Genomic DNA, 288,358 nt, shown 5'->3' on the forward strand with positions numbered 1-288,358 from the left:
TGATCACACAGTGCTACACAGGCGTCCTTCTTTGTTTTTGTTTTTGGTAAGATGGAAGAGAAAAAAAACATTTTAAAACGTGTAGGCATTGTGCTGTAATTAAACATTTGGCTTTGAAAGTCACAGTCTTATAAAAATAAATTTAATATTAATGTATTTTCTAACTACAGAAAAGTGGCAGGAGAGTTATATTACCAGAGAGTTTGCACAGCTGGTCCCCTCTCTGGTGCATTCACATTTCCTTGCCATTCCTGCACCTTCTTTTCAGTGGCACCCCTATGAACCATCCATAGGTACTGCTTGCTGAAAGCTGATAAGAAAAAATTATTTGATTGGGGTGGCAGGTGGGAATACTGAGTGCCTCTACAGAGATTCCTGCTTTGGGTTCCTTCACCTTCCTCAAGGGTCCAGGGCTGACACTACCCAGAAATACTCAATGAATTAGGGATGAAGTTTGACTTTATAGTTTCAGATAAAAAGAGGAAGAGGACACTCTTTAGGGAGAGCATCTTTTAATTTGATTCAATAATAGCATCACAAGATTATTTTTAGTTATATCAGAAAGTCCTTACTGATGCACTTGTTGTGGAATAGGTGAACAAAGCAGTCAAAATAAGCTCAGGCACAGAATTCACTGTCTCTAAGAGTTAAAACAGTCATTTTGACTGCATAACTATCATACTTGTGCCACTAGTGCTTTGCCAGTGCTTGGTGTTTGGGCACTCTTTCTTTTTCTTTCAGTCACAGAAAGAGCAACATAGGGAAGTGGCAGAAAGGAAAAGAGAGATACCACAGTACCACTTCACCACTTGTGAAGCTTTCCCTGTACATGGTGCTTCCATGGGATATTAGGGGCTCAAATCTGGGTTCTTGTCCATAGTAAAGTATGCACTCTACAAGGTAAATTATCTCTTGGCCTTTTGAATTTTATTCTTGAGGAGAAAACAGCAGGTCCCAGGTGTGTAAACATGGCTTCTGGAGTTAGGAACTATAAATCAGACAGAACTCAAAGAGAATTGCTGATGAGATGTCAGGAGTCAAGGCTCCTGAAGAAAGGGTGTGATAAAGGTTGAATGGAGGAAATAAGGAAATGGGTCCATTCCCCAGTTGGGTTGTGGTTTCCAGCAGAATGAAGGAAGTTATTCTTGGTGGAGGGAAACTAATGTCCAAGTGTTTAGCAATCTGTAAAGTCACTTGAGAGTTGCACTGCTCAAGTGGGGAGGACTTGTCTTGATCTCCTGTGGCTTCTTATGACAGCCCCAGGTTTGCTCTGGAAAAATTTACACTGCCAAAAAGGAGTCAGTGCTCACTATTACTTAGATTTGGGGAAAAGAGGAGCCGTATTCAGACTCATGAGAAAGAAGTATAGACCAACAGGATCACAATGGCCCCTACCTGGTCTTTCCCAACATAGGAGTTTTGGCCCCTTTAAACTTGATTGTCTAGTATGTCTGGCCTATTCCTTGTTATAAAGACATCAATATTTCCATTTTTAAAAAAATCAGAGGGGGAGTCGGCTGGTAGCGCAGCAGGTGGCGCAAAGTGTAAGGACCAGCGTAAGGATCCAGGTTCGAGCCCCCAGCTCTCTACTTGCAGGGGAGTCGCTTCACAATTGGTGAAGCAGGTCTGCAGGTGTCTGTCTTTCTCTCCCCTTCTCTGTCTTCCCTCCTCTCTCCATTTCTCTCTGTCCTATCCAACAATGACAACATCAATAACAATAACAATAATAAACACAAACAAGGGCAACAAAAGGGAATAAATAAATATTTTTTAAAAATCAAAGCACTGCTCATTTCTGGCTGATGGTGCTAGGGATTGGTGGTGCTGGGGATTGAACTTGGTACCTTTGGTGCCTCAGGCAAGAAGTCTATTGTGGGGGCCGGGTGGTAGTGCAGTGGGTTAAGCACACATGGTGCGAAGCATAAGTACCCAGTGCAAAGATCCGGGTTGGAACACCAGGCTCCCCACCTACAAGTGGGTTGCTTCACAAGGGGTGAAGCAGGTCTGCAGGTGTATCTTTCTCTCCCATCTCTGTCTTCCCCTCCTCTCTCGATTCCTCTCTGACCTATATGACAACAACAGCAATAATAACAACGGTAAACAAAAAGGTCAACAAAAGGGAAAAAGTAGCCTCCAGGAGCAGTGGATTTGTAGTGCAGGCACGGAGCCCCAGCAATAACCCTGGAGGCAAATAAAATAAAATAAAAGTTTGTTGCACTACCACAGTTGTTATTTCCCTGATAAATATTTCCATTTTAATAACATGTACATCATAATGAAGTATTCATATTATTAAATGAATCCATATTTGGAAATGATACAACGTCTAAAAGGTTACTGCTTATTTCTTTTGAGAAATGTTCTTTATGCTCCATGTTCTGCTGAAAGAATTTTAAAGTTTGAAGTCCACCTACTAAAGGACGCTCAATATGCATGAGGCCCTGGGTTTGAGCCCTGGAACCACATGAGAGCATCATGGATGGGCACTAGGAAAATTCTATGGGTGTTGAAGTGTTGTTTCTCCTTCCTTACAAAAAAAGTATAGAAAATTGGATCAGAAATGCCGTGCATGCATAAGACCATGGGTTTATTCCATTGTCTCATAAAAAGGAACATTGAAGAACGGAGAGTGTCAGTAGCTCACCTGGTTGAGTGCTCACTTTAACATATAAAACTTGTGTTTTTTTTTCCCCTCTTCAGGATTATCGCTGGGGCTTGGTACCTGCATTACAAATCCACTGCTCCTAGAGGCCATTTTTTCCATTTTTTGTTGTTGTTGCCCTTGCTATTGTTGTTGGGTAGGACAGAGAGAAATGAAGAGAAGAGGGGAATACAGACAGGGAAGAGAAAGATGACACCTACAGACTTGCTTCACTGCTTGTGAAGTGACACCCCCCCACAGGTGGGGAGCCGGGGGGATCCTTATGCCAGTCCTTGTGCTTTGCACCATGTGCGCATAACCCGCTGTGCTACTGCCCGCACCCCAAGATCTTGGGTTTTAATAATATATATGAGAGAAAGGTTTTTTTTAATCTTTATTATTGGCTAGAGACAGCCAGAAATTGAGAAGGAAAGGGGGTGATAGGGAGAGAGACAGAGAGACACCTGCTGTCCTGCTTCACCACTCGCAAAGCTTTCCCCTTGCAAGTGGGGACCAGGGGCTTGAACCTGGGTCCTTGCACACTGTAACTAGGCACTCAACTAGGTGCGCCACCACCTGGCCCCAATTAATCCCATATATATGTGTGTGTGTGTGTGTATGTATATGAACCTGGGTTTGAACCCTGACCACCAGATTGGAGAACCATACAAAGGAGAAGCTTCATAAGCAGTGGAGAGGTGCTGTGGTGTCTTTCTTTTCCCCTCTCTCCCTCTGTCTCTTCATCTATAGAATCATGCAGATGTGAAGACCTGGTGACAATGAAAAAAAAAAATTGGAAGACTGGAGAAATGGGGAACAAATTTTTTCACAACCATTCAAATCCTCAGAAGTAAACATTAATCTGGTCAACAAGTCTCTATGGTGAATCTACTAGATACCAACAACTGGATTAAGAGGCAAAAAGAAAGAAACAATGCACACTGTGACTAAATGCAATGAGGGAAACAAGAACTGTGGTATAGAACAATGCGGAAAGCACTGGGGCATCAATTCACATTATAGTGGCTGGACGATCTCTTGAGATGGGTGGAGTAAGATGAGTCTTGAAGGAACACACCTTCTACAAGGCCAAGAAACAGCACAGGGTGAGAGTGTGAAGAATCAATGAAGGTAAAAAGTTGTTTTTAAAGAACCGCAACCTGTAGATGAGCAAGGTGTGGGGTTGAAAGACCAGATTTTATTTCAAGTGCAAAGAAAAAAAATGATTGTGAGGTGGCCGGGTAGTGGCGCACCAGGTTAAGCACACATACTATGCAGTATAAGGACCTGCTCAAGGATCTCAGTTTGAGCCCCCAGCTCCCTACCTGCAGGGGGGTTGCTTCACAAGTGGAGAAGCTGGCTTGCAGATGTCTCTCTGTCTTTCTTTCTCCCCTCTCAATTTCTCTGTCCTACCCAAGAAATTGAAAAACTGGCCACAGGAGCAGTGGATTCATAGCACCAAGCCCCAGAGATAAACCTGGAGGCAAAAAAAAAAAGAAAAAAAATTGTGACTGTAGAAGGGAGAATGAAGAATGAAGTTGAGAAAGGAGACAAGGCGAGTCAGGCTGCTCACATACTTTATCATGCACAAAGATCAGGTTGGAGCCCTAGTCCAGATTCCTCTGTCCTATAAAAAAACAATTAAAAATCAATTTTATTTAATAGAGAGGCAGATTGAGAGTGTAAGAGACCACATCACCAAAACCTTATTCAGAGTGGTAGGGGCCAGGATTGAACGTGGGTCGCATGGCAAAGCAGAGCACTGTGCAAGTGGGCTATTTTGCCAACCCAACATTAATTTGGTTTATTTTTTTAAACATTTATTTATTCCCTTTTGTTGCCTTTGTTGTTATTATTGTTGTTGTTATTGATGTCATCGTTGTTAGATAGGACAGAGAGAAATGGAGAGAGGAGGGGAAGATAGAGGGGGAGAGAAAGATAGACACCTGCAGACCTGCTTCACCGCTTGTGAAGCAACCTCCCTGCATGTGGGGAGCCGGGAGCTTGAACTGGGACCCTTAGGCCGGTTCTTGTGCTTTACGCCACCTGTGTAATTTGATTTCTTGGTGCCTTAATACAGAGATGGGGTTGACTGGGGCAGAAAATCAGTGGGGGAGGTATGTGTGGAGGGGATGATCACTCACTATGTCTTGTCATTTGACCTTGAATTTAGAGACAGTTCTGAGAAATATTCACCTGATATAATTCTTTCATTTATAGAGATGATGAAACTTGAAGTTGTGCTGGGGAGATACATAATGGTAATCCCAGGTTCAATTCCCCAATACCACCACAGGCAGTGCTGAGCAGAGCTGGGGAGGGGGGGGGGGCGGGCAAGAGGAAGGAAGAAAAAAAAAAAACACCTGAAGTTATAAGGAGGAAGTCCAAGTCTGAGTATTGCAAATATCAACATTTACAACTAGGATTGGGTGGGAGATCCAAGAGCAGAAAATTATTCAGGCTTCAGAGCCCCTCCCTGAAATCAATCTTTATTCAAAGTTACATTTTGGGGTGATAGTTTTTTGTTCTCCTACAATTACAATTACCAAAGGGAACAGAGGAAAACCTGTCTCAAAAAAAAAAAATCTATGAACTTCTCAAGGTGGGTCTGTGGGAAGTTCTGTATAGAGTTTGATCTGATTGTTAATGGCCTCCCATCAGACTTTTCCAGGCACGGAAGCTTCCAACTAAGGTTTGGATCCAGTAGGCTGCTAAGAATCTTGGCTGCTTTCTTATCAATACAAGTTAATTCAAACAAGCAGTTAATTGAATTAACATTTCCCACTCTGGAAGTGAATTAGCAGTTTTCATCCCTTCTAGCACAGCACTTTAAAGGTACTCTTTTCTTGAAGGTCTTTTTAAAAAATTTTTTTAATATTTATTTTCCCTTTTGTGGCCCTTTTTTTTTCATTGTTGCTGTAGTTATTATTGTCGTTATTATTGATGTCGTTGTTAGATAGGACAAGACAGAAATGGATAGAGGAGGGGAAGACAGAGAGGGGGAGAGAAAGATAGACACCTACAGACCTGCTTCACCTGTGAAGTGACTTCTTTGTAGGTGGGGAGCCGGGGGTTCAAATCGGGATCGTTACGCTGGCCCTTTGGCTTTGCGCCACAAGCGCTTAACCCGCTGCACTACTGCAGAAAGGTCTTAACAGTAGGGCACCAAAGTAAAAACCCTGTGGTGAGGGGTAGACATGTGGCTTCCTGGGCTGGTTGGGGGTGGGGCTGGGTGGGTGGGATGGGACACAGTCTAATATATAGGCTGTGTATTTGATATGCGGACTCTCTCAAAAGCCTCGACCAAGTAGATCAGAAGCAACTGGCGGCACAGCTATACACAAGATACTGGGTACTATACAGCAAACCCTAACAAAAGGACTTTTCAAAGTTAACCCAATTACCAAATAATGTGATGATAACAATAACTATCCACTGTCTTTTTGAACCCTAAGACAGCAGGAACCTCACATCTCCACTATAGAGCCTACATTTCCCTCAGTCCTGGAACCTTAGGATAGGGCCCACTTTCCCGCATGCCTCTCCCAATCCATATCAAATAATACTGCATCTGCTGATCGCAACCTAATCAACATGCTTCAGCTCAGACTGTGTCCAGAGACTTCAGGTGTGGAATGACAACTCTTCAGCTTCATTGCTCGGGTGAGACCTTTCCTTTCATAGTATTCTCTAATTCCATCCCAGGTGGTTCACTTTCTAACAAAGTCCCAAAACCTAGATATAGACCAGGTTCTGTGAGAGAGCATATGTTCACACGTATCCATAAACTAGGGCAAAATATATACCTGAAAGCAGAAGTACACTAGAGTTTGCAGTGAGTACCCCCCCCAACACTTCCTCTCCACTATTCCAACCTCTGGGTCCATGACTGCTCAACAATTTGTTTGGTTTTGTATGTTAACTCTCTTTTCAGCCACCAGGTTCCGGATGCCATCAGGATGCCGGCCAGGCTTCCCTGGACTGAAGACCCCACCAATGTGTCCTGGAGCTCTGCTTCTCCAGAGACCCACCCTACTAGGGAAAGAGAGAGGCAGACTGGGAGTATGGACCGACCAGTCAACGTCCATGTTCAGCGGTGAAGCAATTACAGGAGCCAGACCTTCCACCTTCTGCAACCTACAACGACCCTGGGTCCATGCTCCCAGAGGGATAGAGAGTGGGAAAGCTATCAGGGGAGGGGATGGGATATGGAGATTGGGTGGTGGGAATTGTGTGGAGTTGTACCCCTCCTATCCTATGGTTTTGTTAATTTATCCTTTCTTAAATAAAAAATAAATTTAAAAAAGAAAGAAAGGTCTTAACAGGCTTCTGATAGCCTCTTAGGGACTGGATAGTTGTAGAGGGAAGGGTTCAGAAGTTAAGATCGGATACTAAATCCAGATACTCTGGCTGCAAGAGAATAGCAAGGGTGAGAGCACAAGGCAAAATACTAGTAGCAATCATTCCTCCTTGGGAATCTTTGAATCTGGAATAATGTATCTTGCCTTTTGATTTTTTAAAACTTTTATAAAAAAGGAACCAGACAAAAACCATAGGATAAGAGGGGTACAACTCCACACAATTCCGACCACCAGAACTCCGTATCCCGTCCTCTCCCCCCGATTGTTTCCTATTCTTTATCCCTCTGGGAGTATGGACCCAGGGTTATTATGGGGTGCAGAAGGTGAAAGGTCTGTCTGGCTTCTGTAATTGTTTCACCCCTGAACATTTATCTTGCCTTTTTAATTTTACTCTAAGTTGCTTTAAGATTTCTACAGCATTGAGTTTCTTTGTTTCTTCTAAAGAGGCTTCATCGAATTGTTAAGGTTCTTTGGTTTATGTTTAGGTTGAGGGATTAGCTTGCCAATTTCACATGGGTGCCAAAACAGTCATGTATTTGTTCTAGACTTGTCACTTGAATAAGTAAATGCTTCTAACAGTCAAATAGGACTTTGAATGACATACAATTGATTGTGAGCACTGACTTTTTTTTTCTGGTTTAAACTAAGATTCTAAAGATAACATCCACTCACTCACTCACTCACTCGAGCAAAACTCTCACACTTTGTAAAAAAATGACTTTCAAACGTGTACTTTCAAATTGGGTGCTTGTTTTCTGAATTACTACTTACTCATTTTTATAAAAGACAAAGTTTGCTCTTAATACTATCCTAGGGCTGGGAGGGTATTTATTAAGATTGTACACATGAGACAATTAGATGTTTATGCAGGATCCCTTTGCAAATGAAGATCAAAGTCAAAAAGAAAAAAACAAATTCACTTTATTTTAAAGACAATGATTGGCATACAGAAGGTATGCACTAGCATAAAATAAACTTTCATGAAAAGCATTAAAATCCATTATAAATTAATTTATTAAATAGGTATTTGGTATATGTGATGGTTTTATTAGATATTACTCTTATTTATTGCCAACCCCCTCCTGCAAAGTCAAAACAAATCAGAAAAATCGTATATCTCCAATTTACACTAAATAATTTATTTCCCTAAAATGTGTATGTATTCTTGAGATGTGTCACATGATACAGTTCAATTGATCATTTTCTTTATCAATCATAATATGACAGGACACAAGAGGCTAAAAATGGCTCATCATAATTTATTTTATGTTAAAATGTACAGCTTTTTTTTTTTTTAAGTGACTGACTAAAAAGAGAACAGATAAATACAAGAGTGTTGCTGGCTCCTATTTTATACAAGGATTACGCCTCTCCTGCTTGGCCCTTACAGTCACCCTGTACAGGTACAAAGGCTACAAAAAAGGAAGCAATATATAAACAGACACAAATAACTTTTTGCTTTTTTACATGCGATTTGTAAGCTTAGTTTGAGCTATTCACAAGCTACTTTTCTATTTTTTCTTAAAAAATAACTCCAATATTTTATAAAGATAGAAAAATCTACAGATGGAATGAAAATGTAAAGTTAGAGGCATTTCCATAAAATAGCAACTTTACACCAAATTCACTATTTTTTTTAAATCCTGCCAAGTATTTGGACATATATGAAATGTTTCAAAACCTGACAGATAAACACTGAGATATGCTTCATTCAATAAACAGAAGTCTGCATTTATAAAACAGAAAGCTGCCTTTTTTCCCCAAAGAAATCTGTCACCAAAATGGAAAAGGGTCTCAACTTTACACTAAACATTTAGCAATAAAACCCCTTTGACTAGCCAAATGGGAATAGCTTTTATAGCTCTTTACAGTTTTATAATTAACAAAAATATAGTTTTTTTTTTAAACCCTCCAATTAGGGCACCCTAATCAAGGCAAAAAACTTAAGAAATGGCTTACTGTTAGCACAACACTTGTACAGTACTACAAAATGCACTGTCACTAACAAAGACATTAGCGGCCGGCATGCTGAAGTGTCACCTTAAACAAAATATACAATAACTGAAATGCTAAAAGGCATTTACATGGAGTGGACAGGGAAGAAAAAAAAAAAAGATCACTAAGTTTAGTATTGAAACGGGTAATTTGGGGGAGGGTGGGGTTGATATCCACATTGTATACTGGAAGCAGGCACAGTAAGTGGCTGCCTCCAAATTGTAGTCCAAAGAGAGGCCTTCCTTTGCAGAGAATCTTATATATAAAAGTAACAGAAATCAAGGTACCAAAAAAGAAAAAGGAAAAAAAAAGAAAACTTGTATAAGGCTTTCTGCTGCATACAGCTTTTTTTTTTTTTTTTTTAAATAAATGGTGCCAACAAATGTTTTTGCATTCACACCAATTGCTGGTTTTGAAATCGTACTCTTCGAAGGTATTTGTGCAGATCAATCCAATAATGATGCCCAGAAGGGTTTTTATGACGGACTGTGTTGCCTACCTTCTCATGTAGGACCCATTGAGAGATTGTTTGGACATGCCTGTGTTCATGTAACCATGATGTCCAGGGGATGTATACATCATGTTACCATGGGGAGGGGTCTGCATGGGCTGCTGGGCATATGGCTGAGTTCCCATCATGCCCATCTGCATCTGCATAGGGTACTGGGCTGTTTGATTCATGTAGCCATGATTGCTATGGTAGCCACTGTTCATCATTGGCTGGGACATGCTATACCCATTCATGGCATTAAGAGTATTCATATTCATATTCACAGAGTTGACATTGTAGGCTGGGGCTGGCATCAGGTTCACACTCATGTTCATGCCTCTTTGCATTGTTAAAGTCCGAGCAGGACCCTGCATGGCTACAGTCTGGGAGCGCCCATAGATTTGTGACTGATGGGTGGCAGCAGCTGGTGACAGAGATGCTGATTTGGTTCTCATGGAGACGTGGCCTTTGCTGGCAATCTGGGTTTGCAGTCTTTGGCTGTGGGAGATGCCAATATTTGATGCAGTCATGTTCCGCTGCAAAAGAGGAGGTGGCAGATTCATCGGTGGAGGAGTCAGGTTTGGGGGTGGGGTCATGGTAGCTTGTGCTTGGGGTCCCCCAGGGACGGAGTGTGGAGACTGAGAAAGCTGAACAAGCCCTGTGTTACTTAATGGTGTGGACAAAGAGGCACTGTTTGCATAGGAAGTCACAGCAGCGGAATGGCTGTAAGGCAATGAATGATCAATAAGTGTATTAGTTAACTGCTGTAGTTTGGCAAGGCTGAAAGTGGCCGATGGCTGTGGGTAATGCCCAGCTCCAAAATCACTTTGACCCATTCGTTCATATAAGCCAAGACTGGCATTGCCGGTCTCAGGAATCTCAGCCAACTGCATTGGAGGGGTGAAGTTAGCAGCCATGCTACACTGAGCCAGCTGCTGACTGCTGCTGGGAGGCCTCTCCACCACACAGCCTTGAGGAGACTTGACACTACAGGTTGGGGGAGAATTGATGTTGGTTTGCTGCAGCATGCTGCAGCTCCCACTGATATTGGACATCTGCTGGGTGACAGCACAGCTGCTCTGCGTCAGATTGCTAGAGGTGAGGTTGCTATAGGAGCAGCTGTTCTGTGAAGAGTTGTTTCCACAAATGCTACCACCCATAGTAGAATCATAGCTGCTTGGGTTTTCATAGTTCTCAGTAGTGCTCTCGATGCTGCCCAGGTCACTAAATCCACTGTCTACGACTTGCTGTGAATGATCTGAAACTGATGGGACATCCATCATTGGACTGGTTTCCATGTTTTGCAAAGATGGCACTGAGATGGCACTTTGATCTGGGCTGATTTGGGCATAGCTGTTTTCCAGGGCAGGAACATTCGGACTGTTGACAGAACGTACTGACTGGCCAGGATGGGAATGGACAGATGAAACTGGGCTACTGTGGTCTGACTGTTGGCAATCATCCAGAGTGGTGGCAATCTGTGGACTTTGGTCTGCATGGGTATAGTTCTGTAGGCTTCTACAGGCTTCTTGAGTCTCAGCACAATCCTGAAAGGTGTCGTCCTGTTGTTCAGTGTTTTCCTGGGTCAAAGACTGAACTGCTTGGACTGTCTCAGAGTCTATTTCTATGGTTGTTGTGTTTCCATCTTTGAACTCAGATTCTACTTCATTGTTCTTTTGGTCCTGCTTCTGTGTCGGTTCTTCTGGGGGCTCCTCATCAGATTCAGGTGCAGTCTCAGTGTCTCCAGCAAGTTCTTCCTTAGCTTCACTGTTACATGAAGCTGTAAGGTCAACACCACAGTCCATTAAGACCTCTGAGTTTGAATGACTTGACTGGACACTAAGGTCTAAAAAAGGCTCTTGGTTTTCCAATACTTCCTTGAAGGCTTCTTGTGGGCGTTCTTTCTTCTCTGCTTCAGCAGACTCCATGTGACTGTCATCTTCATCATCTGCATCATGCCCCTCATTTTGAGATGGTTCTTCATCCTCTTCCTCCTCTTCTTCATGATCATCCAAATGCACAGAATCTTTTTTGTTCATGCAGATTTCTGGTTCCTCTTTTTCTTGATGTTTAGCACCACTGGGCTCTTTTTCTATATTTCTCCCTCCTCCTTTTTCTACCTCTTCCTCCTCCTCCTCTTTCTCAGGTTTGATTAGCTCATTCTCTGGTTTTTTACCTGGGGATTTATTTGGACTTGTAGGTGCACATGTTTCTTCTTTGCTGTTTTCATCCTGAGGCATCAGGGGTTCCACGGCTTCCTTCACGTCTTCCTCAGTACTGGGGGGGGTGGGGTCGGGGGAGGGGGTGGGATGGGTTTTATCTTCTGGAGTCTCCTTCCGTTCTTCCACTGCTACCTCATCATCAGGTTCCATGGGTGTTTCTGGTGGGGTGTACAAGTTCAGTTTAAATCCAGTCTTCCTCTCTTTGTTTGGCCTCCACTTAGATAGACTACGTTTTGTTCCTTTTGGCCATATCTGTTTGCACTTTAGAGGTTCAGGATTGTCTCTACTGTCTTCTTTCAAGTGATCTGCATCATCATTCATATTGTCTAAGAGAGGAAACAGAGAAAAGGAGGGAAATAAAACCAAAGTCTTAGAAAGCATAACCATAAACAACTTAAATTCACTCCTCTAAATTAAATAGCAAACACTGCTTTCAACTTAGCATTTTAAGAGTTGATGGTAAAGACATAATTAAGACTAATGTACATTAGTATTGTGGTATAAACCAAGGAAATAACTGAAGTCTGGGAAAACAATATATGGGACACACATTTTTAACAAAAATCCATGCTTTTATAGGAAAGATATGGCTATAGCAACTTTAATAAACTTGAAAGAGTTCAATAAACAAAACATAATCTGATCCAAAAGCCTGGAACTGCACAGTATAAAAAAATCAATTTGGGGTTGGAAAGATAGCGTAATGGTTTATATAAAAGGTTTTCATGCCAGAGACAGCAAAAGCCCCAGGTTTAATCCCCAGCACCATCATTAACCAGAGCTGCCCAGCGAGCGCTCTGTTAAAACAAACAAACAAAACTAATTTTAATATTTGCCAGTTAGAAAATACAGGAGAAAAGGGTTAATGCTAAGTTATACCCAATCACCCCTGTACTAGAGAAATGAATAGAAACCTAACTCACATATCTATCCTGAGAAAGTGAACTTCTTTTTGTGAACTTTCACAGGATTTAAATGGTCTCAGATGACATTATTTACTTGAATTTGAATGTTCTCTCTGGCATAAAAATAAACTGTATACTTCTGAAACAAATAAATAAATTAAATACTTAAAATACAAATGTATCTATTACCACATCATCATTTTGGCATGATACAAACTACAATGTCATTACCATGAAATTATTAAACATTTAAAAATAAAGTTGTTTTTGTTTTTTTTTCCCTGTTACCAGGGTTATTGCTGGCATTTGTTTATCTGCATGACTCCACTGCTCCCAGTGGCCAATCTTAGTTCCTTGATAAAGCATGAGAGACAGAGAAAGAAGGAGAGAGAGGAGAGGGAGAGGACAGGGAGAGAGGAGAGAGAGAGAGGAGAGGGAGAGAGGAGAAGGGAGAGGAGAGGGGAGAGAGGACAAGGGAGAGGAGAGGGGAGAGGAGAAAGACACTTGCAGTATTGTTTTCACTGCTTATGAAGCTTCCCCTCTGCAGATGGGGACCAAGGACTTCAAGCAGGTGTTCTTATAACTAATTCTGTCCAAATTGCAGATTTTTAGTCTGTTGTTCAAATATATGTATGAATATTAAAAATATTAAATATTCTAAATTAAAATATTAAAATAAAAAAAACCACCAAGTTAGTTTTAGCTCAGCTTATCTATTGTACTATACCTCTATGTACATTATGAATGTGAAATTAAACAAATATATTAAATTAAGTAAATATAATTAAGTAGACAGATATATGAATAAACATAAATGCTGAACACAGGATTTTACAACAGGGTAGGTCAAGTTAAAGGAAAACTTTTACAAAGATAAACAGTCTTATTGCTAACCTTATTTAAATGAAAGAGAAATAAAGACAGAAGTAAAGGCAGAGAGAAAGAGAGAAAGAAAGAGAGGGAGAGAGACATCAGAGCACTGCTTGTTTCTGGCTTACTGCGGTGCTGGTTATTGAACCTGGGAACTCAGTCTCAGGCATAAAAGTCTTCTGCATAACCATTATGCTATTTCCCTACCCCTTATTGGAAACACTATTTTGGAGAACAAAAATAAGATCTAATAATCAATGACAGGGATTTCTCTTCCAGAATGGAGTGATTTCTAAACCAATCAAAGTGCAAGAAAAAACAAGTTCTTAGCTCATTAGGAGACACAGGGGTTACACCTGTACTATATTCAGATTGGGTAGATGAAAAGAAGACATTGGTGGCACGGATGATTTCATTAAGAAGTTTAAACTGCAATACTTAGCAACAGTCACCTTAAGATGTTCACATAGTTTTATTTCTATTCACACCGACAAGTAATAGTCATGCCAGTGTCCCAGGATTCCATGCTCTTAATTCTACATGCTACTGGGCCTCCCAACTTTTATGAAACACTTCTTTAGGTAAAATGTTGAGTTTTCATGGTTCGGGAGGTGGCGCAGTGGTAAAGCTTTGGACTCTCAAGCATGAGGTCCCGAGTTTGATCCCCAGCAGCACGTGTGCCAGAGTGATGTCTGGTTCTTTCTCTCTCCTATCTTTCTCATAAATAAATAAATAAATAAACCTTTTTAAAATGTTGAGTTTTCTAACAGATTTTAAAAAATTATAAAAAATGTGCGGAGTGGTGGTACACCCAGCTGAACGCACATCACCATGCTCAAGGACACGGGTTTGACCTCCCACTCCCCACCTGCAGGGGAAGCTTTACAAGTGGGGAAGCATGCCTGCAGGTGTCTTTCTTTCCCTCCTTCTCTATCTCCCATTCACATCCTCTGTCCTTGCAAATAAAATAGAAAAAAAAGAAAAAAATGTACACCAAGGGCAGTAGATTCCTAGTGCCAACACCAAGCCCCAGTGATACTAACCCTGGTTAGAGAGAAAAAAAGAACTTTTAATTTTTTTTAAAATATTTATTTTATTTATTTATTCCCCTTTGTTGCCCTTGTTGTTTTATTGTTGTAGTTATTGTTGTTGTCGTTGGATAGGACAGAGAGAAATGGAGAGAGGAGGGGAAGACAGAGAGGGGAGAGAAAGATAGACACCTGCAGACCTGCTTCACCGCCTGTGAAGTGACTCCCCTGCAGGTGGGGAGCCGGGGTTCGAACCAGGATCCTTATGCCGGTCCTTGTGCTTTGCGCCAGCTGCGCTTAACCCGCTGTGCTACAGCCCGACTCCCGAACTTTTAATTTCTATTATTATTATTATTTTTTTTGTGGAGATGAGTCCTTGCACATGTGTTATGTCACCATTCCTTGGAAACTTTTTCATTCAGGTACAGAGACAGAGAAATGAAGGGAGAGAAACTACTGTGCCAGAGCTGCCTACAGTGCTGTGGCATGCCTGTGTGGTGCTGGGGATTGGACCTGGGCCATATGAATGTCAAGGCACATAACCTGACTGGTGAGATCTCTGGTGCTGCAGCTTGTTACTATTTAAAGAAGCAAAAGAACACAGCTTTGCTTCCCTATACCTAGGAAAAGTTTTCATGCACTCAGCAAATATTATATACATCAATGTGTAGTCAAATTAATTATGAATGTCAAGAAGATATTTGCTCTTGTGGTTTTTCTTTTTTCTTCTTTACCAGAGTGGGGAACTGAACCTGGGACTTTGGAGCCTCAGGCACGAGAGCCACTTTGCACAACCATTATGCTATCTACCCTCCCACCACAGCCAAAATTGTGGTTTTTCTGAAAGAGTCATAACCTGTGTTTCATATTTTCTAGGCCGGATAAAGTAAGCTTGAAAAAAAAATCTTTTGGGAGTCGGGCAGTAGCACAGTGGGTTAAGTGCAGGACCGGTGTAAGGAACCTGGTTCGAGCCCCTGGATCCCCACCTGCAGTGAAGTTACTTCATAAGCGGTGAAGCAGGTCTGTAGGTGTCTATCTCTCCTCCCTCTGTCTTTCTCTCTCTCCATTTCTCTCTGTCCTATCCAACAATGACAACATCAACAACAACAACAATAACTACAGCAATAAAACAAGGGCAACAAAAGGGAATAAATAAACAAATATTAAAAAAATTAAAAAAAAACTTTTAAAATTCTCCTACCCCCTCCCCCCCACCAGGGTTACTGCTGGGGCTTGAATCCACCACTACTGGCAGCCTTTTTCCTCCTCTATTTTTATTATGACAGAGAAATTGAGAGAAGAGGAGACAGATAGGAAGAAAGTAAGATACCTGCAGACGTGCTTCACTGCTCGTGAAGAGTCCCTACTGCCGGTAAAGGGGGGTGGGGGAGAGCTCGAACCCAGTTCTTTTGAGTGTGGAAACGTGTGGGCTTAAGCTGGTGTGCCACCACCCAACAAGAGAACCTGAGCATCACTCTGGCACTAGGGATTGAACTCAAGATCTCATGCTTGAGAGTTCAATGTTTTTTTTTGGCCTCCAGGGTTATTGCTGGGGCTCGGTGCCTGCACCATGAATCCACTGCTCCCGGAGGCTACTTTTTCTCCTTTTGTTGCCCTTGTTGTCTTATCGCTGTTTTGGCTATTATTGTTATTGATGTTGTTGGATAGGACAGAGAGAAATAGAGAGAGGAGGGGAAGACAGAGAAGGGGAGAGAAGACAGACACCTGCAGACCTGCTTCACTGCTTGTGAAGCGACCTCCCTGCAGGTGGGGACCCGGGGGCTTGAACTGGGACCCTTAGGCCGGTCCTTGCGCTTTGTGCCACGTGTGCTTAACCTGCTGTGCTACCTCGTGACTCCCAGAGTTTAATGTTTTATCCACTGCACTGGGCCACTCTAAAGTAAATTTTGTAAGAGTTATTTTAGCAGTAGCAAGCCTAGCCCATGAATTCTTGTGATTCATGTAGGAACACAAATTCCTTGGATGGGTCAAAGTTTAAGGAAAACTTTTACAAAAATAAACAGTCTTATTGGTAACTTTATTTAAATGAAAGAGAAATAAAGATAGAAGTAGAGGTAGAGAGAGAGAGAAACATCAGAGCACTGCTTGGTTCTTGCTTATTGTGGTGCTGGTTATTGAACCTGGGAACTCAAGGGATGATAGCTTTTAAATGGGCATCAAAGATGATTTACTAGTCTTTACCTCTTAGGGATGGGCTAGGGTATCTCTGTTAGCAGAAAATTGTTGAGCAGTATTATCATTTTTTAGAGACAGAGATCACCTGATAAGATGTACCATTTATTTACTACTATTTATTTTTCTAGGGAAGAAAAATGACTGCAAGTGACACTCATATTGCTAATAATAGATACCTCGACTCCAGAAGTACTAATGTGAAAAAAAGTACATATTAGATTTTTAAAAAATGTATTATGTTCCTAGGTTTTTGAAGATAAGCCAATTTCTAGAAAATAAGATGAATCTAAGCTAGAGGAATGTTCTAGCCTTACAAGTTGTTTAGAAAAAAATGAATTCCAAGAAGCAAGAGTCTTTTCTGAGAAAGGATACACGAACCCTTTTTTTTTGGTGGGTGGATGCAACCTCAAAGATGTTTTTGAGTATCACAACAGGAGCTTGCTTTGTGGTAGCAACACAGTGATAATTCACAAAGGCCAGACTTTTGTAATTCTTCCACTTACTTCTACAAGAATCAGCATTCTTAAAGCAATGATTGTCTTTGCCTTCCTCCTCCTCTGTTTGTCTTTTCTTCCCAGGCTGATGTTGAAATGCTTTTCTCAGGACTGGCTTCCTGCCACCTTCCTCTATTTCAATCTCACAGGTAGGCTCCAGCTGTGGCATTGGCCTCTCTTCATCTGAGTTGTCAAAGGGCTCATTCAGTACTTCTGTCGTCTCAGAAATGGTCTCAGTTGTTACACTGCTGTTGATCCTCCTGCGTTTACGACCTCTTTTCTTCTTTAGTACAAAAGGCCTCTGAAATTAATTCCAAACATAATACATAAGAGCTCATGAGAAATTAAATGGCTGAGTCAATGTGCAGCAAACATGTACTGAATGCGTGTCTAAGAATCTTACACGTAAAGACTTCTGTAATGCCTTTGTACTTAACCTTCCATTTGATGTTTAACATCCCTCTTGGGCCTCCAGCTACACAGGCAAGTGCTTTCCAAATAAAACAGTTGTTTACTCAAGCAGATGCTTTGAGAAGGAGATATCCGAGAAGCTTAACTGTACATTTTGAAGCTAAACTTTGCTTTTCTAGCATGTATTTTCCAAGCGGTGCTTGCTGGCTTTCATATCCTGTACATCACAGATATTAAGTCTGTGCAGGTAAGTGTTTCTACAAATGGTATAATAACTAACTAGTAACTAGGGCACCTGTTTAATAACTGTACAAGGAGCACCTACTATGTGCAATGAACTAAATGAAATATAATAAAGACTGGCTAACTTGTTTCACATTTTATAGAAATGTAGGAACTACAAAAAAGAGAAAGGGAAAATTATTTTTCTATTGCTTAGGGAGACTGTACATATATTTTAATATAGAAGACACATAAATACTAAGATATTTTTCCTAAGCAAAAAAAAGAAATGTTTAACAATGTAAAATTCATATATAGGAATACAGAAAAGTTTGCGGCTAAAACGTAATCTGTTCGTAACAGACTTCCAAGTTGTTGAAGACATTCTGCAAAGAAAGATTCTAGGAGCTGGATGGTGACACACCTGATTAAGCCACACATTACCCAAGGTTCAAGCCCCTGCCCCCCCCACTTGCAGGGGACACTTCACAAGCTGTGAAGCAGGTCTAGAGATGTCTGTCTTTCTTTATCCTCTGTATTCTCCCCTCCCTGCAATTTATCTCTGTCCTATCAAGTAAAATGTAAAGAAAAATATAAAAAAATAAAAAGGAAAAAATGGCTGCCAGGAGTGGTGGATTTGTTGTGCTAGCAATAACCCTGGTGATAATTAAAAGGAGGAGGAGAAGCAGCAGTAGTAGAAGGGTTCTATAGGCTTTGTTAAAAGTTACACTCTAGGCAAAGTATATCCAGTAATTATTGTGAAAAACAACATGGATAGAGAGAGACAGGGGCAAAGACAGTGAAAGGGACAACAGCACCAAAGATTCCTTCAAGGCTGTAGGGGCTGGGCTTGAACACGGGTCATATGTGATGATATATATATACACTCTCTGAATGTTCATAAATATGGAAAATAAAGATATCAGATTTGGACTGCATAATTACCTAAAGACAAAATAAAAACTTCAATAACATATTATTGGTCACAATTGCAAAATATCAGTATCAAAACAAAGAACCTGAAATACCACCTATAACAATTCTGTGCCTAAAACAAACAACAAAAATAGGGTCAGGAATACTGAGCCTGCAGCCTTGCTTCCTCTTTAATGAATTTGTTTGACTTTCTTCTAGTCTTTCCAGAACATGGTGTTTTCATAAATTTGTTGATAGTGGTTTAATGTCCCCAAGGTCCTTTCCTCTTTCCATATCCTGATCTATTCTAGTTCCTCAAACCAGTAGGTGGCAGTAACTACTAGACTAGGAATCTCGTCTGTCCCTGATTTCCTGTCACAGCACAAACAAACCTCAAAAAGTAAACATAATCATCACTGTAAGATAAATGATGATTATATATGATTAGTGGGACTGGAGACAATTAAACTATATCTAAAGAACAGAGACTGAAACAAATACTAATAGATAGAATGTTTGCAATGCAAGTAAGATTTGATTGAAATTGTTTAAGACTGAAAACCTAAATAGACACATACCTTTCTCTTTATGGTAACTGACTGTGGTTTAGTCAGTCTTGGAGGAGAGCTTTGAATGTTTTCCTCTTCTTCCTCTTCTTCTTCCTCCTCGTCTTCCTCCTCCTCCTCGTCTTCTTCCTCCTCCTCCTCCTCTTCCTCCTCCTCACTGCTGTCTTTAGATAGTTCTATCTGTCTTCGTTCCCCCACCATTGGCCGGCTCTCAGGGGAATGCAAATATTTTTTTTTTGATTGTACTTTTGCAGGTGATTGCCTACTATTAGTTCTACATGACAGGATTTCTTGTTCCTCCTTTTCCCAGCAACTAGCTTGTTCCATTAGCCGCTCAGCCTAAAGGGGGTGGGGTTGAGTAAAAAAAATGACAGGCCAGTGAGAGGGCATTCTACCCTTAGATAAAAGGAACCCTAAGGAGTTTCTGAGCAGACCAGTCAGTCAGCCAAACAGTATTCCAGCTGCATCATCTCAGAACATTTCAGCATCAGTTAGGATAACAAATCAAAGAAGATTGGGTTTCATGGGATATTTAGCAGTATTAATGATGCAGCGAATTGATTTGAGTCCTTTATCACTACATTACATGCTCACTGGCATGGAGCACTTTAAGCAAGTTCATAAACACAAAGAATCGATCGACACTGCCTGCCTGCCTTGGGTCCCAGCACCAAATTTGATTATATGCTGTCAGTAGTGAAAAATGCTACTTTGTGATCAATGATAAATGTTTCAATTTTCATAGTGAATTCAATAAAATTATCGTGTCTTACTATGCAACTTCAGTTAGGACAAATTAGTGCCATATCATTTCACAACCTCTCTCTACATAAGCAAGCTTTTGACAATGATGTTAGTGACTTGCTTAGCATAAGAATGCAAAAGATTGAAGGTATACAACTTAGGCTGATGAAGCCAATCATTACCTCTTTTTCAGCTTCTCGTTCTTCTTCAGAAACTGCAGCATTAGAAATTAAAATTGGGGTCCACCTCAGACTCTCTGGATCAAGTTCATTGGTCCGGGAACAGGTTTTCAGTTTTTCCATGTGGGCCAGTATCAACTTTTCCCTTCTAATGATGACAAATCTGTAAGGTGATGAGGCAGAACAAAGTGCAATCAGAAGCTGAAAATCCGTTTACCTTCGCACACTAACATATGCTAGCATTACTACTACTTGGCTTAGGAGAAATCAGAAAGCTCACTAGTAAAAAGGTACAGCAAATTGAAACTTGACAAGCAAAATTATGTCACTTGATGTTTTATTACTACGAGAAAGGAATGAATTGCCAAACTCAGTAGGCCCCTTTTGGTGTGAGATGCTTGAGAGGCAGCAGGAATGACCCAGAACATGAGGACTTACCTGCCACCCCTCTTGTCAATCATGTGGAGGTGTTGCAGAGTAGTGGCAATATCGTGTGGGCACATGCCTGTAGCTCTGCTGATTGCCTTGATGCTGATGTGCCTCTCATGGTGGTGATAGAGATATTCCAAGATGACGCTCTTCCAATAGGCCAGGTAGGAGAGCCGGCCCAGATCAGAGAGCGGCTTTTCTGGAGACCCTGCTTGGCCTTCTCTTCTAGAAAGTAAATAGCCTAAGGCAGAAAAAAAAAGCAAGGCAGATATGGTGGAATTTCAAGTCATATGAAAAGGGGCCACTTGAAACAATGTTAGTAGCAACAAGGCAAAACCTACCAGAGATCAGAGAAGTGCATTAATTTTATGTATAGTCTCTAACATACACAATAGTTATAGTAACTATGAAGTCCATGAAGTTTATGCTTTTGAATCCTCTACAGTGACACTATAAGTCAACCCACGCAGTAAGTGACAGCACTTCAAATAAACATGGTGACATTTTTAATAAAGTTAAGGTTGAAGATATTACTTCTAATAAGTCTCAACAATTAAGTCTCCCTCTAGCATTAAATTCTTTTAAATAAATAAATGTTTTAAAAATTTTATTATTTATTAATGAGAAAGAGAAGGAGAAAGAAGGGGAGCCGGAGTATCACTGGCAAATGCAATGCCAGGGACTGAATTCAAAACCGTATGCTTGAGATTCCAATATTTAATCCATTGTACCACCTCCTTGGCTGCTAGTTTTAAATTCTTTCAGTCACAAAGTTTCAGGTGTTTGCTGAGAAAAACAGTAGAGGGACCATCCCAGACCTTAATGGCAAGTTGTTTTCCACAGGAAGGATCTAATGATCATTTGCCAGCTAGGTTTTAATAAAAGAAAAGAACTTATGTTGACACAAATTCTATACTGCTTATTACACTTAGCTAGCAGACAGATTTGAAGCTTTATTCTGGGACTAATAACGTCTTCTGAGTCAACAGTTTTAACTTAAATCACATCCACCAATTCTATCCATGAAGTTAATTTATAACCCAACCCCAGAATACTGTTCCAAAAAAAGAAAACAACCTCTTTAAAATAAACTATCTTATGTATACTTGAAAATCTCTAAGTATGGTAAGTAATCTTTTGGATCTGAATTCTGAAGTATTACTGTGAAGGTTTCCTGGCAAAGGAACTATGAGGGAAGAAAAAAAAAAGCTTAAATCTACTTGAAGGTAATGAATGAAAGCTGGCGGCTGTCTGGGTAATTAAGAGCTACTTATGGAGTAGAGAAGAAATGCTGTAAACTAATGATGTCTACCTTGCTCTAATTATCTGTTTCAACAGTCTCACCTTCATGAACTTCCTAATTTAAACAAACATCAACCACATACAGTAGGTGGCAGCAATTACAAAATCATGCTGCTTTGTATACCATCCAAATCGTCTGCATTTTTCTTTATCTACATTTCCAAAATGGCTGCATTCAAGAATCTTCTCAATTTTAGTTTTTTTTAATGGGGGGGGGGGGAATCAATGCGTCCAGTGCATTTCCCTGCTTCTTAAAATCACTATAAATAATACAGACTTAGTACAAGAAATAATCCTGAATGATCACAGTATTTTGCATTGATGATTTTAATCTGAATGTCATTATAAAGAACAGACATATTTAACTTTAGGTTTTTCTGGAACTTTTTGACTTATTTGTCTCTTTCACTTATGTGTAAGTGCAGAATACCTGATTGAATGTAAACAAGCATTACAAAATGTTAGTCAAACCACTGTCGACACCTCATTCAGCTGCACAGAAGCTTTCAAGAGCAATGTGCCAAGAATGCTAACAGTGATAGCCACTGTGTTGAATCTAGCTCATATCATACCCTGTCAATATGGAGAAGAGCTCTCTGTCACCAGAATACAAAGGGTGCTCAAACCTCAGAACATAGATAATTGGTACATCCGTCACCTGCATCCTAAGTGCTTGGCACATGCTGAGAAATTTACTCAGCTGACTGGAGATTCCAGCTTTGTATTCCCGGGGAGTAGAGAATTACAGTATCACGGGTATGGAACTATCTCCCTTTTGTCCAGGAGGTCCCACAATTAAAAGTTTCCTGCAGTGACTGTGAAATTTCCTTGCTCCATAGTGGTTTTTGTTGGAACCCTGAACGTGGGGACAAAGGCACCCCCTTACATCTTCAGCCTATCAGAAAGATTTCTGTATAGCCAAAGTAGTCAGAAGGTGTTATGTGCCTAACCTTGTGTTTCCTTCCTTCCTGTCCCCACTCCACCACCTCACCCCCCATGATAAGTAACCACCTAGGGAGGAAATGCGTTTCTTTGTTCCGGTCTTCTCTCCCTGTAACTCCTACTCTGGATTAACAAGAAGCTGTTAGAACCCACCCTTCCAAACATATACATTACACAGCTGTTCATGTTTCACATTGAGATAGTGCAGATATACCTTATCAGGGCCTGAGCTTAAATTGGTTAGGTCACAGAAACTATCAGGCAATTTGGGGGGTGTGAAAAGCATTTAGACATGACCTTTCTGTGCCTGCCACTCTCACCACACTAAATGGCTGTTCCTTGGGCACAGTCTATAATCTGTGCGATGAGTTCTGAGGATCAGTGTACACAGAGCCCAATGGACTTTCACAGCAAGCACTTCTGTACTGTGCTAGTGAAGACTACAAAATGACATCTGCCTGGAAGCAATATTTTCCTTAGTACAGAAAGTGACACTTTCCTTGATTTGTAGAAAAAACAAACCCCCTGCAAACCAAAACTCCAGCCTGAAAACACTAAACATACTTTTAGGATTTATAGCAACAAGGACCATACTATGTCATCATCTAAGTGTCACTGCATTGCCCGCAATGTTTTTCCTTCTCCTATCTGACTCTTGAGACCCTCAAGATGTATACAGTTGTGTATGCACATGAGCAATTCTCAATTCTTTATAGTCTCAGTGAGCAAGAGCTGCTCCCAGTGCCAGCTCTGGGATATCCTACTGCAAGTGGTAGCTTAAAAATGTCATTCATTCATTCTTCTATCCATCCATCCATCCATCCATCCATCCATCCATCCATCCATCCATCCATCCATCCATCAGTCAACAAGCTTTTATCAAGGTCACATTATGTGCTACCTACTACCAGGAATTGAGTAAAATGTGTTCTCTGCCCCTAAGGAGATTATGATTCCCGATGATAGTAGGAGGTGGGGTCAGGTAAGCAAGCCAGGGAAATGATGTGCTTTAGATCCTGTTGTGATGGAGGTATGAATGGTGGTGGGAGGTGTGGTCTATCTATTTTGAGAAAGGGTAGTTTGAAGTTAAGGTGGCTTTGTGAAGGAAGTGACACTCTGGGTTTTGAAAGACAAGGAAGGAACTTATACTTGTGCTAAGAACTACTTATGTTCAAAACTTCTCTTTCTGCAGAAATATTTAAAAAGGATTTGTTTAGACAATCAGACTGACCTAGGTTAAATTTTCGGTTTCTTGATAGTTAAGTGGCAATCACTTCTAATATGTTAAAATATGTAACTTAGAAGAGTACTGCGCCACATCTCTCCCCATATGTACACCTGGCTGCTGTAACAGGTAGTTTAAGTTTTACCTGAAGCAGGCATTTTTCCTCAAAAAAGCTGTAGCTGATGGGACTTTACTACTCTGACCTTCATAGCATGTAATGTTTTAAATAGGGAATTTCTTGCTACCTTTTGCTTCTCTAGGCTTCTGAAATCATAATTACTATGAAGTCCACTGACAGAATAATTTTTGGTAAGAACATTTTAACTTATTGAGTAATTATAGAGATGTGGTGATTGAAGTTACAGCTCTTAAATTTAACTTACCAAAAAGATGCCAAATAATTGATCTAAGATGCAGGGAAATAAAAAGCACTTATCTTGGAAGCCGGTGTATTATCCTGAAGCATCTGAAACAAGTACAATACACCCCTGGTGAATAGATTCCCATGGTGCTCTTACACCTCTCTTTAACTCAGGATACTTTCAATCAGAAAAACTGAACTGTCCCTGGGGAATACTGGCTGTTCAGACTGAAAACAAAGTGATATTTAGAGAACAAATCCCAGTAGCTGCAGTATAATTAATTGCTGGTGAAATTATTCCCTTTAAACTGTCTGTGAGCCAGAGGTGCTGGTGAACAGCACTTATTCTGTGCAATTGAAAGCAGACTGGCCCATAAACCCTTCACCCACATCAACTCCCTGAACTACCTTCCCAGGGGGAGGGGGAGGTCTGAATTTCAGTGTCTAGACCAAAAGATTATCAAGGTGGTTACATAAAGGGAAAGTAAAAACAAAGTAATACCTAAAAAAAAAAAAAAGCAAACATTTCTAAGCTGCAGCGTGTGGGATCCAAATTTACCTCTGCTATGGAATTAGTTCTCTTGTTAACTAGCCCTAACCCCTAGTGCTGGAAACGGTTAAAAGTCTGCATGGGAGAAGGGGAAAAAAAAAAAAAAAGAGTTGCCTCCTGTAAAGGGATCCATTAGGATAGAGAAGTGAACTATGTAGACAAGGCCAAGCTTTGTTTTTGCAGATTTAAATTCCAAAATTAATTTAACTCCTAGCAAATTAATTGCTACATTAACCCTCAGTTAATATAAAATGTTCCTATCTTTTAAAGTAGTAGTATTTCAAGATTGTAGACTAGCCCAGAAGTGGAATAATGTTTTTCAGAAAGGGGATGGACACAGATAAGGATTTACTTCCACAAAAGCAGTCACTCCCTCAGGCTTGTACACCTTCATTTCCTACCATCTGGGACCAAACCATATGAACTGCTTCAAACACTGAAGTGTAAACTTTGACAAACTACCTCCAACTTCTATCTGTCTAGACCATGTGAGTTTGGGGTCACTGTCTGCTTTTAGTAGAAAATAATCAAGGATTACACACTTTTCATCAGACACCTGTTTAGCTCAGGAAACCCTGCTGAATGGCCCTGGGTTTGCATGCCTGAGGACTGACACCCAGCCAGGAATTTATGGCAGTTCTTGAGCAGAGGAAATCCAAAGGCTCTAACCATGTATTTTGTGACTGGGGATGGAAAATTGCTAGTCTATGCTCATCTGTTACTGGTTTCTGGGGTTAAGCAGCTGTGAGACTAAGTGGATGAATGGTATGTTATCAGTTTAAACAGCAATAAATGAACTTGACAGGTAATTTATGTCTCCTTATTGAAATTGGTGATTTTGCAATTAGCAAAGAAGGAAAACTGAACCTTAGCATTCCTACTGTTTTTAGAGAACAAGAGTGTTCTAAATTACTTGTTACCTGCTTGAATTCTTATTGTTTCCCACTCATTAAGATATACAGATGCAGGACCAGGTGGTGGCACACCTGGTTGAGTGCACATGTTACAGTGTACAAACACCTACGTTCAAGCCCCCAGTCCCCACCTGCAGGGGGAAAGCTTTGTAAGTGGTGAAGCAGGTCTGCAGGTGGCTCTCTGTCTCTCTCCCTCTCTATCTCCCCCTTTCCTCTCAATTTCTGGCTGTCTTTATCCCATAAAAAAATAAATAAATAAAAGATGTAGATGTGGGGCTGGGTGGTGGCACACCTGGTTGAGAGCACACATGTTACAATGTGCAAGGACCTGGGTTTGAGTCCCCGGTCTCTACCTGCAGGGGAAAAGCTTCACAAATGGTGGAGCAGAGCTGCAGGCCTCTCCACCCCCCATCCAATAAATATATAAATAAAATAAATTAAAAAAAGATATACAGATGCTTTTGCTAAACTGAGGGATTTGAAATTCCTGGGCATTTTACATTTTAAGAGACTGATTTAGAAAATGTGGATGCTTAAGACATCTTTCTTATTGCTCTATGGACTTGAAGTAATTATATGACAACCTGAATAAACATAGCTTCTTTATAAAAAATTTAATTGACCAGTTTTTACTAGAGTACTACTGCTCAGCTCTGCTTAATGACAGGGATTGAACCTATAACTTCAAGATGCCTCAGGCATAAGCCACTATATTATTTCCCCAACTCCAATTTCACAATAAACTTTAAAAAATCTACTTGCAGAGGTGTTTTTTTGCCCAGACAAGCAAAGTCAGCATCACTAGATCAAAAACACAAAACAGAAGAGTAATCAAATTACTTTAACATGTTGCTTATGAGAAAACAGCCAGGCTATTTTATCTGATATAGTATGTTGTGATAACAGAGACTGTGGAATTTCTCTAAAAATCCACCCTACACTCACAAGAGAATGAAAGTGAAAAGGACAGAGAGCAGAGATATCACAGCATGTCTCTATTATTCATGGAGATCCCCCTGGCGCCATGCACAGTACTCCCATGTAGTGTTGGGGGCTTACATCTGGGTCCTTGTGCATGGTAAAGTGTGTGCTCTACTATGTGAGTTATCTCCGGGGAAGAATTTTTTTTAATTTAAAAGCAAGCATCCTAGTTGATTCAGCAGATAGGGTACATGCCTTCCTTCTAAGCATGAAGTTCTGGGTTCAATTCGTGACACAACACGAGATTACCAAGGATGAAGACAGAAAACAGATGAAATTCCATAAACAGTAGAATTCTCTCCTCCTCTAGTACTTCACATTTACAAAATAAAAACAAAAATTAAGACCAGTCTGGACTCTTAAGCATGAGGTCCTGAGTTCAACCCCTGGCAGCACATGTACCAGAGTGATGTCTGGCTCTTTCTCTCTCCTCCTAATATTTCTCATTAATAAATAAATAAAATCTTAAAAAAAATTAAAACCAGGGAGATGGCTAGCAGGGTTGGATCCCTTGCACCACATTAAGGTAACAACAAAAACTTGGATGGAAAGACCACATGCATTTAAAAACAACATGACATTAGGGGGCCTGGCAGTAGCATACTGGGTTAAGCATATATAGTACCAAGCGCAAGGACTGGTGCAAGGATCTTGTGGGGGTTGCTAGTGAAGCAGGTCTGCAGGCATCTATCTTTGTCTCCTCCCACCCCCTTCTATCTTACTCTTCTCTCTCAATTTCTCTGTCCTATCAAACAACAACCAACAATAGCAGCAGTAATAATAATAGAAAAAAAGATGGCCACCAAAAGTAGTGGATTTATAATGAAGGCACTGAGCCTCAGAAATAACCCTGGAGGCAAAACAAACAAACATGGCATTTGTTAAATACAGTATGACAGACTATAAGAGGAAGTAAAGTTGATTATAGAGCGAAATCATCTGGAATGGTTTCTAGAGTCTGCCAATACTATTTTTGTGTGTGACCTTGGACAAGTTATTTAACCTCACTATGCTTCATATGCCTTACCCTTTGTAAAATATACTACACTTAAATTTAAAAAAATTATTTATGAGAAAAATAGGAGGAAAGATAAGAGAAAGAACCAGACATCACTCTGGTATATGTGTTGCTGGGAATTGAACTTGGGACCTCAAGCTTGAGAGTCCAAATGCTTTATCCACTGCGCCATCTCTCGAACCACTATATTTAACTCTTAAGATAGTTATAAGAATTACAGACATTGATACAAGCATGCAGAACAGTGCTTCGTACTTTTAATAATTACATATAAATGCTATTTCTATTAGTCAACATATTGAGTGAATTACTCGGATATCAGAAAAACAGTGACATATATCTTTTTTTCTATATAAAAATGTATGACTTTTCTGACAACCCAATAAATCTTAATGGAATCATATGGGTCACTGAGTGTTCCTACTGCAAGGAAAAACTCTGGATGGAAAGGGGATTGATTACACATTGTTCTAAAGTCCAACTGTAAGGAACTTACTTTTATCTGAGGTACCTGAAAATCATTACGTTGCCTAAGATAAAAGTTCCTTCTACTCATGCCTCCCCAACTAACTACTTAAGCATAATTGAAAAAAAAAAAAAAACCCACAAACAACCAACCTCCCCCAAACCCTCACACATTCTACCTCAGAAACAAAGTCAGTTCTTCCTTCATTTCCTTCCTCCCTCCCTTCCTTCTTACCTTCCTCCCACCCTTCTTCTTCTTCAACAGGAAGTACTACTGAGTTTTCACTTATGGTGGTGTGGGGGAATTGAATCTCAAGACTTTAGAACTTTAGAGCCTCAGAGTCTCAGAATATGAAAATTGTTTGCATAATCACTGTGCTATCTTCTAGACCCATCTAAGAAATGATTTCGAGAACATGGTGACAGGAAGTTCCTAGCAAGCACATTTCTGTATGCCCTAGTTCTCCTTAGCCCTTAAGTTCTTCATTTAAAGAACAACCCTCAGGAAACCACAGATCTACTGTTAAATATAACATCAGTGGCCGTGTAAGTAGAAGAGTGAATAAAATGTTGGATTTTCAAGTATGAGGTTCCAAGTTTAATCCCTAGCATTGCAAGTGCCACAGTAATACTTTCGTCTTTCCTCTCTTCCTCTCTCACATTAATTAAAAAGAAAAAAAAAAGTGCTATCACAAAATGGAGTTATGATGCTAAGCCAATATAAGCAAACCAGGCCCCATGGTAAAATGTGCAGTTAACCAGGTAGGTTACCACTCAGCACCCCCCCCCCCCAATCACAATGTCAATTTATTTTCTCTCTTGAAGGTTTTACTTATATAAAAGTATGATTTATTTTGTTGGCTTATGTGTTTTACAGAAATGGAATCTTAAACTTGGTCAGCTTTAGTGACAGATTCCTATTATCTTATGAAAGCTAGGGATCTTGCCACAGCCAATCTCTCTTGGTAGTAAAAGACCTACAGAAGTCTTTCATTTTGTTTCATATGGCTCCTCAGAGCTCCTTTCCATCTGGCTAGGTACTACCAGATTCTTAAGTGGATGAATAAAGTCAATACAATCTTTAAAAGTTACTCAGTTAAATATTATTAATACCACCAATTCACAGCTTGAGGGCTTTAGTTGAGGCCAGAGATAGTCCAATGATAAATTAAAAAAGAAAGAAAAAAAGAAAAAAAAAAGACAAAAAAACCCTAAATGTTCTAGAAGATCCAAGCTTGTCTTTGGGAAAATGACCTGAGCCTGTGTAATGCAGAGAATGGAAACAACTGGTCTTAGGAAGACTGACTTTTAGTCTCCCTTTCTGCTCTTCTTTCTCAACTTCTGTTGATGATCCCATACTCATCTTTATCTTTCTGACTGACTTTACCAAAGTAAAAACCCTGGGTGAGGGTTAAGGGTGGACATTCGGCTTCCCGGTGCAGCGGGGGTGTGTGGGTAGGATGGGACAGTCTTTTGGTGGTGGGAATGGTGTTTATGTACACTCCTATTAATTTGTAGTCATATAAATCACTATTTAGTTAATATGAGAGGGGAAAAATGATTATATGTCTCAAAGTTTTAAAGCACAGACTGAATCTTTTTAATACATAGGCTGAGTCTTTGATATGTTGACTCTCTCAAAAGCCTAGACGACCAGGGAGAACAGAAGCAGCCAGTGGCACAGCTACATTCAAGATGTTGGGTACTGTACAGCAAACCCTAACAAAGGGACTTTTCAAACTTAACCCAATTACCAAATAATGTAATGATATCAATAACTGTCTATTGTCTTCTTGAACCTTCAGAGAGCAGGAACATCACATTTCCACTATAGAGCCTATATTTCCCCCAGTCCTGGAACCTTAGGATAGGGCCCACTTTCCTGCATGCTTCTCTCAATTCATATTAAATAATGAGATCACAACCTAATCAACACAACGAGTGCCACAACGCTGATCACAACCTAATCAACACAACGAGTGCCACCTCAGCATGCTTCACTTCAGACTGTGTCCAGAGACTTCACGTGTGGAATGACAACTCTTCAGCTTCATTGCTCGGGTGAGACCTTTCCTTTCATAGTATTCTCTAATTCCATTCCAGGCGGTTCACTGCCTAACAAAGTCCCAAAACCTAGGTATAGACCAGGTCCCCTGAGATAGAGCATATGTTCACACATATCCATAAACTAGGGCAAAATATGTACCTGAAAGCAAAAGTACATAATAGTCTGCAGTGAGTAACCCTCCCCAACACTTCATCTGCACTAGTCCAGCCTTTAGGTCCATAATTGTTCAACAATTTGTTTGGCTTTGTATGTTAACTCTATTTTCAACCCCCAGGTTCCAGATGTCAGCATGATGCAGACCAGACTTCCCTGGACAGATGACCCCACCAATGTGTCCTGGAGCTCTGCTTCCCCAGAGACCCGCCCTACTAGGGAAAGAGAGAGGAAGACTGGGAGTCTGGATCGACCAGTCAACGTCCATGTTCAGTGGGGAAGCAATTACAGAAGCCAGCCTTCCACCTTCTGCATCCCACAATGACCTTGGGTCCATACTCCCAGAGGGATAAAGAATCGGAAAGCTATCAGGGGATGGGATGGGATACGGAGATCTGGTGGTGGGAATTGTATGGAGTTGTACCCCTCCTATCCTACAGTTTTGTTAATGTCTCCTTTTTAAAATGAATAAATAAATTAAAAAAAAAAAAGAAAGACTGGCTGCTGGGAGTCGGGTGGTGGCATAGTGGATTAAGTGCACATGGCTCCAAGTGTAAGGACCAGTGTAAGGATCCCAGTTTGAGCCCCCGGCTCCCCACCTGCAGGGGAGTCACTTCACAGGCAGTGAAGCAGGTCTGCAGGTGTCTTTCTTTCCCCCTCTGTCTTCCCCTCCCCTCTCCATTTCTCTCTGTCCTATCCAACAACAGCGACATCAACAGCAACAAGAATAACTACAACCATAATAAAAAAAAAAAAGAAAGAAAAAGAAAAAACAAGGGCAAAAAAGGGGAAAATAATAAACTAAAATAAAAAAAGAAGAAGAAGACGACTGGCTACCTTGGGTCAAAAACTAGCCTGTTTTTCTAAGCCCCACCTTTAGAGTTCCCATCTCTGAAGATGAATCTAGAGTTAAGCTCTTCCCTAATTATATGGAGGGACTATACTATCTTTCTTATTACATGACCATCCCCCAAAACCCATTCAGACAGGAGAAAAATGGTGTTCCTTTAATTCTGCACACATAAATGTGTATGGTAGATACATGAATTCCTGTTGCTATGTGTGTGTATATGTGTGTTTACGTAGTATCATCTGACCTGATCTAATGCTACCTAGCAGACTGAGGGGCAGTGTTTATACCAACATGGATACTGCCAATAATTTCAGAACCAAGCTTTGGAAGACAGGATGGTGAAAAGAACTGCTTGCCTTTTTCCATTTTCTCTTTCATTATCCCCATAGAACAGAGTGTGTCTGTGTGTGTGTGTGTGTGTGTGTGTGTGTGTGTGTGTGTGTGTAATTTTAAAAAATAGAACAAATATGTCATAATTCCAATTCTGGGTGATGAGCACAGTAAATGCAAATATGCAGTAATACCGAGCAAAGAAAAATGAATGCAAATCTCTCTGAAATTTGTTTTCAAACAAAATGTATTTTAAAGGAGAACATGCTAGTCTTTTAGATCTAAAATCAAAGCAGTTCATCACCTAATGTGATCAATCTGTTAGTGCTGGGAACATATGGTAGAGAAATGATCTCTAGTTGTTATTAGGTCACCTTGACTGATACACAAAAATGGAATACTTCTCTTTCTTTCTTTTTTTAAATTTATCTTCCAAACAAGATTTGAAGTTAAGGGCCTTTGGTGATAAACCGGGGTTACTAATGAGCCCATTTTAACAGGCATGCAGTGCACACACATTGTAAGGGTGCTGGGTTATGATAGCTGCTCAATTAAGTGACTAGTTTGTTTGCCAGTGAATTTGGTTTCATGTAGAAACCTAGTCTTAATTAGATGTTAGCTGGTAGAAAACCTGGAAAAATGCATTTCATCAATAGCAGTATTAAATGACATCAATCACTGCTCCTTTAGTTAGTAGGTGGTATAATTCTTGAAGCCCACAGTTTAGACTGACTCCTGGCTAATGCAATTTAAAGATGACAATTTTAATATATTTAGGTTGTATACAGACACTATATTTTTAAAAAGTAATAAAAAAATCTTGGGAGCTTAATTTGTTAACTAGTACACAATCGCTGAACATAAGAACCACAAACTACATAAATAACAGGGACTGAAAAAGACATGTTAACAGCTAAAGTTCATTTAAAAAAATCAATTCAATATGCTACATTGCAATCATCATTCACAAATCAAAGTACAACGCAGATACTCATGGGGTTATATACAAATAGGTGGAAGTGTGTGATTATGGACAAGCAGATTGAAACTGTAAATTATGTAACTGTCTCTTGTAATTACCCTGCTTGAGAAGCGAAATAAACTTCCTGTATAATTTTGCAGGAATAAAGAGTTCAAGATATAGGATCACTTTTTAGTTCATTTTAACCCTTCAACAGCTATTTAATTATGTGTGATGAGGTCAAAGAAAGTTTATGTCTAATTTATGAAAAGTTGGCAGGGAGGTATTTCAAAGTAATTCTCTGAAAAACTCCAGATTATTAATGAAATCTGATAGTTCCTCTTTCTATTCCAGAAAGATTTATCTAAATTATTTGGCAAAATAAATAGCATTTAAAGCAAATCCACAGACATCATTCAAAAACCACTAGGCAGGGTTTCTGATCTATGGACAGAGAATCATCTTAATCATCTGAAGGCAGGCTGGTTTTATAATACACAATGAGCAGAGAACTTCATTTTGATATGTTTTAAGACATTTCAACCCTCACTTTTCTCTTTCTTAAACCCTAACTCATAACATTTTTGCTCTTCTGTAACCACTTATACCTAAAGATCTTAAATATAAAAGCCCAGTATTTTGGGAGGAGGGTAGGACAATTTCCTATACTTAAAATTGCTAATGTACTATAAAGTATTAACCCCCTCAATTATGGAAATGTAAAAAAAAAAATTGCTAATGTCACTTTCCTTCGCCAATTAAAAAAAAAAACAACCAGAAATTAACCGAGAAAAGTTCCAATATCACAGTATCTGTATCTCTTTTGCTTCTATGTTCCATATTTTCTTTACAGTCCACTCCTATTCTGCATGGCTATTCCTCATCTGAATTCTATTTTATCACCGATCTGTTAACACGGAACTCTCCAGTTATGTTTCTTTTTTTAATAATTTATTTTAATGAGAGAGATATGGAGAGACAGAGAAAGAGATACCAGAGCATTGCTGTGAAATATTGTTCTCTGCAGAGTAGGTTCAATACCTGAAAGGATATTCTTTTCACAAAAAACAAAACAAAAAACACTGTTTGCAAAGTCTGACATGGAGTTAGTGGCAATACTGCATATATATTCATGTACTTACATTTTTACATTAAAGCAGTAAAGGTGAAAAATTGTATCCCCCCCCCTTTTAAAAAAAAAATATAACTAATATAAGCCACCAAAATAAAATGTCCATTTTCAAGAATCACAAAAACATAAATACTAAGACACATATAATAAGGCATGAGTTCCCACTTTTAAAGCCACCACTTTCATTAAAAAAATTAAAGAACAAAACCAAAAACATACAGAAAACCACATTAAATGAATACAAAGGTTGGTAAATTATTAAGCAGATACTTCTGTAGCCATCACCCAAGATAAAGAAATAAAATTTTGCCAGCTACTGTTAAAAACCTTCTATTTGTACCATTCCAGTACTTTCTTTCTTGTAAATAATCAGTAAGCTACTTCATAGTAATTTCTTGTGTTCCTTTATACATTCTCATCAAACTATCTCCAGGCACTATAGAATAGTCTTTGCTGCTGCTGGGGCTCGGTGCCTGCACTACGAATCCACTGCTCCTGGAGGCCATTTTTTCCAGGTTCTTTTCTTTGTTGTTGGACAGGACAGAAAGAGATCAAGAGAGTAGGGGAAGACAGAGGGGGAGAGAAAGATAGACACCTGCAGACCTGCTTCACTGCTTGTGAAGCACCCCCTGAAGGTGGGGAGCCGGGGGCTTGAACCAGGATCCTTGGACCAGTCCTTGCATTTCATGCCATGTGCGCTTATCCCAGTGCACTACAGGCCAACTCTCATTTCCCTCCCCCACTCCTTTTAATAATAATTTCTATTTGTTTTTTCAGGTAACCTTGGTTTACAAGTCTGTAACAGTTGGGGCTGGGCAGTGGACCACCTGGTTAAATGCACCATTATCGTGTGCAAGAACATAGGTTCAAACCTCTGCTCCCCACCTGAAAGGGGGATGCTTCATGAGCAGTGAAACAGGTCTATTGGTGTCTATCACCCTCTCCCCCTCTCAATCTCTCTCTGTCTTATCCAATAAAGAAAGAAAGAAAGAGAGAGAGAAAGAAAGAAAGAAAGAGGGAAAGAAAGAAGAAGGAGGAGGAAGAGGAGGAGGAGGAGGAGGAGAAGGAGAAGAAGGAGGAGGAGAAGGAGGAGGAGAAGGAGGAGGAGAAGGAGGAGAAGAAGGAGAAGAAGGAGGAGAAGAAGAAGAAGAAGAAGAAGAAGAAGAAGAAGAAGAAGAAGAAGAAGAAGAAGAAGAAGAAGAAGGATAAAATGGCCACCAAGAGCAGTAGATTGTTAGTGCTGGCACCAGCTTTAGCACAGGAAGTGCCAGAGACTGAACCTGTGCTCACTCACTGAGATACGTTATCCATAACTTCCATGCAACTGTATTTTTTTTATATTTATTTACTCTCTTTTGTTGCCCTTGTTGTTTTATTGTTGTAGATATTATTGTTGTTAGTGAGGTCGTCATTGTTGGATAGGACAGAGAGAAATGGAGAGAGGAGGGGAAGACAGAGAGGGAGAAAGACAGACACCTGGACACCTGCAGACCTGCTTCACCACCTATGAAGCGACTCCCCTGCAGGTGGGGAGCCAGGGGGTCGAACCGGGATCCTTAAGCCGGTCCTTGTGCTTTGCGCCAACTGCGCTTTAAGCCGATGAGCTACCGCCTGACTCCCCCATGCAACTGTTTTTAAAGCATTTTATAAATTTACTTAAAACAACTAATTTTCTGAAAAAAATAAGTTCCTTCATGAATATAATCCAAAGTAGGGCTCAGTATAAATAATTAGAAAGCAGAGGTTTATATATACTTCATGTTATTAATGAGAGACAGGAGGAGTACATGTGCTGCCAGGGATGGAACTTGAACCTCATACTTGAGAGTCCAGTGCTTTATTCACCGTGCCACCTTCTGGACCACTAGAAGTTTTTATGTTTGTAACACTAAATTTATAGTAAATTCTTATTAAACACAACTGTAGTGGCCAAAAAAAAAAAAAAAAAAAATCAAATTAGTAACCATTACTACCCTAAAAAAATTCCTAATAACCTATTGCTTTATCCAAAGAAACTGATTTAAAAAAGAAAGAAAGAAACGCAACGAGTGCCACCTCAGCATGCTTCACCTCGGACCGTGTCCAGAGACTTCACGTGTGGAATGACAACCCTTCAGCTTCATCACTCAGGTGAGACCTTTCCTTTCATAGTATTCTCTAATTCCATTCCAGGCGGTTCACTGCCTAACAAAGTCCCAAAACCTAGGTATAGACCAGGTCCCCTGAGATAGAGCATATGTTCACACATATCCATAAACTAGGGCAAAATATGTACCTGAAAGCAAAAATACACAATAGTCAGCAGTGAGTAACCCTCCCCAACACTTCATCTGCACTAGTCCAGCCTTTAGGTCCATAATTGTTCAACAATTTGTTTGGCTTTGTATGTTAACTCTCTTTTCAGCCCCCAGGTTCCAGATGTCAGCATGATGCAGACCAGACTTCCCTGGACAGACGACCCCACCAATGTGTCCTGGAGCTCTGCTTCCCCAGAGACCCGCCCCACTAGGGAAAGAGAGAGGCAGGCTGGGAGTATAGATCGACCAGTCAATGCCCATATTCAGCAGGGAAGCAATTACAGAACCCAGGCCTTCCACCTTCTGCAACCCACAATGACCATACTCCCACAATGACCCTGGGTCCACACTTCCAGAGGGATAGAGAATGGGAAATCGATCAGGGGAGGGGATGGGATATGGAGATTGGGTGGTGGGAATTGTGTGGAGTTGTACCCCTCTTATCCTATGGTTTTGTCAATGTCTTCTTTTTTAAACAAATAAAGAAAGAAAGAAAGAAGAGGAAGAAAGAAAGACTACATTATAAATAGTTGAAATTATGAATGCATTGTTTGTAAATACTACCATGAAGGATGTTATCAAACATTTATCTTAGAACATTTTACTTAAAATATGTCTCTAATATCTGGTAAATATATTGAAAGGTGAATAGTTCTTTTGAAACAAAACCAGGTACAGCAGTGATTCCAGCTATTCAGAACAATAGCTTGTTTCAATCACAACAAATAGATAAAACAAATAAATGTACTTTTCTTGCATATAGCCTAAGTGTGATATATGTCTACACTGACTGAGCCTCACATGCAGTAGCACACAGCTGGGATAAAACCTCTCTGTGGATAAGAACTATATCATTTATTTACCAAACAAGCACATTCTGGGTGCTGGTGCAGTGGATAAAGCACTACACTACAAGACTAAACCCTCAAGCATGAGGTGCACAGTTCATTTTTCAGTGTCACATGTGCCCTAGTGATTTTCTAGTCTTCTCTCTTCTTCCTCCCCCCATGAATAAATAAATAAATAAAATTAAATTAATAAAAGCAAGTCAACCAACCAACCAAAACCTAAGAGAGTTCACCAGCAGCGATGGAATCCTGCAGGCATAGAGTTCTAGTGATAACCCTGACAGGGGAAAAAAACACATACCAAAACTTGTAAAATTTCTGACACATGTCAGGCAAAGTAGCCGTCGATCAGTATCTTTCATATCTACAATGTTTTCATTGAAGCAACGAATACAAACTATTCAACTATTCTATAAGAGCTATTTATTTGCCCTTATTTATGACAAGCTTAGTTAAAAAAAAAAAAGACATAAATTGTTAGCTGAGCTGGAGCATACAACTCACTTCAATGCATTCAGTAGTAGGCAACTGCTGAATAAATCACTGAGAGCTCAGTTTTTAACCTTGATGTTATCTTTAGCATATTCAAATCTACTGTACTTCAGGACAATGTAATAAAGCAGTAACAACAAAGGTTTTTGGTACAGAATATAATGAGAAAATAAGGAAAAATAGCCATTTTATTATTATATTATAGACTAGAATTCTATTAAAATATGTCATCACTGGACTAGATTATAAATGACAAATATGCCTTCATAAAACCCAGTTAAATTCTGAAGATAGTGCTGATCTTCACTTCCAACAAGAGTGATGGAGGTGTCAGGGTGTGTGTGTTTGTGGGGGGGGGGGGAGGTTTGTATCTCAGAAAAGACTATGAAAAAACATTTTTTAACATTTATTTATTTTCCCTTTTGTTCCCCTTGTTTTATTATTGTTGTAGTTATTATTGTTGTTGTTACTGATGTCGTCATTGTTAGATAGGACAGAGAGAAATGGAGAAAGGAGCGGAAGACAGAGAGGGGGAGAGAAAGACAGACACCTGCAGACCTGCTTATCTGCCTGTGAAGTGACACCCCTGCAGGTGGGGAGCTGGGGGCTCGAACTGGGATCCTTACTCCGGTCCTTGTGCTTTGTGCCATGTGTGCTTAAACCATTGTGCTACTGCCTGACTCCCATGAAAAAACATTTTAAAAGCAAAACTTATTTATTTATTTTTTTAACCAGAGCACTGCTCAACTCTGGCTTATGGTGGTGAACCTAGGACCTGACAGAGCCTCAGGCATAAGAGTCTGCTTGCATAACAATTGTGCTATCTACCACCCCCCCCAAAAAAAAAACTTACTCAGCTACTAGGGAAGCTATGTAAACAGAGAAGCTTTCTCAAGTTTCTCAAAGCTAACGTTGGAAGCTTCCTTCTAAAATAAATGCATGAAGAAATGTATTACCTGACAAGAGTAAGGAAAAGATAAGAATAAGTATCTCCTCAGCCAACTAGGTGTAAATATCAGACTTCAAAGGAAGGCAGGACACATACTTGACATCATTTGAAAGGAAGTAAATCACAGCTATATATGTTCTAATACAAGAAAATTCTACTTCCTCAGAGTCACATTTGAGACAAGAAAATATGTTTAGAAAGTATTTCCAATGAAAATTCGTTTAAAATTTGTTCAACAGATAAAACTGACTGTCAGGCTCTTGCAGAATGTGAGAATAGCAGAAAATAAGTCTATCCATGAACTTCAATTGCAACACAACAAAAAAGGGGGACAATACACTACACACACACACACAAACACACAAACACACTTTCTAAGTGATTTTTACACTTGTGCAGTGTAGGCAATTTTTTTTAATGATTAGTGCCACTAAAAAAAGAGAAAATGTTTATTAAATTAAAAAATATATGCTAGGTTGGCAAAATAACTCACTTCGAAAGTGTGCCTACTTTGCCATATATTCAGCCCGTTGCACTGAGGGAGGAAGCTCTGGTCCTGTGGTATCTCCCCCACCTCCATCTCTTTTTCTCTGCTTGGGATGAACAACAGTACAACATTGTATACCTCAGTCAATATCACATGTTAAATTGATCACTCCTTTATTCAATATGCTTAACTCTTTACAGGGAGATAGAGTTGTTTTACTCTGTATGACATATCATGGACATATATGATATATATTGTCATAGTCCTTTAAAAGACATCTTTTAAAATTTTTTTAATATTTATTTATTTATTTTCCCTTTTGTTGCCCTTGTTTTTTTTTTTTTGTTGTTGTTGTAATTACTATTGCTGTTGTTATCCTTGTTGGATAGGATAGAGAGAAATGGAGAGAGGAGGGGAAGACAGAGAGGGGGAGAGAAAGATAGACACCTGCAGACCTGCTTCACTGCTTGTAAAGTGATTTCCCTGCAGGTGGGGAGCTGGGGGCTCAAACCGGGATCCTTCCTCTGGTCCTTGTGCTTGGTGCCACGTGCGCTTAACCCACTGTGCTACCACCCAACTCCCTAAAAGACATCTTTGCTGCCTGGCTGGGGGGGGGGGGTGATGAAGTGGGGGAAAGCAGTATATTTACAGAGAGAGAGAGAGAGATCACTACTCTATTATGGATACAAATCACATGTCTCACTGGGGTACAAATGATAAGGTTTCTTGGTGAGGTGAGAGGTACTGGAATTCTGATAACTGTCTCTGCCTACCTTTAGAAACATGTATCTATAAGTTGCCCACAAAAGTGTAGAAGTAACTAGAGAAGGAAAGAGACAGAAATGTCTATCAGGCCAGGACCAAGGTCCTGCAGAAAGACTCTGCATTCCTTGATATTGTAGTCAACATAATCTTTGGGAGAAGCTTGTGCAACCTTAGTTCCTTGGTGCTTACTAACAAACAATGAGGTAAATAAAACATAACTTAATGAAATCTAGTCAACCTGAGTCTTCTTTCTTTTTCTGCCTCCAGGGTTATCACTGGGCAGGGCTTGGTGCCTATACCAGGAATCCACTTCTCCTGGAGGCTATTTTTCCCCCCTTTTGTTGCCCTTGTAGTTCTATCATTGTTGTGGTAATTATATTGCTGTTATTGATGTAGTTGTTGTTGGATAGGACAGAGAGAAATGGAGAGAGGAAGGGAAGACAGAGAGAAGGAGAGAAAGACACCTGCAGACCTGCCTCACGGCTTGTGAAGTGACTCCCCTGCAGGTGGGGAGCCGGGGACTCAAACCAGGATCTTTACACCGGTCCTTGCACTTGGTGCCATGTGGGCTTGTGGGCTTAACCTGCTACACTACTGCCCTGACCACCTTGAGTCTTATTTTCTATAGGAGTTAAGAATGTTAGAGAACGTTATTTTAAAAAAGTTTCATTTTCAAGAGGTTGAAACTACACAAAATAAATAGCTGGATAACAGTGCTCTTATGGTTTATTTAAAATGTACTTTGAAAAAAGTTTGGATACACTTTTAAAGTAATCTATTGAAGACTGTTAAAACTAGAAACTGCTGGGAGTTCGGTGGTAGCGCAGCGGTTAAGTGCAAGTGGAAACAAAGCGTAAGGACCAGTCTAAGGATCCTGGTTCGAGCCCCTGGCTCTCCACCTGCAGGGGAGTCGCTTCATAGGAGGTGAAGCAGGTCTGCAGGTGTCTGTCTTTCTCTCCCCCTCTCTGTCTTCCCCTCCTCTCTCCATTTCTCTCTGTTCCATCCAGCAACAACAATAATAATTACCAAAAACAAAAACAAAAAAACGGGGAAACAAAAAGGGGAAATAAATAAATATTTAAAAAAATTTTTTAAAAAAACCCTAGAAATTGCTGGCTGGCAATCTAAACTACTATGAAATGTATTTCAGTATTTAGATATTACATAATATAACATTTACGCTAGTACCTAGTGCTTTTAGGAAGCAAAGAAAAAAGTTTTCTCTTTGAGAGAGTAGACATGATCAGCCTCTGAACATTACACCAACTTTGTGGGTATGGTATAGAACCTTACCTCTGCAATTATGTAATCTTGTGAACCACTATAAAGTCATTAATAATAATATATAGATGAAATAAACCTGAAAAAACCATAAGCATTCTAGGAAGTAATGAAGTATGCAACTTTGTTTCTATTTCTACTCTACAGACAGGACCCAGAAGGGCAGAGAATCATAAAGAAGAGGCCAGAGAGAAGATGTTTTCTCTGTTCATGTGGTAGTTCCTCAAGAAATTAGTGAAGAGTTTATAAAGAGACAAAAGGAAAGAAAAGCCTAGAACTGTAAATAAGCAATCTATGTCATTAGATTCAACAGTGGGAAATAAAGTCATGGAAAATTAATTCATTCTTGAAAGAAAGTATGTTAAATTGTACCAAGCAATTTCTCAAGTTTTTCTGTTTATTGTACTTTTAAAAACCAGATGTATTTGAGTTTACATATACATGTACATGATTCTTAAGAGATCAAGTGGGAAGACACTGCCAACAAATGTATAATTTGAACAAGTTCATGACTTGTAGGTGGCATGACATGTATCTATCTACTAGAAGCACAAACTACTTATGGACTCAGCTTTTATTTATTTTTATTTTATTATTATTTTTTAAATATTTATTCCCTTTTGTTGCCCTTGTTTTTTTTTTTATTGTTGTAGTTATTACTGTTGTTATTGATGTCGTCATTGTTGGATAGGACAGAGAGAAATGGACAGAGGAGGGGAAGACAGAGGGGGGAGAGAAAGACAGACTCCTGCAGACCTGCTTCATCGCCTGTGAAGCGACTCCCCTGCAGGTGGGGAGCCGGGGGCTTGAACCAGGATCATTACGCCAGTTCTTGCGCTTTGCGCCACCTGCGCTTAACCCACTGCGCTACCGCCCGACTCTCTGGACTCAGCTTTTAATGTTACAAAAGACCCCGTGAAAGCCAACCTGAAATTCTTCAACATGTAAGATTATAAAAATGTCAACAAAGGGGATTTGTTGAAGTGGGTACCAAATTTAATCACTACTGTTTTCTTTAGTTACAGTTCTGCTCCATGAAGGACAACCCTGAGACATCTTACAATATTTTAATGTGAAAAAAAAAAAAAATAAGAATTGAGCCTACTCATAAACTTCTTCCCCCCATCAGAGCAGTGCTCAATTTGGATTATGGTGGCACTAGGGTTTGAAACTGGAAGTGCTGGTGCCTCAAATATGAAAGGCTATTTGTATAACCATTATGCTCTCACCCCAGCTTGTTCATAAATTTATTAGATTGCACACAAAGAGTAATTTTTTACACTGCATTATTATTATTTTTTTACCAGAGCACTGCTCAGCTTTGGTTTATGGTGGTGTAGGAGATTGAATCTGGGACCTTGGAGCCTCGGGCATGAGAGTTTCTCTGCATAATTATTATGCTATCTACCCCCCACACACACACATTAGTTTTTTTTACATGAATGAATGTACAGTTAACTAACAATTTATGCAACTGATAGACTTCTTATCTGTATACTTGCCTCAAAGAATATAGAAAATACACATTTTTAGACCCAAATAACACCTATTATCTCTAGAAAACCCCAAGATTAAAGCCAAGGCTCCACCAAAGAAAGAACAGTTAATTTAAAATATAGAATTAAAAAAAGCATTTATTTATTTATTCCCTTTTGTTGCCTTTGTTGTTTTATTGTTATAGATATAGGATTTCTTATAAATAATTTTCATTCAGTATTTATTTTAAACTAGAAAAGACTGCTGAATTTCATCAACTGATATTTCTGAATTTATAATCAGCTATCAACCTGATGTCATTTTTTTCAATTTAAAAATTTTTTTATTATTGGTATACAAAATTATAAGATAGCAGGGATATAACTCCACAGCATTCCTACCACCAAGGTTCTGTGTCCCCATTCCCTCCACTGGAAACTGCAATTACTCCCTAGTCTTTTTGTATTAACCCTCTCCTCTTTTCTTTCCACTAATGCTTTATTTAGTCTCTTTAGCTCAAGATTAAGTTATGTTTCTGCACCAATTTTCAAACTGACTTCTTTAAATTCTACTTAAACTACAGTTACTTCAAAGGATGTATATTTAAACAGACAACTCAGAGCATTGCTCTGCCATTTTATATGGTACTGAGGACAGACCCAGGGAGCATCACATTCAAGGTATGTGCTCTACTGCTGAGTCCACCTCCTTGGATACTAAAGTATACTTATATATTATCTTTTAAAAAAATTTTTTATTTAATTTAATAGGACAAAAATTGAGAGGGAATGGGGATAGAGAGGGACAGAGAGATGCTTACAGTACTGCTTTATGGCTTCACGTCTTGTGAAGCTTTCCCCTTGCACATGGGGGGCTGGGGGTTTGAGCCCAGATACTTACGCATGGTAATAACGTGCACTTATCCAGGTGTCACCACCCTGCACTGAAATGATGACTTCTTTTGGCTTCCCTAACACCATTATCTCTTAACTCTTCTCCAACTTGTGAAACCTTTAGCGTTTTCTTAATAACTTCCTTATTCTCCATTTATTCCTTAAATGTTAGAAGTTTAAGTACTTATTCAAAGTCCTGTTTCCCTATAATCTCCCAAGGGATGTTTTCAAACATCAATGCAAGTGTGAGACCCCCAGTATGTCTCTCTAATGCAGAGCCTTGCAAGTTCTAAACTGAATTAAATTATGTGGATGTCCAAAATCACAGCAACATGTACAAAATTGTACTCAACCTTTTGAAGTTCAGCTTAATACATTCAATCAGTTAATTTACTGAGAGCATTTTAAGGTGCCAAACAGAGGACTATTTGCTTCAGAATGAACAGAAAAATATATTCTCACTGTCACAGCTGTATGTCAGATCTTCATTGACGTTTGCTTCATAAAAGCAACTTGTTTTTGTTAGTGCAGAGTATCAAGAAAAATTTAAACTGTCTATAATTCTACAGACAATATAGAAATAGGTTTCCTTCTTTTCTTTGCATATAGTTTTATATAACTGAACATAAACATACAAATTTTAAGTCAGTTATTTCTCATAAATGTTATATTTATTTTTTCATTGGGTTATCGCTAAAACTTGGTGTACACACACACACCACTTTTGTTGTCATGTGGGTTATGGCTGGGACTTGTTGCCAGCACTATGAATCCACTACTTCTGATGGCCATTTCTCTCTCCCTCACTCTCCTACTTAATAGGATAGAGAGAAATCGGGGGGGGGGGGTTAGAGAGAAAGAAAGACAGACACCTGTATACCTGCTTAACTGGTCATGAAGCATGCCCAATGCAGTGGGGACTGGGGGCTAGAACTTGGGATCTTGTGAAGATCCTTGCGCATAGTACTATGTCCACTTAACCGGGTACGCCATCAGCTTGGGCCCCTCAACCCCTGCCATATATTTCTTAGATGTCAGATGTTAGGATTTAAATGACAACCTGTGGCTCAGATTCCTTAGTAACAAAATGAGTTTAAAAGCATAAATTTTTAAGTAGTTTTGTGAGAACTGAAAGAGTCAGTTAATAGGAGACTTTTAATCAAATGGTTGTCAAATATCGGGCACTCAATAAATGTCAGAAATGTTGCCATTTCTACCCATATAAGTTTGGGACAGAGTCACCAAGAAAGACCACAAGAGTTGGTAGCCTTAAGTAACTCTCAAATCTGTAAGTGACTTCTGTGGAGCTCTGCTGTTCTGACAAATCTCAAGCGAGTGGTCCTAGGAAGTGAGAGACAACTTATTCCATGGATAACCATGCCATTTCTTTTGACTATATCTGGAGAACAATGTTTAAAATCTCGAACTTGCTGTTCAAGTGTGCAGTGGGCAGCTGAACAGCTACAACTTTTTTTTTTAATTTGTTTATTTATTTTCCCTTTTGTTGCCCTTGTTTTATTGTTGTACTTATTATTGTTGTTGTTATTGATGTTGTCATTGTTATATAGGACAGAGAAAAATGGAGAGAGGGGAAGACAGAGAGGGGGGACAGAAAGACCTGCAGACCTGCTTCACCGCCTGTGAAGCGACTCCCCTGCAGGTGGGCAGCCGGGGATCGAACCAGGATCCTTACTCCGGTCCTTGTGCTTTGCGCCACGTGTGCTTAACCCGCTGCGCTACCGCCTGACTCCCAGCTACAGCTTTCCTTTGCTGATACCTTGGTTCAGTTTACTAGAGATTGAGAAAGATATCCCTACCTTACAACTTTAGGGTTACTGAAGATATATATCCTGAAAATAGTGAGGATCTCATATAAAACAGAAATAAAATAAGTATGACCGAGGGGCAGACAGTGGGACACTAGTTTGCACACACATTACCATGCACAAGAATCCCAAATTCAAGCCCCTGGTCCCCACCTGCAGGGGTGAAACTTCACAAATGATGAGGCAATGCTGCAGGTTTCTCTCTTCTTATCAAATATACAATAAATAAAAGAAAAAAACTACTTTAAAAATTAAATAAATATGACCCATCTCTTGAAAAAAAAAAAAAGCAGAATTCAGAAAACTTGCAACCCTTGGTTATCTGTTTTAGCCTGAGTTTCAATTGTGAGTTAAGAGGTTTGAGAAGTCATGGAGTTCATCTCCTTTTACATAAGACAGATCTACGTCTACCTAGGAAGATATTTAACTGTTAGCAATTTAAGTAGCTTTGTAAAGGAAGAGATATCAATTTAAAAAAAAAGCCTCCTATATATTCTTTAAAAAAACTTCCTATAGTCATGAAAGGAGTTAAACAGAATTCCTTTGTCTAATTTTCCCCCCCTCTAGTCTCTTATTCCCTGAAGGAATAGCCAATTCCTTTCAACTCTATATAAATAATTTACCATATTCTTTAGCCCACTGCACCACAGGGGCAATGCCAGGACAGAGTAGAATAACTATAAAAATTACAATCCCAACACTGACTCAAATAAATAGTGCTTCATTTAATTTTATCTTTCTGTTTACAAGATTGTAAGATTATAGAGTATAGCTCTGCGATATCCACAACCAAAGTTCTGTGCCCTCAACTGTCCCTGCTAATGGACATCACAGTTCTAATAGTCTTAGAGGCAGTCTGCAGTCAAGCAACTTTTTTTGGTAAGTTCATGTGTTTCATCTCTCCATGTTCCGTATCCACAGGATCAGAACCATCCAAAAGTTGTCTTTTACTTCCTTGCTTATGTCACTAAGCATTATCACCTCAAGTTCCATCCATTTTGTTGTAGTTCTATTTTTAAAAAATATAAGGTAGACTCTAATAAGCTTTTTACTAAGATGGCTTTATCATAAAGAAAGCACTTGAAAGGCAAGTCTTTTATTGTGTGGAAAGTCTCTTGTCAAATCATGCTCTACACAGAAAATGCCATTGCATTTTTTTCTAGTTGGGAGGCAGGATTACACACATACTAGATTTCATATCCCCCAGGCCAAAGGAAAAAATATTTAATACCCCCTCCTTCTCTAGAGTTCTTTACTTTGATGCAATTCACCATGCACAGTCCACATTTCAGTTTGTGTTGCTAGGCCGGTTTTTTTTTTCATTCAGATAGACAAAGAGCGGCAGTGAGAGGCAGAGGAGAGACACAACAGTACCAGAACTTCATTGGGTGACATGCATTCCCATGTAATACCAGGACCGAAAGCTGGGCTCTATATGGTAAGGTGCATGGCCTCAACTGTGAGCTGCATCTCCAACCCTCAGTCCTTTTTAAATGTTAGGTAGAAGATTATTATGTTCTATGCCCATGTCACCTTGGGGATTAAATTCTAATCAACTAAAATAGACCTAAGACAAATTATTTATTTGTCCTAATAAATATAAGATTAGCAAGCAGGAGGTAGTGCAGTGGACAAAGTGTTAGACTCTGAAGCATGAAGTCTTGAGTTCAATCCCCAGCATTGCAGGCATAAGCAAGAGTGACAATCTGTTTCTTGTGCTCTCTGTCTCCTCTCCAACTCCCTCTCATATATAAATTTAAAAAATAAATAAAGGTATCTGATGAGTTTCTATTAAGTTGGAAGTATGAAACATCAATCATTACTACACGGCCCAGGAGATATTTCATATGTAGAGCACATGCCTTACCAAGCACAAAGCCCTAGGTTTGAGTCATGGCACCACCTGGGAGCAATATGGACAGTATGTGAAGTAAGGAATAGAGGAACTTCATGGATGGTGGAGCAGTGCTTTGGTATCTCTCTTCTTTCCTGCTTTCTCAAAAGATGGATGAATGAATGAATGAATGAATGAATGAATAAAAGAACAGAAGATTGTGTTGGAGTGTCCTGGGAGGTGGTGAGGCATTAGATTCCCAAGTATAAGGTATTGAGTGTGATCCCTAGCAATGTATATGCCAGAATGATGCCCTGGTTTTCTGTCTTCTGTTAATAAACTTGGAAAAAAAAAATGCTGAGGAGGTCACTCAGTAATGTTAAGACTGCATTAAATAACAGCGAGTTCTTTCCCTAGGCCCACATAATGCTATACAAACAAAATGCTACTGGATTTGGAGACTTGCACTTTCACAGGGTAAGTATCAGTCCAATTTGTTTGTTTACTACAGGGACATGAAGCCTAAGAAGGAAGGAGAAGAAGAAAAAGCTCTTGAGTTGGCTTTTACAGTGGGTAGGGTTTTAGATAGATTGAGGCTAGGAAAAGAGGAATGTAAGCTTTTCAGGCAGTGGATTACAGAGACAAAGAATAGGAACTTGCTCAGAACATTTAAGGGAAAGGAGATTAGTAAATAAAAAAGCCTAGACATAATTCCTTCAAGCTCCATCCAAGATGGGTCTAAGAAGGTGGATTCACTATTATTAATAGCTAAGTAGTATTCCTCATTTCTAGAACCTCTGGGGTTTTGCTTGTTTGCCTTCATGCTTTTCTTGGTCTACATCATTTGATACTGTATCTGCTGAACTCAGCCAAATCAATGTAACCAGTACCATCTCATAATGTTTCACTTCAGACTATGTCCAGAGAGGCCAGGCCTGGGATGTCAACCCTCCATCTCTAATACCCTGGTGAGACCTTCCCTAGCTCATAGGACTCCTTAGTTCCATTTCGGGTGGTGCACTACCTATCAAAGTTACAGAACCTAGATATACACCGGGGCCCAAAATATAGGGCACATGTGCACATGTATCCATAAGTTAGGGAGAAATATATACCTTAAAGTAAAAGTGTGCAATAGTCTGCAGTGAGTAGACTTAGACTCAATAAGTGCTGCAAGCCAAGTAGAAAGACCTAAAAAAAAGATACCATAAAGTACTTAACCAAATATTTCTACTTAGGCCTAGATACCTTCTTCTACTTCCTATTTCACTTCCCTCAATCACTCTAAATCTAACCTTGTCAGTTAAGGAAAAGACTACTGAATAAGGGCAAGAGACATACTTTAGGTAAGACACATCTTAATGAGGGCCCTTTTGGTCACTACCAGAGGACCCCATCATCTGGGGCTCTAGTCAGGGAATCACTGTATTCCCACGTAGATATGATGGGAATGGACCTCTAACAGATCCCTCTCTCAATCATCACTGGTTACCTCCATCAGGAATAACATCAAAAGCGCTCTTGTGGGTCTCTATAGGACATTGCCCTCAATGTAGAAAAACAATAGTAGAAACTGCCCCACTCTCTGAAGGGAGGCTGGGTCAACATACTCTGCCACTCAAGGAAGACTGGTCCTGAAATGAGTGCAGCCTAGAATGTTCTTAGCTGTGAACTTGGACTGCAAGCTCATACTGACAGGTATGCAGAGCTTACACAGGCTTCTGTACTATATATACCCCAGGGAATATATATGGGCCTTAGGGCAGATCGATAGGGTTTACAGTTAATGGTATTTATATACTTTATCCAGGGAGTTGGGCGGTAGCGCAGCGGGTTAAGCGCATGTGGCACAAAGCTCAAGGACCCACATAAGGATCCCAGTTCGAGTCCATGGCTCCCCACCTGCAGGGGAGTCACTTCACAAGCAGTGAAGCAGGTCTGCAGGTGTCTTTCTCTCCCCCTTTCTGTCTTCCCCTCCCCTCTCCATTTTTTTCTGTCCTATCTAACAACAATGACATCAATAACTACAACAACAATTAAAAAAAAAAAAGGAAACAAAAGGGATAATAAATATTTTATCCATATTTGGGAGCTACACTTTGCCCTCAACCAGCTTTTTAGTCCTATTCCCAACTCTGATACCAGCTTCCCAGACAATACTTTTAGCCCATATGCATGTTACCTATTGGGGCTAGGCAAAAATAAGTGAAGTCATGGGACCCTTGTAATATACCTAAAATAGACTTTCTAGCTTCTTCCCACATGAAGACCTTTAGTTTCATTTGCTCTATTCTTACCTTTACGTTCCTGATTATTAAATAATTTGTTCTGCTTTATATCTTAGTGCTTTTTCAGCTACCAATTTACAGGTGCTACCATGACTCCAACCTGACTTCTCTGGTTAGAAAACCTCACCAATGTCTCCTTTCCAGAGCCCTGCCCCACTAGGGAAAGAGAGAGAGAGGCTAGGAGCATGGATCAACCTACCAATGCCCATGTTTAGCAGAGAAGCAATTACAGAAGCCAGACCTTCCACCTTCTGCACCACATAATGACCCTGGGTCCATACTCCCAGAGGGATTAAAAAAAAAAAAAAAAAAAGTCGGGCTGTAGTACAGCGGGCTAAGCGCAGGTGGCGCAAAGCACAAAGACCGGCATAAGGATCCCGGTTCAAACCCCGGCTCCCCACCTGCAGGGGAGTCGCTTCACAGGTGGTGAAGCAGGTCTGCAGGTGTCTATCTTTCCTCCTCTCTGTCTTCCCCTCCCTCTCTCCATTTCTCTCTGTCCTATCCAACAACGACAACAACAATAATAACTACAACAATAAAACAACAAGGGCAACAAAAGGGAATAAATAAATAAAAATAAGTATAAAAAAATAAAATAAAATAAAAAAATTAAATTAAAAAAAAGGGGAAGCTTCAGGGAGTCGGTGGTAGCTCAATGGATTAAGCACACATGACACAAAGAGCAAGGACCAGCGTAAGAATCCTGGTTCGAGCCCCCGGCTCCCTACCTGTAGGGGAGTAACTTCACAAGCGGTGAAGCAGTTCTGCAGGTGTCTGTTTTTCTCTCCCCCTCGCTGTCTTCCCCTCCTCTCTCCATTTTTCCCTGTCCTATCCAACAATGATGACATCAATAACAACAATAATAATAACTACAAAAATAAAACAAGGGCAACAAAAGGAAATAAATAAATATTTTTTAAAAACCCCAGCAAATACCCGGTAATATGGCCTGCATAAATTAATTACGCTAATAGAGAATAAAAATTATTAGGGTAACACGGTAATGGCTAGAAAAGTTATTTGAAAGCATAAAAACAATTCTTCAAAAAGAATACTCTTCACTATACAGCAAACCCTAACAAAAGGACTTTTCAACCTTTTTAACCCAATTACCAAATAATGTGATGATAACAATAACTATCCATTGTCTTTTTGAACCCTAAGACAGGAGGAACCTCACATCTCCACTATAGAGTCTATATTTCCCCAAGTCCTGGAACCTTAGGATAGGGCCCACTTTCCCGCATGCCTCTCCCAATCCATATCAAATAATATTGCATCTGCCAATCGCGAATAATCCACACAACAACTGCCACTTCAACATGTTTCAGCTCAGACTGTGTCCAGAGACTTCAGGTGTGGAATAACAACTCTTCAGCTTCATTACTCAGGTGAGACCTTTCCTTTCATAGTATTCTCTAATTCCATCCCAGGTGGTTCACTTTCTAACAAAGTCCCAAAACCTAGATATAGACCAGGTTCTGTGAGAGAGCATATGTTCACACGTATCCATAAACTAGAGCAAAATATATACCTGAAAGCAGAAGTACACTAGAGTTTGCAGTGAGTACCCCGCGCCCCCAACACTTCCTCTCCACTATTCCAACCTCTGGGCCCATGATTGCTCAACAATTTGTTTAGCTTTGTATGTTAACTCTCTTTTCAGCCACCAGGTTCCGGATACCATCAGGATGCCGGCCAGGCCTCCCTGGACTGAAGACCCCACCAATGTGTCCTGGAGCTCTGCTTCCCCAGAGACCCACCCTACTAGTGAAAGAGAGAGGTAGACTGGGAGTATGGACCGACCAGTCAATGTCCATGTTCAGCGGGGAAGCAATTACAGGAGCCAGACCTTCTACCTTCTGCAACCCACAACGACCCTGGGGCCATGCTCCCAGAGGGATAGAGAATGGGAAAGCTATCAGGGGAGGGGATGGGATATGGAGATTGGGTGGTGGGAATTGTGTGGAGTTGTACCCCTCATACCCTATGGTTTTGTTAATTTATACTTTCTTAAATAAAAAATAAATTAAAAAAAAGAATACTCTTCAATGTAAATAAAATACATAAATCATCCCTCAAATGACTACATACAGTTATAACCAGATGGCAATATTTTAATATCTAATGATACAGATTTAGATTTTCTCTCTCTCTCTCTCTATATATATATATATATTTTTTTTTTTTTTTTTTTGATGGGACAGAGAGAAACTGAGAGGGGGGGAAATAGTGAGGGAGAGAAAAAAAAGAGATACCTGCAATGCTCATGAAGCCTCCCCTGCATGTGGGAACCAGGCGCTTGAATCCTGGTCCTTGCACATAGCACAGTGTGTGCGTAGCCAAGTGTGCCATTAACCAGTCCTCATTAAATATATTTCTTTTTGGTTTTCTTTAAGTACATTCACAGTGTAGTTTTTACATTAGGTGTACTGCATAAATATTGTATGATTTCCTAAAATCCCCCAGCATTTTTTTTAAAAGTTTAAACCAGATAAACTACAAACTAGTAGTGAGAAAGCACATAGCTCTTTGTCTTACAAGCTCAGAAGTGCTTATTATCATAAGACACATGGCTTAAAGTTATCTTTATATTTTGAATCAAATAGTACATTTACACACCTATATAACATAAGCAAGAAGAAAAAACTACCAATATTTCTTTACCTATAATCTGCACAAAAAGTTGATTCTCGGGCAGCTCCTACATATAATCAGTCTAGTAACTTCCAAAATAAAAAGGGGAAATTAATAAAATAAGGTAGCTATTCTAAAGAATCCCAAGGACAAGCTACTCAAGAACTGTTTTCATAAATAGAAATATCTCTTTCTTGCTGTGTACAGTGCAAGATTACTGGCAAAATTTGAGAAAGCTCAAAATCCCTTTAAATAACACTTCCTTTAGCTTTAATCGCAAATAATTGCCTCTTTTGGTGCTAATGAGCATGAGTACCACAGAATGGAATGTAATTCTGCCAGTTCATTCAGGGTAATGGCTTTGTGAGCTAGTGACACTGCTGAGAGATCTAGCCTCAATTTCCAAGAGTATAATAAGTGAGCAGCAGTAAAATTTTCACTTGAGGAAGACTTTCTGACCTATGTAAATATAAATAGAAAACTCATTATCTATTGATAAAAACAACTATGTAGCTTAAATAAAGTTTTATGTGCTATGTTTCCTTTAATGGCTATCAGCTCCCAGGATCATGAAAGTAAATAAAGCACTTCACTTACTGAAATCAATGAGAAATCGTCCAAATCCTTGCCTTTGGTGCTGGGGCATGATCATTATGCAGGAGACATTATACTTCTGCTGGCAAAGCTTTTCCTGAGGGAAGAAGAAACAGATCAAGTATGTCAGAGCTCTGCTGAAGTGGGCAATTCCCTGCACCTGCCACTATCCTTGTATAATTGTCCACTAATATAAGCTGCTGTTCTAGGTCAGGTTAAAGTAGAGTAATCTTGTGTGATAATCAATTAAACTATCAGCTAATGACAGTCAACACCAGGCATATCTCTCAATTACATTTTTTGAAAAAAATTATTCATTAATAATAGAGATAACCAGATCATGATTGGCACATGAGATGCCAGGAATCAAACAATGGGCCTCATGCTTGATAGTCGCTGTGCCACATCATGGGCTGCTTTTGTTCCTCTTCAATTAATGTTTTAATTTTTGAAAGTTGATACCATAAATTATTAAAAAAAGAAAACATGAATTGAGACACATACACTATGAAAAAAGATATTTTTCTAGCTCTAACAACTTGGGAGGTGGAAGAGGAGAAAAAAAGCCTCCTGAGAGATACACAACTTAAAGCTTAGACTGATATCTTAATAAGTAATTCTGCAACAGTAATCTTTCTTCTAGCTTTGAACAAATACTTTGGACCAACTAAGACAGTATGTATTTGGTACATTTACAGAAAAGTACTTCTCACATTAGCGAAGTAACTAATGTGCAGTTAAATCCAGGAAAACAAAACAAATTAAAAAAAAAAATCAGCAGGAAGAAACCCCAAGGCTTGATCTCAAAAATGAGATCAAAATACTGATGGGAGAAAATCAAAGGAGACAATTCCTGTAGCTAAGGAAGACGTAACAGTTTGCATGGGCTGTGGTATCAGAGCAGCAATATTTTCTTTAGAGCACACTGAAGCAGACAAAACCTTCACAAAGATTTGGAAAAGATTTTTGAGGTTGTGGATGCTCTGGCCAAACATAAACCACTAATAAGACTGACCACAAATGGCACCAGCCACATCAAAGAATTATTTCAGAACACCCAGATCACCCAGATCTTTAATGAAGTTATTTGAAAGATCATAGGAAATGGTTGTGGAAAAAACCCTACAGGAAAGAATTAAGGATTTCTTTGGGAAGAAGATGTGTTGCTAACTTTTGCATAGTTGTCGTTAGGGTCTCTGAGGTCTGAGGTTCAACCTCTGGTACCACCATAAGGAAGAACATAGCAGTACTCTGGTAATACATGAGGTCCCAAATTCAATCCCTGGCAGCACATAAATCAGAGTAATGCTCTGGTTCTCTCTTCTCTCTCTCTCTCCCCTCTCTCTCATTTCACTTAATAATAAACAAATAAAATCTTTTTTAAAAAAAGTTTAACAGAAAGGCTTTTAAAATGCCATTATTATCGTTGTTATTTTAAATAGTGACAGAGAAGAAGAGACAGTGGAAGAGACCACACCAGTGAAGTCTCCTTATTTCTGAACCTGGGTCATGCATGAAGCAAAGCAGCAGCGTCCAATCACCCTAAAGGCAAGCTTTGATAAAAATATTGAAAGGAAGAAAAAAAAAAGAGAGAAAGAAGAAGCAATATTAGTTTTCCTAATAAGACAAATAATCTATGAGTGGAAACATATAAATTGTTATTTCTCAGAATTTTTTAATTTTTTAATTATCGTTATTTATTGGATAGAGCCATAAATCAAGGGAGAAGGGGGTGGTGGCGGGGGCTGGGTGGTGGTGTACCTGGTTGAACACTCATGTAACCGTGCGCAAGGACCCAGGTTTGAGCCCCCAGTCCCCACCTGCAGGGGGAAAGCTTCACAAGCAGTGAATTAATGTTGCAGGTGTCTCTCTGTCTCTCTCCCTCTCTATCTCCCCCTACCCACTCAATTTCTGGCTGTCGCTATCTGATAAATAAAGATAATAAAAATGAGGGTGCAGGTGGTGGCACACCTGGTTAAGCACATACATTACAGTGCACAAGGACCTGAGTTCCAGCCCCCAGTCGCCACCTGCATGGGAAAACCTTGATGAGCGGTGAAGCAGGGCTGCAGGTATCTTTCTGTCTCTCTCCCTCTCTACTTCCCTTTTCCCTCTCAATTTCTCTGTCTCTATCCAATAATAATAATAAGTAAGTAAATAATATTTTAAAAAGTGGGGGGGGGGGAGTGAAAGAAAGATACCTGCAAAACTGTTTCACCATTTGCAAAGCTTTACCCCTGCAGGTGGGGACCAGTGGCTTGAACCTGGGTCCTTGTGCACTCAACCAGGTGCGCCACTTCCTGGCCCCTCTCAGAAACATCGTAAGCAGAAGAATGTGGAAGAAATTTCTCTGAACCAATGCAGTGGGGGAAAACCTGTATTGACTTAATATGTCAAGGGTTTCCTTATGTTACCAGTTGAAGATATTAAAGCTTTAAAAAGGTAAGGATCAGATTTCAAAACAGTAACAAAGAGTAAGAGACAAAACAGTTTAAACTCAGTCATTATATCAGCTTGACTGTTCAAATGCCAGCGTTCCAACTGACTGAAATACTGATGACCACAGAGGGAATACAACGAAGAGAAATGAAAATTATCTCTTAAATGCTACATTACGCTGAAACCTTCATGAAGGCACCACTTAGGGAGCAAAAGGAAATATGCTTAACATTCAGGAAATCAAAGATGCTAGGTGGTCTGTAAGGCAGCAATTATAACATTATACGGATGCAAACACTGCTCAAGTTATAGTCACAATGTTTATTGTTTTTGTTTTTAAAAATGAATAGAAACCTGATTTTTTAAAAAGAAACATGTCATTTATCCAAATTAGAGTTACAAAGGAGCATTGGGCTCTACCAAAACATTTTGAAAAAAAAAAAGAAGGTCATGCTGGCTCTTGTTTTACCTTAGAGAAGTATCCAACCAGATGACAGCCCTTTTCATCATTTTTTGTAAGGACATAAAAAAGGAATGGCTCGACATCGTAATACAATGTTTTGTGGTCCAAGAAGAGTTTGGCTAACAAGCAAAGGTTTTGGCAATAAATTTTGCTCATATTCCCATCAACCTAGAAAAGAGAAACAGACAACATTATTTAACATAAAAACACAATATAAAATTGTTTCTTCTATGTAGTATTTTGGAAAATAATATAATTTATTTCTAAATCCCAAACTGACAAGTTAAAACATTGCATCAGACAGATATAAAGCTAACTTGCCAGATGCCATCAGGCTGCAGGCCAGCTTCCCTGGACTGAAGACCCCACCAATGTGTCCTGGAGCTCAGCTTCCCCAGAGACCCACCCTACTAGGGAGAGAGGCAGACTGGGAGCATGGATCGACCTGTCAACGCCCATGTTCAGCGGGGAAGCAATGACAGAAGCCAGACCTTCCACCTTCTGCAACCCACAACGACCCTGGGTCCATGCTCCCAGAGGGATAGAGAATGGGAAAGCTCTCAGGGGAGGGGATGGGATATGGAGACTGGGTGGCGGGAATTGCGTGGAGTTGTACCCCCCCATTCTATGATTTTGTTAACGTCTCCTTTCTTAAATAAAACAATAAATAAATAAATATAAATAAAGCTAACTTGGAAACAGCTACCATTTGGTAAATTACAACTATAAATTTTCTTTAAGTTAGGATAAGGAAGCTTAAATTTTTCTTTAAGACACCTCAAAAAAGGCCAAACTATTAAATAAAGGAGTACTTCTTGCTTGCATTTTATTAGAAGTCAAAAATTATCAGGCACAGTTGGCAAGATAGTTCACTTAGAGAATGAGCTTGTTTCATCATAGATAAGACCCAGGTTTAAGCCTATCCCCCATCACACTGAAGGAAGCTTTGATGTATTTCCATCAATCAATATCTATTTCTAGCTGGAAAAAGCTGGCCTTGAGTAGTGAAGCGCTAGTGACAACAACAACAACAATGAAATCAAGCTGTGGGCTAAGGGCTAGGTGGTGGCTCACCTAGCAGAGCAGTCATTATAATACATGTGGACTAGAGTTCAAGGCCACATGCAGGGGAGAAGGTTCAAGAGCAGTTGAACATTGCTCCTACTAAAAAATAAAAATAAAAGCAGGGGTTAGGGGTGAGGGTGGGGAGTGGGGATGGTGCCCTATGTGGTCTTAGTGGTTGTAGCGCACCTGGTTTAGTGTATGTTACAATGTACAAGGACCCAGGTTCAAGGCCCCGGTCTCCACTTGCAGTGAAGCTATGCTACAGGTGTTTGTCTTTCTCCCGCTATCTGCCCCTCCCTCCCCTTTTGATTTCTATTCTTCTCTATTTAATAAATAAATAAAGGGGGTTGGTCGTTGGCAGACCCAGTAAAGCACGCATATTACCATGTGCAAGAACTTGGGTTTGAGCCCCTGCTCCTCAACTGCAGGCAGGGTGTTTCATGAGTGGTGAAGCAGGTCTCCAGGTGTCTGTTTTTCTCTCTATCTCCCCTCTTCCCTCAATTTCTCTAACCCAATAAAATAGAAATAGAGAGAAAAAAAAAGTAAAAAAATAGCCTTTGGGGGGAACCACCTGGTGGCACACCTGGTTGAATGCACACATTACAGTGCACAAGGACCCAGGTTCAAGACCCTGGTCCCCCCAATGAGTGGTGAAGCAAGGCTTCAGGTGTCTCCCTCTCTCCAGGTGTTTCTGTCTTTCTTCCTCTCCATCTCCCACACCCCTCTCAATTTCTCTGTTTCTATCTAATAATAAATAAATAGATATATTTTTTTAAATGCTTTAAAAAAAAAAAAACCCAGCCAATTCATAATGCTGGCACTGAGCCCCAGCAAACAACCCTGGTGGGGTTAATTAAAAATGAATAAATAAAAACAGAAAAACAAAGGCAAATGGCTACCATGAATAGTGGAGTCATATAGTCACTGAGCATCAGCAATAACCATTGCTGAAAGAGACAGCAGACAAATCAGCCATGCATGTCCTCTCTAACTGAACTGAGTACATCTGAAGTAAAACTGTAAAACAGATCAAGACAATTCTCAAGTAAGTTACTCTGATATTTGCAAAAATATTTCACATAAAAATTAAATAACTAAATCAAATTATTCTCATTTTCTAGAAGTGTACATCAGCAAAAGAGATTTCCATTTTGGTTTTATACCAAGTACCATTTTAAATATAATTGGGAAAGATAAAATTTCTATATTGGGAATACTTACAAAGAAAAATGAATTTCAACCTACAATAAATACCATGATTACAGTCTATTTCTCTTCAAAATAAAAGAATCAAGCTGTGATACTGATGGTTATAGATAGGGGGCCAGGCACAGATGCCAATTTCTTTGATCAAATGTTGAAAACAAAAAGCACAGCAGATTTAAGAATTTCTCTAACAGTTTTCTTAGGGGAAATGGATATTTGCTAACCAGAGTTCTTTAACAATGAACTTGACCATACTTAAGTCTCTTGTGGACCATATACACAAGCTCTCATCTTGCACAGAATATTTTTAGACTTCATATAACTGTTTCCCTTGGATGAAACCTGGTCCCACACATAGCAAGGTGATCAAATATAGGCAATGGGCACAGAGGATAAAATTTTCTCTTTAATTAAAGGACTTAATTTTGTATATGTATCTGGATACATAGTTCTCATGAAAATGTACTACATTATAAAAAGGAAAGCAATACCTATATGTGTGAGTCAGAAAAGCAAGAGCCAAGAAAACTTAAGGGAAACTGAGATAGGGAAGTAGCAAATAGTCCGCAGTTACTCTTCATATATATATATTTTTACCTCCAGTTAGCTATGGATGGGGCTCGGTGCCAGCACTACGAATCCAAGCCTCTTGGAGGAAATTTTTTCCATTTCTTTTTTTTAAATGGATAGGACAGAGAGAAACTGAGAAGGGAGTGGAAGACAGAGAGGAGGAGAGAAATACAGATACCTGCAGACCTGCCTCACTGCCTGTGAAGCGACCCCCTCTGCAGCGCCTTGCATTTCCTGCTATTGCACTTAACCTGGTGTGCTACCGCCCAGCCCTTATTCTTCACCTATTTTTTTTCTTTATTGGGGACTTAATGTTTTACATTTGACAGTAAGTACAATAGTTTGTACATGCATAGCATTTCCTAGTTTTCCATATAACAATACAACCTCCACTAGGTCCTCTGTCATCATTCTTGGACCTGTATTCTCACCCTTCCACCCCCAGAGTCTTTCACTTTGATGCAATATGGCAACTCCACTTCAGGTTCTACTTCTGTTTTCTTCTGATCTTGTTTTTCAACTTTTGCCTGAGAGTCTTCACCTATTTTTAATGTATCTTAGGAAACTGCTAGACATTTCATAAATGGTACATTCAGCTTTTTAGAATAGTAAGCTCAGCACTAATCAATTCATATACTTCAAACATTTTTATGAATAAACTTTATAAGTCTGATTCTGTGGTGGGGGTAGATAGCATAATGGTTCTACAAAGAGACTCTTATGCCTGAGGCGCTAAAGTCCCAGGTTCATTCCCCCGCACCAACATAAACTAGAGCTGAGGAGCGCTCTGCTAAAACAAAAACAAACAAACAAAATCTCATTCTCATTATTCTCATTTCTGTTTTTAACTAAATAACTGATTGATTACAGTAGTGATTTAATATTGATTTACAAAATTACATCAATAGGGGTATAATACCATACCATTCCCACCACCAATGCTTTGAATCCCCAATTTTTTGGTTTTTATTTATTCTTTAAATTTCATTAGTGATTAATATTGATTTACAAAATTACGTCCCTTGTCATTTCTATATGGACCAAAAGTACCCGCCCTAAAATTACAGACCATTTTTACCACCCTAATAAGACTGACCTCTTATCTCTCAGAATACTCTCCCTCAACTTTCAGAGTTTCTACCCCACTGGAAAGACTCATGCTGCTTTGTTTTTTTGGGAAACAATGTCACGATGATTCCTATCCTATTCTGATTAGATGATAGGATGCAAGGTATAAGCAAACTGTAAAGTTTAATTTGTACTAAGCCTCAACTATGAGCAGTTTTATTTTTTTAATGCTTTATTATATTTATTTATTTTCCCTTTTGTTGCCCTTGTTGTTTTTATTGTTGCTGTTGTTATTGGTGTTGTCATTATTGGATAGGACAGAGAGAAATGGAGAGAGGAGGGGAAGACAGAGAGGGGGAGAGAAAGACAGACACCTGCAGACCTGCTTCACTGCCTATGAAGTGACTCTCCTGCAGGTGGGGAGAGCAGTTCTATTGTTAACACTGTTTTGGGCTGATTAGAAGACTAACAACAGGAAGTTTGACAAACATCTTTTGTGTAAAACTTACTCTTACTTAAGAGTCTTTACTAGGGATGCTTTTATCCTCCAAGGGGCATATGGCTATGTCTGGAGATAGTTTTGCTTATTACAATAAGAAGGGCTAGTTTGCTCAACAATTTGTTTGGCTTTGTATGTTAACTCTCTTTTCAGCCACCAGGTTCCGGATGCCATCAGGATGCCGGCCAGGCTTTCCTGGACTGAAGTCCCCACCAATGTGTCCTAGAGCTCTGCTTCCCCAGAGACCCACCCTACTAGGGAAAGAGAGAGGTAGACTGGGAGTATGAACCGACCAGTCAACGTCCATGTTCAGCAGGGAAGCAATTACAGAAGCCAGACCTTCCACCTTCTGCAACCCACGACCCTGGGCCCATGCTCCCAGAGGGATAGAGAATGGGAAAGCTATCAGGGGAGAGGATGGGATATGGAGATTGGGTGGTGGGTTGTTAATTTATCCTTTCTTAAATAAAAAATAAATTTTTTTTTAAAAAAAAGAAGGGATAGTAATGTTGCTGGCATTTAGTGGGTTATCAGAAAAGTCATAAGGCATTTTTGCATAAAAACCATAGGAAAATATGTCATGGCTTCTCCAACAATCCAATAGTAGGTAGAGGTCAGATATCATGTTAAGCACTCTATAATGCACTGGACAGCCTGCCTGAAATGGTAATAAACAGACTTGAGAAATCCTACTCCTACCCCTTTGTAAGAAATAACTTGTCATCATATTGTCCCAGCAATAATGCCCTTCTCTATCAGGCTTTCCAAGAGAGCCTAATATTACTAGAAAGAGGCTTATTTATTTTATTATTATTACTTTTAAAATCAAAGATGTACTTGTAGTTACCTATGTTCTCTGACAAAACTTGAAAAAAAGCTATAGGCCCAAGTTTGTCTGAGAGGAGAAAAGGAAGACTGGTCTGTATGTGACCCCTCTCCTATATTAAATATAATGGTACATTACAGACCAGAACTAAAGGAAAATGTGAAGCAGAATAACAAATTTTAGTGAACAATTTAGGAAAAGAAAGAAGATATCAAGTCTACTGTACAAGAAAAGTTTGTGCTGAATATTCAGGAATAGAAAACAATGCATAGAGATGTGTAACAGAGAAGAAATTAAAGCAAGATAATGGAAATTCTAAGCCATAAAGAAAAGAAAAAAGAGAGAATTAAGAATCCCTTTAAAATGAAAGGCATATTCTCCTTAAAGTATAACTTACTCAGCTAAACTAGATCGCTGAAACTGACAATAGAAACATGATTAAACAATGAAACTATATGGAGGCAAAGACCTTCTGCTATTAAATCAATTCTGAAAACACAAAACGTCTTCAAGAACCCATAATGACAGACACATGGCCACAAGGGTTTCCAGTGAACAACAGAGATCTCCAGGGGTGGTCATCTACCCAAAATGGGGGGTGGTGGGGGTAGGAGAAGAGGTTCCAACATCTGCTGGGGTCTCACCAAAAGGATTATCTACCCTGCCAAGAAATGGATAGAAACACAGGTGGTTGTGTATTGGATAGATATGTACAGCTGCTCAATTCCCTGGAAGAATGAGCACCTGCCAGACACTGGCTGGATCTGCTGAACAAAGCTAATTTCTTCTGCCAAAAAAAGTAGATTTACAAAGAGCTGAGAAGAGCATAAATTCACTGGTGAATATATCTGGTGCAGACAGGGATTTGAGAGAAGACAAAGTTATTGTGATGAAGTAGGAACTCATCATCAATCTAAGTGGTTGTTCAATATGGTTAAACATTCTAAAATGTAGAGACAATTTAAAGATCAGTCTGAATTTCAGTGCCAATTGAAAATACTTTGCACCTTCTAGACACAAATCAGTACACAGTCAACAATTAGAAGGATGAGGTTTCAAAAAGCTGACGTTTTATTTACACCCACTTACCTCAAATACTGAAAGGTCTTTCCTTCTGTAAATTTCATTTGCAGGAGGATGAAACCATCCACATTTATTTGCATGTCTTAACAAAATATTTTTACTTTTCATATATTTAAGACAGAATTCACACAGGTAAAGCTTTGGTAATCTGTTAAAATGAAAGAATACATCAGAATGCTCAAACTGTCTAAAGGAAAACATTTTCTTCAAGTTATAAAAAAACAGTATGACAGTATTTGGAAAAAGTAATTTCAAAACAAAAAGCAAAGAAAATAAAAATCATATTATCTTTTAATATATTAATATTAATGACAATGATATGTGTTGCCTCTACTTGAACAAATTACTTGTTCACTTAGAAATGTCTATGGAGTGCTAGCAAAACAGCTCACTTGAACAGTGTGCCGCTCTGCCATGTGTATGCCCCAGGTTTGAGCTCAGCCCTCACTTTATTGAAGGAAGTTTTTGTGCTGTGATATCTTTCAATGTCTCTCTGACTCTCATTCTCTCTATTTCTATCTAAAATGTACAAAAAGAAAGGTTTTCAACCACCATAAAATTATGAGGTGGTTTAAACCAACAACAACAAAGGAAACGACATGTGCTGAGAAGGATGAGGAGAAACAGGAACTCTGGATCATTGCTGGGGGAATGCAAACTAGTGCTCTCCCGCTGGAAAATATGGAGAGTTTTTCAGCAAATAAAAATATCTTATGATCCAGCAATAATACTCCCAGGTATATACTCAAAGGACATGAAAACATTAATCCCAAGGGACATATGTACCCCATAAGTTCCCTGCTACATTATTCACCATAATTATAGAGTAGAAACAACCTAAATGTCGATCAACAGATGGCTGGATAAAGAAGTTACAAGACATATACTCATGGAATATTACTCTGCAATTAAAGACAACATTAAACCTATATTTTTGCTATAGTTGGTTACCTTGCATATTCCTGTGGGTAAGGCGAGGAGTACCAGGTTTGGATTTCGTATTTCCCAAATTCTATTACAGAAGGGTATCGGCCACAGTCTTCTACTCCACTTTCACACTCTATTTTCTGTCAGAGAGAAAGAAAAGTAAAAAATATACATATGTACAACAGGGAAAGACAGAAACAGGCTGGGGGTATCGATCGACCTGCCAATGTCCATGTCCCACAGAGAATTACAGAAGCTAGACATCCTGCCTTCTGTACTGCAAAAAGAATTTTGGTCCAAACTCCAGAGAAATATTAGGGAAGCTGACTAGACCGCCCCCATGTTGGCTATCAAGCTCCAGCAAAAATTATCAAAGTCAGAGGCCCTTGGGAACATATGTAAGATTGACTTCCCTAGCTTCTTCCTACCATAAAATCCTTACTATCATCTGCTCTATTACTGCCTGTCCACTTCTGTTTATTAAACATTTTGTCCTGCTTTATATCTTACTATCTTTATCTACTAAATTGTAGATACTACTATGGTTCCATCCTGAACTCCCTGAACAGATGACCTAAACAATGTGTCCCAGAACCTTAACTCTCCAGAGCCCTACTCCACTAGGGAAAGATAGAAATAGTCTGGAGGTATGGATCAACCTGCCAATGCCCATGTCCAGTGGAGAAGCAATTTCAGAAGCCAGACCTTCCACCTTCTGCAACCAATAAAGAATTCTGGTCCATACTCCCAGAGGTACATGTTAGGGGAACCCTAATTCCATCAAGATGCAGAGAGAAAGGGAGTCAGGAGGAGGGAAACTCAGAAGTAGTAGGTATAACTTAGAAAGGAAGAGAAGGCAAGATCATTGAAAAAAGTGGGCATATATGCCAAGATAGATATAGAAATAATAGTCAATGTATATCTGTGATCTTGGGAGAACTGATGCAGTTTCCAATGGAAGAAATGAGAATACAGGACTCTGGTAGTGGGAAAGTATGGAATCAAACCCCTATTATCTTATAATTTTGTAAATCAATATTAAATCCTAGTAAAAATTTTTAGACATATATAAATATTAGGAGAGGATATATATTTGTAAATGACTAATGAATTTCACAATATTTGCAATGTATTAAAAGTGCAAAAATTTTAAGATGCAGCAGACAGGCACAATTACAGTTCCATTTCTTTACAAAAGTTATGTATATTCCAACTGTAATTAAAAGATCAGTTGTAAAGTCTCAGGCTTAATATCCACTACCTTACTTCCCTTACAGTTATTCAGTAAGATAAAAGAGGTTAAGAGGTTAAGAACATTCCTCATGGGAGTTGGGCAGTAGCACAGCAGGTTAAGCACACGTGGCACAAAGCGCAAGGACTGGAGTAAGGAGTAAGAATCCTGGTTCGAGTCCTCAGCTCCCCACCTGCAGGGGAGTTGCTTCATAGGCGGTGAAGCAGGTCTGCAGGTGTCTGTCTTTCTCTCCCCCTCTCTGTCTTCCCCTCCTCTCTCCATTTCTCTCTGTCCTATCCAACAAAGGACGACATTAATAACAACAACAATAATAACTACAACAATAAAACAAGGTCAACAAAGGGAAAATAAATATTAAAAACAAAACAAACAACAACAAAATTCCTTGCCTGATTTACCACTATAGTCTCAGTGTTTAGCACAATGCCTAGCATAGATTAAAAAAAAAAGTCTTAAATGAAAAAGCAATAGTTATTATGCTAGAGACAGACTGATATTTAGTAATATCTTTCATATAATGCCTGCTATTCATCATGCTTATATATGTATAAATACCAGAAATAAGTTTTAAAAAGTTTTTATCATCTTTATTTATTTATTGGATAGAGACAGCCAGAAATCGAGAGGAAGGGGGAGACAGAGAGGGAGAGAGACACCTGCAGCCCTGCTTCACTACTCGTAAAGCTCTCCCCCTGCAGGTGGGGACCAGGGGCTTGAACCCAGGTCCTTGCACATTGCCACATGTGTGCTCAACCAGGTGCACCACCACCTGGCCCCATTAGAAGATTTTTTAAAGTTAGGATTGTAAATTTCAAAAGATTGAAAGAAATTTTGCTATTATCTTATCCAAAAGATAAAAACTAAGCACCCTTATAGGGGCAGAATGAGGAACAGAAATAGTCAACAGACCCTAAAAAGAAACCTATGTATTACTGAAAATAAAGCCTATCCAGAAATCAACTCATTTTACAATAGCAACAAAAACAACAAAATATCTAGGAATAAACCTAACCAAAGAAGTGAAAGACTTGTATACTGAAAATTATGAGTCACTATTAAAGAAAATAGAAAAAGATACAAAGAAGTAGAAAGATATTCCATGTTCATAGGTTGGAAGACTTAACATCATTAAAATGAATATACTACCCAGAGCCATATACAGCCAATACAGTAACTCTTCAATATTTTAGTAACAATAACCTGTTGGTATTTTAAATAGAATTGTTTAAGGGCCGGGTGTTAGCATACCTGGTTGAGTGGACATGTTATAATGTGCAAGGACCTGGGTTCAAGCCCCTGGTTCCAACCTGTAAGGCGGAAGCTTCACAAGTAGTGAAGCAGTGCTGCAGGTGTCTCTGAATCTCTCCCTCTGTATCACTACCCTCCCTCTCGATTTCTGGCTGTCACTATCCAATAAATAAATAATGATAATTAATAAAATAGAATTGTTTAAAGCAAAACTGGACAATGAAAATAAAAGTGACAGCTGATCATTATACACAACAATGCTTTTACCAACGCCAGCAATGAGATGTTTTTCATATGGCTGGGCCATCTGTGTAAAAAGCACTGTTTTTTTTTTTTTGTTTGTTTGTTTTTAGCATTTCAATATCATTTCCTAAATTTGAACAAAATAATCTAAACTCTATTCCTTTATAGCTACAAGCATTTTTCAAAGTCTGCATCAACTCTCATCTAATTTTTTAGACCAAGCAAAGCTCTTACAGACTTTTTACTTTTTTAATTACTTTTATATTAATGAGAACAAAGAGAAGGAACCAGAGCATCACTTTGGGATATGCACAGCCAGTGACTTCAAGTGGTATCTACTGTGCCTCCTAGCCCGAAACCTTTTACCAACTTTTAAGTATGACAAATCTACAGAGTCACAGACTTTGAAAGTATGTTCATAAAGTTAATGAACAATGAAGGAATTTGAGGGGCATTCAGCAGTCATTTCATCATAGTCATATATGCAAGTGGCAAACCCTTGTGGTACTCTAGTCTTACCTCCCAAGAAAGCTCCTGGGCCTGTTTAAAAACATCCAAGTCCTCTTCTGTTATGGTATCCTTGTTTCCAATCACATTTAAATCTGTATTTTCTTGTTTGATGCTTATTTTGATTTCAGTATCTGTCATTCAAAATCAGCAGAGAGTGCATTCACTGAATTGATTCTTGATTAATGAATATATACTACCAAATTAGCATCAAATCAGCATAGTGGGCAAATACAGATTTTATAATATGCTTTATAAGTTTTTGAATCTAAATACTGCTCATAGATGTAGCAGTATCCCTTCCCTGCTATACCCCAAATCTGACTGAATTATCACAGTCCTCTTGTACTACTATATGAGGAAAATTAAGACTAATACAGAGAAATTCATATTTTCCAAACAAGAAGTTACATCAATGTTTAATTATAGAACTCCCACAATCCACTTTTGAGATAACAAAATCTACCACTTTTCCAAATGACACATTTTGTTTTGTTTTATAAAGGGTAGCAATGTAACGGGCCAATCTTTAAAATGAAACTATGAAATCAGTTTTCTTTCTAAAGTGAATACATACAAAGACTCATATACACCTAAAATTACATTTCACAGAATCACAGATCAGGCTTTGAGAAGGAAGCAGGATGAACTCTGTCACGAGAAAGCAATGGAGCAGAAGGAAATGAGGAGCTGAAACTTCCCGATGGAAGCACTGACAGCATCCAACCTAACGGCACTATGGCTGAAGAGGCGGCATGGGAAAGAAGATGGCAGAAGCATGACAAGTAGCTACTCATGCGAGACTACAAAGCCATAAGCAATGCTATGAAGGCATCTGGGGGCCCTAGTGTCACTACAAATGGAAATAAATAATAAAAGAGTAGGAGAGTATTAGTTGGAAAAACAACATTTTGGAGGTTTAGTGAGCATTAGAAAAAGGTCAAAGTTTCACTGCTTCTGTATGAAAAGTGAAGTGAGAACAAGAGAAATAGCTAGGGCCTATGTGACAAATAGGAATTTATTTATTTCTTTATTTTGGGGATGGGGAGAAAGGGACAGGACGCAGGTTTGGTTGGAGCTTTGACCTTTTGCTTACCATCATTCTGATCAGGTTTAATCCTTCCGTCTGTCAAGCTCCCCTTCCCTGGTGAGAGGGTCCCCATCTGAGGGGTCACTTTATATTTTAATCTGTCTAGCATCCTGTGCTTTTTAAAGAAAGTTGTTCGCTTGAAGTGAGCAATTGCTTTAAAAATACGTCCTCTAGCCATCCCCCAGCTAGAGGAGGAGGAGTGAGTTATAAACCTACTTCTAATATCTCTTTTTCCAAAGAAATGGGCTTTAGATTTTGCCGAGGAAGATAATGCAGTTTTACGACGCATACGTTTGGGTGGTGCATAACTTGGGTTTCCCTTTTTTCGAGACTGTCCCTGAGTGGTATAGATATGAGAAAGTCCATCAAAGAGTGACTTCAGCTGGCTGTGATTAGTAAGATTGCTAAAGGAGGGCACGCTGGACTGGCTGGAGGAACTCTGGGGAGAGGTAGAAGAAGTGGAAGTGCTGGACTTTTGTGAACTGGGGCTCTGACCAGAGATGGGTGTTAGGGGTGGAAGTGAAGAAGGTGGAGGTTTTAGCTTTTGTGTGGTACCTGTGGCCAACACATGAGAAGTGCATGACTGTTTCTGAGAGACCTTTTTCCTTGGACGATAGTGCTTTGAAAAGTCTATTATTTCACCTCGTGATCTGCGACCATCAGGTGATGGTGTAAAAAACTTAGTAAGGCCATCAATGAGCCCTTTGGTTTTCTTGTTAACTTTAAGTGTAGAGGCAGAAATGTAGGTGGAGGTGGTGGTGATTTTGGTGGTGGCACCAGGCCGAGTGGGGTCTGTAACAGCCAATCTGCTGCTTGAGTCCTTCCCAGATGCAGCATGACCAGATGAAGGTGTGGTACAGACTTTAGTCTTTTGACCCCTACCAGGTGACCCCCTTCCTGTGAATGCATTCATGGATCCTTCATCACTGGTTACAGACCTAGGCAAAAATTTAGAGAGTAGTATCAGCATTTAATAATAAAGGTATCTAAAACAAATCCACAGCAACTAGATGCATTAAATGTATTTAAACTGAAGAAACTGAGTTGCAACCCTAAGAGTTCTTTCTCAGTGTGTATGCCTCCACCTAGGTGTTTCTCTGTATAAACAGGTAATATTTGCAAGTTCTGTCTCTCTGCAGGCCTATCCAACTGGCATTAGAAGAATCTATGTGCTCCCAAGGGCAAAATAAGTTAGAAAGGATTTGAAAAGTCTAATAAAAGAACAGCCAATGCTTTCATTATAATGAAATAAAAATGTAACAATATGCGTCACAGATAGCTATGATTTCCTGAAATGTCTTTTTAAAAGTATTAAATAACACAAGCCATAAGTGATATGCAGAGGCAAAGAAATTTATCTTATCTTTAGTTACAAGCAATTTTAACCCAATATGAAAATTTATGCAAAGAGATATTGGGTATATGTAAATTAGTACTTTAAAAAAGAAAATATTCAAAGATGCCCTCTTCCTCTAAGCAGTTTACGCTTAGAATGATAAAATAACCAATAATACTTTCTAAGAAGAGGACACAATTAATGAAAGAAGGACAACAGGAAAAAAAAAGCAGAAAAAAATAATAGAGAAGCTGCAACAGATCAGAAATGACAAGGAAAGTCTGGTGAAGAAGCAGCACATTTACCATGATCACTGTCAGACATTTGGTCATTGTCAGAATCTTTCTACATTGCTTCTGACTGCTATTTCAGCTCACTGGGTGCTGGTTCTGCCCATACAGATGTGTGGTAAAGAGAAGCTAGAGTTAACTCTACTAGCAACTGCTTACAAGAACTGCAACTGCCAACCTTCTCTTTAGGCTAGGGCCTAGAAAGCACCCGTTTTGAAGCAAAATTCTATACAACAAAATATTAGCATGTGAATTATTGCAGTGCTGGGGTGCATGGAGGCACTTCAAATTATCAATTTAGCTTATGACTAGTAATGAAGAAATGGAAGCCTGAGAATGATATGATACTGAATTACAATATTAAGGGATAACCAGTAGAAGAGCAAATTGTAGTGCCAGCTTATTAATAAAGATTTAGTGAACAATTTCAGCTATCAGTTGAAGGAGAAGCTGGTCTAGATCAATGAGGCAAGCTACTATACTCGTCTGAGGAAGCGGAAACAGGAGCTTTGCCTGATGCCACCAATTCAGCCAAATTGTTAATGCTGTTGATTTCAAGTCACAGTGAGGGATACCAATAAAGAAGTCATCCAGGCTGAAATGTTTCACATCAGAATGGTACATTTTGGACTATATCTGGAATTGATTGCCCAGAAAGGATAATATGCTTATAAAGCATGTAAAAAGGAGAACTCTCTAGACTGTCTTAAAAATTTCAAACTCAAAGGATAACTTTGGACAAACAAAAAGTTAGGATTGGTGCTAGATGTAATTTTCAGCTGTGTCCTTTGTTTAGAAAGATTATATCCAGGGGCTGGGTGGTGGCGCACCTGGTTGAGCAATCATGTTACAGTGTGCAAGGACCCAGGTTCAAGTACCTGTTCCCTACCTGCAGGGGGAAAGCTTCACAAGTGGTGAAGCAGTGCTGCAGGTGTCTCTCTGTCTCTCTCCCTATCACCCCCTTCCCTCTCAATTTCTGGCTGTCTATCCAATGAATAAATTTTTTGTTTTTAAAAAAGGAGGGGGGTTTAAAAAAAGAGAAAGTTTATATCCTTTTTTTTTTAATTGGACCTAGAGGATACAGTCCCACTTCAAGAACAATGCTTACAAAAGATGAATGTAGAAACATATAAACTCCACTTTCAATAATGCTAATATGAAATATTTTATTCATAAATGTTTGCCTCCAGAACTTAAAAATTCCATTAGAAATAACCACTAGTTAGAGGGTTTTCATATGTTTCTACAAAAAACATTCTACAAAGAAATACGCAATTTCTATTCCCCCTTGAGAGATAAAGATGCACGATGAAACTATTTTTTCCTGAGAAAGGTTATAAAGTGAATTGTTTTAGATAAAATTATAAGGAAGAAAGTGAGGAAGATTTGTTGGTGACATATATAAAATACCTACTCATTTCTATAGCACAATGACCCTTTCACTCTGCCAAAAATTTTTATTGACAGAATTTCTTTATATATACATGCTTACTGATCTCATTTCTGTTCTGCTGGGTTTTAATAGCAAATAGGTTGGTGGAGATGGGTTTCATTATAACTACTGCAAATATATAATTTTGTATTTATGTTTGTACATGTATGCACAAACCAAAATGTCCTAACTTTGGAGGCAAAAATAAAGCCAATCACTTGCAGATTTCTGATGAAGGATCTATTTCATAAACGGGATCCTAAAAGGTTACAGTACTAAATAAGCACTAGAAATGTGAAGCATTTTTCAAAAATGTTATCCCAAGTGAGAGGAGATTCACTAGAGATATGTACAAATCCCTCACTTGTTTCAAAACTCCCATTAAAATATTTGTATAATTAAGCTCTTCAAACGTTTAGTAAGTAATAAAGTAGGCTGAATAACTGTTTCCAATTCTTACATTATTTCCATCCTGCTGCTTGAAAAATGTCACTTAGCATCACATTGACTGCCAACGAAAGATACCAAAATGCCAACTGTAAGTAAAAATGTTATTCTCAAAAAAAAAAAAAATTTTTTTTTCACAGCTTATCCAAAAGGAAAAATGTTCCTCATTATACAAGTTTATAAAAATGATGCTAAAAATTCTAATGGAATGATAGGGGTCATCTATATACCTATCTATATTTATTTTTTAAAGCTTTATGCTATTTTTTAATAATAAAAAGTAAGAAAGAGACCAAAATACCACTCCAGTATATGCAGTGCTAGGGATCAAACCAGGAGCCTCAGGCATACAAGTACTGTGCTCTAACCACTGGATAAACTCCATAGTTGCCTATAATTACTTATATTTTAAAGCACAACATAAAATAATTTTTTGTTTTTTCTTTTTTAAATAAGATCTCAACCTACAACAATCGTTGCTTTAATTTATTTTTCGGTCGTCCAATGGGTTTTGCATATCGTCGTTTTATTTGTGCAGCTTTCTCATGAAGTAGTTTTCTTCCCTTTTTCTTTGGTCTGCAGACTTGGCAAATCCACATCCCTGAATTAATATATATATGAGAAAAATATTTTAATTTTTTCATTTTGGGAGAGATATTAAATACAAACTGCAGCTGTAGTAAGCTGCCCCAGGAAATGCCTGTAAATAAAACTTTAGAAGTGGACCATTCGTTTTGCCATTCTTAGCTGATTCATTAAAGGTCAATTTCCCCAGATTAAGGTGGTGAGAGCAGAGATTCTATTTCAGAAACCTTCCATAAGGTTCTTCTCAACATGATGCCAAGTCTACCTCTAACACATGAAAAATTGATCTTAAGTCAACTCATTTTTTGGAAAAAAAAAAAGGCTATTTTCTTTATCTCATTCTCAAAGTTTTCAACACTAAAATATCAATATAAAATGTGGTTTTAACTACAAATTAAAATGTTAAGTACTATGGAGTTATAATAATTAAAACTACACACCTGGCATAGGGGAATAGTAGAAGAATTGAAAGACTACAAAAACCTAATCCTATATAGAAAAGTTTAGCATGTCAAAGAGGTCATATTTCAAATCAATGGGGAAAGGATAAAATGATTCAATAAGTGGTGACAGAACCAATAGCTATCTATCTGGAATCAAATGAATTACTTCCTATCTTAAAAAAAAAAATCCAGGCAGATGGATATTGTTATTGAATATGAACAGGGAGAAAAAAATTACAAGTTGTTACTATCAAGGGAAAATGTGGCTATATAATCTTAAGCATGACTGACATTTATGGACATGGCTATATAAAAAATATAAAGAGTCTCTGCAAATCAGTAAGAAAAAGGTGAAAGCCCCAATAGAAAAATTATTAATGGATAAAAAAGCCACTTTGTAATTATGATATATAAGCAGCTAGTAATCAAATACAGAAAAAATGTTCAGTCTCACTATAAGTGCTCTGAAAAAAATATTAAACATTTTTCTATTATCTAAGGTAAAAATTTAAAATAATACTGCATTTTATCATATCTCAGAAATTATCAAACTTAAGAAACATGTAGCTAAAAAGTGTTAAGACATCAAAAAAAAAAAAGTATGTCATAGACTAACAGTGAATATAGGAAAACAGGTGATCTCATACAATAGTGCTTAGTCTGAAAACTGATACAGCCTTTCAAGTACAGGACTCTGATCCAGCAATTCCTCCCCTAAGAATTTATCCTAGTAACTGTGGTTGGTTGGGGAAAAAAAATGGAAGTATTTGTAAGGTTTATTGTAGGGCATTAGTTAAATTATTATTATACTGTGCAACATATTACATAATTAATTATAATAAATTATAGTTTATACATAAAATTACAAAATGAAATATCTTTGGGCACTACCTAGGTACAATGTATGTGAGTGAAGCAAGATGTAATGTAAGATAAAAGAGAGAAGCAAGATAGCAGCAAACTGGAGCATGCATGTTCAACAAAAGGAATTAGGTTCAAAAATGTAAAAATGTATAACAGCAAAGCATGGCCCACAGTCACCTTTTACCCCATTACTATACTATGGAGTTCTACACATGCATTAAAAACTATGTTTAGGAGAATATTTAATGATACAGACCACTGAAATTCATTCTTAAGAGGGGAGAAACATAATCCTACAAGTACATGTACATTCCTTTCTTTTTAAAAGAGTCTGTGTTGTTCAGAGAAGGATTTTCCATTGGTTATTATTTTTATTCCTTCTTATCAATCTGTATTTGTAAACATTTTTAAGTAAAAATATAGTTATAAATATTGTAATAACAAGGCAAAGTCAAAGTTTATGTTATCTTTTATGGTTTTTCATAATGTGTTTTATAAAGTGAGGAAAAGGAGACTAAAGTAATCTTATTTACACAATACAGAAGAAAAATCGCATTCCAAATGCAAATATCCATATAAAAATGTTCAGCTATCAAGTAATGGCCCACAAAAAGTGGATGTCTTCTTGTCATAGGACTTTGGAGTCATTATTATCACCCACCATTGTCATAATTTCTTACCTTTTAAGAGTGCAGTAATATGTCAAGTATACCAAAATTTGACCTACCAATCTGAACTTACTCCAATAGAAAAGTAGCTTCAATAAGTGTCTTCCATGTTCTTATATTGGAAGTGGTCACTATCATATAATTAACCCCTAGACTAAATGTACTTACATCCCTCTTATATACAACCTGTGCCAAGCTCAAAAGTATAAGGAGGGTAAGAGAGATGGGTGGCGTGGTGGGCTGGGGCGGGGAGTGGCGGGGAGAGGGGCGATGCTTAAGAAATTTGAGTCCTCAGACATCAAGACAAGGTTAATAAGTATGCAACAAAATGCATTTTTAATATGGCTTAAAAGTTTACCTTTTGGCATTCTGGAGAGTGGGGGGTCACAGCACTCCATATGGAATCCTCTATCACAGGAGTCACAAAAAAGCATATTATCCTGTAACAAAAAATAGTAGAGATTAACTGACTAAAATAAACTATAGAAGGCTATGAGTCCTTGTTAGCCCCTCGATGATAATAATATAGTAAAGAAGCACAATGATCCCTTTTAAGTATAACATCATTTATATTTTAAATATTTTTATATGATTATTGTATAGAGACAGAGAGAAATTGAGAGGGGAAGGGGGGTGATAGAGAGGGAAAGAGACAGAGAGACACCTGCAGCCCTGTTTCACTACTTGTGAAGCTTTCTCCTTGCAGGTGGGGGCTGGGGGTTCAAACCTGGGTCCTTATATACTATAATGTGTGCACTTAACCAGGTACACTACTACCTGGCCCTTAAATATATACATTTTTAAATAGCAATGGTTTATAAAAGACAAAAAGAAAGAAAAACCTTGAAATTAAAAGTAAACATTTCACCTGGAGATGAAAAATTGAGAACCATACTTACTGCATTTTTGCCTTGGATTCTACATGCACTGCACGTCTTGCATTCGATGCACTGCCACCTTAAGGCCTTTACATTTGTTGTTAATTCAGGACAAAATTTCAAGCAGGATGGGTGCCCTGTAAGAATAAAAAGCAAGTTGTTTTATGAAAATGGTACCTAAAAATTTCCAATTCCTGCTGCCTAATATCTAATATTTCAACCAATGAAATTTAAGAACTTGGGTGGGGGTAGACAACATAATGGTTATGCAAACAGACTGTCATGCCTGAGGCTCAGAAGTCGCAGGTTCAATCCCCCACACTACCATAAACCAAAGCTGATCAGTCCTCTGATAAAAAATAATAAGGAAGGAAAGAAGGAAGGAAGAAAGGAAGGAGAGAGAGAGAGAGAAAGAAAGAAAGTCGGGCTGTAGCGCAGCGGGTTAAGGGCAGGTGGCGCAAAGCACAAGGACCAGCAGAAGGATCCCGTTTAGAGCCCCGCTCCCCACCTGCAGGGGAGTCACTTCACAGGTGGTGAAGCAGGTCTGCAGGTATCTCTCTTTCTTTCCCCCTCTGTCTTCCCTTCCTCTCTCCATTCTCTCTGTCCTAACAACTACATCAATAACAACAACAATAAAAAAGGGCAACAAAAGGGAAAATAAATCTAAAAAACTTTTTTAAAAAAGAGAAATTTAAGAACTAGAAAATGTGAAAATATCGGAGAATAAGCACACAGATTATAGTGCACAAGGACCCGGGTTCAAGCCCCTGGTCCCCACCTGCAGGGGGAAAGCTTCACGAATGGTAAAGGAGAGCTGCAAGTGTCTATCTCTATCTCCCCCTACCCTCTAAATTTCTCTGTTTCTATCCAATAATAAATAAATAAGAAATCATACTTTCTGTCCATATCCCATCCTTTGGCCTATCCCTACCCTTTATATGACTGTACATATAAATTTGGAAAATTTCACTAGTCCCCGACTACTTAAAGAGATAAAATTCTTAATCATGTACCTTTAGCCTATCTCCTGTCCTTAGCATCACCACACACCATTTACCTAATAGGTTTTTGGTTCGCTGGAGGAGAGAGGATCTCAAAGTTCAAATACTTGCTCGTTCTCCATGTGTGATGAAATAGTAGCACTTAAAACACAAGTTAGTACTAGATTAAAAACTGGGTAGAGCGAAGGACATGTATGAGAATCCTGTTTGATTTCTAGTGGCAAATGTACTGGAGTGCCCTGAGTTCCCTCTCTCTCATTCTCATGTGAAACTATCCATATGAAGTAAATATATCTTTAAAAAACTAAGGCTACTTAACATATGGTCCTGTGTTCCCTGTCCTCCCCCACAACTGAATTATACAGTACACAAAGAATTTTGTGTATCGATTGCTTGAATATACAAAGATACTAGTACCATCTTTCCCCTGAATCCCTGAATTTATAGTCTAGAAGTATGAACAGAAACAATAAATTTGAGGCTTAAATAGTTGAAAGATCCAGGTCAAATGGAATATGCCAAGAAGCATTCCCTCAGTAGGTTACTTCCATTGTTCAAAGTGTTCAGCTTTTCCACACTATTTTGAGCACACTTTTCATCTAGTACCTCTCACTTCAGAGAAGAAAATGGAACCCTCCAAGGAGTGACACTATTCAAGGAAGCCAGACTCCACTGAATAACAGATTCAAGGAAGGTTTGGGGAACCTTTTGGAAGGCAGTTCAGTTTAAAAATCTGATGGTCTCTTATCACATAAAACTGAGCTCTCCAAACTTGACTTTATTTTCCAAAATCAGGTCATAAAATAGAAAGAACATTAGTAAATCCCATGTGAAAGAACTTATAACCAGGCTGCAAGTGAAACCTGAAGGGTAATAAAAAGAGCAGATTCTGCAATTTCAAAACTGTTTTATAATTTCCTGACTTTGGCAGGCTCATTGTTTAAATATGTATTTTGGGTTGCTGCCAAACTGGTCCTCCTCCCTAAAGTTTAACAGGTGCTTCATAAAATTCCACTCACCAGGAGACTTGCCTTTTTGAAGTAAAAATGTTCAAAATCAATCATCAATAGCATTAATAAAAGTATATTATTCCGAAGTTAAAAAAAAAAACCCTAAACATCTGTATTTAAGATGTTGAGAGAATAAAATGTTGTCATAGGGATTACAACCTCAGGCAGAAGAAACACCCAGGCAAATGTATTTAACCTATGACACTATTCTTTTACAAGGACTTCTTCCATTCAAAGGAAACTGTGGGGGAAGGAGTGGGAGCTGAAGTGTATAAAAACAGTATCAATCACTTCTTTCTGCTCAGGAGTAGCAAACAAAGACAGTTTGCTTGTCAACTATAAAGTATACTCTGAAAGGGGGAAGGGTCTACTTTGATCAGAGTTTTTTCTCTATACAATGGGGGGATGGGTAGGTTAAAGACCTCAAGTTTTAAAGAACAGCAATTTAAATTCCACCCTTAAAATGGGTCCCATCAGCTTAAAAGTATACCACTTATTTTTCTTTTTATTACTTCCTGTAAGGCATACATCACTAGCACATATGACCTCAATTTCATGCACTATAATTTTTCTCTACATTGAACTCTGCTTTTGCACTCTAGCTTAATATTCAGTAACTAAGGTAATTCAGATCATATAGGTTACTATTGATCCTCACATACCCTAAAAAGTTTTTTAAAAAAAAATAATTAGCTTGTTCAGTCACTTTCAATCAAGAGTAAGGAATATTCTTCCTCTTATTGCCTTTTTTCACAGTAAGCAATATTATATTTCAGTGACTACCATTTAAACTAACCTAGCAAATTCTAAAATCTTCAGCCTATCTTTCCTTTAGGCAGCAATCTTACCTTTATTTAGCTCAAGAGAATTGGCCATAGACCCCTTCCAGCTCTAAATTTCTATGATTCTGTAAAAGATGCTGAGGGATGAAGAAACATTTCCATTTTATTTTCTCATGGCCAACTTAAAATAACACAAAATAGTGTAACTAAGTCTTGATATATTTCTACACAACCTATATTAATTAAATAAAGACAATACTATTGATAATGAAAAATTTTACCACCCATTCATTCTATAAACTCTTCTAAAAACCTGGTTCTCTTCTTTAGTAATAAAACTCATGGTGGTTTGTCTTTTTGGAATTTATTTTTTATTATTATGATTTATAATCTATCAGAATTGAGAATACAGTATATACTCATTCCTATTTCAATCACTATCAAGCACTGGTAGGCTATAATAGTTTTATGCAGTAAATCCAAAGAATACTGTCTAAGATGAATACATACTATTGAGCTCACTAATTAGTAAAGATAATTTGAGGAAGGACTATGACACACAAAAAGAAAAAAAAGGGGGTGGAGGGTAGATAGCATAATGGTTATGCAAAAAGACCAGTATAACTGAGGCTCCAAAGTCCCAGGTTCAATCCCCCCTACCACCACAAACCAGAGTCAGGCAGTGCTCTGGTAAAAAAATAAATAAATAAAATTAAATGTAAAAATACCAAAAAAGTATGAAGTCCATAGTAAACAAAGTAAGTCCCTCAAAGATGTCTATAACCTCATATGCATAAACTTTTTTTTTCTTACAATCACTATTATTGCTAGGGCTCCATGATGAACAACTCCACCACTCTTTCCTGACTGCCACTTCCCACCCCCTTTCTTTCTTTTTTTTAATAGAAGGTGAGGGACAGAGATATAAATAGGGAAAGAAATAGGGAGAGAGATACACTTGCAGTATTGCTCCACTGCTTGTAAAGCTCCCCCTGTTCCTGGTGCAAATGGAGACGGGGAGTTTGAACCTAGTCCTTCATTCATGATAACATGTGCACTCCCTTCTGCCCTGCCTGGAATTAACTTGGAAATATACTGCATGATATAGCAAAAGAACCTTTGTAAATGTGACTAGGGGTACACTCCTTATAATGGGAAAGATTACTGTGGATTATCTAGATAGGTACAATTTAATCATTAGTACTGAAAGACTGAGAAAGTTTTCCCAGTTGGCTGAATGAAACAAGATTAAAGGAAGAGGAGGAAAGTTCAAAGCAGAAGAAGGACACCATCTAGTTTTCATAGTTAAGATGGAGGATGGAGGATTATGAACCAAACAATATGAACGATTTCCAGAAGCAGTGTTCACCTTTCAGTCAACAAGAAGGTAGGTAGGTGTGTGTGTGTGTGTGTGTGTGTGTGTGTGTGTGTGTGTTGTCATAATGCTTCTTTTAAAAAAAAAATTCTCATGCCTGAGACTACAAGGGTGCAGGTTCAATTCCCGACACCACCATAAACCAGAGATGAGCAGTGCTGTGGTAAAAAATATAATAATAAAATACTAATTAAGTAAACAAAATGAATTCCAGTCCTTAAAGAAAAGGAAAGAAATTCTATCAACAACTCAGATGGGTAAAGAAAGTGATCTTTTCAGGTTGTCTTCAAAACGGAATGCAGCCCTTGATCTCAACCTGTTCAAGTTCATGTTACGTTTTAAAATACAGGTTGTTTGTTTTTTTTTTTTTTTTTTAGCTTTACGCCTCTAGATAAATGTGCCCCCACCCATACACACCGCTTTTTATGAAGCACAAAGAAAGTGAATGACACCACTACTTGCGGAGGTGGGCGGGGCAGGCTCAAACATGTGTTGTGCACATGGCAAACCAATACACTATCCAAGTGAGCTATTTTGCCAGCCATAAGGATTGATAGTTATTTGCTACAGAAACAATGAAAAACTAAATCAATTCAAATACTGGCTTTCCTGGACTGAATATCTGGCCACTTATCTATCCATATGTGATACAGTGAAGAGTAGGGCAAAGTCATACTTAGTCAGATCATACAGTTTAGGAGGAATGACAGATATTAAAGAAATAGGATTCTGCCAATACCCATATCACTGAAGAAGAAATTACAGAAGCCAGAACGCCCACCTTCTGTACCTTATAAGGAATTTTGGTCCATACTCCTAGAGGGGAGAAAGGATAGAAGAAAATGGCCAGAGGACTCTGAACCCCAACTCCATCAGGACCCAGAGAGAGAAGAAAAGACCTGGGGTCAGGTGGTGGTGCACCTGGTTGAGCACACAGGTTACAATGCACAAGAACCCAGGTTCAAGCCCCTGGTGCCTATCTTCAAGGGGAAAACTTTACAAGTGGTGAAGCAGGATTGCAGCTCTCTCTCTCTCTCTCGCGCTCCCTCTCCCTCTCCCTATTTCCTCCTCCCATCTCAATTTCTGTCTCTATCCAATAATAAATAAAAAAACAGTTTAAAGTGGGATGCTATGATCTGGGGCCCATATTCAACAGTCAACAATATTTATACACCTTTACCATATTTGGGGCTACTCTCTTCCCTGATCCAGCTTTCTGGTCCTTTTTCCAGCCATGACATCATCTCCCTCAGATAATAACTTGGATCCACCTGCATATCAGAAGTCAGACTTAAAAAAAAAAAACTAGTATATTCATGGTCTATTTGGAATATAACTAAAATAGAACTACTAACTATCTACAAAACAGAGACCACCCCCCCCCCCAATCCCCAACTCATCATCTGAACTATTCCAGCCTTTGGAACGGTCGTTATTGGTCAACAATTTGGATTTATATATTGACTCTTTTCAACCACCAGGTTCCAGATGCTATCATGATGCCAACCAGACTTCCCTGGGCAGAAAACCCCACCAATGTGTCCTGGAGCCCTGCTTTCCCAGAGCCCCACCCCACGATAGAAAGAGAGAGACAGGCTCGGAGTATGGATCAACCTGTCAAAACCCATGTTTAGCGGGGAAGCAATTACAGAAGCCAGACCTTCCACCTTCTGCATCCCATAATGTCCCTTGGTCCATACTCCAGAGGGAATTGTGTGGAGTTGTACTCCTCTTATCCTGAGTTTTTGTCAGTTTTTCCTTTTTATAAATAAAAATTAAAAAAAAAAATAAATTAAACTAAAAAGTGGGATGCTGTTTGCTGAAATTTCTCTCATTTCTATTGTGGTGGTTATTTTTGGTATAGAGGAAGCACTGCAGGATTGACAACTTGTTTTGCACACTACCTTTGAGGACTGTCTACGGAAAGGTCTGGAGGGATTTCTATCTAAGTACCAAGATCTCAGCAGAAGTTATAAAGAAAGCAAAGTAAGAAACACAGAACAAAGGACAGAAGCCTGAAGAAACAGAGGATGGAGGCCTATGAGCAAACAAAAGATGCAGAAACAAGGGAAAGAAAGAAAACATGGGGATATAGTATCTCAGAAATGAAAGGAAGAACATTTTCAAGGAAAAGACTCTCAATAAGTCAAATATAGTTAAGATAAATATAAACTGGAAGATGTCCACTAAACTTTTAAAGACTGAAAAATGGCCATAAGCTTTTGCTACATGGGTGCCACTATTAATTCTAACACAATTTTACTGAAGTAGCTGATCAGAAGCAAGGTTTCAAATACTTTTTTTGGTCATCACTAGGGTATAAACACTTAGGGACTAATTTTTCAGACAGAGAAAGAGAGATATATGGGAAGAGTAAAAGATACCTCAGCAAGATGTTTTCCTCAGTGCAGTTGGGGACTGTGCTCAAACATAGGTCCTGTGCACAGCAAAGCCAAGCAAGCAAATTCCCAGGTGAGCTATCTTGCATGCCTCTGCTGCTTGTTCCTTCACTTACATGGTTAGTCTAGTAAGTCTCTTCCTCCTTCCTTTATCTCCCTCCCTACCCTCCCAACCAGGGCTTTGTTGGCGTTTGGTGTCTGCATGATTCTACCATTCCTGGTGGGCACTGTGTTTTCAGTCTCTCTCTCTCTCTCTCTCTCTCTCTCTCTCTCTCTCTCTCTCTCTCTCTCTCCCTCTCTCCTTCCTTCCTTCCTTCTTAATAGAGAGAGCAATAGACATATATATATGGAGTGCGGGGTGGGGACAAGGACCACAGCACCAAAGTTTCCTTCAATGTTGTGGGGGCCAGGCTCAAATATAGATGGTGCAGCACATCATGCAAGGGAGCTATTCTGCCAGTCTGATGCTATGTTTGTTTTTTTCCCCCTAGATAGTGAGTCAAAGACAGTGAGAGAACAACAGAAAGAAGGGAATAGACAGCATAGCACTCCTTCCCTGCATCCTTCTCATAGTGCTCCCATGTGACTTGAACCCTGGCTCTTGCACATGAGGACATATGTGCTCTACTGAGTGAGCCATCTCCTTGGTGGTTCCTCCCTGGATTCTACTGTGAGGTTTCTTCTAGTCTCTTTTCCAATATACTTATTTGTGTTTAGTCAGTGTGAAACTCAAGGAGTAACCAATGAATTCTTAGGGTACTTACTTATAGGGGCCTTAATAATGTAATAATCCTTTTTTATAGCCCCATATAAAACCATATGTCTATATAATGCAACTAACAACCACTGAGGACAAAGGCTGGCAAGGTTAACACACAAAGAAAAAATTTAGGAGGGATTTGGATCTCCTGAGAAGACTGATATTCAACCCTAAGCTCTTCTTTCCTTTACTGTGCACAGTGATTTTTCTTATTCTCCCAGATGCATCACCACAGCCTTTTACTGTTTCCAGTTTCAATAAGCTTCCACTTAGAATGATGCTGTAATTTTGAACTGTACACTTTAATCTTAGATTTGCTAATTTGAAAACACACAACTCATTTGTAAGTAAGATTTAACCACCCAGCAATCTGAACAGCAGACACAAAATTTCATTTGGTATAATATCTAATACTTATGTAAAGCTAATTAAAGATAATTTTGTCTTAATGAGGCAAAGAGAATATAACAGTGTTAATTTCAAAGTAGGCTGATCCATGAAAGTCAAGTAAAATCACTTAAAGTCCTAACATTGCTATAGAGTTGAAGAATATCTGATGGTTCCCACATTTATTTAGTGGTTAGAAGAATCCTTGATGTATATAATGAGTTATGATAGTCTTCATAGCATTATTTCAGTGGACCCTCACAACTGTCCTGAGGATGCAGGTGCAGACATTACTCTTTACTTTTAAGATATGAAATACTGTTTGGGAATCTCAGGACTCCCCAGATAGGCCTAGACCTCAAATAAAGCCCTCTCTCCATTGTTACCAGTCATCTCTATCAGGAAGAACAAAACAGACCCCTTTGTGGGCTCCTCATAGGACTTTGCCCTCAACTTGGATCAACAATGGTAGAGAATGTTCCATCCTCCAAAGGGAAGATGGACAAACATACTCTATGCTACAGACCTGAGAAAGATAGGTTGATATTGGGGCAGCTTGGAATGTTCCTACTCATGACCACAGAATGTGAGCTCAGATCTACAGAGGTGCAGAGGTAACATAAGCTCCTAAGCTTATGGGCCCCAGATCACATCAAATTGATGGGGTTTACAGTCAACAATATCTATACACCTTCCCATATTTGGGAGCTACTCTCTTCCCTCATCCACCTTTCTGGTTCTATTTCCAGCCATGACATCATTTCCTCAGACAATAACTTGGATCCACCAGCATTTCAGATTTCAGGCTCAAGGAAAATAAAAACACTAGTATAGCCACAGGCCCTTTGGAATATAGCTAAAATAGGCCTAGTAGCTATCTACAAAATGGAGATCCGATCCACCACCACTCCCTTTCATCTGCACTACTCCAGCTTTTAGGTTGATGATTAGTCAACAACTTGTTTGGCTTTGTATGTTGACTCTTTTTTCAACCACCAGGCCCCAGATGTCAGCATGATGCCAACCATACTTCCCTGGACAGACAACCCTACTAATGTGTCCTGGAGCTCCGCTTCACCAGAGCCCGCCCCACCAGGGAAAGAAAGAGGTGGGCTGGCAGTATGGATCGCCCTGTCAATGCCCATGTTCAGTGGGGAAGCAATCACAGAAGCCAGATCTTCCACCTTCTGCATCCCATAATGTCCTTTGGTCCATACTCCCAGAGGGTTAAAGAATAGGAAAGCCACCAAGTGAGGGGATGGGATATGGAGTTCTGGTGGTGGGAATTGTGTGGAGTTGTACCCCTCTTATCCTATGGTGTTGTCAATGTCTCCTTTTTATAAATAAAATTAATATATATATACATATATATGTAGTACGACAGGGTAGCAACATATATATAAGATAATCTTATATTAATAAAAATGGAATTTGAATCCCCCAAAAAAGATATGAAACACTATAGTTACTAGTTAGTACTCTATGCATCTCACCTCAAACTTTCACTGTTTACAAACTTCAATATATTTTTTAATTTAGCACGAAAAAATATGGCCCATTTGTAGGATTTGGCCATGTTAAAAGTAGAAAATTTTCTAGTCGGCTTTGCAATACAAACAGAAGGAAATATTGATTACTTGAGTCTATGAAATCCAAGCATTGTTTATATTCGATATTAAAGAAATAGTCCTTCAGACAGGGCAACTAAAACTCAACAGAAAATATGGAAAAAACACTTAAGAACGATACTACGTATGGGCTGCCATCTACACTTCCTTCTTTTGGTTTAATTCAACTTGGAATTTTCCTCTCACACGAACTTCTTATTTTAAGAATTCTTTAACCATTACAGTTTCAATTCAGTCCAAGAATCAACGAAATCCTGTGGATTTGAAGTTGTAGCTATTTCCATAAGACTATTTAGAGGGCACCAAACACACTCTAGTTACCAGTAAGAAACTGGTCTGTACCATGACTACAAAACTCCCACTATTACTAGATAGCACTGCTGAACCATGCTAACTTGTTTTACTTTTGCTCCCTACAATTATCAAATGTGTTACCACAGAGCATCAGAATTGTAAGGATTCACCAAACTCTATAAAAGAACCATATTTCGTTTGATCCTTCTGTTAAAGACTAATAAATAGGGAGTCTGGCAGTAGCACAGTGGGTTAAGCGCATGTGGCCAGAAGCATAAGGACTGGCATAAGGATCCCGGTTTGAGCCCCTGGCTCCCCACCTGCAGGGGAGTCACTTCACAGGTGGTGGAATAGGTCTGTAGGTGTCTATCTTTCTCTCCCTCCCCTCTCTCCATTTCTCTCTCCCCTATCTAACAATGAATGACACCAGTAACAACAATTTAAAAAAAAAAAAAAAAAAAAACAAGGGCAACAAAAAGGAAAATAAATAAATAAATAGACTAACAAATAGCAAAAGTTCATTTACCTAATCTATCAGGTGAGTAAATGTCTAAAATGCATCTTCCTGAGTTAGGAAGCATGGTTTTTTTTATTACAACAGTTAAGGATTTTTTATAGCACACTCAAAGTAAAATTAACCTTAACACAAGAGCTGGATCCCATTGCAAAGTACAAGAAATACTCGTCCTCAACACTAAATGAAAGGCTGCAATTTCTGCTATGACTACAACTTGACTCTGCCTCTCTACCTAAATGGAGGGGTAATGATTAGCTCACAAAATGATGAGATATAATTCTTCTCCATTTGTTAAAAGACAGAAACAAACAAAAACTATGTTTTTGAAAAGAGAAGATGCTATACCTTCATGTCCTGAAAAAAAAAAATTAAGAAATTTCAGGAGAGAAATTTTTTAGTGAATTCAAAGTACAAAGGAGATGAAGCCTCCCTCCCTTGGCAGTTCTTCAATCTGGGAGTGGCAAAGAGAGATCGGTTACATCAGAAAATCTAATCTACCTGTTTAGAATTACACCTTTCTACCCCATGAAGGAGACCTTAAAGTTACGGTCCAGAATATAATAATCTTGAATTCCTTATCAACTTACATAGTGTATCTCTAGAGTTAAGGAAATATATAAAGGGAACTTTTCTTCCCATGTTTAAGCACATCTTTAATCTGTCTAGTCATCACCCAGACAAGTAAGACACTCAAGAAACAAAATAGTGAGGAATGTTTTTAACATACCACCTTAAAAGCCACAAAGGTTAAACCTTAGACAAGGGAACATTAAATTGATCAGGCAGTTTACACAAAAGAATAATTCATTCAGAATGAGTCTCATGGGAAAAACCAAAAGATAACTAGATAGTCAGAACTGATGAGTGAAGTACTACTTTATCAAGATAAAAGTGGGAGATTGTATGGTTGAAATTTATTAAACTGAACTTACAGATAATGTTTCCATGCCCCTTTGTCACTATCCATGATACCAGGGTCAGATAAAAGAATTTTTACGAATTAGTAAAGTTCAACAAAAAGACTGTCAGAGTGCATTTCTCAAGCACAGCTTGAAATATCTTATTTCCAAAGATCTGTTCTCAGTAAGTTCAGGAACCACATGGGATCTTACCAAGAAAAAACTTAAAAAATAAAAAAAATTTTAAAAACCAACTTCATAGGAGGAGGAAGAATCATTACATAACAATGTTATGCCTCAGTATGAAATATTTTCACTCTCCTAACATCAAACAGCTGTCATATGTGGCGATAAGATTTTAAATTACTTACAGCAATCAAGGGTAATAATAACTTGACATACAAAATAGTAACAAAAGATGACAGTTACAGTATATTTATCAATGCTGGGGAAGCTGAGCTAGGCTATTTATTTGTGTTCTCATTAAACTTCCATAAAACTTAAGAGTAAGTGCTATCATTATTTAAGTTTCTGGTCAGAAAACTGAAGCTCAGAATGGTAAAGTAACCAACTCAAGCTAGATGAGCCGGGTTATGATTGCCTTTTGAGTTTATTAACTACAACACTTCCGTGACTTCCTAAATGAGAGTACCTTATGGTGTTTGTAAATCTGTTGTTTTTAGAAATAACTCTACCTTAAAAAAAAAAAAAAAAAGACTTGATCATGATCACAAAATTTAAAATATTTTGTGTGCTGAAAGGAAAAGTAAAGATTAACATGAAGGTTTTTAAATATTCAACAACTAGTGCTGGGAAAATAGCTCACTTGGATAGCCATGTGTATAACCCAGGCTTGAGACCTGCCCTATTGAACTGAAGGAATGTTTGGTGCTGTGGTTTCTTTCCCCCTCCCTCCCTCCCTTTCTTTCTTTCTTTCTTTCTTTCCTTCTTTCTTTCTTTCACTGAAGGAATGTTTGGTGCTGTGGTTTCTTTCCCCCTTCCTTCCTTCCTTCCTTCCTTCCTTCCTTCCTTCCTTCCTTCCTTCCTTTCTTTCTGAATAGACACAGCCAGAAATTGAGAGGGAAGGGGTTGATAGAGAGGGAGAGAGTCAGAGAGATACCTGCAGCCCTGCTTCACCACCTGTGAAGCTTTCACCCTGCAGGTGGGGCCTGGAGACTTGAACCTGGGTCCTTGTGCACTGTAACATGTGCGCTCAACCAGGTGCGCCACCACCCGGACCCTGCCTCTCTCTTTCTATCCAGAAAGGGTAACCTGGAGCAGTGCAGCCCTGGAGATAACTAATAATATATATATTATTATATATATTATATATATAAATATATATTGTATTATATATAATTATATATATATTTCCCCCCAGTAACTTCCATGAGATCTTTGATATATAGATATGCATATGTTCATGCACACGTGAATAAATGTAGTTATATGTGTACACATGCAGATATACACATTATCATGTATATCTCATAAAGGCAACTATCACCTGCTTAATCAGAAGTTATCCTTTCTATTAGGAATCATACAGAGCTGGGCTTAATATACATTTCATCAGTAGATAGCATAAGCTGAAACTTATATGCCAATTGAAATCCATCTAACTGAGCCTTAATAAATATCATTACCAAATAATTGCTTTAAATGACAAATACAGGTTGTGATGGAGAAACAAAGAGCATGAAGTTATAACTGGGAATAACTGTATGCATTCAAAAACACTAACTTACCACTACTGCCACAATCTGCACAAGAGAGAAGTTCTTCTGGTTTCTTTTCACGATTTGATTCTTTAGTCCCCAAACAGAAGCTACATATTGGAATGGGATCAGCACGGGGCTATGACAAAATAAAATAAAGAAAATAGTGTTAGCTTCCTATTTCAAAATTAAAAACATTAAGTTTCTTATATATTTTCTTGAACATTAAAAGTATTAAGTATTCAAACTATTTTCAGCTAAAAGTTTCTTAATTTGATATTAAGTAACTACCTGAAAACATACAAAACCAAAAAGTAGTTTTTACTAATCCAGTGATATCTGAGAGATGTATATATTACAATAGATAAGCTTCTTGAAATGAACATTAAAGATTCATCTGAAATCTCAATTGTTCCCATCATCTACATGCCTCTAAATAATTGATTCATCTGTTCACACATTACAGTCTATGCCATATAGTTGCATGAGATTTTTAACTTTATCAAAGTATAAAAAACTTGACTTCAGGTTTATTATTCTACTATTAAATATTTAATATAAAGCACTATTACATTTTAGATGACAATAATAAAAGAATTGAAACCACGTAAAAGATTAATAGGATCACCTGAGAAAATCAAAAGACCCCTAACAAGACTCTGGCACCAAGATCTTCAAAAGTAAAGCACATCATGTATATTTAAGAGGAAAACTTCCAATCTCCCCACTTTAATAAAAGAAACAAGACATTGTTTACCCTGCTAACATTCTTTAAGGAATTACTTTTAGAATGCATAAATTGCTTATATTTAGTGTCTCTATTGTTACTTACAACTTTCAATAGCAGTCATATGATAGCTGTCTTTACCTAAGTATCTGGCCACTTTTTAAAAATATTTATTTATTCCCTCCCGTTGCCCTTGTTGTTTTATTGTTGTTGTAGTTATTATTGTTGGATAGGACAGAGAGAAATGGAGAGAGGAGGGGAAGACAGAGAGGGGGAGAGAAAGACAGACACCTGCAGACCTGCTTCACTGCCTGTGAAGTGACTCCCCTGCAGGCGAGGAGCCCGGGGGCTTGAACTGGGATCCTTATGCCAGTCTTGCGCTTTGAGCCATGTGCGCTCAACCTGCTGCACCACCACCCGACCTACCTCCCCCCCCCCCCCCCGCCCCACCACCGCCTTTTTTTTTTTTTTTTAAACCAGAGCACTTTTCTGCTCTGGGCTTATAGTGGTACTGGGACTCAAACCTGAGATCTTTGTTAAGTCAAGCATGACAAGTCTTTAGGCATAAACATTATAAAATCTCCCCGGCCCTTAAACAGCCAAAATTGAATGCAATTTGAAATGTTTTTTTTATCTTCCCATTTCTTCTTTCTTTTTTGAAGACCAGAATTTATTTCATGTTCCAAGTTTTCACACTTTTTTCACAAATGCTTTCTGCTAACCACCTGAATGGAAACATATATTTATATATATATATATATATATATATATATATATATATATATATATATATATATTGAAATTTCAGGGCAAGGACTGGGGAGAAAGCATACTGATTATGCAAAGAGACTCTCATGCCTGAGGCTCCAAAGTCCCAGGTTCACTCCCTTTCACCACCATAAGCCAGGGCTGAGCAGTGCTCTGGTAAGTGAGTGAATGAATGAATGAATGAATGAAACTTAAAACAGTCCAAAGTAGGGAGACAGCATAACAACTATTTTTTTTTTATATGATGCAGAGCAACAAACTCGGGGCCACCTGTATGAGACATGTACTCTACGTATGAGCTACCACCTCCAATGCCTAATTCTTTTTTAATTTTACTTTTTTTTTATGGGGGTGGGTGGAAGATATCAAAGCACCTTTATACCCTCTGTCAAGTTCTACTCATGTTGTCTTTGTTCTCCTGTGGTGTTGAGAATTGAGCTCAATGGAAATCATGGGTATAAGGGAGGGACACTACTTCTGAAAAACTTCCCAGGCCCATAAATGTCTTTTCAATATAAATTCAAAACAAGATTTCACTAGGTCTAACTTTCTAAATATATAATGTCAAAAAATATACCTCATTTGTTCAGTTACTTATCTTGCCTATTATATTGCTTGATCAAAATATATTTGTTAACTGAATAAATGAAAAAAAAAGGAAAATAAACACACACACAAGAGTAGTTTTTTTAAAAAATTACCTGCAAATCCCAGTTCGAGACCCTGTCTTCCCACCTGCAGGGGGGTAGCTTCACAAACAGTGAAACAGATCTGCAGGTGTCTTTCTCTCCCCCTCTCTATCTTCCCCTCATCTTTCAGTTTCTCTCTATCCTATCCAATAATGACATCAATAACAACAATAATAACCACAACAACGATAAAAAACTAGGGCAACAAAAGGGAAAAAATAGCCTCCAGGAGCAGTGGATTCATGGTGTAGGCACCGAGCCCCAGCAATAACCCTGGAGGTAATAATAATAAGTAAAATAATACAATGGATATAATGATTCCAACAGCTGTCTTAGAATCATTGTGACATGTCATCAAAAAAACAGAACCGATCTTATGAACAAACGTATGCAAAATTGCTAAATATAACTGTTATCTTACATAAAGAGCATTTATTATCTGGCCCTTACTTTAATTTATTCTCTTAATATGAACAGGCTTTACTTTCCAAGGCAGTTATGCAAATGTATTTTGTAGTCCCATTTAAAAAGCAGAGTATAAAACACCCTGTACTAGGAAAACCAAAAATGGCAAGTTACAACAAATTGGTCACTGACTCCAGCCAGCTAATCAGCACTGCATAATTATGAAGCCATAGTTATTACTTGCAACTGCTCAACTGCAGTACCTTGGGAACACTTTTGTTCCTTTAAATAGCAATTAAAAGAACAATCTGGTTTTAAAGTGACAACATTCCCCTGATAGATTCTAGCTAAAACCCAGTCCTTCTACTAATGGGATTCCTGCTTTCATTTGATATAAGAATGTTCAAGCCATTGCTGTCATCACTGCAGTGATAAATAATTTACAAAATGTCACATATCATTCATATAATGAATAAATCCAAATCTGCGATCTCATTTTTATCTCATTTTTCTTTCCAAGCTGAATTTCCAGCTTTAAAGACATGGCCATCAGTCAGCATTCAGGCTCATTTTTCGTTTTTTTAACTAAAGGTAACACAAAGGACAAAGGTTGCTAGTAGTTCATGGCCAGAAAGACTGATGTCCCACTGTCTAACAATAATGGAATGCGTGGATGCTGTCACCTCATGCTACATTCAAGTGAACCCCACCACACTGATATATGCTCATAACCATTTATTTTAGGGATAATTATCTCACAATACTCTATAAAACCACTACATTATACAGAAATGTCTGCCCTACTGAATTATTGATAATTCAAAGCACTTTTTTTGGCTAACCTCAGTACAACAAAGTCTAATTAATTTTAAAAATGTCAATTACATGAAATGAAACATTTACAATAATGCATGTAAATGGGTCACAGAATTATTATTATTCATAATATTAAGACTACATATAAACTAATAAAATGATCCTGGTAGTAGATAAAAGGGGATTGTTGTCAGAAAATAGTCTGAAGAAATGGCAATTCAATTCTAAGAAAGTCACCTAAAGCATATGGTCATAATTAAAAAGTCCAAAAATGGAACTGACCATCTCCCAATTTTTAGTTCCTATCTTTGGAATTTCAAAAAGACGCCTAACTTGTTGCTTACTTTTTATCAACATTTCTAAATATCTCAAATTGCCCTGAGGAATGAATTCCTGTGGATAAATTTGAACTGTTTAGGAAATACCCCCTCCTCATCTCCCATACGTATAATGATCCTGGGGTAGAGGCAAAGTTAGCATTATCTCACTTAGCCCACTTTAAAATTCTATTTGGGATAGATAATTACTATATCCATTTTAGGAAAGAAATTGTAGATGGGGCGGTGGTGGCACACCTAGTTGAGTGCAAATGTTACAACTTGCAATGATCTGGGTTCAAGTTCCCACCTGCAGGGGGAAAGCTTTGCGAGTGGTGAAGCAGTGCTGCAGGTGTTTTTTTTCCCCCCCTCTGTCTCTCTTCCTCTCCCCTCTGGATTTCTAACTGCCTCTAACCAATAAAGCTAATTAAAAAACATAATTGTGTCTCTGATAAGTTAGGTAACTTCTTTTTTTTTTTAAATAATTTATTTATCAATGAGAGGTATAGGAAGAAAGAGGGAAAGAACCAGACATCGCCTCTGGTACATGTGCTGCCGGGGATTGAACTCAGGACCTCATGCTTGGGAGTCCAGTGCTTTATCCACTGCGCCACCTCCCGGACCACAAATTAGGTAACTTCTAAAGCTGCACAGGTCCAACTGTGCAGCCAGAATTCAAGCATAAAGTCTATCATCATCAAAATCCATTGCTCACCTTTACTACTTATTCTCTCCTGTCTCTGAAAAACAAATATTAACAATTTTCTGTTCATATTTATTATTCCATCAGGTGACAAGTCTAGCAATGGAGACTTGTCTCAAGTGGCCTCCCCCAGGGCTCTGTTCTGGCTCCTACGCTATTTAATATTTACATCAATGATCTTCCAGAAACTTCTTCAAGTAAGTTCATCTACACCAATGACATCTGCTGTGCAACTCAGGCATCCAAGTTTGACATCCTCGAGGAAACACTCACAAAAGACATGTCTCTGATATCTGATTACTGTAAAAAATGGCGACTAATCCCTAGCACTGCAAAAACGGTATCATCTGTTTTCCATCTACACCATGCCTCGGCCTCGCGTGAGCTTAATGTGCGGCTTGGCGATATGAGAATCCGGCATGAAGCCCAGCCAGTCTATCTTGGCGTTACTCTCGATCGCACTCTGTCATTTCACGAACATCTCATAAAAACTGCAGCAAAGGTGGGCGCGAGGAATAACATCATTGCAAGACTGGCCAGCTCCTCATGGGGCGCGAGCGCTTCCACACTACAATCATCATCTCTGGCATTCTGCTATTCCACTGCAGAATACTGTGCCCCAGTATGGTTCCGTAGCCCCCATGTCCACTTGGTCGATTCCAAATTATATTCCTCCATGAGGATAATTTCTGGAACCATCCGTTCCACCCCGGTTCCATGGCTGCCAGTTCTTAGCAACATCGCCCCGCCAGATATTCGTGGGGATGCGGCATCATCTAAGTTCATTTCCCACGTCTACGCTCGACCGGACCTGCCAATATACGCGGATATCTTCGCCCACTCTGTCCAACGCTTGACGTCTCGTCATCCAATCTGGTCCCCTACGCCTACACTGAACTTCTCTGTTCCATTCTCTTGGAAACAGAGCTGGCAGTCAGCTGAGGTAAAGAACAAACACCTCATCACAGACCCCTGCAGGCGTCAACCTGGCTTTGACCTAGCACGTTATGATTGGGCCCTCCTCAATCGCTATCGAACAGGCCATGGCCGGTGCGCCACTATGTTCCACCACTGGGGAGCCAGAGACGACCAGAACTGCCCCTGCGGCTACAGACAGACTTTGACCCACATAGTCAACGACTGCCACCTCTCCAGATTCAAAGGAGGTCTCGAAACTTTACATCAGGCTCAACCTGACACTGTTGACTGGCTACGGAAGAAGGGCAAACGCTAGAAGAAGAATTCCATCAGCAATAATATTTTTAGTTGCAGGTTCATTATTTCTTATAACCAATTTCTTCACATGACATTTTTTTCCTACCCAGTCTTTGCAGTTGTTTTACACCTAAATTATTCCATAGCTTCCAGATTGTTTTTTGTTATTTCTTTATTGGGGAATTAATGTTTTACATTCAACAGTAAATATAATAGTTTGTACATGCATAACATTCCCCAGTTTCCCATATAATAATACAACCCACACTAGGTCCTCTGTCATCCTTCTTGGACAGATTCATTTTTTAAAATATGTTTTATTACCTAATGGCTAGAAACAGAAATTGAGAGAAGATAGAGCGGAAAGGCACCTTCAGCACTGCTTCACCGCTCACAAAGCTTCCTCACTGCAGGTGGGGACTGCAAATCCCTGTGATTTGTTAACATGTGGCTCAACCAGGTGTGCCACCACAGCACGGTTCCACTGCTCACGGAGCTTCCCCTTTGGACAGTCTATCTGAGTGGTGCTTGGGAAAAAAAAAAAAAAATCAAACCTAGATCCTTGGTCATGGTAAAGTGTGTGTTCTAGTACCCCTGTCCATAATATGTGTGTGTATGTATGTTTTAAGATTTATATGTGTCTAGTCTTATAAAAGACACTAAGAATATCAAAAGAATTATTCTGGCATAAGTGGTACCTGGGATTGAACATATAATCTCAGCAAGTAAGTCTAGCCCTTTCCACTATAAGCTTCTAGGTCACAACTGTTAGAATATGTTTACAAAACTCAACCACTGTGGACCAAGAGCTGCTACAGTGGATAAAGTATTGTACTTTCAAACATCAGGTCTAGAGTTTGATCCTTGGCAATGCTCTAGTTCTCTTCCTTTCTTTTTCATTAATGAATGAAATCTTTATTTAAGGTCAACCACTAATAAACTACAGATTATCTATTCATTACAAGGGGGAAAGTGAACCTGCACCATGAAGAAATCTGAGATTCTACCTCCTTAAATAAATGATCACGTTTATCACAAATACACATCATGTTCTTGCAGAGCACTCCACTGAGTGACTCAACTTTGCCTCTATTCCACAGTATTTTGGTGAAAACATCTGCCCTGGGTAAAATCATAAGTAAACAATCAGGCAAATCCAAATTTAAAGACATTTTGTAAAACAGCTGCCCTGGAATCTTAAAACAACACCAATAGCTTAGGCCAGAAAAAGGACAGAGTCAATTTAGACAGCCAGAGTAGAAAGCAAACTAAATACTTTTTTTTTTTTTTTTGCCTCCAGGGTTATTGCTGGGGCTAGGTGCTTGCACCATAAATCCACTGCTCCTGGAGGCCATTATTTTCCCTTTTGTTGCCCTGGTTGTTTTATCGTTGTTGTAGTTATTATTATTGTTTTTATTGCTGTCATTGTTGTTGGATAGGACAGAGAGAAATGGAGAGAGGAGGGGAAGACAGAGAGGGGGAAAGATAGACACCTGCAGACCTGCTTCAGTCTGTGAAGCAACTCTACTGCAGGTGGGGAGCCGAGAGCTTGAACTGGGATCCTTATGCTGGTCCTTGCGCTTTGCGCCACGTAAGCTTAACCTGCTGGGCTACCACCTGACTCCCAACTAAATACAATTTATGATCAATGCTTGGATCAATGAATTCTAAAAAGCCACACATCACTATAAAGAACAGCATTTGAATGGCTAGAGAAATAAGCCCTAAATAGTAAATACTATATACACTAGATATAAATTTCAATTGTTAACATAATTGTACTTATATGGGAGAATGCCTTCTTCTTAGGAAGTATAAGAGATTAAAAAAAAAAAAAATTGCAGTGGGATCCCGGGAGGTGGCGCAACGAGTAGGGTGCTGGATTTAGAAGCATAATTGAGTTTAATTGCTGGTATCCCGTGTGCCAGAATGATGCTCTTGCCCTTTCCCTCTCTCTCTGTCTCTCTATCTGTCTCTGTCTCTCTCTCCCCCTAGCTTGTGTTATTGAGTAATAATGTTAAACAAGAAGACATTATAAAATAATTTAGAAACATATTATATAGTGGGTAGGCATGTTTTTCTAAGGAAAAACGTGTCGTGACTTTTCCAACAATCCAAAAGCTCACTTGCCAAACATATGATTCAGGTTTGAGCCCAGTCCCTACTGCATTGAAGTGAGTGTTGTGGTTTTTTCTCAAGAAAATCCCTCAAGAGGGGGGAAAAAAAGACAGTTACAGCAACAAATAAAGTAAGTGGGTAACAAAGAGCAGGGGAGGAAGCGACAAATAGGTGTTATAGGAAAAGTCAATGTTGAAAGAGATTTAAAAGGTTCATCATTAAATCACAATGTAAATAAATAATAAAACAAAATGGGGAGGGTGGCCCTCACCCAGTAGAGTATACACTTTACCATGTGTGAGACTTGGGTACAAGCCCCTGGATACCACTTGGGAGAACCATGCAAAAGGGAAAGCAGGGCTACAGGTATCTATCTATCTATCTATCTATCTATCTATCTATCTATCTACCTATCTATCTAATAAGTAAATATATTTTAGGGGGGAGCTTCAGGAGTAGTGAAGAAGTACTGTGGTGTCTCTTTTCCCCCCTCCCCCTGTCTTTCATCCTCTATCTGAAGGGGAAAATGAAAAAAGGAAAAAGAAATAGGTTGTGAAAAGTATTTTCAAGCATGAAGTATCCGTGAAGCACTGGTGGAGAAAAAGGAATGGGGGAATAAAGACCTACTAAAGTAAGTAGGGCTAGTTAATCTTGACAGGATTGTGGTAGCACAAACTATGCATCTTCATCTGAGGCAAAACTTTTAAATGAGTAATAGCACACATGCAAATAATATGAATACAAATCCTTTACACCCAAGTATCAAACAGTTCATCTATAAACAAAGTTTTCTAGGGGTACCAGGCAGTGGCACACTTGGCTAAGTGCACACATGACAGTGCACAAGGACCTAGGTTCAAACCCCTAGTCCCCACCTGCAGAGGGGAAAACTTCACAACTGGTGAAACTGGGCTGCAAGTGTCTCTTTCTCTCTATTTCCTCACCTCCCATCTCAATTTCTCTCCATCTCTATCCAATAATAATTAAATAATTTTTAAAAGATAGTTTTCTGTGTGTACAAACTATTGTATATACTGTTGACTGTAAAATATTAATCCCCCAATAAAGAAATTTTTTAAAAGGTGGCTTTCTACACTTGAGCTAAGGTAATTCAAACAAACTATGAAAGCACCCTTTTAAAATTGTTTTGTATGTACCGTTTTAAAAATCATTTTATACTTTGAAATCAAGGTTATCTTTGCCAGTTACTAAAATGTTTTTTTCCTCAAATGCCTTCCTTGGGCTGAAAACATACTCAAAAAGGCCTGGTGGCAATTTTATGTCTCCATTTACAAGTAAGCAAAATCCTTCCCTATGTTTACATTGCTATGAAGACAGAGCAACCTCAGTTGACTGATTTCAAGCCCTTTGTTCCCCATGGTTGATCCCTTAGTTTGTCTGGAGCTTGATTCAGTTATCACTTTATCTGAGGGGTTATACCTAATCATTCTCTTTGAAATTATATTCCATCAACTCCACTCTGGATCTTCCGTACCTTGCTTTTTCTTCATAGCACTTGTCGCTATCTGATATACTTAATATAATTCATTTGTCCACACTGTCTCACTAAACCGTAATAGCTTTATCATGAGGGCAAAGACTTCTGGCAAAGCTCTTGCTTCAAAGTACATTTGTTGAATAGGTGAACAAGTGAACAAACTGTTTTCAGGCTGAATACTGGTCATTAAGGTTCACCAGGCCCCAAGATATTCAATACTGTTCCTTAATGACTATAACATGAGGTGTGAGGCAGCAACCAATGGGAAGTGGGGCTCCACCATGATTTAATTTTTCCCCTACTCCGACTCCAATAATTTATAATTAACGATGTAGGTTTCCATACAACTGTATTTCCTTAAGTATTATCTGACCAAAAGGGAAGCAAAACTTAATAACCTGGGAAGAAATTATGCTCAATGATACTGTCACTAATTACCTAATATGTGGGCTCATTCACTAATAGTTCCTATATTTACATGTAAGACAGACATGGGATTGTAGATAGTTACCAACTTCTAGTTGTAATCCCCACCCATTTCTTACTATCTAAAGAAAGAAACATGGTTTCAAAATAAGTATAGGTCCAAAAAGGATGACAAAGGACCTAGTGGGGGGTGTATTACTGTGTGGAAAACTGAGAAATGTTATATACAAACTATTGTATTTACTGTCAAATGTAAAACATTAATCCCCCAATAAAGAAATTTAGAAAGAAAGACAGAAAGGAGAAAGAAAGATTAAGAAGGGAATGAAAATGAACACATTCCAGTGTTTTAATTTTAACAAAGTTACTTATAACCCAAAAAAAAAAAAAAAAAACACATAGCTTTGTTCTACTTCTGTGTTTATATAGTGTGTGAGGAATTAATCCGTGGGCATCCCACATGCACAGCTAAAACCATTCAGCTAAGCAACCTCCCTAGGCCAATTATTTTATTTATATATGAGACAGAGAGCAAAACACTGCTTCATTATCCATGAACTTCTACTTGTTTTGTCTTATCATCCTTCTCAAGTAGTATGGGGATTGAACCTATGAATCTCAACCTACCTCCTTGGTCATCAATCTAGTTTGAAAAGCAAATATGTTTTAGAAACTTTTGTGCTTTAATATCAATAGCTGTTTTCTACAAACTGCAGAACTGATAGCATGGGCACAACAGGCTGAAAACAATGTCATGACTTCAGCACTCTAATTGACATTTTCTTAATAAAGAACTAGACTTCACGTCTTGCCACTTGACACAGTTATTCAACTGATGTTTGCCTGGACAGATCAAGACCAGTTCTAATTAGGATACAGATCATACTCACTCAGGATTTTCCTTTACAGCAAGCTGCTTAAGATAGGGCCTTCAAAAACATACTGGCTCTACAAGTAGAGATTTCCTGTGATGATCAAAATTATCTTATTTTTTAAAGTGTTAAATTGTTCCCACTGGCATGCGCTGTAACTGTGGCCAGCTCTCTTTATAATCTGTCCACAGAAAGGTCCTGTGTCTTCACTGTATCAGCATACCAGAACTTTGTGACAATTCTATCACCATTTGTCTACACTCATATGACCTTTTTATTTATTCTAAGCTATTGCAATTCTATCATGGATTTTGATCCAGAGATCTAAATAATTTATCCAGAAGGCAGATGGAGATATACTTATGGTGAGATTTTTTTTACAGGCAATGATTTTGCTCTCTTCATACAGATTTTTGTTGTATCACATCTCTGCACTATAATCTTTTGTGGGTAACTGGTTCAGTAACACCATACTACATCATCCCCACTGGATCTGGCCTGAATTTCTGCATTACAAAAGGATTTATTATTGCTAATGTATAGAGATCTTGACTGGATTGCTGTGTTTTACTTCCTTGTCACAGTCAAGAGGGTTTGGTGTATTTTAAGAGTGAGAACAAGTAAGTTAAATGTAGTTAAATAAATTTATAAAATTTATAAAATAAATAAATTTTTGCTACTAGGGTTATTGTGGGGGCTCAGTGCAGCACTGCAAATCCATGGCTCAGAGCAGCCATTTTCCCCCCTTCCTATTTTATTTGATAGGACTAACAGAAATTGAGAGGGAAGAGGAAGACAGAGAGGGACAGCAAGAGATAGACAGTTGCATGCCTCCTGCAGGTGAGAGCAGGGTCTCAAACCCAGGTCCTTCTACATGCTGATACCTATGCTCAACCAGGTGAACTACCTCCTTGACCCCCCCAATAAGTACCGTTATGTGCATAATAAATGTATCATTTCTTTTTTTATTTAAAGAATCACTTAGAAACAAAAACAATATCCATGATCATACACTGAAAAATTCCACCAAAGCTGATTTAAAAGTACAGGAGAGAAGGACTTTCTAAGAACATCAGCCTAACAGTTACCAATTGTGTGCAGTTAACTGAAATGCTCACACTGTATCCTGTAGTCTAGAATTTGTTCTAATTAGGCAGGTGTGCTGTTTATAAGAGTGCTGATTAAGGACAATGATTCTATTGGAAAGAAACAAATCTAACTCTACACACTGCACTGAGCAATAGCATCTTTCTCCCTCTCCCTCTCCTTCTTCCCCTTCCCTCCCCTCTTTCCCCTTAAATGAAGCCTACAGGCCAGTGCAACCACAATGAAAACAGCCTTCCCCAGAGTCTTTAGTTTTTTGTTTTTTTTTCAAATCTGGATAGGAACTTATCTTTTAAGATTTCATCTGAAAGTCTCTTCTCCACCCCTACCATTAGAAACTGCAGATATTGCATTTATCTTCTTAAGAGGGATCAAAGTCTGATTCAACACAGCTGGATATTTAAGGAAGTCTGCTTAGGATATACAATCTATCCTCCATGGCAAGCATGTTTCTATATTAGCAACATAATATAAGCTTTACTCTAGACCTAAAGAATAGAATTCAAAATAAGTTCCTATTCAAGCACCACAAATCTTTAGCTCATTTTACAGTACTATTTTTAGAGCAGTTTTAGGTTCAGAGTAAAATTAATAGAAAGTCACAAAGTTTTCCCAAATAGTCCCGGCTACCCACACCCCTCCCCCACACACGTATAGTTCCTCAGTTATGGACCACCCCCCCCACATAAAGAATATCAGAACATCAGCAGATACATTTGTTAACATTGATGAGCTGACTTATTATATCACATAAAAGCCACAATTCACATTAGGTTTCTCCCTTAGTGCTGCACATTCTGTGGGTATGGACAAATTTACAATGACAAGTATCCATTATTACAGTTTCAGGCAAAGCAGCCTCTCTCTCTCTCTCTCTCTCTCTCTCTCTCTCTTTATCCTCATGGTACACCTACTTATCGCTCCCTCCCTTGGCAATAACTGGTATTTTTTATTGTACCCAGAGCTTTGCCTTTTCTAGAAAGGTACATACATAGTTGAAACCTTAGAGCTGACTTCCTCAGTGTCTCAGGCATGTTTTTAAATTCTCAATTCCACAAATGAGCAACCCCATTAACCTAAGCTCATTCGTTATTTAGAAAGAGGGAGAAGAAGAGAGAGACAGAGAAAGTGAGGAGAAACATCAGAGCACTATTTCACTGTCCATGATGCTTCCATGTCATGCCAGGACTCCAGCTCATGACCTTGCACACAAGAAGACCCAAACTCTATGGGGTGAATCACTTCCTGGCTCAATGCCACTCAGATGCAAAGACTACAACCCCGCCTAGGCACATTGTTATGGCTGATATTTCCATGACCAATCCCAAGGAAAACCTGCATGGCGACACTGGACACACAAATGGCCTGACTGCAACTACCAATAGATCCAAACAAGAAGATATAATGAAGAACTGAGACATGGTTCTTTTAAAAAAATATTTTATTTATTAATGAGAAAGATAAGAGAGAGAGAGAGAGAGAGAGAAGGAATCAGACATCACTCTGCTACATGTATGCTGGGGATTGAACTCAGGAACTCATGCTTAAAAGTCAATGATTTATCTACTGCACCACCTCCTGGGCCACCTAAGACAAAGTTCTCAGGTGCATATCGACAAACTAGTCAAGTCATATATATGTTGCTCACTGTCCCAATAATACTATCATCCTCAACAATGTTTTGCATTCACACGGCAGTTGAGACACATTGTGCTATTCATGAAGTTGCTAATATTTACTCAGCACCCAAGTGTGCCAAGCAGAATATAATTGCTAATCCATGTGCTTGTACTCACAGCGCCAATAAAAGTAGTGTAATTCCATTACCACACTTAATTCTCAATTGCTCTGTTGGCACATAAACCATCTGGTATATAGAATTTCTGTGCCTTTACTCTTACTTTCGTTTTCCTCACTTTCAGTATAGTAGGCATAAGCAGTAGGAAAAGAGGACTGCTCGGATAATTACCATCTAAAAGTTAATAACACTGACCTTGTTTTTTAGGACTTAGTGGTGACAGTAAGGTACCACCCTGAGCACTTAAATGAGCATAATATGAAGATACTCTGCTCTTTGGTGCTACAGCATCATTTCATGGTACTTTGAAAAAAAAAGCACAAGACATAGCTCTTCCTCCTACAAGTGCAAGATACAATAAAGTCGGGAAGATAAGCAGTGGGTGGTATCCTTCCACCAAAGCAAGCATTTTTCCACCCAGTACAAAGGCATTTTTAAAGGTATTATTACTACTACTACTACTACTACTACTACTACTCATTTATCAATGAGAGGGAGAGAAGGAGAGAAAGAGAAAGAAAAAAGAGAGAGAGAATCACTCTGATAAATGTAATGTTGGAGGTGGGGTGTAAAACGGGGGGCCACACACCTGAGAGTCCAATGCTTTATCCAGTATGTCACTCCCTAGGTTGTTCGTCTGGTTTATACACACATAATGAAGAACAGTAGGTGTTTGGTAAATATTTCTTGAATATACAAATGCAACAATATTTCCCATACTTGGTACTTTCTCATCCTTTCTAAATTACATTCTTATTCTATTAATAGTGTATGAATGGAAAATAATGAAATGTACTTGTTAGAATATCACATGGTTGTGTAAGAAAATAAATACATAAAATGTATAATTTAAACAATTTTAAGCGTGAAATTCAGTGACACCAAGTCACATTGTTGAACTAAATTAAAGTATACTTTAAATATAAAGTGTACATGTCTCAGGGTCTGAAATATATACATTCATATACCCCACACCTCTATCATGATATAGAACATTCCATAACTTCAGCAAGACTTCTAATACTTCTTCTGCACCTTCCCAATATTCTTTTTTCAAACATTTTTTTTATTCTGTTTTCCACCACCATCATTTGGTTTGATCTGTTTTAAAACATCACAAAAATAAAATCAGGTGCAACCAGTACCATCTCTACATGTTTCATTTGCGACTGTATCCACAGGCGACACACCTTCAATGTCAATCCTTCAGCTCCAGTACCCTGGTGAGACCGTTCCTAGATCATAGGACTCCTTAATTTGGGCAGTGCACTTAATAACAAAGCCCCAACACCAAGATATGAACCAGAACCCAAGAGACAGAGCACATGTACACATGTATCCTTAAGTTAGGGGAAAATATATACCTTAAAGCAAAAGTACACAATAGTTTTCAGTGACCCAGTAAGTGCAGCAAACAAGTAAAAAGACCAAAAAAATACAATATAAAGTGCTTAACCAAATAGTTTCTACTTAGACCTGGACACTCTCCTCACCTACGTCCTATTTCACTTCCCTCAATCACTTCGAGGCTAACCTTGTCAGACAAAGCAAGGACTACAAAAGCTGAATAAGGGTAAGAGACCAGCAAACTTTAATGATGGCTCCTTTGATTATTACCAGGCCAACTCATCTCCCGGCCCAGGTCAAGGAATTCTGGGATTCCCACACAGACATGTAGACCTCTATCGGATCCCTATCTCCACTGTCTCTAGTCATCTCCATCAGGAACAACATAATGAACCCTTTTGTAGGCCTTGCCCTCAATGTGGATCAACAATGGTAGGGACTACCCCATTTTAGGAAGAGAGGTTGGACCAAAATCCTCTACCACTTGAGGTAGATGGGTCTGGCAATGGGTGCAGCCTACAATATTTCTAGGTATGACCACAGAATGTGAGCTCAGACCTACAGGGATGCAGAGGTTATACAGGCTTCTGCACTGAATATGGCACCAAAAGTGCTTTGGTAAAACAAACAAAAACAGAATCAGACATGGAGTTCTTTTGTGCAGGCTTTCTCTCACTATGTTCTTTGACTTTTTAGATTGTTAGTCACCAAGGCTGTATGCTCATCCATCCACTCATCACCCATTCTCAACCAAATCCCCAAAGCCATCACAACCACCCCCATATATACCCACATTCCTACCTGCCAAGCCACCCAGCCACCATGCATGAATCTTCATAGGCCTTTATACCCATTATAATCCACCCCACTAACCTATAAGTATTCTAATGTGTTTTGGTCAATATGTATTTTCTATTCCACTGAGTATGCACAGCTAGGAATGAAACTTTACATAAAGTAGGTGTATATTTAACTTGATTAAAATTCTCTAACTGGACCGATTTAAAAAAAAACAGTAATTACCAGGGCAGGGGTAGATAGTGTAATGGCTATGCAAAGAGACTCATACCTGAGGCTCCAAAGTCTCAGGTTCCATCCCCCGCACCATCCTATGCCAGAGCTGAGCAGTGCTCTGGTAAAAAAACAAACAACAAAAAACAAGTATCGGGAAGTAATAAAGGAATATCAAAAAATCGTATCTCCACTCAACCGCTAGTCCCATCCAACCCCTCCCCTGCCCCCCTTTTTTTAAACCAGAGCAATCCGCGGATTGAGCCTGGACCCTTGGTGCCTCAGGTATGAAAAATCTGTTACACTACCAATGGTGTTATCTCCCTGACACAATACAGATCTTAAAGACATAAAAATGATGGGGAAATACTGTGAACAACTTTATCCTTTTTAGAAGAAACAAGCTTTACTGGTTAAAAACTAGGGGGGTCGGGCGGTAGCGCAGCCGGTTAAGTGCACATGGTGCGAAGCACAAGGACCCGATTAAGAACCCCTGGTTCGAGCCCCCACTTCCCACCTGTGGGGGGGGGGGTCGCTTCACAAGTGGTGAAGCAGGTCTGCAGGTGTCTGTCTTTCTCTCCTTCTCTTTTTTTTTTTAATATTTATTTTATTTATTTATTCCCTTTTGTTGCCCTTGTTTTATTGTTGTAGTTATTATTGTTGTTATCATTGTTGGATAGGACACAGAGAAATGGAGAGAGGAGGGGAAGACAGAGAGGAGGAGAGAAAGACAGACACCTGCAGACCTGCTTCACCGCCTGTGAAGCGACTCTCCTGCAGGTGGGGAGCCGGGGTTCGAACTGGGATCCTTGTGCCGGTCCTTGTGCTTTGCGCCACCTGCGCTTAACCCGCTGCACTACAGTCCGACTCCCCTTTCTCTCCTTCTCTGTCTTCCCCATCTCTCTCTCTCGATTTCTCTCTGTGCTATCCAACAGCAGCAACAGCAATGGCAAAAATAACAATGAAATCAACATGGGCAAAAGGGCAACAAAAATGGGGGGGAAATGGTCTCCAGGAGCAGTGGACTCATAGTGCAGGCACTGAACCCCAGCAATAACCTTGGAGGCAAAAAAAAAAAAAAAAAAAAAAAGTAAATAAATAAGAAACAAAGTGCTTTTCCAATGTGGTTGTACCCATTCCCCAATTACATTTGGTATTGTCAATCTTTTAAATGTTAACTAGAGAGTGTGCTTTCATTCTAGAAATCATACTTCTTTAAAAATTTTTATTCATTTACTTATTTTTACCAGAGAACTGCTAAACTCTGGTCTTTTTATATAAGCACTATGCTATCACTATATCCCTAATTTGCTCATTTTTATGGCTAATGATATGAAGCCCCCTCCCACACACACACCTTTTGTAAAGTTTCTATTAAACTCTGTCCATCATTATTGTCACGACCAAGATATTATCAGATGATCTTTCAGTGAAAAGGCTGTTACTGAGAAAGTCACAGCCAGTTTTTCAGTTGTCAGCTCCCTTCAGGGACTGCTGCATTTGCAGTCATGTTGCCCAAGGAAAATAATCCCCATTCAGGTGGAACTGGTTCTACCACTGAGTGACCCAGACATAAAGTGGCTTGCTTATCTTGGCCCAATTCTTGTTCTGACTCTGAAAGGCAAATCTAGCTCCAGATAGGTAGGAAGTCTGCCAGGACTGGTATAGAGCAGCACAACTGATCAGCTCGGAGCTCCATTTGCCCAATGCTGCTTTTTTTGTTCTTCCCAAAGCAATAACTAAGGACCCCCCCCCCCCCCCCGTGATAATGGGCACTTTACACATAACACTTTTATCACAGTGCCTCCTTTTTGAGAACACTCTTATACACCTATTTTCCTATTTTAAAAATTGGGCTGCCTGTCTCATTATTAAATTATTAGAGCTCCCATGGAGCTGAGTTGGTGGCACACACACAGTAGAGTGCACATGTTACATTACACAAGGATGGGGGTCTGAGCCCCCACTTGCCACCTGCAGAGGGAAAGCTTTGCAAGTGGTAGAGCAGTGCTGCAAATGTTTTCTGTTTCTCTCTTTCTCTCTCTCTCTCTCTCCCTCTCTAGCCCCCCTACCCTCTCAATTTCTGCCTATCTCTATCCAATAAATAAAGATAATAATAATAATAAATAAGATTTAAAAATTATATAAGAGTACCACCCCTGTGGTCCGGGAGGTGGCGCAGTGGATAAACCGTTGGTCTCTCAGGCATGAGGTCCTGAGTTCAATCCACGGCAGCACATGTACCAGAGTGATGTCTGGTTCTTTCTCTCTTTCTCCTACCCCTCTCATTAATAAATAAATCAAATATTTAAAATATTTTTTTTTAAAACAGTTCCCCTAACATTACTGGGTAAAGTCCCTCTGTTTATGCATGTAATACACATGCATCTATCTGCCATTCTTAGACATGTCACTTCATTTTCCTGTTTATTTCTTTATAAAGAACACTAGTTTGGAGGATCAGGCAGTAGTGCAGCAGGTTAAACACACACAGCAAGAAGTAAATAACAGGCATAAGGATCCCGGTTTGAGCCCAAAGCTCCCCATCTGCAGGGGGGTGTTGCTTCACAGGCAGTGAAGCAGGTCTGCAGTTGTCTATCTTTCTCTCTGCGTCTCTGTCATCCCCTCCTCTCTCCATTTCTCTCTGTCCTATCCAACAACAATGACATCAATGACAAGAATAATAATAACCACAACAACGATAAAACAAAAGGACAACAAAAAGGGGGGGAAATGGCCTCAGGGAGCAGTGGATTCGGGAAGGCACCAAGCCCAGCAATAACCCTGGAGGCAAAAAAAAAACCCACTAGTTTTTAACTTTGATGAGGTTCCACATATTCGTTTTCTATTGTTTCTTATTCTATACCACACTTACATCACTTCTATTACGCTGGGGTGGGAGGTGGAGATAGCACTTCTTGAGTTAGTAGAAGAGGAATTAAACCAAAAATTATTCTCTGGTTCTTAACCAAGCAGAAGATAAAAATCATTTATGTAGCTTCTTTAAAATGTACATACCTAAGCTACACCCACAAACTTCAATTAAACAGGTCTAGAGTTGACTCAGGCATCTTAGCTTTTTTGTTTTTCATTTTAAGTGCCTTTCCTCCCCCTCTCTATCACCCCTCCCCTCAATTTCTCTGTCCTATCAAATAAAATTAAATTAAATTAAATTAAATTAAATTAAATTAAATTAAAAAGGGAGAAAAAAATGGCCACCTGGTGCAGTGGATCCATTATGCTGACACGGAGGATACTGATGGTACCCCAAAATGAGAAGCATAGCTCTGAATAGTTATGGCATCATTCATTTTATGCTCAGCAGATCCCAAGGAGTGGGAGAATAAATTCAGGGCAATGAGACTGCTAAGAATTCATAGCCTACTCCTAGTAACTACGGATCTGAGTGTCTAGAGTCATAAAGAGTTGTACATAAACATACTTCAACAGGAGGTCAATTTTGCTGAGCTCAAAGTAAAAGTTGTTATAATAGGTTTTTGGTTTTTTTTGTTTTTTTTTTTAAATCAAACAGCACAAAGATGCAAAGAATGGAAAATAAGTCTACCTCCTATGGTCTAATATCTGGGCATTCAGTTCCCCTCTTCAGAGGTTCAATGAGATATTTTTATTGATAGACTTGGCAGAAAGGAAGGAAGGAAGGAAGGAAGGAAGGAAGGAAGGAAAGAAAGAAGGAAGGAAGGAAGGGAGGGAGGAAGGAAAGAAGGAAGGAAGGGAGGAAGGGAGGGAGGGAGGGAGGGAGGGAGGGAGGAATGAAGAAAGAAAGAGAAAGGAAGAAAGAGAAAGAAAGAAAATAAGAGGAAGAGAGGAAGAAAGGAAGGAAGGAAGGGAGGGAGGGAGGGAGGGAGGAAGGAAGGAGGAAGGCAGGGAAGCATGGAGAGAAAGATGAAAGGAAAGAAGGAAGGGAGGGAGGGAGGAAATGGCTCAATTAGCAGGATGTGTCTAGGTCTCAGTATGGATCCCCAATACATGCCAGATAGGTGCTCTGGTTTCTGTCTCACTCTTGTGAAATAAAATAAATCATTAGTAAAAATATTTAAAGCTGTTGTACTTTCATCCCCATAGATTTTGAGTTTATTATTATTCTTTTCCTTCTAAAGAAATGTACATACAAGCACTTTCATATGCAAATATACCTATAGGATAAATTCTTAGAAATAAGAATGCTGAGTGAGGGAGACAGAACCAGAGCATCACTTTGGCACATCAAGGATCAAACTCAGTCCAACACTTTATCCACTACACTACTGCCCAAGCCACAACATGGGCATCTTTAACTATAAGAAGTATGTCACCTCCCCACACCTATGGACATCTAATCTTTGATAAGGGGGCCCAAAGTATTAAATGGAAAAAAGAGGCTCTCTTTAATAAATGGTGCTGGGAAAACTGGGTTGTAACATGCAGAAGAATGAAATTGAACCACTTTATCTCACCAGAAACAAAAATCAACTCCAAATGGATCAAAGACCTAGATGTCAGAAGAGAAACAATCAAATACTTAGAGGAAAACATTGGTAAAACACTTTCCCGCCTACACCTCAAGGACATCTTTGATGAATCAAACCAATTGCAAGGAAGACTAAAGCAGAAACAAACCAATGGGACTACATCAAATTGAAAAGCTTCTGCACATCCAAAGAAACTATCACACAAACAAAGAGACCCCTCTCGGAATGGGAGAAGATCTTTACATGCCATACATCAGACAAGAAACTAATCACCAAAATATATAAAGAGCTCAGCAAACTTAGCACCAAAAAAGCAAATGACCCCATCCAAAAATGGGCAGAGGATATGAACAAAACATTCACCTCAGAGGAGATCCAAAAGGCTAACAAACATATGAAAAACTGCTCTAGATCACTGATTGTCAGAGAAATGCAAATTAAGACAACACCTCACTCCTGTAAGAATGGCATACATCAAAAAGGACAGCAGCAACAAATGCTGGAGAGGTTGTGGGGACAGAGGAACCCTTTTACACTGCTGGTGGGAATGTAAATTGGTCCAGCCTCTGTGGAGAGCAGTCTGGAAAACTCTCAGAAGGCTAGACATGGACCTTCCATATGATCCAGTAATTCCTTTCCTGGGGTTATACCCCAAGGACTCCATAGCACCCAACCAAAAGAGGTGTGTACTCCTATGTTCATAGCAGCACAATTCATAATAGCTAAAACCTGGAAGCAACCCAGGTGCCCAACAACAGATGAGTGGCTGAGAAAGCTGTGGTATATATACACAATGGAATACTATGCAGCTATCAAGAACAATGAACCCACCTTTGCTGACCCATCTTGGACAGAGCTAGAAGGAATTATGTTAAGTGAGCTAATTCAGAAAGATAAAGATGAGTATGGGATGATCCCACTCATCAACAGAAGTTGAGTAAGAAGATCTGAAAGGGAAACTAAAAGCAGGACCTGACCAAATTATAAGTAGGGCACCAAAGTAAAAACCCTGTGGTGAGGAGTAGACATGCAGCTTCCTGGGCCAGTGGGGGGTGGGAGTGGGTGGGAGGGATGGGTCACAGTCTTTTGGTGGTGGGAATGGTGTTTATGTACACTCCTAGTAAAATGTAGTCATATAAATCACTAGTAAATTAATACGAGAGGGGGAAAATAAATTTTATGTCTCGAAGTTTTTCAAAACACAATCTGAATCTTTTCAATATATAGGCTGTGTAATTGATATGCAGACTCTCTCAAAAGCCTAGACCAAGTAGATCAGAAGCAACCAATAGCACAGCTATATACAAGATACTGGGTACTGTACAGCAAACCCTAACAAAAAGACTTTTCAAAGTTAAACCAATTACCAAACAATGTGATGATAACATTAACTATCGATTGTCTTTTTGAACCCTAAGACAGCAGGAACCTCACATCTCCACTATAGAGCCTCTACTTCCCCCAGTCCTGGAACCCTTGGATAGGGCCCACTTTCCCGTATGCCTCTCCCAATCCATATCAAATAATATTGCATCTGCCGATCACAACCTAACCAACACGAAGATTGCCACCTCAACATGCTTCACTTCAGACTGTGTCCAGAGACTTCAGGTGTGGAATGACAACCCTTCAACTTCATTATTCGGGTGAGACCTTTCCTTTCATAGTATACTCTAATTTCATCTCAGGTGGTTCACTTTCTAACAAAGTCCCAAAACCTAGATATACACCAGTTTCTGTGAGAGAGAGAGCATATGTTCACACGTATCCGTAAACTACTGCAAAATATATGCCTGAAAGCAGAAGTGCACTAGAGTTTGCAGTGAGTATCCCCCTAACATTTCCTCTCCACTATTCCAAGCTTTGGGTCCATGATTGCTCAACAATTTGTTTAGCTTCGTATGTTAACTCTCTTTTCAGTCACCAGGTTCCAGATGTCATCAGGATGCCAGCCAGGCTTCCCTAGACTGAAGACCCCACCAATGTGTCCTGGAGCTCTGCTTCCCCAGAGACCCATCCTACTAGGGAAAGAGAGAGGCAGGCTGGGAGGATGGACCGACCAGTCAATGCCCATGTTCAGCGAGGAAGCAATTACAGAAGCCAGACCTTCTACCTTCTGCCACCCACAATGACCCTGGGACCATGCTCCCAGAGGGATAGAGAATGGGAAAGCTATCAGGGGAGGGGGTGGGAAATGGAGATTGGGTGGTGGGAATTGTATGGAATTGTACCCCTCCTACCCTATGGTTTTGTTAATTAATCCTTTCTTAAATAAAAAATAAAAAAAAAGAAGTATGTCACCATATACTCCAAACATATAGTATCTCTTCTGCCAATTTAATGATTAAAAACTGCATCATATTTTATTTAAACTGTTCAAATCAACTTGTCAAAGATATATTCAAAAGTGATATTTTAAATAAGGAGATGCCCTAATATGGAAACATACAAATAAAACTGCTTCTGCGTCCATCCAAACTCAAGACCAGAGTTTTCACATATCCTTAAACCCTTTACATTAGCACAAGCAAAGTATGCAAAAAGTAGAGCTAACAGAGAGAAGTAGTAAATAAAACTTTACTCACGTACCCAATGATTTCTCAGAATCAGCACATTAAAAATATTATCTTCACATCAAAAAGTTAATTAAAGCAAAACCATAAGCAAACTGTACTGTGTGTGTGTTTATCAAAATGGGTATATGTAACTGTTTTTTCTTTTAGACCATTAAAGAGAAAGCTCTCTTAGTAAGTTAGCTCCGGAAATAAGTAAGATTATGTAAATCTTTTACTTGCCAATAAAATTTCAGTATATTTTCCACATTCAGTGTCAAAACAAATGATATGGTGGTCCGGGAGGTGGCACAGTGATAAAGCTTTGGACTCTCAAGCATGAGGTCCTGAGTTCGATTCCTGACAGCACATGTGCCAGAGGGATGTCTGGTCCTTTCTCTTTCTCCTCCTATCTTTCTAATAAATAAATAAAATTTTTAAAAAGAAAAAGATAACGATATGAAAGCCCATATACATCTAGAGAAGTATAATGCTGATTATGCCAGTCATAGGTTCTTCTCTCTTCTTTAAAAAAAAAAAAAAAAGTGACCTTTAAGGTCATGGAAGATGGCACAGCAAGCAAATGTATGTTTTAATGTGTAAGACCACAGGTTTGATCTTGCCACCACATGGGAGAACCATGGACAGTACTAGCAAAACTCTTCTGATGGTGCAGCCCTGATTTGGTTTTACATTGTAACTAAAATATGGAAATAAAAAATTGGGCTGCAGAGGTAATTCAGAAGTATCACACACGTGCACGTGGTGATCCTAAGTCATCATTCCTAACAATGCATTCAAGAAAAAGAAACAATGACCCAAAAAAAAACCCCTCAACTATCCATATTCAACTTTAGGATCTATTTTACTGTTTCAATATAAAGATTCAACAAAGGTGGTCCAGGAGGTGGCGCAGTGGATAGGGCATCGGACTCTCAAGCTTGAGGTCTTGAGTTCAGTCCCCGGAAGCACAGGTACCAGAGCGATGTCTGGTTCTTTCTCTCTCTCTCTTCCTATCTTTCTCATTAATAAATAAATAAATAAATGATTCAACAAAGAGCAAAATCCTAAAATTGTCCTAAAAGAGACAACGTTTAGGTCTCAGGATCAGGTAATATCCAATCTGTTGCTATCAAGTTTACAATTACTACACTGTTATTAATGGATGTCTTGTTTCTCAAATTGACAAATGGTGGGGAACATTTCCTAGCTCCTGTAAATTATAGCTTAGCTAAACAGATCACTGTAACTTATCCTTTTAGGTCACCATCAGATTTTTCCACCCAGAGCTGCGACCTGTAACAAGCATGATTTCACTGCTCCTGGGCTAACAAAGTCTTAGATATGGAGAAAGAACGATAGAGGATAAGGGAAAGACAGACACCACAGTTTGGGAGCTTCCCCTTCTGCCACGGCACTCGCATAATGGTGTCAGGACTCAAAAGTAAGCTGTGAGACATCTCTTCAGTCCAAGAAAAATTGAAAGTTAGTATTTGTTACTATGGGCACTCTAGTCTTAGATAATCCTGACATTCAGAGGTCACAGACATGAAAATGCTATTTTAAATCTTTAGGTTTTGTTAACTATGGTATCATTAAGTGGAACAGTATGCCTTTGAAGTTATCCTATGATTAATTTTGGTTACAATGGGAATTTCTGCATATTTGGCTTTGACACTACATTTTACGCTTTTTAGTGATCAAACTAAACACACAGTTCTCAATCAAAAAGCCCTGTAGAGTAACCTGATAGGAGCCGGGTGCTTCAGCTCACTGCCAAACAAAAACCATGATTGCTTTATTCTACACACACATACCATTCTAGGATAGGTCAATTAATCATGAATATAACTTTTCAGACATTACATAATTTCACAAAGACTTGCTTCTAGTGTCTGCCAAAGAAAACAGCAATTTGTATCACTAGGAATAAATCTATACTTGAAAAGAAATGAAAGTTACAAATGTGAAATGGTATAAATCAGCTCTTTCATACCACCTTCCCTTATGATTTCTGTAGTAAATTTATTTTACAAAATTGATATTAATAAACAAACTAAAGTGATATAAGCTATAAAGTTATATAAATAGTGATGGGGAAATCTTAAGTAATTTTTTGTACCTACAAAGGCAGCAACTTCTAAAATATGATTAATGACGGTAAAAGTGTAAAGTCAATGCACATTGCGTATTTCTGAGTTATCCAATGTTACATGAAAGCACTGATATATTAAATCATTTCTTTTTAAAAGAAAAAAAAAAAGCAAGTCTGCTAAGTATCTTATTTAGAATATACACCTAAAGTCAAAGCAATCTTCAGCATGTTTACAAAATTCCGTAACAGAATATTTACAGGCAACAAGGCTAGAATGACAAATGCTACTAATAAGTGGCTATATTAAAATATACCAGACTTAAGTCAGATTTATCTGTAGTCACCTTTTCAAATATCATTCTCCTTCACACTATCCTTTTAAGAAATGAATTTATCTTTCATCTACTAAAAATTGAGTGAATTACTGCCTACTTTTGAAACATTCCTATGGAAAATCTACAGCTTAGTGCTGGGGAGACAGCATAATGGTTTTATGCAAAAGACTTTTGTGCCTGAGGCTCTAGGTCCAAAGTTCAATCCCAACTGCACCATAATAAACCCAAGCTGAGCAATGCTCTAGTCTTTCACTATGGCTTTCTCTCTCATTAAATTTTAAAAATAGTAATAGTATTTTAATAAGAAAGAAAATCTATAGCCTAGTCATTATCACACAAACATATATAAAAGAGACAAAAAAAAAACTAGTAGGTATGCAGAAATCAGTACAAATTACAAATCAATTACTATTTTGATCATCTTAACTTTGTTTTGCATTTACAAATATATATTTTTTCATCTTTAAAAATGAATTATTTTACTAAATATTTATTTTAATATTTTATTTTTTATCTTGGAAAGCAACAAAGAGAAATTAGGACAGAAGAAGGAGAGAGGGAGATAGACAACTGTAATAGTGCTTATGAAGCTTCGCACCTGCAGGTGTTTGTTGGGGGCTTGAACCAGCATCCTTGCACACCATAACCGTAATATGTGCACCGAACCAGGTGCTATCATTAAGCCCCTTCTTTCTTCACCTTTAAAAAAGAAGTGTTCTTATATTTCTGAATATTCTTTCAAACTAACAATGTATGTGTATACATATATGTGAGTGATGTGTATAATGAGGTGTGTTCTTCACTCCTTCAGTTAATAAGTAATTTTTTAAAAGTTAATGTTTATTGCCTGCTTACTATGTGAAAGTCCTATGTGAAGTGCTTAAATTATTTCAACAGGAGGTGGACAAGTGGCTCACCTGGCAGTAGGTACATGTTGCCATGTGGGAGGACTAGGACGTGAGGAGAGGGGAAGCTTTAGGAGTGGTTGCTGGGTGTCTTTCCCTTCTCTTTGTTCCTATGCCCCTCTGTTTCTCAGCCTTATATCTAGAGGAAAGGAAATAAAATAATGGCCTCCAGGAGCAGGGAAGTCATCAAGGCACTGAGCCCTGGCAAAAATAAATGTGTGTGTGTGTGTGTGTGTGTGTGTGTGTGTGTATTGGGTTGTCGTAAAAGCCGTGAGACACAAATCTGCGCAGAAAGGTATGTCACTACTTGTCCAACAACCTAATATTTCAACGTGACAGGTAGATATATTGACTGTACCAGGAGGAAACCCTGCACAACAAGGTTAAATAATGAACCACAAGGAGCACAGCTGCAAGTGGCAGAGCTCAGAAAGCAAGTCAGTTAACTGACCTCTGAACCTGCTTTCTTCAGCCCTATGTGGGTCTCTAAATTAGGAGAGGACCAGAACAGGGCTGCTTTTACACCTAAGTCAAGGGCAAGGGTCATTTTTGATGTGGAAATCAGAAGTGCATTTATTGGAGCTATAGGTGGTCTACTGTTGACAGAAGAGATGAAAAGGAGACAATGAGTAATTCTCAACTTAATTCATAATTACTTCTATATAAGTTGGAATTTCAGGAGTTATCTAGAACTGTCCCAAAAAGCAGATTTTGTTGGAAAGAGAGTCTAAGGAAATAATAGTTCCTGGAAGTTTGCTGAAAAGACTAGTACTGTAATGAATTCACAAGGAAGGTGTTGCCTGGAGGAACTTAAAATGAATGAAGAGAGGCTGGGGATACAGGCAGCAGATGAGGGAAATGAGATAATCCAGAGCCTGCTGGTAATTGACTTTGATGCATGGGGTGAACAGCTAGAGTAGATGCAAAAGGAAATGAGGAACCACTATAAAGATTTAAGGAAGGGATTGGCAGGTTCAGGAAGCCGACACAGCAGGAGGCTAACAGACCGCTCTGGGAAGTTGGGAAAGAAAGAAGAAGAATGATATACATAGAAACTACTGAGTTTAGTGGATTTCATTGTCATTAAAGAAAGACTGGTATCACCTATGGGAAAGTCTGTATGTTGAGAGTGAGGGAAGTTACCCAGGAATTGCTCTACATTTCATTATGTCTTTGAAATTTAAAACAAAACAAAAAAAATGTTTTACAAGGCAGAAAACTTTCTAGTGACTCTGCCAAAGTAGCTAACTTCTTAGCAATTACTCGTCATGATCTTAACAGTAATTCAGACATTTAAAACTCTTTTATGCTCTGAGGAACTATGTCTGAAACCCTGGAAATTTTTACTTGTGTTTATGCTCTAACTATTCTACACATGTCAATAAAATAAAGATGATAATTTCCAAAGAAAAATATTATATAGTCTTTTCTATTAAGTCAAAGTTATCCTCAACAAAATGTGCATATGAATAATTCATTCTCACCTGGAATGGCTAAGATGTGAACACGTTGTTCCAACATAGTTTTCTTAACAATGCACATCACAGAAATCCCTAACAGTCCTTTTCATTTACTTAAAGGGATAAAATACAAGCTTTTATGAGGGAAAACAACTTAAGCAGCTTATTGATTTGGCTTTTGGATTATTTCACAACTGAGTTTTTTTTTTTTTTTAAACAGCATACAACCAGGGGCCTATGTCTAATCAATAGTGAACATCTATCTACCTTGCAGTTGGGGCTCATGAATTAATCAACAACTACTCAAACTCAAACCATCAAGCAAAAGTCAGCAGTGACCTACATCTCTTTGAACACACTAAAACCACCCAAACAATGTTATAATTTAAAATAATGATAACACAGTCAGTCAACCTTTAACCTCTGGCCTCAAAACTAGTTGTCTCTACTCAAAAGAGTTACTTATTTCTAAGTTACCTCTTTTTGTTCCAAGCAAATAATGGCAGGAGTTAAAACTGTCACATGCAACATTTCTTGTATTGTTTTATTAGTTAGAAAATATAAGCTATGGCCTTATGCTGAAAAGGGTCAGGGGATAACCCCAAAGCTACAAGGCAAAATTAGTGGGTATGGGGAATTTGGGACTCTCCATATTATTCATTGGTCTATTGTTAGGCCAAGTGACCTGTTTCCCAATCAGCCTGTGAACTAACAGAGGGAAAAATGAAGTGTAAGCAGAAAGTCTCTCCTTGAGAGCTGCGATTATATAAAGAAGGTTTTATTTCTAATTATGGTCATATAATTACAGACACTTTAAGGAGCAGAATCTGTTCTCCCTGGTGTAAGCAACTCACTGATTTAGGCTCTCTTGAAGCCAGCAGCCAAGTGGCAGTGGCACAGATCCAGGAGTTCCTTAAGGAGAACAGATGGACAGCTATTCCTCCCCCCCCCCACCCCCCAAAAAAGAGCTCCCTGATGTCACCCAGCAATGAGATGCAAAAGCTCAATAAATACACTATCCTCATTCAGGTGTTACATGCATCAAACAAAAGGATCTACAATGCCAAAAGATATTTTTCTCACTGGGAGTAAATAATAGCACACTTGGTCTCCCATTCTCTCCCTTGTTGATTACTGAAGTCTTTACAATACTTTGAACTGATAATAAAATCTACTTCATTTTAAGGATTATCATTTCAGGTTTTCCAAAAGCTACATTTTACCTAGGCTTTCAGAACAGAATTTGTTAGAATGGTAGTATAGCTCAGTGGGAGTATATCTAACTGTAGAATGTGTTAGAGAGCTTCTAAAAAGGTTGTTAAATCTTTCACATCACACCATGTGTGCTTAACCCGCTGCCCAGCCCTCCAAGTCTATACATATTTATGAAATGGAGTTGAAATCTAGAACTCCAAAGATAAAGACAATTCTAAGAAATAACAAGTAAGTGAGTGGAGAATTCTAGCAAGTTACTGCAATAAATGACTTCTAGGCATCCTTCCCTGAACATGCCAGATCACATCTGATCTCAGGACCTACTTAGTACCTGGATAGGAGACCACCTAGGAATACTAGGTGCTGCAGAACATCTGAAAGGTTGAAATACACTGTAGTTTAAGGAATTCAGGGCTCAGAATCTAGAATCAGATTTCTTTTTGTTGATTTCTAGCTCTGCCACTTCATGAATGTATGACCTTAGTGAAATATAAATAATACCCCTTTTACATTTCTGTCTGTAAAATGGGAATTAAAATTACAGAAAACCACATATATAAAATGCTTAACACAGTGTCTATAGTATGTGATACCTGCTCAATTAACGTTAGCAGGAATAACTAACACTGGTGTCTAATATGGCTATTTTGGCTAATCATTGACTGTACCTTCTATTCATCTGTATAAAAAATACAAACTATGGTGGTCCAGGAGGTTGGTGCAGTGGATAAAGCATTGGCTTCTCAACCATGAGTTCAATCCTGGGCAGCACATGTGCCAGAATGTTATCTGGTTTTTTCTCTCTATGCCTATCTTTCTCATGAATAAATAAATTCTTTTATTTATATATATATATAAACTATGTACTATGCCACAGAAGATTCAAAGAGTGGACATATCAACTATGAATCTGATGGTTTGCAAACTATTGGGGAAATAATAAATTCCATAAAAAAGGAATCCCAAAACAACAAGGGCAACAAAAGGGGAAAAAAATGGCCTCCAGGAGCAGTGGATTCGTGGTGCCCCAGCAATAACCAAGCCCCAGCAATAACTGTGGAGAAAAATAAATTAAAATAAGGAATCCCATAACATTCCTTTCTTCAGTGGCATTTTTTGGATAAGGTTAGCAAGTCCCATTCTAAAAGGCCAGTATGATATATGCCTCTTAAAAGAAAACTATGACAAGCAACTATGAAACCTTAAGCACCTCAAGAATTGACCTCTGTCAACTACATATCTAAATAAAACTGATGAAAACTGGTTTTCTTTATAAATTCATATGACTAAAGAAATGGGTAGGGCGGGAGATGGTATAACAGTTATGCAAACAGATTTTCATGCCTGAGGCTCTATAAGGTCCTGGGTTCAATCCCCCATACCACCATAAGTCATAGCTGAGCAGTGCTCTGGTTATTAAAAAAAAAAAAAAAAAAAAAAAAAGTTTGAGCACCTACAATTGCTGGCAGAAGAGATTTCAATTAGAAATAAATAGCACAGGGTGGGTAGGGAGGGTAGCGCACTGGGTTAAGCACACATAGTATTAAGTGGACAAACCTGCATAAGGACCCAGGTTTAAGCCCCGGGCTCCCCAACTGCAGGGGGGGTCGCCTCACAAGTGGTGAAGCAGGTCTGCAGGTGTCTGTTTTTCTCTCCCGCTCTGTCTTCCCCTCTGCTCTCAATTTCTCTTTGTCTTACACAACAGCAACAACAATGGAGAAAAAAAAGATGGCTGCCAGGAGTAGTGGATTCATAGTGCAGCCACCGAGGGAGGCTGGGAGGGAAGGACGAGAAAGGGAGGAAGGGAGGAAGGAAGGGAGGGAAAGAGAAAGGGAGGGAGGGAGGAAGGGAGGGAGGGAGGGAGGGAGGGAGGGAGGGAGGGAGGGAAAGGAAAAGAGCACGGGACAAGGGAAGTAGATATGGCTAGAAAGAGGAAGGGGTGGCTGTAATGATTAAAATACATAAACAAGGATTCATGGGGGTGTGTGTGTGTGTGTGTGTGTGTGTGTGTGTGTGCTTTAGATGGAAAGCCAACTTGGCAAGAGTCTCAAATTAAAAAAATCAAACAAGACACCACAACTACAAAGCACTCTTAACTGACCACCATGTAACAAGCTAACCAGTCCAGAGCTCTATATTTAAAAAAAAAAATTTTTTTTAATTAACATTAGTAGCAAATGAACTACTGTCCTGGACACTCAGGCACTTCTGCTTCCACCCGTTAGGGTCTACATTTAATTAGATTTGCTTTCTACATCTGTTTATGGCAGTTGTGCCTACTACTATAATCAAGTAAATTAATTAAACAGTGTTATCCAGCACCCAATAAACTATGTGTAAAAAAGAATTTAAGGGGAGACGGGCAGTAGCGCAGCAGGTTAAGCGTAAAGATCCCGGTTCAAGCCCTCGGCTCCCCAACTGCAGGGGAGTCGTTTCACAGGCAATGAAGCAGGTCTGCAGGTGTCTATCTTTCTCTCCCCGTCTTCCCTTCTTCTCTCTATTTCTCTCTGCTCTATCCAAAGACAGCAGCAACAACAACAACAGTAATAACCACAACAATGCTAAAACAACAAAAGAAACAAAAGGGGGAAAAAATAGTCTCCTGGAGCAGTGGATTCATGGTGCAGGCACGGAGCCCCAGCAATAAGCCTGGCGGCAAAAAAAAAAAAAGAATTTAATCCCTATGGGCCCTTAGGTAACACATAGGCCTATGGGGGGGAAATCAGGGTCCGGGAGACAGTTCCCTGGATAGGGTGCACACTTCACTGTGTACAAGAGCTAAGTCACAACGTGGGAGCACCAGGAAAAGAGGAGGCATAATAAATGGTGCTGTGGTCTTTTTCCTTCTCTGTCCCTCACTCTCTATCAGGACGATGGTGGGGGGGGGGATTGGGATTCTGACAGGAAAGGTAGAATTGTAAAGGTGTGTGTTAACAAAGCCTTGGGGGGAAGGGAAAGGGGTAAAAAAAACATAGAAGGGAATTATAGTCTGTAAGAATTCTGCATTCAACTTTACTTCACAAGTGCCTTAAGTGAGACTGAAAACCACTGAGGAAAGAGATGAGCTGTATGCCTTGCCCAAAGAATAGCCTGGACTTTCCATCAAACAATGGGAAAATATTATTCATTATGAAATATATACATTATAAAAATGATTTTTATCCCTCACTCATAACTACTTTTTGGATTAACTAGTCAATTCCAATTCTTATCATATTGCCCCCCAAAATGAATCACATAAATATTTATTTTTTGTTTTATTTTAATTAGAAGGAGATACAGAAAGAGACCAGTATACTGATCAGCACTGAAGGATCGATCCTGAAACTCTGAAGCCTTGGTCATGAAAAGTCTTTTTTACATAACCATGATATCTGCCACAGACAAAATTACATAAATATATGCTTATTACTAATTAATTTTAATTTTTTATTGGGACTCAGTGCCTGGACAATGAATCCACCACCCCCCCAGCAGCCTTCCCCGCTTCTTTCTTCTATTCTGATAGGACAGAGAGAAATTGAAAGGGAGGGAGTCGGGCAGTAGCACAGCCGGTTAAGTGCACGTGGCACAGAAGCGCAATGACCAGAGTAAGGATCCTGATCTGAGCCCCAACTCCCCACCTGCAGGGAAGTTGCGTCACAAGCGGGGAAGTAGGTTTACGGGGAAGTAGGTTTACAAATGTCTTTCTCTCCCCCTCTCTGTCTTCCCCTCCTCTCTCCATTTGTCTCTGTCCTATCCAACAACGACGACATCAATAACAACAATAATAATTACAACAATAAAAAAGGACAACAAAAGGGAATAAATAAATATTTAAAAGTATAAAAACAAGGGCAACAAAAGAAAATAAATGAATAAATATAATTTTTTTAAAAATTGAAAGGGAAAGGGAAGATAGACATCTGCTTCCCTGCTTCACTACTCATGAATCTTCCTTCCTGCAGGTGGGACTTGGGGATTTGAACCAAGGTCCTTGCACATGGTAATGTATATGTTCATCAGTCACTCCACCCCTTATATGCACATTCTTAAGTAAAAATTATCCCATAACCTGCACCTTCATATAGGAGGGAACCACTATTCAAACACACACATTTTTATAATCATATTCACTATGAGTCATTTTAGTTAAACTTAAGTGAGTCAAGATAACAAGTAAATTAAATATAAACTTCATTAACTATTTTGCCTACAAAACTCCAATCTGAATATTGAAATTAAATAGGTTTTTGTGTTGTGTTGATGAAACCAATACATCTTCATTTTAGCTAATGCAAGTAAGTCCTTTACATTAAGCACTAAAGAAGTCTAAATAGAGATTAAGTATTTTCAAAGTATCTTAAAATAATTGCAAAAGGATAAATACAACAAGGATAATTAATCAGTCTATGAAATGTGAAAAACAATCATGTCTCAAATAATTTGCTGGTGATTGACTGTATGACCTAAATAAGGAGCTGGGTGATGGCACAATCAGTAAAGTGCACAAGATCCCTGGGTCCCTAACTTCAGCGGGCAGTGTCACAAGCAGTGAAGCAGTGCTGCAGTGTCTGTATTTCTAGCTCCACCTCTTTCCCTATTTCACTCTGTCTCTATCGGCTGGAAGGGAGGCAGGAAGGACTTAATAATATTACCCTAAAGAGTGGGGGGAGGGCCTAGGAGACAATTTATCTGGCAGAGCAAACCCTTTTTGTGTGTTGAGAGTCTGAATTTGAGCTCCAGCGCCATGGGCAGCACCACAGAGTACTCTGGAGTGGTGCAGTGGTACAATGATGTTTCTCCTGACACTAGGGCTTCCTCTATGGAGTGACTTTTTCAGATGGAGAGCCAGGGACTGAGACCACGGCATCAAACCCTTCTCCAGTGTGGTGGAAGTTGGGGGTGAAACTCAGGCCATACACATTACAAAGCAGCACACTATCCAAATGAGCAGTTTTGCTAGCCTTCCCCTCTTCCCAAAAATTAAAGAACGCAAAATTGGGCTGGAGAAGCTGGTAATGGGTATAGTACATGCATTAGACCCTGGGTTCAATCCTGGCATGTCTCTCTCACACACATGCATGTAGACAGCCTACTTGTGCTCGTTTTCTTGAGTGGATTAAAACTACACCTGTGATGTTTTAATAAGAATTGTTTTAATGGAGCCAGGCAGTAGCACACTTGGTAAAATGTAGACATTGCCAAACATAATGACCCACTCCCTACATTCAAGGAGAAAGCTGTACAAGGAGGGAAGTAATTACCTCTTCTGTCTATCTCCCCCTAGCCTCTCAATTTCTTTTTGTCTCTATCAACAAAAAGGGGGGATATTATGATAACCCTGAAAGCAATGAAAAAAATTTATTTTTAAAAGAACTTTATTCATAAATCTTGTAACTTATTATTAATAACAAATAAAAACTGAAAAGAACTTTATGTGCTTTCTTTCTTAAGTGTGTTAAAACTAAAAATATTTTACTTAGTATGCATTGTTTTGAATACATGCATACTGGTTATACATGTTAAAGTAGCAGCTTAATCAGATCCATATCTATTTTTTCCTCTCAATGATCCATAGCATATTTATCACAATTTCAAACAATTTGCTCTAAGGGTGGTTATTTGGCTACAGCTTCTTCTCTTTCTCCTTCTCCTTCTTTTCTTCTAGCATGATCATTTCACAGACTAAAAAAACCACTAAGTAGGGATTGTTTACTGGATTATGCTCTGTGCATGATGATGAATATACTGATGGCATTCAGTCAATGTATGAGTAATGATAACACTGCTATTCGTTTATTTTTAAAATACTTTATGTTCACAGAAAAAATATTTATCACAGGATTTTCACTGAATGTAAGAGCATCTGTAACACAGGATAGAAACCAAATGTTTTCAAAACAGAGTGCCTGGAAACATTAGCCAGAACTTATACAGCCAAAAATTTGTTTGGTTTTTTTTTTTCTTTTGGCAGGCTTATAAAATAGATCTGACATTCTGGTTAGAAATTAAATCCCTGTGGTCCAGGAGGTGGTGCAGTGGCTAAGAAACTAGACTCTCAAGCATGAGGTCCTGAGTTCAATCCCTGGCAGCACATGTACCAGAGTGATGTCTGGCTCTTTCTCTCTCTCCTCATATCTTTCTCATTAAAAAATAAATAAATAAAATCTTAAAAAAGAAAAAAGAAAAGAAATTAAATCCCTACACCTAATATAGACCTATTAGCTGTTTCCAAAATGGAGACCCCAAATCTTCATCTGCAATATTCTTGCATTTAGAGTCATGATTAGTCAACAATTTATCCTGCTTTATATCTTAACTTTTTTTTCAGCCACCAGGTAGGTTCCAGATGCTACCATGATGCCAACCTGACTTCCCTGGGCAGATGGCCCCACCAATGTGTCCTGGAGCCCTGCCTCCCCAGAACCCTGCCCGACTAGGCAGAGAGACAGGTTGGAAGTATGGATCAACCTGCTAACGCCCATGTTCAGCAGGGAAGCAATTATAGAAGCCAGACCTTCCATATTCTGCACCCCATAATGACCCTGGGTCCATACTCCCAGAGGGATAAAGAATAGGAAAGCTTCCAATGGAAGGGATGGGAGACGGAGTTCTGGTGGTGGGAACTGAGTGGAATTATACCACTTTTTTTTTAATATTTATTTATTCATTTTCCCTTTGTTTTTGCCCTTGTTTTATTGTTGTAGTTATTATTGTTGTTGTTATTGATGTCTTCATTATTGGATAGGACAGAGAGATATGGAGAGAGATGGGGAGACAGAGAGAGGGAGAGAAAGATAGACACACCTGCAGACCTGCTTCCTAGCTTGAAGCCTGTCCTTGTGCTTTGCGCCACCTGTGCTTAACTGCTGCACTACCACCCGACTCCCGGAATTATACCCCTCTTATCCTATGGTCTTGTTAATATTTCCATTTTATAAAAAAAAAAAAAATTAAAAAGAAACTAAATCCCCAGTATTAGGTAAAAGAAATAAATTTCACTTGAGAGAGATGAATATTTTCAAATTCCACTAAGAGAAAGGCAGGGAGAAGCATAAAATTGTGAAAGACAGGGGCCAGGAGATTACTTTACCTAGAGTACACACACGTTACCAAGTACTGGAACCTAGGTCTGAGGCCCCTGCCCGGCACACCAGAGCACCACGCAGAGGGAATTGCTATGGTGTCTTGCCATCTCTCTGATTTTCTCTCTCCCTTTCAGTCTCTACAGAAATTAATGGATTAGAGTAGGGCCAGTGAAATTGCTCTTAACTCAAGTTTGAACCCAGTCACCACTGTATTGAAAGAAGCTTTATTGCTGTGGTCTTTTCATTCTCTCTGGAAAGAAGGAAGAAAAGAAGAGAGGGAGGGAGAGAGGAAGGAAGGAAGGAAGGAAGGAAGGAAGGAAGGAAGGAAGGGAGGGAGGGAGGGAGGGAGGGAGGGAGGGAGGGAGGGAGGGAGGGAGGAAGGAGAAAGGAAAACTACATAGCCAGAGGCAGGTGTGAAGCAGGGAAGAGTCCCAATTGGGACAAAATGTGTGCTTGCTGGTTCCAGGCACTCTGCAATGCAGCACAAAGTTGCAGCAGAGCTTAGAAACTCTATGTGCAGGCACCAAGCCCCAGCTTCTTCCCTCCAGGAGGGGGAACAAAATGACTCAGGATCAATGAAAAAATATAGCAAGCTGCTAAGGAAAGAAGGAAAATGATATGCAAAGGTAGGGCTAACAAGTTTTCATAAGATTTCTCATCACAAATTTAAAAGGCAAGGACAGAGTAGAACAACAGACATATGGTTGTCAGAAAAGTCATGACACATTTTTATATGAAAAATGTCATGATTTTACATACACACAATAAAAGTGATCTCACATGAACAGAAACGAAGTTGCTACCACTAGCCTGGCTTTGCAAGAACTATTTAAAGGAGTCCCACAAGAAAAATGCAACTATTGATAGATCACAAATTAACACTACACACCAACCCCATGGGCAAGTAAAACTACAATGCAATTAATGCATGGAAATACATACAGTTGAAACTTTTCTCCAGGAAGGAAATTTCTCACGGAGGAAAGGCACCCCAGCAACTGGGAGAAAATATATGCACATTGCCCATCTGATAAAATACTGATAGCGGGAGTCGGGCTGGTTAAGCACAGGTGGTGCAAAGATCAAGGACTGGTGAAAGGATCCCGGTTCAAGTCCTGGCTCCCCACCTGCCTATCTTTCTCTCCCCCTCTGTCTTCCCCCTCCTCTCACCATTTCTCTCTGTCCTATCCAACAACAATGACAACAATAATAACTACAACGGCAACAAAGGGGAATTAAAAAATAAATATTTTTTTAAAAAGATTGATAGCAAGCATTTGTTTTAAAAAAAAAAATCAGGGCAGGGGGTAGGTAGCATAATGGTTATGTAAAGAGACTCTCCTGCCTGAGGCTCCAAAGTCCCAGGTTCAATCCCCCATACCACCATAAACCAGAGCTAAATTGTGCTCTGGAAAAAAAATTAATTAATTAAAAAAATCATAGTTAAAGAACCACAACAAAACTATTAAGAAGTGGGCAAGGGGGGCCAGGCAGTGTCATAAACATGGCTCTGTGCACATTTTATAACACACAGAGACCCAGTTCAAGTCCTCAATCCCTATCTGCAAGACGCAAGCTTCATGAGTGGTCAAGCAGTATTATAGGTATTTCTCTCCGCATTTCTACCTTCCTTTCCTCCTCTCTGCCCTAGCCAATAAAAAGGAGAAGAGGAAGAAAGAAAGAAAGAAAGAAAGAAAGAAAGAAAGAAAGAAAGAAAGAAAGGAAGAAAGAAAGGAAAATTTCTGCTGGGTGCAGTAGGTTTATCATGCAGGTGCCAAGCACCAAAAAGTGGGCAAAAAGTCTAAACAGTTTTATTTCTATTCTTCCAGATAAAATGGATGGAAATGGAGGTGATTATATTTAGTGAATTAAGGAAGCAAACAACTACTACTAGAATATAAGGAACTGAGACCCATGAACGAGCAAACAAAAAAAGAATAACCAAACTTTCTCTAAGAGAGAACTATAATGGTTATAGTTGAATGGGGCAGATAGACAACTTTGGTGATAGATGTAGTATGAAACTATAACCTTGTAATTCTATGATCTTCTAATAATTGTTGGATAAGTTTTTTTAAAGAAATGATTTTTCCGCTCTCTTGCTACCACTTGGATATAACTTCAAGGAATCATGTTAAGTAAGATAGACTGGAAATGATGAATGCCAGATGATCTCACACAGGAAAGTAGAGGGGAAACTTTAATTAGCTATGCTCCACTGCAGCATATCCAAGGACTGAGGGGGACAGGACAGAAGGGTGTTCAGAGAGAGGCGGAAACCCACTGTGTTATGATGAAGGATGATGAAAAGGTGATGGAAGGAATGGTGTGCTGGCATCTATCATATGGAGGAGATAGGAAACTGTACACATGTGAAAACAACAGGCTTAGAAATCATCGTTTCCCCCCAATCAAGTTAACTTAAAAAACAAAATCGAACAAAAATGGGAGCTAGCTGACCTAATAGGGCACCTACCTGCCTTACCATGTATGAAGCCCTAGGTCTGAGCCCCAGAAACACATGGGCATAACCGCACCTAGGGAAGTTGCACAGTTGGTGGAAGTTGGGGAAGTTGTAGCACACAGGTGCTACAATGTCTCTATCTGAAATAAATAAAAGAATGGGTAAAAAGAAAAAAGGCTATGATGATTCCACAGCTTTACATTTATTGACTGTGTGTAACTCTTCACTACCACATTTGATCCTCACAGCCCTATGTGAGAAGAGGAAATCTAAATAAAGACCCCAAAATGCAGGAATGTCGCACAGAGCTGATCTACACAAAACAGTAGACCAAGACTTGTTCAACTAAACCAGTTAATCAATTTACTACTTTTTTTACGTGATTTTACTACTTCAAGAGCTTTTCCATCCAGATAGAGACAGGAGGAAGGGGAGGGGGAAAGAGACACTGCAGCACTAGTGCTTCCTCTAGTGCTAGAGCATCTCCCACACGGCACCAGAGCTTGAACTTGGGCTGTGTGCGAGGCACATTCCTTACCAAGTGAGCTATTACTTGAGCCCTATACCAAGATTTAGAATTTCACAGATAAATACAACATGGTCTTTGTGTTAACAGAGATGTGCGATGATATGGAAGGAGTAAACTGACATTTACACTGGGTCTTTAAAGGCTGGACATCATGAGGTGAAAAAAAACCAGACCATGTGAGGAACATGTGTATGGGCAGTACCTATGAAAAGACCTGAGTTAGTTAAGTACACACAAACTTGAAATAATTATGTATAAATATATGTAAAGCAAGTGCACATGAAACAAACAGTTCTTATATGCACTACTAGCAGCTTAAAAAAAACAAAAAACATTCATTCCATTGTTGACCCATCTAAAACCTTCAAGATTATAAGCAACTTCAGAATCAAATGAAACAATGGTGTGAGTGCTAACAATATACCTATTAGTATCCATTCAAGTGCAGGCTCACTGAGCCCTGCACCTACCTGATGCAATTGAACAGTTATCTGTGTGGGTATTTACTGGTGTGCCACACCATCCTCCATTTGAGTCACTGGCTACCACTTCAACACAGTACCAACTGTATTTGCTCTGTGTACTGTTCTATTTCCCACACACATGCAGTGTCAGTGTCAGACACAGAGTGAGCATTCTTTCAATGAAAGGATATCAGTAACTGTTATAAAGGAATTTCAAGTCTAGCAGAATGGAATGACACCTGAAAATTAATAGAAATACTATATAATGAATATTTTAAGAGTTATTGTTAAAGAATTTTAAAAATACAAATAAAAACGGTGTAGTCGTATATCCTCCTGCATATCACCCTTTATAGAGTTTCTACTTCTTAATAATTTGATTTTATAACAAGTACTAAATCCTACAGAACCTATGTAACCCTGTGAAACAAATGAAGCAATAAAAGTGACTCAATTTTCAGGTGTAAACTTCACAAAATGCTTTATTCTTTGGCAACCACTGTGATTACTAATGTCTTTGTAAGGATGATGAAAAAGAAATGTTGTTATGAGACCAAAGGAAGGTAGAACAGAAATAAAACTAGACCTGCTAAGGAAATCTTCATTGCAAATTTTCACGGGTTTGGGGCAGATTAAAGAGAAGTATAAAATTATTATCTCACAATTTGAACTAAAAAGTGAAGTAGATATTTTACATTTTCGTTTGATACAAAATGTAAAAGATCTCCTTTGTCATCCCACAAATTCCGATATTAGACCTTCAGTTTTCAGATGTTAAGATGTAGTTTATGCCTCAAAGGCTCAAAATAAACAAAATTTTTAAAAATTCAATAGAGCAAACAGATCTCATCACAGAGTAGTAGAAAGCATTTAACTGGTGGAGAAATATAATAGGCAGGGGCCTGGTGGTGTTGCACCAAGTTAAGCACACATAGCACGAGGTGCAAGACCCACACAAGGATCCGGGTTCCCCATCTGCAGGGGGGTGCTGCTTCACAAGCAGTAAAGCAGTTCTGCAGGTGTCTTTCTCTCCCCATGTCCTCTCAAATTCTCTCTGTCCTATCCAATAAAATTTTTTTAAAAAATGCCACCAGGAACAATGAATTCATAGTAAAGATGAGGAGCCCCAGTGATAAGTCTGGAGATAAGGAGGGAAGCGAGGGAGAGAGAGAAGGAAGGGAGGGAGGGAGGGCTCTCTCTACAGCATAAAATTATTATTTTTTCCCCCAGCAAATGGAGGGCTGTCTTAAACAGCATACCAGGAAGCGAGTCAGGATTCTAATTTTTTTTTAAGTTACCCTATTTCTTAGTTAAGAAGCTATATTTTGGGGTCAGGTGGTGGCACACCTGGTTGAGGGCATGTACTACAGTGAGCAAGGATCTAAGTTCAAGGCCCTAGGCCCCATCTGCAGGAGGGAAGCTTCATGAGCACTGGAACAGTGTTCACAGTGTTTCCTTCTCTTAGCACCCCTCCCTCCTGATTTCTGTCTCTAGCCAATAAAATAAAATAAGGCTATATTTTTGGGGGGAGGAGCCATAGAAATTATGCTAAAAGACTTTCATGCCTGAGGCTGCAAAATCCCAAATTCAATCCCCCACACCACCATAAATCATAGCTGAACAGCGCTCTGGTTAACCATGGGATTTTCAAAGTAAACCAAATTCCCTAATAATTTTGTTACAATAATAACTTCTTATTGCCTTCTTAAACTCCCAAGGCATCAGGAACCCTCCCCATTCTATATAAAACCTGTATTTCTCCCAGTCCTAGAAACTCCAGGGCATGGCTTGCCTTCCTGTATGCATCATTTGATCCATACCATTTGATACTGCCATCTGCTGAGCTCAAAGCAACCAGTACCACCCTCAACGCCGTTCACTTCGGATTTTGTCCAGAGACAACAGGTGGTGTCAGTTCCATATTGGGTGGTGTACCTCCTAACATCACAGAACCTAGATATAGATCAGGGCCCATGAGACAGAACACATGTACACATGTACCCATTAGTTAGGGGGAAATATACACCTTAAAGCAAAAGTGCACAATAGTTTGCAGTGACCAAACACAGCAAGCAAATAGAAAGACTTAAAAAAAAAAAAAAGACACCATAAAATGATACTTATATACTTTCCCCATATTTGGGAATTACTCTCTTCCCTGATCCAGCTTTCTAGTCCTATTCCCAACTCTGACACCATCTCCCCAGGCAATACTTTAGGTCCATCTGCACGTTATCTGTCAGGCTCAGGCAAAGATCAGTGGAGTCATGGGGCCCCTGGAATATACTTAGGATGGACCTAAAGCTTTTTCCAAAATGGAGGTCTCAAAACTCATCTGCTATATTCTTGCCTTTAGGCTCTTGATTATTAAACAATTTGTTCTGCTTTGTATCTTATTCAGCCACCAAGTTGCAGATGCTACCATGATGCCAACCTGACGTCCCTGGACAGAGGACCTCATCAATGTACCCTGGACCCCTACATCTCCTCACCTCTGCCCCACTAGGGAAAAAGATAAGGACAGGCTGGGAGTATGAGTCCACCTGCTAATGCCTGTGTCCAATGAGGAAGCAATTACAGAAGCCAGACCTTCCACCTTCTGTATCCCATATTGACCCTGGGTCCATATTCCCAGAGGGATAAAGAATGGGAAAGCTTTCAAGTAAGGCGATGAGATGCGGACTCTGGTGGTGGGAATTGTGTGAAATTGTACCTCTCTTATCCTATGGTCTTGTCGATGTTTTTTATGTATAAATAAATTAATAACAATTTTTTTAAAGTGTTGCTTTGACAATACCTTCTGGCTTTTAAAACCCCACCATGAGCAACCTGGGAGGTGGTACAATAAGGAGTTGGACTCTCTCAAGCATAAAATCCCAAGTCTAACCTCTAGCATCAGATATGCTGGGGTGATGTTCTGTTCCCCCCCCCAAACCTTTAAAAGATAAAAAGAGGGGGGTCGGTGGTAGTGCAGAGGGTTAAGCGCACATGGCGCAAAGCACAAGGACCAGTGTAAGGATCCTGGTTCAAGCCCCCGGATCCCCAGCTGCAGGGGGGTCGCCTCACAAGTGGTGAAGCAGGTGTGTGGTTGTCTAGCTCTCTCCCCCTCTGTCTTCCCCTTTTCTCTCCATTTCTCTCTGTCCTATTCAACAATGACCCCAATAACAACAATAATAATAACCACAACAATGATAAAACAACAAGGCCAACAAAAGGGAAAATAAATAAATACTTTAAAAAAAAATGAAAAGAGGGGGTCAGGCAGTAGCGCAGTAGGATAAATGCATGTGGTGCAGTGTGCAAGGACCAGCGCGTAAGGATCTCGGTTTGAGCTCCCCACCTGAAGGGGGGTCACTTCACAAGCAGTGAAGTAGGTCTGCAGGTGCCTTTCTCTCCCTCTCTGTCTCCCCTCCTCTCTCGATTTCTCTCTGTCCTATCCAACAACATCAATGACAATAACGACAATAACAAGTGCAACAAAATGGGAAAAAATGGCCTCCAGGAACAGTGAATTCATAGTGCAAGCACCAAGCCCCAGCAATACCCTTGGATGCAAAAAAAAAAAAAAAAAGTGAAAAGAAAGTATACAAAAAAAACCATGAGAATTAAGTAGGAGAGATTTAACCAAAATAGGTATTGCCCAAGGTTAACATCCTCTTTTTTTTAAACGTAAAACTTTTGGGAGTCGGCAGTAGCACAGCGGGTTAAGCACACATGGCTCAAAGCACAAGAAGTGGAGAAAGAATCTGGGTTCGAGCCCCGAGATCCCCACCTGCAGAGGAGTCGCTTCACAGGTGGTGAAGCAGGTCTGCAGGTGTCTGTCTTTCTCTCCCCCCATTTGTCTCCCCTTCCTCTCTCCATTTCTCTCTGTCCTATCCAATAATGACTACATTAATAACTACAACAATAAAACAACAAGGGCAACAAAAGAGAATAAATAAATATTTAAAAATAAATAAAATAAACTTAAAACTTTTAATACTTTGGTTTGCAACATGTTTTTTAGTTGTTCCCATTCTTTGAGTCTTTGTCCAATACAAGCTTTCATTTGAATATACCACTCACATTGTTGCTTGATGTTTATACGGTTGTCTTACTATAACCTCTATCACAATTGGCAGAATGTATTATTATTTGGAAGTCACTAGTTTATGGTGAAGTTAAAAGGGAAAAAAAAAAACAAGTTAATATACTGCATTACGACTACTTTATAGTTGGGCTGCTTTTTTATTTTTAAGCATTCTAGGAAATCTATTGTAACAAATTCAAAATACAAGCAAACATAACACACTTTTTTTTTAAATGCATTGGGACAGAAAAAGAGTAAAACTTTTAAATAAAAAAACCAAGTTTTGAATGGTTAACGATGCCATCCACCTTCTGAGATGTGCCACCTTTCCCTTTCCACCACCACCTCTTTATCTCAGTAACTTCATTTCTCCAGTTATTTGGGGCAGTATCCTTGAAATCTTTTCTTTAGCACTGTACATCAAACTACATCTATGTGTTCTGTTAGCTCTATTTCAGAATAGAGCCAAATCTCTCAATTTGTCACCATTCTCTACACAAGGGATGGAGAACGTCTGACCTTAGGGACTGAAATCATTTGGTCTGGCCAACTGAAGCATTTCTTCAGCAATGCTTAAGCAATCTTAAGTAATTATTTTATATATCATTACTAATATGTTACAAGATAATAAGATTACAGTGTATAGCTCCACACCACACCCACCAAAGTTCTGTATCCCTACCCTTCCAACTCCCAAAGATAACCACCATAGTCCTCAAAAGTCTTAGAAACAGTTTACTTTTAAGTGCTAATTTTTTTTAAATATTTATTTTATTTATTTATTCCCTTTTGTTGCCCTTGTTGTTTTATTGTTGTAGTTATTATTGTTGTTGTTGTTGTTGGATAGGACAGAGAGAAATGGAGAGAGGAGGGGAAGACAGAGAGGAGGAGAGAAAGATAGACACCTGCAGACCTGCCTCACCGCCTGTGAAGCGACTCCCCTGCAGGTGGGGAGCCGGGGTTCGAACCGAGATCCTTATGTCGGTCCTTGTGCTTTGCGCCACCTGCGCTTAACCCGCTGCGCTACAGCCCGACTCCCTAAGTGCTAATTTTTATGCTGATCATTTAGTACGGCCCACAAATGCTCTGATAAAAAAAAATATATATATATATATATATATATATATATATATATATATGTATGTATATGATTTCCTAGAAAAGTTCTTTTTTTGAGCACCATTCCATCTGTCTGTCAACCTGTCTTCCTTTCCTTAAAAGGCTGAGATTGGGGGCCAGGCAATAATGCACTGGCTTAGGTGCACATAGTGTGAAACACAGAGACAGGCACAAGGATTCTGGTTCAAGCTCCCTGGCTCTCCACCTATGGAGGGGTCGCTTCACAGGCAGTGAAGCAGGTCTGCAGATGTCTATCTTTCTTCTTCCCTCTCGATTTCTCTCTGTCTTATCCAACAACAACAAAAATGGAAAAAATGGCCGCCCGGAGCAGTGGATTCATAGTGGAGGCACCAAGCCCTGGAGGCCAAAAAAAAAAAAAAGCATTAAAAAAAACTAGATTAATAACCTAGAAGACATTTCCTAATGTCCTAAGCTTGATAAAGTTTCTCTAAAATAACAATTTACAGTTTATTTCTGGCACTTTATCAAATTTGATTTGTAATACCTACATTTCTATTTTAGAGAATCACATTATATACTCTGAGAACAAGAAAATTTTTTTTAAACAAACTAAAAAGCCATCTCTACACTCAAACATGTCCAAAAAGTGAGCAGTATTCTTAACTAGCTTCTGGCAACCTACAAAAGCACAAGTTATTTTAAGACAAAGATTCATATGGACACATTTACAGAAGCTAATACTCACGTGCTGTTCTTCCAATGAAAAGGTTACTGACCTATCAGTAGGAGTTGTCTTTTCTGGTAGAGATGATAGATTTGCCCTGTCTTTTCTACGCCCCTACTCTGTCCCCATAATGAGGTATGCCATATATGTCCAGACAGCTGGCAAGGGGGAGTCAGGTCTATGGCCATGGGCCAGAGGAAATCTTACCAACCCATTCAGAGCCTGAACCTATGACCTATGTCTCATTAACACCTTCTCCCAAGCAGCAGAGCTGCCACAAAAATCAACAGTGGCTTAAGCCATCTTGCTTATAAGTGAAACAAATCAGGTCAATCTGACAATCAATAGTTCAAGCAGCCACTAGAAAATTGTCCAAAGTATACAGGATCCAACTGTCCAAAGTATACAGGTGAGGAGAAATGATAAAGGTTTTTCACTCTTGATTTGGGGGTTACCCCCAAGTAAAGATAAAGCTGAAAGGAGAGATAATGTAAAAGGCAAGTCTGTTTTCAACCCCAGGTATTCAGTGTGTATTAACAATGATAGAAAGTAAAGAAAGAACATCAACAGCTTCCGAGTTTATATCCTTATTGCCCTCTGGCTAGAGCACATTTGGTAGATGTGTCAAAGTAAAACAAACAAGGGAAACCAAAAATTGAGCTTAGTGGAACAGTTCCAGAAATAGATGAATAAAGCCCTGCTTTTAATCTGATACCAGAGAGAGAACGCACTCAGGAATTGCAAGTGTAAAAATAGGAAGGTTAAACGTACTTAGATTACAGCAATCCACTCACATTAGGACATACCACTTGATATTAAGACAAAATAAAAGAAAAAGACATTCATAGTAAATTAAGACAAAAAAGAACTACATAAATATTTATTTATATCACTGAACACTGGACTTCAAATTAAAAAAAATGCTCCCTGTAGGGGGCTAGGAAGTAGCTTAGCAGTATACAACTGGGTCTTGGCTTTAATTCCTAGTAGCAAACATACCAGGCTGAAAAAGTCTCTCTCTCTCTCTGTCTCTCTCTCTGTCTCTCTCTCCTCTCTCATCAAGATAATAAGTATTTTTAAAAGTAATAAAGAAAAACTCCCTGGATACCATTCTATGTCCAGGTTTTAGTGATGAGTTTAATTGGGGGGTTACCCCACCTAGGGATGGAAGAACAAGGGAGAGGATGAAAACCCAACATGGCTATTTTTAAAATTTTAATAAATATTTCCTTGAGGGACAAAAGCAGGCTCAGAAATGGGAGAGAGGTTAGAAAACTGCCCTTACCCAGTCAGCTGACTAAGATATAGTTATAGAAAATCAGCTACACAGTTACCATTATTATTAAAGGCCGTATGAGCTGGCTTTAAAAATATCATACTATCGGGAGTCGGGTTGTAGCACAGCGGGTTAAGCGCAGGTGGCACAAAGCACAAGGACCGGCATAAAGATCCTGATTCGAACCCCGGCTCCCCACCTGCAGGGGAGTCGCTTCACAGGCGGTGAAGCAGGTCTGCAGGTGTCTATCTTTCTCTCCTCCTCTCTGTCTTCCCCTCCTCTCTCCATTTCTCTCTGTCCTATCCAACAACGACAACAACAATAATAACTACAACAATAAAACAACAAGGGCAACAAAAGGGAATAAATAAATAAAATAAAATAAGAAAACAAAAATTTAAAAAATATATATCATACTATCAAAGATTAGTAAATGTCAACAAGCATGCTAACCTAAATACCTACTATCTATGGAACAAATGCTGCAGGCTGTCTTTTGATAATGGCAGAAAAGGTAACTTATATCAATTCTCCTTTCTTAAAATCAATGTGAAAAGCTGGTCAAAACAAATATATCATCATACAAGGACCAAAGATCTAAGGGAATAGGCTTGACTGAACTCTTTAAAGAAGAGTTGAAGATTGATAAGGACAGAAAGCCAGAGAGTAAATGCAACACTCAAAGTCAGTTTATGTCCTGAAGCTATTTAACCACAAGCATATATAATCTTCTGAAATTACTTCACTATAAGAAATATCTGGGAGTCCAGCAGTAGTGCAGCGGGTTAAGTGCACGTGGCACGAAGCACAGGGACCAGCTAAGGATCCTGGTTTGAGCCCCTAACTCCCCACCTGCAGGGGGTTGCTTCACAATCGGTTAAGCAGGTCTGCAGCTGTCTATCTTTCTCTCCCCATCTTCCCCTCCTCTCTCCATTTCTCTCTGTCCTATCCAACAACAATGATATCAACAACAACAGCAACAACAACTACAACAATAAAACAGCAAGGGCAACAAAGGGGAATAAGTAAATAAATATTTTAAATATATATTTTTTAAAAAAGAAATGTCTGGGGAGTCGGGCTGTAGCGCAGCGGGTTAAGCGCAGGTGGCGCAAAGCACAAGGACCGGCATAAGGATCCCGGTTCGAACCCTAGCTCCCCATCTGCAGGGGAGTCGCTTCACAGGCGGTGAAATCTATCTTTCTCTCCTCCTCTCTGTCTTCCCCTCCTCTCTCCGTTTCTCTCTGTCCTATCCAACAATGACAACAACAATAACTACAACAATAAAACAACAAAGGGCAACAAAAGGGAATAAATAAATAAAATAAATATTAAAAAAAAAAAAAAAGAAATGTCTAAAATGACTGATGAAGGTAATACTGGCTCATTCTACAGATAGTTATTAAGATAATGTGTGGTGGCACCTTGGTTAAATGCACATTACCATGCTCAAGGACCAGAGTTCAAGCCCTTAGGTTCCTAAAAAGCTTTACAGGTGGTGAAGCAGTGCTGCAGGGGCCTGCTTTTCTCTCTCCCTCACCCCTCCTTCTCAGTTTTACTGTGGTTTACAATACCACAAATAAATATGATGGTGTTATATTAGAAATGAAATCAAGGAGCAATGGAAGTTCAAAACACTGTCAAGAAAGGTCTCTGAGATTCCAATGACATTTACACTGAAACCTACGGAGTGAGGCACCTTCTAGGAAAACGGGGAAGTACATGGAGTATGGCATGTTCAAGGAAGTGAAGAAAGTTCATAATGACACAAAGTATAGTGGGATGAGGTGGAGCATACATTAGTAATCTTGCTTCTCAAAAACAGATTTTTATGTCTAAAGAAAAGATGAATTTGCACAGAATGTACAAATCTGAGCTAATATCTAAGCCATATCTTAGCTAAGCAGTCCTTTTATACTTGGGAATTCAATAATACAGCACATTATTTAAAATTTTTACTCATTTGTCTAGGGGCTGTGAGAGACCAGAGCATGCTCCCTGCTTGTGGTGCCAGGAATTGTATGCAAGGCTGCATGCATGCAAGCATTCTCCCTACTGCTGAGCTATATTCTCCTGTATTCCCAAGAAATTTTTAATTTCTGTTTCTGGAGCCAGTTACTTGGAGAAGTTACCAATTTTGGCAGAAATCCCTTACTCATGAGTTACTGAAACTTTCCAGAAGAAACAAATTGTTTAGCTTTTGCAAGTAAATAAAAATTAACTGTGATAAATAATGAAACAACTAAATGCAGAATATTTCCAAACAACTAATATTGGAAAAATATGTTGAAAGTTAACCATGTAACAATTCTTCAAATTCAAAAAGAATTTAAATAATGACTAAGATCAAATTTATTTATATTATATTTTTGTGAGAACAGCATCTGTTTTCTATCACATAACATTTAATTTCTGGACAAAATAATTATACATTGAAAAAGCACAGTGGAGGGTGGGGCAGATAGCCTAGTGGTTATGCAAACAGACTCTCATGCCTGAGGCTCCAAAGTCCCAGATTCAAACCCCTGCACCACTGTATGCCAGAGCCTGATCAGTGCTCTGGTTAATACTCCCAGAGGAATAAAGAACAGGAAAGCTATCAGGGGAGGGGACGCGATATGGAGTTTTGGTGGTGGGAATTGTGTGGAGCTGCACCCCTCTTATCCTATGGTTTTTGTCAGTGTTTCCTTTTTATAAATAAAAATTAAGAAGAAAAAAAATAAACTTGGGGGGGGGAGAGGGAGGAGTGTACAGGTCCTGGAAAAGGATAACCTAGTGGGGATTATATTGTTATGTGAAAAACTGAGAAATGCTATGCATGTACAAACTTGTATTCACTGTCAAATGTAAAACATTAATCCTCCAATAAAGGAAAGAAAAAGAAAAAGCACAGTGGATTATTATAAAGATGTTATAGACTTGTGGTCCGGGAGGTGGAGCAGTGGGTAAAGTATTGAACTCTCAACCATGAGGTCCTCAGTTCGATCCCCGACAGCACATGTACAAGAGTGATGCCTGGTTCTTCCTCTCCTATCTTTCTCATGAATAAATAAATAAATGCAAAAAGGGGGGGGGATGTTAAAGATTTAACACATAAGACTCAAAACGAGGGGCCAGGTGGGTGGTGGTGCACCTGCTTGAGCGCACATGTTACAATGCACAAGGACCCAGATTTGAGCCCCTGGTCCCCACTTGCAGGGAGGAAGCTTTGCCAAGTGGTGAAGCAGGGTTGTAATTGTCTCTCTTTCTCTCTTCTTTATTATCACACCCTTCCCTCTCAATTTTTGGCTGTCTCTATCCAATAAATAAAGATAATTTTAAAAATAAAAATAAAAAAAGACTCATGAAAATTTTGAGAACAGGTCTACTATAAGTGCCTAGAAAAAAAGTGAATCAGCAGGTATAGGTAGATATCTGCTGGAAAAGCAGATTTACTAGTGGGTCTCAGGAAAGCAAGTTTTCTTTCATTTCTATGCTCTACCTCTCTCAAAAGGGCATATTTCTAAAATACAAGTTGTTCAACTTAGGTCAAGTAATATGCTTCTTAAATGTCAAAGTTTGGAGGCTGAGTGGTGGTGCACTTGTTTGGGAGCACATGTTATCATGTGCAAGGATTAGGGTTCAAGCCCCCAGTACCCACCTTCAGCAGGGAGAGAGCTTCATAAGCAGTGAAGCAATACTGCAGGTGTCTCTCTTTCTCTCCTGTTCTATCTCCCCCTTCTATCTCAGTTTCTGTCTCTGTATAATAAATGAATAAAGTCAAAGTTTGTTTGTGGTAGGTTGATTAACTTCACATTCCCCCCCAAAAAAAAAAATGTAGGTTCTGAAAAGGCTATCTCAACACTGTCACTCATTGTTCCCTAAAATGCAAAAGGAATTAAATGAATAACTTGTTAGAACAACAGTAAAATCTAAGGAGACTGACAAATAGAGTAACAATGGGAAGTCTCTGTCCAATCCTACTCAATAGAAACAGAATTTCAATAAAAGAAAGTAGTAAAACAGTAACAATATTAGGGAAAGTAGAAATAGCTGAATACAAAAGCACATTAATCTGTTGCCTCTTAGAAGCAATTTAGGAGCTAAGTGGTTTGTGGTATAACTTTAGAAAACTAGGCACTATGTTCCTCCTGTCAATACAACTGCACACAAAGTTTCCTATAAAATAAAGATAAAGAGCTGAACACTCCATGAACTATGTAAAAAAAAACTCTGGGGAAGAAATTCCAACACTCAAGCTGATATTTACTTGTCCAAAAGGACCACTGGCTAAAGAACCTCTTTCCTCATCCAGAAGACCATTATTCAAACAAAACCCAAGAGAAGTAGGGAGAAGTAATAATATTCAGTTAAGAGTGAGAGGCGGTGGGCACGAAGCAAAAATACACAGGGGAAAGATTACCCAGGAAAAATGTATGAATCTGGTTCTGGTGAAATGTTAACCTAAATTTGAGTAATTCGGCCTGGTATCAAGCCAGTCAAGAGCTGGAGCCAGAAAATTTCTTCTGCATAATCAGGGTGATAAACTCTAAAATTGATTTTAGGGAACAGTTTACAGTTTAATATGGCCAAGATGTGAGTGTCTAATAACAGATGAATGTATAAAGATGTGGTATAATGATTCATTATTTAGTTACCAAAAAAAGAAGAAAATTTGTCATTTGCAACATGACTGGATCTTGAGGAGCATTATGCTAAGTAAAATAACACAAACAAATACCACACGGTACAACTTAAACATGGAATATCCTCTAAAAGTCAGAGAGAGAGAGAGAGAGATACTAGGAGTTGGGAGGGGGGTTAAACATCATAAAAAGTTCACACAGGGGCACAATTAGCTATAATATAAATGAGGTCTGCAAAGCTAATTAATGTAACACAGTGGCCATACCTGATAACAGTGATAACTGAAATTTGCAGATAGTGGAACTTAAAACAGTCTCACTAAAATAAATTTTCACCACAATAAATTTTAAAAGATACACATTTGAAGTGATAGATGTGCTAACTAATTAAAGGATGGGAATGTTTCCACACTACAGAGGTAAAGCAAATCATATAGATGTACACTTTTTTCATATTTCTCGTGTTCCCACTGCTTACTTTTCAGCCCAAACTGTTCACATATATGACCATGAGTAAAAGAAACCTTGGTTCATAGTCCACAAAGGAGAGCAGCCGTGAAAAATTTGTATGTAATTTGGGAAAGAGGAGTCATGACCAAATCCCTGGGGTTTACTCAAATAAAGGTAAGCATAAATTAATTTGTAAAAATCTATAAAGGATGGAAGGAAAGAACGTATATTAAGGATTTAAGATAGTCTTGAGTGATCTCTAAAAACCCACCTGGAATATTCTCAAAATTCAAAAATATTTAGAAATGTGGAAAAATGACCATTTCCACCATTTTCAGTGCCTCCTTTTGAGAACCTAGAGACTATCCCATCTTGATTGCAGTGAAAATCTGCAGGCAGAAAGAAGACTAAGTCCTGTGGTCTGGGAGGTGGTACTGTGGATAAAATTTTGCAATCTCACTCATGAGTTCAATACCTAGCACTGCATGTACCAGACTGATACTCTGGTTTTTTTGTTTTGTTTTTCCTCCCTCATAAATAAATAAATAAATAAATAAATCTTTAAGAAAAAAGAAGAGGAGAAGGAGGAGGAGGAGGAGGAGGACGTCCTTATATGCAAGTGAACACCACTAAAATGTAGTAAAGGGGGTTGGAATAGAAAGGCTTCATGGAACTTAAACTGCAAAACTAAGGAGGTAGGTTTGGAATGGATAGCCTGGGACAGAGTAGAATGTACTTTGGGGGCTAAACTTCATAAAGAAGTGCAGCAGTGCAGTAGTTAATAAATTTAGCTGCAAAATTCGGAGGCAATGAATCAAGGAAAATGGGCTGAGGGCAAGATGAAGTTATCTTGATTACCAAGCTCAGGTTTCCTCACTATCTTCTTTTTAAAAACATATTTTATTTATTTTAATGAGACAGACAGACAGACAGACAGACAGACAGACAGACAGGAATAGAGGTGAGGCCAATGCTTGGCTCTGGCTTATGGTGGTGTTAGGGATTGAATCTGGGACCTCAGAGCCTTGGCCATGAAAGTCTTTTGCATAACCATTATGCTGTCCCCCTGTCCCTTCACAAGTCTTTTAAGTGTAGTTTATAGCCAAAATAAAAGACTGAAGTAAATGAAGGGATTATTTCATGTATGCATTTGAAATAATACAATGTTCAGGATACAGAGAAAGGGAAAAAAAAATCAAAAGCTATTTTTTTGGTGGGTGGGTCATTTCAACTACTGCAGGCCCAACTTTTCTCATCCTTTTATTTCAGCTTTATAGAGAGAGGACGAGAGACCAGTGCACTGCTCCACCATCCATACAGCTTTCTCTATGCCATACATGGTGCTTCCACCTAGTGCTTACCAGGCTTTTCCTTGGTATGATAAGTGCTGTACTAGGTGAGTGAACTTTTGGACCCCTAAAAATAATGCTTGGTTTCTGTGCATTATTTTTTCTATTTAAGAAATATATATTGTTTATTGTTGAGTCCAAGAGACGGTTCAGCTGGTAAAGTACATACTTACCATGCATGAGGCTGTAGTTTTAATCCCTGGCACCACAGAAACCACCCTGGACAGCACCAAGGAAATTCAATGGATGATGGATCAGAGATTTGGTCTCTCTCTACTCCTTCCCCTCTCTAAATATAATAGATTGAAAATGGGACCAGGGAGGTAATTCAGCAGTATCATGTATGTGTGGGACTCTGGGTTTGTTCCCCTATAGTGCAAATCCAGGGCTTTCATACATGGTAGCTATACACACCACCTGCTGAGTCACTTCCTTGGCTGCCATTTTCCAAGTCAGATCTTGGTGTGTTCTTTTTTAATTAAATTTTATTTTATTTTATTTATTTTATTTTGTTGTCCCCAAGAGGGTGGGTGGGTGGAAGAGAAGGAAAGACTGTGAACAGCACCATTACACCACTCAGAAAGCTTCCCCTTTGCTCCCATGTGGTGGCCAGGGGCTCAAACTCGGATCTTCCTGCAGAGTAAAGAAGGGCTCAGGCCGGGGCCAGTGGCGCAATGGATAACGCGTCTGACTACGGATCAGAAGAAGGGATCACACATGCACTACTGAATAGTGTGAGCTAACTTCAAGTCCTTTAGGCTTCAATTTTAATAAATCTACACAATACTAAAGGTGTCCCATAATTTAAAAAATTTTTTTTATTTCTTTATTCATTGACAGCCAGAAATCAAGAGGAAGGGGGGGGGTGATAGAGAGGGAGAGAGACAGAGAGACACCTGCAGCCCTGCCTCACCACTCGTAAAGCTTTCCCCCAGCAGGTGGGGGCCTGGGGCTCAAACGCAGGTCCCTGCGCACTGTAACATGTGCACTCATCCAGATGCCACCCTCCCCATAATTTTTCTTAAATGTAGTATGTCAGGCATTAAGCCACCTCCCCCTGACCCACCCTGCATTCCTGATACTATGGCCTATTTACATAATCATTGTTTTTGCCTGAAAGATCCCCACCCATTCCATTCTTTGATCTATCTTCTTTCTACCTTGAGACCCTCCACGCTTGCAGGGTAACATTAATCCCACCAGTTAAAACCCTCGCAGCAGTTGCTTAGAAGTTCTACCTTCCAGGCCCACTTTTGCCTTTCTCCACCCCCTTTCCTAGCCATTTCCGTGTTTCCGACTTGCCACTTCCGGTTCTATCCTCTCTGATCAATAGACATTGCATTACCACTCCACCAGTGCAAGGCAGTTCAAGACTCTCCTGCATCTATGAGTGAGTAGCAGCTCAGGCTGGCTCCGGTTGAGTTCTCTCCAACCCAGAGAGCTCGCCCACGCACACGGGAAGAGGCACCCCCATGCTAGCCCGGCAGCAGTACCAGAGACCTCACACATGCGTGGTACTGCTCAGCAACTGCCCTACCCAGTTTTCATTCTGTAAACTTAGGAAGAGAGACAGAGGAGAGAGGGTGAGACACCAAAGTACCAGTCCACAATTCATGAAATTTTCTTGGTACTATCCAAGTTGTTTCCATCTGTTACTGGGGGTTGAATCCAGGGCCTTGTGCATCAAGCCCAGGGCCTCAGGTACAGAAAAATCTGCACTCTACTTTTTGATATCTTATGATGTTTTTCTTTTCCTTGCTGTGCCAGGGCTTCATTGGGGTTTCATGTCTATAGAGATCCACTGCTCCTGGGGAGGCTATTTTTATTTCCTATAGATGGGGGGAGGGAGAAAGAAGAGGAGGGGTCAGGAAGAGGAGGAGAGAAGAGGTAGAGAAACCTTGCTTGGCACTAACATGGGGCTTGGGGCTTGATTCTGGGTCCTCAAGAATGATGACGTGTGCACTCTACTGGGTAAGCCACCATCTGGCCTCTACACCCATTTTTCTACGAAATTCCACATTACTAGACAATGTGTGCCCAGAATTTCCTCTCTAAAGAAAACATACATCTCAGTTCACATGAGAATAGAACAGTAACACCAGACATTTTTGAGCACTTCAATGCAAGGCAGCGCATTTCAAAGGATAGGTGAAAGAAGTGATCCACCCAAAGTGTAGGCAATAGGAGAGTTCCTTATCTGTATAGAATCTAAAAACGGGGCCAGGTGGTAGCACAGTGGGTTAAGTACACATGGCGCAAAGTGCAAGGACCAGCATAAGGATCCCGGTTCAAGCCTCTGGCTCCCCACCTGCTGGGGGGGGGGGGTCGGGGGTAGGGGAGAGTCATTTCACAGATGGTGAAGCAGGTCTGTAGGTGTCCATCTTTCTCTCTCCTACTCTGTCTTCCCGTCCTCTCTGTCATACCCAACAACAACAAAAGCAATAACAATAATAATAACAAAAGGGAAAAAATAGGCTCCAGGAGTAGTGGATTCGTAGTGCTAGCACAGAGCCCCATCAATAACGATTAAGACTGGAGGCAAAAAAAAAAAATAAATCTAAAAACAGAATTAAATCAACTAAAAGTCAGTCCTTTTTTTTATTATCACTTTGCAATTGCAATTCTAAACAATTCTAACTCCTTCCTGCTGTGCCTGATGGCTCCCATCATAGACACCTCTCCTTGGTCCACCACTAGTAGCAGTTCTCAGCATCTTACCATGTGCTTTACACTGACTTTCTTTTAACCCTCATTCTGCAGGAGTGAAAAGAAGTGTGAGAAGACTGAATAAATGGGAGCATGAGGATTTACCCCAGGCAGCCCAGTTCTGCAAGCTTAATATACAAGCTGCCACCACTCAGGGGAAATGAGTAGCAAAGTAGCAGAAACTACCGGGCAGTTCAGCTGAGAGTCAACACCTGAGTTTGAATGTCATCTCCCATTAGTCTGACTCCTGCCCAGTCCAATAGTCAATCAACAATGGACAGCCTACAGCTCAGAAAACATTTCTTACTTATTAATTCATTGCTCATTTTTTGACAGTTTCCCTAGAGAGTGAAGCAGGTTAACTCTGCTACATCTCTGTCCAAAGTGGCCTAAGGCAATGATCTCTCACAATGGATCTGCAATGGTAAAAACCCTCCTAATGAAATCATTCTGGACTCTGTTAGTGTTTTCTTTTAATAAGCAAGGACATTTATGTTTCTATATTGTCATAACAAAACATTCTTTTCCTTAATTGCTTCAATTTTTAGACTATGCTTTTCACTGGAAGCAACTATAATGAAAGAATGCAAAATATAGAGTAAAAAACAAGTACATTTCTTCAATGGTTAATAATTTAACTTGAAACATAACTCATTTTCTCTCCTTAGTCTATCCTTTTCTTACTTGGAATGTTAAGATACAATCCTCAAAAGTTTAGTGAGGGTAGAATCTCTCTGACAATTCATAATAATAAACTGTAAGCAGAGTCCTGCAGTGAAGACTCTGAAAAATATTGAGAACCACCCCCCAGCTCTTTTATTCTAGCCCAATTACTAGAGTGGGAAAAGATAAGATAAAATTGCCAACACAAATATAAACATGAGGGGCTAGGGAGACAGCAGAATGATTATACAAAAGGATCTCATGCCTGAGGCTCCTAAGTTCCAGGTTCAATCCCCAGCAACACCGTAAACCAGAGCTAAGCAGTGCTCTGATAAAAAAATTAAAATAGGGGGAGTCGGGCGGTAGCACAGCAGGTTAAGCGCACAAAAGAAAAGGACTATGAAACTGAGGTACTGTTATTGGCTATATCAAATATCTTCACAAAGTCTGAATTCCTGAGTACAGTTTGAAACTCAACTAATATTCAAATAACTACACAATATCCTCCAAAGAATAAAGAGAAAGAAACAATGGTGGTTGGGAGGAGCAATTATCTGTGAAAATAAGGCATATTTCCCTTAATTTTAAACAACAACAACAACAACAACAAAACTAGTACTGCTAAACACAAGGACCAGTGTAAGGATCCTGGTTCGGGAGCCCAGCTCCCCACCTGCAGGGGAGTCGCTTCACAAGCGGTGAAGCAGTTTTGCAGGTGTCTATCTTTCTCTCCCCCTCTGTCTTCCCCTACTCTCTCCATTTCTCTCTGTTCTATCCAATAATGACAACATCATCAACAACAACAATAATAATAACTACAATAAAAACAACAAGGGCAACAAAAAGGGAATAAATATTTTTTAAAAAGAAAATAAAAATAGAAATAAAAACACATATTAAATATGGATAGAGATGTGTGGCCATTTCACAAAAAAGCTTCCAAGCATTAAATTTATTAATATTAATTAATTATTAATCAATATTTTTTAAAAGACAGCAAGGTCATCAATCGAGGCTGACTAAGATAACGGGAGGCAAAAATTTAAGATAGCTTCTTGGTATACATAGCCTGTTAAATTTCAACCACCCTTCTTTGTGAGCAGTGCTATGAATATGATAAATTTCTCTGCCATGATTAGGTTGTTACATGACCAAAGCCAAGAGGATTTTTGTGAAGCTACAAAGGTTCCAAATTCATTGACTATTAGCCCATAAAAAGAGAGACCATTCAGGGTGGACCTGATTTAATCAGATGGATGCTGTGAGATAAGCAAGAAAAAGGATCTCACTCACAGACAGAAGTTGAGAAATAAGAACAGAAAGCGAAACATAAAGCAGAACATGGACTGGATTTGGTGTATTGCAGCAAAGTAAAAGACTCTGGAGGAAGGTGGTGGTTTCAGGTCAACCATAGGGAGGTAGGAATTGGGACACAGACCTCTGGTGGTGGGAGAAGTATGAAACGAAACTATTAACTTACAATTTTATTTATAAATCACTATTAATTCAATATGTCAGAGAAAAATAGATTGAATATTTCAATGTCTTTAACTGCCTAGAAAAATTTTAGCTTTGAGTATATATATATTCTTTTAGTGCAAGCACTTGATGCTTCAGATTTGTAAACTGAATCCTGACACTGGGCTTAAGTTTAAGCATTTCTTTTTTTAAAAAATGTGTTTATTATATTTATTTATTTTCCCTTTTATTGTCCTTGTTTTTATTGTTATTGTTATTAATGTTGTCATTGTTGGATAGGACAGAGAGAAATGGAGAGAGATGGAGAAGAGAAAGACAGACACCTGCAGAGCTACTTCACCACCTGTGAAGCGACTCCCCTGCAGGTGGGAAGCTGGGGGTTTGAACCGGGATATTTAGGCCGTCCTTGCATTTTGCACCACGTGCCCTTATCCCACTGCGCTACCACCCAACTCCCTTGTTTAAGCATTTCTTTTTTTTTTTAATTTATTTCTTTATTGGGGAATTAATGTTTTACATTCAACAGTATTGTTTAAGCATTTCTAAAAATTAGCTTTAAAAAAAAATACTGAAGTGGCCTGGGAGGTGGTGCAGTGATAAAGCACTGGACTCTCAAGCATGAGGTCCTGAGTTCAATCAGTGGCAGCAGATGTGCCAGAGTGATGTCTGGTTCTTTCTCCCTTTCTTTCTCATAAATAAATAAATAAATAAATAAATAAATAAATAAGCAAATAAAATCTTAAAAAAAAAAAATACTAAGTTACCTACAACTTTAGAACAAATGTATCAGAATCATTTGGTCCAGAACTCTACCCCACTAGGGAAAGACAAGAGACAGGATGGGACGTATGGGTCAACCTACCAATGCCCGTGTCCACCAGAGAAGCAATTACAGAATCATTTGGTCCTGTCAGTATCTAAGATATTGTTATTAGTAGATCTCATTAAATGTCATAAGGCACAGCCAAATATATTACGATAAATCTTAACTAAGAGATTTTCAAAGAAAAGCAGGCTCAACTTGGTTATAATAATTATTATTTACTGCCTTTTAAACTCTAATACCACCTGGGGCCCTACTCAGGGAATCCTTGGATTCACCCATATTTATGATGGGCCTATACCTCTAATAGATCCCTCTCTCCACCATCACAGATATCTTCCATCAGGAATGTCATCATAGGCCCTTTTGAGGGCCTCTCCAGACCCTTACCCTCATTACATACTAGTAATGGTAGGGACTGCCCCACTTTCTGAAGGGAAGCTGGGTCATCCTACTGTGCCACTCAAAGAAGACAGGTCCTGAAATGACTGCAGCCTAGAATGTTCCCCGCTGTGACCATCAGCTGCAAGCTCAGAGGTTTATACAGGCTCCTGTGCTAAATATTTATATACATAGGCCCTGGGTCAAATTGGCGTGGTAAAGGGTTCACTGATTGTATTTATCTATTTTCCTTTTTAAAAAAAATTTTTTATTATATTTATTGGACAGAGACAGCCAGAAATCAAGAGGGAAAGGGGTGACAGAGAGGGAGAGAGACACAGAGACACCTGAAGCACTGCTTCACCACTTACAAAGCTTTCCTCCTGCAGGTGGGGGCTGGGAGCTTGAACCGGGTCCTTACGCATTGTAATAATGTGCTCAACCAGGTGTGCCACCACCTGGTCCCTTATTTATCTTTTTTTTTTTCAAGTTTGAAACTACTTTCTGCCTTAATGCAGTTTTCTAGTCCAATTTTAAACTTGGACACCATCTTCGCAGGCAATATTTTTAGTCCACTGCCATGATAGCTATCAAGTCCAAGCAAAAATTACTAAAGTCACAGGGCCCTAAAAACATACCTAAGATAGACTTCCTTGCTTCTTTCTACCCTAAAATCCCTATTGTCATCTGCTCTATTACAACCTTTTGGCTCCTGTTTATTAAACATTTTGTCCCACTTTATATCTTACTGCTTTTCAGCCACCAACTTGCATATGATTCCATCCTGAACTCCCTGGGCAGATGACCTCACCAATGTATCCCAGAACCTCACCTCTACAGAACCCTACCTCACTAGGGAAAGACAGAGACAGGATGGAGGGTATGGATCGACCTGCCAATACCCATGTCCAGCTGAGAAGCAATTACAGAAGCCCGACTCCCACCTTCTGTACCCCCCCAAAAAGAATTTTGGTCTATATTCCCAGTGAGGGCTCTGCTGTCCATGGTACTCTCATGAGGTACCAGACTCCAACCAAGGACTTCGTGCTAAGTAAGGTTCACATTCTACCCAGTGAGCTATCTCCTAACCACTCAGACAATTACTTCTTATAAATTAAATAAATATGCTGGCCCTTGTCTTCATACATGAGTTTCTGTAATTAGGCTACTGTGAATCTGTCCATGAGAAAGAGTTGTCTGATTTTAGTTAAGAATCAGTCAGACCCTAGACTATCAGTTTTCTCATTTTTGTATATTTATTTATTTTATGAAAGGGATATCAAAGACACTGACTTATGAGGTGTCTGGGCTCAAGCTTAGGACCTCTGCATGTAAAACAGATGCTTTAACCACTGAATACCCTCCCTGACTTTTATATTAGTTAACTATTGCCACACATGATGGCTTAAAAATAATGATCATTATCTAGTAGTTCTATATGTCAAAAGTTTAGGTAGTCTTGACTGAGCTCTATATTTAGGATCTCAAATAGGCAGGTGAAAAGTGTTACACAACTCGGGTCCACCTCCCCCTTAAGATAGAGACAGGCAATGAGAGAGAAAGAGACACCACAGCAATGAAGTTGAAGTTGGGGCCTGGACCACACACATGGTAAAGCAGCACTATCCAAGTGAGCTATTTTGCTGTCATTCTCAGGATAGGTTCTTATCTGAAGGCTCTTGGGAAGAATTCAGGTCATTTAGGCTGTTGAGAGGATTCAGATCATAGCAACTGTAGAACTGAGGTTCCTGTGTTATGCCAGATAGGGTCTGCCTCAGCTTCTAGAAGCTATCCACATTCCTTGGCACATGATGCCCTACAACTCTAAAGCCAGTAATAACACTGAATCAAATCCTACTCACACTTAGAATTTTGTTCTACCACTAGCCAGAGAAAATTATGGGCACATGTGAGAGCACGTTCCTTTTGTCGCACAAGCTAATCTAGTCATGGGAGTGGTATTTCAATACATTCAGAATCAAAGAGGAGGGAATTACACAGAAGACAAGAGCCATTGGGAACCATTCTTAGAATTCTTCTACTGTAATGAAGCATAGCAAACCCAGTAAGATAATGATGCCTGGTAGAACTCCTTAGGAAAAAAAAAAAAAAAGAGAGAGAGAGAAAGAAACAGGAAGGAAGAAAGAAAGAAAATGAAAGATTGGGCAGCTTCCTACAGAAGATATAATAGAGATAGTCAAGCACATATTCTTCTCTTATAGGGCCCTATATAAACATGCAAGTCCTTCACCCCACAGCCAAGTCACCCACTAATGACTAGGAATAGCAACTATGGTATAACAACTGCCATTAGTTTTCTTACTTTATTCCTATTACTTTTATTATTATTACTTTTCTATATCCTTAGAGCTAAAGTGTTGTTGTTATTGTTGTTGTTTTACTTTTTCTAGCTGGAAATTTATCAGTGTATTTTAAACAAACATAGAAAATCAAGTTTCACAATGTTTAAGCAAGAAGGGGCTGGATGGTGATTTGTCCACAGAATGCACATGCTACCATGCACAAGGTTCAACTCCCCTAGTCCTGAGCTGCAGAGGGGAAGAAGTGGAGTAGGTGTCTCCTTCTTTTTCCCACCTCCTACCCAGGGGGAAAAAGGAGGTGGGGGGGTGGCCACCAGGAACAGTGGAGTCAGGCAGGCCCAAACCCCAGAAATAACCCTGGTGAACCCCCTCCAAAAAAGGGAAAGAAATCATAACCCAGATTCTTACTAGACACCAATTTATGAAAACTTATGTTCTTACTGTTGAATGTAAAACATTAATTCCCCAATAAAAAAGAAACTTATGTTAAACACTGTGAAGTTAATACTTCTCAAAGGGGTTAAGAAACAGTGAATGACACAGAGTAGACAATATAAAATGATTAATGATGTCACATTTAGTCAAAAGGCCAAGAATTTATGAAATATTGATATCAAACTAGACAGATTTTAAAATATACCGAGTATCCCTATTAATATCAATGGTGACAAGTAGATAAGAATATCTTTAAAATATTACCAACATGACTCTAAGCTTTTGAGGTTATTTAGTGAGTGTGTGTGTGTGTGTAATGAACTTAGGGCCTCGTACATATATGTCATCAATGAGCTGCCTCCCAGCCTAATTCATTCATATTCTCTCTCTCTCTCTCTCTCTCTCTCTCTCTCTTCTCTCTCTCTCTCTCTCTCTCTCTTTCCTTTAGAGAGGGTGAAAAAGAGAAAGGAAGCACCAAAGCACTGTTCCACCATCCATGTAATCACCTGTACATGGTGCTCTCATGTGGTGCCAGAGATTAACCCTGAGCCCCACTCCTGATAAGGTTTTACCTACTGAGCCATCTTCTGGACCCACAATTCCTATGTGTAAATAAGAAAAAAATAAGAGGAAATATACTGAAGTGGTTGACTATTTAAATGTGACTACAAGAGAATTTAATTGCATGCATTTTTACATTGTGCCCTACTCTTAATAAGCATGTTTTGTCATAATAAAACACAAGCATTTTTAGAAAGCACCAAAAAAAAAAATTGCTAAAGATTTCACTATGTGGAATTTGAAGAGAGACAAACCTGTTAACAGTAGAAACTAGAAATGAAAGAATGCAAGAGAGTTTAAACAAGTAAGGACCACAAAAAGCCAACAGCATGAGAGAACGGAAGTCAGAGGCTATAGGGTAGAGAAACAGACATGAAATGGAGTGAAGTCAACAAGTAGAGCAGAGAGCAGAACAATGTGTAAAGGAGGGTAGAAAGATCAGAGGAGTCAGAGGAATATGGGTAAGTAGATGACACAGACAGAACTGATTCAGTTTACCTAGAACTCCTTTGATTTCTAAGCACCTTCCAGTTCCCCTTTTGAACAAATGATGTTTCATACCTTTAAACTAAAAACAATCAAAACCACATTCAGATCATTGCTTTTAAGGTGGGGAGTGGAGTCTTGAATTTTTAGTGAGGCAAACCTGAAACTTGTATGGTGTTATAATATAGTCACATTATTGCAAAGTAAAAGGAAGCAGAGATGAGAGAAACTTCAACAGTCTAGAGGGGGAAACCAAAGAACTCTACTTTTCTGAAATTAAGAATAGATTGTTGCTATCTCCAAAAATAAAGATTAGAAAGTGTTAAAAAAAAAAAAAGTGAAAGTATAAAGACTGGGGAGCAAGTGATGGCATGGCCAGTTGAACACATGTTGCCACACACAGGGACCCAGGTTCAATCCCCAGGTCCCCAACTGCAAGGATGAAGCTTCATGAGTAGTGCTGCAGGTGTCACTTTTTCCTCTCTCCATCTCCATGTCTCCCGTCCTTCTCAGTCTGTGTCTCTATCTAAATAAATCAATAAATTTTTTTAAAAACATTGCTCTTACAGGGTAAAAAATAAAACAAAAAGTTTTTTAATTTCTATTTTTTTTTTTAATTACATGTCAACAGGGGTTTAAATCCACACCATTCCCACCACCAAAGTTCTGAATCTTCAGTCTCCCCACTGCAATTCACCACAGTTCCCCTAAGGTTGTAGACATGGGTCAACCATCACCTCTAATTATGTTTTCAAAACATAATTTCTTCTAGTCCCCACCCCGCCCCCCTTTTCAAATAAAGCCATTCTTCAAATCGGTCATGGCAGTTGTGAGTCTCTGATTCTCTCCATTCCCAGCACTCATAAACAGAACAATTCCAGCCAGAAAGGGATTTGCCCATTAGCCATGCTATCTCTACAAAGACTGCAGCCTTATTAAATTACAACTGTTTGCACAAGGTCAAGCACTGAGAGTTTAATTCAAATTGTTACCAGGTATAATGCTGTCAGGTCAACTTAAACAAGCCAACGGAGGGTTGGAATATGATTAGACATTAAAACAGAATCTTTCACATCTGTTTTTACCCAAGGATGAAATTATTGTACTTCAATTCAACTAGATCATTAACATACTACTACACCATACCTTGCCTCAAAGGGTATAGGAATATCAGTGCTTCAGAAGCCGCAGTGAAGCTTGCCAACACAGCCAGAAGTGAGGTCACTGCCTATTTTACAGGATGTCAATACTTCTTCATAAAATGTGAGCAATAATCAGTTAGACATGAACACATTCTAAATAACAGAACGAAAACTTCCATGTACTTAAGTAAACTGTTTTTGTGTATTCGAGCCTATTAATCATTCATTCTGATGGCTTAGATAGATAACCTGATAGCACATTCAGCAAAAATTATGATTCAACAATAATTTTTAATGGAAGGTTGTCTTATCCACAGATGGTCATGGGGATAACATTTTAACTTCAAATAGCATGAGAGTGAAAGATCCATATAAACATTTTAAGGCACAAACACTAGGGACACTCAAGAGTAAATGAGTGTACTACATAAAAGAATAATTGAAGATTTGCTGCATTAAAAGCTCCTTTAACAGGGAATGACACCTGGACAGTCTAGACTTACTTAGAATCCATTTCTGAAGTAACTGAACACTTCTGAAACTGTTTTTGCAGTCCTATCTACTGGAGACTCTGGTGGCTATTTGTGGCTGCTGTACACATTTCCCACCCTCGCCTCTTCTGCTGGTATCTTTCTTTTGGGCCAACATTTCCATTCCTGGTCTGGAAGAGCTATCAAATCCCAGTGCCCTTACCTATCCAAGTCACATCCTCCAACCACAGCCCTCATACCTCCAAGTACTGGGTACCTGTGCATGGTAACATGTGTTCAACTGTTCACCTGTGAAGCGACTACCCTGCAGGTGGAAGCCAAGGCTCAAACCAGGATCCTTATGCCGAAATAAGGACCTTATATGGTCCTTGCACTTTGTGTCACATGCGCTACCGCCCGACTCCCTAATTTATTTACTTTTAACTTCTATTTTACCAGAACACTGTTCAGCTCTGGCTTGTGTTGGTATGAAAGATTGAATCTGGGACTTTGGGGCTTCAGATGTGAAAGTCTCGTTGCATAGCTAGCCATTATGCTATTTATCCCTGCACTGATAAATTCTATGTAATATTGACATGTCATAGAATACAGTTTCCTTTCAAAAAAAAAAGCCATCACTTCATACTGGAGTCATTACTGGAGCAGAGGTCAACTACCAGCACAAAGAAAAGTTATTATTTTGCAAAGGACTTGAAAAAGAAAACCTCCACAATCGAACTTCTACAATTTGGGCTGGGGGAGAAAATGCAAGAAACATTTGTGGCATTAAGATTTGTTTAGAATGTTGATCTATTATTTTCTATAGAAATAATTATATCTATTAAGCATGAAAAATATTTTATTTATTTGAGTCAATTAACTATAAAGGAATTATTTGGGAGATGAAAAAAAAATCAAAGATTCATTTCCCCGCTAAAGATATGATCACTTTAGAAAATAAAGGTAACTAGAAGGGAAGAACTATTTTATGCTTCTATTTTTTTTAGCACAAGGCCATATTCAATAGCATTCAATACTCTACACTCAACATTTCATGTGAAAATAAAACAGATCAGGCACAAAAATTTAGTCCTGGCCAGGGCTCCACCACTCTGGGCTGATATATTTTATATTATTTTATTTTGCTTCCAGAGTTATCACTGGGGCTGGTGCCCACACTACGAATCTACTGCTCCTGGAGGCCATTTTTTCCTGTTTTGTTGGCCTTGCTGTTGTTAGGCTGACCTTTTTAGCTAGAAAGAGACAGAGGATGAGAAGGAAGGCCACCAAAGCACTAAAGATTCCCCCAGTGCAGTGGGTCAGGCACATGGTAAAGCATGCACCCTCCCAATTAAGTTATTTTGTTGGCCCCACAAAACTTTTCTTGGACCCATTTTCTTAGTTGTGTAAAGTGAGTAATGCCGGAGCCAGGCGGTGGCGCACCTGGCTAAGCGCACACATCACAGTGAGCAAGGACCCAGGTTCAAGCCCCTGGTCCCCACCTGCACGGGAAAGCTTCGTGAGTGGTTAAGCAGTGCTGTAGGTGTCGTCTCTCTCCCTCTCTATCTCCTCTTCCCTCTCAATTTCTCTCTGTCTCTAACCAATTAAAAAAAAATTTTTTTTAATAGGCATGTCCCGTCTTGCCTTGCACAGAGGTCGCCGTAAGAGCGCAGGCGCGAATATGGCGCAGGGGCAGCGCAAGTTCCAGGCGCAGAAACTGGCCAAGAGCAAAGCGAAGGCGGCGGTGGCCGAGCAGAGCCGCGGTCCCAAGAAGGGCGGTTGGCTCACTGCGGGTCGTGCAGCAGCAGAAGCTCAAGAAGGAACTGGAGGTCAGGATCCGGAAAAAAAATCGAACACAACGTGATGACGAAAGCCAATAGCAACCCGCCCAAGAAGCTGGCGCTGCTCAGGCCGCCCCCCAAGAAGGGAGGGCCCGCCAAGGCCCCCTCCCGAGGACGTGGCACAGACTCCTCAGACTCCACCAGAGGCCCCGCCCCCAGACTGGGTCATGGAGGCACACAGTCTCCGCTATGTGACTTTTTTTTTTTGTGGACACCCCCGCGCTCCCCAATAAAACAGATCAAACAAGAAAAAGAAAAAGAAAATAAATAAATAAAGTGGGTAATGCTCACCTTACCTACTACATAAGTAAACAGTATAGATCCACTGAGATAAAGTTGTGGGGGGGGGGGCGGTTATCACAAAAAAGTAATACACAAATATTAAGTTGTTGTCCAGAAGTTGAAACTCATTTAAAAATCAGTTCCATCTTAGATGAAGTTCACTGCTAAGGTAAAAAAAAAAATAGATGTTAGCCCCATCTTTTAAATCCTATAGTATACAAGCAACATGTCTTGCTAGGAGGTAATAGAAGAATGAATCTGAGACAAAAGTTTGGGCAGTGCTTGTGTACTGGATTTCCCCTGCCTACAAGGGCTATTCCAAGTATAGGACAGTAAGCAACTTAATGGGAGTAAGGGATAAGAAGAATGTGTCACAGAATGGGAAGAAGAGCAGTGACACAATGACTACTCCTGGCTTGGGACCCCACACAAAGTACATTATTCTAGGTACACAGACAGACTGTGTTTGGGTCATGTCATGCTGGAGTAAGGAATAGGGGAGGGAAAAGAACTGACTAGAATACTTGCCAGAGAATATGTCTGTGCTTGGACTTGTTTGAAGTGTGGAGGAGGCAGTGAAACCAGAATGTTAGGGTGCAGGATTACAATAAAAGCATTACAATACTTAACACCTCCTCCCCGTGTCCCAAAAAACTGCCTTCTGAAATCTTTAAACACCAATAATTAATGAAGCACACAGCAATTTGTTTAACAAAAGAGTATTTCAATATACAATTGTATACCACACAAAAATTCATACTTGAATGGTATATTGAACAAAATAAACTATGTTAAATGTAAAGTCAATAAGTTCTTTTCTGAGTGTTGAGCATCCCGCCACTAACAAAGAAAAAATTATAAGAAACTGAACAGAAAGGAATTAATTATCATACTACTTTGGCTCAATACTAATTTATAGTGAAATAATTTGGGCAATGGTGTACTTTACTTGAAGTAAAATGTAAAGCAACACATTTAAATGTAGGATTCAGGGCTGGGGAAACAGCATAATGGTTCTGCAAAAAGGCTTTCATGCTAGAGGCACAAGAAATGCCAGATTCAATCTCCAGCACCACCATAAACAGAGTTGAGCAGTGCTCCGGTAAAAAGAAAAGATGGGATTATACCTTATACAATTAAACTAAAAGAATATCTTCTAAGTAAAAGTAGAATTCTTGGGGTGTTGACACGGGTCTGTGTTCACAAACATCTCCAGCCTCCAAAAGACACACTACACTCACTCAAAACTTTTTTTAGGATTCTATTCTAAACTAACAGCAATACCTGGCTGATCACCAACACGCAATAAAATGTGAAGATTCTCTTTTGCAATTAATCCCAATTCTCCATTAATCTCCTGGAATCTTTCTTCAATGACTTAAGGGGAGGAGGCTAGACAGGAGATGACCCAAGTAAGAGCACTCTCTAGTCCTAACAAGACCTTACATGTAATCCATTTCAAGTTTTCCTGATCCAGGTTGAGTTATGTATGGTGAAGGTTGTAAAAGTTGTGGGTGCATTTGGCCATTTCTGGACAAAACCTGCAGTGGATGCTTCTAGACGAGGTTAGTACTTATTAATTATTGGCTTCAACTTCGGGACCCAGGCTAACACTTGATAAAGCAAGGGGAAGAAAATTTACATTTAGTGCCTTATCATATATATTTGTACAGTAAATGATAGAAAGGACTATGTGAGGGAGTTCGGCAGTAGCGCAGCGGGTTAAGCTCATGTGGTGCATAGCACCAGGACCGGCCTAAGGATCCCGGTTGCAGCCCCCAGTGGGGGAGTCGCTTCACAGGCGGGGGAGTCGCTTCACAGGCGGTGAAGCAGGTATGCAAGGTGTCTCTCTTTCTCTCCCCCTCTGTCTTTCCCTCCTCTCTCCATTTCTCTCTATCCTATCTAACAACGACAACATCAATAACAACAATACCTACAACAAAAATAAAAAACAAGGGCAACAAACAGGAAAATAAATTAATTAAAAAAAAAAGGACTGAGACTGAGGTACTGTTATTGGGTATATCAAGTACCTTCACAAAGTCTGGAATTCCTGAGTACAGTTTGAAACTCAACTAATATTCAAATAACTACACAATATCCTCCAAAGAATAAAGAGAAAGAAACAATGGTGGTTGGGAGGAGCAATTATTTGTGAAAATAAGGCATATTTCCCTTAATTTAAAAAACCGAGTACTGCTAAACACAACAGTTGGCAGACAATATCACCACATGACAGCTTTAACTGCCTGTCACTCAATGTTCAAAGTCTGATTTTATGCACAAAAGGTAGTTTGTGGCATCAGTGCAAAATGTGAAAAAAGGAAGGCTAAATCAACTTGTACTAACATTGAAGAGTACAACTAGCAGCATCCAGGAAAAAAACCTTTGGCAATTTTAGTAACTCTAGTGTCACTACTGACTATTCCTTGACTCTGTAACTTTCTCCAGATTCAAACTCCAAGGTAAATGCAATCAAGCTGAGCCTCAATGACAAGCTCACCCTTAGAATTTTTAGGAGGCAAGATCAGTAAGTGCCCAGTTGACCGGCACCAGCTTCTGCAACAAAAAGCAGGCCCTCCCAGGACCTGTCAGGAGACAATTTACAGTGGACAACAAATACCAACTATAAACATTTTCTATATTCTTCATTAAATAACTCAAAATATAAATCAAAACAACACTGACAAAGATAAACAATGTTATCTCTGCCAGTCCACATTACATGTCAGTTATCATTTCAGCTAAAAAATAATTTAAAACAGCGTATCACTACCACAAGCTGCCATCATCAGTCAGAGTTGACAAAAATTAAAGTTCCCAGAAGGGCTAATATCATTAATGCAGTTCTGATGACAAAGATGCAGGAGATTATTTAAGTTTTTATGTCAGATCATGTTAACTATCATGTTTAAATTGGTAAATTGTTGCTTGTTAAAATAACGATTTGCCAAAATAATAAATAATGCATGTTGTGACATGTTAGTGAATTTATTATTTTATAAAGATCATAGACCCAGATGTACAATCATTTCAGTGCAATGCCATGTTGTGGAAAATAAGAGTACGTGACTGATGTTACAGGATGACAGGAAAGATTGCCACATTTCTCTATCACAAACTGACCGTCCACATTTCAGATCTTAAGGCCAGTTCAGTTCAACAAGGGACTGATCCAAAATCAGAATTAGAGGGAGTCAGGCTGTAGCACAGTGGGTTAAGCGCAGGTGGCACAAAGCGCAAGGACCAGTGTAAGGATCTTGGTTCGAGCCCTGGCTCCCCACCTGCAGGTGTCTGTCTTTCTTTCCCCCTGTCTTCCCCCTCCTCTCTCCATTTCTCTCTGTCCTATATATAACAACAATAATAACTACAACAACAATGAAAAACAACAAGGGCAACAAAAGGGAATAAATAAATTAAATAAAAATAAATAAATTTAAAAAACAAACAAACCAAAAAAAAAAATCAGAATCAGAAAAGAATGGAGAGGCTTCCTGCCAAAAAGAGCACTAAAAGAGAATACCAGCAAGCAGCTCACTAGAGGGCTGGGTGGGTTTAAAAAGAAAGGTTGTGTGAAATTGCCAGGTCAAGAGAAGCTGTTCCAAATGGTACTACAACAAAGGTTAACAAGAATCAGGGTGTTCCCTAGATTCCCATTTTCATTTCCTACTAATCTTATCCAGTAAATCTTTCAGGTTTAATTTAACTTCTTTATACAGAGCTCACTTCTCTACTTTTATTGAACAATAAATAAAAGGATCGCCCATCTATGATTTCCTTTGAAAGACAAGTAGTTGTCTGCCAGCACTGGAGGGCAGATAATAAAAAGTTTGTGCTACAAACGTGATTCTGAAATATAACCATTATATGCAAAAAAAAAAAAAAAAAAAAAAAAGCCATGTACTAGCCATACTGTTAACACAAGACTTAACTACGTATTATAAGCCTTAGAAAATAAACTTGAGGGAGTCGGGTGGTAGCACAGCGGGTTAAGCGCACGTGGTACAAAGCGCAAGGACCAGTGGAAGGATCCGGGTTTGAGCCCCTGATTCCCCACCTTGCAGGGGAGCCGCTTCACAAGCGGTGAAGCAGTTCTGCGGGTGTCTTTCTCTCCCCATCTTCCCCTCCTCTCTCCATTTCTCTCTGTCCTATCCAACAACAACGACATCAATAACAAATGCACTAATTTCACATCTATGCTCAAAATTACTTGTATATAGGCATTATTTTCTTCTAATATGAACCCATCCTTTTTAAACAACACCAGATTCTGGCCTGGCAGTGTCTGGAGGGAAATAAGATACATCCTCACAGGAGCCAAGTAGTGGTGCACCTGGTTAAGCACATACATTACAGTGTGCAAGGACTCGAGTTCAAAAGTTCCAGGTCCCCACCGGCAGGGGGAAACTTCAGGAGTGGTGCCTATTCAATCTCCTTCTCCCTTCTCAATTTCTCTGTTTCTATCCAGTGAAATAAATAAATAAATAAATAAATAAATAAATAAATAAATAAATAAATAAATAAATGGTGGTCCGGGAGGTGGTGCACTGATAAAGCTTTGGACTCTCAAGCCTGAGGTTCTGGGTTTGATCCCTGGCAGCACATGTACCATAATGATGTCTGGTTCTTTCTCTCTCCTCCTATCTTACTCATTAATAAATAAATAATTTAAAATAAATAAATTTTAAAAGAATATATTTTTTTAAAATGCATTCTCATGACCTACACTTCAGAGAGTTTCCACACAGCTACCGTGCATCCACCTCTAAGGAAGCTGTGTCAGTCAGTATCCTACCAGTTTCTGGGCATTGTTTCAGCCAGGACTAGTCAGTTCAATATCTTCATATCTGAGCTAGAAGCCTAACCCATCCCATGTGCCAATATGGCCCAAATAAAAAACCAGGCTGGTCAGGAGAGACAAGCCCATAGCTGAGTGCTTGAACACAGGTGTAATACTGCTTACACCCGGCCTCTCCTTCAGACACAGCTGTGTGGGGCTTGTGGAACCACATTTCTGACCTGGTAAAAACAAACATCAGGGCACTGGGTTGACTCTAATGGTTCAGTCCTGACTACTATAGCTGATATGTCCACACAGTCCATTTGACACAATCCTCAGGAAGGCAGAGAGAGAAGACTAGCTCTCTCTTCCCTCCACATCCATTCTACGAGATCAGATGATTAATTCCTCTATAATCTCATTTCTACTATTCACATGGTCTCCTCCTCTCACACCATAACCTATTTTCTGCCCATTTGATACTTATTCTTCAGACCACCAAGACTCACCCAACTGCCAGAAAGAGGGCCCAGGACAGTTAGGTTCCGAGTTCCCAGACTCTAAGCAGTAGTAAGAAGTTTCTGGTTGGAAAGGCATGGGGCACTAAGTCAAGAGTTTGGTGGGAACACATTAGCCTAAAAACAAAGAATGTGAAGGAGCAGTAAGGAAACTGCAGAGTAGGAGCAGATAGAGCTATTTTGCTATGACTTTTCTTTTACCATCTGCTTCCTAACTAACAACATAGCCAACTGAACTAAGGTAGAGTCTTGCCAGATTTGGGACACGGAGAAAACTGAAGTCTAAATGAGACTTTTAAGAAGTCTGATTTACAAATAAGCAGAGTGGTGAGAGGACCAGCATGCTGCCCCATCTCCAGCAATACAAAACGGGGGGGGGGGGGGGCTCCTTAACTGGAGGTGGCTCAGTGGGTGGAGCACCAGAGGGATGCTATGTTTCCACTCATGTGTTAATTGGTAAATAAAATTGCAGTCTGGGAGCAGGTACAGTGGCTACAGTATCAGACTTAAAGCAAGAAGTCCTGAGTCCTATCGCTGGCAGTACATGTACCAGAGTAATAATATTTTCTCCTCCTGTCTGTCATGCTAAGTAAATAATAAACAGTAAATGAAGAAAATTAAAGAAAAAAGAAAGAAGTTTGATTTACCTAACAACTATACTTCTGTTCAAGAGAAAATTTATTTATAATACATATTCCTCTTTGTTATGAAAAACTCAGTATTATAAATGTTCCCTCATCATCTGGGTAAGGGAAAGTCTATGTGTGGAGGGTTTATTTCTGTAAGTCTCTACCTACAGTTTTCCAGAGTCTTGGGTGCTCTGGTTCTCCCTCATTAATACATAAATAAGTGTTTATTTACTTTTGTTTGTTTAATTTTATTGCCACCAAGGTTATTGCTGGGGGTTGGTGCCAATACTACAAACCCACCACTCCCGGGGGCTTTCTCCCCCCCCTTTTACTTTTTTCTATTTTATTTGACAGGACAGGGAGAAGTTGAGGGGAGGGGAAGATAGAGGAGAAAGATACCTGCAGACCAGCTTCACACTCATGAAGTATTCCCCCTGCAATTGGAGACTGGAAACTCTAATCCCAGTTCTTACGAATGGTAATGTGTGCGTTCAACTGGGTACACCGTCTGACCCCTAAAATTCTTGAAGGGACCATCAAAATTCCATTAACCTCTAGTCTCCACATTGAGTACAAATCTTTTGCTTTGTTGTTGTTTTGTTTTGTCTTCTTTACCAGAGCACTGGTCAGCTCTGGCTTGTGGGGGGGGGGGGGGATTGAACCTGGGACACTGGAGCCTCAGGCATGAGAATCTCTTTGTCTAACCATTATGCTATCTATCCCTGCTCAGTATAAATCTTAATACAAAAGAAATGTCTTCTTCTAAGCATTTATTCACTTAATCATGATAGGATATTTTGTGATGGAAACACACCTTCTCAAATTAGCTAATTATCAATGCATTTAAGTCTGAAAGGCTCTGTCTGATAAAGAAGTCTCTAATGGCAATACTATCCATATCAACTTCAAATTTAATCAGCCTTATGGTCGGAGAGGTGGCGTAGTGGATCAAGCACTGGACTCTCAGGCATATGGGGGGGGAGGGGGTCCTTGGTTCAATCCCCAGCAGCACCTGTACCAGAGTGATGTCTGGTTCTTTCCCTTTCTCCTATATTTCCCATTAGTAAATAAAATCTTTAAAAAAAAAAAAAAAAAAAACCACAAGTTTAGCAGCCTCTCCTTCCCAAGCAAAGCCAAGGAATTGTGGGAGCCCAAGATGCCATCATATTAAGGTTTTCTTTCTTTTTTAAAGATTTTATTTATTTACTAATGAGAAAGAGAAAGAACCAAAAGTCATTGTGGTACTTCTGCCAGGGATTGAACTCAGGACCTCATGGTTGAGATTCTAATACTTTATCCACTGCACCACCTCCTGAACCACCTATGTTAAGATTTTCTACAATGGCCAGGAGATGACTCACTGTGTAGAATATATGACCTGCCACACAAGGTCCTGGGTTCAGTTCCTGGCACCACATACAAGTACAAATGTCAGAATAAAGCAAACACCATGGGTGTTGGAAACATGTCTCCTTCTCAACCTACCCCCCACCCTTCTCAGTATATCAAAAATTTAGGGGCCAGGTGGTAGTGCACGTGATTAAGCTTACACATTATAGTAAACAAGGACCCAGGTTCAAGTCTCTGGTCCCTACTTGCAGGGGGAGAGCTCCATGAGAATTGAAGCAGGGCTGCGGGTGTCTATCTCCTCCTCTCTCAATTTCTCTGTCTCTATCTAATAATAAATATTTTTAAAGTTTCAAAAATTTTTAAATACTAACGAGGTAGAGAACTAACTTGGTGGCAGAACACTTATGCAAGGTCCTCTGTTCATTTCCAGATGTGGAGAGGAGGTGGGAGCTGGGAGTAGTGTACTTTCTACATGATTTAAATCTGTCTTCCCAATGTAGTAAATGCTAATAATATATTTCTAAATTTTAAAGAATTTTTAAATATTTAATAAATCAGTCTCAGTACCCACATAGAAGTACACAATGTCCACATATGGGTACCATACTGGACAATGTAGATAAAAAACATTTCCGTCATTCCTGTGGTCAGCACTGCTTTAGATGCATTATACATTTTGAAAACCCAACGCATTCTTAGCTTGTGACCAATAAGTATCAAACCAGCAAAGTGCCATAATTAAATCGAAAACATGCTGCTCCTTTAATTAGAACAGAAGGAAAAACTCTCACTGATGAGTTGAGCTTTTATAATAATAGACTAATCTCATAACAATGAAAAATTTAACCACAGCATAAGTTTCATCTATCTCTGGCTGCCAAGAAGGCAATGCATACTTAAGTTACATTAATTATCTCTCTGGAAAGATAAAAAATTCTGGTTAATAGTGATTTAAGAAACTCCTTTTTAGAACACCCCTAGGCTGAGAAGGATGTACATCATCAAGAAAATTTTCAACCAGTTGAATATCCTGTATACAAGAGTGATATTCTGGTACTCTATCAATTATAAATAAAAAACAAGCATATATTTTTTTTAAATATGTAACAAAGGAGTCAGGCGGCAGTAGCACAGCAGGTTAAGGACAGGCGTAAGGGTCCTGGTTCTAGCCCCCAGGTCCCCACTTGCAAGGGAGTCGCTTCACAGGTGGTGAAGCAGATCTGTAGGTACCTATCTTTCTCTCCCCCTCTGCCTTCCCCTCCTCTCTCCATTTCTCTCTGTCCTAACAATGACAACATCAATAATAATAATAGTAACTACAACAACAATAAGAAACAAGGGCAACAAAAGGGAAAATAAATATTTTTTTAAAATTAAAAAAAAAAAACCCAGTTCAAGCCCCAGGCTCCCCACCTGTAGGGGAGTCACTTCACAGGTGGTGAAGTAGGTCTGTAGGTGTCATATTTTCCCATCTTCCCCCTCCTCTCTCCATTTCTCTATGTCCTATTTAACAATGATGACATCAATAACAATAATAATAACTAAAACAACAATAAAAAAACAAGGGCAGTAAAAGGAAAAATAAATAGATAAATAAATAAATATTTAAAAATATGTAATGTAAAGCCAGGAACACTATTGGAAATAACTGAGGGTGGCCAGGAAGTGACAAGTTGGTGCTGTCAATTTAAATTCTACCTTTTCCTTCCACATGATCTCACAGTCCAAAAATAGTGATCATTCTTTCAAAACTGACTTTGGTGTTCTTGAAGAGCTACTTATTATGAAACTAAATTTCTGTTTTTTTGTTTTGTTTTGTTTTTTACCAGAGCACTGCTAATATTGGGCTCAAACACTGAGCTTAACTTTAGTGGAAAAAAAAGTTTTTCATCAAGGCAAGTGAACAACAAGTAAGAAACATTTTACACGTCCACTATGTCAATCTTATTACCAAAGTTTTTAATCCTTTTATAAACTTTAAGGAAATCAAGGAAAAACAGTACAAGTCACACTTCTAATAGCATATAAATGACAAAAAATAACTATTGTATTTACTGTTGAATGTAAAACATTAATTCCCCAATAAAGAAATAAATTTTTTTTTAAAATGACAAAATGGGAGTCGGGCTGTAGCGCAGCGGGTTAAGCGCAGGTGGCGCAAAGCACAAGGACCAGCATAAGGATCCCGGTTCGAACCCCGGCTCCCCACCTGCAGGGGAGGTTCGCTTCACAGGCGGTGAAGCAGGTCTGCAGGTGTCTATCTTTCTCTCCCCCTGTCTTCCCCTCCTCTCTCCGTTTCTCTCTGTCCTATCCAACAATGACGACAACAACAATAATAACTACAACAATAAAACAACAAGGACAACAAAAGGGAATAAATAAATAAAATAAAATATTTTTAAAAAAAGACAAAAAACACATTACCACATGCACACTACCATTCATTGAAAACTTAATTTACCAACAACAGGTGAGTGGCTGAGCAAGTTGTGGTATATATACACAATGGAATACGACTCAGCTATTAAAAACGGTGACTTCACCATTTTCAGTGGATCTTGGATGGACCTTGAAAAACTCATGTTGTGGTCCGGGAGGTGGCGCAGTGGATAAGGTATTGGACTTTCAAGCATGAGGTCCTGAGTTCAATCCCTGGCAGCACATGTACCAGAGTGATATCTGGTTCTTTCTCTCTCTCCTATCATTTCTCATGAATCAATAAATAAAAAATTTAAAAATGTTTAAAAAGAAAAAAAGAAAAATTCATGTTAAGTGAAATAAGTCAGAAACAGAAGGATGAATATGAGATGATCTCACTCTCAGGTAGAAGTTGAAAAACAAAATCAGAAGAGAAAACACAAGTAGAACCAGAACTGGAAAAAGACTGTAAAAACTGTAAAAGACTCTGGGGTGAGGGTGGAGGGGAGAGAATACAGGTCCAAAAAGGATGACAGAGGTCCCCTAATGGGGGTTGTATTGTTATATGGAAAACTGGGAAATGTTATATATGTACAAACTATTGTATTTACTGTCAAATGTAAAACATTAATTCCCCAATAAAGAAATTAAATAAATAAAAATAATTTTTTTAAGTAAAAAAAAAAAAAAGAAAGAAAGAAAACTTCATTTAATTGTTATTAAAACCCATATAGGAGCCCTGGCGGTAATGCAGCAACTAGAGTCTCTGACCTACATAAGCATGAGACCCCAAGTTTGATCCCCAGCGCTACAAGTATCAGAGTGGCGCTCTAGTTCTCTCTCTCTCTCTCATTACTAACAAATAAATGAAAATTTAAAGTATATTTAAACATGTTACATACACTGATACAGAGTAAAGGAAGTAACATTGTGGTAACACACAGGACTTGCACAGAAAAGATCTCAGCTCGATTCCTAACACCATCAACAGCCAGAGTTGAGAGGTGCTCTAGTCAAAGGGAGAAAAAACAGATACAGATAACCATTTCAGAATAAAGTCTGTGGACCAAAAAAATTTATCAGCAACCCCTTGGCTGGCAGTGGCAATACCCAGTTGAGTGTGTTAATTACCATCAACCCACAAAAAGAGGTTCAAAGATTTAAAACATTAAAAACAAAACAAAAGTTTTAACTAGAATGAGTAATATCTACGAAAGTTAATTTAATATTAGGAAAGAAAGTAACTTTTTAAACAAAGATCATTTTTAAAAGCAGTCACTTACAAAATCTAGGCATGCTGGATACAGTGTCTCTATTGACATACCTTAAAAACCACAAATTACTATGAAATAGGTCTGGAAACATGTTAGCTTGTATTGAAAAAGTCTTCAACAAAGAAAGGTTTCTTTCTAAATTACATTAGCATGCGCAAGCTGGAACAACTTGTTAAGATATGCAGCTTTAGTCTCATATTCAGTAATACCTTCACTAATAAGAGACTGATACATCTGAGTATCACATGCCTTTTTTGACAAAACTTAATTATCAGAAGTTAGAATTGAGAGGCACAGAAATGAATTCCAAGGTATCTGAGAGTGGCTGAAGAATGAAATTATTATTAAATACTAACTGAAAGTCAAGAAAATATAAATATGCACAGAAAGTTTTAGGATGAGGTTAAGGGAAAAAAAGGCAGTGAGCCAGAGACTATTAACAGTAAGAGGAGAAATAAGAAGAATCTGTTCATACTATGGCAGGGGAAACTGCAGAGGAAATTAAGGGGCACAGCACCAGGCTCTAAAAGGGAGAATCTGCCCTAACAAACACATCTAACCTAGGTCTTTGCATGGCTAGGGTGTAGGGAGTGGAGTGACTCCTAGTTCTTTTTGACTCTATTCTTGACCCTACTCTTTCATCCATGCCACCCAACAAGGGTCTACACTAAGGCAACTTTCAAACTCAGCAGGAAGACTGGTTTGACAGGAGGGGTCTGGTGTTGAAATCCTACCCCCAACCATGCACTAGCTAGTGGTATACTTGCCACATAGGGTTTTTAACATGTAAATTTTGTCTAAGAAAGCATACAATTGTTTTCAATGAAATCAATCAACTAATCAAAAGTACCACTGCTTAACATCAGATGCATGAATGGACAAATAAAATATGGTTCATTCAATAGAATATCTATCAGAATTCTAAAGAAATGAAGTATTGGGAGTCCGGCGGTAGCACAGTGGGTTAAGCACAGGTGGCAGCAAAGCACAAGGACTGGCGGAAGGATACAGGTTCCAGCCCCCAGCTCCCCACCTGCGGGGGGTGGGGGGGGCACTTCAAGGGGTTCTCTTCACAGACGGTGAAGCAGGTCTGCAGGTGTCTCTCTCTCCCCCTCTGTCTTCCCCTCCTCTCTCCATTTCTCTCTGTCCTATCCAACAATGACATCAATAACAACAATAAAACAAGGGCAACAAAAGGAAATAAATATTAAAAAATGTTTTTTAAAAAATGAAATATTAATATATGCTGTAACTTAGAAGAACTTGAAAACACTGTTCCTGATGGCACCATGACATCACAGGCAACAGGTTGTACCAAACCAGATTAGCTATCTCCAAATGCTCAAGAAAAGTGTCTTTCTGTTCAGTCTCCACTGAAGCAATGTTTTTGAGTTGAAAATACCCCTAACATGTATCTGTGAAACTTCTTGAAAAAGAGTCAACAGGCCTCTTCAGACTGAAAGGGAAAACAACCTTTAAGTGCTGCGGGTTAAGTGCATGTGGCACAAAGCGCAAGGACCCGGTAAGGATCCCAGTTCTAGCCCTGGCTCCCCACCTGCAGGGGTGAGGGTGGGGTCGCTTCACAAGAGGTGAAGCAGGTCTACAGGTGTCTCTCTTTCTCTCTCCATCTCTTTCTTCCTCTCCTCTCTCCATTTCTCTTTGTCCTATCCAACAACAAAGACAATAACTACAACAACAACAAAAAAAAAAACAAGGGCAACAAAAGTGAAAATAAATAATAAATAAAAATTTAAAAAATAAATTACAAAAAAAAAAAAGGTAAACTAGGCTGGGGGGATGGAGGTGGCTCAGAGATAGAGTTCATGCCTAGTATGTGTGAAGCCCTATGACTAATCCGGTCTTTCTGTTTCATTTAAAAAGAAAATAAACTGTTGTCCGGGAGGTGCTGCAGTGATAAAGCTTTGGACTCTCAAGCATGAGGTCCCGAGTTCTATCCCCAGCAGCACAAGTGTCAGAGTGATATCTGGTTCTTTCTCTCTCCTTTCTCATAAATAAATAAAATCTTAAAAAAAAAAAGAAGAAAAGAAAATAAACTGTTCTCTTTTTTAAAAAGTATAAAGCTGATGTGTATAATTCATTACTAATACTTTTGGGGGATGAATGAAGCCTGGGTCAAACACAAGATAAGGGAGCTTACAGGGTATAAAACTAGATAGTTTTCTTTTTTTTTTTTTTTTAAGTTAATTTGTTTTCCAAGGTTAGGAAATCAAAGTGAATGGGAAACAACATCAAAATAGCAAAATTTTCAAAATGTCATGCAGTTTTCTTGGGGAAATTTCATTTTGAATGAATAAATGCATTTTTTAAATGATTGACACTAATCCTTAGACTTCACAGATGAAAAAACAAAGACTTAGAGAGGAAAAAGCCCCAGTTACAGCTTGAAGGTAACAGAGACAGTATTCAACTTAGCACCTGCCCAGGCTCTCTCTGCCTCTGCCCTAGATAGATGAACAATGGCGTAAGGGACCTTGAAAGATACATTTTGCCTAAAATAAGACAGGACAAGAGATTCTCTATATAGTGGCATATACAATTTCATCATGCTTCTTTAAAAACCGCTTAAGTCACTCACTTCTCAGGCTAATTCTTTAGTCTGTCTGTCTTCCCAAAGACCTGTCACTTATAATTCCTATCTTCTATCGCACACTATTAATCCCAGCACACTTCAGCATATCCTCTAAATCCATGACACTATTCAATATCTAAGGCCATCCAGCCCCTGCTCTCCCTCCCTTACCTTGATTAGCATACCACTCCCTGTTGCCAACCTCTCTATTCCTTAATTAACATTTTTAAGTTTCCATCTTTGAAGTACAGCAGCAGAACCTTCCAATACCTGCGTAACAGGATAAAGTCCAGATTTCCTCACTAGACAGCACTCAACTAACTGTCTTTGCAGTTTCATCTTCTATCACTTTTCCCCAACCCTGAGCTACACAAGTCATACATCCCTATAATCACTCCTAGACGCAGTTTTGCTTCGCCCTCTATCTTTTCCACTCCTGGGCTGTCTGGTGCACTCTAAAATTCAACCTACGTGTTCCTTCTGCTAACATTTTCCCAGCAAAATCAATTTCTCCTTTGTGCTCTCAAGAGAATCTATTCACCTAAACACAAACACTTAGCACACAACATTAGCATTAGCTGTACTAGTTACCAGTGCAACTTGACTACATTCTCCCTGGTTGACTACTATTTATAAGACTCAAAATATACTCAAGAAATGAATGAATATGAAATAGCTCATGAATCACTGACTAGGTGGGTGAAACCCAAGCTCTTGATAAAAACATCATAAAAGTTTTAGGTTACAGATCACAATTCACCACCAAAAGTGTAGTTCCCACTTTGACCACTCTCCTCATTCTCCCTTACCACCACTCCACCACCCCACCCCCACAGCTACCATTTTGTTCTTATAATCTTTTTTTTTTACATTTTATTTATTTATTATTGGATAGAGACAGAGAGAAACTGAAAGGGAAGATGGAGATAGAGAGGGAAAGAGACAGAGAGACACCTGCACCCCTGCTTCACCATTCGTGAAGCTCTCCCTCTGCAGGTGGGGACCAAGGACTTAAGCCTGCATCCTTGTGCACTTTAATGTATGTGCTTAACCAGGTGTGCCACTGCCTGGCTCATTGTTATAATTTAATAGTTTCTGTTTGAATTGTTCATTTGTTTTATGTATCTTTTAGTTATGCACAAGCTATTTTAGTGTGAAATATGTATTAAATTTTTTATTTTATAAATTGAGGATAAGAGCACTCATTTCAGAGTTGGTGAACATCACACATAAATTCTTAACTCTTATATTATTCTTCTCCCAGAAATCAATGTGTTTGGCTTAAGGTTGCCTTGAAATAAAGTCTACTTAAATTGACATTGTAAAGCAATAGTTACACACACACACACACACACACACACACACACACACACACACAAGCTGTGCCGTTGTATGTGGAGATACTAGTTTAAGAACTAGTAGCACACACCTAACCAAATCACAAAAAAAAAAAAAAGCTTTTTAATTTTATGTGTTGTCTATATATAGGCATTGCTCCTAAGAAATTGGAGCCTGGGAGTCCGGTCGTAGCGCAGCGGGTTAAGTGCACATGTCGCAAAGCGCAAGGACCTGCGTAAGGATTCTGTGGAGACCCCACTTGCAGAGGAGTCGCTTCACAGGTGGTGAAGCAGGTCTGCAGGTGTCTCTCTCTCCCCCTCCTCTCTCCATTTCTCTCTGTCCTAACAACACAACATCAATAACAACAATAACTACAACAACAATGAAAAACAAGGGGAAAATAAATAAATATAAAAAAGAGAAACTGGAGCCTATTTTTTTTTCCCACTGGGATAGTAAAAACATGGGAGAAAAAATTACATTTTCAGAAGTCTTCAAACAGTGGGCAATGTTGACATGAAGCTGTAAGTGCAAATATTTGTTCTCTTCTTTAGTTTGTAAATTTCAAGGTGATAAAATTCTGTATATAGAACCACTAATTACAATGGAATCTACTTGTCTTGCAGAATGCTGAGATTGTATGTTTATTCAATGGTGAAACTAAATGGTGTGCCCTAGAAAAGAACAAGAATCAGAATTTTGAATTTTATTGGTTTAACAATTTCCTCCTGGAAAGGAAATACTTCATTTCTCAATCTAAGAAACTTCTTCAGATGATTATTTGTGTAAAAATATAGCAGTCTAGTAAAAGTGTCTCCTCTGACCTTGAAAATCAGGAAGAATTATGGGTAATGTAAAAACAAATGAAGTATTTGAGAAAAAGGAAGGCTGCTTTCCATTATTTTGATTTGGGGGTCACTTGATAACACCATTTAATGATCTACTAACAAGGTCCCCTCACTGTTCAAGATTGCTTTGCTACTCAGGCGAATAAACAAAAGTGATTATCACATAACACATACAAATGAAGTCATTAGTATTACTATTTACTTCTATACTAATCTAGAATCTAGACCTTAACACTGAATTTATTATAAATACCACAGCAGCAAACAACTAATAGTTAATGAGTTATTATGTCAAGCACTATTCAAAGCATTCTGTGTCTACTGATTTAATTTACAAGCCAACTCTCTGGAATAAATTCCACTGCCCCCTCCCCAGTTATGTAAAATAATGGTGAAGGCAAAAAATGAAACTACATATATATGTAGTTTCATTTTTTGCCTTCACCATTATTTCTGGGGCTTGGTAACTGTATGAATTCAGTGTTCCTGGAAGACTTTTTACCTTACTCCTTTCTTTCTTTATTTTTGATAGAGGGTGAAAGACAGAATGAGAGAAAGAGAAAGATCTGTAGTACTGCTCCACTTCTCACGAAGCCCCTCCACCTGCAGGCATAGCTGCTAACTTACAGAATGAGTTACTTCACCTGTGAGCCTCACCTCACCTCATCTCTGAAATGAATCCCTGTATTAGATATTCAGACAGTGACAGACTTGAGTGAAGCATGATAGCAGAGAAGAAGATTCTATCAGAAATCACTCTGCAACCATCAGGGTGCTTCAAGGAGCACCATCTTCCCCCTTGGTCTCCACACTCAATCAATCATCAGCAAGCTCCTTTAGTTCTGCTTCCAAAACACATTTCAGATCTGTCTTCTTTTCTCCATCCAATTACACCCTAATTCATGCTTCTACAATACCATCTTTCTCCTCCTTTGCTACCTGTCTCTCCTCTAGATCCCTTAAGCTTCTCATACACTGGAGCCTCTGAGACCTTCAAAGTTTTATTTTGAAAATACTTCAAATCTACAGAAAAGTTGCAAGATTACAATAAACACCTGCATGGTCTTAATAATTTGGTAACTTTTCTTCCCTCCCCACCTCCTTTCAGAACCATTTTGAGAGTAAGTTACACAAAGATCATGATCCTTCAGCTCTCTAAAGAACAGTGAACATTCCCGTAACTACCATATAATAAGTCATCAATTCCACCCTCACACTCACTGCATCATTATTTACAATAGGCAAGATAAGGAAACAATGCTGGGGCTGGGTGGTAGCATATGTTATATAGTGCACAAAGACCTGGGCTCAAGTCCCTGGTCCCCATCTGCAGGAGGAAAGTTTTGCACGTGATGTAATAGGGTTACAGGTGTCTCTCTGTGTCTCTTCCTCTCTATCTCCCCCTTCCCTCTCGATTTCTGTCTCTATAAAAAAAAGAAAGAGAGACAGAGGGAGAGAGAGAGAAAGAAAGAAAGAAAGAAAGAAAGGAAGGAAGGAAGGAAGGAAGGAAGGAAGGAAGGTAATTTAAGGGGGGGGCAGGCAGTGGCGCACCTGGCTAAGTGCTCACACTATAGTGTCTTTCTCCATCTCTATCTCCCCTTCCAATATCTGTCTCTAGCCAATAAATAAATAAATAAATAAATAAATAAATAAATAAATAAAATATTAAAGAAAAAAGAGAGAGAAACAATGCCCGTGGATGTATAGAGAGAGGTGATATAAAAGCATACCAGGAGCTGGGGAGATAACATAATGGAACACACAAAAATACTTTCATGCCTGACACTCCAAAGATCCTAGCACCACCATAAGCCAGATCTCTGTAATGTTCTGGGGTAAGTAAATAGATAAATAAGTAAGTAATACACTAGAACACTACTCAGCCTTGAGGGTGCAAGTAAGGTAGGTCAGACAGAGAAAGATAAATACCATATGACGTCACTAAGTTTAAAAAAGAGACATCCAATTTGAGGTTGTTAGAGTTAGGGAGTGAAGTGATGCAGCAACTGAATGAAAGTGGTCCAAGGGCACAAACTTTCAATTATAAGACAAGAGTGTCATGTACAGCACGGTGAATACATTTTTTGTTTTGTTTTGTTTTTTGTTTTTTTAAAAATATGGAACGCTTCACGAATTTGCGTGTCATCCTTGCGCAGGGGCCATGCTAATCTTCTCTGTATCGTTCCAATTTTAGTATATGCGCTGCCGAAGCGAGCACTACAATATTATTTTATATAATTAAAGTTCACTAAGAGAATAAATCCTGAGTTTACATCACAAGGGCAGAATTTTTAAAAATATTCTCCATTTTTCAGATCTACTGAATTATCAGAAAAGTCATGATGTATTTTTGTTTTCTACACATATATAAAGTGACAGATGTTTACTAAGCAAACTGCAGTAATTATTTCATAATACACTTAAGATGAATATTATGCTAGGAACCTTAAACTTATACAGAGATGTATGTCAATTACATCTTAATAAAGCTGGAAGGGGGAGGAAGGGAATGTCTTCCTAACCACAATGGGTTCAAATTCTGTAACTGTGATCTCATCTAATATTCAGTCAATTTTTAAATTCTTCTACTTCTCCCAGTAATGTCCAATGACACTTTTTCCCCCAGGATCACACATTTTACCTCATTGTCTCACAGTGACTTTTTTTTTTATCTTACAGTGATTTTATTTTTTATAAAAGATTTATTTATTAATGATTAAAAAAATGAGAGGGAGAATGACAGAGATGGAGCTTCACTGTGGCATATGTGATGATGAGGGTCTAACTTAGAACCTCATGCTTCAGAATCCAATGTTCTGCTCGCTGCACCACCTCCCTGGCCCTTTCACAGTGACTTTAAAAATATAAATCAGATCATGCCATTCTTCCAACTTTAAACTCTCCACTGTCCCTCCCTGGATCTCTCTGCTATAAAATGCAAATTGCCTTCTTCTTACTTAAGCACAAGTTCGAAAACCTTCCCTCCATAAGCTTTTCACTTCTTTCCATAGCTGAGACCTTCTCATCCTTTCATCTCTTCTTAGGGACTTTCTAGAGCAAACATCTATAGCCACATTCTTTGGTTTTTCTCTCTCACTGTATTCTTGATTTCCCTCATGTCACTCAACAGTCTATAATTACTTCTTGGTTTATTTGCTTACCATCACCTCTCCTACTAGCACACAAACTCCATGAAAACAGAGTTGTCTCTGAAAACAGTTCCTGGCTCCAAGTTGGCACTCAATAAGTAAATGCTTTTGAATGCATAAATGCAGAATAAATAAATCAATTACTATTTAACAACTCATGTCAATAAATTACTCTGTGGGCCTCTACCCTGACAGACACAAGGCAGTAAGCACAGTCTTCTTCCACAGAAAAGTACAGTGTATGGTCACAGGAAGGGTAAAGTCAACATTAACATTCATTCTAAACCCCTGCTGTAAGATAAGCATTATGAAGGTTTCCAAGAAACACAACACGATGCTTTCCTGTGCCAGAACAAGGTGGTCTGAAGTGCTAGAAAGACACTACCCTCGACTTGAAAGGGGAAACCTACCTTATAAGGGAAGACCTGATACTGAAGTTAGCACATTTGACTCCCATCTCCATGCCTTGATTTCCTCATCTTTAATAAAGATAATGTCTACTTCAATGTCGGGGCGGGGGGGTGGGGGGGGAGTAGGGAGACAAGATCAGAACTTTAAACCTGAAAGGAAAATAGGCCCCTGAATAGAAAGAGGAAGATAATGATGGCACACAACTGAACAGCACTGTATTAGCCTTTAATAAATAAGGACCAAAATTAAATGCATCATGTGTGCTACAGATCAGCTACTCCAAAATCCCCTTCTCACACTGCTCACTCAGTCCTATTTTGACCCAGAACACAGAACAACTCAAAGTATACAAGAAGAGAAGAGGTAGTGCACTGGGTTAAGCGCACATGGCCCAAAGCCAAGCCAACAGGAAAAAGGATCCCGGTTCAAGCCCCCAGCTCCCCACCTGCAGGGAGGCCACTTCACAAGTGGTGAAGCAGGTTTGCAGATGTCTTTTTCTCTCCCCCTGTATCCTCCTCCTCTCTCAATTTCTCTCTGTCCTATCCAACAAAAACGACAGCAATAACAACAATGACGAACAACGGTAACAAAAGGGGGGAAACGCAGGCAGCAGTAATAACCCTGGAGGCAAAAAAATAAATAATAATAACAGTAATAGTAATAATAATGATGATGAAAGAAAGCTTTTTTAAAAATATGCAAGAAGATGTCAACAAAACCTAAAGGCAAAAGTCAGGTACATGAGCCCCATCCTTACAAGTCACTGAAGTAAAGTTACATGATCACTTTTAAAAATTCTACATAAAGGAATTGGGCGGTAGTGCAGCGGGTTAAGGGCAGGTGGTGCAAAGCGCAAGGACCAGAAGAAAGAAGGATCCCAGTTTGAGCCCCCGGATCCCTATCTATAGGAGAGTCGCTTCACAGGCAGTGGAGCAGGTCTCTAGATGTCTTATCTTTCTCTGCCCATCTCTGTCTTCCCCTCCTCTCTCCACTTCTCTCTGTCCTATCCAACAATAACGACATCAATAACAACAACAATAACTACAACAATAAAAAAATTCTAAGTAAAAAAATAAAACTTTGAAAGATTCTTGGGCAGGGGTAGATAGCATAATGGTTATGTTAACAAACTGTCATGCCTGAGGCCCCAAAGTCCCAGGTTCAATCCCCGGCACCAGCATATGCCAGAGCTAACCAGTGCTCTGGTTAAAAAAATAAATAACTTTTTAAAAAAATTCTGCATAAGTGAACCAGTTTCTAGGCTGGGGACCTTGGAGGGGACCTGTTTTGCAATACAAATAATCCAAATTTGAGCTCCAGTTACAACACAAGAAAACACCATGGCACTGGAGGAAGATTATAGAGTATCTTACTAAGATTTTATTAATACTAAACAAAACTGGTTTTCTCACACACCTGAAGTGTCTCGTGTATTTCAGACTTCTCTGATAATCACTATAAACCACAGGGTTCTTTATAACACACTCAACCTATTCTTTTAACCAAATTCTAGTTTCAGACATTAATAGATCATAATATATTTTATTATACAAATATGCACTTGGGTTTATTAGCTCACAACTGCTTTAGAGAGGGCAACAACAATTAAAATGATCTCTTTCAACAGAAAATTTCTGTTTAAGAAAGCAATATAAAGACAACAAAATTAGTAGCCCAGGAGGTAGCACAATGGATAAAGTGCTAGACTCAAATGTAAGATCCTGAGTTCAACCCCCAGTATCACATGTCATAGTGTTGCTATGGTTCTCTCTCTCTCCTCCTCTCCCTCACTTTCTCATAAATAAAACTAAAAAAAAAAAAAATGAAGTGAGTCAGATGGCAGGTGGCGCAAAGCACAAGGACCGGCATAAGGATCCGGTTGGAACCCCTGGCTCCCCACCTACAGGGAAGTCACTTCTCAGAGTGAAGAAGGTCTGCAGGTATCTGTCTTTCTCTCCCCCTCTCTGTCTTCCCCTCCTCTCTCCGTATCTCCCTGTCCTACCCAACAACAATGACATCAATAACAACAACAATAAAACAAGGGCAACAAAAGGGAATGTATTTTTTAAAATGAAATCAGTGCTTTTGAAACTAATATCTCATTGGGAGATTCACTAGTGACTGGTAGAAAAGAGATACCCATTGCCACTCATCCTACGGTGAGATTCAAAATAGTCCAGATGAGAAGTTACTCAGATCTACAATGGAAACCAATGTCTGAAATTCTGATAGTCTACCTACTCTTGGGACTCAATTTCACTATCATATTGAAAATCCCTAAGCAAGAAAACACAGGACACATAATTCCTAGTTATCCTAAATATTCTCCAAAAAAACCCTTCAAACTTGGTAAAAATTTGTCCAACTGTTTCTAGACAGTCTGTGTGTATTTGTGATAGAGAAACAAAAGGAAACAAGTTTTAGCTAATGTATAGCATAACTGCATGGGCTTATTCAACAGGTGAACAAAAAGAAAGGGTTTGATTGTGGAGCTTTCCTATTTAAAAGGAAAACTGAAATTTTAAAATAACCAAACAAATAAGCACATATATAATTATAGACTACTATAATAGCTAATGAGAAAAATGATGGGATGCTTTGTTGGAATTACTAACTTCATTTTTCAATTAAAAATTACATTCAACTCAATTACATTAAATTACTAACTAGACTGGAAAGTTCAAAGAGATTAGGAAAAATCTGTTCAAAGAGTAGGAGTTGCATGCATGAGGCCCCAGGTTCAATCTCTGGCACTGCATATGCTAGCTAGCACCAAGTAGTATTCTGGAGTCCCTCTCTTTCTCATTAAATACAAATAAACAGATTTTTTTCAAAAAAGGAAAAGATATGAAATGAAGGATATAAATAGTATGATTTTTTTTAAAAGTAGATTTAATAATTGTTATGAATATAGTATGTAATACATACACAGACAAATCTGAGGAAAAACAAAATAGTTGTACTGGAGTGATAACACTATGAACAGTGTTCATAATTCATGTTTCTTTTCTTTTTTTGTTATTGGATAGAGTCAGAGAGATATTGAAAGGGGAGGAAGAGACAGAATGGGAGAGAGACAGAGAGACAGACACCTGCAGACCTGCTTCACCACTTGTGAAGCTTTCCTTCTGCAGTTGGGAACAAGGGACTTGAACCCGTGTCGTTGTGCACTGTAATGTGTGTGTGCACTTAACCAGGCGTACCACTGTCTGGCCCCTAATTCATAAATGTTTCTTTAATGTTACTATATTCTTTTTAACAAAGCAAAGACATAGAACTAAAGGACTAAAGAACTAAAGTTTTACTCTTAAATCTAACCCCTCCCATCAAAAGAAAGAAAAGAAAAAATATGACTTAGTAAAAAGATCAACCATGAAAACAGCAGCAGGGGATTGGCAAGACAGTTCATCTGGGATGGTGCCTGCTTCACATCAAGACTGGCTTCTGGGGGGGTTGGGCGGTGGTGCAGTGGGTTAAGCACATGTGACACAGTGAGTTAAGCGCATGTGGCGCAAAGCGCAAGGACCAGTGTAAAGATCCCGGTTCGAGCCCCCGGCTCCCCACCTGCAGGGGAGTCACTTCACAGGCAGTGAAGCAGGTCTGCAGGTGTCTATCTTTCTCTCCCCCTCTGTCTTCCCCTCCTCTCTCCATTTCTCTCTGTCCTAACCAACAACGAACAACATCAATAATGGCAATGATAATAACCACAACGAGGCTACAACAACAAGGGCAACAAAAGGGGGGAAAAATGGCCTCCAGGAGCGGTGGATTCATGGTGCAGGCACCGAGCCCAGCAATAACCCTGGGGGGAAAAAAAAGACTAGCTTCTAACCCAAGTTTCCTAGTACACTGGGGGTCCTTTGGTCTATGGTGTCCTCTGTCTCTCTATCTGGAAATCTTGGCTAAGAGTAGTAAAGCCCCCACAAAGACAAGAAAGCAAAACCAAACAAAAACAGCAGCAGGACAGAATGAAGCATGAACTTTTGAGAGCCCTGGAACTCCAATATGGCCAAGTAGCTAACTAGCTGTATCATACTAGATGCTTTGCTTGGCCTTCCTGGGAGATTTTTATCATGTCTGACACAAAGCTAATAAAACTTGCCTCATAATGTGGTAAGGACAAAATTAAAAGGTTTATTTAAGAGTCAAAAGTCTGGTGTCCAGCAGCATAGAATATATGGTTAATAAATGTTGGTAGAGGGAGTCAGGCTGTAGCGCAGCGGGTTAAGCGCAGGTGGCGCAAAGCACAAGGACCCTCATAAGGATCCCGGTTCGAACCCCGGCTCCCCACCTGCAGGGGAGTCCCTTCACAGGCGGGCGGTGAAGCAGGTCTGCAGGTGCCTATCTTTCTCTCCTCCTCTCTGTCTTCCCCTCCTCTCTCCATTTCTCTCTGTCCTATCCAACAACGACAACAACAATAAAACAACAAGGGCAACAAAAGGGAATAAATAAATAAAATTTTTTTTAAAAAATAAATAAATAAATGTTGGTAGATACTATGGTAAGCATGGCATATACATTCAAATAAAAAAGCTCGTTCAGACAAGGATAGATAGCATAATGGTATGCAAACAGACTGTCATACTGAGGCTCCAAAGTCCCAGGTTCAATCCCCTGCACCACCATAAACCAGAGCTGAACAGTGGTCTGGTTAAAAAAAAAAAAAAAAAAGTGTAACTATTTAAAAAAAAAGTGGGTTATGAATGAAAAACTCTCAGGGCCCAACAGAAATCAGATGACTCTTCATTAATCACTATTTTAAAATGATTTCTCTCTGACAAGTAAATTAACTAGTAGTACAATATTGATATTTGCTCTAAGGCTACCTACACTACACCCTGAGTAAAGCCAAAAAGATCAGTTCAAGAAAAATTGTTCTATCAGAGAAATGAACCACATAATATTGGCAATTTACTTTAAAAAAAAATTAAGGACACCCTTATGTAAAGTGAAGCTTGTTAAAAACAAGTCTCCAGAAACTGAGAGAGAGCCCATATAAATAATACAGCAGAGTAAAAAACAAAATAGCCTTACAAACAAAAGTTATGCAACCGGAATCTGCCAAGAAATGATATCATTAAGGCACATTTTCATCCTCCAAAATATTTGCCAATAAATTAAAAAACAATATTTTACTAGACCCTCATGTATCTTCAAACACTCTTCCATGAAACTTCAATGTTTCTGACATCAAATATGACAGAATATTTTCTCCAATTTACCACATAAGTCAAAGGGGAGGGGAGGATTCAAGCATTCAGCTGACCAGTAAGCCATTGATTTTAATCATTTAGTTAATTAGGGGGAAATAAAAAAAATTTTGTTTAATCACTGCCATCAGAACAGAAAACAGTGTCAAAAGAGGAAGGTTTTCACTATTGCTTTGTTGAATACCTGGATTACACTGACCACTCTTTAAGATGGTCTTTGTGTGCTTCAAAACCCAAATCAAGCTACACAAGAGCAGCTGCTCACTGACCAACTGGTCTGCAGAATTCAATGAACGACAAAAGGTTACCTTAATTCAATAAGATAATCAGCACACATTTACCCACCACCCAGAGTCTAACCATCTGCAAGGCGGCAGAGCCAAATGTCTATAAAACAACTGGCAGCGTGCAGACATGTCCCTCATGTCAATGAAATTTCTCTTAGCAACAGCTAAAAAGAAGCTGGACTTTCAGAAAATTTCAAGATACCATGATCCAACAACTTGTTAGTAAGTTATTCTGAGTACCACTGAGATTTCCAGGCCAGATGGGTATTATGTTTTATTCAATTGAGTCTTGTACTAAGGGTAACAAAATGTGAGACAGACACGATCTGGATCCTTTCATTGTTCAAGAAGCAAAACGACCTAGTGGTTGGTTTCCAAATAACTGCAGGGACAATGTAGAAGTTTAAACAAAAAAAAAGAAAAAACTACAAGAACAAGTTCAAACAAACAAAAAACTGTAACAATTTAAACAAAATCTGACATTTGCCTTAGTTCAGTATACTATTCAATTAAATATGTACCTTTAGTGAGTAAAACTGCCAAACAATAATCCAATGTAGAAAAAAATTTAAAGACAACATTCATATTCAAAATAAAGATTTACTACAGAAGTTTACTTTCTTTCTAAAAATATATGCAAATCAGGGGCCGGGTAGTGGCGCACCTGGTTGAGCGCACACGTTACAACGCGCAAGGACCCAGGTTCAAGCCCCCAGTCCCCACCTGCAGGGGAAAAGCTTCACAAGTGGTGAAGCAGTGTTGTAGGTGTCTCTCTGTCTCTCTCCCTCTCTGTCTCTCCCTTCCTCTTGATTTCTGACTGTCTCTAACCAATAAATAAATAAAGATAATTTAAAAATTAAAAAAAAGAATATACGCAAATCACAGGCTGAGTATTTGCCAAAGTGTGGGACCAAAGATGCTCTGAATATGTGAGAGGTAAGATGATTTCAGATGATCTGATTCACACAGAGTGAGAACACTTCCATTTTCAATAGTCTTTCACTCTCTCATTAAGCCAGGGAGAAAGTTTGATGCAAATATGTCTGTAACACTTCTATAAGTAATCTTCCTTTGAGATGAGGCCTCAAGTTAAGAGCCCAGGCAGACAATAAAAAAATATCTTAACAGTTACCTTTTTGTTTTTTTTTAATATTTATTTATTTTGTATAGCGACAGAAACTGAGATGGGAGAGGGAGATTAAGAGGGAGAGAGACAGTGGTCGGGCGGTGGCGCAGTGGGTTAAGCGCACGTGGTGCAAAGCGCAAGGATCAGCGCAAGGATCCCCGGCTCCCCACCTGCAGGGGAGTCGCTTCACAAGCAGTGAAGCAGGTCTGCAGGTGTCTATCTTTCTCTCCCCCTCTCTGTCTTCCCCATCTCTCTCCATTTCTCTCTGTCCTATGCAACAACGAACAACATCAACAATGGCAATGATAATAACCACAACGAGGCTACAAAACAACAAGGGCAACAAAAGGGGAAAAAAATGGCCTCCAAGAGCGGTGGATTCATGGTGCAGGCACCGAGCCCAGCAATAACCCTGGAGGGGGAAAAAAAGAAAAAAAAGAGGGAGAGAGACAGAAAGACACCTACCTGCAGCATGGTTACACCACTTGTAAAGCTTCCCCCCTATAGATGGGGACCAGGGTCTTGAACCCTGATCTCTGTGCATTTATAAACAGTATGCTCTAAAGCAGGTGCACCACCACCCGGTCCCCAGTTACCTTATATTTATGACAAGAAATGTTTCCCACATTTTTTAATGAGGGGTGTAATGCTTAATCATTGACATATACATACAATTTCATTATGTAATAGGCCCCCAAAGTTTTCTTCCTATCCTCCCTGCCCCACCCTCCCCAGACTCGTTTGTTTTGGTGCAGTATTTCCCACTTACTAAGCCTACAAAACTGTGGTCCTACAATCAATGCTTGTAATACCCTTCGCCTGGATTCATCAATTATTAACAATTTTGCCTCATATATTTAATTACCCCTGTACTTGCATGTGTACACACTTACTTTTCTCATAATTGCTGTTGAACTATTTCATTAAATACTTCAGATGTTTCCTAGCTCAGAAGGATATAATCTTAGATAACTAAATTGCCACCACTACACAAAAATTAACACTAGTGCCTTAAATTCTTCTACTATCTGGTACAAATTCTAATGTATCTGGTTCTCCCTCAATAACCAGTAAAGAACCACAGTTCATGGATGGCATTTGAATGATATAACCCTAAGAGGGGAAATGTGAAAGGAAAAAAAAAAATCAATACAGATATTATGAAACTGACAAAATTTGTGAGAGAACACTGTGGTTTGAAAAAAACAGTGAACAGATCAATGGCTCGTGGGGAGAATAGAAGAGGCAAACTAAATAATTAATAAAGAAATCTGCTATTAAACTAATATTTATACTACACAAAGCTGTGAAGGAAAACACTGATGACCTCTTTGTTATAGATCCATGAAAAAAGATCAAAGCAATCAAAAGATAACTGTCACAGTTTTAAATCAAAATGTTCTTCATTAAAAACTCTGAGTTTGGGGAGTTGGGTTAAACTTACAAGGACCAGAAGGACCAGCATAAGGATTCCTGTTCAAGCCCCCAGCTCCCTACATGCGGGGGGAGGGGGTCGCTTCACCAGTGGTGAAGTAGGTCTACAGGTGTCTCTCTTTCTCTCCCCTGTTCTGTCTTCCCCTCCTCTTTTGATTTCTCTCTGTCCTATCCAACAATAGCAGTGATAACAATGATAATAATGACAACAAGGGTAACAACAAAGGCAACAAAATGAGGAAAATGGCCTCCAGGAGCAGTGGATTCATAGTGCAGGCACCGAGCCCCAGCAATAACCCTGGAGGCAGAAAAAAAAACCAAAACTCTTGAGTTGGGGGCCGGGTGGTATGCCCAGCAGGTTAAGCGCACATAGTGCGAAGCAAGGACCCACGCTAAGGATCCCAGTTGGAGCTCCAGGCTACCCACCTGCAGAGGGACAGATAGCCTCACAAGTGGTGAAGCAAGCAGGTCTGCAGGTGTCTTTCTCTCCCCCTCTCTGTCTTCCCCTCCTCTCTCGATTTATATGTCCTATCCAACAACAACAACAAAAGCAGCAAAAATAACAGCAGCAATAACAATGGGAAAAAGATGGCCACCAGGAGTAGTGGATTTGTAGTGCAGGCACAAAGCCCCAGCAATAATCCTGGGGAAAAAAGAGAAGAGAAGAGAGAGAAGAGAAGAGAAGAGAAGAGAAGAGAAGAGAAGAGAAGAGAAGAGAAGAGAAGAGAAGAGAGAGAAAGAGAGAGAGAAAAAGAAAGAAAGAAAGAAAGAAAGAAAGAAAGAAAGAAAGAAAGAAAGAAAGAAAGAAAGAAAGAAAGAAAGAAAAGGAAAACTCTGTGTTGGGAGCCAGGAGGTGGGCACACCAGGTTAAGCGCACATAGTACTATGTGCAAGGACCAAGACAAACACCTGGGTTCAAGCCCCTGCTCCCCACCTCTCTCCCTATCTGCCCCCTCTCAATTTCTCTCTGTCCTATAAAATAAAATAGGAAAAATGGCCATAGGGAGCAGTGGATTTGTAGTGCCTACACCAAGCCCCAGCAATAACCCTGAAGGCAATCAATCAATCAATAAAGTAAGCCTGGGTTGGTTGAGTCCTAGTTCTATCAAAAAAAAGCTATGAGACTTTGACCAAATCCTCTAATCTTTTTTAAGTTTTTTTTTTTTTTATTTACTGATTTTCCCTTTTGCCACCCTTGTTTTTATTGTTGTAGTTATTGATGTCATCGTTGTTGGATAGGACAGAGAGAAATGGAGAGAGGAGGGGAAGACAGAGAGGGGGAGAGAAAGATAGACACATGCAGACCTGCCTCACCGCCTGTGAAGCGACTCCCTTGTAAGTGGGGAGCCAGGGACTCAAACCGGGATCCTTAGGCCGGTCCTTACGCTCTGCGCCACGTGCGCTTGACCCGCTGCACTACCAACTCCCTGTCCTCTAATCGTCTATGCCTCAGTTCCCTCCTTTAAAAACTAAGTGAGAAGAAATATTATCCCACAGGCAAGTTTAGTTTATTTAATGCACTTCAGAGTTTGCCATAGTAAGCAATATATAAATGTTGGCTTTTTTTTTTTGAGAACACTGAACAGCTCTGGTTTATGGTGGTCCTGGGAATTGAAACTGGGAGCTCAGTCTCAGGCATGGGAGTTGTTTGCATTAACTTTTTTTTTTTTGCAGTATGATTTTTTTTTTAATTGGGGGAATTAATGACATACAGTTGACAGTTAAATACGATAGTTTGTACATGCCTAACATTTCCCAGTTTTCCACATAACAATACAACCCCCACTAGGTCCTCCTCTGCCATCATATTCCAGGACCATGTTTACCTAACAACTATGTTATAGCCCCAGCCCTAGTTTTCATTTCTAAACGAAGGAAAATTTTAATCACCCTACAAATGAAGATAGTCACCCTACTGAGCATCTGAAAAGTAATCGTGTTTCAACTGGTAATTTTAATATAGTTTTCTTTTCTTTTCTTGTAACATTTAGTGTCTAGTACAGTGTTTTAAATGTTATAAGAATTTAATAGGTCTGAGTCAATTTCATTCAAATTAGAATCCTAAAAGGGAACGTAGTAGTAATACTCCGATCTATGTGCCAAGATTGAAACATCAGCTTCAATATTTCCTTTGGATATCTGGCAGGTATGTTCTCTAGCTTGAATTTCCACCCACAAAATTGCATTAATAACAGTTATTTGTCTCTGAAATCAAACGAAATTGTTTTGTATACCTTAAATACTTAGACCATTACCCAGGGGCTGGGAAGACAACATAGTGGTTCTGCAAATGGCCTTTATGCCTGAGGCTCTGAGATCCCAGGTTCAATCAATTCCCAGCACCACCACCAGTCAGAATAAGCAGTGCTTTGTTCTCTCTGTACTTTCTGTCACTCTCATTAAAATAAATAAAGTATTAATAAGTGGGGGGGGAGGGGACCAGGTGGTGGCTCACCTGGTTGAGCACACATTACTCTGAGTAGGCACCCAGGTTCAAGCCCCCAGTACCCACCTTAGGGGAAAAGCTTCAAGAGTGGTGAAGCAGTGCTGTCTTTCCCGTATCACCCCCTTCCCTCTCAATTTCTGGCTGTCTCTATCCAATAAATAAATAAACTAAAAAATTTACTCAGTACATAATATAGAACTAAGTATTAAATATCTTCTTGCATGTTTTCTGTAGTCTTCAAATTTAGTAAGAAATATTTGTCATAAGGCACAAATACATACCTTAACCATATCCTTTCAACAATGTTTTATGTCACAGACAATGGGAATGTAAACAATCACAAATGGGCAGGGGTAGACAGCATAATGGTTATGTAAAGAGACTCTTATGCCTAAGACTCCAATGTCCCAGGTTCAGTACCCTGCATTGCCATGAGCCAGAGCGGAGCAGTGCTGTGGTTAAAAACAAACAAACAAACCAAAAAACTGGCACACAAGAGAGTTAAGCACCTTCCACAAGGTACTATGCCTGACTGAAAATCTGACCTAAAAAGTAATGGCCTTGAACTGCTCTGAAATGTTCTGAAACTCAAATAAATAAATAAATAAATAAATAAATAAATACATACATACAATTTGCACCTGATCAATGTTCTACAATTTGCCTATAGGCTGTTTACATACTAGCAAAATGTGTTGCTAACCAACATGTCATACTAAATTGAGATCAAGATATACAATTTCTCAATAAAAAGGTGATTATATAAGTTGGTGTAAATGCCTTGTGAGGATGTAATTACTGGCATCAAGTTACATGTTAGTAGCTGGTGAAAAATGACATAAGTTGGAATGTTTACAGAGATCAGAGCTTATCAGATGAGATCATCTCTAGAAAGCCTACTTATAGGTTGATAAAGTTATTCTTAACATCTGAATAATATTACTGAACATTTCAAATAGCCACGGTAACTGCTGTAGAAACTGCTACAAAAAAAGAAAAACTGACATGAAAAGAAAAAAGAACTATTGAGGTTAATTGCCTTTGTGAATCTTGATTTGATTTTTACTTATTTTTATTGCCACCAGGGTTATTGTTGGGGCTCAGTGCCAGCACTACAAATCCACTGCTCTCAGAGGTCATTTTTTCTTTTCTTCATCTTTATTCCCCCACTTTCTATTTTACTTGACAGGACAGAGAGAAACTGAGAGAAGGAGAGATAAAGATAAACCACTACTTCACCACTCTTGAAGAATCCCCCGTGCAGGTGGGAGTGGAAGCTGAAACAAGATACCATTTTACACCTGTAAGAATATCATAGCTTAAAGGAGAGAGAGAATGTCATACATTAGGGCAGAAACAAATGTTAGTGAAGATGTGGGGGGAAAGGAACTCTCTACACTGCCTGTGGGAATGTAAATTTGTCCAAACCAAAACAGTCTGCAGATTTCTCAGAACACTAGATATGGACCTACCTTTTGACCCAGCAATTTCTCTCCTGGGGATTTATCCAAAGGAAACAAAAGACCTAACCAAAGATATATGTACACCTATCTCCAAAGCAGCATAATTCATAAAAATCCAAACTGAAAGCCAGTACATATGCCCATTCACAGATGACTGACTTAGAAAATTGGTGTATGGGGGTCGGGCAGTGGCACAGTGAGTTGGGCACACGTGGCGCAAAGCACAAGGACTGGCGTAAGGATCCCAGTTCGAGCCCCGGCTCCCAACCTGCAGGGGGGTCGCTTCACAGGCAGTGAAGCAGGTCTACAAGTGTCTATCTTTCTCTCCCCCTCTCTGTCTTCCCCTCCTCTCTCCATTTCTCTCTGTCCTATCCAACAACGAACAACATCAACAATGGCAATGATAATAACCACAACGAGGCTACAACAAGGGCAACAAAAGGGGGGGGGGGGAATGGCCTCCAGGAGCGGTGGATTCATGGTGCAGGCACCGAGCCCAGCAATAACCCTGGAAGAAAAAAGAAAATTGGTATACACACACACACACACACACACACACACACACACACACACACAGGAATATTACTCAGAAGTTAAGAATGAAGAAGTCATCTTCTTTGTGTCATGTTGAATGTTGGAACTTAAAGGAATTATGTTAAGTGAGATAAACCAAAAGAGAAGAGCAAATACCAGAGGATCTCACTAATAAATATAATGTAAGAAAACAAGAACAGAAGATTAGGGAGGGCGGTAGCACAGCAGGTTAAGCGCACATGGTGGGAAGTGCAAGGACCGGCATAAGGATCTGGGTTCAAGCCCCCCAGCCCTTGGCTCCCCACCTGCAGGGGAGCCCCTTCACAGGCAGTGAAGCAGGTCTGCAGGTGTCTTTCTCTCCCCCTCTCTGTCCTCCCCTCTTCTCTCCTTTTCTCTCTGCCCTAACAATGATGACATCAATAACAACAATAATAAAAAAAAAACATAAAAGAAAAGAAAACGAACAGAAATGGAAAACATACCATGAAACTTGGACTGGGTGTGGTACATTGCACCAAAGCAAAGGACTCTGGGGAAGGAGGGAAAAGGAAGTTGGGGACTTTGGGCCCTTGTGCATGATGGTTATGCAAAAGACTTTCCTGCATCATGACTCTGAGATGCCGAGTTGAATCCCCTGCACCACCATCAGCCACAGCTGAGCAATGCTCTGGTCTCACCCACTTGTCAGTGAACAAGACCCAGGTTCAAGCCCCCCAGTCCCCACCTGTAAGGGACACTTCAAGAGCAACTGAGCAGTGCTGGAGGTGTTTCTCCTTTTATTTTTCTCTTCCTCTCTGTATCCCACCCTCTATCAAAAACAAATAAAGTCCCACAGGTACTGACCATGATGGAGGAAAAAATATAAGTAAAAACTACAAAAGAGAAAAGACCTGATCAACAGATTACCACAAAGAGCACAATGGTAATGGATAAATATTCTGACTTCATGCAAGAGGAAATACACATCATCATCCATGAAGTATTCTGGCCAAATAATGTTTATGCTGAATCTAATCACGAAGACACAACTAGACACTCACTTGTTGGTATGCTTCTAATTCTGCTTCTAAAACCCCCTTCTGTTTCATTTGGTTTAATCCCCCCTGCTTAACACTGCATTCTATTTACATAACCACTGTATTCTATTTACATAACCACTGCAGGGCATTGGTTTAATCCCCACTGGTTCATGATGTGTTTTTGCTCCGCCCCCTCTCCTTGTCACTCCCTGATTTTCACCAGTCACTTTTCTCTCCACCCTCTCTACATCACATCCTGTTTACACTCTACTTGGCAAGTATATATAAAGACAGCATTGTTAGTTTTAGTTTAGTCTAGCTCAGCTTAGATTGTGCTGCGTCCTGCATGAATAAAGAGATACTGCGTACAGCTCAACCATGAGTCCCGGGTCGTCTGTCTCCTGTCAGTGAAGCTCAGCCCGACACTAACTCACTGTGGAACACGCTACATGACTATTTTAGAAGTAGAAAGAAGAGGAGGAGGAGGATGACGACGAAAGTGTTCTATATTGAAGACAACCAAGTGCAGTGTATGAATTCTGTATCAAAACTCAAGTTAAAAATGGCATTTTGGAGCCATTTGGGGGGGGGGAATATTATTAGGTAACACTCCTGTTTCATTACTGAATTTCTTTTATATGTATGTATTGAGAGTAAAAGAACATAATGTCTGCTATTTATTTTTAAATAGTTCAGTCAAAATTAGACATATATACATATGAACATCTAATTGTATACACACAAAGAGAAAAATAACAAATAAAGCAAAATGTTAATTCATGAATCTAAGTGAAAAAAAAAAGGTTTCACTGTATCACTCCTTCAATTTTTCTGAAATAGGACGATAATTATACAAATGACTTTCATGTCTAAAGCTGAGGTTTGGAGGTTCAATTCCTAGCACCCACCATAAACCAGAGCTGGGCAGTGGTCTGGATAAAATAAATATATAAATAAAGCTCAAGGGGCCAAGTGGTGGTGCACCTGGTTGAGCACTCACAGTATAGTGTGTGAGGACCCAGGTTCAAGCCCCTGGGCCCCACCTACAGGGAGAAAGCTTCACAAGTGGTAACGCAGGGCTACAGGTGTGTCTCTCTATCTCTCTCCCTATCTACCTCCTCTTCCCTCTCAATTACTCAGTCTCTATCCAATAATAAATAAGTGGCATTAAAAAATTTATAGAAAGGGGGTCACAGCGTGTTAAGCACACATGGTGCAAAAGCACAAGGACCGGCACAGGGATCCCGGTTTGAAACCCCAGGTCCCCACCTGCAGGTACTTCGCTTCACAGGCGGTGAAGCAGGTCTGCAGGTGTCTCTTTCTCTCCCCCTTTCTGTCTTCCCCTCCGCTCTCGATTTGTCTCTGTGCTATCCAACAACAATTACATCAGTAACAGCAAGAATAATAACCACAACAAAAATAAAACAACAAGGGTAACAAAAAGGAGAAAAATAGCCTCCAGGAACCATGGTGCAGTCACCGAGCCCCAGCAATAAACCTGGAAGAAAGAGAGAGAGAGAGAGAGAGAGAGAGAGAGAAATAAATAAAGCTTAACAGATAGACCTGGGTCTTGATACAAAGTGGAGGTTTCTACATATTATTAAAATAAGTTTTGGAAGTAAACTGATTAAATATCAACTAGAAGTGATCAGTTTATGTCCTTAACACTAGATTTTGGTGTACTCTTTGTTTCTCTTCATATAATTTCTCTTACCCATATAATCTTCACTCTCGGTTTCTTGAACTTTGTCATTTCCATTTATGACTTGTGGAGACCAAGCATGGACACAAAGCAGTACTGGTTTGTATCAGAAATTACTACAGAGACATTAAAGTGCTGCCTCTGCCCACATCACTCAAAATATCACAGGCAGCTCAAATCAAGGCTCACCTCCTTCCTGAGGGCTTAAGATAGTTTACTGACATTAAAGCAGATGGAAGAAATTACCTGTCTTCACCAGCTAGCCCCATTCCCTTCTTTGAATTGTAGAAATCATTGACCTCAATTGCCTCTTCTCCAATATCTTTTTCTCTGAATGCTAAGATTCTGTAATGCACCAAGGAAGATATGGAGGGTGACGACAAGATGGAGCGGGGAGTGAGGAAGTAGAAAGTTAATCTAGACTAGTAAATGAAGGATTAAGAATGAAAGACCTCCCCATGGAAGAACAGAATCTAAAATGTTTGTATACCTACAAGGATAGTACAGAGGAACAAAAACTGAACTTGTAAATAAAATTAAATTGCTCTTTTGAAATGCCTGTCTAGCTACAGACAGGAAAAGGCCCAGCATGGTTTCTATGTATGCTTATACTGCTTCTAATAGAAACAATTACATCAAGCCAAAACAAACATGTGTGAACCAGTTAAGTTTGTTAATGAAACAAAATTGCAGCTGGTTTTATCAAAGATCAAAAGTGAAGCAAATTAGAGAAAGGATGTATGAACAAAGCTGGTTTCTAAAAAATAATAGCTGAAAAATTCTAAACCCACTTGTCAAATTAACACAAATCCTTCCTGGATTTCACTTAGACCACTGATTAGTGTTTATTTTACATCTTTGTAGAGACCAACCTCACATTTTAAGTCTAACATCACTCATGCTACAACCTTATATAAGTCACTGCGTAGAATTTTCTTTTCTTGTTTTGTTTTTGCCACCTGAAGCTCAGTGCCCACATAGTTCCACCATCCCCAGCAGGCATTTTTCTTTTTCCTTTCTTTTTAATAGGTGAGTCACAGATAGAGAAAGGAGAGGGGAGAGATACCTGCAGCACTGTCCCACTGTTCATGAAGCTTCCCCCCTGCAGCTGGGGGCTGGGAACTTGAGTCTGGTTCCTCAGGCATAATAATTATGTGTTCTCTACTGGGTGAGTCAACACCCAGCCCCCACACTACGTAAGTTGTTTTTGTTTTTTAAATACTACCTTTCAAAATAAAATACATTATACTCTTTTTTTTTTTTCGCCTCCAGGGTTATTGCTGGGGCTCGGTGCCCACACTACAAATCCACTGCTCCGGGAGGCCATTTTTTCCCTTTTGTTGCCCTTGTTGTTTATCATTGTTGTTGTTCCTATTATTGTTGTTATCACTGCGTTGTTGTTGGATAGGACAGAGAGAAATCGAGAGAGGAGGGGAAGGCAGAGGGAGAGAAAGACAGACACCTGCTGACCTGCTTCATCGCTCATGAAGCGACCCCCCTGCAGGTGGGAAGCTGGGGTCTCTAACCGAGATTCTTACCGCGGTCCTTGCGCTTTTCGCCACGTGCGCTTAACCCACTGCTCTACCTCCTGGCCCCCACATTATACTCTTTATCTGCTAATTAAAAGATCCACCTTCACTAGGAAACACTAAAAAAGAGAGAGAAAGAAAGAAAAAGAAATGTATACTGTTCGAATCTCCTGGAAATTGATTTGAGAAAGCAGTCCAGTGACGTGTATTTCACAGTATGCACTTGCCATAGCTCCTTTACTTACAAGTTTAAACTCCCCCTCACTGCCTGAACACAGGGGGGTAAGAACACCCACACACAGATGAAATCACGTGTTCCCTATGGCCCTGCTAACTCAAAACATTACTAACAAATTACATGACTGCCTCATTTGCTAACTTAAATTTAGTGAGCTAATTGATGTTTACGTTCTTACAAGCATTAATAAATTGGAGAGATCAAAGCAGCTAAGACACATTTGAAATGTTGGTGTGACTACAAAAGTTGCATTAAACCTATTGCAGTTTAATACGCAATGCCAAGAAAATTAAGTTTATAAACAAGACAAAAAGTCATGAGGTTGACAATCAAAATTTGCTGTTGTTGGGGCCTGAGGGATAGTCTGCCCAATACAGCATAGTTTGCAATGCACAAGGACCTAGGTTCAAGACCACAATCACTCTGTGAGAGCACCACACAAGAGTAGCTTTGCAAATAGTGGAACAGTGCTGTAGTCTCTCTCCAAGTGCTTTTTCACCCTCTATCTTAACAATAAAAATGTCAAAAATAAAAACATCTAGTGGAAGTGGTGAAATTGTTCAGGCATGAAGTCCCAAGCAAAAATCCTGGCAGAAAAAAAAAAAATGTTGTTGTTGCAGTGCCTAGGGAGAAGGCTCAGCCGCCAAGTGCAACCCCCAGCACCATCCATGCCAGAGTGTTGTGATGCTCTGGTTCATATTTATTCACTTGTCAAATCTTTTTTTTTTTAACTAGATCACCTTTTTCTTGTATTTCCTTTGTACATTAGGTACAAAAGTGAATGTTATGCATGTACAAACTACTGTATTCACTGTCAAATGTAAAGCATTAATCCCCCAATAAAGGGGGGAAAAGTAAAGGGGGGATGCACCTGGTTGAGCATATGTTACAATGAGCAAGAACCCAAATTCAAGCCCCCGCCCCCACCTGCAGGGGGAAAGCTTCTTGAGAGGTGAAACAGTGGTGCAGGTGCCTCTCTTTCTTCCCCCTCTATCTCGCCCTCCCTCTCGGATTTCTGGCTGTCTCTATCCAATAAAAACAAATTAAGGTAATTAAAAAAAATAAATAAGGGTGCAGGGGTAGAGCATAATGGTTATGCAAAGAGACACATGCCTGAGGCTCCAAAGTCCCAGACTCAATCAATCCCCTGAACCACCATAAACCAGAGCTGAGCGGTGTTCTGGTAATTAATTAACAAATTAATTAAAAATGTAGGCCTTTCTTCTGAGAAGCATTACAATGTACTATTAAATAAAGTTTAATGTGAAAGAGTGGGGCATGGGAAATAGTTCACTCGGAGAGTGTGCTGTTTTGCCATGTGTGTGGCCCAAGTTCAAGCCCAGCCCCCACCACATGAAAGGAAGCTTTGGCGCTGTGGTCTCTTTCACTCTCTCTTTAAAAAAAAAAAAGTAGTAAATAAAATAATAAAATAAAATTTGTTTATTAAGAGAGAGAGAAGGGAGTCGGGCAGTAGCGCTGTGGGTTAAGTGCACTGGTACAAAGCGCAAGACCAGCTCAAGGATCCCAGTTAGAGCCCCTGGCTCCCCACCTGCAAGGGGTGAAGCAGGTCTGCAGGTGTCTTTCTCTCCCTCTCTCTATTTCTCTCTGTCCTAACAATGATGACAACAATAACAACAATAATACTACAACAACAATAACAACAAGGGCAACAAAAGGGAAAATAAATATTAAAAAATTTAAAAGAAAGAGGTGAGGTAGATAAAAATGTTTATCAATGACAATATAATCAAAATAAAGCAGAAAGGGGCACTCAACTTCAAAGCTGTGACATAGACTTTCTTAGCACTGAGTTTATTTAACAAATATAGCTGTTACATGGAGAAAAAGGTAAATAAATACAATAGCAAATTTCTGAAAATATCTAAAAATAAGCTCAGAAAACAAACGAAAATGCATCCTTCATGGGGGGGGGGGGGGGTGAGGGGATGGAGGGTAGGAAATGCCACTAGGAATTCATAAGAGACTAATCCATACATCATTCAGCACAGGATTATGTGTTATAGAAAAAACAGCAACCATATCAAATCTAAGATCCAAAGAGTTAAAAAGAATGTTTAACAGTCATTTTAACAGTCAAAAATCCACTGACATAATGCTTCCACTTTACCTGAAGTCTATTTCATTAGAATTCTAGACAAGTTCCATCTTGATAAAAGCCCAGAAGTGGAACAAGTTGTCATGCTTCATAATACAATGTTTTACCTTTGTCTTTATCCCACTAACTAGTCTGAGACAACCCAAGAGTTCTCTCAATAATTTCTCAATAACTGGTACTTATCTGCTTACAAAAGCAGTCTTCAGATACTGAATTTTTTTTAGAAGTTCTGAAACTTAATTATAGGAACATGACCCATATATTTTTCCTTCTCTGGCCCTGGGATAAGAAGAATTTGATCCATTCAGTCTCTCAAATTATAATTGGTTTCTGTCTGACTTTAGTCATCTAAAACTGACTTTCACCCATGCCAATTACAAAATTCAGGTTATTTGGAAGAGCATATTCTGCTATATCTAGGGCTTTATCCAACTTCCAGTTGAATACACATAACTAAGCACTCTGAGAAATGTGACATCTGCAAATACAAAGAACATCAATTCAAAATCTAAGAAGGTCAAGAGAGGAGGAGGACATTTGGATCTATAATAAGCACATAAAAAAATACACACATTTCTGCCAAAAAAAAAAAATTGAGAGTTGTCTGAGACTATGAACAACTGATTTCCCTAACACTGAAAGACTTCTGGAAGTCTGCCACATCAAAGAATAATATGGACTAGTGAATAGTCCTTTTACAAAATACAAAGTATTGGAAAATGTCCCAGAAAGAGATGAGGAAGGTCTAAGACAGCAAGAGTAAAGCAGGAGAGGAAAGGACAGAATGGAGAAAACTGAAGGAAAATCTAAAAATAAAGTTCTTGAATACATGTCACTTACACAAGAAACTGATGCAGGGTGTACATTAATCTGATATGCTAATACCATGGTTCAAAAAAAAACTAAACTAAACAAGGTGGGAAACGTAACTGTGCAAACGAAGATCAGTGATTTTAGTGATTCTTTTTTTTTTTTTTTTAACTCCATAGGACAGAGAGAAATTGAGGGGAGTAGATAGATATAGGGAGAGAAGGACAGACACCTGCAGACGTGCTTCACCACTTGTAGAGTGTTCAACTGCAAGTGTGGAGCAAGGGCTTGAGCCCAGGTTCTCGCGCACATCCTTGCAGCTGGTTCTATGTGCAGTTAAACAGGTGTGCCTCTAAGTGGTTTTTTTTGTTTTGTTTTATTTTGTTTCATTTACTAGTGAGAAGGATAGGAGGAAACAGAGAGAAAGAAGCAGACATTACTCTGATACATGTGCTGCAGGGGATCGAACTCAGGACCAATGCTTTATCCTCTCTGCACCACTTCCTGGACCACAGAAGTGGGTTTTTTGTTTGTTTGTTTGTTTGTTTGTTTTAATAAAAAGAAAACACTGACAAAACCATAGGCTAACCCTCAGCCCTGTACCTGATCACCTTCATCATGCTCATTTCCATATTCACCTTTACGTCAGTCTATTTTTGTTTGTCTATTTTTTGTTTGTCTATTTACGTCAGTCTATTTTTGTTTGAGTGCTTGTCAGATAGAAACAGAGACAAAGGAAAAGATTGAAAGCTACCACAGCACCAAAGCTTCCTTCAGTGAGGTAGAGGGCAGGCTCACACACACAGCAATGCTACACACTACCCAAGTGAGCTATTTTACCAGCCCTCTTTTCTTTATTTCTACTGGCAATATTATTGCCCTTTTTCAAATTAATTTAATTATCCCAGGGGCCGGGTGGTGGCATACCTGGTTGAAGGCACATGTTACAGTGCACAGGGCCCAGATTCAAACCCTTGGTCCCCCACCTGTAGGGGGAAAGCTTCACAAGTGGTGAAGCAGATCTGCAGGTGCTTCTCTGTCTCTCTTGCTTTCTATCTCTCCCTTCCTTCTTAATTTCTGGCTGTTTCTATCCAATAAATAAAGATAATAACAAAAAAAAGTTATCTCTGCCCCTATTAGATTTTTTCTTTAAATTCTAATAGGGCCAGGAGATAGTATAATAGTTATGTAAAAAGACTTTGATGTGGTGGGGGAGATAGCAAAGTGGTGATGTAAAAATACTCTCATGCCTGAGGCTCTGAGGTCCCAGGTTCAATGCCTGTTACTACCATAAGCCAGTGTTGAGCAGTGCTCTGGTGAAAAGGAAGGAAGGAAGGAAGGAAGGAAGGAAGGAAGGAAGGAAGGAAGGAAGGAAGGAAGGAAGGAAGGAGGGAAGGAGGGAGGGAGGGAGGGAGGGAGGGAGGGAGGGAGGGAGGGAGGGAGACTTTCATGCCTGAGGCTCAGAAGTCCCAGATTCAAACCGGTATGCCACCATTAGACAGAGCTAAGCAGTGCTCAGTCAGTCAGTCTTTCTCTTTCTCTCCCTCTATCACTAGAGGGAAGAAAAAAAAAATGTAACCTCTATTTTTTATTAAAAGTATTTCCATTTCCAATTACAGCTACCTAGAATGAGAGTTCCCATATTACAGTGCTACACTGACAGTACACCTAGTTTTGTCAATAAATTTAAGGAAGATAGTCTCAATAAACTGAAATATTAAGGAAATTGTTTAAAATTTAACTAAACTGCTTTTACAAAATGCCAAAACTCAACTGTTTAAGTAGAATTTTAGAACTACAAATTGTGTGGTGATAACTGAAGACTCAGAATTTTTTACTTTCTGAAGTGCTCATAATCTGACCTAATTGAGCTTTTTACCACTTTTAATGAGAAACACTAATACTATCCTTTAGTTCTCTCACCAAGTCAAAGATAAAGGTTTATCTTCCACAGTTTAATTCATTTCCCTATCACCTCACCAAAGAGAGCTTTCTTAAATAAGTACAAAGAAGTTATGCTAAAAAGCCAGTGTGGTAATATCCAATTTGAATTCTAGACTATCAGAAGATGTGCAATTACATTTCAGAAAGGAAGAAACCCATTTATATTAACTTACATTGTATTCCTCCTAGCACTCATGCATAGGAATGATGATGATATTAAATCTAATTAGACTAAGACTTACTATTTTCCCTACTGCTTTCCCATACTGCTAATATTAAAAATAGTATCTGTTTTTAAAAAATTAAGCTCATTACAACTACCAAATTTAAATGCCAAAAATTTATTTGTTGGGAGAGACTATTTCTACACTATGGGGACCTGAAGAAGATACTTTTACTGTTAATGTTAGTGGTTAAAGCCAGTGCAGACAGCCAATATATAGCCCAATAACAGAGAAATCTAAAAGCAAACTATCTCCTTGGCATTTTAAGTGACTTACCAAATGGTAAGTTGCTCAAGCTCTGAGTCCCAGTTTTTCATCCATAAGTTAAAGATAATAATTTTTAACCCTCACAAATAATGTAATAAAAAACTTGGAATAGCTGCTAGTATTTAACACAAGAATTTTCAGTTATCATTTTGTTTTCCTTTTTCATAGTTAACTACTTCAGCAAAACTAAGGTAACAGTTTCTTTGAAAGACATTAGTTGAATAAATTCTAATTGAGAGCACTCTACTTAACAGTTGCAATTTATATCATAATGTATTATCACAATGCAAACTCTATAGGCTTCTAGCTTATCAATAACAATGATAATCTACTTTTCTTTTTTTTTATTTTTTTAATATTTTATTTTATTTATTTATTCCCTTTTGTTGCCCTTGTTTTTTTTTTTAATTGTTGTAGTTATTATTGTTGTTGTCGTCGCTGTTGGATAGGACAGAGAGAAATGGAGAGAGGAGGGGAAGACAGAGAGGAGGAGAGAAAGATAGACACCTGCAGACCTGCTTCACCACCTGTGAAGCGACTCCCCTGCAGGTGGGGAGCCGGGGTTCGAACTGGGATCCTTATGCCAGTCCTTGTGCTTTGCGCCACCTGCGCTTAACCCGCTGCACTACAGCCCGAATCCCTGATAATCTACTTTTCAAGTATATTAGGGGAAAAAAATCCTACTTACATAAAATATAATACAAATGTATTTATTAATACATTTAGATTCAAGTTCTCTAGCTAAAGCAAAAATAATTAAAAGATACAGCACATAACTGTCAGTACAAAAACGCAAAATACTTTCTATGGTAAAAAAATGTTTGCATTGATATTAGATATTTTTTAATTTTTCCTTTATGTTTTTTAAATTTTTTATTTATTTTTTTTATTTATGAGAAAGATAGGAGGAGAGAGAAAAGAACCAGACATCACTCTGGCACATTTGCTGCTGGGGATCGAACTCGGGACCTCATGCTTGAGAGTCCAAAGCTTTACCACTGTGCCACCTCCCGGACCACATGTTTTTTAAATTTTTTTATTACCTTTACTTATTGTTTGAAGGGAGGGGATGATGAAGAGGGAGAAAGACACCTGCAACACCGCTTCACCACTGGCAAAGCTTTTCCCCTGTGGGTGAGGACTGAGGGCATTCAACCAAGTGCACCAGCACACAGCCCCTATTTTATTTTTCTTATATTTAATAGGACAGACAGAAATTGAGAAGGAGAAAATAGAAAAAGAAAAGAAACAGATGGGCCAGGTGGTAGCACAGTGGGTTATGTGCACATTGCGCAAAGGGCAAGGACCAGCTGAAGGATCCTGGTTCCATCCCCTGGGTCCCCATCTGCAGGAGGGTTGCTTCACAAGCAGTGAAGCAGGTCTGCAAGTGTCTATCTTTCTCTCCCCCTCTCTGTCTTCCCCTCGTCTCTCCATTTCTCTGTCCTATCCAACAACATCAGCAATAACAAAAACAACAATAACCAACAAGGGCAACAAAAGGGGGGGGTGGAGCCTCCAAGAGCAGTGGATTTGTAGTGCAGGAACCAAGCCCTAGCAATAGCCCTAGAGGAAGGAAGGAAAAAAGGAAGGAAAGAGGAAGGAAGGAAGGAAGGAAGGAAGGAAGGAAGGAAGGAAGGAAGGGACACCTGCAGACCTGCTTCACCACCGGTGAAGTTCCCCTCTGCAGGTGGGGACCAGACACTTGATTAACCAGGTTCTTATGCATAGTGACATATGTGCTCAACCAAGTGTACCACCACTAGGCCCCAGTTATTTGATATCTTAGATCCCTTTGAGAAAGTGATAAAAACTACAGGCCTTGACCCTAGCAAAACATGTGGGTATACATGACTCTATATCTTAGTTCAGAGGATTTGTGGTCTACCAACCAATATCATTCATAGATCCCAAGTTAAAAATTCCCACTAAAGTTACTTGGCAAGTTTGCATAGTGTTAAACACCACTTTTAGTGTGTGTGGTTCAGGAGATGGTGTGGTGGATAAAGCATTAGATTCTCATGCATAAGATCCCAAGTTCAATCCCCAGCAGCACATGTGCAAGAGTGATATCTGGCTCTTTCTCTCTTCCTACTTTTCTCATTAATAAAAAATTTTAAAAAAATACCACTTTTAGGGAGCTGGGCGGTAGCACAGCAGGTTAAGCGCAGGTGGCACAAAGTGCAAGGACCGGTGGAAGGATCCCAGTTCGAACCCCCGGCTCCCCACCTACAGGGTTGTCACTTCACAGGTGATGAAGCAGGTCTGCAGGTGTCTATCTTTCTCTTCCCCTCTCTGTCTTTCCCTCCTCTCTCCATTTCTCTCTGTCCTATCCAACAACATTGACAACAATAAAGCAACAAGGGCAACAAAAGGGAATAAATAAATAATTTTTTTTTTAAATACCACTTTTAGGGAGTAAGGTGGTGGCACAACGGGTTAAGCGCACATGGCACGAAGCACAAGGACCCGCATAAGGATCCAGGTTCGAGCCCCCCTCCCACTTGTGGGGGTGGGTTGATTCACACAGTGGTGAAACAGGTCTGCAGATGTGTTTCTCTCCCGTCTTCCCCTCCTGTCTTGATTTTTCTGTCCTATCCAACAACAGCGACAGCAATAACAACAACAATAATAATAACAGCAAAAAAAATCAAGTTTCTTAAAAAAAAAAAAAAAACACCACTGGGAGTATGGATCGACGCCCATGTTCAGAAGCAATTACGGAAATCAGACTTTCCAGCTTCTGCACCCCATAATGATCCTGGGCCCATACTCCCAGAGGGATAAAGACTAGGAAAGCTATCAGGGGAGGGGATGGGATACGGAGTTCTGGTGGTGGGAATTGTGTGGAGTTGTACCCCTCTTATTCGATGGTTTTTGTCAGTGCTTCCTTTTTATAAATAAAAAATTTTTAAATAAATTAAGAAAAAGAAAAAATACCACTTTTATATAAAGGGATAATAAATTATATGATATAAATCTTATCAGAGTTTTCAAGGGAAAGTGTTATGATAGCATATAATACAATGCATTGTGGTCAAGTGGACTTCAGCTGATTATTATTTATTTCTATTTTCTTTTCTAAAAATTAGATTATTGGGGTCGACATCAGAGCTCACTGAGAGGGCCCCATTTTACCAGGCATGATCCAGGTTCAATGCCCTGCTACACCACCCAGAAGGACTATAGCACTGGAGAAACTTCAGTGTGGTGACAGCAGTTTCTCCCACTCTGTCTCTCCACCTCTATCTGAAAAGTCTGCTTGGACTAATGAAACACCAGCAACAACAAGAAAAAGAATAAAATTATAATTACTGAGTGCAACTAACTTCCAAATTTCATCAACTGAAAAACCTAGGACACATTTTCTCAGGTGTCCTTGTTACATTATAATGTTAGCTGGATATTTTGAAAACGAGCATCATAAAGAACCATAACAATTTGTACGTTTAGGGGGTCAGGGGGTGGCACACCTGGCTAAGTGCACACACTACAGTGCACAAGGACTCAGGTTCAAACCTCTGGTGCCCACCAACAAGGAGAAAGCTTCACGAGTAGTTAAGTAGAAGTTCAAGTCTCTTTCTGTCTCTCTCCCTCACTATCTCCTTCTCCCCACTCAATTTCTCTCCCTATCCAATAATAAATAAAATTTTTAAAAATCTGTGTGCTAGGCAAATTACTTTGTCCTCAATACAAGACATTTTCAGACATAAATCTTCCTTAGACTAAAAATATTTCTGTGTGGGTACTATATGGAAAAACATGCTAAAGATAGCAAGAAATAATAGACAAGGTTAGAGAGGACAGTAAAGGAACTATGGAGACACTATAGTGATTATTCAATTATGAGCAAAAATATTCCTTATACCAAAACATATATTAAAACATACTATCAAATTGCTTATAAATGCCTAAATTAGTTCATGAACCTGGTAATTACAAAAGTCTAATATACTTTAAAGTAATTTAAGTAATGTATGTATTTTTAAAAGCAAAGATACCCAAGTCCAAAAGAGCTGACTCTACATTGCCTTAGGAAATTTTCTTTCTTTTTTTTTACTATTATTTATTTATTCCCTTTTGTTGCCCTTGTTTTATTGTTGTAGTTATTGTTGTTGGATAGGAGAGAGAGAAATGGAGAGAGGAGGGGAAGACAGAGAAGGGGAAAGAAAGACAGACACCTGCAGACCTTCTTCACCTGCACTCCCCTGCAGGTGGGGAGCCAGAGACTCGAACCCAGATCCTGAGGCCGGTCCTTGCGCTTTGCGCCACATGCACTTAACCCACTGCGCTACCGCCTGACTCCGTCTTTCTTTCTTTCTTTCTTTCTTTCTTTCTTTCTTTTTTTTTATATGTTTTTTAACTTAATGAGAAACAGTGGTACCTAATGTAGCCATGTCAAACACAGAATAAGGATTTGAGAAACTCAATACTTCACTTTTAAAAAACAAATACATGATTTTTTAAAAATTTGTTTTGTTTTGCTTAATTTTTTTTTCAAGAGACAAACCAAAGCAATGCTTTAGCATGTACAATGTCAAGAATCAAACTTGTGACTTTCCACATGCAAGTCCATCCTGCCCAGCCACTGAACAAACACTATTTTTAAAACGTTTTCTTTATGTCCCCATTCACTAAGAAAGAATAGAGGGTTGGGTACATAAACACAAAAAGCACCATCGAAAGATACATATTGCAGAAGGCTGATAAAACCATGGCTCATAAACAAGGTTAGGACTAATTCAGGCTAATCAGTGGAAAGGAGAACTAGTTGGTCATACCCATTATGAAATCTTGGTCTCCATAAGAATAAGAAAACAATCTGAAGGTTGGGCAGGATCCGATGATACTTGTCTTGCCTAACGCTTGTGTCTAGGTCACTTCCAAAAATGTAGTTAACACATGCAACTACCCTTCCTATCAACAATGGTTAATGTAGCAAAACACTCAAAGAACAGACAAAACCCCAGACTACAGAATCTAAATATAAACAGTTTCATATATATATATTTTTTCCCCTTTTGTTGCCCTTATCTTTTTTTATTGTTGTAGTTATTATTGTTCTTATTGATGTTGTTGTTGGATAGGTCCGAGAGAAATGGAGAGAGGAGGGAAAGACAGAGGGGGAGAGAAAGACAGACACCTGCAGACCTGCTTCACCACCTGTGAGGTGACTTCCCTGCAGGTGGGTAGCCGGGGACTTAACCAGCTGAGCCACACACCCCCCACTCCCAACAATTTCCTATTGTTACATTTTGGTGCTAGTTTGGTAGCAAATTTCAGCAACTTTGAAACAAAACAAAGAAAAATCATGCTCAGTTAGGTTTTAAACCTGTAGCAGTAACTTAAGAAAAAAAATGCCACTCTTCTAAGTACTATAGAAATAACATTAAAGAACAGCATAATTGTTTTGCTAAAGACTTTCATGCCTGGGAGTCAGGCGGTAGCTCAGCGGGCTAAGCGCAGGTGGCGCAAAGCACAAGGACCGGCGTAAGGAACCCAGTTTGAGCCCCTGGCTCCCCACCTGTAGGGAGTCACTTCAAAAACAGGTCTCCAGGTGTCTATCTTTCTCTCCCCCTCTGTCTTCCCCTCCTCTCTCCATTTCTCTTTGTCTTATCCAACAACGACAACAACAATAAAACAACAAGGGCAACAAAAGGGAATAAAAAAAAAAAAAAGACTTTCATGCCTGAGGCTCTTAGATCCCAGATTCAATCCCAAGCACCACCATAAACCAGAGCTAAGTAGTGCTCTCCCCAGATCCTTCCCCCCCCCTTTGTTTCCCTTTTTTTTTTTCTCTGACAGAGAACATAGTCTCTATACTTTTCCCATTAAAATGAATAAATATTAAAATAGTAAAAAATAAATGAATAACATTAAGAGGACTGGAAGATAGCATAGAGGTTATCCAAAAAAAATTTTTAAATTTTGTCTGAGGTTCTAAGGTCCCAGCTCAATCCCCCATGTCACAAGTCAAAGTCAAAGTTGAGCAGAGTACTGGTTTAGAAAAAAAAGGGGGGGGAGTCGGGCAATAACCCCCGGCTCCCCACCTGCAGGGGAGTTGCTTCACAGGTGGTGAAGCAGGTCTGTAGGTGTCTGTCTTTCTCTCCCCCTCCTCTCTCCATTTCTCTCTGTCCTATCCAACGACATCAACAACAATAATTACAATAATAATAAAAAAACAAGGGCAACAAAAAGGAAATAAATAAATAAATATTAAAAAAATAAAAGTGACATCAAGACTGGAGAAAGCTAATAGTATTAGAAAAGTTTTGATATAGGGTAAGACAAAATAAACAATCACTTTTGCCCATTGAAAAGTGAACTCAAGTTAAATGACTAAGTTGATACAGGTCACAAGGCGAAATCAAGTTCAGCAATGCACAGACTATCAGTATTAAATTAATCTATGTTTGGCCCAGAAGATGGTTCAGGAGGTAAAGTATGTACTTCATCATGTATTTAAAATTAAAGAATTTAAATAGGGCTGGCAGATGGTGCACCTGGTTGAGTGCACAAGTAGCTGGGTTCAAAGCCCCAGTCCCCACCTGTAGGAAGTGAAGTAGTGCTGCAAATGTCTTTTTTTTCTTTCACTTTTATTTATTTATTATTGGATAGAGACAGAGAGAACTTGAGAGGGAAGGGGGAATAAAGAGGGAGAGAGACAAAGAGATACCTGCAACCATGCTTCACCACTTGTAAAGCTTTCCCCCTGTAGGTGGGGACTAGGGGCTTGAACCCGGGTCCCTATACACTGTAATGTGTGCTTAACCAGGTGCGCCACCGCCTGGCCCCTGCAAATGTCTTTCTTCTTCTATCCTTCCTTCTCAAGTTCTCTGTCTCCAAGATAAATAAATACACACAAAAAAATATAAATTAAAAAATTAAGACAGAAATGTACAATGATTTTAATATACACATGATTCTGTCTCAAGGAGGCTTGTTGTTAGTTTGTTCATTTATTGAAGCAGGGTTACCACAGGGGTTCAGGGCCTACATGACAGCTTCACTACCCCTAGTAGCCTTTTTCCCCCACTTCATTTCTGATAGAGACAGAAATTGAGGGAGAGAGAGAATGAGATACCTGCAGCACTACTTCACCACTCATGAAGCTTCCTCCCTGTAGGAGACAGGGGACTTAAACTTGGGTTGTTGTGCATGCTAATGTGTGAATTCTACCAGGTATGTCCTGCCACTCAAGAAATGAAGTTTAGCTTAAGGATCCCAGTTCAAGCCCCCAGCTCCCCAGCTGTAGGGCAGTCACTTCACAAGCAGTGAAGCAGGTCTGCAGGTGTCTATCTTTCTGTCCCCTTCTCTGTCTTCCCCTCCTCTCTCCAGTTCTCTGTCCTATCCAACAACGTCGACAACAATAATGGCTACAACAATAAAAAAAACAAGGGCAACAAAAGGGAAAATAAATAAAACAAATATAAAAAAAGAAAAAAAAAATGAAGTTTAAAGTCATCTATCCTGGAGCAGAGAAGATAGTATGATGATTATGTAAACGGACTTAAGTCTGAGGCTTCAAAGTCCCAGGTTCAATCTCCTGCACCACCATAAACCAGAACTGAGTATTACTTTAGTAAAAAAATAAATAGATAAGATAAACTCATCTATTCTAGTTCCTTCAAGTATTCATCAATTAGCTACTACATTTTTTATAAATTATAGTTACAGAAATAATTAATGAACCAATAAGGAAGCTATTACTATAATATAAAGAAAACATACTGTAATTTATATTACAAAACAACATATACCATTTTAAGATTCAAAGGCCAGCTCTAAGGCAAAACAGTTATCAAACTTTACTCAGAACATATGTCCATATAAAGTTAAACTGAAACTGTTAAATGGGACATACCGAGGAAGATGCAATAACATTTTTCCTTCACTTACCTGGTCTTTCTCATGGGGTAGAAGGCTGACAGGTGGAAGTGAGGATGGGAAAGCACTGGGATATTTAGGAGGACCTTTGCCATCTAGGCTTCCGTAATTGACCCTGTACTGAGGGCCATCTTTCAGTAACCTCCCATTGTTCACTGCACGTTTGGCCCCCAGTCGCAGTCGCTGCTGAAAGGCTGGATTGTTGGTGGTGCCTGTGAGATCATTTTGACTTCGGAGATACTTCTCTATGTTCTTCAGGGAGGATCCATTTGGTTCCTCAAGTCCTTCAATTGCTCTCCTTAAAAGTTTATTCCAATCCACATTGTGGAGATCATTACAGGACACTCTGGATGCCTTGGTTGACTTAGGAAAAGTGCCTGGCTTAACTGATGAAAAGCGCCCAGGGTTATCTGGGTCTTTATAGGAGGCAAGGCCTTTGTTGGTGACTTTAAGAACAGAGCCATCCTGAACACTGAGTTCCAGCTGTTCAGAGACTGTCTTCTTATCCAACCCATGGGAAGTGCTGACTGCATGGCAGATTCTCTCTTCAGAGGGCCTTTGCTTTTGCTTTTTTATTTTTTGTATAGCTTCAAGAATCCACTCTGTGTAAAGTGGGTTTGCAAGTTTTACCATGGTTGACAAATGAGTTCTTCTATACAAAAGTTACCCATAGAGGTTTTCCTTGTATTTAACAGAACTTGCACACATAAAAGTCATTTACCATTCAACAAATGGGCAGAGTATTGCAGACCATAGTAAGCAATCTTATGATATCCATTCTTAAGAGATTAAAACGAGGAGAATTACACAATGTTGAAGATTCTCTTATTTGACCAACAGAGAAGACTGCATCTGTTCGAAGAACATCTTTGAAAGGAAGTCAAGACCTTAAGGATAAAAAAAAAAAAAAAAGGGTAAAGACTTAATGATGGAATTTCTAAATATATAAATATATATAAGACTTTTATATTATTGTTTTAGATGCAAAACAATCAAGATAGGTAAGTATTATGTAACAAAGTCACAATAACTACACATCCTAGCCAGAAATTGGGTCCACAGTATGAAAGAAAGAAAAAAAAAAGAATTTTCATTTAAGAGATGGAGAGATTCTGGTTATGCCAAAAGACTTTTTCATGCTTGAGGCTCCTAAATCCCAAGTTCACTCCCCAGCACCACTGTAAGCCAGAATTGAGCAATACTTGTGAAAAAAAAAAAGGAAACTTTCACTTACTATTTATTAGTTTGTTCTGTTTTTCTATGTAAAAATGCACCATGACTTTTCCAGCAACCCAATATATGATGTCACTTATGGAAAATTCAAGAAATTATACCTAGGGAGTCAGGCAGTAGCGCAGCAGGTAAAGCGCACATGGTACAAAGCCCAAGGACCTGGATAAGGATCCTGGTTCAAGCCCCCCCCCCCCCACAGGGGAGTCGCTTTACAAGCAGTGAAACAGGTCTGCAGGTGTCTCTCTTTCTCTCCCGCTTTCTGTTGTCTTCCCCTCCTCTCTCCAATTCTCTCTGTCCTATCCAACAACGATATCAATAACAATAATAACTACAACAATAAAAAAACAAGGGCAACAAAAGGGAATATTTTTTAAAATAAATCATACCTAAATTAAATGTTAAAAGCATAATCTTTACTGAAATTAACAGAAGTGGCTTATGATATATAATAATTGGCAGTTGGGCGGTGGTGCAGCGGGTTAAACGCGCGAGTGGCGCAAAGCGCAAGGACCAGCTGTAAGGATCCTGGTTCGAGCCCCCAGCTCCCCACCTGCAGGGAAGTAGCTTCACAGGCGGTGAAGCAGGTCTGCAGTTATCTATCTTTCTCTGCCCCTTTTTGTCTTCCCCTCCTCTCTCCATTTCTCTCTGTCCTATGCAACAACAATGACATCAATAACAACAATAATAACCACAACAATGTTAAACAACAAGGGCAACAAAAGGGAAAATAAATAATTTTTTTAAAAGGTATATAATAGTCATAAATCAAGTCTCAAGTTGGACAGCTCTAACTGTAATATACTTCTTACTCATGGAAATCAAAATGGAGTCAAAATCCGCATTCTCACATCCCAGGAGTTGCTGCAATGAGTATAGTATTGGACTATCAAGCATGAGGTCCTGAGTTCAATCCCCAGCATCACATATTCAAGAATGATGCTATGGCTCCCTCTCCTTCTCCACCCCCATTCTCATAAATAACTATGTAAATAAAGGAAATGCTACATGTGTGACAATTGCTTTGTAAATCATTAACGCCCCCATAAAATTATTTTGAAGGAAATTGCTGTTAATTTTTACCCACTAATCCTAGTTCCCCTGGAATAATCCTACTCACTCTTTAACAAGATAATGTTCTAATATTTGAAAATAGGTATCTACAAAAAAAAAAAAAAAAAAAACATTCCCATCTGGGTCAGGTGATGTTACACCCAGTAAAATATATGTTACCATGGGAGACAACCAGGTTTAAGCCCCAGACCCAAGCTGCAAATGGGAAGCTTCACAAGCAGTGGAGCAGTGCTGTAAGTATCTCCCCTCTCTGTTTCTTTCTCTCTCCTCCTATCTCTCTCACTAGTAAATAAAATCTTTTTAAAAAGAATTAAGTAGCATCCAACTTCCACCCATCTTAAATCACTCACATTCGAGTTCTTTAAAACTTTCACATGTCACATGAATCACAAGCATCTCTTTCTTGGTTGCTCATTAGTTTAGCCAATGCCTGTTTTAAAATCTGGCAGTCTGGGCATTACCCTATTATAAATGCAATACAAGGTTACATGAACTTTTTTTAAAATTTTTTTTTTTATTTAAGAAAGGATTAATTAACAAAACCATAGGGTAGGAGGGGTACAACTCCACACAATTCCCACCACCCAATCTCCATATCCCATCCCCTCCCCTGATAGCTTTCCCATTCTACATGAACTTTTTAACAGCTTTACTACACAACTGGCTTATATTCAGCATACAGTCCAACTGAAACGTCCAAATACTCTTTCAAAAATTGCTATCAAAATGAGTCTTTTCATACAGTTTCTTGTTCATGAGTAAATGTAAATGCTGGGATTTGATATATTACAGTTTAAGTTCATCTTGCTGGTTTGACTGTCTTCCAATCTGTTAAAGATTATTCTGAGTCTTGATTTTTGTCATTAATGACATCTGCAAATCTAATTGCACATCCTTTTGTGTTACTGTACAAGTCAGTGAGAAAAATATTGGGCTTGGAACATAATGTTTAGGAGTGAAATCACTGGTTTCATAGTAAAGCCACTTTCATGATAGAACACAGGAGTCATTCTGTGTCAGTAAGCTTAGAACAGGAAATTGACATTTACAAAGTAAAATGATTTAGGGCAAAATTTCATTAGAAGACATTCCACTGTGTCCAAATTCATCTTTCCTCATTTACCCAGGATGAATAAACTAATTTAATATAATTGCACAAAATACAACTGCATAAAGCAGAAGAAGTCACAGAAAGTATTCAATATTCCAAAGTTGCTTTTTAGGCATTTTGGTAACAAAAGCATAAAAACACATTAAAACAACACACATTATAACTAATAGATATTTGTTTGATAACTTCACAAAAAGCTATTGTCAAAATTCTTTCACACAATCAAAAGAATAACTTAGATCCATACCAACACATTTCAATAAGGGTAACATTTTATATCTTTAACATATTATAAGAGAAAGTACCAGAATTGGAACTCCCAAGTGTTTTAACAATCCATGACAACAATGCCAATTGTCCAGATCTCCAGGAAAATCTGCCAAAAGAAAAAATTCAAGTCAGTGTTAATTTGAATATAAGGATATTTATTCCTTAAAATGAGTAATCTGATCTCCTCAGCTAGTCAATACAAACAGCTACAATGAATTCATTAACAACCTATGTATGTCTCTTCATATCATTAAAGAATTCAGGACAAGAACTGAGCCTCCAAGTCAAGTACCTAAAGAAGTAAATTTCACCCTTATTTAAGGCTAAACCTACTTTCCAAACTTGAAAAATCAAGTTTGTGATAGAGTCCAAGAAAAAAAAAAAAAAACATCAGAGCAGAGTAGTGAGTGGTGCACTTGGTTGAACGCACATGTTACAATGTGAAAGGACCCAGGTTCGAGTCCCCGGTCCCCACCTGAAGGGGAAAAGTTTTCACGAGTGGTGAAGCAGAGTTGCAGGTGTCCGTGCCTCTGTCTCTCTCCCTCTCTATTCCCCCTTCCCTCTCGACTTCTGGCTATCTCTATGCAATAAAAGAATTAATAATAATAATAAAAGAGGGCACAGGGTGGTGGTGCAGTGGGTTAAGCGCACATGGCATGAAGCACAGGGACCAGCCTAAGGATCCTGGTTTGAGCCCCTGGCTCCCCACCTGCAGGGGGGGGCCCTTCACAGTAGTGAAGCAGGTCTGCAGGTGTCTCTCTTTCTCTCCTCCTCTCTCCATTTCTCTGTCCTATCCAACAACGATAATAACAACAATACTACTAACAAAAATAACAGAAATGATAAAAAAAAACAAGGGCAACAAAAGGGGAAAAATAGCCCCTAGGAGCAGTGGACTCATGGTGCAGGCACCGTGCTCCAGATATAACCCTGGAGGCAAAAAAAAAAAAAAAAAAAGATTTGTCTTTAAAAAAAAAAAATCATGAAAGGAAAAATACACAGTGGTCTGGGAGGTGGCACAGTAGATAAAGCACTGGACTCTCAAGCATGAAGTCCAAGTTCAGTTCCCAGCAGCACATGTACCATAGTGATGTCTGGTTCTTTCTCTCTCTTTTCTTTCTCATTAATAAATAAATAAAATATCTTTATTTTTAATCTTTGTTTATTGGATAGAGGCAGCCAGAAATCAAGAGGGATGGAGGAGATAGAGAAAGACAGAGACACCTCCAACACTGCTTCACCACTCACAAAGCTTTCCCCCTGTAAGGACTGGCGGCTGGAACCCAGGTCCTTACAGTTTGTAAGGGGTACTCAACCAGGTGCACCACCACCTGGCCCCATAAATAAATAAAACCTTTAAGAAAAAAAGAAATACACATACACAAAATTAGTCAGTCAAGCATATGTAACAATGGTTAGTGGGGAGTGGGGGTGGGCAGTTACACCTACAGTCAAAAGTTGCTTAAAGGTCAGTATTAACTTTCTCAGGCAACATATTTGTCCCAAAGGGCATGTGGCATTCAAAGTGCTGACTGAACTATCAAAATATGGCCCAAAGCAGCTCCACTTAAAAGAAGGGCAACCCACCAAAAGCACAAGGATCCTGGTTAGAGCCCCTGGCTTCCCCATGTAAGGTGGGGTCGCTTTCCGAGCAGTGAAGCAGGTCTGCAGGCATCTTTCTCTCTCCCTACCTTCCCCTCCTCTCTCAATTTCTCTCCTTCCTATCCAGTAAAATGGAAAATATGGCTCCAGAAGCAGTGGATTCATACTGCTGGCACTGAAACCCATTGATAATACTGAAGGCAAAAAAAGAAAGTGTAAATAGCCAGTGAGATAGCAAATGTGATTATACAAAAGACTTTTGTGGCTTTCATCACCATAAGACAGACCTGAACAGTGTTCTGGTAAATAACAATAATAATAAAGAAAAGAAGAGAGAGAAAAGGATAGAAAGAGGTACCGGCTCTAACAACGGTATGTGCTGACACAAGTCACAATCTAGGACAGTAATGATCACTTTTACTTCAAAGGCAAAAAAATAAATTTAAAATAAAATGCAGTGGGTTAATGTGTTGACATTACACAAGACATCCAGACAATCTCAGATTCTTCCCTCCCCCAGTCACACACATATCCCACTCCTCAATTTAATCTCAAAATTAGCTCTCATCTGACACCAACCAACAGAGTTAATTAGGCAGAAGCAGATGTAACTCAGCATCTCTTTGCTATAAGCAGAATCAGCATTAAACACACACACACACACACATGCACACTGAGCGACGAGAGGATCAAATCAGAAGTCTCTTATCTGCAGTCAATTCTTAACCAAAGACACATATATTATCCACTTTGTATATTATCCACTGCAAATTTCTTAATCTTAGGCTTGTTGTTTCTGACGTCCCACTGGCCCCTCTGTAAACTGGTATAGCTAACAGAATAGATTGAACACCAATTTAATTTTAATCTAACTAGAAACAAATACAAAAGAAAAATGCATAATTCATTCAAAGACCAAATAGAAATGCTTTCTTTCTCCCATTCTGAATTATCAACACCACTTCCCTTTTTCAGAGCACTAAGATTTGTTTCATATGTAGATAAGACATTTTATTCAAGTACATTCCTAAAAATCATTATTCCCTTTTCATTTTTTTTCTATAAAAACTTGAAATGTGGACTAAACAGCTATCAAAAAGAGAGAGAATCACTCCAAATTAATTCCGAGGACTCATGTTACATCAAATTAAATTATTCTATTTTCTAAGGGTTTGAATCATTTTATTTTTAACTAGAAAATAGTATCCGTAAATTATATGGTTGAATCATACAGCCTCATAATAAAACACTATTTACATCATTCATTACAAACCATTCTAAACAGAATTCAGAGAAATGCTTAGCTTAACAGAGCTTTGGCTTCATTAGTTTTATATAAATATCAACACTGTTCAGAAATATTCATGTCAGCATAAGAATCAAAATATCCTGGATCATAAATATTATGTGAAGCTTCTCCTAAGTTTTTACTAAAGCTGTATGATGTTTCAAAATCAGTCATAACACTCAAGTCATGAGATTGTGAATAAGCCAAAAAACAGTAGCTAAAAAACAGATAACCGTTTTTCTCTTGTCAATTCGAGTTTTACTTGCTAACAGTTATTTTTAGCTGTCTCACATTTGTACACTCCTGAGTTTTTTTTCCATAGCATATTATGTAACTAACTCAGTGAGGAACCACAAAACTTGACAGAATCTTCTGAAACAGAACATACCTAAGTGAATGGACTTTGACTTTTCTACAACTACCCAGCACAACTATTAACACAATTGTTCAAAAGTGCATGATCAAAGAACAAGTATCTGTGGTCCGGGAGGTGGCACAGTAGATAAAGCATCAGACTCTCAAGCATGAGGTCCTGAGTTCAATCCCCGGCAACACATGTACCAGAGTGATGTCTGGTTCTTTCTCTCTCCTATCTTTCTCATAAATAAATAAATAAATTCTTAAAAAAAAAAAAAAAAAGAACAAGTATCTGCTATCTGACAGTATCAAACATTATCCATATGTAATATTTGTTAATTTTCAAGTCCTGGATGTATCAATATCCCCCAAAATTAATCCTCAAGATCCAAAACGAGAATTGGGTGGTGAGTTTTATCTTGGGGGTTTTGGGGGGTTGGTTTTTTTCCTCCAGGGTTATTGCTGGGGCCCGGTGCCTACACTACGAAACCACTGCTCCTGGTAGCCGTTTTTTTTTTTTTCTATTTCTTATTGGACAGGACATTGAGAGGGGAGGCTGAGGTAGTGAGGGAGAGAGAAAGATAGACACCTGCAGACATGCTTCACCTCTTATGAAGCTTCCCACTGCAGGTGGGGAGCGAGGGTTCCAACCCTGATCCTTGTGCCCACACAAGGTCCTTGCGCTTATTACCACCTGCGCTTAATCGGTGTGCCACCACAGGTCCTCAGGAGGTAAAGTTATAAATGCTAGTGAGTGTGGCAGTGGTAGATAACATAATGGTTATGCAAAGAGATTCTCATGCCTGAGGCTCTGAAAGTCCCAGGTTCAATCCCCCCCCACACACACACACACACACACACCCCCGCCAGCGCTGAGCAGAGTCCTGGTGTTTCTTTCTGTCTTTCTCTGCATCTCTCTCAAAAATAAAAAAATAAATAAAATAAAATAAAATAATTGCTAGTGAACAAACAACCATCAAATATCTAGAGAGATATTTAGTATGCTCAGTTTGATGGTAGATCTATGAGGATAAGAAGCAATTAAGCACTGTTTGGCAGTTATTCAAAAAAAAACAAAACTACCATATAAATCCTACAGGTCACATACAGATGCCACTTCTCTAAGTATATGCCCCAAAGAATTGAAAATAGGAAAAAAAAATTTTTTTAAAAAACAAACAAAAAAAAAGAATTGAAAATAGGTACTCAAATCCACACACTCATATATTCATAATAGCACTTTTCACCAAAAAAGTAGAAAGGAAAAAGAGGAGGAGGAGGCTGAGAGAGATAGAAAGAAAGAAAATAAAGAAACAGCCTCAGCTATCCATAAACAGATGAACAGCTAATAAAATGTACTCTTTGGGCATAAAAATGAGTAAAATAATGATACATGATAACACATAAATGACCCTAAAAAATAGGTTGTGATGCTTAGAGCACAGAATTTATATCCATGAGTTACCAGATTTAATCCTCAGCACGGCAGATCATATGCCAAAGCTGAATGGTGCTATGGGGTCGGTCTGTTTCTGTAGCTCTCTCAAATAAAAAATCTTTTCTTAAAAATGTTGTAGGGAGTCGGGCGGTAGCGCAGCGGGTTAAGCACAGGTGGCGCAAAGCACGAGGACCGGCATAAGGATCCCGGTTGGAGCCCCCGCTCCCCACGTGCAGTGAGTCGCTTCACAAGCTTTGAAGCAGGTCTGCAGATGTCTTTCTCTTCCCCTCTCTGTCTTCCCCTCCTCTCTCAATTTCTCTCTGTCCTATCCAACAATAGTGACATCAATCATAACTACAACAATAAAACAACAAGGGCAGCAAAAGGGAATAAATAATATATTTTTTTTAATGTTGTAAAAAGGGAGTTGAGTGGTAGCACAGCGGGTTAAGATCAGGTGGCACAAAGCGCATGGACCGGCGTAAGGATCCTGGTTGGAGCCCTGGATCCCCACCTGCAAGGGGTTCTCTTCACAGACGGTGAAGCAGGTCTGCAGGTATCTATTTTTCTCTCCCCCTCTGTCTTCCCCTCCTCTCTCCATTTCTCTTTGTCCTATCCAACAACAGCGACATCAATAACTACAACAATAAAGCAACAAGGGCAACAAAAGGGAATAAATATTTTTAAAAAATTTTTTTAATGTTGTATAGGGAGTCGGGCGATAGCTCAGTGGGTTAAGCGCACATGGTGCAAAATGCAAGAACCCGAGTAAGGATCCGGGTTCCAGCCCCCAACTCTCCACCTGCAGGGGCGTTGCTTCACAGGCAGTGAACCATGTCTGCAGGTGTCTATCTTTCTCTCCCCCTCTCTGTCTTTCCCTCCTCTCTCCATTTCTCTCTGTCCTATCCAACAACAATGACATCAATAATAAGAATAATATCTACAACAACAATAAAAAAACAAGGGCAACAAAAGGGAAAATAAATAAAATAAATATATTAAAAAATGTTTTTAAAAATGTTGTATAGAGGGAGCCCAGTGGTAGCGCAGCAGGTTAAGCACACATGGTGCGAAGCACAAGGACGGGTGAAAGGATCCAGGTTCCAGCCCTGGGCTCCCCACCTGCAGGGGAGTCACTTCACAGGTGGTGAAGCAGGTCTGCAGGTGTCTATCTTTCTCTCCCCCTCTCTGTCTTCCCTTCCTCTCTCCATTTCTCTCTGTCCTATCCAACAACAATAAAACAACAAGCATTGAACCTTATGCATGAGGTCCTTGATTGGATCTCCAGCAGAGTACATGCCATAATAATACTCTGCTTCTCTCTCCTTTCTCATAAGTAAATCTTTAGAATAAATTATAAATCTTCGGGTGTTGAGTTCAGAGCTCACGGCGCCAGTATGCTAGGCTAGCTTCGCGGCAGTAGACAAACTGGGACACAAGGCTGAGCGGAGAAGCTGTATTTTTTTATTCACGAGCCAACGGTTCAAAAAACTAATCTGGGGGTCAGGCGGTGGGGCGATGGGTTAAGCGCATGTGGCGCAAAGCACAGGGACCGGCGTAAGGATCCCGGTTTGAGCCCCAGCTCCCCATCTGCAGGGGCGTCGCTTCACAGGCAGTGAAGCAGGTCTGCAGGTATCTATCCAACAACGAACAACATCAACAATGGCAATAATAATAACCACAGCGAGGCTACAACAACAAGGGCAACAAAAGGGGAAAAAAATGGCCTACAGGAGCGGTGGATTCATGGTGCAGGCACTGAGCCCAGCAATAACCCTGGAGGGAAAAAATAAAAATAAATTTAAAAAAAAACTAATCTAATCACCACACCATCTTTCTCCTCTGGTGGCAGCATCAGGAATTCAGGAAGTATATAGAATAGGGGGTGGGGGGGTGGGGGGGAAGGGAGGAAAAAGCCCAAAACTAGCAAGGGCTAAACCAAATCTCCGGGAGGTAGGGGGAGTGAGACCAAACCAATGTAACAGAATGACCATGTAAATAAACCACAATGTCAAGCAATGTAACAGAAGGGATCCCAGAAGCAGAACTAGAAGCATACCAACATTTGGGGACACATCCAGTAAAATGCACATTACAATGCACAAGGACCCAGATTCAGGTAAGATCAGGTGTGTTCAGGGTGGTATGGCTGTAGATAGGACATAGATAGATTCAAGGCCCTGGTTCACACATGTACATTCAGAAACAGTGAAGCAGTGCTGCAGGTGTCTCTGTATCTCACTCCCTACCTGCCCCTTCTCTACTGATTTCTGTCTCTATTCAATAAATAAATAAAGTAATTTAAAAGGGCTGGCAAAATAGCACACTTTATTCAAGTGTACTACTTTGCCGTGTTTATGACCTAGGTTCAAGCCTGGCCCCCACCACACTGAAGGAAGCTTTGGGACTGTGGTCTCTCTCACTCTTTCTTCCTCTCTGTCACTATCTAAAAATAGTGATCATTAATAATGATGATGTATGTATGTATACCAAAAATAATTAAAAACTAAATATATATCTTTAAAGACTTACTTCAGGGGGTCTGGGAGATGGCACATTTGGTTGAGTTTACACATTACCACATACAAGGAACTTCCCAGTCCCCACCTGCAGGGAGAAAGCTTAAAACAAGTGGTGAAGCAGTACTGTAGATGTCTCTCTCCCCCCATCCCCCCTTCCCCTCTCATCTTCTCTCTGTGCTACCAAATAAATACAGCAACAAAGATTTACTTCGGGGTCAGGCAGTAGTACACAGGGTTAAATTCACATAGTACAAAGCACAAGGACCCACGCAAGAATCCTGGTTGGAGCCCCCCCTCACTACCTGCAGAGGAGTCACTTCACAAGCAGTGAAGTAGGTCTTCAGGTTGTCTATTTTTCCTCCTTTTAGTCTTCCCCTTTTTCTCTCAATTTCTTTCGTCCTATTCAGGAACAACAATGGGGGGGGGGAGAATCACTTCCAGGAGCAAGCACTGAGCCCCAGTGATAACTCTGAAAGCAATATGTGTATGTGTGTGTGTGTGTGTGTGTGTGTGTGTGTGTGTGTGTGTGTGTGTATGTGTATATACACACATACACACACTGCATGGTCCAGGAAGGGGTATAGCGGACAAAACATTGGATTCTCAATCATAAAATCCCAAATTCAATCCCTGAAATTACATATGCAAAGAATTATGCTCTGGTTCTCTCTCTTCTCTTTCTCTCATTAATAAACAGACTATTTTTCAAAATGATTCTTAAAAATATATGTATCTAGGGCAGGGATAGATAGCATAATGGTTATGCAAAGAGACGATCATGCTTGAGGCTCCAAAGTCCTGCACCACCATAATCCAGAGCTGAGCAGTGCTCTGGAAAAAATATATACATGTACATATATATACACACATATATAATGTATGTATCTATATTTATATTTATTTCAAAAGATGAGAAGAACAAAATAAGAGATCAGAGCACTACCCAGGTATTTCAGTATAGGGGATCAAACCTGAGGTACCTCATCCATGCAAGTCCTATGCTCTATCCTCTGAGACACCTCCCTGACCACAACAAATTATTTTTAAGTAAAGCAATAAACTCTAACTAGCAATTTGATACATACTCTGAATCAGGAATGATTATCAGTAAAACCTGAAACAGTCCTGTAAAGTAGCACTGCTGCCCCATTCTAGAAAAGAAAAACTAGGGCAGGGTAGATAGCATAATGGTTATGCAAAGAGACTCTCATGCCTGAGGCTCTAAAGCCCTAGGTTCAATCCCCTAGACCACCATAAGCCAGAGCTTACCAGTGCTCTGGTAAAATAAATAAATGAAAGAAAGAAAAGAAAAACTGTGATTTGACTTGGTTCCTACCTCAGATCATTAAGTTATGAAGGATTTTAATTCAAATGTTGAAGTCTAAACTTTTCTTCTCTATTAGGGTTTTTGGGTGTGTCTGTCACATAGGTCTCCTGTGCATGATTTCATAGCTCAGCTGACTTTTTCAGAAGCCAGAGATAGAGAGGAAAAGATACCACAGCAACATAGCTTCCCACAGTGCCATAGTACTCCCATGTGGTGTGCTAGGGCCTCAAATCTGGGTCGAAAAGGCAAGGCAGACTATCTATGTGATATCTCACTGATTGGTCCCCTCCATTAGTTGTTTCTTTTTTGCCTCCAGGGTTATTGCTGGGGCTCAGTGCCTGCACCATGAATCCACTGCTCCTGGAGGCCATTTTTTTTCCCCTCTTGTTGCTCTTGTTGTCGTACCCTTGTTGTGGTTATTATTGTTGTTGGTGATGTCATTTGTTGTTGGATAGGACAGAGAGAAATGGAGAGAGGAGGGGAAGACAGAGAGGGGGAGAGAAAGACACCTGCAGACCTGCTTCACCGCCTGTGAAGCGACTCCCCTGCAGGTGGGGTGCCGGGGGCTCGAACCAGGATGCTTACGCCAGTCCTTGTGCTTGGCGCCACATGCACTTAACCTGCTACGCTACCTCTTGACCCCCTCCCTCCCTCCATTAGTTTTAAAACTAGGCTTTGAAATTAGTGTTTTAAATATTAAACACTAGAGTAATTATAACTTATTAGACACACAAAGTTTCTCTTTTTTTGTCTCCAGGGTTATCACTGGAGCTCTGTGCCTGCACTACCAATCCACTGCTCCTGGTGGCCACTTTTAGGACAGAGAGAAATTGGAGGGAGAGAAACAAAGACACCTGCAGATCTGCTTCACCACTTGTGAAGCAAACTTTCTCGCCTTTTGCAGATGGGGAACCGGGAGCTCGAACTGGCATACTTACACTTCGTACTAACTGTGCTTACCCCAGTGTGCCACCACCCAGCCCCCACAACAAAGTTTCTCTACATTAACTATATATATATATTAATAAAATATAAATATTTATTTATTTATTTATTTTTCCTTTCGTTGCCCTTGTTGCTGGATAGGACAGAGAGAAATGGAGGAGGGAAAGACAGAGAGGGGGAGAGAAAGACTCCTGCAGACCTGCTGCACCGCTTGTGAAGCGACTCCCCTGACGGTAGGGAGCCGGGGGCTCGAACCAGGGGCTCAAACCAGGAGCCTTCTGTCAGTCCCTGTGCTTTACGCCACCTGCGCTTAACCCGCTGAGCTACCGCCAGACTGCCTCTGCCTTAACTTTCTGTATCAATATATTGAGCTCCTCTACAAAATTCACCTTAGAAGAAGGGTTCCTATAGTTACAGAAGAAAAAAAAAAGTTCGGAAACAAGTGTAACTGAACTGAAGATAGCATAATGGTTATGCACACAGACTCTCATGTCTGAGGCTCCATAGTCCCAGGTTTAATCCCCTGCACCACCATAAAAAAATTAAACTGAACTTTGTTTTTTTTAATGGTTTTGTTTATTTATCATTGGATAGAGACAGAGGAATTGAGAGGGGAGAAGGAGACAGAGAGGGAGAGAGACAGACAACTGCAGCCTTGCTCCACCACTTGTGAAGCTCTTTCCTCCTACAGGTGGGAAACCAGGGGCTTGATCCTGCAACCTTGCATATTGGAATGTGCGTGTTTAGTCAGGTGCACCACCACCTGGCCCCCTAAACTGAACTTTGAAAGGCAAAACAGAACTTGGATGACTGTCACCTCTCTACAGCCAAATTCAAATCTCTATGGTCCAATAAAAACACCTTCTCAGGAGACATTTTCTAATAGAAAACATCTATTTTACTAATGGGACATTCATTTTCCACTTTGTACTGGGTTGTCAGAAAAGCTATGACATATTTTTACATAGAAAAATGCCATGAGGGCCGTAGCGCATCACGGCCATAGCGCATCTGGGCCGTAGCGCATCAGGGCCCTAGTGCAGTGGGTTACCGCACATGGCACAAAGCGCAAGGGCCAGCATAAGGATCCCAGTTCCAGCCCCCAACTACCCAACTGCAGGGAAGTCGCTTCACAGGCGGTGAAGCAGGTCTGTAGGTGTCTATCTTTCTCTCCACCTCTCTGTCTTCCCCTCCTCTCTCCATTTTTCTCTGCCCTATATAACAACGACGACATCAATAACAACAATAATAACTACAACAAAAACAAGGGCAACAAAAAGGAAGTATTTTTTTTAAAAAATCTTAAAAGGAAGGAAGGAAGGAAGGAAGGAAGGAAGGAAGGAAGGAAGGAAGAAAGGAAGGAAGGAAGAAGCCATGAGGGACCGGGTGGTGGTGCACCTGGCTAAGCGCACATGTTACAATGTGCATGAACCCGGGTTCAAGTCCCAGGTCCCCATGGGGACTGCATGGGGAAAGCTTCACAAGTGGTGAACAAGGGCTGAGGGTGTCACTTTGTCTCTCTCCCTCTCCCCTCTCAGTTTCTGGCTGTCTCTATTCAATAAATAAAGATAATAAAACAAATTAATGCCATGACTTTTCCAAGAATCCAGTGATTTAGGTCCAGACCATCCTACTGACCAAATTGTAAAATCTCAAAAATAGAATTTATGTTTGACTCGTCTTTGTATGTTCCTAGATTTTTCAAAATGAAGCATGAAAGCAATAGTGATTTAATGCCTATTTGTTAATTGAATGTATCAATAAACGAATGGAACCTAAATGGCAAAAAACATTAAGAATAAACTGCCGAATAAAAGGGACACCAAATCTATGTGTATGCGTAATGCAGGTACATGCTGAAGAGGAATAAGAAAGGGTAGGGTGGGGAATAGGGCGGTAGCACAGAGGGTTACGAGCAGGTGGCCCAAAATGCAAGGACCAGCGTAAGGATCCCAGTTCAAGCCCCTGGCTCCCCACCTGCAGGGAAGTTACTTCACAAGTGGTGAAGCAGGTCTGCAGGTGTGTCTTTCTCTCCACCTCTCTGTTTTCCCCTCCTCTCTCCATCTCTCTCTGTCCTATCCAACAATGATGACACAATAATAACTACAACAATAAAAACAAGGGCAACAAAAGGGAATAAACAAATATTTTTTTAAAGGGGCAGGGGTTAAAATATATATATATATGGTGTAGGGGTAGATAGCATAATGGTTATGCAAAGAGACTCTCATACCTGAAGTTCCGAAGTCCCAGGTTCAGTCCCCTGCACCACCATAAACCAGAACCAATTATTGCTCTGGTTTATTTAGCAAAAAAAAAAAAAAAAAAAGGGAATAAAAAAAATTTGTGAGGGCGAACCTGGCTGAGCTCTCATGTTATAGTACACAAGACCCGAGTTGGAGCCCCCAGTCCCCAAATGCAGGGGGAAAGCTTTGCAAGTAGTAAAGCAGGGCTGCAGATGTCTCTCTGTCTCTCTCCTTTTTTTTTTTTTTTTAAATAAACCAGAGCAATAATCGGTTCTGGCTTATGGTGGTATGGGGAATTGAACCTCGGACTTTGGAGCCTCAGGCATGAAAGTCTATTTGCATAATGCTTTCTACCCCCACCCTGTCTCTCTCCTTCTCTATCACCCCCTTACCTCTTGGTTTCTGGCTGTCTCTATCCAATAAATAAAGAAAGATAATAAAAATAAATTTGTGGGGAGTCGGGTGGTAGTGCAGCAGGTTAAGCACAAGTGGTGCAAAGCACAAGGCCTGGCGCAAAGATCCCAGTTCAAGCCCCCAGCTCCCCACGTGCTGGGGAGTCACTTCACAAACAGTGAACCATGTCTGCAGGTGTCTCTCTTTCTCTCCCCCTGTCTTCTCCTCTCTCCATTTCTCTCTGTCCTATCCAACAACAACATCAATAACAATAATAACTACAACAATAAAACAAGGGCAACAAAAGGGAATAAATAAATATTAAAATAAATAAATTTGTGACAAAAGCTAGTAAGAGGTATACAAAACTGACAAATGAATAGGCACCACTGTAGCATAAGAGACACAACTGAAGCACAGTGGTGTAGATTCAATTATGCAACCAGAAACACACACACATTCAAATCACTTTGCCAACAGTTTATATCCAGCCCAGTTTATATCCTTCAATGGATGATTAAAGGAACAACAAAAGCAACCACTACTTCATCTCTGCTCTGCAGACATCACTCTTGCTCAACTAGTATTTATGAATCTAATTCAACAGCAAGCTCAAAGTCGGTACTCAGTAAATGTTAGTTGAATATTTACTTCCTCATCTTGGAATAATAAATACTCAATTCTTTCTCACTACTCATTAACACAGTTTTCAATTTATAAGCTAAGAATGTTTTCCAAGGATTTCTAGAAAGCTAAATCACCATAAAAATCATCATTTCAACTAATACACACTATATTAATTGGAAGTTTAATTTTTCATGTCATGCTCTTCCAGTTGACAATATCCTTGTTATGTCATTAAACTATAATTGTGTAAATCAGCTTCAACAAACAATAACTGAACCATCAATAAATATTATGGCTTCCATAATCCCTAGCAAAGATTAGTTTCAACATCATCATCATAAATTAGTAGAAACATGTCAAGCCTCCTGGTGAATGAAGCCCAAGAATTAAGTTTGCATAGTCATCCCTGCATTTAGGTACTCAACAGTTTCAGAGCACTTAAAACACAAGGTCAGAAACTGCACTGGAAATTCAATCCTTTGTAAAACAAAGGATTTTAGAAACAAAATGAAAAGTCATTTAAAATCATCAGGTCTATTGAGGCAGGGCACACTGATTAGTAATGATAGTATAACTAATAAGCACTTTACTTAAGAAATAATCAACTAAATTACAAATTATCTTTAGCTAGGCTTAAATGACAAAAAAAAAAAAAAACTTAGAACAATGCATTTAAAAAATGTTGACATCTGAATTTTTTTTTTTAAAGATTTTATTTATTTATGAGAAAGATAGGAGCAGAGAGAAAGAACCAGGTATCACTCTGGCACATGTGCAGCCGGGGATCGAACTTGGGACCTCATGCTTGAGAGTCCCAAAGCTTTACCACTGCACCACCTCCTGGATCACGACAACTGAATTTTTAAAAGATGATTTTGAAAACACGGGTCATTTCAGAATTCTGTCTTAACTGTATTATAGATGTCTTCTAACAGGGTAGCAAGACAGCCTGAAAAGAAAATAGAACACCTCTTTGAGAATCTTAAAAAAAAAAAAAAGTGATAGATTTGTTGGTTTTTTAATAATTTTATTTTTATTTGTTTGTTTATTTAGATAGACAAATTGAGAGGGAAGGGGAAATAGGGAGAGAGAAAAGTACAAAAGGAAAGATACAGAGAGACCAAACCCCTAATTAGATCTGGCTTATGATGGTGCCTGGGATGGAGCCTGGAACTTCAGAGCCTTAGGCATGAAAGTCACTTTGCATAACCACTATCGCAGCTGCCTCCGTGAGATCAGCTTTTCACTTTTTAAAAAAATCTTTTTACTTTTTTTAAAATTATTTTATTTACTTATTTATTGTTGTTTTATTGTTGTAGTTGTTACTGTTGTTTTATTGTTGTAGTTGTTACTGATGTCATTGTTGTTGGATAGGATAGAGAGAAATGGAGAGAGATGGGGAAGGCAGAGGGGGAGAAAAAGATAGACACCTGCAGACTTGCTTCACCGCCTGTGAAGCGACTCCCTTGCAGGTGGGGAGCCAGGGGCTCGAACGGGGATCCTTCCGCTGGACCTTGTGCTTAGCGCCATCTGCGCTTAACCCGCTGCGCTACCGCCCAACTCCCAAAAATCTTTTTATTTTTAATGTAATGTATCATAACTAAATTATATGTAGAGGTTATTATAAAACTGGATAAAGTTTTCTACCTGTGTATGTTAAAATATAGAAAGAGTAACCAGTAGAACTTAAGGGGTCTTTAAGTGTCAATGGGAGTTCTGTAAACCCTTGAAATTGTATGCCAATATTTGTATGAACATGTGTTCATGAAAAAAAAAAAAAAAAGGGCTGGGTGGTGGCATATTGGCTTGAGCACAGATCTTACAATGTGCAAGAACCTGGATTCAAGCCCCAGCCCCCATCTGCAAGGGGGAAACTTCAGGAGCAGTGAAGCAGCACTACAGGTATCTCTGTCTCATCCCCCTCGGAATAATACAGTATGAAAGAAACAAGGATGGTGGCAGACACGTAGCAGGAACACAATAAAATGTCAGCTCATAAAAAGAAAAAGGGCAATACTAGTCAGCTAGAGACCTGTAAAATCTAATCCGGGTGAACTTCTGTCTATATAACCATTTTCTCCTAAGAGACAGAGAAAATCAGCACTTAGCTCTTACTCAAAGCTACAGAGAAGTCAAATTCAAGACAGGGAACAGGATAAAATGAAGAAAAGCAAAAATAGATTTGTAGTGGCAAGGATAGAGTTAAGAGTATGTTTACTCATAATCACATCTTTTAATGTCAGTAAAGCTCTTAGAAAATAATGCTATACAGGGAAATAACTACTTGAAGGGCGGCGTGGTTGCTCATCTGGTTGAGCATACATGTTACAATGCACAAGGAATAAGATTAAAGCCCCGGGTCCCCACCTGCAGGAGGAAAGCTTTGTAAGTAGTGAAACAGTGATGCAGGTGTCTGTCTCTCATCCTCACTATCTTCCCCATTCTTCTCAATTTCTGTCTCTATCAATAAATAAAAAAAAATAATAATAAGGCTTGGCTTAAGGGTTAGAAGAGCTTTACAACAAGATAGCAAAGAGCACTAACATACATAAAAGACTAATAGAGACTAGTAGCAAGATATACAAAAAGATGTTCGAAATCTCCGATTCAATCCCCTACACCTCCATAAACCAGATCTAAACTGTTCCAGTTAAAAAAAAAAAAAAAGGAAAGACCAATAAATTTGACTCCATTAAAATTAAGAACTCCCAGGATCCCGGTTCGAGCCCCCGGCTCCTCACCTGCAGGGCAGTCACTTCACAAGTAGTGAAGCAGGTCTGCAGTGTCTCTCTTTCTCTCCCCTTTTCTGTCTTCCCCTCCTATCTCCATTTCTCTCTGTCCTATCTAACATCAGTAACAACAACAATAACAACAACAACAGTAAAAAGGGTAAAAGGGAAAATAAATAAATTAATTAATTAATTAAGAACTCCTGTTCATTTAAAGACTGAAAAGGCAAGACACAGAATGGAAGAAGGCATTTGCAACACGGATATACAAAAAAGGATTTGTAACCAGAGTAAATAATTAATTTCTTTTATTTTTATCTTTACTTATTCATTAGATAAAGATAGAATGAAATTGGTAGAAGTGGGGGAGACTGCATAATGGCTAGGCAAAAAGACTTTTTATGCCTCAGGCTTCAAAGTTGCAGGTTCAATCTCACCAACCTTTTGCTGAACAGTGTACTGGTTTAAAAGAAAAAGTGTGTGTGTGTGGGGGGGGATGAAATCAGTAGGAAAGGGGGAAATAGAAAGGGAGGGGAGGAACCAGGTTAAATGCAAACACTACAGTGCACAAGGACAGGGGTTCAAGCCTTTCTGTCTCCCTATCATGCCCTTCCCTCTCAATTTCTGTCTATCAAATAATAAATAAATAATTTTAAAAAATTTTTAATCTTGTATCAGTCCTTTAAAAAAAAAAAGAAAGAGGGGAGTCGGGCTGTAGCGCAGCGGGTTAAGCGCAGGTGGCGCAAAGCACAAGGATCGGCATAAGGATCCCGGTTCGAACCCGGGCTCCCCACCTGCAGGGGAGTCGCTTCACAGGCGGTGAAGCAGGTCTGCGTGTCTTTCTCTCCTCCTCTCTGTCTTCCCCTCCTCTCTCCATTTCTCTCTATCCTATCCAACAACGACAACAATAATAATAACTACAACAATAAAACAAGAGCAACAAAAGAGAATAAATAAAATAAATTTTAAAAAATTCCAAAAAAAAAAAGAAAGAGGGGAGAAACACTTGCAACACTGCTTCATCATTCATCATCCCTGTGAGGGGAGGGATGCTTCAACTCAGGTCCTTACAAACTGAGATATGTGCACTCAACCAGGTCTAGTCCCCTAAATAACGTACTTTGAGTAGAGGCAGATAGCACAATAGCTATGCAAAAAGACTCTCATGCCTGAGGCTCCAAATTCCCAGGTTCAATCCCCCCACCACCACCATAAACTAGAGCTGAGCAGTTCTCTGGTATCTGTGACTTTGGAGCCTCAGGCATAACCATTATGTGATCTCCAACCCACGAAGAATTTCTCAATAGCAGTAAAAGACCAAGGGCTGGGCCTCAGGAAGTAGCATAGTGGATAAAGTGTTGGACTCTCAAGTCTGATCCCCAATACGGCAAGTGTCAGAGTGATTCTGTCGGTTCGGCTCTGTTCTCCTGCTTCCCCCTCTCATCAAAAAAAACTAATAAGGGGCGGGTTAAATAGGAATAATACAAACAAGGAGATTCAAATACATATATGAAAAACTGTTCAACCTATGTACCAATGCTAACTTTACCAGGCTAAGACTGCAGCCTGGGAGATGGTGCAGTAGCTAGAGCTTTGGACTTAAAAGCATAAGGTTCTGAGTTCAATTCCTAGCATTGTATGTAACAGAATGATGATCTGGCTCTTTTCTCTTTTATGTTACAATATAAATAATATTAAAAATAATAATAACAGGAGTTGGAAGGTAGTGAAGCGGGTTAAGTGCACATGATGCAAAGCATAAGGACAGGTGTTAAGTATCCCGGTTCCAGCCCCCGGTTCCCCACCTGCAGGGGTGTCGATGCACAAGCTGTGAAGCAGGTCTGCAGGTGTCTATCTTTCTCTCCCCCTCTCTGTCTTCCCCTCCTCTCTCCATTTCTCTCTCCTATCCAACGACAACATCAATAACAACAATAATAACTACAACAACTATAAAGACAACAAGAGCAACAAAAAGGAAATAAATAAATAAAATAATAATAATAACAAGACTAAGAAAGAGGATAAAAATGGGACCTCATACCTTACTGTATGGAGTATAACCTGAGAAAAAAATTTAGAAAACAGCTTTGGGGCTGGGCTTGGTGCCAATTACATGCACTTGGTACTACAGGGAAGGACCTGCACAAGAATCAGAGCTCCAGTTCTCACTCCCCACCTACAGAGTGGACTATTCACCAGCAGTGAAGCAGGTCTGCAGGTGACTGTCTTTCTCTCTCCCTCTTTATCTCCCTTTCCCTTCTCAATTTCTCTCTGTCCTACAGAATAAAATAGAAGGGGGGGAAGGAGGAGGAGGATGGCCGCCAAGAGCAGTGGATTTGTAGTGTTGGCACAGAGGCTCAGCAATGGCCTTGAAGACAAAAAAAAAAAAGAGAGAGAACAGCTGTACCTAGTAGAGGTGAAGGCAAGGAAATCCCATGGCTAAGGTGACCACACTACTCTTCATCCAAACCAGACATGTGGAAGTACTGCATTAATAACTACACCGGAACACAAGCCAGGACAGTGATTACCTGCTTATGAACCAACAATTCCATTCTTAGGTGAACACCTCAGAGAAACTTGTACACATAAACACACACATACAAGCACCTTCTACAATAGCTTTATTCCCTACTACCCTAAATTGGAAATACTTCAAATAGCCAGCAAAAGCTGAGTGAATGATGCAAAAACTGTGGACGTGGTAGAACCTATGAAGCCTTTTGAAGGTGCTTTTAAAGTGCTTTGGGAGGGGGCTGGACAGTAGTGCCGTGGGTTAAGCAAACATGGCACAAAGCACAAGAACGGGGTAAGGGTTCCGGTTGGAGCCCCCAGCTCCTCACCTGCAAGGGGTTTTCTTTGCAAGTGGTGAGGCAGGTTTACAGGTGTGTATCTTTCTCTCCCCCTCTCTGTCTTCCTCATTTCTCTCCATTTCTCTCTGTCCTATCCAACAACTATAACAACAATAACAACTACAACAATGGCAACAAAATGGGGAAAATAGCATCCAGGAACAGTGGATTCCTAGTGCAGGCAACAAGCCCCAAGTGATAACCCTGGAGGCAAAAAAAAAAAAAAAAATTAAGATTTTATATAAGATTAATTAAAAAGATAGGGTGGTCCGGGAGGTGGCGCAGTGGTAAAACTTTGGACTCTCAAGCATGAGGTCCAAGTTTGATCCCTGGCAGCACATGTGCCAAAGTGATGTCTGGTTCTTTCTCTCTCCTCCTATCTTTCTCATAAATAAATAAAATCTTTAAAAAAAAAAAAGAATTGCGGGAGTCAGGCTGTAGCGCAGCGGGTTAAGCGCAGGTGGCGCTAAGCACAAGGACCCGCATAAGGATCCTGGTTCAAGCCCTGGCTCCCCACCTGCAGGGGTGTCACTTCACAAGCGGTGAAACAGGTCTGCAGGTGTCTGTCTTTCTCTCCCTCTCTCTGTCTTCCCCCTCCCCTCTCCACTTCTCTCTGTCCTATCCAACAACAATGACAACAATAATAACTACAACAATAAAACAAGGGAATAAATAAATAAAAATAAATATTAAAAAATAATAATAATAAAAAATCGCAAGGACTGGCATAAGGATCCAGGTTCGAGTCCTGGCTCCCCACCTGCAGGGAACATGGCACAAAGCACAAGGACGGGTTAAGGATTCCAGTGGAGCCCCCAGCTCCTCACCTGCAGGGGGGTTGCTTTGCAAGCGGTGAAGCAGGTTTGCAGGTGTGTATCTATCTCTCCCCCTCTCTGTCTTCCCCATCTCTCTCCATTTCTCTCTGTCCTATCCAATAACGATGACATCAATAACAGCAACAATAATAACTACAACAATTTTAAAAAAGAGGGGGAAACAACAAAAGGGAATAAATATATTAAAAAAAAAAAAAAAAAAAAAAGAATGATAGGAGGAGACAGAAAGAACCAGACATCATTCTGGTACATGTGCTGCCAGAGACTGAATTTGGGACCTCAAGCTTGAGGGTGTACTTTATCCACTGCATGACCTCCCTGGAAAAAATATTCCTTAATCAAACTTCTCTCACCCAATCACCATTAAGCATTCTGTTAAAAAAAAAAAAAAAAAAAAACTGACCACTGTAACTCACTCATCCCTATTTTTGCAAAAACAATTTCCTTTTTCTCTCAGTTCACACATACAAACAGTGTACTGAAGAGTACTCACTATCTCAGAGATAGAAACAACCACCTGTCAGGCATTTAATAAAGCCAGATCAGTTACTTAAGTCTTCCCATTGGTATATGAAAGTTTCTGAGTTGCAATAAATTTATCAAACTTCCTCAACTCCCTGCCAATATTGACTCTAACTTACCTGTTATTCACATAATGCCTTATACCTGAGTTTTCCACCTTATCTTCACAAGTCACAAATAAGTAAATAATCAGTATATGCCAATGACATATCAACTCTACTTAGTCCCAGTAAAGCTGTTATGTAAAACTTCTGTGTCATGATTGCTAGAAGGTACCCTGCACTGCTACTTTTATCTGTGTTTAAGATATATTTATTTATGGGGCCAGGTGGTGGCGCATCTGGTTAAGTGCATACACTATAGTGTGAAAGGACCTGGGTTCTAGCCCCTTGTCCCCACCTACAAGAGGAAAGCTTCATGAGTGGTGAAGTAGAGCTGCAGGTGTCTCTCCCTCCGTCTACCCCTCCTTTCTCAATTTCTATCTCTATACAATAATAAAAAAAAATTAAACATTTATTTATGTGGTCTGGGAGGTGGGGCAGTGGATAAAACACTGGACTCTCAAGTGTGAGGTCCTGAGTTCAATCTCAGGCAGCCCATGTACCAGAGTGATGTCTGGTTCTTTCTTTTTCTCTTTCCTCCTATCTTTCTCATGAATAAAGATTTATCATGAGAAAATAGAGCATGACCTGGCATATGCGCTGCTGGGGCTCAATCTCTGGGCCTCACAGCTGAGTGTCTAATGCCTTTTGTTTATTAATTTTTTTATATTTATTTCTTTTTCCTTTTGTTGCCTTTGTTTTTTATTGTTGTTTTAGTTATTATTATTGTTATTGATGTAGTCGTTGTTAGATAGGACAGAGAGAAATGGAGGGGAAGACAGAGGGGGAAAGAAAGATAAGACACCTGCAGACCTGCTTCACCACCAGTAAAGAGACTTCCCTTCAGGTGGGGAGCCCGGATTCTTATGCCGGTCCTTGTGCTTCGCGCCAAGTGCACTTAACACCCTGTACTACCACCTGACACCCTGTCTAATTCCTTTATCCAATGCACTATCTCCTAGACTTTCAATTCTTCTCCTAGCATTTGCCTAGACTTTCAATAATATTCACAAATGCAGTAACAATACTATATTATTTCCCAAGGAAATACTTGAACCTATGTGGTCCGGGAGATGCCACAATGGATAAAGCATTGGACTCTCAGAAGCCCTGAGTTCAATTCCCAGCAGCACGTCTACCAGCGATGTCTGGTTCTTTCTCTCCTCCTGTATTTCTCATTGATAAACAGAATCTTTTTATTTTATAATTTGAATATAAATCAGATGTTGCTGTTTTTCTTTTTTTTTTAATTTCTTTATTGGGGACTTAATGTTTTACAATAGTTTGTACATGCATAACATTTCTCAGTTTTCCATATAACAATACAACCCCCTTTAGGTCCTCTGTCATCCTTGGACCTGTATTCTCCCCTCCACCAACCCACCCCAGAGTCTTCTACTTTGGTGCAATACACCAATTCCAGTTCAGGTTCTACTTGTGTTTTCACTTCTGATCTAATAAACAGAATCTTTAAAAAATTAATAAACACACAAAAAAAATACTTGAACCTATTGCTGAAATAGGCACTCTGCTCCCCTCTCCTGCCACACCTTCAAGGCTCCAGGTCAAGTTTCATCCAAGAAATCTTGTCTATCAAACAACATTCTCTAACAAACTACTGTCTTTCTTTACCACATTCTCACTCCTGAAACAATTCACAAAATCGCATTCAACAGACCCAGTGCCCCAGACACCGCCATCTTTTTCACACCTGCCACATTTTCACACTCTCCTAAATTCCCAATCATCATGATTTTTTTTCCCTTCATTTTACAAGTTCCAGGCAGCCTCTGGCCCATTTTTTTAACATTCAATTCTGTTGAGCTATCTGGTATCTTCAGAAGTCTCTCCGAGGCATACCCATCCTAACCTTCCATATTTAATTGTTGCATACACCGACTCCCCACAGCTAGCAAACCTTCCTATATCAACATGCCAATGAGCTCACAAACTTTTCCCGCCACAGCAATTGTACCTGGTTCCTCCTACATAGTATCTATTCTGTTTTCCTCACCTCTACTACACACCCACCACACCCAAATCCATTACTGTCCTGCCTCCTGTAGACAAGAGCAGTCTTAACCCTTCATCTCACCTATCCTCACATACCCTGCGGGCCCTCTTCCATTTTCAAGACTGTACCTCTCCCTATTCTTTTTTTCTGAACCTGCCCGCACACCTCCAGTTTCCCCTGCCACGCACACCCTTTCACCAGTTCTTCCCAGACACCAATTGGCCCCCCACAGCTCCTACCAGGTCACTCCCATTCAAAAATTCCCTCCAAACTCCCCCCAACCTTCGACCACCGAGGTCCCGCCCCCACCAAGCCATCACCACGCCCCCTCTTCCACGAGCCCCGCCCCTCACCCTGGAGGCCCGGCGAGGGGCGGGGCCTGTCCCTCCACCCCTTTCCCCCGCCCCCTACCATCACGCTCAGGGCAGCCTGACCCCGAGCGGCCCCGTGGTGACCCTCGCGCAGAGGCCTGTGGGAGGGGCGTCACTGGCCCCCATCTCCCTCCCCCGCGCCTTCCGCCCCCCTCCCGCCCAGTCTCCTCCCCCTGGGAACGCGCGGGGTGGGTGACAGACCTGGCTGCGCGCCACTGCCACCGCGCCTTCCGGGGGCGCTGCCGCTGCCTGAGAAAGAACCCGCGGCTGCCGCCTGTAGGAGGTGCCGTCGCCTCCGCCACCGCTGCCGCCGCCGCCAGGGGTAGGAGCTAAGCCGCCGCCATTTTGTGTCCCCCTGTTGTTGTCGTTGACATGAATCCGACATGACACTGATTACAGCCCAATGGAGTCTCATTAAACCAGAGCCGCGGCCCCGCCCCGGCGCTGCTCCATTGGACGAGACCACAGACAATTAGGGCCACTCGTTGGCCTACGGGTCTGTCTGTCACCCGCAAACCAACCACTCTGCAGCCCATTGGGGCAGATTCCTGCCGGTCATCGAGCCTCCGCATAGACACACCCCCGACCCAGCATTCCCCCCCTCCGGCACCACCCCGGGGGAGGGTCCACTGCCAGTACCAATCAACACACGTCAGGGCCCGCCTCTTCTCGGCACCTATTGGTCCCATCTCTTCTCTCTCCCAGACACCGCGCCACCTCTACTTCCACCTTCCCTCCCCCTCCACCTCTAGCTGGGGATTGGGTCTGACTCGCCGGAGAGGCGCTTGACCTTATTGGCTGCAAATGACGCCAATCAGAGAGCCTTTCATTCTCCCCTCCCCCACTCACCCCAGTCCCCCTAGCCCGCAGCTAAAGTTTGTGTGAGAGCTGATCGCTGGCGGCGGCCGCAGGATTTAGGGGTGGGAGCGGGCGGGTGCGCGCGCGGGCGGGCACGCCAAGTTAAAATTCGAGGTTCTCGGCCGCCAGCTCCCGCGGAGGAGCGCGCGGACGGGCGCGCCGCCCGGAGCGTTCCATCCCGCCCCCTCCTCCACCCTCTCCTGTCCCGTCCCGGGCGACTACTCGCCCGCCCCCTGGCCTGCATCCTTACCCCCAACACACCCCTACCCTGCAAAACCCCAGGCTGGATGCAGGCAGAATGCTGTCGCTGCAGCTTCCTCGCCATCCCAAGTCGAGGGGGAGCAAGCCTCTACCCGCCGGCCGTGCACCCCCCCCCCCGAGCTCCACACTCGCCCGTGTTTGCAAGCACGTGCACCGTTCGCCGCTACCTCCAGCCACCCGGGTCCCCAGCTAACCTCGCCTGCAGCCCGGCCAATCGCTTGCTGCCCTTTGTTGCTGCAGCCCGGGTCTCCCTGCTGCCTTCCTCAGCCTCCGCCTCGTCCTTTGCCAGCCGCCCGGGTCCGCAGCGCCGCGCTCCCCCCGCCCGGGACCCACCGCCGCCGCCTCCTTCTCCTCCTCCGCCTCCTCCTCCTCGGCTCCGGGCTGCAGCGCACAGAGCCCGAGGCAGCACCGCCCAGCCCCGCTCCCCCCGCGCCGCCAGCTAACCCGCCCGGCCCGGCCGGGGGGCGCAGCCTGGACCCCGCCCGCCCAGTCCCCGCCCCGGGGGTACCTGCCTCCGCCCTGGGGGGGCTCTGCACGCCGCCCTCGGGGGAGGGCGGGGATGCCGGTGTCCGCCAGAGGATGGGCACGTCTGGGCCGCTTGGGGCGGGGAGGGTGCCCTCCAGAGCCGGGACCGAGAGGTGCGGTCCTCGCCAAGGCGCCCCCACTCCGGTCGCCGTGGGCCCCAAACTTCGCACCGCGCCCGGGCCTTGCGCCCTTGGGCGATCGCTGCAGTTTGAGGGGTGGGAGCGCCTCGGTTACTGTGTCTGCCCTGATCAGGAGGAAGAGGGAGCAGTGACATTCAGTGACTGCGGACAGGGCACGACGGCGGCATCCTAGGGTGGGAAGGGGGATGTCAGACTCCAGCAGGAGGGGGAGGCTGCCCCTCAGGATGCCCGCTCCCTGGCTGCCAGGAGCTGGCGAGCTCTGACCCAGGTTCCGTAGACGATCTTGGGCAGTGCAGCTCAGGTAGAGGGGCTGGGGGGGGCCTAGGGGAGTCGCGGAAGTTCGCTGGGGGAGGAAGGGAGCAGGGGGCTTCCCCGCCCCCGCCTGCGCTGGAAGGAAGGCTGGTGGCTAAGTTCAGTTTTCCACGCTTCCCCGGGGCCCCCCGAGTTCCTGAGGCCCACGTGAGGGAGGGAGGGAGGCTGGGGGCTCCTCTGGCTGCCCTCCTGCCTCTCAGCACCCTCCAGACTCTTAATGAGAGCGTCTCTCAATTCCTCCCCGAGAATGGTGAGATGTTGGTAGGGGCCACTTTCGAAAATAGGAAAAGTAGGCTCGAGAAATGGCAACTGCAGAGTTTTTAAGAAGTTTTCCCTCGAGGAGCCATTTCTTCTTTGGGGGGGTGGGGGGAAGAGAACTATTGTTTTGTCAAAAGAACCAAGTTTCAGGCCTGGTGGTTTGGGTGGAAAGCCACCTGTTGACTCTAGTCTGGCCCTGAAATCAGCGTGTGTGTGAGTGTGTGTGTGTCACACACAAGGTGTCAGGGTGAGGAGGCCCTGGACTTCTTGCCATGGTTGACTCCAGCATCCTCAAGCCACTGACACTTTGCAGCAGCATAGTCAACTCCCCATTAGAACTCACTGTACAAACTAGGTGGGTACTTTGTTAGATCGGCTTATCTCAAGTCTTATCTCAGACAAACTCAAGCAACACCGCCTTCTTCAGACAATACACACTTCATTGTTTAAAGATGGTGTGCTCCTTTGGGGTTGTCAACCCCCTCCTACTAGTGAGCTTTTTGACTGCAAGGTGAGAAAAGAACTGAGACAAAGGGTACAGAGTTGGACGAAAGAATAGGAAAAGGAAAGGGGAAGCAGAAGAGTTGTAATACTACACTCAAAATTGTCACTGGTTCCATTATAAGCCCCTTTTATAGGTATTTTATTACTGTGTTGTTAGTTTTTAGAGCACAAACCTCTCTAGATTAAATGTTGGCATTCACAGGCTCAACCCAGGAAACAATACACATCTCCCTCATCATCCCTCAGATTAGCTACTTTTAAGATACATTAAAATTAAAAGTTACATTAAACTGATGACAATTTAGTTCCTTTTTCCTCAGTCTTTAGCCCCTCCCCCCTTTTTAAAGTAACTTCAGTAGTTAACTCATGGTGATGGGGTTTTTGTTTGTTTTGTTTTGTATTTTTCCAATTTTTTTAGTTCACTATCCAGTTTTCATATACGTGTTTAAGGGGGGGGGGCATTTATAAGGTGCACTTTTTTTTTAATAATGCAAGTTCTGGGATTTTTAATCTCCCAAGAACTTACTAAGTAAATTTAAGACTACTGGCAAATACTATAGCCTTTATTTTTCCCTCATCTGTCCAGATGTACTTTATTTTGTAAGTTAGATTGAATTCCCCAGATTCAATTGCATTTTATCTCAAGCAATAAAAATAAGCCATGTCTTAATTAAAAACAAGTTTCAAAAACCCAAATCTGTACACTCAAGCTAAAGAAGCAACCAAAGACAATAAAAATTTGGGGGATTTGGTTTTGTTTTACCAGAGCACTGTTCAGCTCTGGTTTATGATGGGGCAGGGGACAGGACCTGGGACTGAGAAGCCTCAGTCATAAGCCTCAGAAACATAACCATGATGCTATCTTCCCCTGCCCTGGGTTTTTTTGTTTGTTTGTTTAATTGTTTTTAAGCCAGTGAACTATGGAATTTACAAACATGAATCCTGATATCACTAATAAATTAGCCACAAGAACTTCCAAGGCATCGGGAAGTGGAAAAGTAAGAAATAGTCCACCATGGTCCGGGAGGTGGCGCAGTGGCTAAGGCACTAGACCCTCAAGTGTGAGGTCCTGAGTTCGATCCCCAGCAGCACATGTGCCAGAGTGATGTCTGGTTCTTTCTCTCCTCCTATCTTTCTCATTAATAAATAAAATATATATATATATATTAAAAAAAAAAAAAGAAAAAGAAATAGTCCACCAGGTAGCATACATCTCTTGCCACATAAGCAACCCAGGTTAGAGCCCCAACACCATATGGAAGTTCCATAGCACCAAGAGAAGCTCCAGTGGTATGGTGTTGCACTGGCTGTCACTCTGACACACTCTCTATCTGAACACAAAAATCAACTTGGGAACAGTGGAATCAGAGAAAAAAGAAAAAAAAAGTAGAGACGCCTTAAAGAAAGATGAATCTTGTTTGCCTAAACTTCTGCTTCTGTAACCAGAAGCTGGAAAACACAGAACTATCTTTATCCAACATCTTGACATGTTTGTTGTTTTTATTGGGGGCAAGAGGGGGTCCTTTAAAAAAAAAAGAAACAAAAACAGTTTCTAACAGTGACATGGCAAGCAAAGGGAAAGTGTTACTTTCCCACTCCCTTTAAAGGTTACTTGTTCTTTCAGAAAACCTGGCAATTCCAGTATGTGGAACTGGAAAGGAAAACAGACACAGCCAGAGATACTTAGTGCTTACTCCTAAACTCATCGTTTATCTGTGGTATCTCATGTTCTTTGCTGAATTAAAGAGTGTAGATAAGAAGTAAACCCAGAAATAGCTTGAATTGAAACTAAGCACTGGGGGTGGGGGAGATAGCATAATGATTATGCAAAAACTATTCATGCCTGAGGCTTTGAAATCCCAGGTTCAATTCCCCACACCATCATAAACCACTGCTGAAAGGAAAAAAAAAAAGGAAACCAAGCATTGGGAGCCTGAAAAATAGCTCACTTGGATAGTACTTTGCCATGTGCACAACACAGGTTCAATCCCAGCCCCTACCACATTGAAGAAAGCTGTGGTTTCTCGACCACCCTGCTCCTTTCTCTGTATCTTGAAAAAAAGAAGAAAGCCCAGCACTGGTGCAACTTTTGTAAGCTGACTGCTAAAGGATTATGAATCTAGACACTCATCTGACCAGTTCTCTCATTCCAAACAGTGGCCACTGGCCATCCACTGCCAGAACTATAACTGTTATGTTCAATGTGGTTCACAGGTTATTGACATTAAAATGGTCTAGGAACAAGTGATAGGACAGGTGTCTTGTCCTACCCCAAAGATTCTGACACAGGGGCTGGGGAAGACAGCACAATGGCTATGGAAAAAAAGACTTTCATGCCTGAGGCACTAAAGGTCCCAGATTCAATACTCAGCACCACCATAGGCCAGAACTGAGCAGTGCTCCGGTAAAAAAAAAAAAAAAAAAAGGAGTCAAGGACCAGCATAAGGATCCCGATTAAGTCCCCAGCTCCCCACCTAGGGGAGTCACTTCACAAGTGGTGAAGCAGGTCTGCAGGTGTCTTTCTCTCCCCCTCTCTGTCTTCCCCTCCTCTCTCTATTTCTCTCTGTCTTATCTAACAAGGACAACATCAATAACAACAACAAAAATAACTACAACAACAATAAAAAAACAAGGGCAACAAAGGGAAAATAGATAGATATTTAAAAAAAAAAAAAAAAAAAAAAAAAGGACCGGGTAGTGGCACACCTGGTTGAGTGCACATAAATTTTTATGTTACAAGGACCCAGGTTCAAGCCCCTGGTCCCCACCTACAGGAGGAAAGCTTTGCAAGTGGTGAAGCAGGGCTACAGATGTCTCTCTGTCTCTCTCCCTCTCTATCACCCCCTTCCCTCTTGATTTCTGGCTGTCTTTATCCCATAAGTAAATAAAGATAATTTTTTAAATATTTAAATAAAAAATAAATTCTGACTCAGTAAGTTGGGAATGGGGCTCCCAAATCTACACTTTTAGCTCACAATTTGACTTGAAGTTTTGAAATGACTGAATTTAAGAACCACTAACTTGGACTTAATACACTCCTTCCCCAACTAGAAAAGAATGTTTTTCCTGGATGTGTTAGTCATAAGGTCCCTAGTACTGATTGATGGTTTGACCTATTTGTCCTTGAGTACTGAGTAAGGATAAAAAGAAGAATGCAGAGGAAAGGCTCTAGGAGCTAAAGGGAACTTAGAGGGTTTGATCTTTTGGGTTTGTTTACTTGATCCCAGACAGGTCAGACAAACAGCCTGATAAGTGGTATCATGTTCACAGAGACACTAACAAATCCTTCTGATGGAAATTGAGTAAGGAGGCAGCAAGCAAGGATCCTGAACTGATTTGTCCAGGCCTCGGTCCGTGATGAATTCTATTTGCATCAATTAGTCACTTAAAATAAAAAAAGACTGGCATTGGTCTACAACCCCCACCCCCCCCCCCTTCCAGCTGCTACATGGAATCCTCTCCATTGACAGGAATCTTGTATTCCCACAAGGTCACAGTGTCTAGTTACATCAGTCAAGGGCGGGGGAGGGGGTGATCAGTCAAGCCATTAGTTTTAAATTCACTAGAACATTCACATTATAGCTCTGTATTGAACAACTGGATTTATCTTAAATATCAATATTCTGTACCCATACTTCATTCCTGCTTTAAAAAATAATTTTTTAACCTTATTTTTGATGGTGCTGGAGATTTTGTCTCAAACAAAAGCATAACCACTGAGCAATTTCCCTGACCTAACCTTTTTTTTTTTAAGTTTATTATCTTTATTTATTTATTGGATAGAGACAGCCAGAGAGCAAGAGGGTAGAGGGAGATACAATGGAAGACAGAGACCCCCCTGACCCAGCTTTTTAACTTTTTCCCTTTTTCTGTTTGAGAATGAAAGTGAGTAAAACAGGGCTGGGCGGTGGTGTAGCGGGTTAAGCCATGGACCAGCGTAAGGATCCCAGTTCGAGCCCCCGGCTCCCCACCTGCAGGGGTGCTGCTTCACAAGTGGTGAAGCAGGTGTCTGTCTTTCTCTCCCCCTCTGTCTTCCCCTCCTCTCCTGGTTTCTCTCTGTCCTATCCAACAACAACAGCAATAACAATAACAAGAGCAACAAAAAAGGGAGAAAATGGCCTGCAGAAAAAAAAAAACAAGGGTTGGGTGATGGTTCACTCAACTGAGCACACATGTTACAACACACAAAGATCTGGATTCAGTCTCCCAACCCCCACCTGCAGAGGGGAAACTTCACAAGTGGTGAAGCTGCTGCTGCAGGTGTTTCTCTTGCTCTCACCCTTTCTTTCCTCTCCTCTTGATTTCTCTATGAATCATACAAATAATTTTTTACAAACTTGAAAGTAAACAAAACATGGCTCCACCATCCACGGAGTTCTCCCTGCTGCTCCTATGAGATGCAAGTGACTGTGTGTAAACCCAAAGCCTCACAAACCAGAGGCCTATGCTCAACCTCTGAGCCAACTTCCCTGTCCCGTAAGAATTTAGTGCCTTTTAAATGCACTTAAAGGGGCCAGGTGGTGGTGCACTGGGTTGAGTGTACACATTACTATGTTCGAGGACCCACGTTCAAAGCCCCAGTCTCTACCCACAAGGGGATAAATAAATGCATTTATATGCAGTTCATTAGTTACTATTATCATTATTATTAACCAGAACACTGCTTAGCTCTGTTTTATGGTGGTATAGGGTATTGAACCTGGGACTTCAGAGCCTCAGATATGAGTCTTTTTTTTAAAAATGTCTGCCACCACAAGTTTGGTTTTTTTTTTTTAATCTTTATTTATTGGATAGAGACAGCCAGAAATCAAGAGGGAAGGGGTTGAGAGAGAGAGAGAGAGAGACAGAGAGACACCTGCAGCACTGCTTCACTACTCGCAAAGCTTTCCCTGCAGGTGGGGACTGGGGACTCAAGCCCGGGTTCTTGCACATTGTAATAGGTGCACTCAGCCAGGTGCACCACCACCCAGCCCTGATATGAAAGTCTTTTGCATAATCATTATACTGTCTCCCAGCCCCTTTAGTATCTTTTAAATGCATTCTTAGGGCTGCCCAGAAATAGTGCCCAGCTTTCCCATGCTTGTGGCCTAGATTCAAGCTGCATTGGAGGAAGCTTCAGTGTCTTTCACTTTCTCTACTTCTGTCTCATTCTCTGGGGCAGGTGAAACTCTTCACAATGATGAAAAAGTACTGTATTCTTGAACTCCCTAGTCTATCTCTCAGGCTATGTCCATTTGCACCCAAACAGTATCTCTAGTGCCTCCCACCCCAACACACTCTCTACGTCTGCACAAACAGCTCCCTCTGCAGTCTTGTCTGCCCTTCTTACTAATCAGATGGAAACTTTAAAGATAGCCTCCAGGGGCCAGGCGGTGGTGCACCTGGTTAAGTGCACACACTACAGTGCTCAAGGTCCAGGTTCAAGCCCCTGGTCCCCACCTGTAGGGGGAAGGTGGTGAAGTAGGGCTGCAGGTGTCTCTCTATCTTCTTCTCCCTATCACCCCCACTCCTCTCAATATCTTTCTATCTCTATCCAATAATAAATAAAAATATCTTTTAAAAAAAGATGGGAGTTGGGCAGTAGCGCAGCGGGTTAAGCGCAGGTGGCACGAAGCGCAAGGACACTCGGGCATAAGGATACCAGTTCCAGCCCCTGGCTCCCCACCTGCAGGGGAGTCGCTTCACAGGCGGTGAAGCAGGTCTGCAGGTGTCTGTCTTTCTCTCCTCCTCTCTGTCTTCCCCTCCTCTCTCCATTTCTCTGTCCTATCCAACAACGACGACATCAGTAACAACTACAATAATAACTACAACAACAACAAAAAAAGGGGAACAATAAGGAAATAAAAAATAAATATTTTTAGGAGTCGGGCTGTAGCGCAGCGGGTTAAGCGCAGGTGGCGCAAAGCACAAGGACCGGCATAAGGATCCCGGTTCGAATCCCGGCTCCCCACCTGCAGGGGAGTCGCTTCACAGGCGGTGAAGCAGGTCTGCAGGTGTCTGTCTTTCTCTCCTCCTCTCTGTCTTCCCTTCCTCTCTCCATTTCTCTCTGTCCTATCCAACAACGACAACAACAATAATAACTACAACAATAAAACAAGGGCAACAAAAGGGAATAAATAAATAAAATAAATATTTAAAATAAATGAATATTTAAAAAAAATTTTTTTTTTAAAAAGATAGCCTCCAAATACCTGTCTAACTACTGCCTCCTCCACAAAGTGTCCCTGGTAATTGCTAGTTGCCAATAGGACTTGGAACTTGGAACTTTTTTTTTTCATAATATTCTTTTTAAAAAAATTTTATTTATTTATTATTAATGAGAAACATAGGTAGATGTGCTGCCGGGGATTGAACTCAGGACCTCATGCTTGAGAGTCCAATGTTTTGTTTTGTTTTGTTTTTTTTAAGAATAGTTTTTTTTTTAAATATTTATTTATTCCCTTTTGTTGCCCTTGTTTTATTGTTGTAGTTGTTGTTGATTTCGTTGTTGTTGGATAGGACAGAGAGAAATGGAGAGAGGAGGGGAAGACAAAGAAGGGGAGAGAAAGATAGACACCTGCAGTCCTGTTTCACCGCTTGTGAAGTGATTCCCCTGCAGGTGGGGAGCCGGGGGCTCGAACCAGGATCCTTACACTGGTCCTTGTGCTTAGCACCACCTGCGCTTAACCCGCTGTGCTACCGCCCGACTCCCGAGAGTCCAATGTTTTATCCACTGCACCACCTCCCGGACCATGGAACATTCTTTTAACTCTAGCCCAAAAACTATTTTTAAGTGCTGGGTTATTTATTTTTTTAAACAACAGCTTTTAAAAAAGTATTTATTCCTTTTTGTTGCTTTTTTATTGTTGTAGTCGTTGGATAGGACAGAGAGAAATGGAGAGAGGAGGGGAAGACAAAGAAGGGGAGAGAAAGATAGACACCTGCAGACCTGCTTCACCGCCTGTGAAGTGACTCCCCTGCAGGTGGGGAGCCAAGGGCTCGAACGGGGTCCTTATGCTTTGCACCACCGCCCAACTCGCTAAGTGCTGGGTTATTATCTGTTGAATTACAGAATCTCTTTTTTTTTAATTACTACACTCTATTGTCACATTTTACCAATTTGTTTTCCTAATTAGCCTTTTTACTGCATAGACTAGCTTGTTCATCTGTATAAATGCCTTAATGCCTTATACTACTTAATAAACTTCATCTATACCAAAGATTCCCAAGTCCTGCTTGGTCTCACATTAGAATCATTCAAAGAAGTTTTGTTTTTTTTTTTAGTTCACCTAGTGCTTAAGTCCCATCTGTGGACCCTTACATAAGGAACTTGGAAGTGGGGCCATTCAGCAGCCTTTCTCTCTCTCTTTCCTCCCTAATAATCAATACAGTCAGAGTAAAGATCAATTTATTTATTTACTTATCTTCTTTCTTTCTATTTTGCCAGGGTTTCACTGGGACATCATGCCTGCACAATCTCACAGTTCCCAGATGGGATACATAGACACTCTCATCACTCTCCCCCCACACTGAGTGAGAGAAATGAGAAGAGGAAAAACAGACAGGAGAGACATCACAGCACTGTGCCACCCTGATGAAACTTCTTGGCATGGTATCCCATGTGTTCACCAGGATCTCAAATCTAGATTGTTGAGCATGGCAAAGTGTGTGCTTTACTGGGTGAGCAATCTCTCTGCCCTCAAGAACAATTAATTTCTTTTTATTTATTTTCCCTTTTGTTGCCCTTGTTTTTTATTGTTGTTGTAGTTATTATTGTTGTTGTTATATCTTGTTTTCACCAGGCTGGCTTCACGGGCAAAAACAGCCAACCCGGGACTCATGGCTGGGTTGTACGCAGTATCTCTTTATTCATGCAGGACGCAGCGCAATCTATACCAAGCTAAGCTAAACTAAAATTACAAACAATCTTGTCTTTATAAATATACTAGCCCAGTAGGGTGGGAACAGGATGCGACGCTGAGAGGGTGGAGAGAAAAGTGACTGGTGAAAATCAGGGTATGACAAGGAGAGGGGGCGGAGCAGGCAAGAATTCTACCACTGAACCAATGCCCTGGAGGGAGGGTGGTGCTTGTTAACAGAGGTTATGTAAATTCCAAATTATATTCCAAATTATATTCCTCCATGAGGATAATTTCTGGAACCATCCATTCCACCCTGGTTCCATGACTGCCAGTTCTTAGCAACATCTCCCCGCCAGATATTCGTCGGGATGCGGCATCATCTAAGTTCATTTCCCACGTCTACGCTCGACCGGACCTGCCAATATACGCGGATATCTTCGCCCACCCTGTCCAACGCTTGACGTCTCGTCATCCAATCTGGTTCCCTACGCCTACACTGAACTTCTCTGTTCCAGACTCTTGGAAACAGAGTTGGCAGTCAGCTGAGGTAAAGAACAAACACCTCATCACAGACTCCTGCAAGCATCAACCCGGCTTTGACCTAGCACGTTATGATTGGGCCCTCCTCAATCGCTATTGAACAGGCCATGGCTGGTGCACAGCTATGTTCCATCGCTGGGGAACTAGAGACCACCCAAACTGCCCCTGCGGCTACAGACAGACTATGACCCACATAGTCAACAACTGCCACCTCTCCAGATTCAAAGGAGGTCTCGAAACTTTACATCAGGCTCAACCTGACGCTGTTGACTGGCTACGGAAGAAGGGCAAAAGCTAGAAGAAGAAGAAGAATGTAAATAGAATACAGTGTTATGTAAATAGAATGCAGGGGGGATTAAACCAAATGAAACAGAAGGGGTTTTTAAAAGCAGAATTTGAAGCATACCAACAGTTATTGATGTCGTCATTGTTGGATAGGACAGAGAGAAATGGATTGAGATGGGGAAGACAGAGAGTGGGAGAGAAAGATAGACACCTGCAGACCTGCTTCAATGCCTGTGAAGTGACCCCCCTGCAGGTGGGGAGCCAGAGGCTCGAACCAGGATCCTTAACGCCTATCCTTGCACTTCGTGCCACCTGCACTTAACCTGCTGTGCTACCACCAGAACAATTAATTTCTATAAGTTGGGAAGAAACCTCAGGATCAGGTGAGAAATCCCGAAGAAAGGAAGATAGGAAAAGGTCATAAAATTATTTCAGCGTTGCCAGAGAACATTTCTCAAAGATCTTTTTGTTTTGAGAGTTAAAGGTGCGGTGACCTTCAACTGACATTTTTAATTAATTTTTTGTTTATGATAGAGACAGAGAGAAACAAGGAGGAAGAGGAGAGAGAGAGAGAGCGCTCATGAAGCTTCCCCCCTGCAGGTGGGAACTGGGGACTTGAACCCTGGTACTTCCTCATGATAAGTGTGTGCTACTGGGGCCTGGTAGTAGCGCAGTGGGTTAAGCGCACATGACACCAAGCGCCAATGACCGGTGTAAGGAGCCTAGTTCAAGCCCCAGCTCCCCACCTGCAGGGGCTTTGCTTCACAAGTGGTGAGGCAGGTCTGCAGGTGTCTCTCTTTCTCTCCCTCTCTGTCTTCCCCTCCTCTCTCGATTTCTCTCTGTCCAATCCAACAACAACGACAGCAATGACAATAACAACAGCAAGGAAGAACAAGGGCAAGGAAAGGTGAAAAAATAGCCTCCAGGAGTAGTGGATTTGTAGTGCAGGCACCAAAAAATGTGTGCTACCAAGTGTACCACTGCCCATTTCTTTCACTGTCATTTTTTAAAGATCTATTTTATTTCACAAGAGAAAAAAGGATGAGAGCATATAGCACTATGCAGTGGTTAAGATCAAATAGTACATTTGTAGGTTAAGTCCTGCACTCTACCTACTAAGCTATTTGAGAGAGTATATAGATTTTATTTTTATTATTATTATTAATTGATAGAGGGTGAGAGAAACAGGTAGATGAGGGAGAGAGACAGAGGTAAGGAGTGGCACTGTTTGTGAAGCTTCCCCTTTACAGGTGTGGGATGAGTGTTTGAACCTGGGTCCTAGACCAGGGTAAAGTGCTCTCTACCAGGTGAACCACTGCCTGGCCCCTGTAGTCATTATTTTTAGGTAGTTATAACAAAAATGTAGCTTTTCACAATATCCATATAGAAAAAATGACACTGGGCAAGGAAGATAGCATAATGATTTTGCACAAAGACTTATACACCTGAGGCTTCAAAGTCCCAGGTTCAGGCCTTACCCACCACCACAAGCCAAAACAGAGCAATGCTCTGGTAATAGTTATTGATAGATAAGTAAATAAATATGCTAACTAGTGTGTATTCTTGGTCAAATAATTGAGTGATATTATCTTAAATCTTAGATTTTCTGACATAATTAAGCCTTAGGTGAGTGAGTCGTGTCCTCAGAGTCTGGCCACAAGGGCGTGCCTTCAGAGGAGAAGCTTCGCCAATGGTGGAGGTGAATGGTAGTGTTCTCTCTCTTTCTCTCTCTCTCTCTCTTCCCCCCTCTTTCTCTCTCTCTCCCCCTCTATCTGGAGGAGAGAAAAGAAAAAAAGACTGTCATTACTGCTAGTGGGAATGTAAATTTGAACAGCCATTATGGAAAGCAATATAAAGATTTCTCCAAGGGGCAAGTATCACAAGCCATGAAGAAGTGCTTCAAGTGACTCTCTCTCTCTCCCTCCCCTTTCCCTCTCAAATGTCTCTCTGTCTCTATTCAAATAATAATTTAAAAAATCATACATCAAAACCTATTTTCATCAGAATTTGGAGGAGATATTTATTAGCTAGCATCCAGTGAGAGATCTGCACAGGGGCAGAGTGCATGTAACCTGGTCTGTGCTTAGCTCACACAGTCCATTACCTGGATTCACCTCCTATGAGCTGAAATTCTGCCTCACAGCAATGGTGCGCTGATTCTTTTCAGTGCATGAAACCAGACACTGAAATTCACTGTCATATAAGAATTGCATTTTAAACAGGAGTTACTGTATTGTACCAAAGTAAAACACTGGGGTGGGATGGAAGACTCAGATCCTAGAACATGATGGCAAAGGAGGACCTAGTAGGGGTTGAATGTGGAAAACTGAGAAATGCTACGCATGTACAAATTATGATATTTTACTGTCGACTGTTAACTATTAATCCCCCAGTAAAGAAATTTAAAAAAAATTTTTTTCCAGGGTGGGGGTAAATAGCATAATGGTTATGCAAAGAGACTCATGCCTGAAGTTCTGAAGTCCCAGGTTCAATCCCGTGCACCACCATAAGCCATAGCTCCAGTAAAAAAAAAAAAATATATATATATATATATATATATATATCTGCAAATTAAAAATAGAAATTCCATATGGGGACTTAGGCGGCAGCACAGTGGGTTAAGTGCAGGTGGCACAAAGCACAAGGACCGGCATAAGGATCCCTGTTCAAGTTCCTGGCTCCCCACCTGCAGGGGAGTCGCTTCACAGGCAGTGAAGCAGGTCTGTAGGTGTCTGTCTTTCTCTCCCCCTCTCTGTCTTCCCCTCCTCTCTCCATTTCTCTCTGTCCTATCCAACAACAACGACATCAGTAACAACAACAATAACTACAACAATAAAACAAGGGCAACAAAAGGGAATAAATAAATGTTTTACAAAAAAGAAATTCCATATGATCCATTTATCCAACTGTTGGTAAACACATATATAATATTATAATGCAATGATACTTCAGTTTAAAAATTTAAAAAATGCAAGCTGGGTGGTGGTGTGCCTTATAGAGTGCACATGTTATTGTGTGCAAGGATTCTGGTTCAATCCTCAGGTCCTTACCTGTATGTGGAGGGCAAGGGGAAGGGGCTTCACCAGCACTAGAGCAGTGTTGCAGGTGTCTTTCTCTCTCTGAATCCTCTTTTTTCTTTTTCTTTTTTAAGAACTTGGCCCAGGGTAGGGGTAGATAATATCATTGTTATGCAAGGAGACTCTCATACCTAAGGCTCCATAGTACCAGGTTCAGTCCCTGGCACCACCATAAACCAGAACTGAGCAGTGCTAAGAACTTGGTCCACACCTGTAGTGTGGTCTTTGCCAACTTATGCTTGCTTTCTTCTTTTATTATTATTATTATTTTTTATTATTATTATTTTTAATCTTTATTTTTTCCCTTTTGTTGCTCTTGCTGTTTTATTGTTGTTGTTATTTGCCGGGCTAGCTTCGCCAGAGAGAGAGAGATGAGGAACTCGTGACATGGTAATACAATTCTTTATTGATGTGGAAGCCCTGGAGTTGGATGTGGGCACAGCAGGGGGTTTAGGCCACGTGAAGCTAGCAAAATGGCCACCTCCTGCTATGCACGCCAGCCCTTCTCCAGGTCTTCTCCAAGGTTGGGACACGGAAGAGAAAGAGAGCAAAAACCAGGAACAGCAGCAGGCTTTATAGGGTAAAAACAGAAGTGGCAAGTAGGGAACAGGATTGCCTTGGAAAGCAGGTAGAGAAAACAAGGCACTCTGGAAAGGTAGAAGGCTGGCAGGATTTATGTACCCTGCAGGCATGAGTGGGGATTTCTCAGGCAAAACAATGATTATGGAAATAGGCCATAGTATCAAGCAATGCAGGGGAGCTGGCGTAATGCCCAACAGTTATTATTATTATTTTAAATATTATTTATTTCCTTTTGTTGCCCTTGTTGTTTTGTAGTTATTATTGATGTCATTGTTGGATAGGACTGAGAGAAGTGGAGAGAGGAGGGGAAGACAGAGAGGGGAGAGAGAATGATAGACACCTGTAGACCTGCTTCACCGCTTGTGAAGCGACTCCCCTACAGGTGGGGAGCCGGAGGCTCGAACCAGGATCCTTACTCCAGTCCCTGTGCTTTGCGTCATGTGTACTTAACCTGCTGTGCTACCGCCCAACTCCCTGTAGTTATTATTGATGTCGTTGTTGTTGGATAGGACAGAGCGAAATGGAGAAAAGAGGGGAAGACAGAGGGGAGAGAAAGATAGACACCTGCAGACCTGCTTCACCACCTGTGAAGTGACTCCCTTGCAGGTGGGGAGCTGGTGGCTGGAACCCGGGTCCTTACGGGGGTCCTTGCCCTTTGCACCACATGTGCTTAACCAGCTGGGCTATATCACCCGATTCCCGAGAAAAAATTTTAACTGCTTGAGTGTATCTCTTAAAATTGGACTATAAACCTCATAAACTTAGAGATTTTTTAATAGTGTCTTATATACCATAGGTGCAACTAAATATATAATGTGTTTCCTAACCACTATAAAATAATAATTCTGGGTGAAATGTACTAATACATATCTTGGGGAAATGTACCCTAGTGACAGTACAGATTCTATAAATCAACATTTCCTCAACAGAAATAGAAAAAAAAATATGTTACCAATTCTGAAACCACTTTCTAAAATGTGTGTTTTGTTAGGGACTGTATTTAAACACTTAACATTTTAGCATTTGGCTAGTGGGTGTGATCTATTTTTATTATATATACTACACTTGCTATTTCACTACTATGTAGAAATGTACATATGTAAATTTGGAATTATTCCCACCTCAGATTTTTCTCTTTTTGAAATCAAGAGCACCATGCTTTAAGAATTGTCACTCTACCCCATAGCTGTTGTAGCTGCCCCATTTGGGAGTTTTCAGGCCACTGATCTGTTCCATATGTCTCACTATGACAGTTAACTTAACTTGGTATATGAACTAGTTGGGACTGAGATCTGTTTTCCTTAAAGTGCCACATGAGCTATAATCATTACTAAACAGCCCTGATAACCTCTAAATGTTGCTTCTTGAATCATAACTGATGACCTGAAATAACTCCGAGGTCAGTTTGTTAACAGTTTGTAGTAATTCTCTTGGTGGCAAAGTGATCATGTTTTCCAAATATTCCCTGTGCTCACCTACATTCCAGCTTTTTTTCTTTCAGTGAGGCTAGTTTCCTTTCAGTGCGAGTAGTTTTAGTCAGTGGGCAATGATATATATTACAGTTATGACCCTCTTAATATTCAGTGGGATTAGTTCTCAGAAATGCATGGTTAGATGATTTTATCATTATAATATCAATATAATTAGACAAACCTAGATGATATAACTTACTATGCTTAGGATATACATATATTGAACCTGGGACCTTTGATAGCTCAGGCATGAAAGTCTGTTTGAATAACTATTATGCTATCTCCCAGTCATATAGGTTATATATAGGTATCACCATGGTATACGTCATAGTAATGATACTTAATATGTGGTGCACTGTACTTCTGGATCAGAGAAGTTGAGAACTAAGATGGCCATTCCCTGCAGTAGCATCTCAGAGGAGCCACAAGTTGACAGTACTGCCATTAGCCTGGAACCCTGAATGGCTGCATGGAACAGACTCCCCTCCCCATGCCCCAACCTCACTTTCACTCCCTACTCAAGGCCCTCAGCTTCTTTTGGCATGTCACAGAAGTACATACTGTTAAAGAGATGACAAAGCTTGTTAACTAGAGCCGATAGTGTTGCATAACCTAAATTATCGTATGTTATATATGTAGTACTTATGTTATATATTAACATATGTTATATATGTAGTACCTGTCTTAAATCTTAGTGACTATATCATTGGTTGGGCCCCAGGACTCTGTGTCAGTGAAGTTAAAGTACTTCCTTGCTACTATAATTCCATGCTGACTTTCCTGGGCAGAAGACCTCTCCCCACCCCCCAGTCCTACCCCACTAGGGAAAGATAGAAACAGGCTGGGGGTATGGATTGACTTGCCAATGCCCTTGTCTAGCGGAGAGGCAATTATAGAAGCCTGAACTCCACACCTTCTCCACTCTGTAAAGACTTTTGGTCCATACTCCCAGAGTATGTTAATGGGAAGATGACTACAGGGCTCTGAACCTGTAGATGATGACTACAGGGCATTAGGACCTGGAGAGAGAAGAGGAAATAAAGGAAGGACATTCAGAAGTATTGACAGGTGTAGGTGTGTCTTAGAAAGGAAGAGAAGACAGGAATATAGGGGGGAATAATAGGCAGATATATAAAAATATAGTCAACCCATATCTGTGCCCTTGGGAGAACTGCTGAAGTTTCCAATGGAGGGAATGGGGACACAGAACTCTGGTGGTGGTAACAGTGTGAAAATATATCCCTGTTGGGAGTCCAGCGGTAGTGCAGCGGGTTAAGCGCACGTGGCGCAAAGCGCAAGGACCAGCGTAAGGATCCCAGTTCGAGCCCCCGGCTCCCCACCTGCAGGGGATTCGCTTCACAAGCGGTGAAGCAGGTCTGCAGGTGTCTCTGTCTCTCTGTCTCCCCCTCTCTGTCTTCCCCTCCTCTCTCCATTTCTCTCTGTCCTATCCAACAACAACATCAATAATGACTACAACAATAAAACAAGGACAACAAAAGGGAATAAGTAAATAAATGTAAAAAAAATTAAAAAATATATATATATCCCTGTTATCTCATAATTTCATGATTTTTTTTCCCTTTTTCTTTTATGAGGGCACTGATCAGCTCTAGCTTTTGGTGGTATGGGGGATTGAACTGGAACTTTGGAGCCTCGGGCAGGAGAGTCTCTTTGCATAACCATTATGCTATCTACCCCCTACCCATCTCATAATTTTTTAAATCAATATTAAATCACAAATGAAAAATTTAAAAAATATTTTGTTCCTCACTAGTCATCATTTTCTTTTTTATATATATATATTTTTTTATTTTATTTATTCCCTTTTGTTGCCCTTGTTGTTTTATTGTTGTAGTCGTTGTTGGATAGGACAGAGAGAAATGGAGAGAGGAGGGGAAGACAGAGAGGAGGAGAGAAAGATAGACACCTGCAGACCTGCTTCACCACCTGTGAAGCGACTCCCCTGCAGGTGGGGAGCCGGGGATCGAACCGGGATCCTTATGCCGGTCCTTGTGCTTTGCGCCACCTGCGATTAACCCGCTGCGCTACAGCCTGACTCCCTCTAGTCATCATTTTCTTCAAGCATCCCAGTTGACTGACCATTGGCCATAATTGTCATGTCTGTCACATCATATTCTGTTGGTGCTTTATCATGCTACTTTATTTTATTTTACTGCATTTATGTTTTGGATAGAGACAACGAAGCAGAGAGGGTAAGAGAAGTCATAGCGTCAAAGCTTCCTCCAGTGTAGTAGCAACTGGGCTCAAACCTGGTTGCACACATGGTAAAGCAGCACACTATTCAAGTGAGTTATTTTGTCAGTCCTAGCATGATACTTTAATAAGACTACTGATGACGATATGGAGAAAATGAAAAAGAACATCAATTTCCCCATGTGAATAAAAGCTGTGAAAGTCCAGGTGGTATTGTCATTCTCAGGCTAGAACCTACTGTTCCTAAAGTTAGGGGAAGGGAGTCACAATCACTTTATATTTATTTATTTATTTATTTATTTTGCCTCCAGGGTTATCGCTGGAGCTGGTGCCTACACTATGAATCCACTGCTCCTGGTGGCCAACTTTTTCCATTTTATTGGCTAGGACAGAGAGAAATTGAGAGAGGAGAGGAAGACAGACAGGGGGAGAGAAAGAGATTCCTGCAGGGGCCAGGCAGTTTGTGGTGCACCTGGTTAAGTGTACACACTGTAGTGTGCAAGGACCCAGGTTCAAGACCCTGGTCCCTGCCTGCAGGGGAGAAGCTTTGTGAGTGGTGAAACAGCTGTAGGTGTCTCTGTTTTCTTTCCTTCTCTATCTTCCCCTACTTTCTCAATTTCTGTTTCAATCCAATAATAAGTAAAATTTAAAAATGTATGTATGTTGCAGATGAGGGCACTCACTGATCCTGGATTTAATTCCAACACCACATTTTTAAAAAGTGGGTAACAAAAAGGGAATGTGAGGGTGGGTGGCAGCTCTTTCAATAGAGTAAGGACCCAGGTTCAAGTCCCTAGCCTATACATTCAGGAGGTGGGAGTTTCATCAGTGCTGGAGCAGTGCTGTTGGTGCTTCTCCTTTCTGTCTCTATTTGCCTCTTTCCCTCTATTAAAAAAAAAAAAAAGGATTTGGTATATTGTACCAAAGTAAAGGACTCTGGGGCAAGGATGAGTGTTCAGGTCCTGGAACATGATGGCAGAGGGGGACCTATGTGGGGTGGTTAGAGTATTATGTGGAAAACTGAGAAATAGGGCAGAGGGTAGGTAGCATAATGGTTATGCAAACAGACTCTCATGCCCGAGGCTCCATAATCCCAGGTTCAATCCCTGGCACCACCATAAACCAGTGCTGAGCAGTGATCTGGTAAAAACACATACACACACACACAAATATATATTATCTACATTTGTATTTTTTTTCTTGGCTCGTTTACCTGAAATCTAATCTATATTTGTATTTATTTCAAGAGATGAGAAGAACAGAATAGAGATAATAACTACTGGTTATGTTGTTATTTAACAAGTGTTTTAATTGGGGGATCGGGCGGTAGCACAATGGGTTAAGTGCACATGGTGCGAAGCCCAAGGACCAGACAAGGATGCTGGTTCAAGCCCCTGGATCCCCACCTGTGTGTGTGGGGGGGTCGCTTCACAAGTAGTGAAGCAGGTCTACAGGTGTGTCTGTCTTTCTCTCCCCCTCTCTGTCTTCTCCTTCTCTCTCAATTTCTCTCTGTCCTATCCAACAACAACAGCAACAACAATAAAAAAATGGCCTCTAGGAGCAGTGGATTCTTAGTGTAGACACCAAGCCCCAGCAATAACCCTAGAGGAAAAAAACAAAACTGAGAAATATTGCACATGTACTTTACAAAGAAAAAAACAAAAAAAAAACCCTGAGAAATATTACACATGTACTTTACTGTTGACCCCATAAACCATTAATCTCTCCAATAAAGAAAAAAAAGGAATGAAAGAAAAAAAAAGTGATCTGGGAGGTAGCACAATGGATGAACTCTTTTTTTTTTTTTTTTTTTTTTTTACCAGAGCACTGATCAGGTCTGGTTTATGGTGGTGCAGGGGATTGAACAGCATTGAACTCTTAAGCATGAGGTCTTGAGTTCAACCCCCGGCAGCACATGTACCAGTGTGATGTCTGGTTCTTTCTCTCTCTCCTCCTATCATTCTCATTAATAATTTTTTTTTTTTTTAAAGGCCACCTCAATGGTGCAGTTGTATGGTCACTGAGTAGTACTGCTTGCCAACAATAATCCTGGTGGTAGAGGGCTGGGGTAGATGGCATAATGGTTATGCAAAGACATTCTCATGCCTGAGACTCCAAAGTCCCAGGTTCAATCCCTCACACCACCTTAAGCTAGAGCTGAGCTATGCTCTGGTTTAAAAAAAAAAAAAAAAGACAAATGACCTAGTACTCTGGTTTAAAAAACAACTAATAATAATAATAATAAGAAGAAGACAAATGACCTATAGGCTAATTCTAATGGTGACTAAGAGTGGTATATTTTATTCCTGTCAATTAAAGGATGGGGGTGGAGTTATACTGAGCATTGTGTTTTGTAATTCTGTGGCTCCACTCGAAACCTCGAAGGATAAATAGTGTGGAAGCTCAGGATGTTGAAGTGGACTGAGGTTTTATGTTTGCTGAATATGGCTTTAAAGTGCTTGGCGTAACAATCTTATTAATAATAGCTACCACTTACAGAGAGCACTTACAGCACTAAGTGATTTCCTTGAACTGGTTCATTTGATCTTCACAAAAATTCTTTTTCTAATACTCCTATTAGCCTCCATTTTACAGACAAGGAAACTGTGGCCCTGAGGTTTTAAACAGTTGGCAAGACTCCCCTATCTGCCTCTCAGTGAGATCTAAACTCAAACCCCAGGCCTGAGGCTTCTTCCAGGAGGGTGGCTTTGTTCAGATCAACAGGTAGACACTGAACAATCTGCCCTCCTCACACAGCCCAGTAAGCACCTGTGTACCAAATGCTGCTCCTGTACCCAGGCCTCCAAGCCTGAGTTCACTGGCCACCAGAGAAGTAGCTAGTGTCACCAAAGACCACTAATGACATTTGATACAGGAAGAAAAAAGAAGTGAAAGAGACAAGAAGAGTTCTAGTTCAGGCCTTGGGGATGCCTGAGGTCCAATCAATTTTCAGGCTGTGAGGATACTATATAAAAGAACCATTCCTGGGAAATCTTCTCACTTAGTTCCCACAATAATTATTTTACAGAGAGATGTAGAAGGGGCACGGACATGACAGCTAACCCCACGGAGCTACTAGAGCAAGTATCACCCTCCCCTGCCAGCCCTGGCCATCCCCACCACCACAGGACATACTCTGAGCCTTTGTCATTCCACATCCCATGGTGCCAGCTAAGTCACTCAGCTGTCACAATCAGGCCTGAAAGTGCAGGATACAAAATAACTTCCCTAGGCTGGGGGTGGGGGACAGGAAGGCCTGGACCTTTTAGGTGGCGCAGAGGCACAACCAGCTGCATGTCCTGCGTTGCTAAATTAGCTGGGCTGTTGTTTGTCTTTAAATTTCTGTGTGAATTCAAGAGTAGGTCATGGATGTCTTGCCAGTGTGTGAATGAGGCCCTTTCCTGAGAAAAATTCACCTTGCTGAAGGGGCCCTGTTATGCACACAAAACTCTTAGTGAAAACTGCAGGCTTCCTCACACCCTCCACTTGCTTTCCCAGTGCCAGTTACTCAGATTTCTTTTCCCTGCTTTGGCCTGACTGCCAGCTCCACTATTGCTCCTGTTCCCTGGGGGCCCTTGTGCCCACTCCCCTCTAATATGGAAGGGTAATTGTTGACTGGGCCCCTGGCAGGGACTGCTGTGGCCTGGGCATCTTCTGTAGTTGGGGGACTAGTGCTCCTAGTCTTCCTTTTTCTGGTCTGGCAGAACTGTTTGACCCAGTGCTGGGGTGTGGGGGTGGGGGTGGGGAAAATAAGCAGAATGTGCAAACTGATACTGTTTCTGGACCTACTTTGCACTCACTGAACACTGTCTACCTACCAGTCTTTTAGCCATGGAGTCCTGAGGGCTCACCACCCTGACATGAACAATCTTATAGAGAGAAAGAACCCTACCAGTAATGGTGATTGGAGACATTTGCTTCTCTAGCAGAAGGCAATACATGCACACACCTTAGGGTTTGCATTACATTAACTTCTCTCTCTCTCTCTCTCTCTCTCACTCACTCTCTCTCTTTTTCAAGATTTTATTTATTTATTAATGAGAAAGATAGGAGGAGAGAGAAAGAATCAGACATCACTCTGGCACTTGTGCTGCCAGGGATCGAACTCAGGACCTCATGCTTGAGGGTCCAAAGCCTTATCACTGCGCCACCTCCCAGACCACTACACTAACTTCTTGAGGCCACCTTCTCCGGTCTGAATGGGTATTCATGTCACCTGGACTTGGATCACCAGCATGAAGCCCAGGGCTTCCATCTGAACAGCTTCAGCTGCTGCTTTGGCCCCTATTAGCCAGTAGTTTTTCTAAGACTGGATAACAGTTAACATTCTAGCTGTTTTAAATACAGATTTATATTTTTAAAAATACATAGTCCAGCAAGAACACTTAGCAAGAGGAAATGTATAAAGAGCTTGTAAAGGATATGAAAAATGTTCAGATTCACTAGTTATTGAGGAACTGTAAGAAACTCTTTTTCTCCCTTTCAAATTAGCAAAAGGAAAATACTATAATCCTTCACTGACCTACGTGTGGCTAGTTGGACTTATTTTTTTTCACCAGGGTTATTGCTTGGGCTCTGTACCTGCACAATTCCTTTCCTCTAGGATGACATTATTATTATTACTACTACTATTTTGCTACTACAGTTACCACTGGGGCTCAGTTTCTGCATGACGAATCCACTGTTCTTGTGGTCTGGGAGGTGGTGCAGTAGATAAAGCACTGGACTCTCAAGCATGAGGTCCTAAATTCGACCCCTGGCAGTACATGTACCAGAGTGACATCTGGTTGTCTCTCTCTTATCTTATCCTTCTCATTAATAAATATATATTTTTTAAACCCGCTGCTCAGGTGGTGGTAGATAGCATAATGGTTATGCAAGAGATTCTCATGCCTGAGGCTCCAGAGTCCCAGGTTCAATCCCATGCACCCCAATAAGCCAGAGCTAAGCAGTGTTGCTCCGGTAAAAAAAAAAAAAGTAAGAGTGACAGAGAGACACCTGTAAAGCTTTACCCCTGCATGTGGGGACTGAGGGCTTGAACCCATGTTCTTGCACATTGTAATATGTGTGCTCAACCAGTTTTGCCACCACCTGGCCCTACAAATTCATTTTCTTTTTCATTCTCCTCCTCTTTTTTTTTTAAACTAGAGTACTGCTTAGATCTGGTTTATAGTGGTGCAGGGGATTGAAACTGGGACTTTGGAGTCTCAGGCATGAGGGTCTCTTTGTATCACTATTATGCTGTCTACCCCTGCCTGTTTTCTCTTTTTCCTTTTTTTTTTTTTTTTTACAAATTGTTTTTTTTTATCTTTATTTGGCAGACAGCCAGAAATCAAGAGAGAAGGGGGTGATAGGGAGAGAGATAGACACCTACAACACTGCTTCACTACTTGCAAAGCTTTCCCCCTGCAGGTGGGGACCATTTTCTCTTTTTCCTTGGCTCAGTAATCTGGACTATCCTAAGGAAATATTTCCAGAGAGGATGAGAGATAGTTTACCTGGTAGAGTAGACATTTCAGCATGCACTAAGACCCAAGTTCAAGTCCCCACCCACAATATGGAAGACACCATTTCAGGAGTGGTGCAACAGGAACTCTAGTGTCTCTATATCTCTTTCTTTCTTTCAGCCTCAAAGAAAGAAAGAGAGAAAGAAAGGAAGAGAAATCCTGAGGATTTGGGAATCTAGTGATAAACCTAGTGACTGATATGGTGGTTCCAGAGACTGAAACTGGGACTTTTGGTGCCTCAGGCATGCAAGTCTTTTGTTGCATTATGCTATCTTCCATTATGCTTTCTCCTTAGCTGGAGACTGTAGGGGAGGAGGAAGGAATCTGAGAGCTGCCAGACACACACACACACACACACACGCACACGCACACGCACACGCACACGCACACGTACACGCACACACACACTTGCCTAGCATTCCTTTTGTTTCTTTTCTTTTTAATTTTTAAAATTTGTATGTATGTATGTATGTATGTATGTATTTATTTTTACCAAAACAGTGCTCTGCTCTGGCTACAGCGGATTGAACCTGGGACTTTGGAGCCTCAGGTACAAATTTCTCTTTGCATAACCATTATGCTATCTACCCCTGCCCTATTTACTCTTTTTATTTATTTATTATTGGGTAGAGATAGAGAAATTGAGAGAGGAGGGGGATAGAGAGTGGAAAAAGACAGAAAGACACCTGTAGTCCTGCTTCACCACTTGTGAAGCTTTCCTTATGCAGCTAAGGACCAGGGGCTTGAACCTGGGTCCTTCTGCACTGTAATATGTGCATTTAACCAGGTATGCCACCACCTGACCCCCTCTTTTTTATTTTTATTTTTGTTACCAGTGTTATCACTGGGGCTCCATGCCTGAACTATGAACCCACAACTCCCAGCAACCACCCCACCCTTGTTTTATTTGATAAGACAGGGAAATTGAGAGAGGAAAGGAAGCTAGAAAGGGAGAGAAAGAGACATCTGGGATACTGCTTTACCACTCATGAAGCTTCCCCCCACAGGGACAGGAACTTAAACCCAGATCCTTGTACATGGAAATGTGTTTGATTTACTATGTGTGTCACTGATAGATCCCTTTCAGCATTCCTTTTTTTTTTCTTAAAAAAAAACATATATACTTTTTTTTTTTTGCCTCCAGGGTTATTGCTGGGGCTTGATGCCTGCACTACGAATCCACTACTCCTAGAGGCCATTTTCCCCATTTTGTTGCGCTTGTTGTCATTGCCATTGCTTCTGTTGTTGTTGGATAGGACAGAGAGAAATGAAGAGAGGAGGGGAAGACAGAGAGGGAGAGAAAGATAGACACCTGCAGACCTGCTTCATCACCTATGAAATGACCCCCCTGGGGGTGGGCAGCCCAGGGCTTGAACCGGGATCCTTACACCAGTCCTTGTGCTTTGTGCCATGTGCGATAAAACACACTGCTCTACCGCCCAGCTCCCCACTTTTAAAAAAAGATTTTATGTATTCATGATAGGAGAGAAAGAACCAGAGACCACTCTGGTCATGTGCTGCCGGGATTGAACTCAGGACTTCATGCTTGAGAGTCTAATGCCTTATCCACTGCACCGCCTCCCAGACCACTTTTTTTTTTCTTGCTTTATTTATTTATTGGATAGAAATAGCCAGAAATTGAGAAGGATGATGGTGATAGGGAGAGAGACAGAGAGACACCTGCAGCCCTCCTTCACCACTTGCAAAGCTTTCCCTCTGCAGGTGGGGACCAGGGGCTAAAACCTGGGTGCTTGTGCATTGTAACATGTGTGCTCAACCAGGTGTGCCACCACTCTCCCTCTCTAGCATTCCTTGTGAAAGCACAGAAACAAGTACCCAGGGGCTGGGTGGTAGCACAGCAGGTTAAGCGCTTGTGGTGCAAAGCACAAGGACCGGCATAAGGATCCCAGTTTGAGCCCCCAGCTCCCCAACTGCAGAGCAGTGACTCTGCAAGCAGTGAAGCAGGTCTGCAGGTGTCTTTTTCTCTTCCTTTTTTTTTTTACTTATTTATTCATTTATTCATTCATTCATTCATTCCCTTTTGTTTTTCTTTTTACTGCTGTAGTTATTTTTGTTGTTGTTATTGCTGTCCTCATTGTTGGATAGGACAGAGAAATGGAGAGAGGAGGGGAAGACAGAGAGGGGGAGAGAAAGATAGACACCTGCAGACCTGCTTTACCACTTGTGAAGTGACTCCCCGGCAGGTGAGAGCTGGGGGCTCGAACCGGGATCCTTACACCAGTCCTTGCGCTTTGCACCATCTGCGCTTAACCCGCTGTGCTACCACCCAACTCCCACCATCTTCCTTCCTTCTTTTCTTTCTTTCTTTCTTTCTCTCTTTTTTAAAAAATTTATTTCTTTATTGGGGAATTAATGTTTTACATTCAACAGTAAATACAATAGTTTGTACATGCATAACATTCCCCAGTTTCCCATTTAACAATACAACCCCCACTATGTCATTTATCATCCTTCATGGACCTGTATTCTCCCCACCCACCCACCCCAGAGTCTTTAACTTTGGTGCAATACGCCATCTTTTTCTCTTCCTATCTCAATTTTTCTGTCCTATCCAACAACAGCTATAGCAAATAGCCTCAGGAGCAGTGGATTCATAGTGCTGGCACCAAGCCCCAGTGATAACCCTGGAGACAACACACACACACACACACACACACACATACATACACACACACATATACACACACATACATACACACACACATACACACACACACATACACACACACACACATATGAAGCTGCTGGGGAGACATAATGATTATGCAAAAAAGGCTTTCATGCCTGAGGCACCAAAGGTCCTAGGTTCAATCCCCAGCACCACCACAAACCAGAGCTGAGCAGTGCTCTGGTCTCTATCACTAAAAAAATTAAATTAGTGGTCCGGGAGGTGGTGCAGTGGATAAAGCAGCAGACTCTCAAGCATGAGGTCCAGAGTTCAATCCCCAGCAGCATATGTACCAGAGTGATGTCTAGCTCTTTCTCTCTCCTCGCATGTTTCTCATTAATAAATAAATAAATAAAATCTTAAAAAAAATAAAAATAGAAAAGAAACAAGTACCCAGGGGCCAGGTAAGGGGTGAAGCAGTGCTGTAAAAGTCTTTCTTCCATTTTTGGTTCTCTCTGTCTTATCCAATAAATAAATTTAAAAAGATGAGAAAAAAAAAGGTGGGGCAAGGTGGGGGGGAGGAGGGACAGGTACCTAGCATTGTGGGTGGGGCAGTTAAGCTGTCCTTGAAGCCACATGCATATATATATATATATATATATATATATATATATATATATATATATATATATATTATCTTAATTGAAAAAGAAACAGTGACCTTGGGCTGCCTGACAAGGCCTGGAGGGAGGAGACAACCTAAAATTCATAGTCTGATTTAGAGATAGGTAGTAATGCTCAATTCTCTGCTAATCTGAACTGTTTTTGCAAGAAACAGTTAATATGCTAACACCGAATTTGGAAAACAAAGGACAAATTTCAGAGACTCCTACCCCACCCCACCACTTTCTTTATTTCTTTGTTCCTTCAAAATAATGGGAAGAGTTAAGATCTTTTACAAGCTTTGTTTTAGGAGGAAATTCTTGGAAAGTACATCCTGTTGCAGGAGGTGGAAAGGCCTGCTGCCCTCGGGGTCCTCCTCCCTCCCCTTCTACCTGTAGGAAATAAGTGTTCCCTGTGAGATGGGAGGCAGATGAATTTGAGCATCACTTCTTCCTCCATACAGCATTCTAGTTATTCTCTATTTTATTTATTTATTTATTTATTTATTTTAAGATAGAGACAGGGTCAGAAAGAGAATTAGAGACTGCAACACTGGAACTTCCTTCAGTGTGGTTGGGGCTGGACTCAAACCTAGGTCACACACATGGCAAAGCAGCACACTAAATAGTGAGCTATTCCATCCGCTCTCTATAGAACATTCCAGAAAGGCCTTTCCCTTTATTCAAGAGATGGTGTAACCATTTGGCTGTCGGTGGCACAGGTGGCAGCCTTTGTTTGCCTTCAATAGCATATAGTATACACTTTTCTGGACCTTCCTTTTTTCACTTAATAGTCAGATATTTTTGCAAGTTTAAAGTGTGTCTGCAAGGTAAATGGCTAATAGTGGGACTGGGTCTAGTGATGAGTCACGACCCCCCAGCGATGTGCTTGCTACATGTGTGAAGCTCTAGATTCAGTCTCCAGCACAACACAGGAAGAAAGTAAAAAACTTGTTAAAAGAATTAAAAGTTAAAATAAGAATAGCCTTGATGTGCACTTTCTTTTGACAGCTACAACCAACTTGCCCTGCAGGGAAGTCGTTTCCGTGCACATGCCCTAACAGAGACTGAAGAGCCACATTCCCCAGTTCTCCACAATGGTATTACCAACCTTTGTTCTAAACCAAGGTGAAAGTACTATCCCATTGAAATTTCAGTTTGCATTTCTCTTATTATGAGTGGACACCTTTTCATATTCAATAGCCATTTGTATATTTTCTTCTCACTGAATAGTCTGCGAAAGCACCTTTGGCCTCAGTTTCTATTGGGTAGTAGTTGTTTCTCCTGTCCTTTGGTCCTTTCCCTCCTTTGCATGGATTAGGACCTCCAGCTGACACATATGCAAATTTTTCTTCAGTTTTTCTCTATTTTTTTTTTAAGGAAACATTTAGAGAAGATAACTTAATGGCTAAGCAAAAGACTTTCATATCTCAAGTACGATGCAAGGATCCCAGTTCAACCCCCTGGGTCCCCTCTGTAGAGGTGTTGCCTCACAGGCAGAGAAGCAGGTCTGCAGGTGTCCATCTGTCTCCCTCTCTATCTTTCCCTCCCCTCTCAATTTCTTTGTCTTATCCAATAAAAATGTAAAAAAAAAAAAAAAAAAAAAGGCCATCAGGAGCAATGGATTCATAGTGCCTGCACTGAGCCCCAAGGATAAATCTGGAGACAAAAAAAAAAAAAAGACTTAAAGATTTAAAAAGAAATATTTATTTATTGGTGGGAGAGAGGAGAGAGCCAAAGCAAGCACACTATCCAAGTGAGCTATCTTGCTGGCCCTTGACCAATTGTTTTATTTTTTGCTACACTTGCTTTATCACACTCTACAAAGTTATCTTTTAAAAACAAAAAACAGTGCATTGCTTAGCTCTGGTTAATGCTGGTATGGGGGATTGAACATGAGACCTGGGAGCCTCAGGTCTGAGAATCTGTTTGTATAATCATTATGCTATTTTCCCCCACCCTATTGTTTTTAATTATCTTTATTAATTTGATAGAGGCAGCCAGGTATCGAGAGGGAAGGGGGAGACAGAGAGGGAGAGACCCTGCAGCCCTGCTTCACCACTTACAAAACTTTCCCCCTTCAAGTGTGGACTGGGAGCTTGAACCCTGGTTCTTGCACATTGTAGTATGTGAATTCAACCAGGTGCCCCACCACCCAGCATTCCCTGTTGTCTTTTTATTTATTTACTTACTTATTTGTTTTTACCCTTTTGTTGCCCTTGTTGTTTATCATCATCATTGTTGTTATTGCTGTCATTGTTGTTGGATAGGACAGAGAGAAATGGAGAGAAGAGGAGAAGACAGAGAAGGGGAGAGAAAGCTAGACACCAGCAGACCTGCTTTACCACCTGTGAAGCAAACCCCCTGCAGGTGGGGAGCTAGGAGCTCAAACAGGGATGCTGATGCTGGTCCCTGTACTTTCTGCCAAGTGTCTGTGCACTTAACCCCACTGCGCCACCCAGCTCCCTCCCCTATTGTCTTTTAAAATAAATTTCTTTTTAAATCAAATTATGGACTTTTACTCCTGTGCTCTGGTTAAAAATAATTAAATACATTTCATAATGAAGTATTAGTTTAAGTCTATCAGACTGACAAAAATTATATAGTCATGCCTGGAAACATGGAAAAAGGAGTATACACAAGTGTACTTTCATTCTTAAAAAAAAAAAAATTCTTATTGGGTGGTGGTAGATAGCATAATGGCTATGCAAACACTGTCATACCTGAAGCTCCAAAGTCCCAGGTTCAATCCCCCACCCACCATAAGCCACAGCTTATCAGTACTCTGGTTAAAAAAAAAAAATCTTTATTGAGGTCGGGTGGTGAAGCACCTGGTTGAGCATACATGTTACAATGCACAAGGACCTGGGTTCAAGCGCCTAGGCCCCACCTGCAGGAGGAAAGCTTTGAGAGTGGTAAAGCAGGTCTTTAGGTGTTACTGTCTCTCTCCCTCTCTCTCCCTTCCCCGTTGATTGATTTCTGACTATCTCTATCCAATACATTTTTAAAAGTTACTCTGTATTAAAATTTTTAATTTTGTTAATGAGAGAAAGAAGGAAGAGAGAGAGAACCAGATCATCATGCTGGTACATGGTATGCTGGGCACTGAATTCAGGACCTCATGCTTGAGAATCAATACTATATCCACTGCGCCATTTCCTGGGCTGTTTATGTACTTTTCACACATTTTACAGCACCTATTGATGTAAAATATATTTACTTGTGGACCAAGCAGTGTCATTTCTGTAGTTTTTTTCTTCTAGAAATAACTTGCTAGGGGGTCGGGTAGTAGGCAATGGGTTAAGCACTCGTAGTTTTTATTTATAAAATGGAAACACTAACTATAAAAACACGTAGTTTTTATTTATAAAATGGAAACACTAAAAAAAGAAAAAGAAACACTGGGGAGTCAGGCAGTAATGCAGCGGGTTAAGTGCAAGTGGTGCAGGTGGCCAAAGGATTCTGGTTCGAGTCCCGGCTCCCCACCTGCAGGAGAGTAGCTTCACAAACGGTGAAGCAGGTCTGCAGGTATCTATCTTTCTCTCCCCATCTCTGTCTCCCTCTCTCCTCTCCATTTCTCTGCCCTATCCAACAACAGTGACATCAATAATAACTACAACAATAAAACAAGGGCAACAAAAGGGAATAAATAAATAAATATTAAAAGAAAAGAAATGGAAACACTGACAAGACCATAGAATAAGAGGGATACAATTCCACACAATTCCCACCACTGGAACTCCATATCCCATTCCCTCTCCTGATAGTTTTCCTATTCTTTAACCCTCTGGGAGCATGGACCCAGGGTCACTATGGAGAGCAGAAGGTGGAAGGTCTGGCTTCTGTAATTGCTTCCCCGCTGAGCATGGGCATTGACAGGTTGATCCATACTCCCAACCTGTCTCCCTCTTTCCCTACTGGGGCAGGGATCTGGGGAAGTGGGGCTCCAAGACCCACGGTGAGGCCGTCTGCCCAGGGAAGTCAGGTTGGCATCATGGTAACATGTGGCTGAAAAAGAGTTAAGATAGAAAGCATGCTGTTACCTTTTCTGATGTATGAGAATCTCACAGGAGTGAAGTGGTATCTCGTTGTTGTCTTTATTTGCATTTCTCTGACAATCAGAGACTTGGAACATTTTCTCATGTGTTTCTCAGCCTTTTGGATCTCTTCTGTGGAGAATATTCTGTCCATGTCCTCCCCCATTTTTCGATGGGGTTGTTTTCTTGTTGTTGAGATTTGCAAGTTCTTTATATATTCTGGTTATTAGCCTCTTGTCTGATGTATGGCATGTAAAGATCTCCCATTCTGTGAGGGGTCTCTTGGTTTGGGTAGTAGTTTCTTTAGCTGTGCAGAAGCTTTTTAATTTGATGTAGTCCCATAGGTTTATGCTTGTCTTAGTCTTCTTTGTAACTGGATTCGTTTCATTGACGATGTCTTTAAAATTTATGTGGAAAAGAGTTCTGCCAATATTTTCCTTTAAGTATCTGATAGTTTGTGGTCTAACATCCAAGTTCTTGATCCACTTGAAATTTACTTTTGTATTTGGTGAAATATAGTGGTTCACTTTCATTCTTCTGCATGTCTCAACCCATTTTTTCCAACACCATTTGTTGAAGAGACTTTGCTTTCCCCATTTAATAGTCTGGGCACCATTGTCAAAGATTAGATGTCCATAGGTATGGTTTTTTTTTTTTTTTTTAAAAAAAGATCTTATTTATTTATTAATGAGAAAGATAGGAGAGAGAGAAAGAACCAGACATCACTGGCACATGCGCCGCCAGGGATTGAACTCAGGACCTCATGATTGAGAGTCTAGAGTCTTAGCCACTGTGCCACCTCCTGGACCACTATTTTATCTTAATGAAAAAGATACAGAGAGAGGCAGAGCAAAATGAAAGCACTGCTCACCTCTGACTTAGGGAGGTGTTGGTGTTTGAAACTGGGATTTTAGAGCCTCAGGTATAAGAACCTTTTGCAGAACCATTATGCTGTGTCCCCAGCCCTAAATCTTTACTATTTTTTGAATGTTTTATTTTTATGAGAGACACATATATACAGAAAGAAAAGAGAGGGAGAGAGGGAGAGAGAGGGAAAGCCTAGCGCACTGCTCAGCTTTGGTTTAAAGCTGAGTGGGAGACTAAACCTAGTGTTCTAGTCTTTCTCACTGTTTTTTTTCCCAAGATTTTATTTTATTTATTTATACAAAAGATAGAGAGAAAGAAAGAACCAGACATCACTCTGATATATGTGCTGCTGGGGATTGAATTCAAGACTTCATGTTTGAGAGTCCAGTGCTATAACCACTGTGCCATCTCCCAGACCATTCTTTCATACTCTCGCTCTCATAAAAGTAAATAAGTAGAAGCCTAGAAGGTGGAACAGTGGCTGAGTATTAGACTTAAAAGCATGTGGTCTTGGGCTGGGGCAATAGTATAATGGCTATGCAAAACGACTTTCATGCCTGAGGTACCAAAGGTCACAGTTTCAATCCCCAGCACTACTATAAGTAGGAGCTGAGCAGTGCTCTGGTAAAAAGAAAAAAAAAAAAAAAGTGGTCCAGTGTTCAATCACCAAATCATATGTACCAGAGAGATACTCTTGTTTCTCACCCCCTTCTATTCTAATAAATAAGTAAATCTAAAAAAAAAAAAAAAAAATCCAAAACAGCTTGGGAGCCAGGTGGTGGCACACCTGGTTGAGTGCACATGTTACAGTGTGCAAGGACCCAGATTCGAGCCCCTGTCCCCCACCTGCAGGGGAGAAAGCTTCACAAGGGGTGAAGTAGTGCTGCAGGTCTCTCTCTCTCTCTCTCTCTCTCTCTCTCCCTCTCTATCACCCCTTTCCCTCTCAATTTCTGACTGTCTCTGTTGAGCAAATAAAGATAAAAAAAAAAGCAGCTTGAAAGGTAGCACAGTGGCTAAAGTGCTGGTTTTACAGTAGAGGTCCTGCCTTTGACCCCAGTGTAGTAGGGGCCAGAGGAATACTCTGGCTCTCCAGCTCTCCTCTTTCTTTCTCTGTCACTAATTAACAAACAAATATATATACATATTTTTTAATCCTAGAAATAGAACAAGTTCAATCTGAATGAATGCTAATGGAATTTATCGAATAGAGATATTATTAAATAAAAAGGCAATTTGTGAAGCAGGCTAAATAAATACAATTATTAAATTGTGGAAAATATTAATTAGTTTATATTTTAATTTATGCACAGTAATGCAAGTGAGAAAACCTACACTTAACTATGAGCAGTGATTATGTAAGAGGCATTCATATTCTTTGTTCTACACAGTTGTGATGTTTGAAAATTTTATGAGGAAAATATTACTAAAAAAAGAAAAAAGACTAAGAAGGCCCATGAGTCTAAAAACTGGGGTGTGGGGGATTAAGGGCCTTGGTGGAGGTCCAGTTGTAGCAAGTGACCATATGTTGGCAACTGTATGGAAGAAGAGTCCTCTGAAGCAATTACAGAAGCCAGACCTTCTACCTTCTGCAACCCTCAGTGACCCTGGGTCCATGCTCCCAGAGGGATAGAGAATGGGAAAGCTATCGGGGGAGGGGGTGGGATATGGAGATTGGGCGGTGGGAATTGTGTGGAGTTGTACCCCTCCTACCCTATGGTTTTGTTAATTAATCCTTTCTTAAATAAAAAAAAAAAAAAAAAAAAAAAAAAAAGAAGAGTCCTCTGGATTCATACTTTTGGATAATACTAGAATTTACCATGCTAACAAGTTAAGAAACAAATATTTTTTAAATATTTATTTATTTCCTTTTTGTTGCCCTTGTTTGTTTAATTGTTGTTATAGTTATTATTGTTGTTGATGTCATTGTTGTTGGATAGGATAGAGAGAAATGGAGAGGAGAGGGCAAATCAGAGAGTGGGAGAGAAAGACACCTGCAAACCTGCTTTACCACCTGTGAAGTGACTCCCCTGCAGGTGGGAAGCCGGGGGCTTGAACCGAGATCCTTAGGCTGGTCCTTGTGCTTTGTGCCATGTGCGCTACCACCGAATCTCAAAACAAATCTTACAGAAACAAAAACTGGAGAGATATAAAGGACAAACTAGCATGACCTGTGTGTCAGTTTCGAAAGGTCAAAATACATTTTAAATATATAATATATGTAAGTTCCAATTTTAGTAAGTAAAGAATGATGCTAATATTGATTTTATTTTTTTCTCTTTTGATAGAACAGAGAAAAATTGGGAGAAAGAGAATGCCATACATCCAGAAGATTTAGTTTACTCTCTCCAAAATTACTCCCTAGATAGTTTCCCCCAGGGGACTGGACCTGGGAACCTCAGAACCTTAAGTACAAAAGTCTTTTTTTTTTTCAATCTTTATTTATTTATTGGATAGAGACAGCCAGAAATCAAGAGGAAGGGAGAGAGAGAGAGGGAGAGAGAGAGAGAAAGAGAGACCTGCAGACCTGCTTCACCACTCATGAAGATTTTTTTTTTCTTGAAACCTCAGGCATGAGAATCTTTATTGTTTTTTGTTTGCTTGTTTGTTTTGTTTTTAATTTATTTCTTTATTGGGGAATTAATGTTTTACATTCAACAGTAAATACAGTAGTTTGTTCATGCATAACATTCCCCAGTTTCCCATTTAATAATACAACCCCCACTATGTCATTTATCATCCTTCATGAAGATTTTTTAAATTAATTAATTAATTAATTAATTTTAAAAAAGGAGACATTAACAAATAGGAGGGGTACAACTCAACACAATTCCCACCACTAGATCTCCGTATCCCATACCCTCCCTCCCCTGATAGCTTTCCCATTCTTTTTTTTTTTTTTTTAGTATTTTATTTTATTTATTTATTCCCTTTTGTTGCCCTTGTTGTTTTATTGTTGTAGTTATTATTGTTGTTGTCGTCGTTGTTGGATAGGACAGAGAGAAACGGAGAGAGGAGGGGAAGACAGAGAGGGGGAGAGAAAGATAGACACCTGCAGACCTGTTTCACCGCCTGTGAAGCGCCTCCCCTGCAGGTGGGGAGCCGGGGTTCGAACCGGGATCCTTATGCTGGTCCTTGTGCTTTGCGCCACCTGCGCTTAACCTGCTGCGCTACAGCCCGACTCCCCAGCTTTCCCATTCTTTATCCCTCTGGGAGTATGGACCCAAGGTCATTGTGATTTGCAGAAGGGGGAAGGTCAGGCTTCTGTAACTGCTTCCCTGCTGAACATGGGCGTTGACTGGTCGATCCATACTCCCAGCCTGCCTCTCTCTTTCCCTAGTAGGTTGGGGATCTGGGGAAGTGGAGCTCCAGGACACATTAGTGGGGTTGTCTATCCAGTGAAGTCTGGTCAGCATCATGCTGGCATCTGGAACCTGGTGGGTGAAAAGAGAACACACAAAGCCAAACAAATTGTTGGACAATTATGGACCTAAAGGCTGAAATAGTGCAGATGAAGTGTTGGGGGGTAATCACTGCAGACTATTGTGTACTTTTGCTTTCATGTATATCTTTTGCCCTCGTTTATGGATATGTGTGAACATATGCTCTATCTCATGGGACCTGGTCTATATCTAGGTTTTGGGACTTTGTTAGGAAGTGAACTGCCTGGAATGGAATTAACTCATGAATATTTACCCCTGCAGGTGGGGACCAAGGGCTTGGACCTGGGTCCTTGTGCACTGTAACATGTGCATTCAATCAGGTGCACCACCCATCTGGCCTCCAAAAGTCTTTTGCATAACAATTTTGCTATTTCCCTAGGCCCATCTTAATTTATTTTTAAATGCAGAATTAGGGAGTGAGCCCATAGTCTCCTTATATTTGTACAGCCTCATTAATGGCCTCCATGATCTTTCTTCTTTCCACTTTAAAAATGAGCAATTTAGGGAGTCAAATGGTAACGCAGTGGGTTAAGCACAGGTGATGCAAAGTGCAAGGACAGGCATAAGGATCCCAGTTTGAGTCCCCAGCTCCCCACCTGCAGGGGAGCAGCTTCAGAGGTGGTGAAGCAGGTCTGCAGGTATCTATCTTTCTCTTCCCCTTTCTGTCCTCCCCTGCTCTCTCCATTTCTCTCTGTCTATCCAACAACGACGACAACAATAGTAACTACAACAATAAAAAGAAACAAGGGCAAAAAAAGGGAATAAATAAATAAATGAAATATTTAAAAATATATTTATTTCACTGGGCTTTGTGCATATGCAATTCCAGTATTTCACTGTTGCAGCAGAGATTTTTCCTTTTAATTTCAGATAGAGAGAGAGAGAGGGAGAGGAGAGGCACTGCCGTATTGCTCTGCCGTATTTGTAGAGCTTGATAAGGTGTGCATTCTACCAGGTGAAGTTTTTCTAGACCCTTCACTTTTTACTTCTTTGGGGGTGGGGAATAGATATACCATAACACTGCTCCACCATGCATAAAACTCCCTCAATGTGGACTAAAGTGATCCCATATCATGCCAGGACTCAAAACCAGGGTCTCATGTATAACAGGGGTGTTCTTTACTGAGTGAGCTATCTCCCAGCCCTGCCCTGGGTGTTTTACCTGTAATTTCTAGTCCTTACAACAAAGAAAAAGAGGCATTATTAATAACAGTTTATAGATAATGACACTGCAGCTCAGGGAGGGTTAGGTGATTCAAGCAGAAGGGGAGCACATAGAAGCTGAAATCTAGGAGAGTGGTAGGATATGCTCACCCCAGAGCATGAGAGCTCCAACCTTAATGACCCTTTGCTGAGTCCTACCACATACCACATGCCAAGCCCAGGCTAAGCCTTCACCGTGGGGTTTGTCATGAGACTGATTCATGGAAGAGCTCTTCAGGGAGAGGCTTTTGTTCCCCCCTGCCTCCAGGCTTATTGCTAGGGCTTGGTGCCCACGCTATGAATTCACTGCTTCTGGAGGCCATTTATTTTTCCATTTTGTTGTCTTTGTTGTTATTGTTGCCATTGCTGTTATTGGTGGTGGATAAGACAACAAGAAATCGAGAGAGGAGGGGAAGACAGAGAGTAAGAGAGGGAGAGAGGGAGAGAGAAAGATAGAGCCCTGCAGACATGCTGCATTGCTTGTGAAGCGACTCCTCTGCAGGTGGGGAGCCAGGCCTCCAACCTGGATCCTTATGCCAGTTCTTGCGCTTTGCGCCATCTGCACTTAACCCGCTGCGCTACAGTCGACTCCCAACTATCTAGCAATTTTATCTAATGTATTTGTTTTTGATGAAAGACTGAAACAAGACAGGACTAGAATGACCACAGGAACCCAGTAAATCACCGGTGAGTACAAACACGTGTGGCTGGTGACAGAGAGAAGAGAGGAGCCTAAGGAGAGATTAAGTGACTGCTAACAGTTCAGCAGTTTATCAATTGAGACACCACCTCCAGTCTGCTCCACCAACAAGGGGACAGCTGAAGGGAGGAGAGGATTCCCCAGAGACTCACCAAGTGCAACTCTGAGTCTCCATTGCTACTACCCTCAGAATCTGGAGCAGTGACAGGGAGGGACACCGGGGGACAGAGATCTAACCAGGAAACTCAGGAGAAGACCTATACCTCAGTGGCATAGCTGAGGGGCTGTGAAAGTCTCTTTGCATAACCACTGGATTATCTCTGCCACACCCTGCTTTATCTCTTGGTCAGGAGTCAGTGATTAAGCTGAAGCCTATTGATAGTTTAAAAGCCCTCAGGCTCCCATAGCCTACAGGGAAGAAAAAAAAAAAAGAGGCTTTTAAACCACTGAGCTCCAACTCAGAGATTTAAATACTATTGAAACAACTGTTAACTTCCGCCACTGTGAACCCTTTAATTTACTTACTTAGACACAAGTCAATCCAGGCAATAGTGATCAATAATTTGAAAAGTACTGATAAAGGGAACTCATAACATAATATATAAAATGGTTAAAACAACAAGAAAAAATATTGGAGAATCGAACCAGGACAAGAGTCCAGCTAAAAGTCCTCCAGAGGGTGAAGCACAGAATAATGAGTTCAACATCCAAACATTAGCTAAGGAAATAATAACAGGAGTGAGTAAAGAATTTGAAAAAATTATAATCAGCAATACAGGAACAACAGATATGGAAGAAAATACTAATTATCTCATGGTTATTAGAGAGCTGAAAGCTGAAATCGCTGAGCTAAGAAGGCAACTAGCTGAACAAGCTAAAACAGTATCAGAGCAGGGCAACAAAATAGATGAACTCCAGAAAACAGTAGAGGGCAGAGAGAATAGAATCTATGAGGCTGAAGACAGAATTAGCAAGATTGAGGATGAATTAGAGACAACTAAAAAAGAAGTAAGAGATCTCAAAAAGAGATTAAGAGATGCTGAAAACAACAACAGAGTCCTATGGGATGACTTCAAAAGAAACAATATATGCATTATTGGCATACCAGAGGAAGAAAGAGAAGGAGAGGAAGAAAGCATTTTCCAGGCCATAATAACTGAAAATTTCTCTAGTCTAGACAACATCAAAGACATAAAGATTCAAGAAGCCCAGAGGGTCCCAAACAGAATTAACCCAGACCTAAAGACACCAAGACATATCATACTTAGAATGGAAAGGAATAAGGATAAATAAAGGATCCTGAAGGCTGCAAGAGAAAAACAAAGAGTCACCTACAAAGGAAAACCCATAAGATTAGCAGCAGACTTCTCCATACAAACACTACAGGCCAGAAGAGAATGGCAAGATATCTATCGAGTGCTCAATGAGAAAGGCTTTCAGTCAAGAATACTATATCCTGCTAGACTGTCATTCAGACTAGATGGAGGCATCAAAACCTTCTCAGACAAGCAACAGTTGAAGGAATCAACCATCACCAAGCCTGCCCTGAAAGAAGTTCTGAAAGGTCTCCTATAAACAACCAGACCACCACAAATAGGACATATATCAAAACACTCTAAAACTCCACAAGAATGGCGTTAAAATATCTTCAGTCTTTGATATCAATAAATGTCAATGGCCTGAATCAGCTTTGACCTAGCACGTTATGATTGGGCCCTCCTCAATCGCTATTGAACAGGCCATGGCCCGTGCGCAGCTATGTTCCATCGCTGAGGAGCCAGAGATGACCCAAACTGCCCCTGCGGCTACAGACAGACTATGACTCACATAGTCAACGACTGCCACCTCTCCAGACTCAAAGGGGGTCTCGAAACTTTACATCAGGCTCAACCTGATGCTGTTGACTGGCTACGGAAGAAGGGCAAACGCTAGAAGAAGAAAGAATGGCCTGAATTCACCTATTAAAAGACACAGAGTAGGAAGATGGATCAGAAAACACAACTCAACAATATGCTGTCTACAGGAAACTCACCTAACTCAACAAGACAAACACAGACTTAAAGTGAAAGGATGGAAAACTATCATACAAGCCAATGGCCCACAAAAAGGGGCAGGAACAGCTATTCTCATATCTGACATGATAGACTTTAAAATAGATAAGATTAAAAAAGATAGGAATGGACACTACTTAATGCTCAGAGGATCAGTCAATCAAGAGGACTTTACAATTATTAACATCTATGCACCCAATGAGAAGCCATCTATATACATCAAACTTCTACTGAAAGAGCTACAGCAATATATTAACAGTAACACAATCATAGTAGGGGACTTCAACACCCCACTCTCTCAACTTGACAGATCATCCAGGAAGAAAATCAATAAAGACATAAAGGAACTAAATGAAGAGATAGATAAACTAGAACTATTGGACATTTTCAGAGCCATTCATCCCAAGAAACTGGAATATACATTTTACTCAAATCCACATGGGTCATTCTCAAGGATAGACCATATATTAGGCCACAAAGACAGCATCAGCCAATTCAAGAGCATTGAAATCATCCCAAGCATCTTCTCAGACCACAGTGGAATTAAACTAGCACTTAACAATCAACAAAAGATCAGTAACAGTGCCAAAATGTGGAAGCTCAACAGTACACTTCTTAATAACTTCTGGGTCAAAGAGGAAATCAAGGAAGAAATCAAAATGTTTCGAGAGTTCAATGAAAATGAAGACACAAGCTATCAAAATATTTGGGACACAGCTAAAGCAGTCCTAAGAGGGAAGTTCCTTACACCAGTCCTTGCGATTTGTGCTTAACCTGCTGCACTACTGCCTGACTCCCATCTTCCAGCCCACCTTGCTGAATTTCTACCTGATTTTTTTTTTCTTCAATAAAACACTGCTGAACTCTGGTTTATGGTGGTGCAGGGGATTGAACCTAGGACTTTAGTGGCACACCCATTTGAGCACACATGACATCATGTACAAGGTCCCAGGCTAGAGCCCCTAGTCCCCACTGGAGGGGGAAAGCCTGGTGAGTGGTGAAGCTGGTCTGCAGGTGTCTCTCTCTCCTACTTTATCTCTTCCCCTCTATTTCACTGTCTCTATCCAATAAATAAAATAAAATACTTTAATAATAATTTAAAAATACGAATGGGGGCTGGAAGATAGAGCACCTGGTAGAGTGCACTCTTTGACGTGATTTAAGACCTGGCTTTGAGCCCCTGACTACCAGTTGGGAGCGCCACAGAAAGGGGAAGCTTCACAAGCCTTGAAGCAGTGCTACCATGTCTCCTCTCCTTCCTCCTCCTCTCCTTCTGACCTTCTTCCTCCTGCTTCTCCTCCTCCTTCTCTTTCTCTGTCTCTTACTATCTTTCTGGAAAATAGAATTTTAAAAAGTCTGCTGGCGGGTGGGGGTATAGCATAATGGTTATGCAAAGAGACTTTCATGCCTGAGGCTCTCAAGTCCCAGGTTCAATCCCCCACACCACCATAAACCAGAACTGAGCAGTGCTCTGGTAAAAAAAAAAAAAAAAAAAAAAAAAGTCTGCTGGTTGTGTGAAATTGTACAGGTAGGAAGCTCTGGTAAAAACCACAGAGAAGGAGAAAAAAGACAAGACATTACAAAATTTCAAACGAGAGTTCTGGGTGGTACACCCGGTTGAGCACTCAAGTTGTCATGTGCAAGGACCTGGGTTTGAAACCCTGTCCCCCACCTGTGGGGGGATGCTTCATGAGTGATAAAGCAGATCTGCAGGTCTCTCACTTTCTCTCTCCCTATCTCCCCTTCCCTTCTCAGTCTCTATCTCTCTCCTATCAAATAAAACAAAATATAGAAAGAAAAACAAAAAGGAAAAATGGCAGCTAGGAGTGGTGGATTTGTAGTGCTGGCACCAAGCCCCAGCAATAACCTTAGTGACAATTAAAAAAGAAAAAATTTTTTCCCGAATGTTTTTTGTCTATTTCTCCCTTTGGCTATGACTGTTTTTGCTCTTTGTTTCTTTGTTTATTTAATTTAGAGACAAAGAAATTGAGACCCCTCATTTGAAACTTTCTTTTTTCTTTCTTTCTTCACAGGCGGTGAAACAGGTCTGCAGGTGTCTATCTTTGTCTTCCTCTCTGTCTTCCCTTCCTCTCCCCATTTCTCTCTATCCTATCCAACAACAACAATAAAACAACAAGGGCAACAAAAGGGAATAAATAAATAAATAAATAAATAAATATTTTAAAAAAAGATTTACATCTGGGGCCTCAGGTTCAATCCTCAGCACTGAATATGATGGGCTGTAGCTCTTCTCTCATGATCTAAATAAATTTTTCTGAAAAATAATAATATTACACATCATTACTTCTGCTAAGACTATCTCAGGTATGTTTTTTTTTCCTTTCCCTGATTATTAATACAATTTTCATGCATTTTTTTTGCCTCCAGGGTTTTTGCTGGGGCTCAGTGCCTGCACCATGAATCCACAGCTCCTAGAGGCCATTTTCCCCCCTTTTGTTGCCCTTGTTGTTGTAGTCTTGTTGTGGTTATTATTGTTGTTGTTGATGTCATTTGTTGTTGGATAGGACAGAGAGAAATGAAGAATGGAGGGGAAGACAGAGAGGGGGAGAGAAAGACAGACACCTGCAGACCTGCTTCACCACCTGTGAAGCAATAGGTGGTGAGCTGGGGGTTTCAACCAGGATCCTTGCACTTTGGACCACGTGCGCTTAACCCACTGCGTCACCGCCCGACCCCCACCTCTTTTTTTTTTTTTAACAGGGATCGTCCACATATGTGATTTCACCGCTCCAGGATGCTCTTTCCTTTTTTTTATAAAGACTTTAAAAAATATTTTAATATTTATTTATTTACCCTTTTGTTGCCCTTATTGTTTTTTTTTATTGTTGTAGTTATTATTGTTGTTGTACTTGATGTCGTTATTGTTGGATAGGACAGAGAGAAATGGAGAGAGGAGGAGAAGACAGAGATGGGGAGAGAAAGATAGACACCTGCAGACCAGCTTCGCTGCCTGTGAAGGAAGGGACTCTCTTCCAGGTGGGGAGTTGGGGGCTCGAACTGGGATCCTTACCCCAGTCCTTGCGCTTTTTGCCACGTGCGCTTAACCTGCTGTACTACCGCCAGACAGTCTCTCTCTCTCTCTCTCTCTCTCTTTTTTTAAAATTTCTTTATTCCCTTTTGTTGCCCTTGTTGTTTTATTGTTGTAGTTATTATTGTTGTTGTTAATGATGTCGTCCTTGTTGGATAGGATAGAGAGAAATGGAGAGAGGGAGGAAAGACAGAGAGGGGGAGAGAAAGACAAACATCTGCAGATCTGCTTCACTGCTTGTGAAGGGACACCTCTGCAGGTGGGGAGCCAGGGGCTTGAATGAGGATCCTTACACTGTCCTTGCGCTTCGTGCTACCTGCGCTTAACCTGCTGTGTGCTACAGTCTGACTCCATATATATATATATATATATATATATATATATATATATATATATATATATATATCCTTTTGTTGCCCTTTTTTTTTTAATTGTTGTAGTTAGTGTTGTTGTAATTGACGTTGTCGCTGTTGGGTAGAACAGAGAGAAGTGCAGAGAGGAGGGGAAGACAGAGGGGGAGAGAAAGACACCTGCAGACCTGCTTCATCACCTGTGAAGCGATGTCCCTGCAGGTGGGGATCCAGGAGCTAGAACCTGGATTCTTACACTGGTCCTTGCACTTTGCGCCCGTGGGTGTAATCTGCTGCGCTACCACAGGACTCCCTAGGATGCTCTTTTCTTTAGATTGAAACAGAGAGAGAGAGAGACCTGAAACATACCATAGTACTGAAGCTTCCTTCACCTGAAGACATTGAGTTGTCTCACTAAAACATAGTACCTCCCATGTACTCCTGGAACTGGAATTAGGGTCATGAGCATAGCTATGCAGACACTCTACTTGGTGAGCCATTTCTTGACCCTGCAAGGTTTATTTTATTTCATTTTTTAAGTGTGCTTCATATTTTATTGAGTCTATTTCAGATCCCAGAGTGGTTATTGGTTACTACCAGCCATATGTTTCACACTTCCACTGTCCGCTTACCATCCAGTGGGTTAAGGCATGCATTTATTTTATTACTTCGTGTCTTGATCCCATTTATCACTGACTATGACATATGGTCCCTGTCTCTTTAATTGCATCTGCTAATATGGATCCTCAAGGGCAAGGAACATGCCTTGTTTACTGTCAGATGCCAGGGTCTTGAACAATTTCTGGCACATAACAGGGATCCAGTCAACATTTGCTAAATGTTAAGTGATTGAATAAGTTAACAAATGTCTTCCCATCCTACTCAGAAAGAAGTGTCCAGGCCACCTGGCTCTCTTCCATGTTTCCTAAGCTTTCCATTTTACTATTAGCTAAATCTTGACTGACTGTGTTCCTCTTATTTATCAAGTTTTATTTCAATGCACTTGTTTTACTTCTTCTTCTTCTAGCGTTTGCCACTTGTTTTACTAAAATGTAGTCAGAACGGAAATTTTATATTACAAAAAAAAAAGCATCTGTTCCTTTTATTCATTAAAATACACATGGGAGTGCGTTGGCAGCACAGCAGGTTAAAAGCACGTGGTGCAAAGCGCAAGACTGGCATCCCGGTTTGGGCTCGAGCCCCTGCAGGGGAGTCACTTCACAGGCAGTGAAGCAGGTCTGCAGGTGTCTATCTTCCTCTCCTCCTCTCTCCATTTCTCTCTGTCTTATCTAACAACGACATCAACAACAACAACAATAAAAAACAAGGGCAACAAAAAGGGAAAACAAACAAATAAAATATAAAAATATACACATATTACTGTTTCAACATTTAAAAAAAGATTCCTTTGTGTATCCCTGAAGTGATCGTGGGAACTATTCTTTGGAAAACATTATTCTTATTCAGTACTTTCCCCATCCAATAAACTTCTTATTTACTTGGCATGTGGGACTTTTTATTTTTCTTTACTCCAATCTCTCTCAAAGACTAAGAGATCTTGTCCTATAGAAAATGAAATTTCGGGGAGTCGAGCGGTAGCGCAGTGAGCTAATTGCACATGGAGTGAAGCAAGGACCATCGGAAGGATCCCAGTTCAAGCTTCCGGCTTCCCACCTACAGGGAAGTTGCTTTACAGGCGGTGAAGCAAATCTGCAGGTGTCTATCTTTCTCTCCCCCCTCTGTCTTCCCCTCCTCTCTCCATTTCTCTCTGTCCTATCCAACAATGATGACAAAAACAATAGCAATAATAACTACAACAATAAAAAACAACAAGGGTAGGGAGTCCGGCGGTAGCGCAGCGGATTAAGTGCAGTTGGCGCAGAGCGCAAGGATGGGCGAAGGATCTCGCTGCTCCCCACATGCAGGGGAGTCGCTTCACAGGTGGTGAAGCAGGTCTGCAGGTGTCTATCTTTCTCTCCCCCTCTCTGTCTTCCCTCCTCTCTCTATTTCTCTCTGTCCTATCCAACAACAATGACATCAGTAACAACAACAATAATAACTACAACAATAAAATAACAAGGGCAACACAAGGGAATAAATAAATAAATAAATACAAAAAAATTTAAAAAAAAAGCAAGGGCAACAAAAAGGAAAATAAGTAAATATAAAAAGTTTTAAAAATATATTAAAATAAAAGAAAATGAAATTTCTGTGGTCCAGGAGGTGGCGCAGTGATAAAGCTTTGGACTCTCAAGCATGAGGTTCTGAGTTCGATACCCAGCAACACATATGCCAGAGTGGTGTCTGGTTCTTTCTCCTCCTATCATCTTCATTAATAAATAAATTAAATCTTAAAAAAAAAGAAAAGAAAATGAAATTTCTTTGGTTTCACTTAATTTGAATTTGTTTGGGGTCAATTCAGAATCGTTCATTTCAGCAGAGCTCTTCAGTTTTTGCTGCCTGATTTGTACCATGGGGTTTCTTCCATTATGGTTCATCTTTCATTGCATCCTTTTGGTGACTACTCCAGGCTAAGGCATTCCTTTTTGTGATTTGTAAATCTAAGTATCCAAAAAGATTAGAGTAAGGGCCCAGGTGACTACTTAGATCCAACAGGCAAAAAAAAAAAAAAAAGAAGCTTAGACCCTAAAAGAGAAAGAAACATGTTATTGTTTTTAATTATTCTGGGATTATTGTTTTGTATTATGGAACATAAAATATCTCTAAATACACTAGGAGAAATCTTTCCTGTAAAACATATGTCATACATAAATCATTGCTACTGATTTGCAATTTCCATCATAAACAAGTGTGCTGAGAGCTTCATAACTCTGTTGTAATTTCCATTAATCACCTTTTAGGCGGGTAGATTGTGAAATTGGATGTACATCTTCTCTCTCTAAAAATATTTTATTTATTTAATTAAAAAATTATTTATTTACTTATTCATGAGAAAGATAGGCAGAGAGAAAGAACCGAACTGGTATATGTGTTGCCCGGGCTTGAACTCGGGATAATCCAATGTTTTATCTGCTGTGTCACCTCACGGACTACTTTAGTTACTTTTTCTTTGTTTGTTTGTTTAAATAGTTTTATATTTATTTATTTACTTATTCCCCTTTTTATTTATTTAAAAAAGGAGACATTAACAAAACCGTAGGATAAGAGAGGTCCAACTCCTCTCAGTTCCCACCACCAGATCTCCATATCCCATACCCTCCCCTGATAGCTTCCCTATTCTTTATCCCTCTGGGACTATGGACCCAAGGTCATTGTGGGTTGCAGAAGGTGGAAGGTCTGGCTTCTGTAATTGCTTCCCTGCTGAATATGGGCATTGACTCCCAGCCTGTCTCTCTCTTTCCCTAATAGGGTGGGGCTCTGGGGAAGCGGAGCTCCAGGACACATTGGTGGCGTTATCTGTCCAGGGAAGTCTGGTTGGCATCATGTTAGCATCTGGAACCTGGTGGCTGAAAAGAGAGTTACAAAGCCAAATTGTTGAGCAATCATGAACCTAAAGGCTGGAATAGTGCAGATGAAGTGTTGGGGGGTACTCACTGCAGACTATTGTGTACTTTTGCTTTTCGCACCAAAGTAAAAGACTCTGGGGTGGGTGAGTGGGGAGAATACAGGTCCAAGAAGGATTCAGAGGTGGGGCTGGGTGGTGGCGCACTTGGTTAAGTGCATGTGTTACAATGCGCAAGGACCCAGGTTTGAGCCCCCGGTCCCCACCTGCAGGAGGAAAGCTTTACAAGTGGTGAAGCAGGGCTGCAGGTGTCTCTCTTTCTCTCTCCCTCTTTATCACCCCCTTCCCTCTTGATTTCTGGCTGTCTCTATCCAATAAATAAAGATAATTTAAAAAAAAAGGATTCAGAGGACCTAGTGGGGGTTGTATTGTTATATGGGAAACTGGGGAATGCTCTGCATGTATAAACTATTGTACTTACTGTTGAATGTAAAACATTAATTCCCTAATAAAAAAAAATCAGAAAAGAAAAAAAATTTTCCCCTCTCATATTAATGAAATAGTGATTTATATGACTAAAAATTAATAGGAGTGTACATAAACACTATTCCCACCATCAAAAGACCGTGTCCCATGCCACGCACACACCCCACCCCCACAACGCACTGCCCCCGGAAGCTGAATATCCACCCTCACCCCAGGGTTTTTACTTTGGTGCCCTACTCCATACTTATTCCCTTTTGTTGCCCTTGTTGTTTTATTGCTGTAGTTATTATTATTGTTATTGATGTCGATGTTGTTGGATAGGACAGAGAGAAATGGAGAGAGGAGGGGAAGACAGAGAGAGGGAGAGAAAGATAGACACCTGCTGACCTGCTTCACCGCTTGTGCATAGACTCCCCTGTAGGTGGGGAGCCAGGGGCTCCAATCTGTTCTTGTGCTTCGCGTCACCTGCGCTTAACCCGCTGCGTTACCACCCAACTCCCTTTAGTTGCTTTTTTAAAAAAAATTAATTTATTTACTTATCCCTTTTGTTGCCCTTATTGTAGTTATTATTGCTGTAGTTATTGATGTCGTCCTTGTTGGATAGGGAAGAGAGAAATGAAGAGAGGAGGGGAAGACAGAGAGGGGGAGAGAAAGATAGAAGAAACCTGCAGACCTGCTTCACCGTCTGTGAATCGACTCCCCTGCAGGTGGGGAGCCAGGAGCTTGAACCGGGATCCTTAAGCTGGCCCTTGCACTTTGCGCCACTTGCGCTTAACCCGCTGTGCTACCGCCCAACTCCCCCTTTAGTTACTTTTTAATGAGAGAGATACAGAGAGGAAAGGTACAGAAAGACCAGAACACTGCTCAGCTCTGGTTTATGGTGGTGCTGGGCACTGAACCTTGGACTTTAGAGCCTCAGCCATGAAAGTCTTTTGCATAACCACTATGCTGTTTCCCTAGTCTTAAATCTCTCTTAATTAAATAAAAAATTGCTAAAGTCTCTGTATTTAGATAAAAGAGGATTTTGGCCCAGCGCTCAATTTCCCACAGATATGGAAGGCAGCAACTAGGGAGAAGCTAGGAATGATAAGTACTGCTGAGTACTGGAAGGCCCTTCTCTGGAAAGCTGAGGGACAGAAATGCCAGGTATCAGGGAGCTGGGACCTCATCCTCCTATGTTCTGCTAGAGAGAGGGAAGCCTGCCATCAAGTGTGTCCTTTACTTGCAGGTGAGGCACCTCCTGCTAACCCCCTCCAACTCCTGCACCTGCTCAGCCTCTGATCCCCATTTGTGGTCATCAACCACAGTTCATTTCTACATGAAATAGTGCTGAGCGTCAGCAGGCTTGGATAGGCCTTTAGCTTCCCTTTCCCCATTCCACACGTTGGACTAGAACTTAAGGGAGCCTCTGTGAGAGGGACACGTCTTCTGGGCAATCCAAGTGGTTTATTACTTTGTCATTGTTCCAAACTGACAAAGAACTGTGGCAAAGAAGTCACATAACAGTCTCAAAATTCCATCTAGACTCTCTGCAAGAATTAATGGCCAGAAGTTTTTCTTTTGGGGACTTGGCGGTGGCACACCAGGTTAAGCTCACATAGTATGAAGCACAAGGACCCACACAAGGATCCCAGCTCAGGCCCCTGGCTTCTCACCTGCAGGTGGTTAAGCAGGTCATCAGGTGTCTATCTTTCTTCCTTTCTGTCTTCCCCTCCCCTCTCAATTTCTCTCTGTCCTATCCAAAGAAAAAAGAAAAGAAAGTTTTTATTTTTTAAAATATATATTTATTTATTTATTTATTTACTTATTCCCTTTTGTTGCCCTTGTTGTTTTATTGTTGTAGTTATTACTGTTGTTATTGATGTTGTTGTTGTTGGATAGGATAGACAGAAATGGAGAGAGGAGGGGAAGACAGACACCTGCAGACCTGCTTCACCTTCTGTGAAGCGACTCCCCTGCAGGTGGGGAGCCGGGGGCTCGAACTGGGATCCTTACATTTTGAACCACCTGCGCTTAACCCAATGCACTACCACCCAGCTTCCAAAAGTTTTTCTTTTAGGCATCTAGTGAAGTAAAGATGAGGAGTGGTTTTATGCCTCCTCCAATGTAGGGCTTCTTCTTTTTTTTTTTTTTTTTTGTCTTCAGGTTTATTGCTGGGGCTCGGTGCCTGCACTACGAATCCACTGCTTCTGAGGCCATTTTTTACCCCTTTTGTTGCGGTTATTATTGTTGTTATTGATGTCATTGTTGTTGGATAGGACAAAGAGAAATCGAGACAGGAGGGAAAGATAGAGGGGGTAGAGAAAGATAGACACCTATAGACCTGCTTCACCATTTGCGAAGTGACCCCCCTGCAGGTGGGGACCCAGGGGCTCGAACTGGGATCTTTATGCCGGTCTTTGCACTTTGTGCCATGTGCGCTTTACCCACTGCACTACCACCCAACCCCTTGTAAGTCTTCTTCTTCTTTTTTATCTATAAAAATGGAAACATTGACAATACCATAGGATAAGAGGGGTACATTTCCACACATTGCCCACCCCCAGACCTCCATATCCTATCCCCTCCCTTGACAGCTTCCCTATTCTTTAAAAAATGGGAATAGATGGGAAATTCCTCAAGATAGTGGAGTCCTACAGCCAACATCATACTGAATGGACAGAAGCTGAAAGCATTTTCCCTCTGATAGGGGACTAGAGAGTGGTGTCCATTATCACCATTACTTTACAACATAGTATTGAAAGTTCTCGCCATAGCAATCAGGCAAGAGAAAGGAATCAAAGGAATACAGATAGGAAGGGAAGATGTTAAACTCTCACTATTTGCAGATGATATGATAGTATACATAGAAAATCCATAGTCTGGGAGGTGGTGCAGCAGATAAAACATTGGACTCTCAAGCATGAAGTTCTGAGTTCAATTCCTGGCAGCGCATGTACCAGAGTGATGTCTGGTTCTTTCACTCTCTCCTATCGTTCTCATTAATTAATAAATAAACTATATATAAAAAATAAAATCCTAAAGAATCCAGCAGAAAGCTGCTGGAAGTTATTAGGCAATATAGCAAGCTGTCAGGCTACAAAATCAATGTACAAAAATCAGCGATATTTCTTTCTTTCTTTCTTTTTTAATCGAGAAAGGAGGGGAAGACAGAGAGGGGGAGAGAAACATAGACAGCTACAGACCTGCTTTACTGCCTGTGAAGCAACTTCCCTGCAGGTGGGGAGCCGGGGGCTCAACTGGGATCCTCACACTGATCCTTGCACTTTGCATGCTTAACCCTCTGTGCTACCACCTGGCCCCCTCATTGGCATTTCTTTTTATTATGTAATCCCCCCCTTTTGTTGCCTTTGTTGTTTATAGTCATTGTTGTTATTGCTGTCGTTCTTGGGTAGGGTAGAGAGAAATGGAGAGAGGAAGGGAAGACAGAGGGGGAGAGAAAGATAGATACCTACAGACCTGCTTCACCACTTGTGAAGCGACCCCCTGCAGGGATCCTTACGCTAGTCTTTGTGCTTTGTGTCACCTGTGCTTAACCTGCTGCGCCACCGCCACCGCTTGGCTCCCTCAGTGTCATTTCTTTATGCAAACACTAAGTCTGAAGAAGAGGATATTCAGAAATTACTCCAACTTACTGTCACAACAAAATCAATAAAATATCTAGGAATAAGCCTGAACAAAGAATTGAAAGACTTGTATACTGAAAACTATGAGTTGCTATTCAAAGAAATAGAAAATGATACCAAGAAATGGAAAGATATCCCATGCTCATGGATTGGAAGAATTAATATCATCAAAATAAATATTCTACCCAGAGCCATATACAAATTCAATGCAATACCCATCAAAGTACCACCAAGTTTCTTTAAGAAAATAGAATAAAAATTACAATAATTTATCTGGAATCAGAAAACACCTAGAATCGCCAAAACAATCTTGAGGGGAAAAAAAAAAAAACAGAAATGGAGGTATCACACTCCCAGATCTAAAACTATACTGTAGGGAGTCAGGCAGTAGCACTGCGGGTAAAGCACAGGTGGTGCAAAGCACAAGGACCGGTGTGAGAATCCCAGTTCGAGTCCCCAGCTCCCAATCTGCAGGGGAGTTGCTTCACAGGTAGTGAAACAGGTCTGCAGGTGTCTTTCTCTCCCCTTCTCTGTCTTCCCCTCTTCTCAAATAAATAAATAAATAAATAAACAAATAAATCTATACTGTGAGGTCATCATAGTCAAAACAGTCTGCTACTGGAACAAAATAGGTACACAGATCAGTGGAAATGTATTGCATGCCCAGAACTAAACCCCCACACCTATGGACATCTAAGTTTTGATAAAGGGGCCCAAATTATTAAATGGAGGAAGGAGGCTCTCTTCAATAAATGGTGCGGGAAAACTGGGTTGAAACATGTAAGTCTTCTTAAGTGGGTTTGAAGAGGAAGGAAGGAGCTTCTTGACACTTTCTTTTGCAAGAGTTTGTTGTTGTTGTTGTTGTTGTTCCTGGCTTATGGGCTCAGTGACCACACAAAGGGCAGCAATGACTGCTTTGAATCTGAGTTATTCTCATGCGCTCATATTTCTGTGTTAATACAGAAGAAATCCTGTGAGGAATTCACTTCCTGCTTGTTAACACACCTGCAATTCCTGCTCCTTCCAACTCTAGATGCCAATGCCTTTATGTACCAGGGAGGCCACAGTTTCCTGGGGCTAGTGTTTCCCTTTATTCTATTTCATCTACCCAGAAAGTCCATCTTGGGTTCAGGGTGACTAACATGGCGGAGGGTGTCCAAAATGGAGTCACTTTTGATGCCCTGGATCTTTTCTCTGACCTCCTCAGTTATTGCTGGGGCTCGGTGCCTGCACCACTGCTCCTGGAGGCCATTTTTTCCCTTTTGTTGCCCTTGTTGTTTATAGTTGTGGTTATTATTGTTGTTGTTGTTGGATAAGACAGAGAGAAATAGAGAGGAAGGCAGAGAGGGGGAGAGAAAGCTAGACACCTGCAGACCTGTTTCACTGCTTGTGAAGAGACCCCTGCTGCAGATGGGGAGTCTGGGGCTCGCACCGGGTTCCCTATGTCGGTCCTTGAACTTTGTGCCATGTGCGCTTAACCTGCTGCGCTACTACTCGCCCCCCCAAAGTCCCTTCTTCTTCTCCTCCTAAAAGATTTTATTTATTTATTCATGAAGAAGCTAGGAGAGAGAGAGAAAAACCAGACATCACACCGGTACATGTGTTGCCGGGGATTGAACTCAGGACCTCACACTTAAGAGCCCAAAGCTTTTATCCACTGTGCCACCTGTAGGACCACCAAATTTCCTTCTTCAATGCCATCTCTTTTCTTAGGTTTTGAGACTGCCACATTTCTGGCCTTCTTTTTTTCTTTTTTTTTTAAATATTGAAACCCTACTTAAGATTTTCTTTTCTTTCCTTTTTAAGATTTTATTTATTTATGAGAAAGATAGGAGGATAGAGAAAGAACCAAACATCACTCTGGCACATGTGCTGCTGGGGATCGAACTTGGGACCTTATGCTTGAGAGTTCAAAGCTTTACCACTGTGCCACCTCCTTGGACCACCCTTTCTGTCCTAACAGCCTGATCGCTCCTTTTTCTTTTCTTTTCTTTTCTTTTCTTTTCTTTTCTTTTCTTTTCTTTTCTTTTCTTTTCCTTTCCTTTCCTTTCCTTTCCTTTTCTTTCTTTCTTTCTTTCTTTTTTTTAACCAGGCTTATGGTGGTATGGGGATTGAACCTGGGACTTTGAAGCTTCAGGCATGAAAATATTTTTGCATAACCATTAGGCTATCTACCCCTGCCTCTTGGTATCTTTTCAGTGCCCCATGACATTGGCAAAGCTTTGCCCTTGACCTTTTTCCTCATCCTTCCTCAGTGGAATACAGATGAGAGCACGTGCCTCCAGGGTTATCTCTGGGGCTCCGAGCCTGCACCTGGAGGCTATTTTTTCCATTTTTGTTGCCCTCAAACTTCTGTACGCATATCAGATGTCGGGCTCAGGAAAAAAAAAATGCTATAGTCATGGGGCCCTTGGAATATAACTGAAATAAGACTACTATCTACAAAACGGAGACCCCTCAACTGAACTATTCCAGCCTCTAGGTTCAAGGTTCATGATTAGTCAACAACTTGTTTGGCTTTATATGTTAACTCTTTTTTCAGCCACCAGGTTCCAAGTGCTACCATGATGCCAACCTGACTTCCCTGGGCAGATGACCCCACCAATGCGTCCTGGAGCCCCACTTCCCCAGAGCCCTGCTGCATTAGGGAAAGAGAGAGGCAGGCTGGGATTATGGATCAACCTGTCAACGCCCATGTTCAGCAGGGAATCAATTACAGAAGACAGACCTTCCACCTTCTGCATCCCATAATGATCCTGGGTTCATGTTCCCAGAGGGATAAAGAATAGAAAAGCTTCAATGGAGGGAATGGGATACGGAGTTCTGGTGGTGGGAATTGTGTGGAGTTGTACCCCTCTTTAAAAAAATATTTTATCTATTTATTAATTAATGAGAATGACAGGAGGAGAGAGAAAAAACCAGACATCACACCGGTATATGTGCTGCCGGGGGTTGAACTTGGGACCTCATGCTTGAGAGTTCAGTGCTTTATCCATTGCGCACTTCCTGGGTCACAGTTGTACCCTTCTTATCCTGTGGTTTTTGTCAGTGTTTCCTTTTTATAAATAAAAGTTAAAATAAAAGCCTTTTGTACTCAGTCATCTGTAGGTTTTTAATGTTTTTTACTCACTTGAATTAATACTAAGAAATGCTATGCTGACTCATATATTAAAGTAATATTTAGTGCTGGAACATAGCTCACTCGGGAAAGTTCCCCCGCCTCACCATGCTGAGGACTTGGGTTCGAGCTATGGAACCACATGGGAACAGCATTCGAAGCATTGAAGGAGCTTCATGAAAGAAGGACCAATTATGTGGTGCCTTGCAGAAGCTGGACCAGGGAGAGAGAAGTATCACATTTGCAATATTCTAGCACAGGATAAAAAGACAAGCCAATAATGGTGTTTAGTTTTGTAAGAAATTCCCTCAATTGGATTCTAAAGTTGATATATCTAAGAGGTACAAACTTCCCATCAGCAATGGAGTTAAGAGTTCTTGGTGCTCCACATCCTTTTTTTGTTTTGTTTTATTTTAAATATATATATTTTATTTTATTTTTATTTTATTTATTTTTTTATATATTTTTATTTATTTATTTATTTATTTTTTATTTAAGAAAGGATTAGTTAACAAAACCATAGGGTAGGAGGGGTACAATTCCACACAATTCCCACCACCCAATCTCCATATCCCACCCCCTCCCCTGATAGCTTTCCCATTCTCTATCCCTTTGGGAGCATGGACCCACGGTCATTGTGGGTTGCAGAAGGTAGAAGGTCTGGCTTCTGTAATTGCTTCCCCGCTGAACATGGGCGTTGACTGGTCGGTCCATACTCCCAGTCTGCCTCTCTCTTTCCCTAGTAGGGTGTGTCTCTGGGGAAGCGGAGCTCCAGGACACATTGGTGGGGTCTTTAGTCTAGGGAAGCCTGGCCAGCATCCTGGTGGCATCTGGAACCTGGTGACTCAAAATAGAGTTAACATATGAAGCCAAACAAATTGTTGAGCAATCATGGACCCAAAGCTTGGAATAGTGGAGAGGAAGTGTTAGGGAGGTACTCACTGCAAACTCTAGTGTACTTCTGCTTTCAGGTATATATTTTGCAGTAGTTTATGGATACGTGTGAACATATGCTCTCTCTCACAGAAACTGGTGTATATCTAGGTTTTGGGACTTTGTTAGAAAGTGAACCACCTGAGATGGAATTAGAGTATACTATGAAAGGAAAGGTCTCACCCGAGTAATGAAGCTGAGGGTTGTCATTCCACACGTGAAGTCTCTGGACACAGTCTGAAGTGAAGCATGTTGAGGTGGCAATCGTTGCGTTGGTTAGGTTGTGATCGGCAGATGCAATATTATTTGATATGGATTGGGAGAGGCATACGGGAAAGTGGGCCCTATCCAAGGGTTCCAGGACTGGGGGAAGTAGGGGCTCTATAGTGGAGATGTGAGGTTCCTGCTGTCTTAGGGTTCAAAAAGACAATCGATAGTTAATGTTATCATCACATTATTTGGTAATTGGGTTAACTTTGAAAAGTCCTTTTGTTATGGTTTCCTGTACAGTACCCAGTATCTTGTATATAGCTGTGTTATTGGTTGCTTCTGATCTACTTGGTCTAGGCTTTTGAGAGAGTCTGCATATCAATTACACAGTCTATATATTGAAAAGATTCAGTTTGTGTTTTGAAAAACTTCGAGACATACAATTAATTTTCCCCCTCTCATATTAATTAACTAGTGATTTATATGACTACATTTTACTAGGAGTGTACATAAACACCATTCCCACCACCAAAAGGCTGTGACCCATCCCTCCCACCCCCCACTGGCCCAGGAAGCTGCATGTCTACCCCTCACCACAGGGTTTTTACTTTGGTGCCCTAATATGTATTTATTTTATTGAGAGAGAAAAAGAGAATACAACCCTCTGTCCCATCACCTCCGAAGAGGCTTGCTCCAGTCTCCCAACACCTCCCTCTTTAAAGTTTTTAATTATTTTATTATATTTATTTATTATTATTTTTTTGTATTCTCTTTATTTATTTATTTATTGGATAAAGATAGCCAGAAATTAAGAGAGAAGAAAGTAATAGAGAGGGAGAGAGATAGAGGGACACCTGCAATACTGCTTCACCACTTGTGAAGCTTTTCCCCTGTAGGTGGAGACCAGGGGCTTGAATCTGGGACCTTGCACACTGTAACATGTGCACTCAACCAGGTACGTCACCACCCGACCCCAATTTTTTTTGATAGGACATAAATATCACAGAAGTGATAGAAAAGAGAATGGGGGGGCAGGCAATAGCACAACGGGTTAAGCACACATGGCGCAAAGAGCAAGGACACGTTGAAGGATCCTGGTTGGAGTCCTGGATCCCCACCTGCAGGGGCGTCGCTTTGCAATGGGTGAAGCAGGTCTGCAGATGTCTTTCTTTCCCCCTTCTCTGTCTACTCTTCCTTCAATTTCTCTCTGTCCTATCCAACAACAGCAACAACAACAATAATGGAAATAAGATGGCCAGTAGGAGTGGTGGATTCCTAGTGCAGGAATAGAGCTCCAGCAATAACCCTGGATGCAAAAGAGAGGTGGGGAGGAGAGAGAGAGAGAGAGAAAGAAAGAAAGAAAGAGAGAGAGAGAGAAACATCTGCAGACCTGCTTCATTGCTCATGAAAAATTTCCTATAGGGCAGGGGTAGATAGCATACTGGTTATGCAAAAAGACTCCTGTTCCAGAGGCTCCAAAGTCCTAGGTTCAATCTTGTGCACCACCATAAGCCCTAGCTGATCAATACTCAGGTAAAAAAAAAATAAAATAGGGAGTCTGGCAGTAGCGCAGTGGGTTAAGCACAGGTGGCGCAAAGTGCAAGTAACAGCGTAAGGATCCCAGTTCAAGACCCTGGCTCCCCACCTGCAGGGGTGTCGCTTCATAGGCGGTGAAGCAGGTCTGCAGGTGTCTATCTTTCTCTCCTCCTCTCTATCCTCCCCTCCTCTCTCCATTTCTCTCTGCCCTATCCAACAACGATGGCAACAATAACTACAACAATAAGGGCAACAAAAGAGAATAAATAAATAAATTTTTTTTAATTTAAAAAAATAAATAAGGAAAATATTGGCAGACCTCTTTTCTGCATAAATTTTGAAGACATCTTCAATGAAACAAATCCAATTACAAAGAAGACTAAAGCAAGAATAAACCTATGGGACTACATCAAATTAAAAAGCTTCTGCACAGGCAAAAGAAATCAATACCCAAACAAAGAGAATGGGAGAGGATCTTTACATGCCATACATCAGACAAGAGTTAATAACCAAAATATAAAAAGAGTTTGCCAAACTCAACATCAAGAAAACAGATGACCTCATCCAAAAATAGGGACTGGGGAGTTGGGCTGTAGCGCAGCAGGTTTAGCGCAGGTGGCGCAATGCAAAAACAAGGACCGGTGTAAGGATCCCGGTTTGAGCCCCCACTCCCCACCTGCAGGGGAGTCGCTTCACAAGCGGTGAAGCAGGTCTGCAGGTGTCTATCTCTCTCTCTCTCTGTGTGTCTTCCCCCTCCTCTTTCCATTTCTCTCTGTCCTATCCAACAACAACGGCAACAATAATAACTACAACAGTAAAACAACAAGGGCAACAAAAGGGAATAAATTAATAAAATAAATATATATTTAAAAAAAAAAAGGACTGAAAGAGACCAAAGCTTCCTTCAGTAGTGTGGGCTAAGCTTGAACCTGGGTCCTGGGTCGTCTGCAAGACTGTAAGACAATGCAAGTGCACTATCCAAGTGAGCTATTCTGTTGGCCCAACTCCACTATATTTTGAGCCTTTACGTTGTATTAATATAAAGATTTATTTCCTGATTTAAACAAGTTACTTTTTAAAATATTTTATTTACTTATTCATGAAGAAGATAGGCAGAGAGAGAGAGAGAGAGAAGGAAACTGGTTCATGGGCAGGTCCTTGAGCATAGTAAGTACTATGTGCGCTTAACCAGGTGTGCCACCGCCCAGCCCTAGGGGGAACCCACCTTTCCCAGCAGCCTTTTATTTTGTTGTTGACAAAGACAGAGAAATTGAGAGGGAAGGGGAGATAGAGAAGGAGAGAAAAAGAGACACTTGTAGCACTGCTTCACTACTGAAGCTTCCACCCTGAAGATAGGGACCATGGGCTTGAACCCAGGTCTTTTTGCCATATTTTAAGATTTGTTATTGTGTCCTGTGCATTGATTTTAGGGTAGTGATTATGATTCCCTTAGAAGATCAAAAAATTCTGTTTTATACTTTTTCTTTATCCTAGAAGTTCTAAACACAAAATTGGTGCCGAATAAGTGCCAAGTATTTGTTGAATAAATATTAACCAGCAAGAAACATTGGTATTTACTCTTTTTTTTGTTTTAAAGGTATATTTTATTCGTTTCGCAAGATAGAGAATAAGAACATCACCTTGGCAGGAATCAAACTCTGGACCTCAGTAAGTTTGTAAGTTCAGAGATCTACTACTACACCACCTTCCAACTACTTTGCTATGCTTTTTTTTTCCCCAGTGCCAGTGATCCACTCTGGCTTATGGTGGTGCCAGAGATTGAGTCTGGGGACTTCGGAGCCTCAGGCACGATAGACAGTCTGTCTGCATGACCATTATGCTATCTACCTCTGCCCCTTTACTGTGATTTTTAACAGTCAATGTTTAGTGTCTAAGGGAGTGGCTCAGCAGTAGAGCACAGGATGCAGACACATTTGGTCCCTGGTTTAATTACCAGCACTGCTATGCCAGAACTGAGCAATGCTTTGGTCTCTCGCTTATGAAATAAGTTTAATATTCTTTATATATTTAAATTCATTGAAAACCCTATTCTATTTGTAAGTCTACAGAATTTTAGCAAATTCCCCAACTGCAGGGGAGTCGCTTCACAGGCGGTGAATCAGGTCTGCAGGTGTCTGTCTTTCTTGTCCCCCTCTCTGTCTTCCCCTCCTCTCTCCATTTCTCTCTGTCCTAGCCAACAACAATGACATCAGTAACAACAATAATAACTACAACAATAAAACAACAAGGGCAACAAAAGGAAATAAATAAATATTTAAAAAAAGAATTTTAGCAGTTACTTTCAAGGAGCTTTTGAAAATAATTTAGTCCCATTTGTAGATTTAAATAACTTCAACCATTTGAAATTACATTTGTAAATGTAATATATTTTCCTTTCCAACTACTTCAGTTTTCTGACAAACCCTCTAAGTATCTATGTAATTTTTATAAATCTAATAAATTAAATATATAGCTATGGTGAACTTAATTTCTCTCAAATGTTTCACTATTATATATAAACGCAATAAAATTTCTTTTTAGAGGCAATAAATCTAAATCAATTACCTGATATCAGTGGCCCAGGAAATGACATAATGGAAGAGCTTTGGGCTTTCAAGTATGAGGTCTTGAGTTCAATCCCTAGTACCAGTGAGAGTATGCTCTGGCCCCTCTCTTCCCTCTTTTTGAATCTATAGCTCATAAGATAAATAAATAAAAATACTGTAAGCTCATAAGATAAATAAATAAAAATAAATCATAAGCAGATCTTTCTCCCCCCCCCTCTATCTTTCATTCCCCCTCTCAATTTCTTTCTGTCTTAGCTAAAAAAAAAAAAAAAAAAGCTGCTAAGAGCCGTGAATATGTAGTGCCAGTGCTAAGCCCCAGTGGCAAAAAAGGTGGGGGG

At 40.1% G+C, this 288,358-nt stretch overlaps 1 protein-coding gene, 1 non-coding gene and 1 pseudogene across 8 annotated transcripts; 1 reads left to right on the forward strand and 2 right to left on the reverse strand.

The window, feature by feature from the left end:
• Positions 1–7,903: 7,903 nt before the first annotated feature.
• Positions 7,904–230,146, reverse strand: KAT6B (lysine acetyltransferase 6B). Of its 7 annotated transcripts, none has more exons than XM_060172447.1 (18): positions 230,031–230,146; positions 206,583–206,653; positions 202,875–203,749; positions 86,820–86,928; positions 74,041–74,156; positions 73,500–73,581; positions 71,050–71,182; positions 67,959–68,014; positions 65,999–66,120; positions 62,761–62,876; positions 61,816–61,957; positions 55,499–55,660; positions 52,594–52,687; positions 20,678–20,909; positions 20,243–20,402; positions 19,329–19,655; positions 17,212–17,503; positions 7,904–12,035 (listed from the first exon to the last, which is right to left on the reverse strand). In XM_060172447.1, exons 3-18 carry the CDS (start codon positions 203,493–203,495, stop codon positions 9,493–9,495), a joined length of 5,307 nt encoding a protein of 1,768 aa, XP_060028430.1. In that variant the 5' UTR covers positions 203,496–203,749; positions 206,583–206,653; positions 230,031–230,146; the 3' UTR covers positions 7,904–9,492. The 7 variants fall into 7 exon arrangements, with proteins under 7 accessions (XP_060028430.1, XP_060028290.1, XP_060028249.1 ...); XM_060172307.1 differs by having other exon boundaries at positions 67,632–68,014; XM_060172266.1 differs by having other exon boundaries at positions 67,083–68,014.
• LOC132541766 (leydig cell tumor 10 kDa protein homolog) lies at positions 152,816–153,789 on the forward strand (annotated as a pseudogene).
• On the reverse strand, positions 171,181–171,287 carry LOC132542665 (U6 spliceosomal RNA). The gene has a single exon (XR_009553633.1). It is a non-coding gene; the product is annotated as a U6 spliceosomal RNA (small nuclear RNA).
• Positions 230,147–288,358: the final 58,212 nt, after the last annotated feature.

Source organism: Erinaceus europaeus, chromosome 1 (assembly GCF_950295315.1).
Source record: "Erinaceus europaeus chromosome 1, mEriEur2.1, whole genome shotgun sequence".
Taxonomy (NCBI): Eukaryota; Metazoa; Chordata; class Mammalia; order Eulipotyphla; family Erinaceidae; genus Erinaceus; species Erinaceus europaeus.

Bases quoted from the DNA above. Each gene is read 5' to 3' on its own strand.
- KAT6B (XM_060172266.1), bottom strand. From the start codon at position 203,495: ATGGTAAAACTTGCAAACCCACTTTACACAGAGTGGATTCTTGAAGCT. The intron at 71,183-73,499 runs GTAAACTTTTAA...ATATTAATTCAG, and splicing joins ACTCTCCAGAATGCCAAAAG to GGATGTGGATTTGCCAAGTC. The intron at 68,015-71,049 runs GTAGGTTGAGAT...ATTTTTGCCTAG, and splicing joins AAATTAAAGCAACGATTGTT to GTCTGTAACCAGTGATGAAG.